Source organism: Oncorhynchus keta, chromosome 27 (genome assembly GCF_023373465.1).
Source record: "Oncorhynchus keta strain PuntledgeMale-10-30-2019 chromosome 27, Oket_V2, whole genome shotgun sequence".
Classification (NCBI taxonomy): domain Eukaryota; kingdom Metazoa; phylum Chordata; class Actinopteri; order Salmoniformes; family Salmonidae; genus Oncorhynchus; species Oncorhynchus keta.
In genome coordinates, this window is record NC_068447.1 from 21137122 (window position 1) to 21361932 (window position 224811).

At 42.8% G+C, this 224811-nt stretch overlaps 7 protein-coding genes and 1 long non-coding RNA gene across 20 annotated transcripts; 4 read left to right on the plus strand and 4 right to left on the minus strand.

Moving 5' to 3' along the window:
- Window positions 1–817: 817 nt before the first annotated feature.
- On the minus strand, window positions 818–24553 carry LOC118359602 (DDB1- and CUL4-associated factor 1-like). 3 transcript variants are annotated; one of them, XM_052481912.1, is made up of 26 exons: window positions 24183–24553; window positions 23577–23711; window positions 23212–23344; window positions 22932–23008; window positions 22740–22813; window positions 22534–22647; window positions 22290–22427; window positions 21446–22096; window positions 21169–21270; window positions 14608–14766; window positions 14298–14477; window positions 13899–14108; window positions 13534–13703; window positions 12992–13119; window positions 12649–12884; window positions 11416–12482; window positions 10840–11038; window positions 10669–10751; window positions 9181–9265; window positions 8851–9084; window positions 8539–8632; window positions 3974–4078; window positions 3563–3636; window positions 3329–3421; window positions 2901–3159; window positions 818–2493 (listed from the first exon to the last, which is right to left on the minus strand). In XM_052481912.1, exons 3-26 carry the CDS (start codon window positions 23334–23336, stop codon window positions 2435–2437), a joined length of 4716 nt encoding a protein of 1571 aa, XP_052337872.1. In that variant the 5' UTR covers window positions 23337–23344; window positions 23577–23711; window positions 24183–24553; the 3' UTR covers window positions 818–2434. The 3 variants fall into 3 exon arrangements, with proteins under 3 accessions (XP_052337872.1, XP_052337873.1, XP_052337871.1); XM_052481913.1 differs by lacking the exon at window positions 23577–23711 and having other exon boundaries at window positions 818–2490; XM_052481911.1 differs by lacking the exon at window positions 23577–23711.
- Window positions 24554–24688: 135 nt separating this feature from the next.
- Window positions 24689–52766, minus strand: ssuh2rs1 (ssu-2 homolog, related sequence 1). 2 transcript variants are annotated; one of them, XM_035738136.2, is made up of 14 exons: window positions 52494–52766; window positions 52369–52397; window positions 52097–52158; window positions 39385–39489; window positions 39223–39298; window positions 35176–35305; window positions 34664–34724; window positions 34425–34546; window positions 31037–31099; window positions 26465–26547; window positions 26203–26295; window positions 25910–26015; window positions 25688–25795; window positions 24689–25506 (listed from the first exon to the last, which is right to left on the minus strand). In XM_035738136.2, the coding sequence occupies exons 2-14, from the start codon at window positions 52389–52391 to the stop codon at window positions 25366–25368; spliced, it is 1173 nt and encodes a 390-aa protein (XP_035594029.1). In that variant the 5' UTR covers window positions 52392–52397; window positions 52494–52766; the 3' UTR covers window positions 24689–25365. The 2 variants fall into 2 exon arrangements, with proteins under 2 accessions (XP_035594029.1, XP_035594028.1); XM_035738135.2 differs by having other exon boundaries at window positions 52369–52766.
- A 141-nt stretch (window positions 52767–52907) lies between these two features.
- LOC118359605 (60S ribosomal protein L32) lies at window positions 52908–60012 on the plus strand. The gene is made up of 4 exons (XM_035738138.2): window positions 52908–53039; window positions 53834–53935; window positions 54151–54332; window positions 59842–60012. Exons 2-4 carry the CDS (start codon window positions 53840–53842, stop codon window positions 59969–59971), a joined length of 408 nt encoding a protein of 135 aa, XP_035594031.1. The 5' UTR covers window positions 52908–53039; window positions 53834–53839; the 3' UTR covers window positions 59972–60012.
- A 133-nt stretch (window positions 60013–60145) lies between these two features.
- On the plus strand, window positions 60146–121836 carry grip2a (glutamate receptor interacting protein 2a). 5 transcript variants are annotated; one of them, XR_004820706.2, is made up of 24 exons: window positions 60146–62442; window positions 69089–69163; window positions 73351–73486; window positions 74746–74891; window positions 75420–75506; window positions 75605–75680; window positions 76404–76549; window positions 79317–79464; window positions 79668–79837; window positions 85474–85593; window positions 85871–86026; window positions 86266–86452; window positions 87809–87954; window positions 91209–91289; window positions 91984–92047; window positions 92872–93017; window positions 93689–93833; window positions 102826–102965; window positions 110609–110788; window positions 110938–111109; window positions 112192–112306; window positions 112727–112951; window positions 113148–113276; window positions 115258–117838. XR_004820706.2 is itself a non-coding variant. In XM_035738131.2 (24 exons), the coding sequence occupies exons 1-24, from the start codon at window positions 62274–62276 to the stop codon at window positions 120837–120839; spliced, it is 3375 nt and encodes a 1124-aa protein (XP_035594024.2). In that variant the 5' UTR covers window positions 60146–62273; the 3' UTR covers window positions 120840–121836. The 5 variants fall into 5 exon arrangements, 4 of the variants coding, with proteins under 4 accessions (XP_035594024.2, XP_035594025.2, XP_035594026.2 ...); XM_035738131.2 differs by lacking the exons at window positions 113148–113276; window positions 115258–117838 and adding exons at window positions 120406–120552; window positions 120642–121836; XM_035738132.2 differs by lacking the exons at window positions 113148–113276; window positions 115258–117838 and adding exons at window positions 120406–120552; window positions 120642–121836 and having other exon boundaries at window positions 85907–86026.
- A 5411-nt stretch (window positions 121837–127247) lies between these two features.
- Window positions 127248–168409, minus strand: LOC118371426 (sodium- and chloride-dependent taurine transporter). 3 transcript variants are annotated; one of them, XM_052481915.1, is made up of 14 exons: window positions 168245–168409; window positions 156379–156608; window positions 156005–156139; window positions 152380–152614; window positions 150617–150749; window positions 145891–146025; window positions 144304–144407; window positions 144035–144159; window positions 142234–142346; window positions 138219–138356; window positions 137408–137510; window positions 136364–136464; window positions 129606–129776; window positions 127248–129393 (listed from the first exon to the last, which is right to left on the minus strand). In XM_052481915.1, exons 2-14 carry the CDS (start codon window positions 156605–156607, stop codon window positions 129238–129240), a joined length of 1878 nt encoding a protein of 625 aa, XP_052337875.1. In that variant the 5' UTR covers window position 156608; window positions 168245–168409; the 3' UTR covers window positions 127248–129237. The 3 variants fall into 3 exon arrangements, with proteins under 3 accessions (XP_052337875.1, XP_052337876.1, XP_052337874.1); XM_052481916.1 differs by having other exon boundaries at window positions 168209–168388; XM_052481914.1 differs by lacking the exon at window positions 168245–168409 and adding an exon at window positions 161621–162734.
- A 22073-nt stretch (window positions 168410–190482) lies between these two features.
- Window positions 190483–199906, minus strand: abtb1 (ankyrin repeat and BTB (POZ) domain containing 1). 4 transcript variants are annotated; one of them, XM_035756848.2, is made up of 12 exons: window positions 199888–199906; window positions 198273–198335; window positions 198115–198170; window positions 196047–196191; window positions 195683–195842; window positions 195255–195300; window positions 194730–194846; window positions 194519–194631; window positions 194177–194275; window positions 193869–194036; window positions 193566–193766; window positions 190483–193482 (listed from the first exon to the last, which is right to left on the minus strand). In XM_035756848.2, the coding sequence occupies exons 4-12, from the start codon at window positions 196148–196150 to the stop codon at window positions 193276–193278; spliced, it is 1215 nt and encodes a 404-aa protein (XP_035612741.1). In that variant the 5' UTR covers window positions 196151–196191; window positions 198115–198170; window positions 198273–198335; window positions 199888–199906; the 3' UTR covers window positions 190483–193275. The 4 variants fall into 4 exon arrangements, with proteins under 4 accessions (XP_035612741.1, XP_035612737.1, XP_035612738.1 ...); XM_035756844.2 differs by lacking the exon at window positions 199888–199906 and adding an exon at window positions 199563–199764; XM_035756845.2 differs by lacking the exon at window positions 199888–199906 and adding an exon at window positions 198981–199235.
- Window positions 199907–200215: 309 nt separating this feature from the next.
- On the plus strand, window positions 200216–204711 carry LOC118371425 (uncharacterized). Its single transcript, XR_004823000.2, has 3 exons — window positions 200216–200645; window positions 203688–203958; window positions 204067–204711. It is a non-coding gene; the product is annotated as an uncharacterized LOC118371425 (long non-coding RNA).
- Window positions 204712–213891: 9180 nt separating this feature from the next.
- LOC118371423 (intermediate filament protein ON3-like) lies at window positions 213892–220002 on the plus strand. Its single transcript, XM_035756842.2, has 9 exons — window positions 213892–214241; window positions 216321–216529; window positions 216725–216785; window positions 217152–217247; window positions 217351–217515; window positions 217629–217754; window positions 218305–218525; window positions 218677–218720; window positions 218960–220002. Exons 1-9 carry the CDS (start codon window positions 213978–213980, stop codon window positions 219055–219057), a joined length of 1284 nt encoding a protein of 427 aa, XP_035612735.1. The 5' UTR covers window positions 213892–213977; the 3' UTR covers window positions 219058–220002.
- The last annotated feature ends 4809 nt before the right edge of the window (window positions 220003–224811 follow it).

A 224811-nucleotide genomic window follows, 5' to 3' on the forward strand; every position in this document is an offset into this window, starting at 1 on the left:
ATTAATGTAAAGCCCAAGTTATTTTGTTGCTTTGACAGTCAATTTATGTAATGTGATTAGTGATTCATTTACAACTGTGCTTCATTTTAAGGTCAACCCTGTTACGTGAACTGAATTATTATTTTTCAAAAGAAACATTGAACATCAAAATAGTTAAATCAGTGTAAAAGCAGGCAAGCTGGTTCTACTCTTTTTGGCAATTTACTGGTTTTGTGGTGGAAAAGTGAGCGGGTCGAACAGAACACGGCAACCCTGTTACTCATAGATATACAGGCTAGAAATGTTTTAGCTTTTTTTTGTTGTGAAGCTTGGATTCAATGGCCATTCCTTGCTGCACACAACAACCTTCCATTCCTCCTGTCACAAGGGGATTTAAGATTAAATAGTCAACCCTGTTACTTTATACTTTATTTGGCACTTAGTCTTTTTTTTAAATGTAATCTCTTTGAGATGGGAAAATGCTTTTTAAAATTAATATAAACAAACAAAAAAAAATTAAAATAGTGTGTGGGGGGGGGGACCAAGTCAGATTTCTCAAATATCACTTGGTGGACCGACCCTAATATTGAGGTACAACTAATGACTACATCTCCTCCACATGCTATTTCCATATTCTCTTTGTTTTATGTTCTGGCCGATAACCCCTGGCTCTATGTAGGCAGAAATGTGAGCAAACTCTTCCATCACAGCGACTGAATAATAGCTGTTGGGTGTATGATGCATATGTCATATTCAATGTTCAGGCCAGGGAGTTAAGTCTCTTAATGTTAATGGTTCAGAGTTTTCCAACAATGAATAGGCTTAAAGACAGCAGAGCTCAACCTTTCATTTTATTTATAGTAAAAATACTTTTAGATACATACTGTACAGAACATGTTTTTATGGATCTTTACAAGAGTGCCTCCTCGAAGAAATGAGAAGAGGCAGAAGGTAAAGAATGTAATCAAACAAGGTAAAGAAAACATGATGTTTTGGCAATAGGTAAGACCACATCTACATTTGAATAGAGTGTCTTAATAAAGAAGTTGCAAGTGAATAATAGAGCTATCCACAATTTAATACTTATCAGGAATAGCTTCTAAAGCCACCCAACATAAAAAGTTCAGAAAGATGATCCAAACAAGCACATTTCAGTCAAAATACACTGTCTGCATCATTGACAGTAGGCAAACATTCTCCAATCCAGGTCAAGTTCTGTTGGTGTTGTTCCATGAGAGTAAAATGAAAGGGAAACCGGTTGTAGCTTACTAAAAACTGAACAAGCAAAATGTCCACTAATGAACGCAAAACAAATCCTAACATGTTTGCATGCAATTCAAATGTAAAGTATGTATTCCTTTACACTAACCTGTGTGTGGGCAGCAAAAACCCAAGGTTGAGATCAAGCACCATTCAAAATGTCAACCAAAGCCAAATTCATACTTGGAAAAAGACAGACATCCTTGAAGGCCTCATTTTGTAGACATACAACTACATCAATCGTGTGCTGACAATATTTGTAGTCCACATTTTACACTCACTAATGTGTGAAGTTCCTAAACAAAATACCAGTTTTCAGCATTTATCAAGAGCACCATGTTTGATCTGTTGCTGTGAAATCCAGTGGTGTTGGTCATTGATCGCACTATTGTGTGTGGCGTCTTAGTCGTTGGTCAAGTTTGTATAGTAGAAGGTGCAGTGGAGATGAACCTGAGGATATGGCTGCTTTAGCTCCACATAGACTGTGTTAAGAGTGGAAGCCTCATGCAGCACCTTAGTCTTCAGCAGGCCATGTGGGAATTGATGCAGTATAGAACAGGATGTTTGAGTCAGCCAACACTGCCTTACCAATCCACAGTCAGAAGTAGCTTCATTCAGTTTCCCCATTTAAAACAGCCCTTCAGTTTCACAATCTAAAAAAAATCTACAAATAGCAGTGGCCATTCAGCATTCTAAAAAATAAAGGATAGTCCATATCAAAGGGTAAACTTTTGAAAGAGCTTTAATGAAATCAAAATGAAAAAATTATAACCTCAGTTGTTGTTGTGTCTGTACAAACATCGTTTTCCACTCATCAAGCCCACAGTGTAATATAAAACTATATCATATACAAATCTTCTATTTTTTTTTCTCACTAATTCAATTTCTGTAGAAACATTTTGAAAGGTGGATCTCTCTTCTAGGCTCTTCACTGACTCCTTCCATCAGCTTCTCCCAGGATGACTTGCTCCTGGGTGGTGGGGGGCATTGGACAGAATTCCAAACTGGCAATGCTCTGTTGGCGCCCTCAGTTCACTTCCCAAATCCCATCCTTCTTTCTGCCCAACTCTCTCTTATCTAACTGTACCTTATAGTCTTGTCTCAGTTGTTTATGAAGGTTCATCCACATGGAGCGCTCTCTCCAGGAGTCTGGACGCGTCGTCCTAGTTTCTCTGTCCCAGACACCGACGGCTCCTCACTCATTCAGGGACAGGATGATGTCATCCTCAAGGTCAGAGTTGTCAGAGCTGTCTGCTGGGTTGACAGAAAGACAGCAAAGATACATTTAGAGATCTGGGGGATAAATGGGACAGAATACTGTACAAGTCACTGCTGTGGTGGTAGAAAAATGACAGAAAGCAGAAACGACATGTCTTCCACAACATTGCCCCAGACAGTGTGAGGGTCCATCTTTTTTCCCCTTTTCCTTTCATTCAGTCAATCCCTCTCAAGTGGCAGTGTCCTCACACAGCAGTAGAGTAACAGCTTTTCAAGAATAATAACATAAATGGCTACGTCATTACTAAAGTGTTAAGTAGCCTAGCCCTTATGACAACAGGTTTAAGTTTACTGTTTCCAACAACTTCAACCTTGCCTGTCCTGCATCCCATGCTGTACCTATCAGTGAATGTCTGAAGGACAAACTGACAACTGTTACTCACTGTTATCCAGGGCAAGGTCCCCATCTTCCTCATCGTCATCCGAGTCATCATCATCATCATCATCATCCTCCTCCTCTCCATCCCCCTCCAGCAGGCGAGACACCTCATCGTCGGAGAGAGATAATTCATTGTTCCCGTCTTCCTCGTCTTCCTCATCCTCCCCGTTTTCGTTATCCAGCTCAGCGATCAGAGGGTCTGTGTCCATGTCATCATCAGAGTCATCATCATCATCATCGTCATCGTCTTGATCATCATCCTCCTGATAGGGACAAGTGTTCCAGAACAGCCGTGTAAGGAACATGCTTCACAGATCTTACATTTCTATATTTAGGTTGTTCTAATGTCAGTGATTGGTGATTTGATTAATTATCTACCAACATAATAGAGCTGTGCTTTTTGAAGGAAGCGGGTTTGTTGTCTCTCTTTACCTGATCATCTTCATCCTCCTCCTCTTCAGCCAGTCTCTGGCGTCCCACCTCGTACAGTCTGCACACCGTGTCTGTGTTGACCGAGTCCTGGTTCTGGATGGGAGACCGCAGCAGTCAGAAACACACAACTGTTGTGTCAGAGGCGGTCTCCCAATACTATTCTACCAGTGTGTAACATTGGATTCAAGCCCGTTCAGATTTATTGAGTTATATTACAGATGACAAAAGACCTACCTCAATCACAGCCAGGTAGCAGTCCTTGGTGTCTGTGCAGAGGTCAAAGATATTCCTCTTCACGTCAATGGTGGCTGGGGGGGGGGTATGTTTTATTGTCATGTAATAAATAAACCTGTCACAATAGTTCAAACTTGACCATAGCTAAAGTAGTTAATACAGAAACAAGTTGTTTGGATGGAGTCTATTCGCTTACGGAACAAAATTAATTATATTCACTTCCACAGCAAGATGCTATAGACACCAAATACATCCAAGATTATTGCTTCCCAGTTGGTGGGTCAGGAATTGTTGCTAGTGACTCATGGCTGGGTTGTTAAGGGTCGTACAGTATAAAACTGGATAGTCAATTCCTGATAAATGCAACGGCTTGAAACTCTGGTGATGGTGTGGGTCTTAGAGCCATCTCACCAATGGGTTTGTAGTCGGTGGCGTTGAACGTCCTGAAGGAGGAGCCAAAGGGAGTCTTCGTCTGCATCTCCATAATGTCATCATCATCATCTGCCTGGAGCATCGCTGCAAAAACAACCCAGCAGGGTTAGGTTCTCTACACACCACAACTGGAACACATTCATAGTTGTGCTTCATATACAGAGAAAAAGCAAGAGAGGTGTATGGATGGATACAATTATTTTTTACAGGCAAAGGGTAACAGTTGCATCAGTACAAAGGAGCTGATCATAGACTACAGGAAAATGCGGGCCAAGTGGAGCGGGTTGCGAGTGAAGTTCCTTGGTGTCCACATCACCAACCAACTATCATGGTCCAAACACACCAAGACAGTCGTGAAGAGGGCACGACAAAACCTTTCAACCCTCAGGAGAGTGAAAAGATTTGGCATGGGCCCCCAGATCCACAAAAAGTTCTACAGCTGCACCAGAGAGCATCCTGACCGGTTGCATCACCGCCTGGTATGGCAACTGCTCGGGATCTGACCGTTAAAGCGCTACAGAGGGTAGTGCGTATGACCCAGTACATCACTGAGGCCAAGCGTTCTGCAATCCAGGACCTATATAATAGGCGGTGTCAGAGGAAAAAGCTTATAAAATTGTCAGCGACTCCAGTCACCCAAGTAAGACTGTTTTCTATGCTACCGCACGGCAAGCGGTACCTGGAACGCCAAGTCTAGGACCAAAAGGCTCCTTAACAGCTTCTACCCACAAGCCATAAGACTGCTGAACAATTAATACAAATGGCCACCAGACCATTACATTAACCCCATTTGTTTGTACACTGTGGCTGCTCGCTGCTATTATCTATAGTCGCTTCACCCCTACCTCCATGTACAAATTACCTCAACTAACCTGTAACCCCCAACACTGACTCGGTAACCTCTGTATATAGCCTTGTTATTCTTATGTTATTGTGTAACTTTTATTATCAATTTTTTTTTTTGGTAAAACCTTTTTTTTTTTTTTTAAATCTTCTTGAACTACACTGTTGTTTAAGGGCCTGTAAGTAAGCATTTCACGGTAAGGTCTACACTTGTTGTATTCAGTGCATGTGACAAAGTTAGATTCAATTTTTTATTTAGAAGGGAAAATGGGTTGCCAGATGAGATGGCCAGATCGATAGACATTGACCCATTATTTTGGCTACTAAATCAGTGTGGCGTGGGTGTGCAGAGCCTTCATGGTATCCACAAGGCTTTGGGTAACAGGATTGGGGTCAATTCCATTTCTATTGAGTCAAGTGAACTGGAATTCCAATGAAAGAAATTAAAAATCCTCCTTGAAAATGGATGGCAAGGTTAAATTCAGGTACCTGTAATGTGAGGTTCATCATGGCAAAATAACAGCTAGTTGCACACATACTGGCTGAACAGAAGTGTGGGTGGATGAATAGATCGATAGTAAACTCAGCGAAAAAAGAAACGTCCTCTCACTGTCAACTGCGTTCATTTTCAGCAAACTTAACATGTGTAAATATTTGTATGAACATAACAAGATTCAACAACAGACATAAACTGAACAAGTTCCACAGACATGTGACTAACATAAATGGAATAATGTGACCCTAGATAAGGGGGTGGTCAAAATCAAAAGTAACTGTCAGTATCTGGTGTGGCCACCAGCTGCATTAGGTACTGCAGTGTATCTCCTCCTCATGGACTGCACCAGATTCGCCAGTTCTTGCTGTGAGATGTTACCCCAATCTTCCACCAAGGCACCTGCAAGTTCCTGGACATTTCTGGGGGGGAAATGGCCCTAGACCTCACCCTCCGATCCAACAGGTCTCAGACGTGCTCAATGGGATTGAGAGCCGGGCTCTTCACTGGCCATGGCAGAACACTGACATTCCTGTCTTGCAGGAAATCATGCACAGAAAGAGCAGTATGGCTGGTGGCATTGTCATGCTGAAGGGTAATGCCAGGATGAGCCTGCAAGAAGGGTACCACGAGGAAGGAGGATGTTTTCCCTGTAACGCACAGCATTGAGATAGCCTGTTGTCATTGCAGGCTAAGTCCAATGACGCTGTGACACACCGCCCCAGACCATGATAGACCCTCCTCCACCTCCAAATCGATCCAGCTCCAGAGTACAGGCCTCGGTGTAACGCTCATTCCTTCGACGATAAAATCGAATCCGACAATCACCCCTGGAGAGACAAAACCATGACTTGGCAGTGAAGAGCACTTTTGCCAGTCCTGTTTGGTCTAGCAACGCTGGGTTTATGCCCAAAGGCAACGTTTTTGCCGGTGATGTCTGGTGAGAACCTGCCTTACAACAGGCCGACAAGCCCTCAGTCCAGCCTCTTTCATCCTATTGCGTTCCTGATGTAGCTCGGACAGTTGTTGTTGCCACCCTGTACCTGTCACGCAGGTGTGATGTTCAGATGTACCGAACCTGTGCAAGTGTTGTTACACGTAGTCTGCCACTGCGAGGACGATCAGCTGTCCGTCCTGTCTCCCTGTAGCGCTGTCTTAGGTGTCTCTCAGTACGGACATTGCAATTTATTGCCCTGGCCACATCTGCAGTCCTCATGCCTCCTTGCAGCCTGCCTAAGGCACGTTCACGCAGATGAGCAGGGACCCTGGGAATCTTTCTTTTGGTGTTTTTCCCAGAGTCAATAGAAAGGCTTCTTTAGTGCCCTATGTTTTTGTAATTGTGACCTTAATTGCCTACCATCTGTAAGCTGTTAGTGCATGTTCATTAATTGTTTATGGTTCATTGAACAAGCATGGGAAACAGTTTTTAAACCCTTTACAATGAAGTTATTTGGATTTTTACGAATTATCTTTGAAAGACATGGTACTGAAAAAGGGACATTTTTTTTGCTGAGTTCATGATAAGAGTGGTACTGCTGTGGGTGGATCTATCATGGCCTCACAGTGTCTCGGTCTACTGAGCTTTTAGAATGGTGTGGATGTGTAAACTTCAGGTAGTGTTAAATACAGCTTCTAGAATCCTGACTAGAACCAAAAAATTTGATCATATTACTCCAGTGCTAGCCTCCCTACACTGGCTTCCTGTCAAGGCAAGGGCAGATTTCAAGGTTTTACTGCTAACCTACAAAGCATTACATGGGCTTGCTCCTACCCATCTATCTGATTTGGTCCTGCCATACATACCTACATGTACGCTATGGTCACAAGACGCAGGCCTCCTAATTGTCCCCAGAATTTCTAAGCAAACAGCTGGAGGCAGGGTTTTCTCCTATAGAGCTCAATTTTTATGGAATGGTCTGCCTAAACATGTGAGACACAAACTCGGTAAGTCTTTACTGAAGACTCACCACTTCAGTGGGTCATATGATTGAGTGTAGTCTGGCCCAGGAGTGTGAAGGTGAATGGAAAGGCTCTGGAGCAACAAACCGCCCTTGCTGTCTCTGCCTGGCCGGTTCTTTCATGCCGTCCTTAAGAGGGGTGTGTCACTTGAGTGGGTTGAGTCACTGATGTGATCTTCCTGTCTGGGTTGGGTTGGCCCCCCGGGTTGTGCTGTGGCAGAGATCTTTGTGGGCTATACTCGGCCTCGTCTCAGGATGGTAAGTTGGTGGTTGAAGATATCCCTCTAGTGGTGTGGGGGCTGTGCTTTGGCAAAGTGGGTGTGGTTATATCCTTCCTGTTTGGCCCTGTCCGGGGGTATCATCGGATGGGCCACAGTGTCTCCTGACCCCTCCTGTCTCAGCCGCCAGTATTTATGCTGCAGTAGTTTGTCGGGCGGGGGGGGGGGCTAATGTCAGTTTGTTATATCTGGAGTACTTCTCCTGTCTTATCTGGTGTCCTGTGTGAATTTAAGTATGCTCTCTCTAATTCTCTTTCTCTCTGAGGACCTGAGCCCTCGGACCATGCCATCCAGGACTACCTGGCATGATGACTCGTTGCTTGTCTCCAGTCCACCTGGCCGTGCTGCTGCTTCATTTTCAACTGTTCTGCCTGCGGCTATGGAATCCTGACCTGTTCACCGGATGTTCTACCTGTCCCAGACCTATTATTTGACCATGCTGGTCATTTATGAACATTTGAACATCTTGGCCATGGTCTGTTATAATCTCCACCCGGCACAGCCAGAAGAAGACTGGCCACCCCTCATAGCCTGGTTCCTCTCTAGGTTTCTTCCTAGGTTTTGGCCTTTCTAGGGAGTTTTTCTTAGCCAACGTGGTTCAACACCTGCATTGTTTGGGGTTTTGGAATGGGTTTCTGTACAGCATTTTGAGATATCAGCTGATGTACGAAGGGCTATATAAATACATTTGATGTGGGTGGATCTATCATGGCCTCCCAGTGGCTGTAGATGTGAACCAGCTGGTTAGACTCCTCTGCTCACTCAGGGCACAGCCTTCCGGCCATATGGTTCAGCAGGGCCGTGTGGCATCAAACACACACATCTACATGCACCTTTCACATGTCGTGAAAACACAACCCCACAAGCATTCACCTTTCAACACACATCTAAAAGTCTTAGCTCTTCAACATAAGGTGGAATTTGACCAGCCTTGCTACCACCTCACACTACTTCATTTACCATAGTCCTTACCTCCGTAGATGACCGTGCCGTTGTTGTTGAAGACGATCCTACACTGGTCCAGAGCTGGCACTGTATGGAGGAGGTGAAAAGTCCGCAGGTCCCACTGACACAACCATTAAGGAATCACACTGTCACATTATCAATATAGCATATTGACTACTCTACCTAATACCTCTGGGATTGGGATGTACTCAACAGATGGCATGGGACAGTCCCATCTTGACATTAGATCACTTATCAGACAAACTGATGCAGACTCAGTATCGCCAATTAACTCTACAAATATGACTATAACTATTGTACAATCTGTGAGTCGGATACAATCTCCGTGTTGACGATGACTTCCAGGCCATTGGGGTGGAACACTCCACTGATGTTCATGTTGAACTTGTCAAACTTGTGGATGGCACGAGCCGAGCGCACGTCCCACAGTACACCGTCGTTCAGCACCAGGTCGTCAGTGGGGTTAAAGGTCGCACAGTTCCTCTTGTAGTTATTGGCCAGGTCCGGGTAGTTGAGGGTCAGGGTTTTCTGCCCCGTCTGGATGTCATAGATCTGAGACCAAAAGATCAGGTGATCAGGACAAAAAAATAAATAATTGTGTACCCGGTCATTCAGTTTAACCTTTAGATGTTTATAAAGAAGACTTACGTGGGCTATGTGTTCCTTTGTGCCAATAACTCGGTCTTGTGAGAGTTTGCTGAACTCCACATAATGATCATCTAAGAAGGAATGCCTGGAAAGAAGAATAAATAGAGATAAATAGAAAATATCCCTTATAACCTCTGACTTCAGGCCATATAGAATAAGCCATTTAGGTTAAGTAATGATGCACCAACGTTGCTTTGGTTAAACTGAGGGCAGAAGGAGGCCCCACTACAATGTATTGTATGAAGTGAACATTCCAGCCCTAAGACAGTGATGGGGATAAAAAATAGAAAGTAACATATTGCAACACTATTTTGGACGATATTATATTGATATTTTGACACCAAGTATAATTCTTTATTTGTAATTTGTTAGCTAGTGCTAGAGAGCTGTACCTGCGCTAACCTTCCGGTATTTTTCATCCTATAGCTTGTTCGCAATCTTTTTAAATAGTGAGACATGTTTTCAGTTATTTCATTTCCATGATTGATCAAAATTAAATTCCTCATGTTCTCTCGTCTCTCTGCAGTAGACTTATAGTGAGCAGTGTTCCGAACATCAATCGCAATAAAAATTACAGTATTGAATAGTGAGAGTCTCAATACATATCGTATAACAACTAAGTATTGTGATAACTCGCTGTTGGCTGGGCTCCCTGCCTGTGCCATTAAACCCCTACAACTCATCCAGAACGCCGCAGCCCGTCTGGTGTTCAACCTTCCCAAGTTCTCTCACGTCACCCCGCTCCTCCGCTCTCTCCACTGGCTTCCAGTTGAAGCTCGCATCCGCTACAAGACCATGGTGCTTGCCTACGGAGCTGTGAGGGGAACGGCACCTCAGTACCTCCAGGCTCTGATCAGGCCCTACACCCAAACAAGGGCACTGCGTTCATCCACCTCTGGCCTGCTCGCCTCCCTACCACTGAGGAAGTACAGTTCCCGCTCAGCCCAGTCAAAACTGTTCGCTGCTCTGGCCCCCCAATGGTGGAACAAACTCCCTCACGACGCCAGGACAGCGGAGTCAATCACCACCTTCCGGAGACTCCTGAAACCCCACCTCTTTAAGGAATAGCTAGGATAGGATAAGTAATCCTTCTCACCCCCCCCCCCTTTAAGATTTAGATGCACTATTGTAAAGTGACTATTCTACTGGATGTCATAAGGTGTATGCACCAATTTGTAAGTCGCTCTGGATAAGAGCGTCTGCTAAATGACTTAAATGTAAATGTAATAGTATTGTATTGCAAGGTCCCTGGCAATTCCCAGCCCTACTAAGGCAGTTCAGTTAGTGTGTTTAACAAATGTGTCACCCTCTTTCAGCAGTTCCATGCTCTGCTGGCACTGAGCAGCTGGACCATTGGACAGGGAGCACCATAAACACACAACCAATATAATTAACCATAGAAATGGAATGGGTAAAGCAGTCATCCCCATTTGAAGAAATAACCAACTGTATTGATCTGATAAGGTCAGTCTACTGTGTCACACTTACTTCATGATGAACACTGACTTCATGCCCCACAGTGCAGACAGAGGATAACTCCATGATGCCGATGTCAACAACAGAGAGCCATCCTGATGACAAAAAAGGCAAAAGTTTCATTAAAAAATGAATGTATTAGATATCCACAAGACATGTAGATTTGTAAATGTCCCCACTGACCCGTGATGGCTCTAGGTGTGTGATGGCAGAGCTGTGGCAGCTGTAGCTGGCCTCCTCCTGGCCTGTGAACACATTGTAGAGTTTGAGCTGGCCCGTACACGTCCCCAGCATCAGGAACCGCTCACGGGCAGAGAAGGCACAACACATGAACCCACTCTCATCCTCATCTGCCTCTCTGAACACAGACATGGGACGAAACCTGGGGGAAAGGGGAACATGTTACCCAGAGAAACCTGGGGGAAAGGGGAACATGTTACCCAGAGAAACCTGGGGGAAAGGGGAACATGTTACCCAGAGAAACCTGGGGGAAAGGGGAACATGTTACCCAGAGAAACCTGGGGGAAAGGGGAACATGTTACCCAGAGAAACCTGGGGGAAAGGGGAACATGTTACCCAGAGAAACCTGGGGGAAAGGGGAACATGTTACCCAGAGAAACCTGGGGGAAAGGGGAACATGTTACCCAGAGAAACCTGGGGGAAAGGGGAACATGTTACCCAGAGAAGTCCATCTAAAAACCAAATTAAAAGATAATGACGAGGACTTTGAGTCCCCAGTGTATTAGGAACCAAACATACCTGCTAAAGATGAGGTGTCTGTCGAAGCAGCCCCCGTCCACCCCTCCATACTTGGGGTAGACGACCCTGCGTGTGTTTCGGGAGGTGAAGTTGGTTGGGGCCTGGCGCCTCTGCTTGGGTTCGGGGCACTGGTGGGGGGTGAAGAGGGAGAAAGGGGGGCAGGTGGTGACAGGGTTCTTGCAGCGCGCGTGCTGCTCCCTCAGGTACTCTGTGATGATGCTGTCCAGGGCGGGGGGAGAGGGCAGGTGTCTGTCCAGCTGTTTCTTCATGGCTGGACTCTGGCTGAAGGCACCGTAATCTGACTTCTGCCTCAGCACCCGCGGCTTCTTACAGCTGGCAGGCACGGGGCATGGCGACGGGCGCTCTCGCGTGAACACGATCCGACCAATTAGGGGAGAGCCGTTGCTTTGGTGAGGGGTCAACAGGGGAGGGGCGGCCGGAGGGAGTGCGAGGAGTTGCGATGTCGAGGGACGGGGCTGAACTGACAACGGCATGGACGGATGAGAGCCGTGGCTCGCCAACCGCGCTGCAACCCCATTGGCCAGCCGAGGGGTCCGGGGGAGGGCAGGGGCAGGAGAGGCAGGAGGAGGGGGAACAACGACAGGAAGTAAAGCTGAGGAAGATGGGTGGGGGAGGATGGCCATGGGGAGGTCGGCCTCCTTGGTGAGTGTGGTGGCCGTGTCATGCAGGCCTTTGGCCACCAGGTGGTTCCGGATCAACAGCAGTAGCTCCTTCTCAGGGAAGGAGATCCTGGACTGGGCCACCACATTAGCCCTCTGCAGCCAGGCCAGGGACACATCCGTCCCTATCATGAGGGGTTTACCAGACACTCGCTTGATGAGCTCTGCCGCAAACTTGCAGAATTTGACGTGTTCGCTGCGTTTGTCTTGAAGCACAGGCTCCTTCATAAGCTGCTGGATGTGTCCGCTGCTGAAGAGAGGCAGCTTGCTGATAATCTGTCTGACTGAGCTGGAGCGGGACAGACCCACCAGGGCCTTACAGGCCAGGGCCCGGATTTGATCCGCATCTGTGATGGGCATCTTCACCGTCAGCAGGGACAGGAGCACCTACAGGGAGATGGCTATGGTTACGAGTGCATAATAACAGTATTGAGAAATCATAAAAGTAACCCAAACCATTAATGAATAGAGACAAATCAGAGACTAGTAGCGCCCAACAACATACCAGCGTAATATCTATCAATAGACAGTTCCGAAGTTAATCTTCTCTCACCTTGATGCCGTTGTTAGACTGCACCACGTTCCACATCTTGCTGAGCACGCTCTCGCTGCTCTTGGTAGTCTGGGGCAGGCGTCTGCGAGGAGTGCCCGAGATGAACTTGCCGATGCTGGACATGCGTTTGTCCGGAGCACACACACAGTTGATGACCACCTGCAGAGCAGACTTCTGGATCTCGGCGTCGTTCACAAACACCTCTCCCTCCGCCACCAACAGGACTACACTCATACCTGAGGAACAACTGAACATTAAGATTAAACCCCAAAGCAAACAGTCCTGGTCTGCTGGATAGATAAGGAGGTGTCAATAGAACGCCATGGCAGGACAGGTAACGTACCCACAGTGGAGACTGCATTACCCCCCTCCCCATCTGGCACAGCCACAGACTCAGCCATCAGCAGCTGGGTCTTCGGGATCACCGTCAGGATGCTCAGTATGTCCAGGGCATAACGCACTGTGTCACTTCTAGGGGACAACACAGAGAGAAACAGTCACACAGTATTACTCGGGTATTCACTTAAATTGTGAAAAGATATAAACAAGTGTTCTCCATAATGAATAGAGATGTATTTTAATATAGAGCAGAGTATTTTAATTATGGATACCCATAAGGCACTGGTTAGTTTTGCAGCAGCTACTCTTCCTGGGGTTATATTCTCACCAAAACATTTGTAGCATCCGAACAGTTTGGCCTACAAACTATTGTTTATGGAAAGATGAGACTCTCACGAACACGATGGTGTTCTCCGTTTTGCTCTACAACCCCAAACAAGCGTCTTGGCAGTCGTCTGAAGTCGGCACAGCCGGTCTACCAACTTCCCACAAGGGAATCTGTACTTGCAATAGAGAAGGAAGGTTTCATTTCTTATCTGTCCTTACCTGCCATAGTAGGTCCTCCAGTCACAAGCAATGGAGATGAGCTGCAGCAGCAGCTGAACACAGGACAGCTTGTGGAAGACCTCAGCTGGCTCCCAGTACAATCTGACTGGGCCGTACTCGATCAGGAACTCCATCATCTCCACCACCTGCTCATGGGTGTAGCTGCACGCCTGGGGAACAGAAGGACAATGAGGCACTTCTGAAGGAAAAACATCACCAAGGTATATCGTGATGATGGGTTCCAGGGGGTTGGGGTCAATTCAGAAAGGGAACTTTATAAATCCCTATAGAAAGAAATTGGCAATTTAGAGCAAACACAATCACTTCAATCTCCCAACTCAGATGGGATGGCCTGTTCCGCCTACCTTGTAGTAGGGCTGAGGGTGAATGGGAGCGCCCCCCTCAGTCCGCTGCAGGGACTGCTTGACCTGCTCCACCTTGATGGCCAGATGGGCCTCGAAGAACCTGCGCAGGGCCATGCAGGTGTGCTTGGCTGTCTGCCTGCTGGAGAAGATCTGGTCATCACTCAGCAGGGCCGCCTGGTCTTCAGGGTTTAAGATCTCCAGCGTACTTATCTGGAGACGGTAGAATTATACACAATAAGCAGCAGTGTAATACACACTGCAACAGTGAGCATGTTCAGAGAACTGATCGAGAGACAGAATTACCAAAACAATATTTTTTTTATACAAATATTAGAAAACCCTGTCGTAGTGACAGCTAGAGGAAACAGAAGCAAGAATAAACCAGACAGGCCCTCCTACCAGGTTGACGAGGCGTCGGAGGCCGTCCTGCCTGTCGAAGAGCTCCAGCACGGCTCGGTAGGAGAAGGAAATGGAGAAGAACATGGTGGCGTGGCAGCAGCCCGAGGCGTGGGAACACTCCAACAGCCACAAAGTGTAGCTCACCACGTCAGACAGGATGGAGTGAGGCAGCATACACACCTAAGGGGAACAGAAAAACATGAAGTGAACACACAATTTTTATGGACTTAAATGTACTTCAAAGTAAATCTGTATTACACACACAGACCACAGGAACAGTTGATCTTTATGGTGTGTGTTGGTCCCCTACCCTCTCCATGGCATCCTGGTTGTAGGCCAGGTAGTAGAGGCACAGAGACACCCCTGTGGCGGCCATGGAAGGCTTGGGGATCTCCAGAAGCTTCTGAACTCCTCCATGGGCCACAAACTGGGCTGCAAACTTCTTATGCAGGAGCAGGGAGGCCAGGTACTACAGGTAGAGAACGGGAATCCTAGGATAAAGCTGGGATGTACTTCTTTAAACAATTGAGACGCATTCTAAGTCAGTTACTGCTAGGGCTGTGGGAGTCACTCAATTTCATCAGCCAGTGACTGTCAAGCAAATAACTGTTGGGTCTCACGGTAATTGACCGTTAATTAACAAACATCCAGCATCTCCTGGCTTCCACACATCTACAGTTGAAGTTGGAAGTTTACATACACATTAGCCAAATACATTTAACTCACATTTCACAATTTCTGACATTTAATCCTAGTAAAAAAATCCCTGTCTTAGGTCAGTTAGGATCACCACTTTATTTTAAGAATGTGAAATGTCAGAATAATAGCAGAGGATTTAGTTCAGCTGTTATGTATTTCATCACATTCCCAGTGGGTCAAAAGTTTGCATACACTCGATTAGTATTTGGTAGCATTGTCTTTAAATGGTTTAACTTGGGTCAAACTTGGGTAGCCTTCCACAAGCTTCCCACAATAAGTTGGGTAAATTTTGGCCCATTCCTCCTGACAGAGCTGGTGTAACTGAGTCGGGTTTGTAGGCCTCCTTGCTCGCACACGCTTTTTCAGTTCTGGCCACAAATGTTCTATAGGATTGAGGTCAGGGCTTTGTGATGGCCACTCCAATACCTTGACTTTGTTGTCCTTAAGTCATTTTGCCACAACTTTGGAAGTATGCTTGGGGTCATTGTTCATTTGGAAGACCCATTTGCGACCAAGTTTTAAACTTCCTAACTGATGGCTTGAGATGTTGTTTCAATATATCCACATACATTTCCTAACGCATGATGCCATCTATTTTGTGAAGTGTACCAGTCCCTCCTGCAGCACAGCACCCCCACAACATGATGCTGCCACCCGCGTGCTTCACGGTTGGAATGGTGTTCTTCGGCTTGCAAGGCTCCCTCTTTTTCCCCCAAGCATAACAATGGTCATTATGGCCAAAAACGTATATTTTTGTTTCATCAGACCAGAGGACATCTCTCTCAAAAGTACGCTCTTTGTCCCCATGTGCATTTGCAAACCGTTGTCTGGCTTTTTTAATGGTGGTTTTGGAGCCATTCTTGCTGAGCAGCCTTTCTGGTTATGTTGATATAGGACTCGTTTTACTGTGGATAAAGATACTTTTGTACCCGTTTCCTCCAGCATCTTCACAAGGTTCTTTGCTGTTGTTCTGCACTTTTTGCACCAAAGTACGTTCATCTCTGGGAGACAGAAGGCTCCTAGGCTCCTCCATCCTGAGCGGTATGAAGGCAGTGTGGTCCCATGGTGTTTATAGGCCATGAAATACATCCACAGGTACACCTCTAATTGACTCAAATGATGCCAATTAGCCTATCAGAAGGTTCTGAAGCCATGACACCATTTTCTGGAATTCCCCAAGCTGTTCAAAGGGCACAGTCAACTTAGTGCATGTAAACCTTCTGACCCACTGGAATTGTGATACAGTGAATTATAAGTGAAATAATCTGTCTAAACAATTGTTGGAAAAATTACTTAGGACATCTACTTGGTGCATGACACAACAGACTTGCCAAAACTATAGTTTGTTAACAAGAAATTTGTGGAGTGGTTGAATAACGAGTTTTAATGACTCCAACCTAAGTGTATGTAAACTTCTGACTTCAACTGTACATCTACATTTTAGAAAGCCTAATAAATCCATGTAATACAGCCTACACCTTCAAAATAAATTCATTATTTATTTCAGACAGGTCTAAAGAAACATGATATGAAGAAAATGTAGTCTATTTCAGAAGAACAGAATAGCATACTCTGAGTTGTCCTTTATGCTAGGTCGTGATCTGGCTATGCCAAATGCCTGTGGGCTAAACTAGTTCATTTAGCTAAGATTTGCTTAGAATTCCATGGAATTATTTTATAGTATGAAGAACACAATTGAACAAAGCTGAATAAAACAGAAATATTTCTCCAAACAATTTGAGTGCGCACATGCAGCTGTTCTGTGTTGAGCAGTTAACAAAGAAATAAGTACTCCTTTCTGCGTAGTTTACAGTTATTAATCTAATCCATCTTTGTTTTTTTTGCAGGCTGTACAATATTCATTAGTCTCTCATTTACAATTTGACAAGAACTTGATAATGCCTCGAATTTCACGGTGGCATTCCATTTCTGGCTGTAATTCACCTTTAAAAAATCCCTGCCTTCTCCCTGAGAGATGCGCACTCTCCATCCCGTGATCGGGTCTTTCTCAGAATACAAGCGAAGACCGACACATCCGGGACACGACTGGGAATGTCCTTCTCCAATTCCAAGGTGCATATTGAAGATTTAAAGATATATTTTACTTTTCGTCAACCAACAACATAAGCAATCTATCCCACATAGCACAAAAGTCAACCTGTTCTATTGTGTGCGAGAAATAGATATTCCAAAGTCTGTGACAGTTGTGGGACGCAATAGATGCCAAATTAAAACAACCACTACCATCAAAGTTTTAAAAAACATTTTTTTTTTTTTACACAATGTGGCTGACAACAGATTAGAATGTTTAGCGTAAAATGTTAAACTATTAGGCTATTTCTTCACATTATAAGCGCAGCAATTCGCACATGGCAGTAGGCCATAAGCTGGAATCTTCCATTAGCTGGAAAGCACCATTATCAAAAGTGACCGCAAATGCGATTACCCATGTAATGCTTTATTATAGAAGTGAATTTATGGTGAATATTATCTTCCCAAAACTTGAAATAAAAATCAAATTTTAATTTGTCACATGCACCGAATACAACAGTTATTGGTGTTGACTTTACAGTGAAATGCGTACAAGCCCTTAATTAAACAACAACGGAGTTAAGAAAAAAATGTATGTAAAACATATGAAATAAAAAGTAACAATTAAACCGCAGCAGTAAAAAAAAACAATAGAGACTATATACAAGGGGTACCGGTACAGACTCAATGTGCGGGGGCACCAGTTAGTCAAGGTAATATGTACATGTAGGTAGAGTTAAAGTGACTATGTATAGATAATAAACAGAGTAGCAGCAGCGTAAAAGAGGGGTCTGCTGGGAAGCCCTTTGTAAAGCTGTCCAGGAGTCTTATGCCTCCCGGTAGAAGCTGTTAAGAAGCCTTTTGGACCTTGACTTAGCGCTCCAGTTCCGCTTGCCGTGCGGTAGCAGAGAGAACAGTCTATGGCTAGGGTTGCTGGAGTCATTGACAATTTTTAGGGCCTTTCTCTGACACCGCCTGATATAGAGGTCCTGGATGGCAGGACACTTGTAGTGCCTTGCGGTCGGAGGCCAGGCAGTTGCCATACCAGGCAGTGTTTAACACATACAACCATGCTCTAGATGGTACAGCTGTAGAACCTTTTGAGGATCTGAGGACCCATGCCAAATCTTTTCATTCTCCTGAGGGGTAATAGGTTTTGTCATGCCCTCTTCACGACTGTCTTGGTGTGTTTGGACCATGATAGTTTGTTCGGGATGTGGACACCAAGGAACCTGAAGCTCTCAACCTGCTCCACTACACCCCTGTTGGTGAGAATGGGGGCGTACTCTGTCCTCCTTTCCCTGTCGTCCACAATCATCTTTATCACGTTGAGGGAGAGGTTGTTGTCCTGGCACCACCCGGCCAGGTCTCGGACCTCCCCCTATAGGCTGTCTCATCGTTGTCAGTGACCAAGCCTACCACTGTTGTGTCGTCAGCAAACTTGATGGTGCTGGAGTTGTTCCGGGCCATGCAGTCATGAGTGAACAGGGAGAACAGGAGGGGACTGAGTACGCACCCCTGAGGGGCCCCTGTGTTGATGATCAGCGTGGCAGATGTGTTGTTACCTTATCACCTGGTGGCGGCCCATCAGGAAGTCCAGGATCCAGTTGCAGAGAGAGGTGTTCAGTCCCAGGGTCCTTAGCTTAGTGATGAGATTTGAGGGCACTATGGTGTTGTAGTAAATGACTAGCATTCTCGCATAGGTGTTCCTTTAGTCTATGTTGAGTGCATTAGGAGATTGCATCATCTGTGGATCTGTTCAGGCAGTTTGCAAATAGGAGTGGGTCTAGGGTTTCTGGGATAATTGTGTTGATGTGAGCCATGACCAGCCTTTCAAAGCACTTCATGACTGTAGTCATTTAGGCATGTTCCCTTGGTGTTCTTATGCACAGGGACTATGGTGATCTGCTTGAAACATGTTGGTATTACAGAATCAGTCAGGGACAGGTTGAAAATGTCAGTGTAGACACTTGGTCAGCTGGTCAGCGCATGCTCAGAGTACATGTCCTGGTAATCCGTCTTACTCACATCGGCTACGGAGAGCATGATCACAGTTGTCCGGAACAGCTGACGCTCTCATGCATGTTTCAGTGTTACTGAAACTCACACGCTGCTTATGTATGCCAGTTAAGCTCTAAACCCCTTGTTAGGCAGATGAATGTGCTTAATTTAAGAAGTTATTTGTCCACTTTAGTTGTGATACAAACCTTATTAAAACATATAGGCCTTTGGGCTAGGTTACATGAGGTGTACGACTATGATTCGAAAAAGTCGCCAAAAAAAAGGCTGTTTCTTATGCTGGGCATCATTCACAAGTGATAATATATCATTCACAACCCATCAGACTATTCATGATTTCATCATGTCTTCACATATACTAAAAAATATCCAAAATCAGTCAAAAGTTTGTACACACCTATTCATTCAAGGGTTTTTCTTTATCTTTACATTGTAGAATAATAGAAGACATCAAAACTATGAAAACATGGAATCATGTAGTAGCCCCCCAAAAAATTAACAAATCAAAATATGTTTTACATATTTGACATTATTCAAAGTAGTCACCTTATGCCTTGATGACAGCTTTGCACACTCTTGGCATTCTCTCAACCAGCTTCACCTGTAATGCTTTTCCAAACGTGTTGAAGGAGTTCCCACATATGCTGAGCACTTGTTGTCTGCTTATCCTTCACTCTGCTGTCCAACTCATCCAAACCATCTCAATTTGGTTGAGGTGATTGTGGAGGCCACAAAGGCACGGCGGTTGGAACCAAAAATCTCAAATTTGCACTCAGACCAAAGGACAGATTTCCACTGGTCTAAAGTCCATTGCTTGTGTTTCTTGGCCCAAGCAAGTCTCTTCCTCTTACTGGTGCCCATTAGTAGTGGTTTCTTTGCAGCAATTAGACCATGAAGGCCTGATTTCACGCAGTCTCCTCTGAAAAGTTGATGTTGAGATGTGTCTGTTATTTGAACTCTGTGAAGCATTTAATTGGGCTGCAATCTGAGGTGCAGTTAACTCTAATGAACCTATCCTCTGCAGTAGAGGTAACTCTGGGTCTTCCTTTCCTGTGGCAGTCCTCATGAGAGCCAGTTTTATCATAGCGCTTGAAGGCTTTTGTGACTGCACTTGAAGAAACTTTCAAAGTTCTTCAAATTTTCCAGACTGACTGGCCTTCATGTCTTAAAGTAATGATGGACTTTCGTTTCGCTTATTTGAGAAGTTCTTGCCAAATTAAGAACTTGTTCCTTTACCAAATAGGGCTATCTTCTGTATACCACACCTACCATGTCACAACACAACTGAAATTCCACAAATTAACAAGGCACACCTGTTAATTGAAATGCATTCCAGGTGACTACCTCATGAAGCTGGTTGAGAGAATGCCAAGAGAGTGCAAAGCTGTCAAGGCAAAGGGTGGCTACTTTGAAGAATCTCAAATATATTTTGATTTGTTTAACACTTTTGGCTACTACATGATTTCATGCGTTATTTCATAGTTTTGATTTCTTCACTATTGTTCTATAATATAAAAATAGTAAAGATAAAGAAAAACCCTGGAATGAGTAGGTGTGTCCAAACCTTTGACTGGTACTGTGTGAGTAAAATGTATATTGATTTAGAATGGACCATTATCACGCAACTGTCTCGGAAAATGGGCAGGCGAAAAACAACATGTTATCTATGCACTTAAATAGAGAATGGAGGATGCTTTTCCAGTGATTCATTTTCATTCCAGCCAGTTAAGGCTATACTCCTGTTGTATGGTTGAGAAATGTGCTTAATATTTGGAAAGTTGAGAAATAAATATAGTTGGCCTAGCCTATAGAAAGCGGATGTGATCCTCTTTTCTCATGCAATTGCATACCCTATAGAAATGTTGTGCAACATTAGCCCATGGGCTCTCATGAAGTGTATGATTAGATTTTCAATAACATTTGCATTAATGTCAGAGTGATTAGAGCGACAATATAGTGCCGAATACCTGGCAGTTTGGTAGGCTACTAATGACTAGCAGCATCTGAGCTTTGAGAAGACTAATTAGCGTGACTAAATGGTCACGTGGAAATTCGCTGCCTTCCTGACTCGTGACTGCCCGTAATACGGTCACCGCAACAGCCTTAGTTGTAGTAAGGTTACCTTGAGAGCCTCAAAGGTGAGCTGTACATCGTTGGTCTGCTTCAGGTCCATGTAATGGATGAGCAGCTCACAGGCTCCCATCTGCATGAAGACAGCCAACAGCTGAAAGACAGAAAATAATACAGAGAAATGAAACATTTATGCAGAGTACTACCTGTATGTCTAGCAGCCTTCAGTTATTTATGGCATAATGTCTTCAACGAGTACAGTACTAGCTCTTATAATAGAGTTTGACAAGACTGACATCTGCTGGTAGGTTTATGTAGCAGACACTAACCTCCTGGTACTCCCCCAGAGGGGTGAGGTACTGTAGGATGAGCCTCTGCTCCATTTCTGGGGTCAGAGGGTAAAGGTGATAGTTGTTCCCAATCACCCAGGGGCTCATCTCAGACCAGCTGCTGTTGGACAGCTCGCTGAAGCTCCTCTCCGGCTCCGGCAGGGAGAAGTTCAGCTTCTGTTTCACCTTCCGTCCATTCTCCCTCTCCGCCCTCCTCTTGAGGTGACTGCTGCCCTCCGCCCTGCCATCTGGGAAGTCCCGGTGGGACAGAGACTGCGGGGCAGACACAGGTTTCATCAGGCCTTTAATGGACGAGCTGGTGCAGCTGCTGATCTTGTGGGAAGAGTTGTCAGACTCATTGCTGGGGAATGGGCTCTCCTCTATGTCCTCCTCTGGTCCCTTCTCTGTTCTGTTATTCCCTGAGGGGAAGGGGTTCTCATCTCTGTCCTCCTCTGGTCCCTTCTCCACCCTCTCTGTGCCGTTATTCCCAGAGGAGAACGGGGTGTCCTCAAAGCCTCCGTCAACAGTCTCCTCATCCAGAGGAAGGAGAGGTTCCCCCAGGGCCTTCCTGGGACTGGGCCGTTTAAACTCCTTCCTGTTCTCAGTGTCCTTGGCCTGCAGCTCACGTAGCCGCTGCAGCATTAGAGGCACCTGAGAGAGCGAGAGAGATGCATCTAGCGTCATTCAGAGATACGGATGGACACCATGGCGCCCATATGTGGCAACACAAGGTCAAATTAAATTGAACCCACATTGCAGTATTTATACAAGATCTTATGTTCATGTTGTTAAACCTTCTCAGAGGCTTAATAAAAACACCTCATAATAGGGTTTGGGCACTGACCAGGACTGAGTTCTCCTCCCTGTAGTTGGCAGCGATGTCCTGGTTCTCCATGGCTCCAGCTAGCAGGCCCGTAGCATAGATCATCAGGGGTTGCTCAGCCTCCTGGGCCCATTTAAACAGCCTCTCCACTATGCCCTCCTGTCACAAACACAACATCATTATTATTGAATAGGTTGCATATTCTAGCTAACTAAATCTATAAACATGTTTAAGTGCATCTCCACAGAAGCAGATTGTAGCATACCTTCTCCTGAAAGACCACAGCGGTCTCCAACCCAGGCATGATGTTCTGCAGCAAGCGACAGGCTGCCGTGTTAAGGGTGAGCTCTCTGCTGGTCATCACATAGCTATTCACCAGCTGGAAAAAGACAAGAGTTGAAACAACATGCACTGACCACATCATCAATTTACAAATAATACTAAATAAGTATAATTGTTTTCCATTCTTACCGCATTCATGAAGTCATCATCTTTGAACAGGATCTTAAGCAGATGACCCAAGACGCATTCTGGATCAGCTCTCCCTAAGTAACAAAAGGTGGAGAGAATTAAAAATATACAAAATGTCAACAACTATCACTTTTGCTAGCTTTAGTTAATTATATAGCTATGAGTACACACAACAGAAATAAAACATCTTACCAGGGTGCCTGTCATCAAAAGGATCAGGATCAGCTTTGTGATATTCCTCAGTCTCCCTCTCCACCAGCTCTGAGATTCTGAGAGGAAATTAAAAACCCATGATATATTCAAAATAGACAACATATTCCTAAATGTCCAGAGGCTTTAAAACAAACAAAAATCCATCCCTTCAAGTAATGTGATCTGAATAAAGTAAGTGCATTTTTGTTGTTGTTGAAACTTCCCATAATATCCACTGGTGTTACAAAACATTATCCTCCTTTATTACACAGGCACTCACTTGGTGAGGATGTTAACCAGGTCTGGTGTGCTAGCCTGCTGCTCCCCCTCCCACTTCTCCAACCAATGCTCCAGCAGAGCAGTCAGCTCTGCCTTGGAATCCACGCTGGCAGATGCCGACGCCATGGTGTGGCCTAATACACAGAAAACACATGATGAAAGAACGTGCAAAACACTGGATTGGTGCAAGCAAGATGGAAGCATTGAATGTTGACAGAAAAGTGGTAGGAAATCAATCTAGCCCATATCAACATTTACAATGACAGGGAACTTACGCATAGTGATAGTCACTAACACTAGCTTACTTATTTGGCCTACTCCTGAAATAAAATATATTTAATGCATGATCGATCTATGCACACAAACCACGACTTCCTCTCCAGTTGCAACCAGTGACTCAAAGGGGACCTTTCTTTGGGCTTCAGTTCAGAACAGATCCAGTCAGACAGCTGCATAGGTCCCTAGAGACTCCAACGGTCAACAGGTGATTTGGTCATGATGCTAGAAACCATCCAATAGCATTAGCTATCTAACGTTACTGTGTAGTAGCTACTAGTTAGCCCATTTCTAACGTCAGCTTGCTACCGTTACTGTCTCCGGAATATATAGCTAAACGTTAGCTAGCTTCTGTACAGGATGACAAGCAACACCGTCATCGGTACGTCGATAGCGAACTTATTTCTTAGATACTCTGCAGGTGTGAAATACCCCGTTTAGCCAAATGTAACAACTAGATAGCGAGCTACGGATATTCGCTATATAGAGTTACAACGTTGGAAAATCTGTTTAAGCGAAGTTACACTTAGTTCAGTGTTCAGAAACTGCTGTTTGCATTGATTGTGCACACGAGCTAGCTACAAGACCGCCCAGAGTAGACAGTTATTAATGTGCGAGACAGCATTGTTGGCTAACTAACGCTAGCTATGTAGCTAGCTAGCGAACACATTATTAGCATGTTATGCGAATGCGTACCTTGATATGCTCAATTTTCCCTCGCTTTCCTTATTCCTTCCACAAAAAAAAATACTTTTAAAAATCCCGACATACACTTGCTAGCTAGACCTGTATTGTTAAAAACAATACAAACTGCAGCTTCGCACAGCACCTTATCACTTGTTTTAGCACAGCCTTGTTCGGGGTTTATTATGGCGAACACGTTCTACACGGTTGTCACGAGTTACCACAGCCACAAAGTCAAAATGGGATATATCGTAAAAATACATACTTTATTTTGTTGCTTTTTGGTCTTAATTTAATTTAAGGGTTATACATAAGGTTTGTAGTGTGGTTAAATTTAGGTTTAAAGTCAGATTTTAAGAAGAGAAATTGTAAAAAAAAGAGAGAAAAGAGGCGGGGCTTATGCCTTTGTGGCTGTGCTAACCAATGACGACCGTTTACACGTCAAAGTTTAGCGCCGACTGTCGATTTTTTATGACGGAAACAGGGCCGAGATAAACCAAGATTTGATCATCACAAAACACAGTATGAAATCCTTTATTTATACAACAAATATTAATGGATTAGAAAACACTCAAGATATGTCCGGTTATTCCCCCAATATGGTTATTTCATTAAATTGTATCAATGTTCATATTTCTGTTTTGTAAGGTGATATATCTAGAAGAAAATAGTTTAACATACAATGGGAATGATATTCAGCCTTCCATTTAACATCAATCACACAGATATTTGTTGTATACATTAATGAAAAAGAGTACAAATTAGCAGACATGTTCACAAATGACAGAACTATCGCATAGGTTTCAGTACATTATACATTACAGCCACTCTTCCATTTTCACTTATTCCCACTGGGCACAGACGTTTATTCCACATTGGTTCAATTTCATTGAAAATATGTGGAAACAACATTGATTCAACCAGTGTGTGCCCAGTAGGTTCATCCTAGGGTCTGTGTGGTCCCCAATGACTCCTGTGGAAATTGTATTACATCCATGTCTATTTCACAAAAAGTGTGGGTTTTTTGCAAGTAGAAAATACAAATATTCAAAAAATTCATGCATTTGTTTAATGACATAGCAAATTGCCTGATTGACAGTCTGCCACCATAAACTCCTTTATAATCACATTCTTTAGAACACAGAGTCATATTCAATATAATCAAAGCAATGTCTTCCTCTGAAGCAAATCTGGGTTACATTACTGTGCAGCAACAGGTAGCTGGGTAGTTATCAGCGCTGACTTTGAACTCATTTCCATAGACAAAGTAAATGTGTGAGTCTCCCTTCCATTTGTAGGTCACCTTGGTGACAGGAATCAACTCAATGGTCTGGCGCTGCAAAGGGAGAGCGAGTGCGAGAGAGGATTCTGTTATTAAAATAAGCCAAATACCATGACAAACCTTTTCAACTTCGAACAAGCAAATGCACAAACAATCTTCCAGCATAATAAGATACTTCATGTAAAGAAGGAGTTGTTATTTGAATCATGAGGTGTGGGGAAAAAAATGTCTGTACCTGTTGTAGAATGCGTGAGGCCTGAGAGAACCTGGCTTGGTGCTCCCTCACTAAACGCTCTGCAGCACGCACCACATTAGAGTCTGGGAACCCCATCACTGGGTAAACCTACACGACAAAGGATAAAAACTGATAGGAAAAACCCATTGTCTCACATACATCACCAAATATCTTCATTTCATGCAGACTGATGTCATATAAAAATATGACTTTTGTTTTTACCATGTACTGAGCGTCCCTAAACATTTCCTGCCCGGACACCTTGCTCAGGTTGACCACATGCAAACCACTCGACTGTTCCACAATGTAGTCGTCAAGATTATTAGTCCTAGTAAGTGTGGATACAGAATTAGAGGAAATTAAGTTAAAGTTGAAGATAAGCAATAAACATTCTAGTTAATCATACAAAGGAAGCAGATGTAGATGCAGATGTCTACTGGATCTAGTGCATATAATGTATGACACATACTGTTATTCAGTTGAAAAATGCTGAGCTAACACCAGCACTCACTCACCATATAACCTTGAGGTTGATGAAGACCAAAAGCTGTCGTTTGCCTTTACAGGTCTCACACTCCCTTGACCCTTGACCATGACAATGCCTGCAACTGATGAGATAAACAACAGGTCAACCACACCACCCAAGTCCCTGAGAGGCCATAGGGAAATGACTGAAATACAAACACTGTACTATAGCTAAACAATTTATTTTCCCCATATTTGATTTTAAATGACCTGTGTTTAAAAGCTGATAAATAGAGTGCATAACATACTTACTTGACCCTTGCCCTCCCTTGGCAATGATGGCATTGATCACCACTACTACGGTTACCAGCTCCATTGCACACCCAGCAGATTTTCTGGAAGCGGTGATAAAACAAGGAAATAACACAGCGTACACTTTATAGAGCACCAAGTGACAACACCACAGATGAATTGTTTAGGCTATTGTTTGTGACAGTTAGAATGAACAAAGAGAGAATCACATTCATTCAAACTGAAAGTAACTAGTAGTTTAGTTAATGTGAAGGTGCAGTTAATTCAGTAGTCAAAATATTGAATTATCTTCTTTTTTTTTTACATTGTTACCAAGGCTGCAATGCAACTGTGAACTATCGTAACTTAATATTGTCGGCTATAAAAAAAAAAAAATAAAGAGTCCACTAGAGATCCTGGTTAGAGTCCAGGCTCTGTTGCAGCCGGCCGCAAACGGAAGACCCATGGGGCGGCGCACAATTGACCCAGCGTCGTCCGGGTTAGGGGAGGGTTTGGCTGGCAGGGATGTACTTGTCCCATCGTGCACTAGCGACTCCTGTGGCGGGCCGGGCGCAGTGCATGCTGACACAGTTGCCAGGTGTTCAGTGTTTCCCCCGACACATTGGTGCGGCTGGCTTCTGGGTTAAGCGGGCATTGTACGGGAGACAAGACTGTAACTAAAAATGAGGATACCACGAAATAGGGACAAAATATAAAATAATAATCTGACTGTTGGCCAAAAATGTGTTTTAATCCTGCACAACTGGCTATATGGTAAATCATTCTTCATGGGAAGGGGATGCATACTCTCCACGCGTAGCAGGGTGTTGCGGTCTGTGGGCTTTGTATGTAATGCATCATTCTCTTTGATGTTCCAGATAGTTTATTTTTCTCTTATCAGTCTGCAGGGTGCAATTGAGATATTCAGTAATCTCATTTACCCACGTTTGGAATTAATTTAGAATGAATCCTTCCCAGAGCACAAAAAAACATCTATGTATCTCTTCCATAGAAGTACTATAAAAATAATGATGATGCTTATTGTGCTGGGCCAATTGTGCACAGCCCCATGGGTCTCCCGGTCGTGGCTAGCTATGACAGAGCCTGGACTCGAGCCCAGAATCTCTAGTGGCACTGCGTAGACCACTGCGCCACTCGGGAGGCCCCTCAACAGTCAAATGTTGGCAACAATACTAAGAAAATGACAGACAAATTTGAAATGAGAGGCTACAAGGACAAAACTCTTGATGATGCAATGATGACAATATCCCAAAAACCAAGAGAGGAATTTCTAAAAACAAAACCAAAGAAGAAAAACAAAACGCAACAGTCTTTTGGTCTAAGTATCACCAAGTGTTTAGATAAAAGAATTGGCATATTCTGCAATCAGACAAAATAATTGCACACCTATTCAATGAACCCCCACTGGTACAAGCATGGCAGCAATATTGGGGACAGCCTAGTGAGATCTGACCTGCCCACTTAGACACTCTTGGGACCTACAAATGTGGCTCATATGCCGTTTAACAGCACTACAAAAATATATATTTTCAGACACCCAGGCCGAAAAATCCTTGTTTAGCGGTGTTCTCATGCAAGACAAAAGGAGAGTGAGGCCTACTGAATCTCCTCTCTAAAAACACAATTGACTTTGACCTCAGGCCCATTTTTATGAATTAGTCCCATTTTTAATGAACAATTCTTCTAAATTAACATATTCTTTCTACAGTTTATCAGCGTGAAACCCAAGATGTTCCCTTTGTTGATAATAGTAATTGTGCATTACAGTTGAACAAAAAGATTACATGTAACAAAGATGAAATGAAAACAATTAAATATGTATATGAAATTAAAATAATGTATACTGATGATACTATGTATAATATCTAATTATGTTTCACAATTATTTGAACAGTTACACTATATGGCTTTGTGGCAACAGTTTCAGTAAGGCCCTTTCCTGTTTCAGCATGAAAATGCCCCCATACACAATTGGCCTACACAGAGCCCCGATCTCAACCCCATCGAATTGGAATGCCGACTGCGAGCAAGGCATAAACAATAAGTTCCCGACTTCACTAATTGTGGCTGAATGGAAGAAAGTCCCAACATCTAGTAGAAACTCTTCCCAGAAGAGTTGAGGATGTTAGAGCAGCAAAGGCGGGACCAACCTCATATTATTGCCCATGATTTTGGAATGAGATGTTCAACGAGCAGGTGTCCACTATCCATATACTTTTGGTCATCTAGTGTATGACATCCCTCACTATTGGTCATTGGTTGCACTAATTGCAATGTTTGTCTACATAACCTGGTTCAAGCATTCATGACATCAACCTGAAGAATGCACAGTGATGCCGAATCGTTGGTGGTTTGGTTTACCCATTAAATTACTAGGAGTTTGTATATAGAGTGTGGGACTCCCTTTATTTTATTTTTTTATAGCCTATAGTTTACTCGCCGTTAGGAAGCACCTTCACCAACATTTGTTTTTATTTCACCTTTATTTAACCAGGTAGGCTAGTTGAGAACAAGTTCTAATTTGCAACTGTGACCTGGCCAAGATAAAGCATAGCAGTTCGACATATACAACAACACAAAGTTACACATTGAATAAAGAAACATACAGTCAATAATACAGTAGAAGAAAAAAAAGTCTATATACAGTGAGTGCAAATGAGGTAAGATAAGGGAGGTAAGGCAATAAATAGGCCATGGTGGCGAAAGTAATTACAATATAGCAATTAAACACTGGAATGGTAGATGTGCAGAAGATGAATGTGCAAGTAGAGATACTGGGGTGCAAAGGAGCAAGATAAATAAATAAATACAGTATGGGGATGAGGTAGTTGGATGGGCGGTTTACAGATTGGCTATGTACAGGTGCAGTGAGCTGTGCTGACAGCTGGTGCGTAAAGCTAGTGAGGGAGATATTAGTCTCCAGCGTCAGTGATTTTTGCAGTTCGTTACAGTCATTGGCAGCAGACAACTGGAAGGAAAGGTGGCCAGATGAAGAATTGGCTTTGGAGCGTGACCAGTGGGATATACCTGCTGGAGCGCGTGCTACGAGTGGGTGCTGCTATGGTGACCAGTGAGCTGAGATAAGGTGGATCTTTACCTAGCAGAGACTTGTAGATGAGCTGGAGCCAGTGGGTTTGGCGACAAGAGTGAAGCGAGGGCCAGCCAACGAGAGCGTACAGGTCGCAGTGGTGGGTAGTATATGGGGCTTTGGTGATAAAACAGATGGCACTGTGATAGACTGCATCCAATTTGTTGAGTAGAGTGTTGGAGAGATATTTTCTAAATGACATCGCCAAAGTCGAGGATCGGCAGGATGTTCAGTTTTACGAGGGTATGTTTGGCAGTATGAGTGAAGGATGCTTTGTTGCGAAATAGGAAGCCGATTATAGATTTAATTTTGGATTAGAGATGGAGAGTCTGGAAGGAGAGTTTACAGTCGAACCAGACACCAAGGTATTTGAAGTTATCCACATATTCTAAGTCAGAGCCGTCCAGAGTAGTGATGCTAGACGAGCGGGCAGGTGTGGGCAGTGATCGGTTGAAGAGCATGCATTTAGTTTTTCTTGCATTTAAGAGCAGTTGGAAGCCACGGAAGGAGAGTTGTATGGCATTGAAGCTCATCTGGAGGTTAGTTAACACAGTGTCCAAAGAAAGGCCAGAAGTATACAGAATGGTGTCGTCTGCGTGTAGGTGGATCAGAAAATGACAAGCAGCAAGAGCGACATCATTGATGTATACAGAGAAGAGAGTCGGCCCGAGATTGAACCCTGTGGCACCCCCATAGACTGCCAGAGGTCCGGACAACAGGCCCTCCGATTTGACACACTGAACTCTATCAGAGAAGAAGTTGGTAAACCAGGCGAGGCAATCATTTTAGAAACCAAGGCTGTTGAGTCTGCCAATAAGAATGTGGTGATTGACAGAGTCGAAAGTCATGGCCAGGTTGATGAATACGGCTGCATAGTAATGTCTTTTATCCATGGCAGTTATGATATCATTTAGGACCTTGAGCGTGGCTGAGGTGCACCCATGACCAGCTCTGAAACCAGATTAAATAGCGGAGAAGGTATGGTGGGATTCAAAATTATCGGTAATTTGTTTGTTAACTTGGCTTTCGAAGACCTTAAAAAGGCAGGGAAGATTAGATATAGGTCTGTAGCAGTTAGGGTCTAGAGTGTCTCCCGCGGCAGCTTCCCAATCTTTGGGAATCTCAGACGATACGAAAGAGAGGTTGAACAGGCTAGTGATAGGGGTTGCAACAATTTTGGCAGGTCATTTTAGAGAGAGAGGGTCCAGATTGTCTAGCCCGGGTGATTTGTAGGGGTCCAGATTTTGCAGCTCTTTTAGAACATCAGCTATCTGGATTTGGGTGAAGGAGAAATCGGGGAGGCTTGAGTGAGTTGCTGTGGGGAGTGCAGAGCTGTAGACCGGGGTAGGGGTAGGGGTAGCCAGGTGGAAAGCACGGCCAGACGTAGAAAAATGCTTATTGCAATTCTCAATTATAGTGGATTTATTGGTGAGGTGTGCGTGCGCCAGCTCATACTTTTTATTTAACTTAATATTGACACTTACATTACCAACTCCGGCACATTCTTTGCAGGGAGTTCTTCCCATCCCCAAACAGGTATGACAGTTCTATTGATGAAATTACAGTTTATAAAAAGGCATATTTAATCATTTCAGACATTAATATTTTATTCAGAACAGGTTATACAAAATAAATTAAAATGGTACGATGTGTTAGGAAAATACTGTGTATTTCCAATGCGGACGACAGGCATCAGACGACTTCATACACTTGAAGTCAGAAGTTTACATACACTTGAAGTCAGAAGTTTACATACACTTAGGTTGGAGTCGTTAAAACTCTTTATCAACTACTCCACACATTTCTTGTTAACAAACTATAGTTTTGGCAAGTTGGTTAGGACATCTACTTTGTGCATGACACAAGTAATTTAGCCAACAATTGTTTACAGACAGATTATTTCACTGTATCACAATTCCAGTGGGTCAACGTTTACATACACTAAGTTGACTGTGCCTTTAAACAGCTTGGAAAATTCCAGAAAATTATGTCATGGCTTTAGAAGCTTCTGATAGGCTAATTGACATCACTTGAGTCAATTGGAGGTGTACTTGTGGATGTATTTCAAGGCGTACCTTCAAACTCAGTGCCTCTTTGCTTGACATCATGGGAAAAGCTAAAGAAATCAGCCAAGACATCAGAATTATTTTTTTGTAGATCTCCACAAGTCTGGTTCTTCCTTGGGAGCAATTTCCAAATGCCTGAAAGTACCATGTTCATCTGTATAAACAATAGTACGCAAGTATAAACACCATGGGACCACGCAGCCATCATACCGCTCAGGAAGAAGACGCGTTCTGTGTCCGAGAGATGAACGTATTTCGGTGCAAAATGTGCAACTCAATCCCAGAACAACAGCAAAGGACCTTGTGAAGATAATGGAGGCAACAGGTACAAAAGTATCTATACCCACAGTGAAATGAGTTCTTTATCGACATAACCTGAAAGGCTGCCCAGCAAGGAAGAAGCCAATGCTCCAAAACCGCCATAAAAAAAGCCAGACAACGGTTTGCAACTGCAAATGGGGACAAAGATCGTACTTTTTGGAGAAATGTCCTCTGGTCTGATGAAACAAAAATAGAACTGTTTGGCCATAATAATGTTATGTTTAGAGGAAAAGGGTGAGGCTTGCAAGCCGAAGAACACCATCCCAACCATGAAGCACGGGGGTGGCAGCATCATGTTGTGGGGGTGCTTTGCTGCAGGAGGGACTGGTGCACTTCACAAAATAGATGGCATCATGGAAAATGATGTGGATATATTGAAGCAACATCTCAAGACATCAGTCAGGAAGTTAAAGCTTGGTCACAAATGGGTCTTCAAAATGGACAATGACCCCAAGCATACTTCCAACAAAGTCAAGGTATTGGAGTGGCCATCACAAAGCCCTGACCTCAATCCCATAGAAAATGTGTGGGCAGAACTGAAAAAGCGGGTGCGTGCAAGGAGACCAACAAACCTGACTCAGTTACACCAGCTCTGTCAGGAGGACTGGACCAAAATTCACCCAAATTATTGTGGGAAGCTTGTGGAAGGCTACTCAAAATGTTTGGCCCAAGTTAAACAATTTAAAGGCAATGCTACCAAATACTAATTGAGTGTATGTAAACTTCTGACCCACTGGGAATGTGATGAAAGAAATAAAAGCTGAAATAAATCATTCTCTCTACAATTTTTCTGACATTTCACATTCTTAAAATAAAGTGGTGATTCTAACTGACCCAAGACAGGGAATTTTTACTAGGATTAAAATGTTTAAATGTATTTGGCTAATGTGTATGTAAACTTCCTACTTCAACTTTATATGCAGGACCAGTCAAACGTTTGGACACACCTACTCATTCAAGGTTTTTATTTTTATTTTTTTTACAATTTTCTACAATGTAGAATAATTCTGAAGACATCAAAACTATGAAATATGGAATCATGTAGTAACCAAAAAAGTGCTAAACAAATCAAAATATATTTTATATTTGGGATTCTTCAAAGTAGCCACGCTTTGCCTTGACAGCTTTGCACACTCTTGGCATTCTCTCAAACAGCTTCATGAGGTAGTCACCTGGAATGCATTTCAAGTTCATTTGTAGAATTCCTTTCCTTCTTAATGTGTTTGAGCCAATCAGTTGTGTTGTGACAAGGTAGAGGTACAGAAAATAGACCTATTTGGTAAAAGACCAAGTCCATATTATGGCAAGTACAGCTCAAATAAGCAAAAAGATCAGCAGTCCTTTAAGATATGAAGGTCAGTCAATGTGGAAAATTTCAAGAATTTCTTCAAGTGCAGTCACAAAAACCTTCAAGCACTATGATGAAACTGGCTGTCATGACGACACCACAGGAAAGAAAGATCCAGATTTGTCTCTGCTGCAGATGACCAGTTCATTAGAGTTAACAGCACCTCAGATTGCAGCCCAAATAAGAGTTCAAGTAACAGACATCTCATCATCAGCTGTTCAGAGGAGACTGCGTGAAATCAGGCCTTCATGATCGAATTGCTGTAAAGAAACCACTACTAAAGGATACAAATAAAAAGAGACTTGCTTGGGCCAAGAAACACAAGCAATGGACATTAGACCGGTGGAAATCTGTCCTTTGGTCTGATGAGTCCAAATTTGAGATTTCTGGTTCCCAACCGCCATGTCTTTGTGAGACGCAGAGTAGGTAAACAGACGATCTCCGCATGTGTAGTTCCCACCGTGGAGAATGGAGAAGGAGATGTGACGGTGCTTTGCTGGTGACACTGTCAGTGATTTATTTAGAATTCAAGGCACACGTAACCACCATGGCTACCACAGCATTCTGCATCGATACGCCATCCCATCTGGTTTGTGCTTCGCGGGACTGTATTTTTCTTTTCAACAGGACAATGACCCAAAACACACCTCCAGGCTGTGCAAGGACTATTTGACCAAGAAGAAAAGTGATTTAGTGCCACATCAGATAACCTGGCCTCCACAATCACCCACCCTCAACCCAATTGAGAAGGTTTGAGATGAGTTGAACTGCAGACTGAAGGAAAAGCAGCCAACAAGTGTTTAGCATATGTGGGAACTCCTTCAAGACTGTTAGAAAAGCTGGTTGAGGGAATGCCAAGATTGTGCAAAGGTGTCACCAAGGCAAAGGGTGGCTACTTTGAAGAATCTAAACTATTAAATACATTTTGATTTGTTTCATCATTTTTTGATTACGACATGATTCCATATGTGTTATTTCATAGTTTATGTCTTCACTATTATTCTACAATGTAGAAAATAGTCAATAATAAAGAAAAACCCTTGAATGAGTAGGTGTGTCCAGACTTTTGATTGGTACTGTACATATATTTTTTCAGTATATTTTCTGTCATGCTTTAATCAACAGAGAAATAGATACCTTGACAGATGAGGTGTTGGGAACTTTTATGACCTGTTTGTCATCCTGAAAAAAGGTGGGGGCTTTGGCAGGGATATCCCAGGGCCCAGGGGGTGATTGGGTATAGGCATCCACTGGCTGACCTAAACCAAAGAAAATAATACAAAAATAAGATATAAATAAATGCAGATTCTACAGTGGAACTGAACATTTAAATAACACAAATAAATAGGGTCATTTGAATCACCAATATTAGTTACCATTGTATGGCTGCTGACTCCATTCAGTGGTTCTTGACTCATTAAAGGTTTCCAGGCGATACTGAGAATGCAAAAAAAATAAGGAATATTATATTACAAAGAGTTGAGTAATTCCTTCCTTCACTGTTGGTGATACATACATTATATTTGAAACTTTAGTGCCATCTAGTGTATATTTTTCACATTCTCTGGTTTGGGCCTGTCACTCTTTTATCAAAATAAAGGGACTCCTTTCAAAAGGGGAGCATGGGGTGCAATTATAGATGGCCACAGGTAGTCAGTTTCGACCCCAAACTAAACAGCTGTCAATATTCAACATTAACACTCAAGATCAAATATTCACAGAATAATAGTTTTCATTTGTCCCTCACTCAGGTCATCAATTCTGTAAAGATCTGAAAAAAGTGTGATTAAACAGGAAGTTGAAGCGCAGGAGAAGAAAAAAAACAGAAAAGCCTAACAGTAAGACCCTTCAATTTTCAGAAAGGGCAGAGTAAAAACATTCATCTTACCCTGTATGTATTGTATGCCTCCATGTTGGTTATCACGCCATCCTTAACTGGTGCTGAACTGTAACAGTACTTACTGGAGGCATACTGGCTAAAGGCCTCCCGGGCAGTGTCTTCAGTGATAGATGGGATACTGTGGAGGATAAAACAACCACATATTTGTCAGACAACTACACAATTGAAAGTGTACACATTGAGTCTCAGTTCAACTGTCATCACTTAAGATACATCTGTTTTCAAGTTTGAAGTTCAAGAAAGTAATAAGCTATAAACAGGGTCAGTTCCAATACCATATTACAATGTGCAGGGATACTGGAGTCATAGAGGTAGATATGTATAGTGGTCAGGTTACTAGGCATTAAGACATATGATAAACAGAGTATCAGCAGCGTAAATTATGATTGTATGTTAGTGTGTGTGCATGTATGTAGAGTCAGTATAAATGTGTGTGTTTTGTCCTGTGAGTGTGCAGAGACAGTGCAAACATAAAATACAAGGGCCAACTCCGATAAGAATCATTGCTGATCAGATCAATCATTATTTGTCACATGCCAAATACAACAGGTGTAGTAGACCTTACCGTGAAATGCATACTTACGAGCCCTTAACCAACAATGCAGACTTTAAAAAAAGAAAAATAAAATAAAAAAAATAAACTAAAGGAAAAATAAAAACACAATGAAATAACAATTATGAAGCTCTATACAATGGGTACCGGTACCGAGTCAATGTTCAGGGGTACGGGTTAGTCGAGGTAAAGGTTAGTACGGGTTAGTCGAGTGGTAAAGTGACAATGCATAGATTATGAACAGAGAGAAGCAGCAGCAGCATACAGTGCATTCAGAAAGTATTCAGACTGACTCTCACATTTTGTTAGCCTTATTCTAAAAATGATTACATTTTTTAAAAACTTCAATCTACACACAATACCCCATAACGACAATGCAAAAACAGTTTTTTTATAACAATTTTGCCAATGGATTAAAAATTGAACATATAGAACTTTATTTACATAAGTATTCAGACCATTTTGCTATGAGACTCGAAATTGAGCTTAGATGCATCATGTTTCCATTGAGCATCCTTGAGATGTTTCTACAACTGTTTTGGAGTCCACCTGTGGTAAATTGAATTGATTGGACATGATTTGGAAAGGCACACACCTGTCTATATAAGGTCCCACAGTTGACAGTGCATGTCAAAGCAAAAACCAAGCCATGAGGTCGAAGGAATTGTCCGTAGATGGCCCTTGACAGGATTGTGTCGAGGTACTGATCTGGGGAAGGGTACCAAAACATTTCTGCAGCATTGAAGGTCCCCAAGAACACAGCGGCCTCCATCAAACTTAAATGGAAGAAGTTTGGAACCACTAAGACTCTTCCTAGAGCTGGCCGCCTGGCCAAACTGAGCAATCAGGGGAGAAGGGCCTTGGTCGGGTAGGTGACCAAGATCCCATGATCACTCTGACAGAGCTCTAGAGTTCCTCTGTGGAGATGGGATACATTTCCAGAAGGACAACCATCTCTGCAACACTCCACCAATCAGGCCTTTAATATAGCGGCCAGACGGAAGCCACTCCTCAGTAAAAGGCACATAAAATCCCACTTGTAGTTTGCCGAAAGGGACCTAATGACTCTCAGATCATGAGAAACAAGATTCTCTGGTCTGATGACCAAGATTGAACTCTTTGGCCTGAATGCCAAACGTCACGTCTGGAGGAACCCTGGCATCATCCCTATGGTGAAGCATGGTGGTGGCAGCATCATGCTGTGAGGAAGTTTTTCATTGGCAGGGCTGGGAGACTTGTCATGATCGATGCAAAGATGAATGGAGCAAAGTACAGAGAGATCCTTGATGAAAACCTGCTCCAGAGTGTTCAGGATCTCTGACTGGGTGAAGGTTCACTTTAAAACAGGACAACGAACCTAAGCACACAGCCAAGATAAAGCAGGAGTGGCTTCGGGACAAGTCTCTGAATGTCCTTGAGTGGCCCAGCCAGAGCCCAGACTTGAACCCGATCAAGCATCTCTAGAGGGAACAGAAAATAGCTGTGCAGCGACACTCCCCATCCAACCTGACAGAGCTTGAGAGGATCTGCAGAGAAGAATGGGAGAAACTCCCCAAATACAGGTGTGCCAAGCTTGTAGCGTCATACCCAAGAGGACTTCAACAAAGTACTGTGTAAAGGGTCTGTATTTTTCATTGTTGAATCTTAATTTGCTAAATTTTCTAAAAAACAGTTTTTGCTTTGTCATTATGAGGTATTGTGTGTAGATTGATAATGGGAAAAATATATATTTTAATCCATTTTAGAATAAGTCTAACGTAACAAAATGTTGAAAAAGGCAAGGGGTCTGAATCCTTTCCGAATGCACTGTATGTGAAGAGCATAAAGGAATGTCAGTGTATGTACAGTTGAAGTCAGAAGATTACATACACCTTAGACAAATACCAAGTTTTTCACAATTCCTGAAGTTTACATACACATACACTCAATTGGTATTTAGTAGCATTGCCTTTAAATTGTTTAACTTGGGTCAAATGTTTGGGTAGCCTTCCACAAGCTTCCCACAATGGGTGAATTTTGACCCATTCCTCATCAGAGTTGGTGTAACTGAGTCAGGTTTGTAGGCCTCCTTGTTTGCACATGCTTTTTCAGTTCTGCCCACAAATTTTCGATAAGATTGAGGTCAAGGCTTTGTGATGGCCACTCCAATACCTTGACTTTGTTGTCCTTAAGCCAATTTGCCACAACTTTGGAAGTATGCTTGGAGTCATTGTCCATTTGAAAGACCCATTTGTGACCAAGCTTTAACTTCCTGACTGATGTCTTCAGATGTTGCTTCAATATATCCACATCATTTTCCATGATGCCATCTATTTTGTGAAGTGCACCAGTCCCTCCTGCAGCAAAGCACCCCCACAACATGATGCTGCCACCCCCATGCTTCACGGTTGGGATGGTGTTCTTAGGCTTGCAAGCCTCCCCTTTTGTCCTCCAAACATAACGATGGTCATTATGGCCAAACAGTTCTATTGTTGTTTCATCAGACCAGAAGACATTTCTCCAAAAAGTACAATCTTTGTTCCCTTTTGCAGTTGCAAACCGTTGTCTGGCTTTTTTAGGGCGGTTTTGGAGCAGTGGCTTTTTCCTTGCTGAGTCGGCCTTTCAGCCTATGTCGATATAGGACTTGTTTTACTGTTGATATAAATACTTTTGTACCCGTTTCCTCCAGCATCTTCACAAGGTTCTTTGCTGTTGTTCTGGGATTGATTTACACTTTTCTCACAAGTACGTTCATCTCTAGGAGACAGAGCGCGTCTATTTCCTGAGCGGTATGACGGCTGCGTGGTCCCATGGTGTTTATACATGCGTACTATTGTTTGTACAGATGAACATGGTACCTTCAGGCATTTGGAAATTGCTCCCAAGGATGAACCAGACTTGTGGAGGTCTACAAATGTTTTTCTGAGGTCTTGGCTGATTTCTTTTGATTTTCCCATGATGTCAAGCAAAGAGGCACTGAGTTTGAAGGTAGGCCTTGAAATACATCCACAGGTACACCTCCAATTGAGTCAAATTATGTCAATTAGCCTATCAGAAGCTTCTAAAGCCATGACATAATTTTCTGGAATTTTAAAGGCACAGTCATCTTAGTGTATGTAATCTTCTGACCCACTGGAATTGTGATACAGTGAATTATAAGTGAAATAATCTGTCTATAAACAATTGTTGGAAAAAAATACTTGTGTCATGCACAAAGTAGATGTCCTAACCGACTTGCCAAACTATAGTTTATTAACAAGAAATTTGTGGAGTGGTTGAAAAACAAGTTAATGACTCCAACCTAAGTGTATGTAAACTTCCGACTTCAACTCTATGTATGTATGTATGTATGTATGTATGTATGTATGTATGTATGTATGTATGTATGTATGTATGTATGTATGTATGCATGTGTGTGTGTGTCCTATGTAGTTTGCAAGGACAGCTATGCAGAAAAATGTATATGACGAGACAAAATTCTGGCAATTGTATTTTACACCTACTTCCAGTTTGATTGTGCGGGACCAGGCTGGGGCTGAGGGGCTGGGTAAGATGGCATAGGAGGGGGCAGGTATCCACCTACAGTAAACAGTCAAACATAATGAGAAGGGCTTTCAACATGTTTGTTATTAGGGAGTTAGGAGCATGGATCTCAGGTCACATACCTTCAACCCCGGCCACCGTCCCTTCATATCCTGGCACGGTGTCAAACATACTGGCTGGAGGAGCGCTAGGGCCGTGGAAGTCGCACACAGGCGGGGCAAACATTGCTGAGAAAAAAAGACAAACCAGTTCAGATTCAGGAGTGAAGAGCAGGTCTGGGGTCCATTTGAATTGAAGGCAGTTGATTCAGAAAGTGATTTCAATAAAAAATTCAAAAAACAATAAAAATAAAAAAAAAGCTTACCGAGAAGTTATTGAAAAGATGCTGTTTTTTCTCATTTAGATTTATTTAAAGTTCACTTCCTGAATTGACTGCCTTTAATTCGAATTGTCCCGCTGCCCTGGTGAAGAGACACTTACATATAACTGTGGTCATTTGAACCAGCTTAAATCTCTTAAAAATCAGTGCTTGACTTGGGATGGAAGAAGTGCAGGAGCTGTCTTTTTCCAAGACAGTCGATTAGACTTTGTTCACCGAAATTCACAAATGACATTATGCTATTATGATTATTCACTGTTAATGGTTTATACACTTTTCCCATGACTTTCAACCAAATTTTCATTACTATTATAGCCTATGTGAAAAAGTAAGCATTATTGACACTGGGAAATTGCTGTGTCTGATCCCATGTAGACCTACCACCTGTCGTTGTGCCCTTGATCAAGGCACTTAGCCCCCCACACAAAGCTGCATTGTAAGTCACATGTTGCCAACCCTCCATCTGGAGAGCTCCTGGGTGTGCAGACATGGCTTTTTCAACATTACAACCAAGTACTTTAGTTTTTATAAAAGTATTCCCTCATTCAATAAATCAGGGACCAAAATGGATAAATTAGGCTACTTCAAAGAAAGGTATCCAACTAGACATGTTTACATTTAAGGCTCAAAAATGAATGTTTCAGGGGAGATCTATGCACAGGAAGCTAATTGTCATTAGGCTATTCTTAATTCTATTTTTACGTTGTCGTAATTACATGGCTACCGTTTAATTAATAGAGGGGAATGCCAGCTTTCCAACGGTGCAGATTTAGTTAGGCTCTACAGTGCCGGTGGAAAGGCAACGACGAAATTAATGCTTAGTTAGCTATAGCTACCTAGCGAGATAACTGCTACAAGTTATGTCTTGAGTTGGCGATCTAGTTTGTCTGTCATTATTTTATACCTGCTGCTGAAATGTCGCACTCTTCTCCGGCAAAGCCGTACACGCAGCATACTCGGGACATGCAATGAAAGGCCATTCGGATAACTGCTTATATGCAGTTTTATAATTGATTTATCATATTTAGAAGTGTGCTTTCATGAATTACATTAAAAACAATTATTAAACTAATTTCCATGACCTCCCTCGTTTGACAATTTGAAACAGCACACCATGCCATTCAAACGGGGATATTTTCAATCTGCCCAATCTCGACAAGTCTACTACTGTCACTCACATATTCATAGACTAAAGGCAAATAAACATGAACAAATCGGAATCAGGAAATGAATGCCCACTCTCCATTTCTGTTCAATGAAGATCCTGCCTTAATCAAGTTTTGTTTGCCTCGGTGTGTATAGCTATAGGCTACTTTGTTTTTATAGAGGAGCTGGCACTCAATTCTCCAAAAATTAGAAGCGTTCCAGACAGCTCCAGACCAAGTCAAGCACTGCTTAAAATAATGATGAAACCTGATTTAAAATATCTACTGGTGTGGCCCCATGCCAGATTATTGAACTAAACATCAAATTGACCCCTGATCCGCATTGACAGAGCATAAAGGTGGGGAAATGACCTAGTTGTTGTCGACCTCATACAAACGTATTGGTTGCTACAAAATAACATTTAGAACATCACAACATTGTTACCTGTTTCCTAGGTGACACTCAGACACAGATGAAAAGGTAGCCTACATACAGTGGCAAAAAAAAGTATGTGAACCCTTTGGAATTACCTGTACTTCTGCATGAATTGGTCATACAATTTGATCTGATCTTCATCTAAATCAAAACAATAGACAAACAGTCTGCTTAAACTAATAACACACAAACAATTGTTTTCATGTCTTTATTGAACACACCGTGTAAACATTCACGGTGCAGGGTTGAAAAAGTATGTGAACCCTTGGAATTAATAACTGATTGACCCTCCTTTGGCAGCAATAATCTCAACCAAACTTTTTCTGTAGTTGCTGATCAGACCTGCACAATGGTCAGGAGGAATTTTGAACCATTCCTATTTACAAAACTGTTTCAGTTCAGCAATATTCTTGGGATGTCTGGTGTGAACTGCTCTCTTGATGTCATGCCACAGCATCTCAATCAGGACTCTCCAGAAGGCCTATTTTCTTCTGTTGACCCCATTCTGTCGTTGATTTACTTCTGTGTTTTGGGTTGTTGTCCTGTTGAATCACCCAACTTCTGTTGAGCTTCAATTGGTGGACAGATAGCCTTACATTCTCCTGCAAAATGTATTGATAAACTTGGGAATTCATTTTTCCGTCAATGATTGTAAGCTGTCCAGGCCCTGAGGCAGCAATGCAGCCCCAAACCATGAAGCTCCCACCACCATACTAGAATAGAGGTTTTGATGTTGGTGTGCTGTGCATTTTTTCTCCATACAGAGTGTTGTGTTCCCTCCAAGCAACTCAACTTCAGTTTAATCTGTCCAAATAATATTTTGCCAGTAGCACTGTGAAACATCCAGAAGCTATTTTACAAACTTCAGATGTGTAGCAATATTTTTTTCTGGACAGCAGTGGCTTCTTCAGTGTCCTCCTATGAACACCATTCTTGTTACGTGTTTTACGTATCGTAAACTCTTCAACAGAGATGTTAGCATGTTCCAGAGATTTCTGTAAGTCTTTAGCTGACACTCTATGATTCTACTTAACCTCATTGAGCATTATGCGCGGTGCTCTTGCAGTCATCTTTGCAGGACGGCCACTCCTAAGGAGAGTAGCAACAGCGCTGAACTTTCTCCATTTATTGACCATTTTTCTTACCGTGATGAACATCAAGGCTTTGAGAAATACTTCTCTAACCATTTCCAGCTTTATGCAAGTCAACATTTCTTAATCTTGGGTCTTCTGAGATCTCTTTTGTTCAAGGCATGGTTCACGTCAGACAATGCTTCTTGTGAATAGTAAACTCACATTTTGTGAATTTTTTTAAAAGGCCGGGCAGCTCTAACTAACATCTCCAATCTCAAGGTACTAGGATGATATATCTAGAATCAGAAGGCGATCGAGAGCAAGTTACAGCTTATTTTCTTCTCCCTTCTGTTCGGTTGTCAAAATGTGATTTACAAGCCAGTTTATGCTTGATCTGAAAACATGGTCAAGAGGCTCCATAAAGACTATAGAGGGTGTGATGAAATTTCATTCTGAGGCCAAATTGAGCTCCTCCTCCCAAATTTTGTAACAATGCTAAAAGTCTCTGAATGGTCAATCCAAATACTGAAGTGGCCATACAGCATTTACTGGGATGCAGCATCCGCAGACAACAGGGCTTTCATACTTTTTGCTCTTAGCAAAGCAGAGCTATTGTTGAGGAAGTTGTAACGGAAGGGAGTTTGTGTTGACACAGGATGTACCGCCCCCACTTACCAATCATGTCAATGCAGAGCTATGGAGCTCTCCACATTGTTATTATTATTATTTTTTTAAGTGCATGGGGATGCAGTACTGAGCTTGATTTGACCTCTGTATGCCTCCTGAGGTTCCACAATTGCATCACACCCTCCATATGAAGCCTACAACCACATTTCAGATCAAGTATAAATTGGCTTTGAGAACTCCACATAGCTCTGCATTGACGTGATTGGATGATGGTAGATGAGAGTGGAAAGTCCTGTATAAAGACACATTTGCTTCCTTGACAACTTCTTTCACAATAGCTCTGCTCCGCTAAGCGCAAGAAGTTTGAAAGTCCTTTAGTTTGGATGCTGCATCACAGTAAATGCTATATGGCCACTTCAGATGTCAGCTTGACCATGCAGAGCCTTTTATACCTGGAAAAGTAAGGGTAAAATAAAAATTGTGGGTAAAGCACTCACCCTAAGGGCCTGTGTTAAAAGAACAATCAGCCGATCCTGGTGTTTATAGATTATTTTTATGAACTACATCTTAAACCAATTTAGTATTTTCCCACAACATTTATATTAAAAAAGTATCTTGATTATTACTTATGAATTATATGTTTTATATATATATATATATATGCACAATTGGCCCAGCATCGTCCGGGTTTGGCCGAGGTAGGCCGTCATTGTAAATAAGAATTTGTTCTGAACTGACTTGCCTAGTTAAATAAAGGTTAAATAAAAATTTAAAAAAATTCTCACTCGTATGCAACCTGTAGCCTACTTGAATGACCATTAGAGCTAAATCACTTGTAGCAAAGTCACTGATGTCTCTAATCCATGATACAAAGATTATAATTCACATTTTGAAGTTCCCAGATTATAAATGAATATTTCACTGTCCATGAGCTATAGATCTACATACAAGTATGATGGGTTTCAAGTGCGATGGATAATGTTTTCAAAATTCCTCCCCTTTGATTTTCTACAAATATTTCTCCCATTACAGCTATTACATTTTTCAATAGCTTTTACTTCAAATGGCATATAAACTACCAGTCAAACGTTTATAACACCAACTCATTCAAGGTTTTTTCTTTATTTTTTACTATTTTCTACATTGTAGAATAATAGTGAAGACATCAAAACTTTGAAATAACACATATGGAATTATATAGTAACCAAAAAAATAAGTGTTAATCAAATACAATTTTTGATTATTCAAATAGCCACCCTTTGCCTTGATGACAGCTTTGCACACGCTTGTCATTCTGTCAACCAGCTTCACCTAGAATGCTTTTCCAACAGTCTTGAAGTAGTTACATTACATTTACATTTAAGTCATTTAGCAGACGCTCTTATCCAGAGCGACTTACAAATTGGTGCATTCACCTTATGACATCCAGTGGAACAGCCACTTTACAATAGTGCATCTAAATCTTTTAAGGGGGGTGAGAAGGATTACTTTATCCTATCCTAGGTATTCCTTAAAGAGGTGGGGTTTCAGGTGTCTCCGGAAGGTGGTGATTGACTCCGCTGTCCTGGCGTCGTGAGGGAGTTTGTTCCACCATTGGGGGCCAGAGCAGCGAACAGTTTTGACTGGGCTGAGTGGGAACTGTACTTCCTCAGTGGTAGGGAGGCGAGCAGGCCAGAGGTGGATGAACGCAGTGCCCTTGTTTGGGTGTAGGGCCTGATCAGAGTCTGGAGGTACTGAGGTGCCGTTCCCCTCACAGCTCCGTAGGCAAGCACCATGGTCTTGTAGCGGATGCGAGCTTCAACTGGAAGCCAGTGGAGAGAGCGGAGGAGCGGGGTGACGTGAGAGAACTTGGGAAGGTTGAACACCAGACGGGCTGCGGCGTTCTGGATGAGTTGTAGGGGTTTAATGGCACAGGCAGGGAGCCCAGCCAACAGCGAGTTGCAGTAATCCAGACGGGAGATGACAAGTGCCTGGATTAGGACCTGCGCCGCTTCCTGTGTGAGGCAGGGTCGTACTCTGCGGATGTTGTAGAGCATGAACCTACAGGAACGGGCCACCGCCTTGATGTTAGTTGAGAACGACAGGGTGTTGTCCAGGATCACGCCAAGGTTCTTAGCGCTCTGGGAGGAGGACACAATGGAGTTGTCAACCGTGATGGCGAGATCATGGAACGGGCAGTCCTTCCCCGGGAGGAAGAGCAGCTCCGTCTTGCCGAGGTTCAGCTTGAGGTGGTGATCCGTCATCCACACTGATATGTCTGCCAGACATGCAGAGATGCGATTCGCCACCTGGTCATCAGAAGGGGGAAAGGAGAAGATTAATTGTGTGTCGTCTGCATAGCAATGATAGGAGAGACCATGTGAGGTTATGACAGAGCCAAGTGACTTGGTGTATAGCGAGAATAGGAGAGGGCCTAGAACAGAGCCCTGGGGGACACCAGTGGTGAGAGCGCGTGGTGACGAGACAGATTCTCGCCACGCCACCTGGTAGGAGCGACCTGTCAGGTAGGACGCAATCCAAGCGTGGGCCGCGCCGGAGATGCCCAACTCGGAGAGGGTGGAGAGGAGGATCTGATGGTTCACAGTATCGAAGGCAGCCGATAGGTCTAGAAGGATGAGAGCAGAGGAGAGAGAGAGCGCCTCCGTGATACAGAGAAGAGCAGTCTCAGTTGAATGACTAGTCTTGAAACCTGACTGATTTGGATCAAGAAGGTCATTCTGAGAGAGATAGCGGGAGAGCTGGCCAAGGACGGCACGTTCAAGAGTTTTGGAGAGAAAAGAAAGAAGGGATACTGGTCTGTAGTTGTTGACATCGGAGGGATCGAGTGTAGGTTTTTTCAGAAGGGGTGCAACTCTCGCTCTCTTGAAGACGGAAGGGACGTAGCCAGCGGTCAGGGATGTTCCCACATATGCTGAGCACGTTGACTGCTTTTCCTTCACTCTGCAGTCCGACTCATCCCAAACATCTCAATTTGGTTGAGGTCGGTGGATTGTGGCTCCCAGGTCATCTGACTCCATCACTCTCCTTCTTGGTAAAATAGCTCTTGGTTTCTTTGCAGCAATTCGACCATGAAGGCCTGATGCACACAGCCTATTCTGAAAAGTTGATTTTGAGATGTGTCTGTTACTTTAACTCTGTGAAGCATGTATTTGGGCTGCAATTTCTGAGGCTGGTAACTCAAATGAACTTATCCTCTGTAGCAGAGGTAATTCTGGGTCTTCCATTCCCGTGGCGGTCCTCATGAGAGCCAGTTTCATCATAGAGCTTGATGGATTTTGCAACTGCACTTGAAGAAACTTTCAAAGTTCTTGACATTTTCCGCATTGACTGACCTTCATGCCTTAAAATAATGATGACGGTCGTTTCTCTTTGCTTATTTGAGCTGTTCTTGCCATAATATGGATTTGGTCTTTTACCAAATAGGGCTCTCTTCTGTATACCCCCCTACCTTGTCACAACACAACTGACTGGCTCAAACACATAAAGAAGGAAAGAAATTCCACAAATTAACTTTTAACAAGGCACACCTGTTAATTGAAATGCATTCCAGGTGACTACCTCATGAAGCTGGTTGGGAGAATGCCAAGATTGTGCAATGCTGTCATCAAGGCAAACGTGGCTATTTGAAGAATCTCAAACATAAAATATATTTTGATTTGTTTCACTTTTTTTTGTTACTACATGATTCCATGTATTATTTCATAGTTTTGACGTATTCACTATTATTCTACAATTTAGAAAATAGTAAAATACAGAAAAACTCCTGAATGAGTAGGTGTTCTAAAACTTTTGACCAGTAGTTTACATCTAAAATCCTTTGAGTTTTAGTCTTTGACCTCCCCCTGTCCATAGTAATATTTATTTAACTGATTTTACATAAATATTCCCTGTGATAGGTCTAAATTTCAAAAGCTTTACACTTCATCCGTATGGGCTACAGATCTACAGACAAGTGTTGTGAGTTCCTTGACCTTTCTTATCAAATGTACACTTTTATCCCCCTCCCCTTGGTCCCCTCGGAAATATATTTTTTTTATGTTACTGCCCTGGTTACTAATTCACATACATGTCTACTTTTCTATAGCTTTATATCCAGATGGTTTTGAAATCTAACACTGGAAATACTTTCCAATATTGTACATATTTAACAGTCACCTCCAAAATATTTGGCACCCTTGATAAAGATAAATAAATCATTGAAATAGTGAGATATCACATTATTTTATACTAACACAATTAGTCAGCGAAAGAGATTTAGTTTAACACCCGTTTTCAATACACCAGCACTTCCCCCTTGCAACGATAACGACACTGAGCCTTTTTCTAAAATGTTTTATGAGATTGGAGAACACATTGGGAGAGGTGGGTGTTTTCACATATAGTCCTCTTTAAAATAAATGATCTCAGTCCTCTTTAAAGTGAACTCCGGGGAAAAGAAATTGCTAAATAACTGTTATCTTTGTATTGACACTGCCCTTGCCTTTGAAGAAAGACAATTATTTTGCCACTTCACATATTGTGGTCTGAGTCCTCTTTGCATTCACATTGCGGTGTTTAAAAAGGAACCAATATCTTTTTCCAACATTCACGTAATGCACTCTGGGTTTTTACAAAGTGCAGGACAAGCTATTCCATCTGAACGCGCTATCGGACAGCTAGATATACCTACTTACATTTTGTAAGCTAATAGATAGCATTTAGATTTTTTTAAATTAGGCATAATAATTGTAATCAGAAGATACCAATAATATTTGTTAATAGTAAAAGAATAAATAGCTAAATAATAACTGCAGATTAAAATATGCTGTATTAAATCATTGAAATTGTACACACAATGTAGGCTACTGCCCTTTAAGAGTGTGTCATGATTATCATCAAATGTTTTCTTCTCACACTATTCAAACCCAACAATCGAATAAAGAGCTATGAAGCTCCCTTAGCCTATAGATAACATATTACGAACAAATAATCTGAGCATCATGTCAGTATAAAACTCCACACATATTTTGGCATTTATGTGCATCCTTGAGAATCGCTAATAAATATCCAAAAACAGCGCACGGTTCTCTCTCCCACAAACCTGCACATCATCATCTTATCTCTTTTGTGACACCAACGTGAGCGGTTATGGCAGGAGAAACAGTGTTGCAGTAGTCTAGTGTGTGGTGCGGGAATAATGACACGCTAACCTGGGGAGCTTTGTGTTCACATTGTCCTAAAAAAGGGAACCAGACTGTGGAATTCAAGCGACCCAAACTCAGACCAGAGACTCAATCAAATCTTATTAGTCACATACGCCGAATACAACAGGTGTAGTGAAATGCTTACTTACAAGCCCCTAACCAACAATGCAGTTTAAAAAATACAAATAAGAAATAAAAGGAATTAAAGCGCAGCAGTAAAATAACAATAGCGAGACTATATACATGGGGTACCGGTACAGAGTCAATGTGTGGGGGCACCGGTTAGTTGAGGTAATATGTACATGTAGGTAGAGTTATTAAAGTGACTTTGCATAGATAATAGAGTAGCAGCGGCGTAAAAGATGGGGTGGAAATGCAAATAGTCTGGGAAGCCATTTGATAAGATGTTCAGGGGTCTTATTTCTTGGGGGTAGAAGCTGTTTAGAAGCCTCTTGGACCTAGATTTGGCGCTCTGGTATCACTTGCTGTTTGGTAGCAGAGAGAACAGTCTATGGCTAGCGTGGCTGGAGTCTTCGAAAATTTGTAAAATCATTGAGGATAACACACAAAGTCTGGGACTTTTTCCCCATTGTGGTCCACTTGAGACAAGATGGATAGGCAAGATGGATGTCATAAGGTGAATGCACCAATTTGTAAGTCGCTCTGGATAAGAGCGTCTGCTAAATGACTTAAATGTAAATGTAAGATCGAACACAATTAAACACAGTATGGCATTTAGATAACAAGACCTAAAAACAAAGAAGAACATTATCTCATCATTGCAGTTACATTCACGAATGTCTTTGATTGTTTGGATCATGATATTTCATTGGTGATGTGGACACAAGGGAATTGAAGAGCTCAACCTGCTCCACTACAGCCCCGTCGATGAGAATGGGTGCATGCACGGTCCTCCTTTGCCTGTAGTACACAATCATCTACTTTGTCTTGATCACGTTGAGGGAGAGATTGTTGTCCTGGCACCACACGGCCGTTGTCGGTGATCAGCCCTACCACTGTTGTGTCATCGGCAGATTTTACGATGGTGTTGGAGTCATGCCTGGCCGTGCAGTCATGAGTGAACAATGTCGTCAATGAATAACATTCTTACGTAGGTGTTCCTTTTGTCCAGGTGGGAAAGGGCAGTGTGGCGTGCAATAGAGATTGCATGATCTGTTAGAGCAGTATGCAAATTGGAGTGAGTCTATGGTTTCTGGGATAATGGTATTGATGTGAGCCATGACCAGCCTTTCAAAGCACTTCATGGCTACAGACGTGAGTGCCACGGGTCGGTAGTCATTTAGGCAGGTTACCTTAGTGTTCTTTGGCACAGGGACCTATGGTGGTCTGCTTAAAACATGTTTGTATTACAGACTCGGACAGGGAGAGGTTGAAAAAGTCAGTCTAGACACTTGCCAGTTGGTCAGTGCATGCTTGCAGTACACATCCTAGTAATCCATTTGGCCCAACTGCCTTGTGAATATTGACCTGTTTAAAGGTCTTACTCACATCAGCTGCGGAGAGTGTGATCACACAGTCGTCCGGAATAGCTGGTGCTCTCATGCATGTTTCAATGTTATTTGCCTCGAAGTGAGCAGAGAAGTAGTTTAGCTTGTCTGGTATGCTCGTGTCACTGGGCAGCTCTCGGCTGTACTTCCCCTTGTTGTCGGTATAGGTTTGCAAGCCCTGCCACATAAGACGAGCGTCGGAGCCTGTGTAGTACGATTCGAACTTAGTCCTGTATTGGCGCTTTGCCTGTTTGATGGTTCGTCAGAGCGGGATTTCTTATAAACTTCCAGATTAGAGTCCCGCTCCTTGAAAGTGGCAGCTTTAGCCTTTACCTCAGTGCTGATGTTACCTGTAATCAATGGCTTCTTGTTGGGGTACGTACAGTCACTGTGGGGACGACGTCATCGATGCACTTATTGATGAAGCCAGTGACTACTGTGGTGTACTCCTCAATGCTATCGGAAGAATCCCGGAAGATATTCCATTATGTGCTAGCAAAACAGTCCTGTAGCTTAGCATCTGCTTCATCTGACCACTTTTTTTTATTGACAGTCACTGGTGCTTCCTGCATTCATTTTAGCTTGTAAGCAGGAATCAGGAGAATAGAATTATGGTCAGATTTGCCAAATGGAGGGCGAGGGAGAGCTTTGTACACATCTCTTTGTGTGGAGTAAAGGTGGTCTAGAGTTTTTTTTCCCTCTGGTTGCACATTTAACATGCGGATAGAAATTTGGTAAAACAGATTTAAGTTTCCCTGCATTAAAGTCCCCAGCCACTAGGAGCGCTGCTTCTGGATGAGCTTTTTCCTGTTTGCTTATGGTGGAATACAGCTCATTGAGTGCGGTCTTAGAGCCAGCATTGGTATGTGATGGTATGTAGACCGCAACGAAAAATACAGATACTCTATCCACCTTGAGAGTTTATCTCATGATAAGCTTCCTTAGATATTGTGCACCAGCTGTTGTTTACAAATATACATAGTCCGCCACCCCTTGTCTTACCAAACGACTCTGTTCTATCCTGCCGATACAGTGTATAACCAGCCAGCTGTATGTTGATAAAGTCGTCGTTCAGCCATGACTCCGTGAAGCATAAGATATTAGTTTTTAATGTCCCGTTGGTAGTTTAATTTTCCTCGTAGGTTGTTGATTTTATTTTCCAATGATTTCATTTTAACTAGTAGAACGTAAGGCAGTGGAGGTTTATTCGATCGCCTACTAATTCGCAGAAGGCACACTCTGTCCTCTTTTCACGCACATGGTGGGATTTGGGGAAATAGTATGTCCTTCACATCGAGCTTATTAAAGGGAAAAAAAGCTTCTGCCAGTTCATGGTGAGTAATCGCTGTTCTGATGTTCAGAAGTTATTTTCGGTCATAAGAGACAGTAGCAGCAACATGATGTACATAATAAGTTTTAAAAATAAGTTACAAACAATGCAAAAAAAAAAACAGTTAGTTAGGAGCATGTAAAACGTCAGCCATCTTCTCCAGCGCCATGATACATGACTGAGATGGCCATTGCAAAATGTTTATTTTTGTGGTCAATTTACCCTATATTTGTGGATTTGTATGTAGCTTGAGGTTATTGTCTTGCTGGAAGATCCACTTCCAGCCAAGTTTCAGTCTCCTGGAAGAGACAACCAGGTTTTTGGCTAAAATGTCCTGGTATGTGGTAAAGTTCATTAAGCCGTTGACCTTAAAGTTCCCCAGGACAGGTGGAAGCAAAATAACCCCATAAAATCAAAGATCCACCACCATATTTTACAGTAGGTATGTGGTCATTTTCTGCATATGCCTCAGTTTCTAAACACCAGACTCGTCGCTGATGTGCGTGGTCAAAGAGCTCTACTTTCCTCTCATCTGACCATAGCACCGGTTCCAATCCAAGTACCAATGCTATTTAGAAAACTCCAGCCGGTACTATGGCCCAATGACATGAAAATAGAGCTCTTTGGCCACACACACCAGTGGTGGGTTTGGTGTAAAAAAAAATCACAAAAAAAAAGCATACGCCGCAAAGGACCTCATACCTACTGTAAAATCACACAATTGCACTTGTATGACAGTTGCTAAACGACCTGAGTGCCAGAAAACAGCTCGGCAATTAAGGTTAGAGTTCGACTATTGGTCAAAACAAAGTGTGTACCTTGAACTCTAATGTCATCCGATTCTAGATATAGCACCCTAGGAACTTCTGTCAGAGAGTAATTGACGAGCAAAACCCCCCACGAATAAATCTACTTGTTTTGAATTGAAATTACACGACGTCATCATTCACAGCAGCAGAGAGCACTTCAGATGGCATTTTGAAATTGAATCATTACAGCATCTACAAACAAATACTTTATAACGTTTTATAATGTTCAATGATGTGGGAATTCACACGACAGAGGCTATTATTCATCAGGTGCAAATACAACTAGTAGATAGGCTAATAATTCAACATAATACATAGACTATGAGATGGAATCACGAGATTACCTGGACTTCCTTCTGCTATTGGTGCATATCCAGGATTGGCGGTGCCATAAGACCCATAGCCGCTATGAAGATATAACAGGTAAAGTTAAAGTAGAAGAGCAATGTGAGATTTAAATTGCTAGACTACACGTTCTATCAAGATGTGCATTTGATTGTATCATCACAGAGGACTGTATTGGCTCTCATATATTGAAAAAGTATAGTGTATATATATGCTAGGCCTAAAACCAATCTCCATACATACATGAATTTTACACAAATGACGTTCTCACCTTAAAATCGGGGTGCTCTCCATTTCCACCTAAACTTTCACAACATTCAAAGAAATAATGCAAGTGAGAGTTGGTTCCCACCCTTACATGTGATTCATGTAAGATTATCGTAAATCATAACACACATCCACAAAAATCCCCTTCGTCTGTGGTTCAATGACTCGCAACTCTTCCTCTTTTTTTAAAACAAATCCGATGAAACACCAAAAACACAATTTCCCCTTAACAATAACTTTACACAATTTCGATTTAGGCTAAACTATGACCTATCTCGTCGTTTAGTTTCGTGTTGAGGAAGTTCCGTGGTATTTGGGACACTGATCTTGGATCAGTTTAGGTTTCTTGCTAACAATGATAACGACAATTGTTTGGGTGCTGGAAGCGGATTTTGGATCAGCTTCTTGAGAAACCAGCAACCCGTGACAGTGATGATGCGTGCCTTACACAGGGTACGCGTTTATGAGAAACAATTTACAATTACAATGAGTAATTTTGAGGGAGATGTCCTCAATTTGACATACATAAGAACAGCTATTCAGCCGAGTGCCTACACAATTTAAAGTACGTAACTAATCTAATTAAATCACTACCCATAACACTTTGCGGTCCTTCCGGAAGCCCTTTTCTTCCTTTCCGCCGTTGCCGCCGTCTCCTTAAAATTATACAGGCGGGTGAGTTATCTAAATCTATGTCCATCTACATATTTAGAAGACGTAATAACATATATCTAGCTCATTAATCACGTATGTGAATTCAAGTTCTACAATTTACCGCAACATTATAGGCATTGCACATTTCTAATCCCTCAAATGCCGTGGTTTTGAACGGCTTGCTTTCCCAGGGCTAGCTAGCTACCTTTCCACACTGGTGTTTCCAATATCATAACTGTAGTTATCTTGCTAGTAGCCACGTCCATACAGTGGGGCCGACATGTTAAATAAAATATAATTTACACTTTGATTTTGCATGTTTTTTGTATAGCCATCGTCAACGTTTTAGACTCGTACTGAAATGCATATCACACAAACTAGTTAGCTACGTAGCTATTTATCATGTTGCCATACACAACACAGTCAACTAACTCGCGCTAGTTAGCCCAAGCTCATGCCTTCCAACAATGTTTATTGCTTTAGAACGCACATGCTGCCTACTTCAATAGGATTGACATGTTACAAATTCATATCTACACTTACGGCGTCATGTGTTTACACCGTTAAGTTACCTATAACTTGTCATTGTGATACAGGGGAAATCTAAATGGCTTGCATGAGTCAACTACTGGTAGTTAGTTAGCTCGATTCTAACAATACGAGTTGTTGGTCGAATTAGCTAGTCATGTTATGGTAACTAACGTTACACAGCAACTGATTGTGGGTGATTTGATATGCTATAATTGTCTATGTTTTTCCAGTTTTAATTGTTGCCCGTGTGTATTTAATATTAACAAATTACCTTTCCTCCTCAGTTCACCATGGCAGCCCTCAGACCTCTTACCAAACCGAAGATTGTCAAGAAGAGGGTTAAGAAATTCATTCGCCATCAGTCTGACAGATATGTCAAGATCACGGTAAGCGCATTTGCTAAACGCATATCAAAGATGGCACTGCTCCCTTTATTATTGTACGGTTGCATATCATGTAATTTGTGGCGGAAACGAGGCTTTTCAAACATTGCACTTGCAGGGAGGCATTAAGGACATTAATCTCTCTCTAGCATAGTAGCTAGAAGGAACATTGATCCCAACTTCCATTCTATGTAACGTCTTTGCCTTTCTGCCTCCAGAAAAGCTGGCGTAAGCCCAGGGGTATTGACAACAGGGTGCGCAGGCGGTTTAAGGGTCAGATGCTGATGCCAAACATTGGTTATGGTAGCAACAAGAAGACCAAGCACATGCTACCCTCTGGCTTCAGGAAGTTCCTGGTACACAACATCAAAGAGCTCGAGGTCCTCATGATGAGCAACAAGTAAGTTTTGTTGGTTAGTTTTTGTTGGTTTTTATTTTCAAGTTAAAGGTACCTAAAGGGCAATATTATTCCTCATGGGCGTATTTCCAGGTCTCCTATTTTAACTGATACCACCCACAACATGAAGCATACTACATAGGGCATTACATGCAAAGCTACATGGGGAAGAATTATAGAAGAGAGGGCATAGTCTTAGTGGAAAGAGGATTGCGTCTGCCATGCCTGTCCACAATGGTCAGGAGCAAGTTGCAGCAGAATTTACATGATCTATAATTCACCTCTACTCACCTTATGATGAAAATATCAAGTATACACTGTGCCTACCTTGGGTAGACTCTTGTAAATCAAGTATATTGCTTTGATTTTCTAATCCTGGGTACCCACAGTTATAGACATGTAATAATACCCCTGGAAGAAAGCCCCTTCCTGTTTCAGAAAGTTAACTGGGTGTGTTCAGCAGGACGCAATGTTTTTGAACATTCAAATAGAAATGTTCTATGTAGACCGAACAAGCCTCTGACATGTAAATAAGGAATCACGTCTCAATCTGTTCATGGCATTTTCTATCTTCAACGTTGGAGAACGTTTGGCTACTGCACATGACCTTCTATACATTAATATGTAAATAAACGATACAATTTAAGACAGAGAATAGCATGTTCATTACCCGAGATAAATAACAAAGTGCACGCTCTCATCCACGCGTGCAACAATACTACAGCCAAAATGGGAGTCACCTAGAAAAACTTAAAATTCTAGCTCATTTTTCAAAAAATAAGCCTGAAACACTTTCTAAAGACTGCTGTCTACTGGAAGCCTAAGGAACTGCAATCTGGGAGGTATTCCATTGATATTCCCAAAGACAGCCATTTCAATGAGTGGTGAGCTCAAACAAACAAAAAATCTGGATGGATTCTCCTCCGGTTTTTGCCTGCTATATCAGTTCTGTTATACTCAGACATTATTTTAACTGTTTTGGAAACCAGTGTTTCCCATCTATTACGACCAATTATATGCATATCCTAGCTTCTGGGCCTGAGTAACCGGCAGTTTACTTTGGGCACCTCAGTCATCCATACTTCCGAATACTGCCCCCTATCCCTAAGAAGTTTTAGTGATAGCCGAGACTAAATACCAGACGAAAATAAACCAATTACAAAGATGAGCAATCCAGCACGAGAAGTTATATGTATGGGTAGGAGCTATCGGAATGTCATTTTTACAAGCGAATGTGAACAAAAGACATTGTGAAAATGAACAACGTTCTGCTGCATGCAGTGCTTGAACTCCAGCATGTCTGGAGTCTAGTTGCTAGGGCAACAGGTCTGCCTGCTCTGAGAAGACGAGAGGAGAGAAAAAACATGGAAATCAAGATTTGCAGTGGCAGCTATGCAAATAACGAATCCAAATGGCTTTTTTAAATGTTATTTTACCTTTAATTAACTAGGCAAGTCAGTTAACCTCACTAGGGTATGTGGGAAGCTAGTGTCCCACCTGGCAAACATCCAGTGAAATTGCAGAGCGCCAAATTCAAATACAGAAATACTCATTATAAAAATACAGAAATACTCATTATAAAAATTCAGAAAACATACAAGTATTTTACATAGGTTTAAAGATGAACTTCTTGTGAATCCAACCACTGTGTCAGATATATAAAATGCTTTACGGCGAAAGCATATCTCACGATTATTTGAGAACATCGCACAGCAGACAAATCATTACAAACGGTAACCAGCCAAGTAGAAGAGTTACACAAGTCAGAAATAGATACAATTAATTACTTACCTTTGATCTTCATATGGTTGCACTCAGAAGACATTAATTTACTCAAATGTTTGTTTTGTTCGATAGTCTCTTTATATCCAAAAACCTCAGTTTGCGCGTCTTCTTCAGTAATCCACCGGTTCAAGTGCAGTCACAACAGGCAGACAAAAAAATCCAAATTGTATCCGAAAAGTTCATAGAAACACATCAAACAATGTTTATATTCAATCCTCAGGTTGTTTTTAGCCTAAATAATCGATAATATTTCAACCGGACAATAACGTCGTCAATATAAAAGATAAACGCGAAAGGCACTTTTTAAAATAGTATTTTACCTTTATTTAACTGGGCAAGTCAGTTAAGAACGAATTTGATCTTGCAACTTTTCGGTTACTAACGCTCTAACCACTAGGCTACCTGCCGCCGCTTTTTCTTCTCAAACATGGCAGAAAGCAAACACAATATGATTCTTAAGTCAACCACTTAGCATGTTAAACTCGGGGTCATCTTAGTGCATAATTCTGTGTTTTTCATGCAGGAAATAAAGGAAACTTATCTTTCTGCTTTTATTTAAACACCTAAAATGCTTTTTATTTATACACTGAACCAAAATATAAACGCAACATGCAACAATTTCAAAGATTTTACTGATTTAGAGTCCATAAGGAAATAAGTCAATTAAAATACATTCATTGGACCCTTATCTATGGATTTCACATGCCTGGTCACAGATGCCCCCAAAAAAAGGTAGGCGCCGTGGACCACCATTTACCTCGTTCAGTGTGACACATCTCCTTTGCATAGAACTGATCAGGCTATTGATTCTGGCCTGTGAAATGTTGTCCCGCTTAAATGGCTGTGGGAAATTGCTGGACATTGGCAGGAACCGGAACACGCTGTCGTACACGTCGATCCAGGGCATCCCAAATGTGCTCAATGGGTGACATGTCTGGTGAGTATGCAGGCTATGGATGAACTGGGACATTTTCAGCTTCCAGGAATTGTGTACAGATCCTTGCAACATGGGGCTGTGCATTGTGCTCAAACATGAGGTGATGGTGGCTGGCACGTCAATGGACCTCAGGGTCACGGGATCTGTGAACAGCACACTTCTCTAGCAGTGGCCAATGAAGGTGGGCATTTGCAGTCCAGTCAAGATCCTGGTGAGGACGATGAGCTTCCCTGAGATGATTTCTGACCGTTTGTGCAGAAATTAATCCGTTGTGCAAATCTACAATTTTATCAGCAGTCTGGGTGGCGAAGAAATGAAGGGTGAAGAAGCGGGGTGTGGAAGTCCAGGGCTGGCTTGGTTACATGCGGTTGAGGCCGTTGGACGTACTGCCAAACTCTCAAACGATTTTGAAGGTGGCTTATGGTAGAGAAATTAACATTCCATTCTCTGGCAACAGCTGTGGTGGACATTCCTGCATTCATTCAACATGTCAAATGCAGGCTCCCTCAACTTGTAACATCTGTGGAATTGTGTTGTGACAACTGCACATTTTAGTGGCCTTTTATTGTCCCCAACAGAAGGTGCACATGTTTAATGAACATGCTGTTTAATCAGCTTCTTGATATGCCACACCTGTCAGGTGGATGGATTATCTTGGCAAAGAAAATGCTCAGTAACAGGGATGTAGACCCATTTGTGCATTATTATTTTTTATTTAAGCTTTGTTTCATCTTTATTTTATTTCAGTTCCTGAAACATGGGACCAACACTTTGTTTTGTTTATATTTTTCTTCCGTGTGTTTTCTGTGACAGAGAACTATAGTTGCATGTCCCTGATAACGCTATTGAAGCAAAAAACACTGTCTTCATATATAAAACGTAACCCCTGTCAACACACAGCTGGACTCACCTGCTCCTGCTTTCTCCTTTTGTGCTATTTACAAACAAACACGTGACTGGCTCAACTTCTGGGGAACTAAGTACCGTAATTTCCGGACTATAAGCCGCTACTTTATTCCCACGCTTTGAACCTCGCGGTTTGTACAATGACGTGGCTAATTTATGGATTTTTCCCGCTTTCACAAGATTCATGCCGCCAAAAAACTGAGCACCGTCACATGTGACGTAAAATCGAGCGCGCTCAAACTTCCCATCATTCTGATTACGGTAGTAATTTTGTCACCCTCATCATGGCAAAGACACGGAGAAATGCATATGATGCAGCTTTCAAGTTGAAGGCGATTGATCTGGCTGTTGGAAAAGGAAAGAGAGCTGCTGCACGGGAGCTTGGCCTTAATGAGTCGATAAGGCGTTGGAAACAGCAGCGTGAGGAACTGACTCAGTGCAAAAAGACAAAGGCTTTCAGAGGGAAGAAAAGCAGATGGCCCAAAGTATTTGCAGCCACTCGACATCAGTGTAAATCGTGCATTTAAGGTGGTGCTCCTTGTTCAGTGGGAGTCTTGGATGACAAGTGGGGAGAAATCCTTCACTAAAACGGGCTGCATGCGAAGAGCAACTTATGGTCAATTCTGCCAGTGGGTCCTGACAGCGTGGAGCATTGTCAAAAAATCCACTATCAACAACGGGTTTCGAAAGGCTGGACTGCTGCGTGTTGAAGGGGCAGCATGAGCTCAGCGGGGTATTTGCCTCCGGATGAAAGTGACGAGAGCGACAATGAAAGCTATCCAACATCGGATGAAGCAATTCTGAGGCTATTCATCTCCGACACCGAAGGAGATGACTTCAGTGGTTTCAGTGCACAGGAGGAAGAAGATAGTGACCAAGTTCATTTGTTTCAATGTACCGGTAGGCACCCACCTGCGGCTTATAGACGTGTGCAGTGTATTTATGTACAAAATACATATTTTTTTTAATAATTCAGTGGGTGTGGTTTATATTCAGGTGCGCTTAATAGTCCAGCAATTACGGTAAGCTTCATAATGTGACTGGTGTAATAACAAACCGATTGGATTTATATTCTACCGCATTGCTAAAGTTCACTGCAGCTATTTGCTTTAAATAGCTACAAATTATAATGTATTGAAAAACCTAAAATAGTTTCTACGGTATTGAAGAAACATTCTGTAGCCTTTTCCAAATGCCCCAGTATATGGTATACCACTGTTTCCCTAGTCCTCGAGTAACCCCAACAGTAAACATTTTTATTGTAAACCTGGGCAAGCACACCTGATTCAACTTGTAAACTAATCATCAAGCCCTCATTGAGCTGAGTGAGCTGTGTTTGTTCAGGGCTACAATGAATGTGTACTGTTGGGGGAATTTGAGGACCAGGGTTGGGAAACACTGCGGTATATAGCCTAAGCCTACTTCAGTCTCCTCCAGCACACTGTTTGGTTGTTGTGGTCCTTTTTTTTCTCTTTACAAGTCAAATGTATAAGTGCTTGTGTGGTTGAACATCCAAACGTTGCCCACATATGAAAACGTTACCTAATTGGTACAACAACAACAAACGTTTGAGGGTAGTCAGCCATGCACTAAGTAAACGGCAACAGTGTGCCACTTTTCACAACTGTGCTGAAGCACAAGGTTAGATTTCTCTGCGATTTTTGTCCTGTAGCTATCGCATTGAAGCAGCGTGAAGCACACCCGTACACGTGCACAGATACTTAGTGTAACTGTGAGGGCAAAGTCTTGCATTGCGCTGCTCATAGCAACATAATGTTGTCTCACTGAAACAATCCTCTCCTTCTCTCCCTGTGCCATTCATTCTCCAGTGTGTATGGTATTTGGTAATTATCTTGCCTCTAACCATCCTCTCCCCCTCCTTAGGACCCACGCTGCTGAGATCGCCCACAACGTGTCTTCCAAGAACAGGAAGCTGATTGTGGAGAGGGCAGCACAGCTGGCCATCAAGATCACCAACCCCAATGCCAGACTCCGCAGCGAGGAGAACGAGTGATCCAGACATTATTTTCTTAATAAAACAGATGTTTAAATGTGCTCTTGTCGCAACAATTTCTTACCTATTCCTTTTCCCATAGTGTGTTTGTTTATGCCCCACTCAAGAATTTAAAAGCAATGGATGAAAGCAAAGGTGGGTGAGATTCATGACACCAGTCCCTCCCTTTAAAGTCCATGAGGAGAATTCACACTGGAGCCAAGGGTAGAAAATAGATATGAAGCACTGGTAGCGCCCTGCAAGGGCATTCATTTTAACCCCTACCCATGTGCACTACGTTCAGGCCCTACCAAAGCCCGGTTCCTTCAGCCAAATGTAAGGCCCAGACCTGCCCCAAATCAGAAATGACTTTGTCAGTATATCCATTAGCTACTCTGTCACTCAATCCCTGCATGCACTCTGCTCTTGACAGCTGTGAGTAATCATAGTAAGGTCTGCTTGGGCTCCTCAATGAAGAGACATGAGAGCTGTTAGCTACTTTTCATCACTAAACTCCCAACTCAAGGAACATTAATTTCTGTGAAACAATGTCTTATATATTTGATGCGGTTGAAGCACTTCTGTCACCATGTTATGATCTTAGTCAGATATTGCTGTACTTCACAGAGGAGCACAAGCAAAGGGCACAGCTTCAAAATGTGATACCCGAGCCCTGTCTGTACCCTAGTTATTGATGGAAAAAACATGCCCTAACCCAATATGTTGGGTGGGGCCCGTCGGGTAGCAGAGCTCTTACTGCTGAACTACAAGCAGTTAGCCACACGCACATTAACATCTGCAGCTGGTTCTGAGATTTCTCTGAAACAATTGAAGGTGTAACATTTCAGTGCACCTTTGAGAAGGGAGCTATGAAGGTCTTGTGATGTTTAGCTCAGCATTTTTATTCAGCTAACACTTTCACACCCAATCTTGCATGAAGTCCTGCTTGTTAAGAGTCCTATAGATCAGACCTGGTTGTATCCATAAAATATGGTAAATCTGGTTAAGTAATGTCTCGGAAGCAGTGGAATCTAGTCTTCTAATACAACCCAAAAAGATACTCTAAGACCACATTTGTTTTGTAGAATATTTCAATATCTCACTGGAGTCCAGTGATCTGTGCCACACAGTGGGCATTTTAGACAAGCGTCTAGACTGTAACTATGGGATAGCACTGTACTTGGCCCAAGCACATGCATCAGTGTGTTTGTCGTACTTCAGCCTGTCATGCTGGCATCCTTGCCAACATCCAGCAATGATCCAGGCTGCTCCTTATCCTGTTTCTGACAACAGGATCTAGAACAAAAACAATGGAGACTTTTTAGAGAATTCTTTACATTGCAACTTCCATCTGATATGCTACCGACAGTGATTTTATTATGAGGCTCACAGACGATGGATGGCTGGATCCTCTTTAGGATCTTTGAATATCAAGAAGAACATGTTCATAAAATTGTCATGTCCGGCAATCAAAACAAACTACTCGATCAACATGAATGCAATTTGAATTTAACCAATTTAGCCAATGGTTTAAAGCCCATCTGAAGAGACCAAAACCATATTCTTTCCAATCAAGATTCATCTTGATTAAATGGCAATTAATTGAAGATTTAACACAGCTTTGAAGCTTTCTGCTGAATGTATTAGATTAAACCAAACCAGTTCTTCTACACAGAAATTACTTTAATGTATTGTCTGCATATGACAGCTGTATTTTGGGCCTCATACCCTCAACCGCATACGGTATTGTTAGAATTACAAAAATTGACAATCACGTTTAGATTCTGTAATTCTGAAATGCTATGTTTTGGGTAGCATGAATAAATAGCCAGTGTCGTCTACCGCCAGCCACCTGGGGTGAAAGTTTCCATTGCGTTCTGGCAGGCAGGCTGTGCCATCTCTGCAGCCTTTAGCTCCCATCCATCTGTTCATGTAAAATAAATTGATCCAAAGCACACACAATAATATACATTATATTTACGTTATCATACTTGGAATGAATTGCGTTGGTTTGCATCTTCAGTTTTTTGTTTTCATGTACTTTTGATGTCACGTGTGTGTTGCAAGAGAGACAGACACTGATGGGTTCATAAATATGCACAGGTTTATGCAAATTCATTATCTTTTATCTTTCCTAGCATCCCCCTGTTCTCCATCTGGTATTTTAAGGCTGATTCAGACACAACTGAGAATGTTGGAACTGCTCCAGTTAGGGTGGGGATTGTGGAGACATGAGGACAGAGCTAGAAGAAACACTGTGAGGTAAACAGAGAGCAATAGAAAGGAGAAAGATCATTCTGTTTTTCCTTCCAGTGACTAGAGAATGAACATGGCAGGCAGAGTGATATGTGGAAAGGGACGCACGGCCAACCCAAAGCTCTTCACCCCGGCCTTCTCTCAGACAGATTCCATCAGGAAAGGAGGAGGGAAGAGGAGGATGTTCTCCTTTTCACTACGGTGTCGACTCGGCATCATCAGAGGGAGGACCAAAGGTAATGCGATGAGAACATAGTTTCTTCATACTTTTTAATCAAATCCAAACTGCCCGTAGGTCATTGGGTTTTTATCTACTGCTATTGTATTGTGTGTACTGCTTCAGCCTGAGGATGTGGTTGCAAGTTCAAATCCCCGAGCTGACAAGGTGCAAATCTGTCGTTCTGCCCGTGAACAGGCAGTTAACCCACTGTTCCTAGGCCGTCATTGAAAATAAGAATTTGTTCTTAACTGACTTGCCTTGTTAAATAAAGGTACAAAAACAAGTGTATTACTGTCCTGAGAGGGTGCACCGGTGCAGGAGATTTATCAACCTGGCACGCCGACTGCTGTACATTAGTCAGTAGTCAGCTCCCATGTGATGTAGTCGAAGGATTGTATTCGCCTAATGTATACCAGTATCTGCTTGTAATGAAAGAGATGAACCTTTTTGAATGACAGTGGGCCAAGTGTGAGAGCTGACGTTCCTCTAAAATGATAGGAGCGAGATCCCGGTAGTTAAGAGTAATAGCAGAATGATCACTTATGAATCACTTGATTAGGGATTTGCATACAAATTTATCTTCTCATGTTTATTCTGTTTTGTCAAAATCTATTAATAGGATAACCCATTTTAAACATGATATTAAGTGACTTTCCTCAAATAGAGCCATATTTGACCTTTGTTTGACGTTTGGCATACCTTGCAGGTGAACATTGTACTGTGGTTATGTGATCATGTCTCCATGAATTATGACTGAGTCATGTTCACCGCCCCTGGCCCATGGTGTCAGTAATCCTGTGATCTGTGTGTTGACTCAAGTCTCTTTAATCTCTATTGCATTCAGTTGGTAGATGTATTTGCAACTACAGCTGATAGCCATAAGATGGCAGTATGACCACCTACGTGATATAAAATGTACTGCACTAGCCTTGGTTGGGGAATATTTTATATTATATCTTCACTGTACTTTCAATTCTTATATTAGAGGTTAGTCTTTCACTCGGGTACTTGTCAAGTGAAAATGTTACATCTTATTTGTCTTAGTTCCAAATAAGCATTATATCATAATGGAAGTGTCAAGTATAAGGCATTAGCACTGTTTTATACCCTTTTTAAACAAACAATTGTGTGTTGAATCTAAAATCCATTGCATATTGCTTCCTAGTATAATATTTAAAAACATATTGACTCACTATTAAATCAGTTTATTGACATTGAATTTGTTCTCTCTCTCTGGTCTATATGTTGAATTCTTTCAACATTACAGAACCACAATGAGTGGGTGTGCTTCTACTGCTATACATAATTAACCTAATTCTGTTGCCTTGTGTGTTCCCCTGGGTTTTTAGCAGACCATCTCACAGCTCTGTGTCTCCTGTTCCTCTTTATTCTGTAATAAATTAATTAGTTTCGCTCTGAATCACCAAAGAGTAAATGGGGTATTAAGGACGAAACTCTCTGAGGAAATTATCTACGCCAAAGAATGTTGTGTCCACTGGAAAGAGCCGACTAATTAGGCGACATGCTACAATGAAGAGAAACACGGGAAGCGTTTGTTTGTAATTGTTTGATGTGTCTCTGGTCAGGGCTATGCATCATAGACTCTATAAATCTATGCATTATTGGGCTCAAGGATGTATTTGCACAGCACATAAAGACTTAATTTACTAGCTCATTTATTTGTACCTGAACATATCCTCACATCTGTGGACATTTTTGTCAGTGTTTTTTTCTAAGATCTTGTTTAGTACTTTTATGTGGTCTTTGATGTCATTTCCCTACTCTCAGACTATGACAAAAGTTCCTTTGGGGGGGATTGTCAGACCATAATACAGGGCAGCATATGGGGGGGGTGACGGCGTGAGGGTGACAAATGGACAGACAGGTGTGGCTCTCAGTCAGTCAGCGGCCGTGTTAACCCCTCTCTGTATGTGTCTGGGTGGAGGGCAGATGGCAGATGGCAGCAGAGATGCAGTGGGGCAAAGAGCCCTCTCACCCAGAGTAGGGAACATGAGATGTACAGCACTCCACAGATTCCACTGATTGAAAGAGAGAAAGCATATCGTTGATTCGATTTATATCCATTGCAGCCAAATGGCTGATGTAAAAGACAGAATTATATGGTCAGCAGTTCAAGCAGTTCAAAGAAAATCACAGTCTCTTTTGGCTTTGTCGCAGCATGAATATACGTTTATATGTAGTGATGCTCTTGTATAAGCAGATAACAATCATTGTGATGAGCCTATGGAATGTGAGGTAGAATTGAATGCATGTGAGGGAAAAAGCACACAGGCATTAGCTAGCCAGTGTGTGTGGGTGGGATAACTATGGTGGTACAATAAGATGGTCACTGACTAGTGTGGAAAATGTGTGGCTGATATTTTATGGGCTCAAAGCGACAATGGATATGGGGGTGGCGTTGATTGTGCGCTTGACTGTAGGGAGTGTGTGCGTGTGTGTGCAGGGGGTGTGACTGCTCCATCACACCCCTCTGGCAAAGAGAGGGAGAAAGACCCTCTCCGACACAGTCACTGAGGCTGTGTGAGTGTGTCTGACGGTTTGTATGTGTGTGAGCGGGTATGTGAGTGTGTGAACAAGGGGAGGATTATTCCTCTGGAATAGGAAGCGTGACCAGGAACACCTTTAAAGGAACCTCAGCATGTTGGGAGGAAAAGAAGGAGAGATGATGATTCCTTTGTTGCTTTGATCATTTAGTGTCCCTGCTTTCCGTCTGTCTGTGGGAATGACTTATTACAGCAACAAGCAAATTGTTTGTTATCAAGTTCAAACAGTTCATGGGCAAAAACATGGATCAGGATTTGTTATGTAATTTGCAATAAATAAAGATATGCTTCAAGTAGAACAGTGATATGAAGAGAAGAAGACTGGGTTTCTGAGGACGGACAGACAGACAGTATTCCCAGGGGCACCTCGCTGGGTCCGCTGGCCACCACAACAGAACAGCTACTTTCCTCTCAAATCGGATGTTTTGACAGGACTGCAGACATGCTGTGTGGTCTGAGGAGAGAGGCGAAGAATAGCAGCATCGGTAAGACTGCCTTAAACCCACTGACTGGAATCATATGAATGAATATCACAGACATGATATAGCTAGCTATATGTACTGTAGCTGTGTAGTTAGTGTGTAATGTCTGTCATATGTGCTACAGTATACAACGGGTGGGTGTAATCCTGAATGCTGATTGGTTAACAGTATACTCTAGTGCTACACCCTAGTAGTGTAATTGTCATAGTAATGGATTTATGACTATCGTTAGCGCCTGTAATAGTATTTACTTATGAATATGAAATGTGTAGTGATGCATGCTGCTCAACAGAGGAGCATCAACTTCCTGCTTTTGTACCTGTAGTTATACCTGTGGATGTCAGCCTTCTGTCATTAGAAGTTATTTGATCATCTGGGAATGTGATTATCTTTTCCTACATATCTTTTCCTACATATATTTTCCTACATATATTTATTTAACTTTTTAAATGACAGCTCTGTCAAGCACCATCATATCTATTATTTAGCTAATAAGGCACAGTAGACGTCAATGCCATTTGATTAAAGCCAGACAGTACTGAATACCAGATTGCAGTCTGAAGTGGGGGCTGATATAAAAATGCAAACTGGGTCTACTGGAGCCCAGTTTATTTAAAAAATGTACCTCTGAAAATAGCATTTTGATTTAAAAACCATTATCAGAGCGGCCCCCACATTTAACCTACATTCTGATTGGTTCTGAGGGAGATAGGTACAGTGCCCTGAATTACATTGAGTTAATTGACTCACCAGAAATACATGGGGCTGACTGTAGTTTTCTGATTACTTTGCACACCACTTTCAGTAATGTTGTAAGTACAGTCCTGTTTGCAGATCTCAAATGTATGGTATTGCAGTTCTGCTCTTGACCCTTGAGCCACAGATAGTAGTTGAGTATTCCCTCTGCCAAGACAGCATGCTTCTACCAGCAGAATCATGCCGTGCCATACCCAGTTAATTGTTGTTGCTCAGGTCAGTTTTTTTGTTTGTTTTGGCTGCTAAATTGATTAAGCCAGTTAAATAAATCACATATTTCGCCTATGATTGGCCAATCAAGATCACTAATGATGTTTCTAAACTGGTGCATGTGTGTATGTGTGCGCGTGAGTGGCCACCATGCGCGTGTGATCTAAGGCTGTTGAGCAGGATATTTTTGCAAGGAAGTGAATAGAAGGTCGTACATGATCATAGTATGCATATTCCTGCATGCCCTTGAGCTTTGTTTTGGTCAACTCTCACTATGTTGGATTATTATATTATTTCTGCAGATTTTTCAGTTAACATGTAGCTTTATCAACCTCCACAATGATATGGAGTGCATCTCAGAAGACAAATATTCTCCTAGTCTCTTTCCTTCAAATGCACTGATCTGAAAATATAGGAAAGCTGAAAGAAAATGATTGATAAATTACCTACTAGTAACAGGTAGTTGTTTTCACTAGATGAAAGAAAACAGGCAAGGAGAAGAACCATTTAAGACTAGTGAGATACACCCCGTGTTATTTTGTCTTTGTGCAAATTAGTTCAATGCATGCAAATAATGAAAATTCATAATTTTTCCATTTTTGACCAAAGGCTGGCCCCATTGAATATTTCAGAATGTGAGTTTAGTTGGTGATGTAATATTATGGATTAAGAGTCATGATACCAAAGTGGATGAAGGGTTAATTGAGGGCAAAAAACAACACAGAACAGCAATATCACCCACACACATGTCCAGGGTTGTGGAGTACATGCAACTAAAAAAACAACAACTGTAATCTTTTACATGACCAGCAAAAGTATTGTAATCAGATCACAGATACTTTTTAAAATATAGATGATTAGGCTACTTCTAGGGTTACTTTTAAATGCAGAAAGGATGTTTGTGAAAAAATACTTTGATACCTTTCTGTTTTCTCAATGACATTCAAATCAGCATTGAAAAAAGGCACAAGTTTAAGTTTGTTCTCTCTGCCCTGAGCAAGTCTGACCACAAGCCAGAGACTACTATGGCAGAATTTACACAGGCAGCCCAATTCTGATAAATCTTTCCCGATTTGGTCTTTTGACCAATCAGATCAGCTCTGAAATAGATCTGATGTCAAATGATCTGATGTGATTTGTCAAAAGACCAATAGTGAAAGAAATTATCAAAATTGTGCAGCCTGTGTAAACGCAGCCTATGACGACACCAAATGTGTTTGATGGATCGCAGGAATAGGTTTTTGTAGAGTGCAGTGCAAGCTACCGTATGTCCTCCAATGATCTGACTGCTGTACTATTATTATATTATGACCATCTTGAATAAGCGCTTGGAGGTATTACGACAGCAGTGGTGTAGGGGCTATACGGATATCACTTAGGCCCATTATTCTACTGATATCAATATGTTTTTTATTCTACTGATATATATATATTTATATTTATAACAGCTGTTTGAAAAGACTGCCTGAAATGTCAGCTTTTTTGGCTGGGTGGGGTTTGATCTGCCTGATATAAGTTAATAGACCAACAACAAGAGTTTGCCCTCATCTCTGCCAGAAGCAGCTAGTTTTCAGATCACACATCCCTCCCATTAGGCTCCTCCAATTAGACCCTTCTCTCTGACCACTCCCAGACACTCCTGGCAAAATTCTTTCTTGAGCTATTTTTGTTTCTTTTTTAACCTTTTAATTACAGTCACAGTAAGGTACTTAATTGGTACCCAGAAAGGATTTGATATTGAGATAAAACGGCTGCATTGGACCTTTAAGTGTGTAATGTGCTGTTTAAATCACTTGGTTGAAAATGTAGTCCTCAGTGGACTGGATTTTAGGAAGTGCAGCGTCAGATTTCTCATCATCGCGAATGCTGACATACCCACGCTGCTGTATCCAGCTTCAAACAGCCAGGCAAAGCAGGGCCACTGCTAATCTGGGCCCGGTGCTGCTGTGGCAGTAATGGCTCCCACTGTAAAATCCTATAAGAAGAGATAGAGCATTTCCTGGTTTCCTCTGTAGCAGCTGTTGTAGATGACTGAAAGTGGTTGTATTCTCCACATGCCTGAACAGTCCATTAACCACAACACGTCCCCTCAAGAGTATTTCCCAGCTCTAACGTATGCTGTTTGCACCATCTTGGTGTATAATGTTTCACTGCAGGTAGAAGATGCCTGTGGACAGAAATCTATGATCAGCTACTCCAAATCTAAAGGCAACATTATCTTCAGATCAGCGTCTATTGGAGAAAATTCCATTTACTCCTAATGTGTCTAATAGGGTTCTCTGTGTGGCTTCTGTCTCACACTAAAACTAGCTGTCTTGATCTCTTGACCCTTCCCACTATATTACTGTGGAAACAGAGCAGCATGACCTTCCGGGTCACAGATTGACCTGCCAGTATTCTGTTTGAGTTACCTAAGTGCCTGTTGGAGGAGTTTCTTCCTGTTGTACCTCTCTCTAATGTCCACACTCCCTCTAATGGGGATCAAAGGGTTAAACGAGGCCCTGGCAGCTGTCAGCGTATGGATGGGGGATGTGTTGGTGTCAGGTTCCCCCCTCCTCCCTCTCCTCTCTCAGGAGACACATTCCTTACATACTGTAGTAGTTCTCCAAACATCCATATTATTCACCAAATGTTCCTTTCATTGTTTCAGATGACGGGCCCTACTCTAAGGGCAACAAGGACTCTGGAGGGACCGACCATGCCTCCAGGAGACGCAGTATTGCAGGTACAGTGGGGTTACACCTTACTGTGACTTTCAGTGATTCCACTGTTTCTCCTCTGTGGTACCATGTCCAATATTTTCAGCCTTACTCTCTCCAAGATGTAAGGATATCTGAAGGAGTGAAGCTTTTCAATGTGATTGTTTGATCACACATGTTCCATCACGTCTTCGCTGCGTTGGTTGATAGGTGTGGCACTGTTATGAATATCTTGTGCTGTAGTGCTTAGATAAGGAGGAAATATGTCTATGTCGCATACCTGTCGTTGGAGACAAAAGGAGTCCTCTCCCCCCATGAATTTAGCATGATTTAACAGCACAGCACATTGTGGCCAGAGCCAGAGACAGAATGGGACCAAGTACATAACCTCCACAAACAACTACAGCATCTGAAGGCACTACAACTAGATATCCATCAGAGCTAGTGTCAAGCCCAATTTATCCTCAATTCTGTTCAGGAAATTTAATTTACAAATCTGTAATAATTTCATTTTTTTCTGTCAAGATGTACTTTTTCAATTAATTCACTGAATTCCATCCCATTATGGGGAATGTACTGAGTTTAAATGGAGCTGACCCCACCCCACTATCCATCAGTTTATATGGAGCAGACCACATCCCCTATTCATGACATCCATCAGTTTATATGGAGCAGACCACATCCCCTATCCATGACGTCCATCAGTTTATATGGAGCAGACCACATCCCCTATCCATGACATCTATCAGTTTATATGGAGCAGACCACATCCCCTATCCATGACATCCATCAGTTTATATGGAGCTGACCACATCCCCTATCCATGACATCTATCAGTTTATATGGAGCTGACCACATCCCCTATCCATGACATCCATCAGTTTATATGGAGCAGACCACATCCCCTATCCATGACGTCCATCAGTTTATATGGAGCAGACCACATCCCCTATCCATCAGTTTATATGGAGCTGACCACATCCCCTATCCATGACATCTATCAGTTTATATGGAGGTGACCACATCCCCTATCCATGACATCCATCAGTTTTTATGGAGCAGACCACATCCCCTATCCATGACATCCATCAGTTTATATGGAGCAGACCACATCCCCTATCCATGACATCCATCAGTTTATATGGAGCTGACCACATCCCCTATCCATGACATCTATCAGTTTATATGGAGGTGACCACATCCCCTATCCATGACATCTATCAGTTTATATGGAGAAGACCACATCCCCTATCCATGACATCCATCAGTTTATATGGAGTTGACCACATCCCCTATCCATCAGTTTATATGGAGCTGACCACATCCCCCATCCATCAGTTTATATGGAGCTGACCACATCCCCTATCCATGACATCTATCAGTTTATATGGAGCTGACCACATCCCCTATCCATGACATCTATCAGTTTATATGGAGCTGACCACATCCCCTATCCATGACATCCATCAGTTTATATGGAGCTGACCACATCCCCTATCCATGACATCCATCAGTTTATATGGAGCAGACCCCATCCCCTATCCATGACATCCATCAGTTTATATGAAGCTGACCCCATCCTCGATCCATGACACCCATCAGTTTATATGAAGCTGACCCCATCCCCCATCCATCAGTTTATATGAAGCTGACCCCATCCATGACATCCATCAGTTTATATGGAGCTGACCACATCCCCCATCCATGACATCTATCAGTTTATATGGAGCTGAGCCCATCCTCCATCCATGACATCCATCAGTTTATATGGAGCTGACCACATCCCCCATCCATGACATCCATCAGTTTATATGGAGGTGACCCCATCCCCTATCCATGACATCCATCAGTTTATATGAAGCTGACCCCATCCTCGATCCATGACACCCATCAGTTTATATGAAGCTGACCCCATCCCCATCCATCAGTTTATATGAAGCTGACCCCATCCATGACATCCATCAGTTTATATGGAGCTGACCACATCCCCCATCCATGACATCTATCAGTTTATATGGAGCTGAGCCCATCCTCCATCCATGACATCCATCAGTTTATATGGAGCTGAGCCCATCCTCCATCCATGACATCCATCAGTTTATATGGAGCTGACCACATCCCCCATCCATGACATCTATCAGTTTATATGGAGCTGAGCCCATCCTCCATCCATGACATCCATCAGTTTATATGGAGCTGACCACATCCCCTATCCATGACATCCATCAGTTTATATGGAGCTGACCACATCCCCTATCCATCAGTTTATATGGAGCTGACCACATCCCCTATCCGTGACATCCATCAGTTTATATGGAGCAGACCACATCCCCTATCCATGACATCCATCAGTTTATATGGAGCAGACCACATCCCCTATCCATCAGTTTATATGGAGCAGACCACATCCCCTATCCATGACATCCATCTGTTTATATGGAGTTGACCCCATCCCCTATCCATGACATCCATCAGTTTATATGGAGCTGACCACACATCCATGACATCCATCAGTTTATATGGAGCAGACCACATCCCCTATCCATGACATCCATCAGTTTATATGGAGCTGAGCCCATCCTCCCATCCATGACATCCATCAGTTTATATGGAGCTGAGCCCATCCTCCATCCATGACATCCATCAGTTTATATGGAGCTGACCACATCCCCCATCCATGACATCTATCAGTTTATATGGAGCTGAGCCCATCCTCCATCCATGACATCCATCAGTTTATATGGAGCTGAGCCCATCCCCTATCCATCAGTTTATATGGAGCTGACCACATCCCCTATCCGTGACATCCATCAGTTTATATGGAGCTGACCACATCCCCTATCCATGACATCCATCAGTTTATATGGAGCTGACCATATCCCCATCCGTGACATCCATCAGTTTATATGGAGCAGACCCATCCCCTATCCATGACATCCATCAGTTTATATGGAGCTGACCACATCCCCTATCCATCAGTTTATATGGAGCTGACCACATCCCCTATCCGTGACATCCATCAGTTTATATGGAGCAGACCACATCCCCTATCCATGACGTCCATCAGTTTATATGGAGCAGATCACATCCCCTATCCATGACGTCCATCAGTTTATATGGAGCAGACCACATCCCCTATCCATGACATCCATCAGTTTATATGGAGCTGAGCCCATCCTCCATCCATGACATCCATCAGTTTATATGGAGCTCAGCCCATCCTCCATCCATGACATCCATCAGTTTATATGGAGCTGAGCCCATCCCCTATCCATCAATTTATATGGAGCTGACCACATCCCCTATCCATGACATCCATCAGTTTATACGGAGCTGACCACATCCCCTATCCATGACATCTATCAGTTTATATGGAGCTGAGCCCATCCTCCATCCATGACATCCATCAGTTTATATGGAGCTGAGCCCATCCCCTATCCATCAATTTATATGGAGCTGACCACATCCCCTATCCATGACATCCATCAGTTTATACGGAGCTGACCACATCCCCTATCCATGACATCTATCAGTTTATATGGAGCTGAGCCCATCCTCCATCCATGACATCCATCAGTTTATATGGAGCAGACCCCATCCCCTATCCATGACATCCATCAGTTTATATGAAGCTTGACCCCATCCCCGATCCATGACATCCATCAGTTTATATGAAGCTGACCCCATCCCCCATCCATGACGTCCATCAGTTTATATGGAGCAGACTCCATCCCCTATCCATAACATCCATCATCAGAGAGTAGAGGGAGGGGGAGAGAGAAAGTGAGTCAGACAGAGAGAGATAATGAGGGGTAGAGAAAGAGACAGAATGTCAGAGGCAGAGATAATCAAGCCGTGTTTGTAACAGTTCAGACAAACAGACTCTGTGTCCCAGATGGATGCTGACTCAGTGACTCTGTCCATCCACTGTTCCTCCTGTGTTTTTTCCCTGTGTCGCTGTGTATCCCTGTGTGTCCCTGTATGTTCCTGTGTGCCCTTGTGTGTTCCTATGTGTCCCTGTTTGTTCTTGTGTGTCCTTGTATGTTCCTGTGTGACCCTGTGTATCCCTGTGTGTCCCTGTATGTTCCTGTGTGCCCCTGTGTGTTCCTATGTGTCCCTGTATGTTCCTGTGTGACCCTGTGTGTTCCTATGTGTCCCTGTTTGTTCTTGTGTGTCCCTGTGTGTCTTCCTGTGTGTCCCTGTGTGTGTGTAGAAGACTACCGGGGTGTGACCACCGTGGACCTAATAAAGAGGGAGGGCAGCAGCTTGGGCCTCACCATCTCCGGGGGGTCCGATAAGGACGGCAAGCCCAGAGTGTCCAACCTACGGCCAGGTGGGCTAGCTGCCAGGTGAGATCTCCACTGAGATGACACATCCGTAACCTGGCAACCGCAGCGAGCTGTCTGTATGTGTTACCTACATCATCCACACTGTAACACACCGCCTCACACTAACCTGGGGATCATAAACGCTGCAGGAGACCAGCTGTTTACTGGGTGATGTGGAGCCTGGAACTGATATTCCACCAGAGCATAGTTTAGGAGAGGGTCTCCTATGTTAATAAACAAGATAAATATGGATGTTCCCTATCACACAAACTAAATTAAATAACATCTTACTACAGTGAATTAATTGGTATTAAGTTAATGTAGAGAGAACTGTTTTAAGCCTGCTTTATTTAATTGCCTCCCAATTCTCTTGGTATTCATAGTGATTTAATGTTTCTATGTGGAGCCATGTTATTTCAGTAAAGATAGTTGAATAAACATTCAATTCATATAATTTGTCCTTATGTCAGCCATAAACGCAGTGGAAAGCTCTCTCACGCTTCAGAGTGACTAAGTGGCATGTGACTGCAGCCTCTCATCTTTATTTATTACACACACTCATATTAAATACTGGAAAATGTCATTATTTCTGCCACCACAAAAGTGTCTCAGTATAGAATGTGGTCAACCGACTAGATATGACAATCGTGATATTACTTAACAGCTTATCTCACTGCTATTATAACCATTACACCACTGGCCTGTTTGCTAGTCGACTCGGTTGATCTCATACACACAATATATCTATGTTATGATGAAAGCGTATGACCGTGTTTGGTAGGCTCATGCTGATGTGTGTGTCCTGAGTCACTGTAGCGATTGGCAGTAGCCCAGAGGTGTAGCAGAGCAGCACATCTATTTAATTAGCATCCAAATGAGCATCGTGTTGACTCACAATGTCACATGGGAGACATCATGTGAAACATGTCTCTCATCTCTATCTGTCTGTCTGTCTGTCTGAAGAATTCTAGGGTTGCATCTATTTGCATAGCTTGTGTTATAATTAGACAGACTTTCTGCTACAAAGATGCCGAACATTAGTCATGACAGGGCAGTGATGAAGATACACAACAACGTTCTGAAGCCATCAATCAGGAGATAATATGTTGTTTTCAGAGTTTATCATTAGTGGGGCCAGGAGGTTTTCCTAAACATGTGACCCAACCAATCCAGAGATATTCCCTGTCTAAGTGACATCGTCAGGAAAAACTCATCAAGCAACGTCTTCAATGTTCTCTGCTGGGGTTGTGCTCTATTGTAGCTCTCCTCTCTCCTTGTAGGAGTGACCAGCTGAATGTGGGAGACTACATCAAGTCTGTGAACGGCATCAACCTGTCCAAGCTCCGCCACGAAGAGATCATCAGCCTGCTGAAGAACATAGGGGAACGTGTGGTGCTGGAAGTGGAGTACGAATTACCTCCCTTTGGTATGAGCACTTCTAGTGTGTATCGTCCTGCATCTATTATAGTAGGTCTATAATATCCATATATTTTCAAATAACATATACAGTAGTGGAGATAAGGTCAACATAGCTTGCCTTTGTTCTTGGTTGAAAAAGCATCCACTTCTCTCTGTTGTTATCTTCTCATGCTGGGACATTATTCCAGTACAGTAGTTGTCAATTTATTTCTGGACTGTGACCCAGCAAGTAAACAAACTAATCAGAATCCCAGTGGAGGCTGGTGTCATTTTCAATCTGAAGACACGCTCATTTGATGGTGTTTGATTTCTTTGATACCTTTCCATTCTAGCCATGAGCTGTCCTCCCTCCACTGGATGATCCAGTTTTGACCCATAAGGACCAAAACAGCAACTCACATTGGCAGTTAACACTAACCCTGAACCCAAGGACCCTGTACTTCAAACGAGAGGGGAAAACAAGACTCAGGTTAAAACACTGAATGTGAATCATGAATGTGACAGTTGTTCTCTCTCTCCCCATCTCTGTTTCCAGTCCAGAATGCTCCCGTAGGTGTCATATCTAAGACCATAGAGGTGTGCCTATACAAAGAGGGTAACAGCTTTGGATTCGTCATGAGAGGTGGGCATCATTCAGTCTGCTAGAATGTACAGTGTGTATAATGAAGGGTGGCAGAGGATGAAAGATTGAACCTGATCGTGTGTGTTCTGCTTCTCTAGGAGGGTTCCATGAAGACTGGCACAGGTCTCGTCCTCTGGTAGTGACCTACGTACGGCCCGGGGGTCCTGCTGATAGGTAAAGACATGCATAGGTGTGTGTGTGCACACATGTGATTATTCCCTCATGAGTAATTTCACATGAGTAAGCAATTAAGAAGCTCTGGAATGCCTTGTTTTCAGTCAGTGTATGTATCTGTGTGCAATCGGTACAGCTTGCTGGACCTGGTTTTCTCTTTGCCATTTGTTTCAATGGCAAATGCTATTGAAAAGATGTAGTGATGCGTGCCCCCCAGACCTATGGAAATGCAGTCATGCATTAATGTTATATCCACATTAACAGTATAAAGAGCAAGCTTCATCCTAAGGCTAGGGACTAGCTAGCTGAATGCTGTACTGCACTGTTTCTGTCCAGGATTTCTCAGAAGATTAAGGGCAACATACATTGTATATACATCAAACAGTGATATGTTGAGTGTACTGTACACCATGAGAGAATATATAGATATTATTTATGCTTATTAATTTATGTTCATTCATTTCCTGAGAGGTCAGAGGTAGAATCTATCTTTTACCAGAGAGAGGACATTGGGAGCTGTTTGGTGGCGAAATATGACTGTACTGCAATGTCCAAAACACCTTGTTCCCTTTTGAAAGTTCCTCTATTCCTAGAGACAGCAAACAGAAAGATGGTGACCATGTGATGTGTCTGTGTGGACAGAGTGCCTGCATTCGATGCCCTCTCCTTCATGCACACTTAAGGGTTAGTGTTCTCTCACCTCTCTCTCTGTCTCCCTAACAGAGAGGGCACACTGAAGGCTGGTGACCGCGTGCTGAGCGTGGATGGGATGCCCTTAAACCGAGAGAAGCACGCTGACACCCTCACTATGCTGATGCAGTGTAGCCAGGAAGCCCTGTTCCTGATTGAGTATGACGTCTCCGTCATGGGTGAGCACACACACGCTGGTCGGAGGGGTATTATGTGAGAATACGGCAGGCAAGGCAACATCGCTCTGAGGGTAAATTATGCGCCCGTTCCACAAGAATGTATTAGAGCGAGTGTTCGTGGCTCACAAGCCGCCACTGGGGATTCACACGACGACAAAACATGTCAACACTTAGTAGGAATGGTAGAGCAGGTACATACAATAAATACTCTACTGATTCTAATATTGAAGTCGACTCTATACCATATGTAAGCAAGCCAAATCACCCGGAAGTTTAGGATTATTTTCTTTCATTTTGCATGTTACAGAGATCTAGGCTTTTATATACCCTAATTAGAACTAGTGCTTCACAGTCAGTCAGTCAGTCAGTCAGACAGTCAGTTAGACAGACAGATGTTCCTGCCCCCGAAAGAGCCTCACAGAAGGGTGCAGAATGTTGAGGACCGAGAGCTTGCGTCAGTTTGGCATGGTCAAATATCAAATAACCCTTCAGTCTGTTCTCCTCCAATTAAAAATAAATAAATACAGAAATACTTAATTTACATAGGTATTCACACCCCTGAGTCAATACTTTGTGGAAGCACATTTGGCGGCGAATAAAGCTATGAGTCTGAGAATATAGAGCTGGTGGGATTTTCCATGCACCGGCAGAACAGAGACGCTACCTCTGGTAAGACGAGGTGTGGGGGTGTGTGTATTTATGTCAATAACAGCTGGTGAGAGGTATTAACAGATGTCTTGAGGTATTACTCTCCTGAGGTAGAGTACCTTATGATAAGCTGTCAACCGCACTATTTACCAAGAGAGTTCTCATCTGTATTATTCGTAGCGTCTATTTACTACCACAAAGAGAAGCTAGCATTAAGACCACTCTCAACCAAATCTATAAGGCTATAAGCAAAGAAGAAAACGCTCACCCAGAAGCGGAGCTCCAAAGTGTCCGGGGACTTTAATGCAGGCAACCTTAAATCAGTTTTACCAACATTTTACCAGCATATCAGGTGCAACCAGGGAAAAGCGTCCAGATTAGTCTCCCGCTCCTTGAAAGAGGCAGCGCTAGCCTTTAGCTCGATGCAGATGTTGCCTGTAATCCATGGCTTCTGGTTGGGATATGTACGTACAGTCACTGTGGGGGCGATGTCGGCGATGCACTGATTGATGAAGCCGGTGACTGAGGTGGTGTACTCCTCAATGTCATTGGATGAATCCCGGAACATATTCCAGTCTGTGTTAGCAAAACAGTCCTGTAGTGTTGCATCCGCGTCATCTGACCACTTCCGTATTGAGTGAGTCACTGGTACTTCCTGCTTTAGTTTTAGTTTGTAAGCAGGAATTAGGAAAATAGAATTACGGTCAGATTTGCCAAATGTAGGGCGGGGGAGAGCTTTGTATGCATCTCTGTTGGTGCCCACATCACCAACAAACTATCATGGTCCAAACGTTTTAAGACAGTTGTGAAGAGGGCACAACAAAAACTTTTCCCCCTCAGGAGACTGAAAAGATTTGGCATGGGTCCCTAGATCCTCAAAAGGTTTTACAGCTGCACCACCGAGAGCATCTTGACCGGTTGTATCACCGCTTGGTATGGAAACTACTCGGCATCTGACTGTAAGACGCTACAGAGGGTAGTGCGAACGGCCCAGTACATCACCGGGGCCAAGCTTCCTGAGACTCCATTCACCAAGTTCTAGACTGTTTTCTCTGCTACCGCATGGCAAGCGGTACCGGAGCTCCAAGTCTAGGACCAAAAGGCTCCTCAACAGCTTGTACCCCCCCGACCCCCCTGTGCACTGCTGCTACTCGCTGTTTGTTTGTTACCTATGCATAGTCACTTCGCCCCCACCTACATGTACAGATGGCCTCAACTAGCCTGTACCCCTGCACACTGACTCGGTACCGGTGCCCCCTGTATATACTGTAGCTCTGTTATTCTTATTGTGTTACTTTTTATAATTGCTTTTTATTTTAGCCTATTTGGTAAATATTTTCTTCTTCTTGAACTGCACTGTTGGTTAAGGGCTTGCAAGTAAGCATTTCACGGTAGTCTACACTTGTGGTATTCACCGCATGTGGCAAATAAAGGATGATTTGATTTGAGTCATCTTGGGTATGTCTGTATCAGCTTTGAACATCTGGATTTGGGGATTTTATCCAATTCTTCCTAGTAGATTTTCCCAAGCACTGTTAAGTAAGATGGGGACCGGCGGTGAACAGCAATCTTCAAGTCATTCCACGGATTTTCAATGGGATTCAAATCTGGGCTTTGGCTGGGCCACTCAAGGACTTTCACATTCTTGTTCTGAAGCTATTCCAGCATTTCTTCGGCTATATTCTTGAGGTCATTGTCCTGTTGGAAGGTAAATCTTCGCCCAAGTCTAAGGTCATCCGTTATCACTGGATAGCATGTCTCATACCGTATGTCATCAGCTGAGACAGCTTGACATCTGTGCTGCCGGAGTTAAATGTTAAGTGAGGTGGGTTGAGGTGAATTAAATGGGAATATCCTTGTTTGGAATAAAGTGGGAAAACATCATTAACAAACCAAATGTCCCCTGAAATAAAATAATGGGGTCTTCAATTTAGAGAGAGGGGATAATGAAGACAAAGTAAATGGAAATTATAATTATAACGTTTCTTAAGTACTCAGACACTGATTTCATCACTGTACTGTAGTGACCTTATTAACCCAACACCAAGCAACCTCATCAATTCACTACAGTACTATGGATATTCCTCCCTAATGCCGTGCATGTCTATCTTTCTCTCAGAGTCTGTGCAGCAGGCCTCTGGCCCCCTGCTGGTGGAGATAGTGAAGTGTCCTGCAGCCAGCCTGGGTGTCAGCCTGGCTACTGCAGTGTACAGGAACAAGCAGGTCATCGTCATTGACAAAATCAAACAGGCCAGTGTGGTGGAGAGGTGAGCCAAGCCTCTTGTCACTATCAATGTAAAACTTTTTTACTTGCATACCAAAGAGATCATACTGTATTTTGCATGAAAATAGCTTTATACTAAATGTAATATGCTTTTCTACTTTCAAACCCCTCTCTGTCTGTCCCTTTCCTACCCCTCTCTCTCTCTCTCTCTCTCTCTCTCTCTCTCTCTCTCTCTCTCTCTCTCAGGTGTGGGGCATTGCATATAGGTGATCTTCTCCTGTGTATAGATGGGACCAGTACTGAGCACTGTTCCCTGATGGAGGCCACGCAGCTGTTGGCCCAAACCTCTGACATTGTTAAATTGGAGATCCTGACAGCCAATCAGAGCAGACTTCCCATGAGACCTCAAGACACAGGTCTTTATATATTTTTTTATTTAACCTTTATTTAACTAGTCAAGTCAGTTAAGAACAAATTCTTATTTACATTGACGGCTGGGTTATATATATATATATATATATATATATATATATATATATATATATATATATAGGCCAAAACACACATAATGACAAGAGAGACAACACAACACTACATAAAGAGAGACCTAGGATATCAACATAGCATGGCAGCAACACATTACAACAACACAGCTGGGTAGCAACACAACATGACAGCAGCACAACATGGTAGCAGCATAAAACATGGTACAAACATTATTGGGCACAGACAACAGCACAAAGGGCAAGAAGGTAGACACAACAATACATCACTCAAAGCAGACACAACTGCCAGTAAGAGTCTTTGAGTGAAGAGATAAAAATGTCCAGTTGGAGTGTTTTTTGCAGCTCGTTCCAGTCGCTAGCTGCAGAGAACTGAAAAGAGAAGGGACTCAGAGATGCGTGTGCTTTGGGAACCTTTAACAGAATGTGACTGTCAGAACGTGTGTTGTATGTGGAGGCCTAAGAGGGTTTTTATAAATAAGCATCCACCAGTGGGTCTTGGACGGGTATACAGAGATGACCAGTTTACAGAGGAGTATAGAGTGCAGTGATGTGTCCTATAAGGAGCATTGGTGGCAAATCTGATGGCCGAATGGCAAAAAAACATCTAGCCTGCCAATCTATAAATGACGTCTCATTAATCTAGCATGGGTAGGATGGTCATCTGAATCAGGGTTAGTTTGTCAGCTTGGGTGAAGGGGAGTGATTACGATAGAGGAAACCAAGTCTAGATTTAACCTGTGGCTTTGATATGTGCTGAGAGAAGGACAGTGTACGGGTCCATGCTCCCAAGTACTTGTATGAGGTGACTACCTCAAGCTCCAAACCCTCAGAGATAGTAATCACACCGGTGGGGAGAGGGGCAGTATCCCAACACTCTCCAAGGCGTCCTCTCCTCCCCCCTTCACAGTCTTTTGTTTATGCAATGTTTAGGTAGTTTTCTAGCTAGTAAGATGGCACCAACAGATATGGCAGCTCTGCTTCTAGCTCCGAAGCAACTTTGCAGTATTTCATTTTTTTGTGTGTTATTTCTTACATTATTAGCCCAGAAATGTTTTTGTGTTATTACATACAGCCAGAAATAACTTTTGTATATCAGAGCGGCGGTAACTCACCAGCATTATGGACAGGAATATGACTTTCCAGAATTGGATCCTTTGTTCGTACCACCCAGGGCAATTGAACTTATTCTAGAGACTGCTCCGGCAGAGAAGAGGTATTCGAAGTGGACTTCTAGTCCGACTCAGGAGGCATGCATACCATTCACCGCTTCCGAGTATATAACTTGCTAATGTTCAGTCTCTGGATAATAAAGTATTTTATTTTTTATTCATTTTATTTAATCTTTATTTAACTAGGCAATCAGAACAAATTCTTATTTACTTTGACGGCCTACACCAGCCAAACCCGGACGATGCTGGGCCAATTGTGCGCCGCCCTATGGGACTCCCAATCATGACCGATTGTGATACAACCTGGAATCAAACCAGGGTGTCTGTAGTGATGCCTCAAGTACTGAGATGCAGTGCCTTAGACCGCTGCGTCACTCGGGAGCCCAGGGCGAGGATCTCCTTCCAGAGAGACATCATGGATTGTAACATACTCTGTTTCACGGAAACATGGCTCTTTTGGGATATACTGTCCCTGTCCATTCAGCTATCTGGGTTCTCAGTACATCGCGCAGACAGGAATAAAGAACTCTCCGTAAGAAGAAAGGCGGGGTTGTATGTTTCATGATTAACCCATATGGTGTGATTGTGATAACATACATAAACTCAATTCCTCTTGTTCACCCAACCTAGAAAATCTCACAATCAAATTCTGTATTACCTCCCAAGAGAATTCTCTACGATTATAGTCACAGCCGTGTATATTCCCCCTCAAGCCGATGCCATGACGGCCCTCAAGGAACTACACTGGACTCTATGCAGACTGGAAACCACATATCTTGAGGCTGCATTTATTGTAGCTGGGGTTTTTCACACAGCAAATTTGAGGAAAATGCTACCAAAGTTCTAACAACACATTGACTCGCGCTGGTAAAACATTGGACTACTGCTACTCATCCCTACAAGGCCCTCCCCCGCCCTCTCTTCAGCAAATCTGTTCACGACTTAATTTTGCTACTCCCTTCCTATAGGCAGAAACTCAAACAGGAAGTACCCGTGCTAAGGTCTATTCAATGCTTGTCTGACCAATCGGAATCCATGCTTCAAGATTGTTTAGATCACGTGGACTGGGATATATTCCGGATAGCCTCTGAGAATAACATCAACGAATACACGGATATGGTGACTGAATTCATCAGGAAGTGTATAGGAGATGTTGTACCCACTGTGACTATTAAAACCTACCCAAACCAGAAACCGTGGATAGATGCCAGCATTCACGCAAAACTGAATGCACAATACACCACATTTAACGATGGAAAGGTGACTGGGTATATGGCTGAATACAAACAGTGTAGTTATTCCCTCCGTAAGGCAATCAAACAGGCAAAACGTCAGTATAGAGACAAAGTGGAGTTGCAATTCAACGGCTCAGACATGAGACGTATGTGACAGGGCCTACAGACAATCATGGACTACCACGGTGAACTACTCCAACCTCAGGAGGCTGAAGAAATTTAGCTTGGCCTCTAAAACCCTCACAAACTTTTACAGATGCACAATTGAGAGCATCCTGTTGGGCTGTATCACCGCAACCGCAGGGCTCTCCAGAGTGTGGTGCAGTCTGCCCAACGCATCACCGGGGGGGGAAAACTACCTGCCCTCCAGGACACTTATAGCACCTTCACAGGAAGGCCAAAAAGATCATTAAGGACCACCCTAGCCACGACCTGTTCACCCCGCTATCATCCAGAAGGTGAAGTTTGTACAGGTGCATCAAAGCTGGGACCGATACACTGAAAAACAGCTTCTATCTTAAGGCCATCAGGCTATTAAATAGCCATCACTAGCTGGCTTCTACCGGGTTACGCAACCCTGCACCTTAGAGGCTGATGCCCGATATAGTACATAGACTTGGAATCACTGGCCACTCTAATAATGGAACACTAGTCACTTTAATAATGTTGAAATAATGTTTACATACTGCTTTACTCATCTCATACATATATGATGCATTTTATTCTACTGTATGTTAGTCAGTGCCATGCTGATATTGCTCAATCTAATATTTATATTATTCTTAATTCCATTCATTGACTTTTATATTTGTGGGTATTGTTTCATTTTTAGATGCTATTGCACTGTTAGATACTACTGCACTGTTGAAGCTAGGAACACAAGCATTTCACTACATCTGCAATCACATCTGCTAAATATGTGTATGTGACAAATACAATTTGATTTGCATATGTAACCCAGTAGGAAAAAAATCATATAAACTGTGTTTTAAGCATATTACCTACATAGTTCCCTCTGCTGCTGTAAAGGGACTGCAGAGGGTGAGCTGCCTCCTCCCGTATGCTGTGAATCACTTAAGTGTGGAGAGGGCTGGAGGTTATGAGCACTGTACCCTGGTGTAGACCACTGGTCTTTTATGCATCCCGACAAGCTACACATGCAAGCACGCGTTGTTGTGTTTTTGGGCCAACAGTCTGAGGTGCTTTCTTTTTATTTATTCTATATTTTTTCAAAATGATTAATTTACAAAGCACTGATGTCATGTACATGACAAACAGCTTTAGTTTAAATAGGTTGATCCATGTAAGTATTAACAGGTAGAAAGGAACACCTAACAGTTGATTGACAGAGCCTTTGGTCAGAGGTTGGGAAAGATTGTGAAGCCTGAAGTGTGGTACAACTACGCTGTGTCTTAGTGTCAACTACAGTGGCTTAGTCTTATCTGCGGTGGGCGTCTCAGCATTAGAATATGGATCTTATGGCTAAGTCATTATATTATGGAGACACCCACTACGAGTTTAATTACATATTGTTATCTGTCATCGTGAACATGGATTATCATATTGCACTGTATCACACTTATGTATGTACTCAAGATAGTGACAAGAAAGTGTTTCAGGTAGGTTTTTATTTGTGTCTATAAAATTACTGTAATTTTTCATGTGCTGCTAAGTTGGATTAGATGTAGATTAATTATTGAAATTAAATGCCACAACGATGAGATTATATTTTAATGATACATTCCCTTTGGGTATTAGACATGATCATAAAATGCAATTAGTCTAATCCTCGCTGGGATTTAATGAGACTGATATGGCAACTAAAAGATAAGCTGTTTCTAAAGTATTCCTCAGTAAAGATAGGAATTAGAGCTCTACTCTACAGGAGCCAAATGGTTACAGGACCACAGAGTGGGATGGAAGATTTGGAGGAGTGGATAGAAGTTGCCCCTAACTACTGAGAAAGGGTAACATCTTGTCACTCTTCCTATGGTTAGGCCTAGGGGATACGAAAGGGTTAATGACAACTTCTGCCTGAGACGAACGTTGTGGCCGTTTGAAAAAGACTTGCTTTCATAAGACATACTACAATGTCTTGGATTTAACCAGATGACCTGGATCTGTGAGACATCCATGTCTTTCTTGCAAATCCTTCATCCATGTGAGGAGGGAGACTGTCACAGATTAAGACTGTATGAATAGAACACTAGGGATTCCTGTCGTGTGTAATTCTTCCTGTTAAATATGGCTGTGTGGTTTGGTCACATTCAAGTGTTCAGTGTAGCTCCACATTTTTTCCTTGAATGTTTCATTAATGATTTGGTTTTACTACATTGTTTGTGGGTGTGAGAATAGAATAGCCAATACTGTATCTTTCGGCTACAACCTGCATTTTACAGCATTAACGAATATAAATCATTTGTAAAGGGGGTAAACATTTGGGGACACAGCCATCACACAGTAAATGCAGTCCAAAGAGTAGAACATTTCAGATCAGTATTTATTCTGTGTCATCTGGCATCTTTTTCTCCAATCCCATTAATTTTTCACACAACTGAATAAGCCTCAGGTTTGACACTGACAGCTCACATGCTCAATTGGCCTGCCAATCAGGAGAGAGTCAGGACATATCTTATCCATGAGGCGTCATCTGCAATTAGCCTTTCGGGTTTCAGCTGTGTTCAATGAAGGCAGATTCACATGGCATGTCCTCACTTCGCAAGGCAGTATTATCTCAGTGAGTCAGTTCTGGCTGACCTACCAGTGTTTTTACAAACCTAGTTTCTTTTGCTATCTTCAAAGTGAAATTGTAAAATGTTCTCAAATCTGCATTCAGTTTTGTTGAAGCTTGTTAGTAAAAGTAAGAACATTTCTCAGCCATTCTGTCCTTCTTTGCTCCATTTAATGACATGTGTCTCACTGATTTTCCTGTGTTGACAAATGCATTATGCCACAGGATTCAATCTAGTGTACCATGAAGAAAACTAAATATCAATGACTGCCTGTTATCCTGCAGGCTCTGGGGTGTAAATGGAGATTAAAGCAGCATTTAATGGGCAGAATTTAGCAGCACATTGCTGTGCCTGAGTAGAGTAATTTTCCTTATAAACAACTTTTACATTTTGTTTCATTGTGGCTGCAGTGAAAGTGGAGAAGAGCAACCTTCACCATTGGGACCCCACTGTTAACTACAGCCACACCCAACACTGCAAGACATGGAGCAGTCCCAGCCACCCACTCAACCAGCAGGACCACTGCACATGTGAGTTATAATGTGTGAATATGCTGCTGGGTATAGTTCAGTATATAGAATTTTCCTTGCTAAGTGTATGTATTTTAAAAGTTGCTGTTGATCATCTGTCTTTTTTCAGTTTATGATCCTCTGATCCCAATGATAATGTTGCGATATCATTAACTGTGTATTAGCATGTAGCCTAGGTGCAGTGTGGAGTTACAGGTCAAGTGACGAGTTGCATTATTCTACCTTGAAGGGGTTTCTTTTTGCATTGATTTGATGTTGTGAGCATGTGTCCTTTCAGCTCTGGTGTGTGGTGGCTTCTCCCCTTCCTCCACAGCCACCTCAGGGTACAGCAGTAGCCAGGGCAGCAGCACCCTACCCTGCCCCATCCCATCCACCAGCCCCCGTAGCACCACACATAAGAGACGCCAGAGGAGGAAGGAGCACAAGAGCTCATGTATGTGGATTGTGTACTGCTTTAAAAACAAATGTGTATTCATAACCGGCTTTTAGAATAGTTTGAGAAATTATCTACCTCCCCTCATTAAAGGGGTGACTGCTCTGATGACGGATCACTGACATGGACTGATGGAAAGGCTGATAGCTGACTCACACTCCCTCTCTCTCTCCATCTATCCATTCATTCCTCCCCTTTCTCTCAATGTATCACACTATCCACCCTTCCCCCTCACCCAGTGTCCCTAGCATCCAGCTCAGTGGGCCCTGGGGGTCAGGTTGTTCATGTGGAGACCAGCGAGGTCATCGTGAGGGGGGATCCACTCACAGGGTTCGGGGTTCAGCTGCAAGGGGGTGTCTTTGCCACAGAGACCCTGACCGTTCCCGCAGTCATCCGCTTCATCGAGCCTGACAGCCCTGCCGAAAGGTTACACACACACAGCCTCCCAGACACAGAAGTACTGTACAGTGTGGAGTGACCTTGACCTTAGGGCCATGTCTTAGTCACTCATCGGACGGTAGGGTGTCATCAGAGGAATACTAATCTGGGTCTCCTATCCGAAGATGACACTTTTAGCTCCGCTGTGTCCTAGCAGTTCCATTAGGCACCTTGCTTTGAGGTAATGGTAATAACTTCAGTTGTATTAGAATCTGTGAGAAGCAAGTGAATCAATTACATTTTACTACGTTTTATTTACAAAAGTTTATCCTGGCCTTGCTTCTAAAAAGCATTTATCTGTTAATTTATTAAGGAAATGGATAGCCCTGATTAGGCCAATGTGTGCTCTCTGCCCTTGTCTTGTAAGAGTAATGTTTGTGTCTGTATGGACAACAGAAGGCCATGTCCTCTGGGTGGTGTAATACCATTTAAAGTCTCCCTCCGTTGGGAGGGAGTGACTCAAGCAGAACATCCTATTGTGATGTTCGTCTCAGCACTAACGCAAGGTTAATGAATTGCAGTGTTTAGTGAATTAATCCTAGTTGACAGGGCTGCTATGTGTGTCCTAATGATGTGATCATGGAAGTAAGCGTGTGTATGGGGGGGGGGTGTAACGTGAGGGTGAAGTGTGTCCTTGACCTTTATTTAAGGTCAAGCAAGGTGAAGAGTAATTTTCTTATCAGAGAAGTGCTTGACAATTGTTCAACTTTGGTGCATATTGATCCATTATTCACCAGTCACTGGAGTCAAAGCCATTTTTCTGAGAATAGAAGAAATCTACTTGAATGTTTCCCATTGCTCCTAGCCAGAACAGGAGGGTCTAGCTTTGTTCAATTTAACAACAAGGGTTGATTGTGGGTAGGATTGTGCCTTTCAGGGTCCTGACTCAGTGGTTTATTGTTATCAGTGAGTTGAGGTCAAAGTGGAGTTGAAATATGTTCACTATAAACCACCTATCTCTGAAATCTAAAGCAGAGTCATGAGAGTAGAGAACCAGACAGCTGTGTATATTTTTATATGCTCCATATAACACTTTCATGGTAGTAGTAGTGGTGGTGGTAGTAATAGTATGGATAAGGTTTCTTATCGTTTTATAGCAGGACTCTCATGGTCTTCAGTTTTTGAACGGGCTTCGTCTGAGAAATGGGATGTAAACGAGAGAAGTATTAAGAAAAACTTTTCATAACAACCGTTAAATTTGGTTAAATGTCTAACTGTATAAAGGCCACACAGAATTATGCCGAATGCCACATAGAATTACACATTGTCCCTTATTGTTCTCTACTATGTATTAAAAAGATTATCCCTCCATTGTACTCTTCTAACTATTCTCTGTGTCATCAGATGTGGGTTGCTGCAGGTGGGGGACAGACTCCTGTCCATCAACAGAATCCCTACAGAGGATGGAACACTGGAGGAGGCCAATCAGCTACTGCGTGACGCTGCTCTGGCCAATAAGGTCACCCTGGAGATTGAGTTTGATGTAGCAGGTATAGTCTTTTTAATCAGTTTAACCTTTGTTCATCCAAGTTGAAATAGCATCTCAAATCAAAATGTATTGGTCACGTGCGCAGATTTGCAGGTGTTACAGCAGGTGCAGTGAAATGCTTATGTTACTTCCTCCAACAGTGCAGTAGAATGTCAAATACACGAGTAATCTAAACAGCAAATCAAGAAATAACAATCCAAAGTAGATATATTAGTGAGCATGTGTGAGAATCGAGAATATGAATATAAATGTGTTCTGTGTAAAGACAGTATATAATTTCTAAAATGGTATGTACAGTTGTGGCCAAAAGTTACTTTTCACAAAGTCTGCTGCCTCAGTTTGTATGATGGCAATTTGCATATACTCCAGAATGTTATGAAGAGGGATCAGATGAATTGCAATTAATTGTAAAGTCCCTCTTTACCATGCAAATTAATTGAATCCCCCCAAAAACATTTCCACTGCATTTCAGCCCTGCCACAAAAGGACCAGCTGACATGTCAGTGATTTTCTTGTGAACACAGGTGTGAGTGTTGACGAGGACAAGGCTGGAGATCACTCTGTCATGCGGATTGGGTTCGAATAACAGACTGGAAGCTTCAAAAGGGGGGGTGGTGCTTGGAATCATTGTTCTTCCTCTGTCAAACATGGTTACCTGCAAGGAAACACGTGCCGTCATCATTGCTTGGCACAAAAAGGGCTTCACAAGCAAGGATATTGCTGCCAGTAAGATTGCACCTAAATCAACCATTTATCGGATCATCAAGAACTTCAAGGAGAGCGGTTCAATTGTTGTGAAGAAGGCTTCAAGGCGCCCAAGAAAGTCCAGCAAGCGCCAGGACCATCTCCTAAAGTTGATTCAGCTGCTGGATCGTGGCACCACCAGTACATATCTTGCGCAGGAATGGCAACAGGCAGGTGTGAGTGCATCTGCACGCAAAGTGAGGGGAAGACTTTTGGAGGATGGCCTGGTGTCAAGAAGGGCAGCAAAGAAGCCACTTCTCTCCAGGAAAAACATCAGGGACAGACTGATATTCTGCAAAAGGTACAGGGATTGGACTGCTGAGGACTGGGGTAAAGTCATTTTCTCTGATTAATCCCCTTTCCGGTTGTTGCGGGCATCTGGAAAAAAGCTTGTCCGGAGAAGACAAGGTGAGCGCTACCATCAGTCCTGTGTCATGCCAACAGTAAAACATCCTGAGACCATTCATGTGTGGGGTTGCTTCTCAGCCAAGGGAGTGGGCTCACTCACAATTTTGCCTAAGAACACAGCCATGAATAAAGAATGGTACCAACACATCCTCCGAGAGCAACTTCTCCCAACCATCCATTAACAGTTTGGTGACGAACAATGCCTTTTTCCAGCGTGATGGAGCACCTTACCATTAGGCAAAAGTTATAACTAAGTGGCTCGGGGAACAAAACGTCTATTTTGGATCCATGGCCAGGAATCTCCCCAGACCTTAATCCCATTAAGAATTTGTGGTCAATCCTCAAGAGGCGGGTGGACAAACAAAACCCCACAAATTCTGACAAACTCCAAGCATTGATTATGCAATAATGGGCTGCCATCAGTCAGGATGTGGCCCAGAAGTTAATTGACAGCATGCCAGGGCCAATTGCAGAGATCTTGAAAAAGGGTTAACACGGCAAATATTGACTCTTTGCATCAACTTTATGTAATTGTCAATCAAACCCTTTAATACTTATGAAATGCTTGTAATTATACTTCAGTATTCCATAGTAACATCTGACAAAAATATCTAAAGACACTGAAGCAGCGAACTTTGTGGAAATTAATATTTGTGTCATTCTCAACTTTTGGCCACGACTGTACAGTAGGTACAGTTGAAGTTGGAAGTTTACATACACCTTAGCCAAATACATTTAAACTCAGTTTTTCACAATTCCTGATATTTAATCCAAATAAAAATTCCCTGTCTTAGGTCACGAAGTTTACATACTAATTGAGTGTATTTGATAGCATTGCCAAACGTAGCCTTCCACAAGCTTCCCACAATAAGTTGGGTGAATCCCACAAATGGCTTGAGGTCAGGGCTTTGTGATGGCCGCTCCAATACCTTGACTTCGTTATCCTTAGGCCCTTTTGCCAGAACATTGGAAGTATGCTTGGGGTCATTAACCATTTGGAAGACCCATTTGTGACCAAGCTGTAACATCCTGACTGTCTTGAGATGTTGCTTCAATATATCCACAGCATTTTTCTTCCGCATTTTCCTTCCCCACCGAAGTCTGGCTTTTATATGGTTGATTTGGAGCAGTGGCTTCTTCCTTAATGAGCGGCCTTTCAGGTTATGTCGATATCGGACTCGTTTTTACTGTGGATATAGATACTTTTGTACCTGTTTCCTCCAGCATTTTACACAAGGTCCTTTGCTGTTCTGGGATTGATTTGCAAGTACGTTTATCTCTAGGAGACAGAACGCGTCTCCTTCCTGAGCGGTGTGACGGCTGCGTGGTCCCATGGTGTTAATGCTTGCGTACTATTCTTTGTACAGATAAACGTGGTACCTTCAGGAGTTTGGAAATTGCTCCCAAGGATGAACCAGACTTGTGGAGGTCTACAATGTGTTTTCTGAGGTCTTGGCTGATTTCTTTTGAGTTTCTCATGTCAAGCAGAGGCACTGAGTTTGAAGGTAGGCCTTAAAATACATCCACAGGTACACCTCCAATTGACTCAAATGATGTCAATTAGCCTCTCAGAAGCTTCTAAAGCCATGACATCATTTTCTGGAATTTTCCAAGCTGTTTAAAGGCACAGTTAACTGAGTGTTGTGAACTTCTGACCCACTGGAATTGTGATACAGTGAAATAATCTGTCTGTAAACAATTGTTGGGAAGATTACTTGTATCATGCACAAAGTAGATAGTCCTAACCGACTTACCAAAACTATAGTTTGTTAACAAGACATTTGTGGAGTGGTTGAAAAACGAGTTTTAATGACGCCAACCTAAGTGTATGTAAACTTCCGACTTCAACTGTATATTAGGATGGGCTACAGTATGTGGAGAACACAGTGTATATATACACAGTGCGTAAACAACAGTATAAAAACCAGAATATGAGGTGACCAGTGTAAAATGACTATCTATATACATGGAGCATTAGTCTCAAGGTGCAGGGCAGAGAACCGGGCAGGTAGCTCGGTAGTGATTGCTGTTCAACAGTCGGATGGCCTGGTGATAGAAGCTGTTTTCGCTCTCTTATTTTTCTCCCCACCCCCCACCCATTAGAATCAGTGGTTCCCAGTAGTGGCACGTTCCATGTAAAACTGCCCAAGAGGAGAGGAGTGGAACTTGGCATCACCATCAGTGGTGAGTTACCAGATGCAAACGCCAGGGGGCGACGTAACCTAACATAACAACCCTTTGCCTGCATATCTCTCTCTGTGTGGATCAATGCTCTGTTATCCATAACTGTGGCCTAGACTGTCATGAAAGCTACTGCCTCATTAAGTCTGATGAATAATAATGGTCCTCAAGCATTTATCACCTCTTTCACACTTTAATGAACCTGGGAAAGCAATGCAGGACAGTAACTCTCTACTACATATAATATGTTAGTGATGTCACAGATACGGAAGCTAGTAGGGCAGGCCATCAGTTGACATGTGATACATGGAATGCTTTTGGACTGTGTGCACTAAAGTAGAACATGCAGGGATCCAGAGCAAATAAAAATAATTTGGGCAACATTTAACTCCTGAAAGTGTTATTTGTATTCCCTGCCTGTCTGTCTCTGTGCATGTTATGAATGTTTAATTTAATGGTGCCTGTCTGTCTCTGTGCATGTTATGAATGTTTAATTTAATGGTGCCTGTCTGTCTCTGTGTATGTTATGAATGTTTAATTTAATGGTGCCTGTCTGTCTCTGTGTATGTTATGAATGTTTAATTTAATGGTGCCTGTCTGTCTCTGTGCATGTTATGAATGTTTAATTTAATGGTGCCTGTCTGTCTCTGTGCATGTTATGAATGTTTAATTTAATGATGCCTGTCTATCTGAACAGCAAGCAAGAGACCTGACAAACCTCTGATCATCTCTAATATCAGGAAAGGAAGCATAGCCCACAGGTATGTCCAGCCTCCCAATCACATGGGGGAGATTACTCAAACAAATTACTTGCTTTACTGCCACAGGTCTGGGGTTAGTTTCACCTGGTCAGTATGAAATGATACTAGTCATGAGGAGAACCAAGAGTGTTTCCCAACCATGTGACCTTAAAATGATAGTTCACCCAAAATACAAAATAACTTATTGGTTTCCTTACCCTGTAAGCAGTCTATGGACAAGGTATGACTGCAATCCAGGCTTTGGTTTTGTTTCCATGGCACTGTTTCCACAGGCTAAAGTTTCAGAGGCTCAAATCCCATTCAAGTCATGAGACAGATATTGTAATTTTTCATCTATCATGTTAAAGGCATACTTCGAGATTTTGACAATGAGGCCCTTTATCTACTTCTCCAGAGTCAGATGACCGCGTGGGTACCATTCTTATTTCTGTCTGTCCATTATGAAGTTAGAGGTAGTTTGGCAAGCCTATGCTAATTAGCGTTAGCACATGCCAGCAGATACCCATAGACTTCCAGTCAATGCGCTAATACTAGTTAGCATTTGCTCTAGTGCTAGTTAGCAACTTCCTTCAAACTGCACGCAGAGTCATGTTATCCTTGAGTTCATCTGACTCTCGTGAGTAAATACAAATCTCAGTGACTTAGTTGTGCTTCATAATCAATTTAAGATGTATTAGAAAAATGCTATTATCAGTCCCTTGAAATCAAGTATGAGCAGCTTTGAGATGCAAAGCAAATGTCAGGTAGAAACTCACACAGTATTATAAGATTTAGTTTAACTCGTGGTTTAATTTCCTGCCCACCTCTCACCTACCTGCTAATAGGACAGGTACTTTGGAGCCAGGGGACAGGCTGCTGGCCATCGATAACGTGCGTCTGGAGAACTGCACCATGGAGGATGCTATGCACGTGCTTCAGCAGGCAGAGGACATGGTCAAGCTCCGGATCCAGAAGGACGAAGACAACGCTGGTAGGAGGAACACAGTCGTGCTTCAAAAATAAACATGCAGTCCTGAAGCTTATTTGCATGGAGAGGTGTGTCTAGAAGAGATGGACGGCAGGTAGCCTAGTGATTAAGAGCATTGGGCCAGTCCCCGAGATGACTAGGTGAAAAACTTGTCAATGTGCCTTTGATAAAGGCATTTACCCTAATTGCCCCTGTTCGTCGCTCTGGATAAGAGCGTCTGTTAAATGAAAATGTACAAGAACACATTTCTATTCAATTAGGTTGAATTTCCCAGTAGAAACATATTTAGACTATCTATACATTTCTGTCTATTTAAATGACCTAATATAAACAGCGTTACATACCATTTGGTATAAGGAAGTTATAATTTGTGATGGATGATTGTACTGTAATGCCCACTCTTTATCAAATATTTTTATGTTCAACACCATCAGAAGTACTTGGTAAAATTCTATCTGAAAAATAACTGCGATTAAATGGTGACTTGGTATATGTCATGTGGCTGCAATATTTGTCCTACAAAATGTCTACTTATACATGTTTTATTTATGTCTCATAATGTCTCATGTCTCGTGGGAGCCGGTTTGGATGTGACCCATATTTGAGCTAGACTAGTTCATCCCTTTATGTAATTGTCATATTTTTCATGTGTATTCTCTCTCTGTCCCTGTCAGATGAGCTGGAGATGTCTGGTTCCATTATCTACACGGTGGAGCTGAAGCGTTACAACGGCCCGTTGGGTATCACCATCTCAGGCACAGAGGAGCCCTTTGACCCCATCGTCATCTCAGGCCTCACCAAGAATGGCCTGGCTGAAAGGTGAGAGGTCATGTGCCAAGGGCATGAGGTTGACTCTCCTATTATAAGAGTGGAAAAAATGTGATGAGACTACAGACTGGCTCCGTAGGTGGGATTTTGTACACATTTAATTTGTCAAAAGCGCCTGCCTTGTCTGCTCTGCTTCATTGGTACTGATCTGTATGGAGAGGTGAAAGCAATATGGCAGATGCCCACTTACCAGGCATCTGCTTTCACTCTCGGTTTTCTATACAATTATTTAATATCAGTTTAGATAAGAGGCCTCTTTAGACTGTTGGACTATCGAGATGCACCTCCACTCTCCTGTTATGATTGTGATGTATGGCTGAGAGGAGGACCCTACAGACTATTGTTATAGTTATATATGGCTGAGAGGACGACCCTACAAACTGTTGTTATGATTGTGATGTTTGGCTGAGAGGACGACCCTACAGACTATTGTTATGATTGTGATGTATGGCTGAGAGGACGACCCTACAGACTATTGTTATAGTTATGTATGGCTGAGAGGAGGACCCTACAGACTATTGTTATGATTGTGATGTATGGCTGAGAGGACGACCCTACAGACTATTGTTATGATTGTGATGTATGGCTGAGAGGAGGACCCTACAGACTATTGTTATAGTTATGTATGGCTGAGAGGAGGACCCTACAGACTATTGTTATAGTTATGTATGGCTGAGAGGAGGACCCTACAGACTATTGTTATGATTGTGATGTATGGCTGAGAGGAGGACCCTACAGACTATTGTTATGATTGTGATGTATGGCTGAGAGGACGACCCTACAGACTATTGTTATGATTGTGATGTATGGCTGAGAGGAGGACCCTACAGACTATTGTTATGATTGTGATGTATGGCTGAGAGGAGGACCCTACAGACTATTGTTATGATTGTGATGTATGGCTGAGAGGAGGACCCTACAGACTATTGTGATGTATGGCTGAGAGGACGACCCCACAGACTATTGTTATAGTTATGTATGGCTGAGAGGACGACCCTACAGTCTGTTATGATTGTGATGTATGGCTGAGAGGACGACCCTACAGACTATTGTTATAGTTATGTATGGCTGAGAGGACAACCCTACAGACTATTGTTATGATTGTGATGTATGGCTGAGAGGACGACCCTACAGACTATTGTTATAGTTATGTATGGCTGAGAGGAGGACCCTACAGACTATTGTTATTGTTATGTACGGCTGAGAGGACGACCCTACAGACTATTGTTATAGTTATGTACGGCTGAGAGGACGACCCTACAGACTATTGTTATGATTGTGATGTATGGCTGAGAGGACGACCCTACAGACTATTGTTATGATTGTGATGTATGGCTGAGAGGAGGACCCTACAGACTATTGTTATGATTGTGATGTATGGCTGAGAGGAGGACCCTACAGACTATTGTTATAGTTATGTATGGCTGAGAGGAGGACCCTACAGACTATTGTTATGATTGTGATGTATGGCTGAGAGGACGACCCTACAGACTATTGTTATAGTTATGTATGGCTGAGAGGAGGACCCTACAGACTATTGTTATGATTGTGATGTATGGCTGAGAGGAGGACCCTACAGACTATTGTTATAGTTATGTATGGCTGAGAGGAGGACCCTACAGACTATTGTTATGATTGTGATGTATGGCTGAGAGGAGGACCCTACAGACTATTGTTATAGTTTTGTATGGCTGAGAGGAGGACCCTACAGACTATTGTTATGGTTATGTATGGCTGAGAGGAGGACCCTACAGACTATTGTTATAGTTTTGTATGGCTGAGAGGAGGACCCTACAGACTATTGTTATGGTTATGTATGGCTGAGAGGAGGACCCTACAGACTATTGTTATAGTTTTGTATGGCTGAGAGGAGGACCCTACAGACTATTGTTATAGTTATGTATGGCTGAGAGGAGGACCCTACAGACTATTGTTATGATTGTGATGTATGGCTGAGAAGACGACCCTACAGACTATAGTTATGATTGTGATGTATGGCTGAGAAGACGACCCTACAGACTATAGTTATGTATGGCTGAGAGGACGACCCTACAGACTATTGTTATGATTGTGATGTATGGCTGAGAGGAGGACCCTACAGACTATTGTTATGATTGTGATGTATGGCTGAGAGGAGGACCCTACAGACTATTGTTATGATTGTGATGTATGGCTGAGAGGACGACCCTACAGACTATTGTTATAGTTGTGTATGGCTGAGAGGACGACCCTACAGACTATTGTTATTGTGATGTATGGCTGAGAGGAGGACCCTACAGACTATTGTTATAGTTATGTACGGCTGAGAGGATCACCCTACAGACTATTGTTATGATTGTGATGTATGGCTGAGAGGACGACCCTACAGACTATTGTTATAGTTATGTATGGCTGAGAGGAGGACCCTACAGACTATTGTTATGATTGTGATGTATGGCTGAGAGGAGGACCCTACAGACTATTGTTATAGTTATGTATGGCTGAGAGGAGGACCCTACAGACTATTGTTATGATTGTGATGTATGACTGAGAGGAGGACCCTACAGACTATTGTTATGATTGTGATGTATGGCTGAGAGGAGGACCCTACAGACTATTGTTATGATTGTGATGTATGGCTGAGAGGACGACCCTACAGACTATTGTTAATTATGTATGGCTGAGAGGAGGACCCTACAGACTATTGTTATGATTGTGATGTATGGCTGAGAGGACGACCCTACAGACTATTGTTACAGTTATGTACGGCTGAGAGGACGACCCTACAGACTATTGTTATGATTGTGATGTATGGCTGAGAGGACGACCCTACAGACTATTGTTATAGTTATGTATGGCTGAGAGGAGGACCCTACAGACTCTTGTTATGATTGTGATGTATGGCTGAGAGGACGACCCTACAGACTATTGTGATGTATGGCTGAGAGGACGACCCCACAGACTATTGTTATAGTTATGTATGGCTGAGAGGACGACCCTACAGACTATTGTTATAGTTATGTATGGCTGAGAGGACAACCCTACAGACTATTGTTATGATTGTGATGTATGGCTGAGAGGACGACCCTACAGACTATTGTTATAGTTATGTATGGCTGAGAGGACGACCCTACAGACTATTGTTATAGTTATGTATGGCTGAGAGGACGACCCTACAGACTATTGTTATAGTTATGTATGGCTGAGAGGACAACCCTACAGACTATTTTTATGATTGATGTATGGCTGAGAGGAGTACCCTACAGACTATTGTTGTGATTGTGATGTATGGCTGAGAGGACGACCCTACAGACTATTGTTATAGTTATGTACGGCTGAGAGGACGACCCTACAGACTATTGTTATGATTGTGATGTATGGCTGAGAGGAGGACCCTACAGACTATTGTTATAGTTGTGTACGGCTGAGAGGACGACCCTACAGACTATTGTTATGATTGTGATGTATGGCTGAGAGGACGACCCTACAGACTATTGTTATAGTTATGTATGGCTGAGAGGAGGACCCTACAGACTATTGTTATGATTGTGATGTATGGCTGAGAGGAGGACCCTACAGACTATTGTTATGATTGTGATGTATGGCTGAGAGGAGGACCCTACAGACTATTGTTATGATTGTGATGTATGGCTGAGAGGACGACCCTACAGACTATTGTTATGATTGTGATGTATGGCTGAGAGGAGGACCCTACAGACTATTGTTATAGTTATGTATGGCTGAGAGGAGGACCCTACAGACTATTGTTATGATTGTGATGTATGGCTGAGAGGAGGACCCTACAGACTATTGTTATGATTGTGATGTATGGCTGAGAGGAGGACCCTACAGACTATTGTTATAGTTATGTATGGCTGAGAGGAGGACCCTACAGACTATTGTTATGATTGTGATGTATGGCTGAGAGGAGGACCCTACAGACTATTGTTATGATTGTGATGTATGGCTGAGAGGACGACCCTACAGACTATTGTTATAGTTATGTATGGTTGAGAGGAGGACCCTACAGACTCTTGTTATGATTGTGATGTATGGCTGAGAGGACGACCCTACAGACTATTGTGATGTATGGCTGAGAGGACGACCCTACAGACTATTGTGATGTATGGCTGAGAGGACGACCCCACAGACTATTGTTATAGTTATGTATGGCTGAGAGGACGACCCTACAGTCTGTTATGATTGTGATGTATGGCTGAGAGGACGACCCTACAGACTATTGTTATAGTTATGTATGGCTGAGAGGACAACCCTACAGACTATTGTTATGATTGTGATGTATGGCTGAGAGGACGACCCTACAGACTATTGTTATAGTTATGTATGGCTGAGAGGAGGACCCTACAGACTATTGTTATGATTGTGATGTATGGCTGAGAGGAGGACCCTACAGACTATTGTTATGATTGTGATGTATGGCTGAGAGGACGACCCTACAGACTATTGTTATAGTTATGTATGGCTGAGAGGACGACCCTACAGACTATTGTTATGATTGTGATGTATGGCTGAGAGGACGACCCTACAGACTATTGTTATAGTTATGTATGGCTGAGAGGACGACCCTACAGACTATTGTTATAGTTATGTACGGCTGAGAGGACGACCCTACAGACTATTGTTATGATTGTGATGTATGGCTGAGAGGACGACCCTACAGACTATTGTTATAGTTATGTATGGCTGAGAGGAGGACCCTACAGACTATTGTTATGATTGTGATGTATGGCTGAGAGGAGGACCCTACAGACTATTGTTATGATTGTGATGTATGGCTGAGAGGAGGACCCTACAGACTATTGTTATAGTTGTGTATGGCTGAGAGGACGACCCTACAGACTATTGTTATGATTGTGATGTATGGCTGAGAGGACGACCCTACAGACTATTGTTATGATTGTGATGTATGGCTGAGAGGACGACCCTACAGACTATTGTTATAGTTATGTATGGCTGAGAGGACGACCCTACAGACTATTGTTATGATTGTGATGTATGGCTGAGAGGACGACCCTACAGACTATTGTTATAGTTATGTATGGCTGAGAGGAGGACCCTACAGACTATTGTTATGATATGGCTGAGATGTACCCTACAGACTGATTGTGAGAGGAGGGACCCTACAGACTATTGTTATGATTGTGATGTATGGCTGAGAGGAGGACCCTACAGACTATTGTTATGATTGTGATGTATGGCTGAGAGGACGACCCTACAGACTATTGTTATAGTTATGTATGGCTGAGAGGACGACCCTACAGACTATTGTTATGATTGTGATGTATGGCTGAGAGGACGACCCTACAGACTATTGTTATGATTGTGATGTATGGCTGAAAGGACGACCCTACAGACTTGTTATAGTTATGTATGGCTGAGAGGACGACCCTACAGACTATTGTTATGATTGTGATGTATGGCTGAGAGGACGACCCTGCAGACTATTGTTATAGTTATGTATGGCTGAGAGGACGACCCTACTGACTATTGTTATGATTGTGATGTATGGCTGAGAGGACGACCCTACAGACTATTGTTATGATTGTGATGTATGGCTGAGAGGAGGACCCTACAGACTATTGTTATAGTTGTGTATGGCTGAGAGGACGACCCTACAGACTATTGTTATAGTTATGTACGGCTGAGAGGACGACCCTACTGACTATTGTTATGATTGTGATGTATGGCTGAGAGGAGGACCCTACAGACTATTGTTATAGTTATGTACGGCTGAGAGGACGACCCTACTGACTATTGTTATGATTGTGATGTATGGCTGAGAGGAGGACCCTACAGACTATTGTTATGATTGTGATATATGGCTGAGAGGAGGACCCTACAGACTATTGTTATGATTGTGATGTATGGCTGAGAGGAGGACCCTACACACTATTGTTATAGTTATGTATGGCTGAGAGGACGACCCTACAGACAATTGTGATTGTGATGTATGGCTAAGAGGAGGACCCTAAAGTCTATTGTTATGGTTGTAAAGTATGGCTGAGAGGAGGACCCTACAGTCTGTTATGATTGTGATGTATGGCTAAGAGGAGGACCCTAAAGTCTATTGTTATGATTGTGATGTATGGCTGAGAGGACGGCCCTACAGACTATTGTTATAGTTATGTATGGCTGAGAAGATGACCCTACAGACTATTTTTATAGTTATGTATGGCTGAGAGGAGGACCCTACAGACTATTGTTATAGTTATGTATGGCTGAGAGGAGGACCCTACAGACTATTGTTATAGTTATGTATGGCTGAGAGGAGGACCCTACAGACTATTGTTATGATTGTGATGTATGGCTGAGAGGACCCTACAGACTATTGTTATGATTGGCCTGTGTTGCCCACTAGAGTGGATATCTGTGGAAACGGCAAGCCCTCAAAGCCTCACTGTGATATTTAAAATATATCAATAAGCAATAGTATGGTCTGTTGTTTGTCAGTCAGCCCTTTATTACTGTCTGGTCAAACTGGACAGCCAGGCAGTTTTAAGGTCACAACCATATGGAAAAGCTTATGAAACTGGGGAGATATCAGCACTCTCTGAGATGGGACTCTCTAAGATGGGGAGATATCAGCACTCTCTGAGATGGGACTCTCTAAGATGGGGAGATATCAGCACTCTCTGAGATGGGACTCTCTAAGATGGGGAGATATCAGCACTCTCTGAGATGGGACTCTCTAAGATGGGGAGATATCAGCACTCTCTGAGATGGGACTCTCTAAGATGGGGAGATATCAGCACTCTCTGAGATGGGACTCTCTAAGATGGGGAGATATCAGCACTCTCTGAGATGGGACTCTCTAAGATGGGGGAGATATCAGCACTCTCTGAGATGGGACTCTCTAAGATGGGGAGATATCAGCACTCTCTGAGATGGGACTCTCTAAGATGGGGAGATATCAGCACTCTCTGAGATGGGACTCTCTAAGATGGGGAGATATCAGCACTCTCTGAGATGGGACTCTCTAAGATGGGGAGATATCAGCACTCTCTGAGATGGGACTCTCTAAGATGGGGAGATATCAGCACTCTCTGAGATGGGACTCTCTAAGATGGGGAGATATCAGCACTCTCTGAGATGGGACTCTCTAAGATGGGGAGATATCAGCACTTTCTTGAGATGGGACTCTCTAAGATGGGGAGATATCAGCACTCTCTGAGATGGGACTCTCTAAGATGGGAAGATATCAGCACTCTCTGATAGCCTTCATCACCTTCTCATTACAGCCCAACCAATATATTGTTTCACCAATATTATTGGCCTTTTACCAATATGTCGATATCTTCCGATAATTCCACAGATTTTTTTCAATAAATAGGATGAAAAAGGCAAATGTTACTTTTTAAAACTTTATTATTAGAGTCGGTGGGCTCAAACACGAGGTTACCAGAATAGCTGGAAGTTGCTTCCTTAGCAAAACCTCTCACAGACCTAGCCCAGTTTAAATCTGCATGTGCTTCAGGGATGGGAATAGAGCTGTGAAGGAGTGACTGGTCAGCTAAAGTGTTTTCCCTATTAAACCAAGGGTTATCATTTAACTGTGCGTGCATGTTTATGTTCATGTTGTGTTTCTAATGTTGTCAGAATCTGTGTGTGGGTTTGGATGTGTGTTAATTTATGTGGTCTTCCTAGATGTGGATTGACGCTGGCCCAGGAAAATAGTTTCTTCTCTAGAAGATTTGATTCATGAAATTGTGAAATCAATTACTCTTATTGGCATCGTAACAATGATCGTCAGAGGAGTTAGACTGCAAGTTCCAACAGAATCACCTATATTCACAACAGCCTTATGTCCATGACCGTGGCAGTATAGGCGTGCCGCAACGTGGCATGAGAGATCCTTCGTGTTGGCACACAAAACAGAAAAGTCTTAGAATGTTGTAACTAGATGTCCATGCACGTTGAGGACATTACATCATGTAATAGCATCATGCCATGTGATGACATGATGTAACGTCCTCAACGTGTATGGACATGTAGTTAAAACATTCTAAGACTTTTCTGTTGGTTTTAGGTGGTTTGAACAACCAATTACCGATGTCGTAACGTTGACTATCATTAAATGTGAAGCCTGTATATTATGAAATCAGTTCTCTGTGTGATTTAATTATACGATTTAAACTAATAATTTAACTTTAGATTTCTTAACCATTTCAGCGTGGGGATGATCTACGCGTTCTCTGGTCTTGTCCTTTGGTAGAGTTGCCAACCATTTCAGCATGTAGTGACAGCTCCATGTTTTCTGATCTCAATGTACATTTTGTCGGGAGTTCTTTATAAGCACTCGTCTTGGAGGGCGGTTCCATTACGTTTGGGGTATAATGTCTGTCCTTACGGGGGTGTGGCCACTGACTAGTTATGACTTTATATGAAAACCAGTACTCTCTTTAAGAAGGCTAACATCACATTTCATCTTTTCAAAAGTATTCCTATACTCAATAATTTATTTTATACAACATTCAGATCCATAATTGGGAAGTGTATACAAACAAAAAAACAGTGTCTTCTGTCCTTCATGACATCACCAAATGAAACAAACTTTTCGTCCATGGACCACTCCAACTTCTTGGAGTACAGAAATACTGCTCAATTATTCTACCTTTTGACGTTACTGTACTGCAAAGTCTTTCTTTGTGGTGACAAAGGGATTCTTCACCTTCATTTGTGCAGAGTGGGGAAGGGAGTTTCGGTATTTACGTCCATCATAAACCTGTGGTGAGAGAGGGGTTCTGCTATGATCCTCACCCAAAAAGGGCGCGTCGTGACACCAATTACCGCGTCGTGACACCAATTACCGCGTCGTGACACCAATTACCGCGTCGTGACACCAATTACCGCGTCGCTTTATTATCTATTGTTTATTATATGCTGGATATGTTTGTTGTAGTTTTGTACCCTTGGAAATGACAATGTTTTCAGTGGCATCCTCCTCCTTCAAAGGGATACAAATATTGTCTTCTAATGTTTGCAGGACTGGTGCCATCCATATAGGGGACCGTGTCTTGGCCATTAACTGTGTGAGTCTGAAGGGGAAACCACTGAGTGAGGCCATCCATCTGCTCCAGATGGCCGGAGAGACTGTCACCCTCAAGATAAAAAAACAGCAAGACGGTATGTATCGTTATTGTTAAGTTTGTTAATTAAATAGATTTTTAAAAAGTATGCATGGAAGGGGATGTGAAGCCTCCTTTATTGAAGACTCTGACTGGATGGAAGGAAAGACTGCCGTCATTGGATTTGATGTTGACAAACTGAATATTCTCTCGTTGGAAGCATTTCATTGACATAATTAAATAGAGCTGGATCGATATTATTTTTTTGGTCCCATACTGATTTAGATTTTGGGGGGGACAAAGCTTACCTATACCGATATGCAGTTTTACAGTGGAGAAATTAGTGTCATTTTTCCGTTCCGAGTTCCATCTCCGGCCCCACGCTTGAGGTGGTGTCCATTGCCAAAGCGCTCTGCGTGACATTCCGAGCCAACCTAAAATGGGACAAGCACATCTGACATTACCACCGAAGGGAACCGGAGGCTCTTCATGATGAACCGTCTTCGCCACTTCACCCTCCCCCTGAAGACCTTCTGGCAGTCTACACCTGCTTTGTCCATCCAGTGCTCGAGTACACTTCTCCGGTATTGCACCCATGTGTCACAACCAGTTTGACAAGGTCCAACGAAGTGCAACCAAAATCAACATGGGCCCCACCTACACCCCCTACGACTCTGCATGCAATGACCTGGGCTTACAGAACTTGGAATCCTGCCGCACCTGCCTCTGCTGATCCTTTGGCCCAGAAGCTTGTATAATCCCAGGATTACAGTATATGGCTGCCTCCGACGAGAGGCCATGTCATTAGCCGATCTACCTGATCCAGTCACAAACTGAACTTTGACAGATACTACAACAGCCTTATGCCTTACATTGAGAGATTGCTTAATGCTGCTTGACTGTAATGTTGAATACGAGATCTTCATTAGTATTTAATTTACTTACATAGGTCTATGTATGCTGTAATTCAGCTTTTAGCTGCAAACGTGTACAGTACAATTCAAATAACCTTTAATATATGTATTTATTTATTTAACCTTTTATTTAACCAGGCAAGTCAGTTAAAAACATTCTTATTGACAATGACTGCCTACCAAAAGGCAAAAGGCCTTCTGCGGGACGGGGGCCTGGAATTATACAAATAAATACAATATAAATATACGACACAACACTACATGAAGAGAGACCTAAGACGATAACATAACAAGGCGGCAAAACATGACAACACAGCATGGTAGCAACACAACATGACAACACAGCATGGTATCAAATCAAATCAAATCAAATCAAATGTATTTATATAGCCCTTCGTACATCAGCTGATATCTCAAAGTGCTGTACAGAAACCCAACCTAAAACCCCAAACAGCAAACAATGCAGGTGTAAAAGCACGGTGGCTAGGAAAAACTCCCTAGAAAGGCCAAAACCTAGGAAGAAACCTAGAGAGGAACCGGGCTATGTGGGGTGGCCAGTCCTCTTCTGGCTGTGCCGGGTAGAGATTATAACAGAACATGACCAAGATGTTCAAATGTTCATAAATGACCAGCATGGTCGAATAATAATAAGGCAGAACAGTTGAAACTGGAGCAGCAGCACAGTCAGGTGGACTGGGGACAGCAAGGAGCCATCATGTCAGGTAGTCCTGGGGCACGGTCCTAGGGCTCAGGTCCTCCGAGAGAGAGAAAGAAAGAGAGAATTAGAGAGAGCATATGTGGGGTGGCCAGTCCTCTTCTGGCTGTGCCGGGTGGAGATTATAACAGAACGTGGCCAAGATGTTCAAATGTTCATAAATGACCAGCATGGTTGAATAATAGTAAGGCAGAACAGTTGAAACTGGAGCAGGAGCATGGCCAGGTGGACTGGGGACAGCAAGGAGTCCTCATGTCAGGTAGTCCTGGGACATGGTCCTAGGGCCCAGGCCAGTTGAAACTGGAGCAGCAGCATGGCCAGGTGGACTGGGGACAGCAAGGAGTCCTCATGTCAGGTAGTCCTGGGGCATGGTCCTAGGGCTCAGGTCCTCCGAGAGAGAGAAAGAGAGAAGGAGAGAATTAGAGAACGCACACTTAGATTCACACAGGACACCGAATAGGACAGGAGAAGTACTCCAGATATAACAAACTGACCCTAGCCCCCGACACATAAACTACTGCAGCATAAATACTGGAGGCTGAGACAGGAGGGGTCAGGAGACACTGTGGCCCCATCCGAGGACACCCCGGACAGGGCCAAACAGGAAGGATATAACCCCACCCACTTTGCCAAAGCACAGCCCCCACACCACTAGAGGGATATCTTCAACCACCAACTTACCATCCTGAGACAAGGCCGAGTATAGCCCACAAAGATCTCCGCCACGGTACAACCCAAGGGGGGGCAACCCAGACAGGCCGACCACAACAGTGAATCAACCCACCCAGGTGACGCACCCCCAGGGACGGCACGAGAGAGCCCCAGCAAGCCAGTGACTCAGCCCCGTAACAGGGTTAGAGGCAGAGAATCCCAGTGGAAAGAGGGGAACCGGCCAGGCAGAGACAGCAAGGGCGGTTCGTTGCTCCAGAGCCTTTCCGTTCACCTTCCCACTCCTGGGCCAGACTACACTCAATCATATGACCCACTGAAGAGATGAGTCTTCAGTAAAGACTTAAAGGTTGAGACCGAGTTTGCGTCTCTGACATGGGTAGGCAGACCGTTCCATAAAAATTGAGCTCTATAGGAGAAAGCCCTGCCTCCAGCTGTTTGCTTAGAAATTCTAGGGACAATTAGGAGGCCTGCGTCTTGTGACCGTAGCGTACGTGTAGGTATGTACGGCAGGACCAAATCAGAGAGGTAGGTAGGAGCAAGCCCATGTAATGCTTTGTAGGTTAGCAGTAAAACCTTGAAATCAGCCCTTGCTTTGACAGGAAGCAAGTGTAGAGAGGCTAGCACTGGAGTAATATGACAACCACATGGTAGCAACACAACATGACAACCACATGGTAGCAACACAACATGACAACCACATGGTAGCAACACAACATGACAACCACATGGTAGCAACACAACATGACAACCACATGGTAGCAACACAACATGACAACACAGCATGGTAGCAACACAACATGACAACCACATGGTAGCAACACAACATGACAACACAGCATGGCAGCAACACAACATGACAACCACATGGTAGCAACACAACATGACAACACAGCATGGTAGCAACACAACATGACAACCACATGGTAGCAACACAACATGACAACACAGCATGGTAGCAACACAACATGACAACCACATGGTAGCAACACAACATGACAACACAGCATGGCAGCAACACAACATGACAACCACATGGTAGCAACACAACATGACAACACAGCATGGTAGCAACACAACATGACAACCACATGGTAGCAACACAACATGACAACACAGCATGGTAGCAACACAACATGACAACACAGCATGGCAGCAACACAACATGACAACACAGCATGGTAGCAACACAACATGACAACACATGGTAGCATGACAACATGACAGCATGGTAGCAACACAACATGACAACACAGCATGGCAGCAACACAACATGACAACCACATGGTAGCAACACAACATGACAACACAGCATGGTAGCAACACAACATGACAACACAGCATGGTAGCAACACATGACAACACAGCATGGTAGCAACACATGACAACACAGCATGGTAGCAACACAACATGACAACCACATGGTAGCAACACAACATGACAACCACATGGTAGCAACACAACATGACAACCACATGGTAGCAACACAACATGACAACCACATGGTAGCAACACAACATGACAACACAGCATGGTAGCAACACAACATGACAACACAGCATGGTAGCAACACATGACACACAGCACACAGCATGGTAGCAACACAACATGACAACCACATGGTAGCAACACAACATGACAACCACATGGTAGCAACACAACATGACAACACAGCATGGTAGACAACCACATGGTAGCAACACATGACAACCACATGGTAGCAACACAACATGACAACCACATGGTAGCAACACAACATGACAACCACATGGTAGCAAAACAACATGACAACCACATGGTAGCAACACAACATGACAACCAGCATGGTAGCAACACAACATGACAACCACATGGTAGCAACACAACATGACAACCACATGGTAGCAACACAACATGACAACCACATGGTAGCAACACAACATGACAACCACATGGTAGCAACACAACATGACAACCACATGGTAGCAACACAACATGACAACCACATGGTAGCAACACAACATGACAACCACATGGTAGCAACACAACATGACAACCACATGGTAGCAACACAACATGACAACACAGCATGGTAGCAACACAACATGACAACACAGCATGGTAGCAACACAACATGACAACACAGCATGGTAGCAACACAACATGACAACACAGCATGGTAGCAACACAACATGACAACACAGCATGGTAGCAACACAACATGACAACACAGCATGGTAGCAACACAACATGACAACACAGCATGGTAGCAACACAACATGACAACACAGCATGGTAGCAACACAACATGACAACCACATGGTAGCAACACAACATGACAACCACATGGTAGCAACACATGACAACCACATGGTAGCAACACAACATGACAACCACATGGTAGCAACACAACATGACAACACACATGGTAGCAACACACATGACAACACAGCATGGTAGCAACACAACATGACAACCACATGGTAGCAACACAACATGACAACCACATGGTAGCAACACAACATGACAACCACATGGTAGCAACACAACATGACAACCACATGGTAGCAACACAACATGACAACCACATGGTAGCAACACAAAAACATGGTATGAACATTATTGGGCAAAGTCAACAGCACAAAGGTCAAGAAGGTGGAGACAACAGCCACAACTGTCAGTAAGAGTGTCCACGATTGAGTCTTTGAATGAAGAGATTTGAGATTAAACTGTTCAGTTTGAGTGTTTGTTGCAGTAGCGAACTGAAAAGCGGAGCGACCCAAGGATGTGTATGCTTTGGGGACCTTTAACAGAATGTGACTGGCAGAATGGGTGTTGTATGTGGAGAATGAGGGCTGCAGTAGATATCTCAGAAAGGGAGGAGTTAGGCCTAAGAGGGTTTTAAAAATATGCTTCAACCAGTGGGTCTTGCAACGGGTATACAGAGATTGCAGTGATGTGTCCTATAAGGAGCATTGGTGGCAAATCTGATGGCCAAATGGTAAAGAACATTGAGCCGCTCGAGAGCACCCTTAACTGACGATCTATAAATTGTCTCAGTAATCTAGCGTTGGTAGGATAGTCATCTGAATCAGGGTTAGTTTGGCAGCTTGGGTGAAAGAGGAGTGATTACGATAGAGGAAACCAAGTCTAATTTTTACTTTAGCCTGCAGCTTTGATATGTGCTGAGAGAAGGACAGTGTACTGTCTAGCCATACTCCAAAGTACTTGTATGAGGTGACTACCACAAGCTCCAAACCCTCAGGGATAGTAATCACACCGGTGGGAAGAGGGGCATTCTTCTTACCAAACCACAAGACCTTTGTTTTGAAGGTGATCAGAACAAGGTTAAGGGTAGAGAAAGCTTGTTGGACACTAAGAAAGCTTTGTAGAGCATTTAACACAAAATCCGGGGATGGGTCAGCTGAGTATAAGACTATAATCTGCATATACAGTTGAAGTCGGAAGTTTACATACACTTAGGTTGGAGTCAATAAAACTCGTTTTTTTCAACCACTCCACACATTTCTTGTTAACAAACTATAGTTTTGGCAAGTCAGTTAGGACATCTACTTGTGCATGACACAAGTAAAGTTTACATACACCTTAGCCAAATATATTTAAATTCAGTTTTTCACAATTCCTGACATTTAATCCTCGTAAATATTCCCTATTTTAGGTCAGTTATGATCAACACCTCATTTTAAGAATGTGAAATGTCAGAATAATAGTGGAGAGATTTCTTTCAGCTTTTATTTCTTTCATCACATTCTCAGTGGGTCAGAAGTTTACATACACTCGATTAGTATTTGGTTGCATTGCTTCAATATATCCACATTCTTTTTCTACATCATGATGCCATCTATTTTGTGAAGGGCACCAGTCCCTCCTGCAGCAAAGCACCCTCAAAACATGATGCTGCCATCCCTGTGCTTCTGAGTTTGGGATGGTGTTCTTTGGTTTGCTAGCCTCCCCCTTTTTCCTCCAAACATAACGATGGTCATTATGGCCAAACAACAGTTCTATATTTGTTTCATCAGACCAGAGGACATTTCTCCAAAAAGTACGATCTTTGTCCCCATGTGCAGTTGCAAACCATAGTCTGGCTTTTTATGGTGGCTTTGAAGCAGTGGCTTCTTCCTTGCTGAGCGGCCTTTCAGGTTATGTCGATATAGGACACGTTTTACTGTGGATATAGATACTTTTGTACCTGTTTCCTCCATTATCTTAACAAGGTCCTTTGCTGCTGTTCTGGGATTCATTTGAGCTTTTTGCACCGAAGTACGTTCATCTCCAGGAGACCGAACGTGTCTCCTTCCTGAGTGGTATGACTTCTGCGTGGTCCCATGGTGTTTATACATACGTACTATTGGAGGTCTACAATTTGGAGATCTACAAAAATGTTTATGACGTCTTGGCTGATTTCTTTTGATTTTCCCATGATGTCAAGCAAAGAGGCACTGAGTTTGAAGGTAGGCCTTGAAATACATCCACAGGTACACCTCCAATTGACTCAAATGATGTCAATTAGCCTATCAGAAGCTTCTGAAGCCATGACATAATTTTCTGGAATTTTCCAAGCTGTTTAAAGGCACAGTCAATTTAGTGTATGTAGACTTCTGACCCACTGGAATTGTGATACAGTGAAATAATCTGTCTGTAAACAATTGTTGGAAAAATTACATGTCATGCACACAGTAGATGTCCTAACCGACTTGCCAAACTATAGTTCAACAAGAAATTAGTAGAGTGGTTGAAAAACTAGTTTTAATGACTCCAACATAAGTGTATGTTAACTTCCGACTTCAACTGTGTGTGTGTGTGTATGTATGTATGTATGTGTATTTATTTAGTACACCAAGCATTAGGAATACCTTGCTAATATTGCGTTGCACCCCCACTTTTGTCCTCAGAACAGCCTCAATTCATCAGGGCATGGACTTTACAAGGTGTCAAAAGCGATCCACAGGGATTCTGGTCCAGGTTGACTCCCACAGTTGTGTCAAGTTGGCTGGATGTCCTTTGGGTGGTGGACCATTATTGAAACACACAGGAAACTGTTAAGCTTGAAAACCTCAGCAGCGTTGCTGTTCTTGACACAAACCGATGCACCTGCTACCATACCCCGTTCAAAGGCACTTCAGTCTTTTGTCTTGCCCATTCCCTCTCTAAATGGCACACATACACAATCCATGTCTCAATTGTCTCAAGGCTTTAAAAATCCTTCTTTAACCTGTCTCCTCTTCATCTGCACTGATTGAAGTGGATTTATCAAGTGACATCAATAAGGAATCATAGCTTTCACCTGGTCTGTCTGTCATGGAAGGAGCAGGTTTTCTTAATGTTTTGTACCCTCAGTGTATTTTATTACATAATTGAGTTATGATTCTCACTTAACTCTCCACTGACTTTGTTCCCATGCAGAATCAGATGTGCAGCAGATGTCAGAGCAGGCAGGGTTCCTGAGCGACACAGAGGATGAGCTGACTGACTCTCAGAAGACCAGTAAACATTCAGGGGTGTACTCTGCCACCGTGCCCAGCATGGACTCTGCCATGAGCTCCTGGGACGGCTCCGGCATCGACGCTGACTACGGCAGCCAAGGTGAGGACAGAACATGGACGCGTAGTCATTACCAGTTTAGACAACCAGTTTAGTCTACTTTAGATTGATATGCTCACATGACTCTCCTGAAATCAGTTGTTGGGTGTGTAGAAAGTTATGTTTTTTGTTTTTTTGTCGCTTGTGTGCAGGAACGTATCTCCACAGAGCTGCAGATTTGACTTTCCAGCCTAATGAGTGGAGACACACCAAACCACCCAGGACCCAACCCAACTCCATCTCCACTGGCCTTACCGGCCTTACCCACCACTCTCACCTCTACGATGGGAGATACACTGAGGATGACTGGGATACGGCTGCTGGGTGAGTGCCTACTTTAGGCCAACAGGATACAGCAAGTATAAGACACTACAGTGAAATTATTACTTGCAAGCTCTTGCAAACAGCAGTATTCAGTATCAAAGTGAGAGGACATTATATAAAGGAAGGAAACACACAAGAAATATGAAGAGAAAGAACACGAGATTGCATGCTATATACAGGGTCCGTGCCAGTACCATGATTACAATGAGCATGGGGTACTGCTGCCTGGTTCTGGGGCTGTTTGTGCTTTTTCCAAGTCATAAAGCACATAATACAGATCTGGCTAATGAATTTGATAGTTGTAATAATTTGTTTCATTCTGTGGCTTTCAGTGTTGTTCTTTTTTCCTTTTAATCTACGTGTATGCCTTCTGTATGCCTCCATGTATGTAAGCAATGATCATAAATGTTGAAGTGAGGTACAAAAAAATCTCTTTCAAGTCTGGTTTAGTCTAAAACTCTGTATTGATTCACTGACAGCTATTGATTTGGAATGTGAATCCAATAAATCTGCAATGTCACTCAAATATTTGGATTTAGAATGTTTTTCTAAATCACCACAGTTGTTTCATTCCTCCATTTTATCTGCTCCTATCTGTGCTTTTTCTCCCTTTCTCAGGTACTCTCTCTCTCATCTGCTTTACTAACTGCACGTGAGGCTCCTGGTGTTTCACATAAACGTGTATTTTTCTGTCGCTTTTTGTCTTCACCAAACCTGCCCCTCTAAAACACCCAAAGGCCCCATGGACACATCTCTGCCTTGTCTGTTGCCTCACTCTTAACTCTTCACTTGATTTTTTTCTGAACTTTTGTGGCTTTTTGAGTGGCTTATGTTTTAAACGATGAACTATCTGCATGAAGACTCTTTCTATTCTAAGGGACTACACTGTTCTGTGTTAGAGAGAGCGTTTACTCTTGCCCTCACTGAGGCCTGAAAGGTTTTTAAAGGACCTCTCAACGTCATGCAGTCCATTGCCTGCATTACCCACGCTGCTTTGCAGGAAACAACTGTTTCAAACCAGTCTCACCCCAGTCTCTGGACAGCAAGACACCTCTCATGTTCTGGTTCCTGCATTGTCATAGATACGCCAGCCCCCCTAGTTACCATGGCACCCGGAAACAGGAGGATAGCTTCTGGTCCCAGGCACTGCAGGACCTAGAGACCTGCGGCCAATCAGAGATACTCAGGGAGCTGGAGGTAAGCTCCCTCTATCTGTCCCAATCTGCTACTAAAAGAAACAATTGGGGCGGCAGGTAGCCTAGTGGTTAGAGCGTTGGTCCAGTAACTGAAAGGTTGCTTAATCAAATCCCCGAGCTGACAATGTAAAAATCTGTCGTACTGCCCCTGAACAAGGCATTTTATCCACTGCTCCTGGGCCGTCATTGTAAATAAGAATTTGTTCTTAACTGACTTGCCTAGTTAAATAAAATACAAATAAATAAAAGCCTGATTGTCTAGACCGTCCAGACTCCTGCTGCCACTTTGATCATTGGAGACATTGGCACAAAGCCTCCCTATTAAATCAAGATGTGAGTGTGCATGTCTTCAGTTATACATGTATATCATGTTATTTTATTCACACACCTGTAATTTAACAATCCTCTTGTCTTCTCCCAGGCGTCCATGACTGGCAGCACTCTCAGCCTGTATCTGGAGGAAACGAGGTCCCAGGATGACTCAGTGCTACAGAGCAGAATCAGTCCTGTGAAGAGGGGTCCCATTCATGACGAGCCCAAAACCAAAAGCAACCTGCAGAGATCAAACAGGACCAGGGACACACCACCCAGGGGGAGAGGGGAGCCCCAGGAGACCAGCTCCCCTACAACCCTGGAACTACTGAAGGTACATGGCAGGATTGGAGGCAGCATCTCAATTCTGTTAATTTAGGAAGTGCATTGAAGTTCCTATTCAAGAACTGAAAAATAATCTGAATTTCAGACTTGTGCAAAAGGCCAGCCTTCTCAATCTGATTGGCCTGCAGCCCTGTCAATCACTCTTCATACCTCTGTTCACCTCTGTTCGCTTGGACACATTCCAGGGCTCCAGCCCCGCATACCTTGTGTTAGATTGTGTTCACTTGCCGTCTCAAGAAGAAACAAGTATTTTGTAATGACGGACTTCAACATGCTGTTTGCCCATCGTCAAGTGTTGTGCATCCATCAAACATGTAAGTGTTGTGAAATATGTATAGATGAGCAATGTCTGACCCAGGGCGAGGCCTATTTGTTAGGCTTTGATTGTTTGAGTGAAGTTTGTTATGGTTAGCTTGTAGCTAATGCTAGCGCTATTGTTATTCATGCCATATTATATATAAGTAGCCTATTGCATTTCTACATGTGTTGCTATACCTTTGCATTCATTCATGTTTATATTATGCCACAATTTTATTTTTGGATTATTGTATTGCATGTACAGTACCAGGCAAAAGTTTGTACACATACTCATTCAAGGGTTTTTCTTCATTTTTACTATTTTCTACATTGTAGAATAATAGTGAAGACATCAAAACTGAGATTCTTCGAAGTAGCCACCGTTTGCCTTGATGACAGCTTTGAACACTCTTGGCATACTTGCTTCACCTAGAATGCCTTTCCAACAGTCTTGAAGTAGTTCCCACATATGCTGAGCACTTGTTGGCTGCTTTTCCTTACTGTGCAGTCCAACTCCTCCCAAACCATCTCAATTGGGTTGAGGTCGGGTGATTGTGGAAGCCAGATCTTCTGTTGCAGCACTCTATCACTCTCCTTCTTGATCAAATAACCCTTAGGTTATTGGTTGAAAGTCATGCGTCCTCCGATACACAACCCAACCAGCCGTACTGCTTCTTAACACAGCGCGCATCCAACCCGGAAGATGTGTCGGAGGGTACGCCGTGCACCTGGCAACCTTGGTTAGCGCTCACTGCGTCCGGCCCGCCACAGGAGTCGCTGGTGCGCGATGAGACAAGGACATCCCTACCCACCAAGCCCTCCCTAACCCGGACGACACTAGGCCAATTGTGCGTCGCCCCACGGACCTCCCGGTCCCGGCCGGTTACGACAGAGCCTGGGCGCGAACCCAGGGACTCTGATGGCACAGCTGGCGCTGCAGTACAGCGCCCTTAACCACTGCGCCACCCGGGAGGCCCTTGCCTTGAATTCTTAATGAATCACTGACAGTGTCCATGCGTCACGGTAGGAACCACACATGCGAAGATCATCAGTTCACCTACTTTGCGTCACAAAGACACGGCGGTTGAAACCAAAAATCTCAAATTTGGACTCATCAGACCAAAGGACAGATTTCCACAGGTCTAATGTACATTGCACATGTTTCTTGGCCCAAGCAAGTCTCTTCTTCTTATCGGTGTCCTTAAGGAGTGGTTTCTTTGCAGCAATTCGACTATGAAGGCCTGATTTATTCAGTCTCCTCTGAACAGTTGATGTTGAAGTGCGTCTGTTACTTGCGTCTGTTACTCTGTGAAGCATTTATTTGTGCTGAAATTTGATGCTGGTAACTGAAAAAATTAATTTATCTTCTGCAGCAGAGGTAACTTTGGGTCTTCCTTTCCTGTGGTGGTGCTCATGAGAACCCGTTTCATCATCAGTGCTTGGTGGTTTTTGCAACCTCACTTGAAGAAACGTTCAAAGTTCTTGACATTTTTCACCTTGACTGAACTTCATGTCATAAGGTAATGATGGACTGTTGTTTCTCTTTGCTTATTTGAGCTTTTCTTGCCATAATAGTGGCTTGGTATTTTACTAAAAAGGGCTGTCTTCTGTATACCACCCCTACCTTGTCACAACAAAACTGATTGGCTGAAACACATTAAGAAGTAAAGAAATTCCACAAATTAACTTGAAATGCATTCCAGGTGACTACCTCATGAAGCTGGTTGAGAGAATGCCAAGAGTGTGCAAAGCTGTCATCAAGGCAAAGGGTGGCTACTTTGAATAATCTCAAATATAAAATCTATTTTTGTTTAACATTTTTTTGGTTACTACATGAATCCATATGTGTTATTTCATAGTTTTGATGTCTCCACAATTATTTTACAATGTACAAAAACCTTGGAATGAGTAGGTGTCCAAACTTTTGACTGGTACTGTGTTTCTATTTCTTAGTCTCTTAAGTGGATCCTAATGCTTGTATTGTTTCTCCATTTTTAGAACCACACAACAATATAAAGAACATTAATGGAATCAGCTGTGTCGGTGTGTGGTTGTGACCAAATGTTCAGTATGGGCCTCAGCATGGACAACACTGTAGTGAGAAGAACCTAAGCAATCAGCATAAGTTACTAGTGGGTGAGGGCATTCACAGCCGAGCTCCTATTAACCATTTTTTTTTCATTTTTAATTTAGCTACCAATAGTAAAAAAAAAAATTAAAAAAAATATGAGACAGATTCTAACCTGCTATAGTTGAGATACCCAAAGAGGAGTTTGTGCGTCTCACCACGAGACAACCATCACCACTCACCTCAGCCCACCCCCGCCATACGAAGCGGTCACGCACCTGAGCCTTCCTCACTTTCTCATCCAAGAGACTACGGCCTGAGTCACCACCACGGGAGCACCATTACTGCCGTTATTCTCCTGACCGCAACCGCTCTAGGCCCCCCTGGCTAGAGCCATCGTCATGGCCTCAGAAGCACCACCGCTGCTGATACTTCCATAGTCAGCCCGGCTGCTTACCTGAGAGACTCGACTCCAGGCCTCCCCGGCCAGAGTGTTCACCACCTCAATGGGAGCATTGTGACTTCTACTACGTTCCAAAGGGGCCCACAAGGCATAGCCGCTCCAGTCCCTACCCGGGTGGAGCCTACGTATCTTTAAAAAAAAAATTATATATATGTTTTACATCCCTTTTTCTCCCCAATTTTGTGGTATCCAATTGGTAGTTAGTCTTGTCCCATCGCTGCAACTACTGTACGGACTTGGGAGAGGCGAAGGTCGAGAGCCGTGCGTCCTCCTAAACACAACCCAACCAAGCCGCGCTGCCCATTTACCCACAAGCAAGCCGCACCAATGTGTCGGAGGAAACACCGTACACCTAGTGACCGTGTCAGCGTGCACTGCACCCGGCCCACCACAGGAGTTGCTAGTGTGCAATGGGACAAGTACATCCCTGCCAGCCAAACCCTCCCCTAACCCGGACAATGCTGGGACAATTGTGCGCCGCCCCATGGGTCTCCCGGTCGGGGCCGGCTGCGACAGAGCCTGGACTCGAACCCAGAATCTCTAGTGGCACACCACTTAGACCACTGTGCCACTCGGGAGGCCCCGCCTATGTCGTATCTACCAGCGCGTCGGGAACGCCTCCTGATCCAGATCCCAAGCCAAGCTGTGGATTCTATGCCTTCTCCTAGTATGTAACCACAGCCTGCAGCTACTGGCAAGGTTAAGTGCAGGCTTATCCACCCCGGGTTGCCAGCACCATGCTAATTCCAGCCCCAAGGGTCCTGCTACCGCCAGACCTACCAGATGTCGCTTCGGGACTCGACACACATCACTTCCAGTGTCCCACCAGAAGTCACCCCTGGTGTCCCCCCTGACCTAGATGTCCAGTTACCTTCCCTCCTGGTAGGGTCAGAGATTCAGTTTCCTGCCTACCTGGAAGGTGTTAATTGTTCAGGCTTAGAGCCTCCTACCCTGCAAGGCCCCAAGTGCTGCTGCACTCGGCTCACTGTCTCCAGACTGTCAGCTCTCGGTCCCTAGCACTGTTATCAGACTCCCGCCATGCTAGGTCTGTCTCCCCAGCATAAGTCTGCCCTCAGTACCTAGCCCAGGTGGGTCATCAGGCTTCTACCCGGTTAGGCTCAGAGTTACCAGTTCCTCTAGTAGGCCCAGAGCTCCACTGCTCTCCTAGCTATTAGTCGTTCTCCCTGTCAGGTCCAGAGTGGGCTTTCCTTCTTAGGTCCAGAGCTACTTTACCTGTCAGGCCCAATTTATTGGCACTAGGCTCCCAGCCATAAGATGTTTTAGTTTCAAAGTCTACAGCTCTAGTCAACCCTCAGTCCACTGCTCCACCAGGCTAAAGGTTCTTTGCCACACTAGGTCTGCAGCTTCTGCCCCCAGTTAGTCCTCAGCCCCCAGTCTCAGTTGACAAGCAGTCCGATCCCTCAGTGCTACATGCCAAACCTCCTGCCCCGTCTTCAGGGCCCAGCCTGCCCCTGCATCCAGATCCCTGATGAGCCTCGCCCAGGGGTCCTCACCTGCTCCACCATGGGTGCCATTGCTTTCAGCAGTGGTGAGGCAGTCACCAACCTCAGCAACAACAGCCAATGAGCTGCTAACGACAGTTGTGGCCGGCATGCCACAATCCTCCGCAGCAGTAGGCAATCCACCACCTCCAGCCATGACCAGCCTCCGGCATTTTACTCAGCGCCAACAAATGGACTAGAGTTAGAGGGTCCTTTGCAACACTTGTGGTGTTCCATGGGGCTGCCCAAAGCTGTCTCTGCGCCTCTGTGCACCTCCCTTCCCTTGCGCCCCCTAAGCCACTTATGTATACCAGTGCCGGCACCCTCCTGGCCCCTATGGTCCCCTAATTGGATACCCTTCACTGCCCTGGTCCCTTCACTTTCCTGCCTATCCTGCAGGATAGGACTAGGCCCTTTCAGGACTTAACCCCCAAAGAAATCCAGGTGCGGCTATACAAAAGGCTGCCCCTCTCAAACTGATTGGCCTGCAGCCCTGTCAATCACCCATTCACACCTCTGTTCATCAAACCAATCAGGGCACTTGGACGCACTCCAGGGCTCCGCCCCGCACACCTCTTGGTAGAGCTTGTTCACCGACCGTCTCGAGAAGAATAAGTATTGTGTAATGACTGACTTCAACATGCTGTTTTCCTTTCTTGAACATGTGAAATATGTGTAGGTGTGTGCAATGTCTGACTCAGGACGAGGCCTATTTGTTAGTCTGAGTGTTTCTGAGTGAAGTTTTATGGTTAGCTTGTAGCTAATGCATGTATTTGTATTGCCATATTATAAGTAGCCTATTGCATTTCAACACGTGTTGCTATACCTTTCCATTTGTTTATGTTCATATTATGCCACAATTTTGTCTTTGTATTATTGTATTGCATGTATATCTATTTCTTAGTGTTTAGTGGATCCTAATGCTTGTATTGTTCCTTCATTTTTAGAACCACACAACAATATAAAGAACGTTAATTGAATCAGCTGTGTGTGCGTGTGGTGGTGACCAAGTGTTCAGTATGGGCCTCAACACGGTGTTTTAACACGCAGTGCGTGGGTAAAGCCACCACAAGACCATATTACAACCTACACTGTGTGTTCTGATAATTGCTTTGTTTGCTGTCAGTTCATATGCCTTGCGACTGTGATATATAGTCCTACAGGCCGAGACAATAAGACAATGGCAGAACAAATTCAACCACACCTTTGTTTTATAACAAAACCGGATAGTCTGAGACCGCATATTACATGTAACAGAAAGTTACATGACCTACAGCATGGTTAAGTAAATTAATATTTCCAACATTTTCAGACAGAAATCAGAACCATGGACAGCCACATCATATTTGGCTTATGTTGGACTAAATTAAAATAAAATAAATGAAAACAACAAAAACTATTAATTTAGAACCAGAGTTACCACAAGTCGCAAAATAACAGGAGTTGCCTCCACTATTCCAGCACCATCTCAACTTCATTTCAACATCAAATCACCTCTTTATAGTCTAAAACAATGACAACTAAAAGATAACAGAATTGTTTTCATTTATTTTAATTTAGTCCAACATAAGCTAAATATGTGGCTGTCCATGGTTCTGATTTCTGTTTGTGCGCATGTGTGCCCGTTCCTGCAAGTAGAAAAACATGTTGAGTCACCCAACTTGCAGAGAAACGCCAATGCCATCCTCTCTCATGTTGACGAAACGGTCTATCACGCTGTCATACAGTACAGGCTTTAATTTTTTGTTGTCCTAGACTACCTGGCTAAAATGCTTGCTCGCCTAACTTCCATTCATGGGCAACGTTAGCTCGTTAATATTACCCTTCCACCTCTAACTGCATATTGAACTTCCATCATCTCAGGCCAGGGGCAAAACAATGTATGAATGAATGGTTGGATCAGAATCGCCATTATAATCATTGGCCAGTACAGAGAATTAAGTAAAACCACAAGTCCAAATTCCTCTCTCTATCCATGGCTAATTTAGAAAAGAGAGAATTTTAGCTAGCTAGCCACTGGAGGATGACAACACGAGATGCAAAAAGTCATATTGTTTCTTTTTAATGACCTATGCTCTCAAAGTAATTTGATAGGAGGGATGCCAAATCCAAGCTAGCTTCCCTTGACACTATTTCTTTGATTTCTTTCACCAGGACCATTCATAGTTGAGCTGTGAATGTCAAGGGAGACCAAATGCTCGCTGGCTTCCCTTGCATTTAATGCTACAGGTGGCAACAATGTCCTACTCGTTTGTACCGGACAGTATCAGATAATGTGCTGAATGTAGAGAGACAGAGGGAAGCTGTTTCACTCCATCGGATGCTTTCTCCTGTGAGATACATTCAGCATCTTGCGAATTGAACAACATTTTTTGTGGAAGCCTGGCTTCCCTTCGCACCCATGAATACACACCACTGCACGCAACTCCACCCATGACTGGGGTCTAACTGGACCCAGTGGATGCCAGGCCAGTCAGGACTTGTAAAGTGTGGGGTAATAGATAAAGACATAGATAAAACCGCACGTTGAGCCAAATGCTTTGACTCCTGACTCTTCTCTGATTGCTCAGACTGCTGCTTGGCAGTCCCTATACTGCTTGGAAATGGCAGACGTGACCTAAACGCTATATGTACAGAAGTCTGTTCTGTTGTGCTGTAATGTACTGTTTGCTTAGGAGGTAGGTTGAGTAAGGGCACAAGCACTTTGAAACTGAACGCCCTTAAAAACAAACATTCATTGAAGATTGAATACATAATTGTTGATATTGGTTTAATTACCCTTGACAGTCATAATCCCACATTAATCTTAGGTTCTGCATAATTTACATTGCAAAAAAAAACATGATATGAGTGACAGAGCCTGTAGATGCGTAACCTGTAAAGCTCAATTCACATGACTTGTGCAAGAATAGCATTGTACTGAGCGAGCCATTGTTTTTCCACGGAGGAGGCATTGTGCTCCGCAAGAGGGTTGCGGTGAGCAAGGTCCTTTGCGGTCAGAGTCGTTGCACTCCGACTTTAAGTAAATTTACACCCCACACTGTGCCGGACCCAATGGAGAGCTTGGCGACTTGCACGAGTCAAGTGAATGGGCCTTACTGTCTGTCCTTTAGGTGACCCTGAGGAAGGACCCAGACTGTGGAGACTTCGGCTTCAGTGTGTCAGACGGCCTCCTGGAGAAGGGTGCCTACGTCAACATGATCCGACCAGATGGTCCTGCCGACCAGGCTGGATTGAAACCCTACGACCGCATTCTGCAGGTACACATCTTTGTTCAACTAACATAATCTTTTCCCCTTCTACAGTATCTACACCTGTGTGATATGTTACCTGACCTCTCCTGTTGCAGGTGAACCGAGCAAGGACCAGAGACTTTGACTGCTGCCTGACCGTCCCCCTCATCACTGAAGCAGGAGACAGCTTGGACCTGGTAATCAGAAGGAACCCCCTGGCACAGGCAGATAATGGGCCGCCACAGGACTGCGAGGACCCCTCTGATTCACTGTTGGACTTCCCATATTACAGGACCAACAGTATCGCCCTGTGACCAAGGTCCAGGTGGGAGATTATGGATTATTAGGCACTGCACATTACACACACTGATTTTGTTTCATATCTCTTGTACAGACACACACACAGAACCACATTCACACATGAGCATACATTTGTATGTGAATATTCACACAGACACACTGTCATTCACACTGTGTGACCAGTGTTAGTCAGTCTAATCATGTGATCTAGAGCAGAGGAGACTCTGTCAGGCTCCTAGGGCTGTTCTGGAAAGAACACATTTCATTACAGAACAGCTTCTGGATGACAACACTAGCGTCTCTCAGTTCTGCAGAAATCTTAGAGAAACACTTCCATCCCAGAGAAGCAGGTGTGTTTGGCACACCACAGCATTTATTTAAATTGGATTTATTGTGTGTTTAATTGACCCTCTGTGACCTTTTGCTGGGTATTGGTGCAGTTACATGTACACACACACTTGACACACGAACGTGGGCACATGCTGTGCTAGACTATTATTTAAGCCATGGGTTGGTTGGCTGGCTGCCTTCTCTTTCCCCTCCTGGCCCACATTGCCAACCCCAAGCAAAAACAGCTAACTAGCACCTCCAAATAGATAGAATGCTAAACTGTCACTCACTGTTACTTGCCAAGCATTGCAAATATTTCTATTTTAGATCCCCCCCCCACTCTATCCTGAAGTCTAAAATGTTTGTGAAAATGGACTTGGTGACTCAGGTCCAGGCTTTATCCTTGTTATTAAATGGCCATCATATGAAGGACAAATACTTACGAACGACTGTTTTATCACACCTTCTACTTTGTACACAACAAAAGTTACATTTCAGAATGTTTATTTTTCTCATTACATTTCTCACACTGTTAATAGCTACTGGATAGACAAGGCAGAAGTGTGTAATTCATACTTTTGGGATCAGTGTTTTTGTTTCGCAAGGTTCTTGTCCATGGTTTTATGTAATCAAGTTCACTATATTTATTTTACCAAGCCACACTTTTGTTGCTAGCATGCACTAGTAGTTCACCTAAATGAGATCCATGCACTGGTAGTTCACCCAAATCAGATCCATGCACTGGTAGTTCACCCATATCAGATCCATGCACTGGAAGTTCACCCAAATCAGATCCATGCACTGGTAGTTCACCCATATCAGATCCATGCACTGGTAGTTCACCCATATCAGATCCATGCACTGGTAGTTCACCCATATCAGATCCATGCACTGGTAGTTCACCCATATCAGATCCATGCACTGGTAGTTCACCCATATCAGATCCATGCACTGGTAGTTCACCCATATCAGATCCATGCACTGGTAGTTCACCCATATCAGATCCATGCACTGGTAGTTCACCCATATCAGATCCATGCACTGGTAGTTCACCCATATCAGATCCATGCACTGGTAGTTCACCCATATCAGATCCATGCACTGGTAGTTCACCCATATCAGATCCATGCACTGGTAGTTCACCCATATCAGATCCATGCACTGGTAGTTCACCCATATCAGATCCATGCACTGGTAGTTCACCCATATCAGATCCATGCACTGGTAGTTCACCCATATCAGATCCATGCACTGGTAGTTCACCCATATCAGATCCATGCACTGGTAGTTCACCCATATCAGATCCATGCACTGGTAGTTCACCCATATCAGATCCATGCACTGGTAGTTCACCCATATCAGATCCATGCACTGGTAGTTCACCCATATCAGATCCATGCACTGGTAGTTCACCCATATCAGATCCATGCACTGGTAGTTCACCCATATCAGATCCATGCACTGGTAGTTCACCCATATCAGATCCATGCACTGGTAGTTCACCCATATCAGATCCATGCACTGGTAGTTCACCCATATCAGATCCATGCACTGGTAGTTCACCCATATCAGATCCATGCACTGGTAGTTCACCCATATCAGATCCATGCACTGGTAGTTCACCCAAATCAGATCCGTGCACTGGTAGTTCACCCATATCAGATCCGTGCACTGGTAGTTCACCCAAATCAGATCCGTGCACTGGTAGTTCACCCAAATCAGATCCGTGCACTGGTAGTTCACCAAATCAGATCCGTGCACTGGTAGTTCACCAAATCAGATCCGTGCACTGGTAGTTCACCCAAATCAGATCCGTGCACTGGTAGTTCACCCAAATCAGATCCGTGCACTGGTAGTTCACCCATATCAGATCCATGCACTGGTAGTTCACCCAAATCAGATCCATGCACTGGTAGTTCACCCAAATCAGATCCATGCACTGGTAGTTCACCCATATCAGATCCGTGCACTGGTAGTTCACCCATATCAGATCCGTGCACTGGTAGTTCACCCATATCAGATCCGTGCACTGGTAGTTCACCCATATCAGATCCGTGCACTGGTAGTTCACCCAAATCAGATCCGTGCACTGGTAGTTCACCCATATCAGATCCGTGCACTGGTAGTTCACCCAAATCAGATCCGTGCACTGGTAGTTCACCCAAATCAGATCCGTGCACTGGTAGTTCACCCAAATCAGATCCGTGCACTGGTAGTTCACCCAAATCAGATCCGTGCACTGGTAGTTCACCCAAATCAGATCCGTGCACTGGTAGTTCACCCAAATCAGATCCGTGCACTAGATTCTATTGTACCACGATTGGTGATAGTCACATTATTTTGAAAAGATTTGTCACCCACTAAAGGAGTGTTCCTTATCATAAACACACTACTTGATTGTGTTGTTCAGGTCACATCTCTTTAGATTTCACCCTCAATATCAGCATCTCCCATGTGAGGCCAGGAGTTTGTCCTGACTAGGAAAAGCTCCTGGCTCTAGTCCTATGTATACACGTTTCAGAAGGCATTATACCAGAGTATCAACTCTCAGGAGTCCAGGGTGTGGTTTCCCCACAAACAGACTCTTAAGTGGATCACGTCCCCTGCCAAATGTGGAATAAAATACATTTCAATTGAGATGAGTGATTTCCTTTAAAACCATTTTCATGTATCCGTTAAGGCCCCAACTCAATAAGGTGTGGCCTTGGATTAGAGTATTTTTCTGAACCTCCATGGCTGTTTCTCCCACCCATGTTGGTAAGTATGTAGTTATAGGATTTAATGCCCCACCTAGTAGAAAGCTCACATTGTTCACAAGGGGAAATTGTGGAACATTTCTGCGCTGAACAATTGCCATCTCTTTCCTACTCTGTCAGACAGAATGTTCCTCGGAGATGTTTCCGTTTTATCATGACATTGTATGGTTTTATAAAGCTCTTACATAACATGTCTAGCCCTGGCCTGCTTACCAAGCTGCCTCAGTGGAAATAAGATGATTTGTTTCATTTAATGTAATGGCTGGTGTAGAGATGTAGTGAGACTGCAGTCATGCTGTCCCGTTCAGGGCTCAACTATCTGCTTTTTAATCCTCAGGAAGGAAACCATGTTTTTAGATTATTCCATCACACATGAAAAATGTCCCATTTGATACAGAGGACTATTTTGTTTTTATACATTTTATTTGAGGTGCTTCTGAATATTATTCAGTACACGGTCTGTACATGGTCTCCCTATGTATAATGTTTTTATTTGTAATGACATTCTGCGTGTGGTTTCTGTATCTAAGATGTGACTGAGTGCAGTATCTGTTCTCTGTACAGTTCTTCTGTTTACATGGTCCCCCAGCTGCAGCCAATCATTGCTATTTAAGTAGGGGGGGGTGGAGTGAGCCAATTTTAAGGAATTTGTTTTGTGAGATATGGATGAAATTTTATTCTTTAATGAGATATTTCCTGCTTTTTATGAAAATAAAGATAAGACTGATGGGATGTCTTTTTAATTTTTTTCTTGAATTCTTCTTCCTGAGCTGTGATCTTTGCTAGTTTAGGTATTGAGCAAACACTACATGGATCCTCTACCATTGGACATCAAGTGAAGGAACGTTTGCAGAAAGAACATAATGTCCTGAATAGTTTGGTTAATTAAGGATTTCATTACTATTTCTAGAAAGAAAAACCTTACTCCAACCATGTTTGGCCAGCCTCCCCCACACTGTTGATGCCTGGTAACAAGCTGAACATAAATCTGCAATGGTCTCAGACCTGCCACACTCCCACTTCTCTGTAGATGTGAACGTCAAGTCTTTGTGGGTGAGGTGTTAACATGATTTCCACCGGTCAGTGGATTTATGGCAGAGAGGACACCTAGGATCGTTTACCAGAAGTGTCAATGAGCTGTCACACTGGCTGCCGTAGGGCCAACCCAAGGGGACAAAGTAGGACTCAAGTTCAAATAAATATAGTTGTCTATTTTGGGGAGTGGGGTGCAAGATGTATTGTGATTTGTTGAAGCAGCACTTGCTGAACAACCGTATTGATCAGCAAGGTGGAGATGAAGTCATTATATTCCTTTCGGTATTAATCAGGTATTACATTACTCATCACATGAGCATAGTACACTGAACCACTTCGGCTACACCCATATGTTTCTGTCACTGGCAACAGGGTCAGAGTTTTCCACAACACCAGAGGGACTTCTCAACTGTACTACGCCACTGTCTGCCATTCCAAGGTTTCACCTACCTTTTTAATACCCATTTTGGCTAAAACTAGCTACATTAAAGGCCCAGTGCAATCGAAAATCTTTCTGTGTTTTACATACTTAGTGGGCAGTTTATTACGTACACCACCCAGTTCACAGAGATGGTTTGATTCATGTGACTGTGGTTTGCTATGTAAACCAGGTAGACAGACATCGAGGCATTCAGTTACTGTTTGATTAAATGTTAGAATGGGCCAAACAAGTAGACTAAGCGACTTTGAGCATGGTATGATTGTCAGTGACTGGTGCCCCGGTTCCAGTATCTCAGAAACAGCTGGCCTCCTGGGATTTTCACGCTTGGCAGTGTCTAGGGTTTACTGAGAATGATGCAACAAACAAAAAACATCCAATCAGCGGCAGTCCTGTTTGTGGTGAGAGGTTGAAAGAGAATGGCAAGAATCATGCAAGCTAAAAGGCAGGCCACAAACAGGCAAATAACGGTGCAGTACAACAGTGGTATGCAGAATGGCATCTCGGAACGCACAACCAGTTGGTCTTGTCATGGATGGGCTGTTGCAGCAGACGACACCAGGTTCCACTCCTCTCAGCTAAAAACAAGAAGAAACTCCAGTGGGCACATGATCAGCAACACTGGAGGGGGAAAACATTGTCTGGTCCTATGAATCCCGGTTCCTGTTGCGTCATGCTAATGACAGTCATCATGGACTCTTTATGCAGAAAGAGTCCATGGCCCCATCCTCCCTGGTGTCAACGGTACAGGCTGGTGGCGGTGGTGTAATAGTGTGGGGAATGTTTTCCTGGCAACGTTAGGTCCCTTGAGACCATTTGCGCAAAGTTAGCATGCCCCAAAGAAATCAGACTGTTCTGGAGGCAAAGGGGGGGTCCGACCCAGTACTAGATATACCTAAGAATTGTGTGTATATTTCCACACAATGAGGTTGGAATAATACTGTGAACGTGATGATAATGCCCTTTTAGTTTAAGAGCGAGTGTAAAAACTGAAAATCTGCCAGAAATCTCTGCCTGTTTTGGTGGGATGGAGTTTTCGCCTACCTGGTGACATAAATTAGTTAATAGATCATCAAGAGAGTTCCAAACCTCTCTGCTAATAACAGCTCATTTTATTTGGTCCCCTCCCCACTCAAACCACTCTGACAGTCCTAGTACAATTTTTGCTTGAGAAACTGCTCTTTGCTAAGAACCTTTTTTTTTTTTTACCATTTGAATTGAAAACAATTACAGTACGGTGCTTTTAATTGTTACACATAATGGATTTGATACTGAGATAAAAACGGCTGCATTGGACCTGATGTTGAAAGTGAAGTAATTCTGAGAGGAACGTAAAGGATGTGTCTGTCGAGGTCATCTGAGGGGTCAGAGCTGCCACATCCTATAGCCCATCAGTAACTTTCACTGTTGTGACCAAGCATAAGTGGTCTGTGAGTGGTCATTTTGACAGGGTGTGTGATTACAGGAAAAAGTCTTAAAATAGAAGCCCAGGCACTCAATTCCTGCAGGGTGTCTGTCAGCACCATAACAACAGTACAATTGTATTTGTTAAATTAAATATGAGTCTACTCTATTAACACCAACATAATTCGATAATTACACAAGATACTATTTTTATTGTGTGGTTATTAAAGCCTCCTTATTTGAAGGCATTTGTTTTAAGTCCTTTTCATTATATACATGTAGGGTATGAATATGGAATATGAATATGGAAGAATGTAGAATAATATCCTCATGTTAGAAGTGAATGTGTGTAGTATTTCCATAGCAGTCTGTATGAGAGAAAAGCAGGCCAGTAGACCCTAGGGAAAGTTACTTAAATGCACTTCACAGAACAAATGAATAATTCACTCAAAGACGTGTAAAGAAAAATAAGTTTATTTTCAATCTAGGAAGAGATGATGCAATGAGCATCTTAAAGAAGGACAGACGTTAGACAAAAATACTTTGGTACACTTTTTTTCCCAAAAGGGTTTATTTATCGCCCTCTGGACTAGTCTTTCTGACCAAGCACTGTACTGTGGATGTTCATGTACATGCATTGGGTAAAATAATCTCACTTGAACTTTAAACATTCATATTTTTTATGTTGGTCACATGTCAATTTTTGTATTTTTACATCTGTTTTCAAATTGAAATCAAATAATTTGAGTGGTAAAGGCCATTTCTTTGACGAATATTACACGCTGCAAATATTCATTCAGGCTCATAACATTTAACATTAAAATACAAATTGCTGACTGTATTCAGAAAACATCAGTCCTCATCAGTGACAATGTTCATATGATGTACAGTATAAAATGGTTAATACAAAAAGGCATATGTGATTCACAAACAATAAAAATACTAAAATACAAACAAGTAAAATACTAAAATAGAATTGCCTAAAATGAACATGATAAGATCCAGAGTCTGGTGGTAGATTCATATGATACAGATATTTAGTGACCATCTCTGCTATTAAAATGAGTGCACTGGAGAAAAAAAACAATTATTTCACATTTTTAGAAAAAACATTTTGTTAAGGTTACATTTTTTACTCCAATCAATATATGGTTCTCACAAGGTTTATTCCTAAAGAAACAGAATGTTTGATGGAAATGTTCCACCTTTATTTGATATATTTATAGCAAGTGAGTGAGAGTCTAATGCTCCTGTTTGTACCGATAGATAACAAAATGAACAATACCAAAAAGGTTTGAAGCTATATACTTTCCTTTTGAAATGCATGGTGCAAATGTAACTGTAGGTTCTTGCAACCATTACAGGGGAGGTTGGTGGCACCTTAATTGGGGATGACAGGCTCATAGTAATGGCTGGAACCGAATCAATGGAATGGTATCAAATATATTAACAGCATGGTTTCCATTTGGTTGATACCATTCCATTCCAACCATTATTATGAGCCGTCCTCTCCTCAGCAGCCATTGGACCATTATCATAAGAGAAGGTGAAGGTGAAACTCAACGTATAAAGTGCAAAGAGAGGTTTCAATAAATGCACTGGGGCAGACTTTAGGCAATGTACAAATACTCTTCAAATGCTTCTTCCCTTTTATCCTTCACTTCCTCCTTATTTTCCCCACCTCCTTTCCTGCCTCCCTCCTAAGGACATGTGATCCTTCCGGGAACATTTTGTACAGTATTTGGGCATGGCCATAGTTAACCTTAAGGACGTATGAACTTCTATATTTACACTGCATGTTGTCACTATACATTCAGGTGGTGTGGATGTCTACTCTACTAGCAGATGTGACTGGCTGGCGTCCACTAACGCAACTAAAACATTTTCAGTTGAATCTCAAAACAAACAACAACGACAACAGATAAAAAATGGCCTCAGACAAGGATACTGCCACAATAATGTGAGGAAATTATCTTAATAGTTTGCTACCTAACATGTTACACGTTTAGTTTACTCTATTTGTGATAAGTGAAAATTACTTTTTTTCTAGTATTTCCAAACAAATACCTTCTCAATTCTCAACAATCAACAGAAAGTTAATTAACATAGAACAACATGTTCTATCTCAAAATATTGCCTGAACTGAGATCACCACCCACTACAGCAACAACAACAACAGTGACAACAACGGTAACAACAACATAAAAAAAAATACAGAGAGAAAAAACTACAACAACTCAATGACAATATATATAATGTAGCTATCATCATCATCATCATCATCATCATCATCATCATCATCATCATCGTCATAGAAACCAAACCAGAATATTCCTAGTGCGGATATATAGAACAATGTAAACCTGGTTCTACCACTATCAAAGTTAGCAAATATATGATAAAAACATAGAAAGCACGTCAATCAGCATGTCCTCTCACAGAGAGTGCTCACATCATTGTTTCTACAATGGTGTGGGTGGGATTGATCAGGCCGTTGTTCCCATTGGGGTCCAGAGGCTGGGTCAGCTCGCTGCCCTTCATGCTGTACTCTTTGGGGCGAGAACTCGCACCTCCCTTTACTGGGGCCGCCACTGCCTTAATCCTCTGTGGGGAGGAGAGGAAAAATCATCCTTATATCATGCCATAAAATCATATTACATGGTATACTGTATCATGTGAATATCTTATATCTTGTGTGCCATATAATACAAGTTATGCAATTGCATACCACATGCCATTCCCACAATTGCTGCACCCTTTATCAATGATTTGGGGCATCTTATAGGTTATCTAGCATCATCTTTGTATTTGCGTACCTCGATGAGCGGGCCATCAGACTGGAGGATCTTGATGACCATTACCATGGGGATGCAGATCATGGAGGCGAGGGCCAGAGACCAGCCCAGGCCGATGGACCAGTCTGGGTACTCATACACCTTGTTATAGGTCAGTGGCTTGTACTTCACCAATGAGAAGATAAAACAACCCTGGGAACAACAAGAAAAATGGTTTAGGACATGGTCCCTCACGGAGACATTCTACAGTACATCATCACTCTGATCCAAGAGGTTCCTCATGTTTTCAGAACCACAACACAACAGTATCGGTCTGTTGAACACATTGTAACAGTGTCGGGCTGTTGAACACTTTGTAACAGCGTCGGGCAGTTGATCACACTGTAACAGAGTCGGGCTGTTGATCACACTGTAACAGTGTCGGGCTGTTGAACACATTGTAACAGCGTCGGGCAGTTGATCACACTGTAACAGTGTCGGGCTGTTGAACACATTGTAACAGCGTCAGGCTGTTGATCACACTGTAACAGTGTCGGGCTGTTGAACACACTGTAACAGTGTCGGTCTGTTAATCACACTGTAACAGTGTCGGGCTGTTGATCACACTGTAACAGTGTCGGGCTGTTGAACACATTGTAACAGCGTCGGGCTGTTGATCACACTGTAACAGTGTCGGGCTGTTGAACACTTTGTAACAGCGTTGGGCTGTTGATCACACTGTAACAGTGTCGGGCTGTTGAACACATTGTAACAGCGTCGGGCAGTTGATCACACTGTAACAGTGTCGGGCTGTTGATCACACTGTAACAGTGTCGGGCAGTTGATCACACTGTAACAGAGTCGGGCTGTTGATCACACTGTAACAGTGTCGGGCTGTTGATCACACTGTAACAGTGTCGGGCTGTTGAACACATTGTAACAGCGTCAGGCTGTTGATCACACTGTAACAGTGTCGGGCTGTTGATCACACTGTAACAGTGTCGGGCTGTTGAACACTTTGTAACAGCGTCGGGCAGTTGATCACACTGTAACAGAGTCGGGCTGTTGATCACACTGTAACAGTGTCGGGCTGTTGAACACATTGTAACAGCGTCGGGCAGTTGATCACACTGTAACAGTGTCGGGCTGTTGAACAGATTGTAACAGCGTCGGGCAGTTGATCACACTGTAACAGTGTCGGGCTGTTGAACACATTGTAACAGCGTCGGGCAGTTGATCACACTGTAACAGTGTCGGGCTGTTGAACACATTGTAACAGCGTCAGGCTGTTGATCACACTGTAACAGTGTCGGGCTGTTGAACACATTGTAACAGCGTCAGGCTGTTGATCACACTGTAACAGTGTCGGGCTGTTGAACACACTGTAACAGTGTCGGTCTGTTAATCACACTGTAACAGTGTCGGGCTGTTGATCACACTGTAACAGTGTCGGGCTGTTGATCACACTGTAACAGTGTCGGGCTGTTGAACACATTGTAACAGCGTCGGGCTGTTGATCACACTGTAACAGTGTCGGGCTGTTGAACACTTTGTAACAGCGTTGGGCTGTTGATCACACTGTAACAGTGTCGGGCTGTTGAACACATTGTAACAGCGTCGGGCTGTTGATCACACTGTAACAGTGTCGGGCTGTTGATCACATTGTAACAGCGTTGGGCTGTTGATCACACTGTAACAGTGTCGGGCTGTTGAACACATTGTAACAGCGTCGGGCTGTTGATCACACTGTAACAGTGTCGGGCTGTTGAACACACTGTAACAGTGTCGGGCTGTTGAACACACTGTAACAGTGTCGGGCTGTTGATCACACTGTAACAGTGTCGGGCTGTTGAACACATTGTAACAGCGTCGGGCTGTTGATCACACTGTAACAGTGTCGGGCTGTTGATCACACTGTAACAGTGTCGGGCTGTTGAACACATTGTAACAGCGTCGGGCTGTTGATCACACTGTAACAGTGTCGGGCTGTTGAACACTTTGTAACAGCGTTGGGCTGTTGATCACACTGTAACAGTGTCGGGCTGTTGAACACTTTGTAACAGCGTTGGGCTGTTGATCACACTGTAACAGTGTCGGGCTGTTGAACACACTGTAACAGTGTCGGGCTGTTGATCACACTGTAACAGTGTCGGGCTGTTGAACACTTTGTAACAGCGTTGGGCTGTTGATCACACTGTAACAGTGTCGGGCTGTTGAACACATTGTAACAGCGTCGGGCTGATCACACTGATCACACTTTGTAACAGTGTCGGGCTGTTGAACACATTGTAACAGCGTTGGGCTGTTGATCACACTGTAACAGTGTCGGGCTGTTGATCACACTGTAACAGTGTCGGGCTGTTGAACACTTTGTAACAGCGTCGGGCTGTTGATCACACTGTAACAGTGTTGGGCTGTTGAACACTTTGTAACAGTGTCGGGCTGTTGATCACACTGTAACAGTGTCGGGCTGTTGAACACTTTGTAACAGCGTTGGGCTGTTGATCACACTGTAACAGTGTCGGGCTGTTGATCACACTGTAATAGTGTCGGGCTGTTGATCACACTGTAACAGTGTCGGGCTGTTGAACACTTTGTAACAGCGTCAGGCTGTTGATCACACTGTAACAGTGTTGGGCTGTTGAACACTTTGTAACAGTGTCGGGCTGTTGATCACACTGTAACAGTGTCGGGCTGTTGAACACTTTGTAACAGTGTCGGGCTGTTGAACACACTGTAACAGTGTTGGGCTGTTGATCACACTGTAACTGTGTCGGGCTGTTGATCACACTGTAACAGTGTCGGGCTGTTGATCACACTGTAACAGTGTTGGGCTGTTGAACACTATGTAACAGTGTCGGGCTGTTGAACACTTTGTAACAGTGTCGGGCTGTTGATCACACTGTAACAGTGTTGGGCTGTTGATCACACTGTAACAGTGTCGGGCTGTTGATCACACTGTAACAGTGTCGGGCTGTTGATCACACTGTAACAGTGTCGGGCTGTTGATCACACTGTAACAGCGTCGGGCTGGCTAACAGCGTCGGGCTGTTGATCACACTGTAACAGTGTCGGGCTGTTGAACACTTTGTAACAGCGTGGGCTGTTGATCACACTGTAACAGTGTCGGGCTGTTGAACACTTTGTAACAGCGTTGGGCTGTTGATCACTGTAACTGTACACAGTGTCGGGCTGTTGATCACACTGTAACAGTGTCGGGCTGTTGATCATTGTAACTGTATCACACTGTAACAGTGTCGGGCTGTTGAACACTTTGTAACAGCGTTGGGCTGTTGATCACACTGTAACAGTGTCGGGCTGTTGAACACATTGTAACAGCGTTGGGCTGTTGATCACACTGTAACAGTGTCGGGCTGTTGATCACACTGTAACAGTGTCGGGCTGTTGAACACTTTGTAACAGCGTCGGGCTGTTGATCACACTGTAACAGTGTTGGGCTGTTGAACACTTTGTAACAGTGTCGGGCTGTTGATCACACTGTAACAGTGTCGGGCTGTTGAACACTTTGTAACAGCGTTGGGCTGTTGATCACACTGTAACAGTGTCGGGCTGTTGATCACACTGTAACAGTGTCGGGCTGTTGATCACACTGTAACAGTGTCGGGCTGTTGAACACTTTGTAACAGCGTTGGGCTGTTGATCACACTGTAACAGTGTCGGGCTGTTGAACACATTGTAACATTGTGATCACACTGTAACGTCGGGCTGTTGATCACACTGTAACAGTGTCGGGCTGTTGATCACACTGTAACAGTGTCGGGCTGTTGAACACTTTGTAACAGCGTCGGGCTGTTGATCACACTGTAACAGTGTCGGGCTGTTGAACACTTTGTAACAGCGTCGGGCTGATCACACTGTAACATCACACTGTAACAGCGTCGGGCTGTTGATCACACTGTAACAGTGTCGGGCTGTTGAACACTTTGTAACAGCATCGGGCTGTTGATCACACTGTAACTGTGTCGGGCTGTTGATCACACTGTAACAGTATCGGGCTGTTGAACACTTTGTAACAGCATCGGGCTGTTGATCACACTGTAACAGTGTCGGGCTGTTGAACACATTGTAACAGCGTTGGGCTGTTGATCACACTGTAACAGTGTCGGGCTGTTGATCACACTGTAACAGTGTCGGGCTGTTGAACACTTTGTAACAGCGTCGGGCTGTTGAACACTTTGTAACAGTGTCGGGCTGTTGAACACATTGTAACAGTGTCGGGCTGTTGATCACACTGTAACAGTGTCGGGCTGTTGAACACATTGTAACAGCGTCGGGCTGTTGATCACACTGTAACAGTGTCGGGCTGTTGAACACATTGTAACAGCGTCGGGCTGTTGATCACACTGTAACAGTGTTGGGCTGTTGAACACTTTGTAACAGTGTCGGGCTGTTGATCACACTGTAACAGCGTCGGGCTGTTGAACACATTGTAACAGCGTCGGGCTGTTGATCACACTGTAACAGTGTTGGGCTGTTGAACACATTGTAACAGCGTTGGGCTGTTGATCACACTGTAACAGTGTCGGGCTGTTGATCACACTGTAACAGTGTCGGGCTGTTGAACACTTTGTAACAGCGTCGGGCTGTTGAACACTTTGTAACAGTGTCGGGCTGTTGAACACATTGTAACAGCGTCGGGCTGTTGAACACATTGTAACAGCGTCGGGCTGTTGATCACACTGTAACAGTGTCGGGCTGTTGAACACATTGTAACAGCGTCGGGCTGTTGATCACACTGTAACAGTGTTGGGCTGTTGAACACTTTGTAACAGTGTCGGGCTGTTGATCACACTGTAACAGTGTCGGGCTGTTGAACACATTGTAACAGCGTCGGGCTGTTGATCACACTGTAACAGTGTTGGGCTGTTGATCACACTGTAACACTTTGTAACAGTGTCGGGCTGTTGATCACACTGTAACAGTGTCGGGCTGTTGAACACTGTTTGTAACATCACACTGTAACAGCGTTGGGCTGTTGATCACACTGTAACAGTGTCGGGCTGTTGATCACACTGTAACAGTGTCGGGCTGTTGATCACACTGTAACAGTGTCGGGCTGTTGAACACTTTGTAACAGCGTTGGGCTGTTGATCACACTGTAACAGTGTCGGGCTGTTGAACACATTGTAACAGCGTCGGGCTGTTGATCACACTGTAACAGTGTCGGGCTGTTGATCACACTGTAACAGTGTCGGGCTGTTGAACACTTTGTAACAGCGTCGGGCTGTTGAACACATTGTAACAGCGTCGGGCTGTTGATCACACTGTAACAGTGTCGGGCTGTTGAACACTTTGTAACAGCGTTGGGCTGTTGAACACACTGTAACAGCGTCGGGCTGTTGATCACACTGTAACAGTGTCGGGCTGTTGAACACTTTGTAACAGCGTCGGGCTGTTGATCACACTGTAACAGTGTTGGGCTGTTGATCACACTGTAACAGTATCGGGCTGTTGAACACTTTGTAACAGCATCGGGCTGTTGATCACACTGTAACAGTGTCGGGCTGTTGATCACACTGTAACAGTATCGGGCTGTTGAACACTTTGTAACAGCATCGGGCTGTTGATCACACTGTAACAGCGTTGGGCTGTTGAACACACTGTAACAGCGTCGGGCTGTTGATCACACTGTAACAGTGTCGGGCTGTTGATCACACTGTAACAGTATCGGGCTGTTGAACACTTTGTAACAGCATCGGGCTGTTGATCACACTGTAACAGCGTTGGGCTGTTGAACACACTGTAACAGCGTCGGGCTGTTGATCACACTGTAACAGTGTCGGGCTGTTGAACACTTTGTAACAGCGTCGGGCTGTTGATCACACTGTAACAGTGTCGGGCTGTTGATCACACTGTAACAGTATCGGGCTGTTGAACACTTTGTAACAGCATCGGGCTGTTGATCACACTGTAACAGTGTCGGGCTGTTGAACACATTGTAACAGCGTCGGGCTGTTGATCACACTGTAACAGTGTCGGGCTGTTGAACACTTTGTAACAGCATCGGGCTGTTGATCACACTGTAACAGTGTCGGGCTGTTGATCACACTGTAACAGTGTCGGGCTGTTGAACACATTGTAACAGCGTAGGGCTGTTGATCACACTGTAACAGTGTCGGGCTGTTGAACACTTTGTAACAGCGTCGGGCTGTTGATCACACTGTAACAGTGTCGGGATGTTGAACACTTTGTAACAGCATCGGGCTGTTGATCACACTGTAACAGCGTTGGGCTGTTGAACACACTGTAACAGCGTCGGGCTGTTGATCACACTGTAACAGTGTCGGGCTGTTGATCACACTGTAACAGTATCGGGCTGTTGAACACTTTGTAACAGCATCGGGCTGTTGATCACACTGTAACAGCGTTGGGCTGTTGAACACACTGTAACAGCGTCGGGCTGTTGATCACACTGTAACAGTGTCGGGCTGTTGAACACTTTGTAACAGCATCGGGCTGTTGATCACACTGTAACAGTGTCGGGCTGTTGATCACACTGTAACAGTGTCGGGCTGTTGATCACACTGTAACAGTGTCGGTCTGTTGAACACATTGTAACAGCGTAGGGCTGTTGATCACACTGTAACAGTGTCGGGCTGTTGAACACTTTGTAACAGCGTCGGGCTGTTGATCACACTGTAACAGTGTCGGGCTGTTGAACACTTTGTAACAGCGTTGGGCTGTTGATCACACTGTAACAGTGTCGGGCTGTTGAACACTTTGTAACAGCGTTGGGCTGTTGATCACACTGTAACAGTGTTGGGTTGTTGAATACTCACCGCACAGAGGACGGGAGTGATAAAGGTCCAGCTCCATTTCATCCACGGGTTTGGTCGGTAGCCAATCATGTCTTCAATTGCATCATAGAAATTATCAGCGCCTGTCAACCATACAGAATAACAGACTTGTTGTAAGAGACACACTCCTAGTCTCCTTTACAATAAAGGTAACCATCCTATTAAACATGTGCATTTTCTCGAGGTAAAACATCAGGGTGATGTATTAACTTAAAACAGAATCAGTATCTCTTCATCTCTAGACCAATGACAAAAGCTACAGTACAGGATGTGGCGCCATCATAGCCTCTATAAACACCCTAATCTACCTGTCGGCTTTTCCATGAAGTCACATATTTTGGCATAAACAATCTCTCTGTAGGGGCTGGAATCAATCCGTATTGCAGAAGTTTCAAGGAAGAGCCACACTTTTGCTCGATTTAAATTTAAGGGCAATGTTCCCACCTTAGCGGAGACTGCATTCACGGTAAACGCTGCATATGTCAGGTCAATCGGAAATGACCTTTACATTTTAACACAGACACTCCGATACTTCCGTGATACAAATTGAATCCAGCCCTAGTTTACTGTTAACGTTACAAAACTAGGAACAGGTTCTACTCAGCAATGACAGACAACCCCTGTTATGGCTTATGTGCCATTGCATGATAAGCTATTCTTAGCAATACCGGCATGCTTGCTCTCTTAATAACAGCTATAACAGCGTTACTAAAAACACCTCTAGGAATGGCAGCTGGGTCATTGTGCTCCTGTTCACCTCTTCATTATAAAGGTCATTGTGATGAGGCGGCATAGTTCTTAGTAATTTGCCTTCAATAGAAGCCAATGGGCCGTGCGTAAAAGCCAATTCAAGTGATTTACAATTGGCGTGAAAGGAAACAAGGTTATTGTTTACCCCAAGCAAGGTCATAACTCATGTGTTATTGTTTTTGTTTAACACTTTAAAAACACAGTATCTTAACATGTGTTTCCTAAATGTAGGCTACACACTTTATTTGGCAAAAAGGGCAACAAAAAAAAACTTACCATATACCCAGGCTACTGCAATACATTCAAAGAATGCAACCCACAAAAGGCACACACCACTGGCTGCATAGTAGTCAAAGAGTTGAAACACATACATGCCACCCTGAAAAGAAAGCACATATCAAAAAGAGAGTGAGAGAGAAATACAGAAAGGGAGAGCGATGGGGTGGGCATGGGTAGGAAAAAGTGGTCGATACATCAGAATGCAGGCGCTGGGCCAATGAAAGGAGAGTTCAACAGGTGGTGAGATGTGAGATATAATTGAAGTAAAGTTAACTGGGACATAGCATTCCAAATTGTTCCATTCGTGATGTCAAGCACACAGGATGTGATATGAGAGGTCGTTAGTAGAAACCCCATATTGGGGGTATAACGGCAAAGTATGTGGAAAAACTGTTGTGATCTTATCCTATATGTTAACCTGAACTGTGTGTAGTAGAAACAACATTGTGTATCGTTAGCTTATATTGAAGAGATGTTTCTGTATGTGAACATAATTTAATTACAAAGGTCCCAGAAGTTATTTAAATTTTTATTTATTTAACTAGGCAAGCCAGTTAAGAACACATTCTTATTTACAATGACAGTCTATCAGGGAACAGTGGGTAAACTGCCTTGTTCAGTGGCAGAACAACAGATTTTTACCTTGTCAGCTCCGGGATTTAGATCCAGCAACCTTTCGGTTACCGGCCCAATGCTCTTACCACTAGGCTACCTGCCACTAGTCGTAGTATGTCAATGTGTCTTACAAGTAAGGTAAAAACAACATGCCTTGCATAGAGATACCTTAAAGTGCTGCTGGTGGACTTACCTTCGTTACCATGGTAAGTCCCAAAAGATAGCTTATGCAGCACATTACAGCTATAAAGATCTCGCGGCGGTAACCCGTCCTTAGGGCGGCTGGATACAGATCGACCAGGGAGGTGATCTGTCCTTCCACCTCCACAAACTGGGGAGACAGAAAGCAACACATCAACCTTAATGTCCCACCAGAACTCTGACATCCATTACCACTATAATTGATATTGCTTTTAGGCCTCATTACAAAAACATGAATACTAAATAAATACATTATAAAGTAACAACCTATATTTATAGCCCTGGATCTCATATGAGCAAATACGCTGAGAAACTGTTGAGCATGAAAAATCCAGCAGCGTTGCAGTTCTTGACCCACTCAAACCGGTCCACGTGGCACCTACTACCATACCCCGTGCAAAGGCACTTAACTCTTTGGTCTTGCCCATTCACACTCCCCTTAATCTACACTGATTGAAGAGGATTTAACAAGTGACATCAATAAGGGACAATAGCTTTCACCTGGTCATGTTTTGTACAGTCAGCGTACAGGAATATGGAAACATAAAAAAAATGTGCAGCCTGGAACCAATTTAATTTCTCAGTGGTCTGTCAAAAGCTTAACAAAAGTAATGTATGCCTCTCTATATGTTCACTTTTCTTTCTTCTCAAATCACTGATTAGACTGGACTAGAGAATGACTGCTGTCTTTGTTGTGCAGTAATGAGACATTCTAAACAAGTCTTCTCTTGGGAAGGCCTCCTATTGGTTTGTTGATGCAAAACAACACTGACTGTCTCCCACTCTTAACCTCTCTCTCACCCTCCACCTCCCTCCCTCTCTTTCTCTAGTCTATTCTTCATGGAAACCCTCTCCACTTCAAGCTACTCCAGTTGTCTTGTCATGGGCTGAATTATTTAATAGGCAGTGCTGCTGTCGTCACGGTAAATGTATCTGGAGTCACACTACTCTGATTTAGGGAAATAGACTTACATACACTGAAAACAGTTTTTCCCCCACATCTTACAACAAGCCCACTCCTCATAACTATGGCATACGAGCCATGAAACAATACTTTATTCAGCACCTCTAATCTGCGTAAAATGTATGGTCAAGAATGACGGCCACTCTCCTACTGCTCAGTTTGCCTATGGAAATAGTAGTGCTAGAAGCACAAGTATTTATTTCAAGTTTGGACCATCATCCTGATCTCCTGTTTTGGCTGAGATACAGTGCCTTGCGAAAGTATTCGGCCCCCTTGAACTTTGCGACCTTTTGCCACATTTCAGGCTTCAAACATAAAGATATAAAACTGTATTTTTTGTGAAGAATCAACAACAAGTGGGACACAATCATGAAGTGGAACGACATTTATTGGATATTTCAAACTTTTTTAACAAATCAAAAACTGAAAAATTGGGCGTGCAAAATTATTCAGCCCCTTTACTTTCAGTGCAGCAAACTCTCTCCAGAAGTTCAGTGAGGATCTCTGAATGATCCAATGTTGACCTAATGACTAATGATGATAAATACAATCCACCTGTGTGTAATCAAGTCTCCATATAAATGCACCTGCACTGTGATAGTCTCAGAGGTCCGTTAAAAGCGCAGAGAGCATCATGAAGAACAAGGAACACACCAGGCAGGTCCGAGATACTGTTGTGAAGAAGTTTAAAGCCGGATTTGGATACAAAAAGATTTCCCAAGCTTTAAACATCCCAAGGAGCACTGTGCAAGCGATAATATTGAAATGGAAGGAGTATCAGACCACTGCAATTATACCAAGACCTGGCCGTCCCTCTAAACTTTCAGCTCATACAAGGAGAAGACTGATCAGAGATGCAGCCAAGAGGCCCATGATCACTCTGGATGAACTGCAGAGATCTACAGCTGAGGTGGGAGACTCTGTCCATAGGACAACAATCAGTCGTATATTGCACAAATCTGGCCTTTATGGAAGAGTGGCAAGAAGAAAGCCATTTCTTAAAGATATCCATAAAAAGTGTTGTTTAAAGTTTGCCACAAGCCACCTGGGAGACACACCAAACATGTGGAAGAAGGTGTTCTGGTCAGATGAAACCAAAATTTAACTTTTTGGCAACAATGCAAAACTTTATGTTTGGTGTAAAAGCAACACAGCCCATCACCCTGAACACACCATCCCCACTGTCAAACATGGTGGTGGCAGCATCATGGTTTGGGCCTGCTTTTCTTCAGCAGGGACAGGGAAGATGGTTAAAATTGATGGGAAGATGGATGGAGCCAAATACAGGACCATTCTGGAAGAAAACCTGATGGAGTCTGCAAAAGACCTGAGACTAGGACGGAGATTTGTCTTCCAACAAGACAATGATCCAAAACATAAAGCAAAATCTACAATGGAATGGTTCAAAAATAAACATATCCAGGTGTTAGAATGGCCAAGTCAAAGTCCAGACCTGAATCCAATCGAGAATCTGTGGAAAGAACTGAAAACTGCTGTTCACAAATGCTCTCCATCCAACCTCACTGAGCTCGAGCTGTTTTGCAAGGAGGAATGGGAAAAAATTATCTCGATGTGCAAAACTGATAGAGACATACCGCAAGCGACTTACAGCTGTAATCGCAGCAAAAGGTGGCGCTACAAAGTATTAACTTAAGGGGGCTGAATAATTTTGCACGCCCAATTTTTCAGTTTTTTATTTTGAAATATTAAAAGTTTGAAATATCCAATAAATGTCGTTCCACTTCATGATTGTGTCCTACTTGTTGTTGATTCTTCACAAAAAAATACAGTTTTATATCTTTGTTTCAAGCCTGAAATGTGGCAAAAGGTAGCAAAGTTCAAGGGGGCCGAATACTTTCGCAAGGCACTGTATATCATTGGCCATGAGGAGGGCTGACTTAGCACAGAGTAAAATTACACTTGGAAGCTGGAAATGTGATAGTGAGAGAACCCCACTGATGCCACTCCTGTGTTGTCTCCCTGGCCTTGCCTCCGTTCATCTTAATCAACGCCCCGGGACTCTGGGCTGCAGGGGGACACCTCAGAGGAAGGCTATAGGACTAGATTGTTTGGTTCTACCTACTAAATTACTATGCGTTCAGAGATTAATTTAATTTCACACACTTTTACAAAAACTGTTTACTATTTGCGTTCAAGCCTTCAAGATGTAACAGCTGTTTTTAACAGTAGAGTCCACTCTGGGAAAACACTGGTTAAAAATACTGCCTGCTGTGAAACGTGTTGGGTCGCCTTTCTTGTCTGGAAGTTATTTGAAACCAGGGGTCGTTGATGTTGATCAGACACACAATCTCTTTTATACCCATGACTGACCTGACTGCAGCCCTGTGCTCCATTTGGAGCACAACTGACTACTGTACTGGGGTACCCAAAGGAACTACACCAATCAAAAAGATACCACTTTACACTTCTGTATGTGTACCTACTTCCTATATATTTACATGGTACTGTAAATACATAGGCATATTGTAATTAGAGTTTAAATACACTAACAACATACTGTAATTACAGTGTAGATATTCTAACGACATATTGTAATTACAGTGTGGATACACTATACTGTAATTACAGTGTAGATACTCTAACGACATATTGTAATTACAGTGTAGATATACTAACATATTGTAATTACAGTGTAGATACACTAACAACGTATTGTAATTACAGTGTAGATATACTAACATATTGTAATTACAGTGTAGATACACTAACGCCATATTGTAATTACAGTGTAGATATACTAACATATTGTAATTACAGTGTAGATATACTAACATATTGTAATTACAGTGTAGATATACTAACATATTGTAATTACAGTGTAGATATACTAATGTATTGTAATTACAGTGTAGATATACTAATGTATTGTAATTACAGTGCAGATACACTAACAACGTATTGTAATTACAGTGTAGATATACATTGTTACAAGGTCCTTATATCTAGGGACATGTACTGTCACGTACTGTGGTACGTACCACTAGCAATAGTAATGTATGCTAGCTATTGGTTTAGTACTGACCTGACTGTCGAGGCCCAGTAGCAGAAGCATGATGAAGAATAGGATGGCCCAGAACGTGGGATAGGGCATCATGGACACAGCCTTCGGGTAGGCAATGAAGGCCAGGCCAGGACCTAGAAGGAGGAGAAGAGAGGGGAACGGGGGAAAAAGGGGGAACAAGAGGGGAAGGGGGGAGGAGGGGAAGAGGAGAGGGGAGGGGAAGGGGGTGAAGGGGAGAAAGAGAGGGAAGAGAATTAACCAACCCATCTAATTTGAGCTTGGACGGTATGAGGGGGGATAAAAACATTAAACTAAAGACATTCAAAGTATCTGGAATGCTAATGTTACAGTACTGGAAGAGACTAAGTGATAAACCTTTGGTATATGCTATGTGTTTCTGTTCTGTAAGGACTGGATAGATTGAGGAACTATCCACTAAGTATCTGCTACCGTTCATATGCTGTGTGACTCTAGCATCCTGCAATAGTTTACTTGCTAAACAAATACTGACAAAGCAGATAGCGATTTGCTCAAAAGCATAAGCTAATTCAACAGGATTCTGAAAGGCATTTGAACATATACAAACAGACAGGAAACTGAACTCAACCAACTATATATCATTAACTCTTGCAAGTCCATCCAACACAATAAAGTATTGCACAGCTTTAATTAGACCTCAAATTTGTCATTATTTACTGTTATCAATAATTTACATTTACCGTAACCTTAAGAAAATAAGACCTATTTTTCAAGTTAATTCTTTTCCAATAAATATGCATGAATTATAGCAACAATAAAAAAACAATCAGACATGGATTTTCAATCATTCCAATTGACAAACACAGCAGACACAGCTATAACAGTCACAGTACAATATAATGATCTCCTCTTACTAATTCAAGTTAAAGTACATGGAAACAGTTTCTCTCTGACCCAGGTTGTTGTCAAGGAAGGAACAATAGCAACACTGAACTGGACAGAGCGAGCATGCTGAAAGAAGATGCATCTCCTTCGGAATCCACATAAAATACAATATCAAGGTGGGCAGAAACAGAACCGCTTAGTTAAAGCCACCTCAGGGATCCACAGCTCACTGCAGTACAGTACTTAACATTACAGTTACATAACAATACTTGGCACTGTCATTTTCCACAACTATTTCACTGGTTGTGAGCAGTCTACTGTATTACCCAACATAAATGATAACAATTTAATTGGAACAGAATTGTCTTATTTTATTTTGGCTTATTGCACATTATAGTGACTGTAAACAATTTCTTAATTAAATCAATTCAATCCACACTTTCCAAACTTATGGATGATCCCTCACCATAAGATGTAATGATTTTTTAAATAAACATAAATATTGTAAATAGATTATAAACCCTAGAGTGGAACATTGATGCACCTGGTGCCTTTGAGCCCAGGTGACTGTGAATGGTAGAGTATAGCTGTGATTATGAGTGTGGTTTTATAGAGTGGCTCTTTATTTAACCCAGCTTTACATGGTAGCTCAGACACACGGCACAGTGCTCAACCAGAGCCAAATTCGCTGTGGAAAACACAGCATAGAAAAAGCAACAATTCTGTTTCTTTCAGGCCTTTATTCAAGGAGTGTCCAATTGCCGATACCTCTACATTTCAGCATTGTCGTTTCCAAAACTTATCTTTTCAAATGGCGCATTTGAGTTTTTTCCCTCTTTCAAATCTGGGTGTCTTTTTGGCTAAATCGTTTAAAAAAAACCTTTCCAATCATCTGTTTTGTTCGTTAGCAGTGCCCACCATCACTACTACGTTCACCGTTGACCTTTGACCCTCATACCTGACTCTGCCACATCGGCAATGTCCACCCCTTGCTCTTGTGCCATGAAGCCCAGGACGGAAAATATTGCGAAGCCAGACACAAAACTGGTACCGCTGTTCAGGCCTCCCAGCAGCAAACAGTCCCTATGTCACACATATGTCATGGAGGATGTTAATTTACACAGACGGAACCGAAGTTCCCATTTTTTTCTTACGCAACCGCCTTTGACATGAGTTGCTCTCTCTACTACTACAGCAGTCCCCCGTCACCATGACAATGAAGCTCACCTGTAGCAGTTGTATTTGTACTTGTTGTAGCTCCCTAGTGACGTCATAGCCCCCAGACAGATGGCGTAGGAGAAGAATATCTGGGTTCCTGCGTCGATCCACACCTGAGACAACAACAACATGATACCAGGCGGCTCAGTTCGCCATTCATCATACACTTCTGTTCACATGGCCAGCAACCCTTTTCATCTTTGTTGGGACATAATTGGGTTAGAATAACCTAATAAGCAATGAGATTTGGCAATTAAGGCATTTAACTATGACCTTTTCCTTCTGCGTCTGATCAAACGTACAAGTAACTAAGCTACTGAGGCTAAGACACATAACTACTTGATTAAACATGTAGCGAGCTCAAATCAAATTGAGGGCACTGAATTGCTCTTCAGTGCACTCTCAAAATTGGGGGATAAAAAGGAATATTTCCATTAAAACTGAACATCTTAACTCCAGGAGTGAGCTAATTTAATTAAATACACAAAAGTATGTGGACAGTATGTGGTCCTCGATGCAACACTCACTACCGAATTCCAAACTGCCTCTGGAATCAAGGTCAGCACAACTCTTCTCCAGGAGCTTCATGAAATGTTTTTTCATGGCCGAGCAGCTGCACACAAGTCTAAGATCACCATGCGCAATGCCAAGCGTCGGCTAGAGTGGTGTAAAGCTCGCCGCCATTGGACTGGACTGATGAATCACGCTTCACCATCCGGCAGTTCGATGGACGAATCTGGGTTTGGAGGATGACAGGAGAACGCCTGCCTGAATGCATAATTCCTACTGTAAAGTTTGGTGGAGGAGGAATAATGGTCTGGGGCTGATTTCAAGGATCGGGCTAGGCCCCTTAGTTCCAGTGAAGAGAAATCTTAACACCACGGCATACAATGGAATTCTAGATGATTCTGTGCTTCCAACTTTATGGCAACAGTTTTGGGAAGGCCCTTTCCTGTTTCAGCATGACAATTCCCCCATGCACAAAAGCGAGGTCCACACAGAAATGGTTTGTCAAGATCGGTGTGGAAGAACTTGACTGGGATGAATTGGAACACCAACTGCGAGCCAGGCCTAATCACCCAACATCAGTGCCTGACCTCACGAATGCTCTTGTGGCTGAATGGAAGCAAGTCCCCACAGCAATGTTCCAACATCTAGTGGAAAGCCTTCCCAAAGGAGAGGAGGTTGTTAGAGCAGCAAAGGGGGGACCAACTCCACATTAATGCCCATGTTTTTTGAATGAGATGTTTACGAGTCAGGTGGTGTATGTCATAAACCTGGATGGTTGGAGAGTTCTAGCGAGTCTTGCATTGTGAGCGAGCACATGTTCTCTCATTGATTATAGTGTCACTAATAATTCAACCAGCCCTAACCAAGGCTGTGTACCGGTTCATTTTCCGCAGTCCAGATTACTTTATGATGTAGAGATGTCAGTGAGAGGCCCTGATAGACGTGTAGGTAAACAGATATGCATTGATGCTGAAAGGGGATATGTGCAGTCATGTCATTGGGGGCAGGTGGAGGGGATTGCACAGAGACAGGGAAGATGGGTAGAGGGGTTGGGGTGAGGGTTTGGGTAAGAGTTATGGCTCCTACCTCTGGGTCCTGTAGGCGGGTCAGGTTGGGGTAGAGATAGAATTTGATCCCTTCAGACGCCCCTGGCAGAGTCACTCCACGCACCAGCAGCACAATAAGCATGACGAAAGGGAAAGTTGCTGTGATATACACCACCTAGAGAAAACAGATAAGAGGCAATTATAGATTTATTAGCTGATTTAAGGTTTCATAACTTAATGGAACTTGGAGAGGATGCTTGAGGTACAGATCAACTACAGATCTAGGATTTGATTACCATATCCCCAATTCTTAAAGGGATAAAGAAATATCTGATCCTGTGTCAATGGTTAATTCCTTAGGGCTTCAGAGATAGCCCATCAACTGAGGCCAAGGTTTCAAAATATAAAAGGTGGCGCAGTTGGCCATTTTACAAAATGGAATGTTTTTTGCTAGGAAATAAATTGGTTTAAACAAATAGGAAAGGGAGCATGGAATATACAGAAGGACACAACTGCACAAAGATAGTTGACTGTTGTGGATGGCATTGTGTGAGGTGTTTTCAGTTGGGGTGGGAAGCTGGAGTGAGTGCATGGATATATACTTTACAATAGCCTTTTAACTGAAGTAACAGCTGCCGTCATATAAGTAGTGGCCTCCATAACATAACCTGGTGACCTGTAGAGCTCTGTGTTTGCTCTAGGTGCGTGGGGATAAGAATATGTATTACATGGTAATAATGACAGCCTTTTACAGTGTAGATTTAAGCCACTCCCTTGTTAAGATATGGTAATGAACAATTCAAGATGGTGCCGACAGAGATGGTTGCCTCGCTTCGAGTCCTTAGGAAACTACCCAGTATTTCGTTTTTTAATGTATTATTTCTTACATTGTTACCCCAGGAAATCTTAAGTCTTATTACATATAGCCGGGAAGAACTATTGAATGTAAGAGCGACATCAACTTACCAACATTACGACCAGGAATACGACTTTCCCGAAGAGGATCCTCTATTTGGACCACCACTCAGGACAATGGGTCTAACCCCAGAAGCCGACCCAAAACAACAGCGCCACAGAAGGGGCAGACGGAGCGACCTCCTGGTCAGGCTCCGTAGACGTGCACATCGCCCACCACTCCCAAGTATACTATTCGCCAATGTCCAGTCTCTTGACAACAAGGTAGATGAAATTCAAGCAAGTGTTGCCTTCCAGAAAGACATCAAAGATTGTAACATTCTCTGTTTCACGGAAACATGGCTCACTCAGGATATGTTGTCGGAATCGGTTCAGCCACCGTGCCTCTCCATGCATCCCGCCGACAGAGATAAACACCTCTCTGGGAAGAGGAAGGGCGGGGGTGTATGCTTCATGACTAACAACTCATGGTGTAATCATAAAGGCATACAGGAACTCAAGTCCTTTTGCTCACCCAACCTAGAATTCCTTACAATCAAATGCCGGCCATATTATCTCCCAAGAGAATTGTCATCAGTTATCGTCACAGCTGTGTACATTCCCCCTCAAGCAGACACCAAGACGGCCCTCAAGGAACTTCACTGGACTCTATGTAAACTGGAAACCATATATCCTGAGACTGCATTTATTGTAGCTGGGGATTTTAACAGAACAAGGCTGCCTAAATTCTATCAGCATATTGATTGCACTACACGTGGGGGTAATACACTCGACCACTGCTACTCTAACTGCCGCGATGCATACAAAGCCCTCCCCCGCCCTCCCTTCGGCAAATCAATCAAGATGTACCAGTGACGAGAACCATTAAACGCTGGTCTGACCAATCGGAATCCACGCTCCGGTCAGCCTCAGAAAACAACATCGGTCTTTAAACGTATTAACCCTTGCAAGGCTGCTGGCCCAGACGGCATCGCTAGCTGCGTCCTCAGAGCATGTGCAGACCAGCTGGCTGGTGTGTTTATGGACATATTCAATTGCTCCCTATCCCAGTCTGCTGTCCCCACATGCTTCAAGATGTCCACCATTGTTCCTGTACCCAAGAAGGCAAAGATAACTGAACCAAATTACTACCGTCCTGTAGCACTCACTTCTGTCATCATGAAGTGCTTTGAGAGACTAATCAAGAATCATATCACCTCCACCTTAATGGTCACCCTAGACCCACTTAAAAAAAAAAAAAATGTAACCTTTATTTAACCAGGCAAGTCAGTTAACACATTCTTATTTTCAATGACAGCCTGGGAACAGTGGGTTAACTGCCTGTTCAGGGGCAGAACGACAGATTTGTACCTTGTCAGCTCGGGGGTTTGAACTCGCAACCTTCCGGTTACTAGTCCACGGCAGGCCACCGCTCTAACCACTAGGCTACGCTGCCGCCCCAACAGGTCCACAGACGATACAATCTCCATCACACTGCAAAGTTCCCCATCCCATCTGGACAAGAGGAATACCTATGTAAGAATGCTAATCATTGACTACAGCTCAGCGTTCAACACCATACTACCCTCCAAGCTCATCAAGCTGGAGGCCCTGGGTCTCAACACCGCCCTGTGCAATTGGGTCCTGGACTTTCTAATGGGCCGCCCCCAGGTGGTGAAGGTAGGAAACAACATCTCCACTTCGCTGACCATCAACACTGGGACCCCACAAGGGTGCTTGCTCAGGCCCCTCCTGTACTCCCTGTTCACCCATAACTACGTGGCCATGCACACCTCCAACTCAATCATCAAGTTTGCAGACAACACAACAGTAGTGGGCTTGATTACGAACAACAACAAGACAGCCTACACAGAGGAGGTGAGGGCACTCGGAGTGTGGTGTCAGGAAAACAACCTCTAACTCAACGTCAACAAAACAAAGGATATCGTGGACTTCAGGAAACAGCAGAGGGAGCACCCTCCTATGCACATCGAAGGGACAGCAGTGGAGAAGGTGGAAAGTTTTAAGTTCCTCTGAGTACACATCACAGACAAACTGAAATGGTCCACCCACACAGACAGTGAGGTGAAGAAGGCACAACAGCGCCTTCTCAACCTCAGGAGGCTGAAGAAATTTGGCTCTTCACCCAAAAACCTGATAAACTTTTACAGATGCACAATCGAGATTATCCTGTTGGGCTATATCACAGCCTGGTACGGCAACTGCACCGCCCTCAACCGCATGGCTCTCCAGAGGGGGGTGCGGACTGCTCAACGCATCCATGACACCTACAGCACCCGATGTCACAGGAAGGCCAAAAAGATCATCAAGGACAGCAACCACCTGAGCCACTGCCTGTTTACACCGCTACCATCCAGAAGGCGAGGTCAGTACAGGTGCATCAAAGCTGGGACTGAAAACAGCTTCTATCTCAAGGCCATCAGAGTGCTAAACAGCCATCACTAACTCAGAGAGGCTGCTGCCTACATTCAGACCCAATCACTGGACACTTTAATAAATGGATCACTAGTCACTTTAAACAATTCCACTTTAAACAATTCCACTTTAATAAGGTTTACAATTGCATATCCAGCATTAAATCAAATCAAATTGTATTGGTCACATACACATGGTTAGCAGATGTTAATGCGAGTGTAGCGAAATGCTTGTGCCTTTAGTTCCAACAGGGCAGTAATATATAACAAGTAATATCTAACAATTCCCAACAACTACCTACTACAAACAAATCTAACAAGTAATCTAACAATTCACCACCAACTACCTAATACACACAAATCTAAAGGGGTGAATGAAAATATGTACATATAAATATATGGATGAGCGATGGCCGAACGGCATAGGCAAGACTGTATTTTATACCATTTTGCACCTTGCCTATGCCGCTTGGCCATCACTCATCCATATATTTATATGGTCAGATTCTCATTCACTTTAGATTTGTGTGTATTAGGTAGTTGGTGGTGAATTGTTAGATTACTTGTTAGATTTGTGTGTAGTAGGTAGTTGTTGGGAATTGTTAGATATTACTTGTTAGATATTACTGCACTGTTGGAACTAGAGGCACAAGCATTTCGCTACACTCGCATTAACATCTGCTAACCATGTGTATGTGACCAATACAATTTGATTTGATTTAATGCTGGATATGCAACTGTTTACCATAATGGAAGTGGCTAATTCTGTGTTCTGTACAGAGATGAAACCACAAATTAGGTATTTTCGTAATATTTAGCCAAATAGACAGTTGATCGGTATCCCAACAAGCCACAGTGGTCCTTTAAGTGGTTCAGTAATCAGTGTTGGACACAGCCCAGTGACTGTCCCGCTCCATTGACAGGCAAACAGAGCTCTGAGGGGATCTGCTGTACTGTACTGCACACTAACACACTGTCAGCATTGAGTCTGGCCAAAACCTAATGTATAGTACAGTAACTCACGGTCCTTAATCAAACAGACTAACCTGCCTGTTTCTGCAATCATCAACAGACCGTTACTGCTTTGTCAGTGACAGAGACAAGTTGGCTACAACAGAAAACACCTAGCACCCAGGTTAATGCCCTTAGGGAGCAGACAATACATATTGAGTAATTCCCTTTTTTGGGTGTATACATACACATGTAGGATACTAACTTGAGTCAGTTTGCACCAGCAGGAAAATAATTCTGCAGCAACAGGAAATGTGAAATATTATGTGGATTATAATTAATGGACATTTTTGTAGGGGTTGATACATTTTTCGTAGTAAAGTTGTCCTGCAACAGGGTGATCAAATTAAGATCCGACATCTGTAAACACACTTTTTAAGAGACTACAAACAAGCCTGATAACAAACACATTGTGCTACTACTCACCTTCCCAGTGGACTTGACTCCCTTCCAAATGCAGAAGAAGCAGACAATCCACACTGCCAGGAGACACAGGGCTAGGTCCCACTTCAGTGGCCCGATGTCATCAATTCCAGAGGAGATGCTCAGCACATTGCGTCTTAGCAGAGAGGGGGCAGACAGCATCCAGGTTATTGACTGTTCTGATGGGACAGAACTGTAGGCTTATGTAGACCCCTGACCGATACAGTACAGTACATTTTCCACTCTATAAAAACATTTTAAAAAGTAGGGCAAGTGTGACATGTCATAATTCATGTGGGTCCTTTCCAAGGTTTTATGCCAACAGAGGTTACATCACAGCAGTGAAAAGCAAACATCCACATGATGTGACGGTAATAGTGTGTCTGTGAGGTCTAGTTTTCACCAGCCCTCCTCTGCTCTAGCTCACCCTGGACCTGAATGAACTGTGCCGTGAGACAATTTTAAAAGAATATGACAGAATGTTATTTTCATTCTGTGTTCGATTTCTGTGGAACAGCCTCAATTCGTCGGGGCATGGAGTGTACAGGGTGACGAAAAGTGTTCCACAAGGATGCTGGCCCATGTTGACGCCAATGCTTCCCATAGTTGTGTCAACTTGGCTGGATGTCCTTTGGGTGGTGGACTATTATTGACACACGCGAAACTGTTGAGAATTAAAACACAGCCACGTTGCAGTTCTTGACACAAACCGGTGAGACTATCATACTCCGTTCAAAGACACTTAAATATTTTGTCTTGCCCATTCACCCTCTGAATGGCACATATACACAATCCATGTCTCAATAGTCTCAATGCTTAACCTGTTTCCTCCCCTTCATCTACACTGATTGAAGAGGATTTTAAAAATGAAGTCAATAAGGGATCATGGCATTCACCTGGTCAGTCTATTTCATGGAATGAGCATGTGTTCTTAATGTTTTGTACACTCAGTAAATATTTTTTAAATTTAACTAGGCAAGTCAGTGAATAAGAAATTCTTATATTCAATGACAGCCTAGAACAGTGGGTTATAACTGCCTTGTTCAGGAGAAGAATGACAGATTTTTACCTTGTCAGCTCAGGGATTTGATCTGGCAACCTTCCGGTTACAAGTCCAACACTCTAACCACTAGGCTACCTGCTTCCCCATATACGACTGGTAGAAAGTAGATATAATCTATGCTGGATTTTGTGTTGGCCAAATGTTAATAAGCATCATCTTAACCTAAATTGTGATTTGAAGTTAAGTGGTTGTGGCTTCCCAAGAGGATACCATTTTGGCAGGACTTTTAAGAGGAAAGGAAAAGGATAATACCCCTTGATCCACATATAGTACAGTGAAATGATCCAATTTAAAGATACAATGAACCTCATGATAGAGGGGGGGGGGGGTTCTTGGAAATGTTGCCCATTCAAACATAAGTTTACAGCAAACAAGGAAGAGGCACAGTATCTGCCCTGCTTATATTTGAGTTTGTTTTTGGCATTGTAAACCTGTCTGCGTTCATGTGCGTGTGTATGCATGAAAGGTGTGTGTGTGTGTGTGTGTGTGTGTGTGTGTGTGTGTGTGTGTGTGTGTGTGTGTGTGTGTGTGTGTGTGTGTGTGTGTGTGTGTGTGTGTGTGTGTGTGTGTGTGTGTGTGTGTGTGTGTGTGTGTGTGCGTGTGCGTGTGCGTGCGCGTGCGCGCGTGTGTGCGTGTGTGTGCATGTGTTTGTGTTTGTCTGTCAGTACAGAGTCAACCCAGCTGTCAGACAGTGAGTACTCACTCCCAGAACTCAGTGACGGGGGAGGTGAAGTTGGTGATATTGGCAGCCAGCATCAAGGTCTTGTTCTTGCGGACTGTGTCCTCCACACACCGGTCTGTGTTCCACGGCTGATTGCATTTGGCCCAGGGCAGCTCCGGTTGAAAGCACTGGAATAGGTAGTAGAGTCCCCAGGCTAGAATCACTATGTAGTAGATGTTCAGGAGAGAGACGATCACGATAGAGGCATAGCCAATACCTACAGAGAAGAGAAATGATTCATTAAAACCAATACTGGATTGATTGTTTGTTATATCAGTAAACCAATGCAGAAGCTTGGGAGTAAACAGAGAACTAGTGTTCTTGGAATAGGTCACAGCCATGATGAAATCACCATGAAAATTGGGGTTTAAACAATTAGGGAAAAGAGGATACCTAGTCAGTTGTACAACTGAATGCATCTTCTGCATTTAACCCAACCTCTCTGAATCAGAGAGTTGCAGGTGGCTGCCTTAATCAACATCCACATCATCAGCGGAACAGTGTGTTAACTACCTTGCTCAGGGGAAGAATGACAGATTTTTACCTTGTCAGCTCAGGGATTTGATCCAGCAACCATTTGGTTACTGGCCCAAAGCTCTAAACCGGCAGGCTACCTGCCGCCCTCCACATGTAATAAAGTATCGATACATAAATAAACACATATTAAAATAATTAATTTGTTTAAACTATATTACGCAAATACCCTATCTCATATCCAATGTATTGTATCCAGAGAGTGAACAGTGTATGGAAAGTATGTTTTCTTTTTGGACATTTAAGCAACTTTTGGAACAATTTTATAGGGTTTTTACAGGTTTGTTTCGTAAGGATAAATCAAGGGAAGATTTTGAGTTTGATTATATACTTCATAATAATGTACATATAATAGTATCATATAATAACTTACGACTGAACAGACAGATATAATGACAATGATTTGCTAAATTGCTCAGCAGTAAAAACAGTTTGGAAGGTTCAGCACATCTGGACAGTGGATTTAGCCAGAGCCATATATTTAGAGAGTTGGGCTAACTTTTAGCATTTTTAAAAATAATTCTAGACATTCAGTTAGTCTACATAGCATTTTTTTCTTCAAAATTCCTTGCGTAATGTTAATGGCGTGCTAACATGGCTGCCATAAAATGTAGTGTCATGTAAATACATCATAATGCAGAAACACCAATGTCCCTGCTCTCTAAACACGGCTCTGGATATCACACGTTTTCGTATGAAACAAGAGTGTCGGATATTGTGTAATGCAAAAAAATATATATTCTAAAGCAAATGTTTTGAAAGTATGAAAACAGCCATAATTGATACACAGATAAAGGACCATTCATTTCAATTGCCGTTTATCGTATATTGGAATCAAACCCTTCAATGCATTTACTGTAGCAGAACAGTGCCATAGGGGCTTCAATATGTGTCACTGAATCCTCTTGCACACTAAACTAAGTAAAGCCAACATTAGAGCTGAAGCACTTCAGTGAACAGCACTGACCTAGTGCCATTTGACTGCATTTATGTCTATAAAATCATTAGAAACCAATCCACCGACTCAGATGTTCACAACTCAACACTCCTATTTCAAAGAGAGGATGTTTCCCTGGCTTGAGTGTTATAACTCTGGTAATAATGACTTTAGTCGCAGAAATCCCCTGTAGACTTCCACTCCTTTGATCTATTTGTAAAGTGGCGTTACCTCCGCCAGTCAGGGTTGTGTGTGTGGTGGGTGAGGCAGGGCAGGCCTTCTGACGGTGTGATAAAACACTAAGAGGGACAATGGCAGCCGGCTTATAGGCCACCTGTGGGCATCTGTCTCTCTCTAGTCTATATGTGGGTAAGCAAACGTGTGCATGTGCGTGTGTGTGCGCACGTGTGAGTGTATGTGTGTGTGCGCCATTGAATGTGTGTTTGCGTGCATGCACACGTGCATGTGTGTGCCAGTTCACACAACCCGCCAGTCAATTAGGCAGCTGCCTCAGCACTTCTTGATTAGTCAAGCTCATCAACAGATGCTGACGATTGGCTGAACGCCCAGTCTTCAGCTGTCTGTTTCTACCTGCCGCTCCTGGCTTCATGGAATAGCAGTTTATGGCTGGGAACTGTTTCTCTACCTACTGGTCTACATGTTAGAACTGGTCTGCCAGTAGCATATCACAGTGTAAACCTATGGCAGGACCCTGACTGATAAGGAGATACGTTACAGTGCCAAACCGTGACGCCAGGACTGTAATAACGTCATCATGCCACAGTAATATCCGATAACGTATCCGTGGTGCTGAGAAACAAAACAGGTGGTCTCCTGCTGCCAAGATCTACACCGTCCATCATTTCATGAAAAAAAATGTGTTTCTTTGCTGATCCACTGCATGAGATATTTATCATTTTGGGGCAGATCCCATTGCTAGGCAACTCGCTCTAACCTTCTCTGTTGCCATGGTAACACAGAACTCAGCACTACTTTACACAACCAAGGCTGAAAATACATGTGCGTGTGCATGTATGTACATAGCTGCCACCATTACAAAAAAAGGCCAGTCTAAAAGCCAATTTATGCTTGATCCGATATGGTCGTGGCAATTGTGGAGCCTCCAGAGGCAAGCAGAGGCCAAATTGAGCTCCGTACTGCATCGCCGTGTGCCTCCCAAATGTTGTAACAATACTGAGGGCTCCGTATAACTCTGTATACCTCCTCATTGACATGATTGGTTGACGGTAGGTGGGGGCGGGAGGTCCTGTATAAACACAAACTCACTTCCTTGACTACTTCCTTCACAACAGCTCTGCTCAACAGCTCTGCGGTGGCTCCGCAAAGCGCAAGAAGTATGAATGCCCTGACTTCTGCAGAGGCAGTATCACAGTAAATGCTGCACGGCCAATGAAGACATCGGATTGACCATGCAGCGCCTTTTAGAGTGTTCAATGTTTGGTGTTTGATTATGTCCACTCTAGGCTCCAATGCAAATGAGGCCATCCTCAACTAACCTGTTCGTCGATCAGCAGCACTGTGTGCTTTAGCTAAATCCTTATGCATGTCAAAAACACAGTAAGAGAAAGTTGGCTGAAGCACATCCATATGTGAAGTAACTATGGTCCAATTACCCATCAGAACACAGGGAGGGAGACCTCAGCAGAACTCAATGTCTGTGTACTGAGTCTAGCAACCCACAGACCAACAGCACAATCAGTGTTGTTGGACGCTGCTAGGGAGTTTCGCAAGAGCAGTCAGAAAAACAGAACTACTGCAGTAGTTGTCACTGGAATACATTTATTTTTCATTTTTAAAGCAGGACGTGAATAACATCGAGGCTAGATCAAGGTCTGGTAACATCATTATTTTCAGTAGGGATTTTTTTCTGCAATGGGACAAGGCACTAAGCAGGCACAAAGCAGGTTTGGCGCCCCGCCTGAGCAACGCTAATGGAAACTGTGTTTAGGCTCTTCGCTAATCCCTCTGTCAGTCGCTGACGTTATCACCTACAGTACATGTCCAAGAAGGCTTACACAACCTCCTTTCCCTGCCTACTTTCCCGGATGACGACCGGCCTTAATGGCAATAGGGGAGAATGGTATTAGGATAATGGGAAGCAGTGTAGTGACTCACCAGTGAAGATGGGGCAGAGTTTTTCCCAGCAGGTGATGCCTCCCTCAGAGGTATACTGGCCCAGAGCCACCTCCAGAAAGAACACCGGCAGGCCTCCACCAAACAGGAAGATGGTGTAGGGGATGAGAAACGCACCTGGGTGGAGGAGAGGAAGAGAGAGAGAGGGAAAGGGAACAGACAGTTAGCCTACAAATGTCAGGGTCTACAGTATGTGCTCACCCACAGCCATTTCACAAACAAATCAAAATCCTGTAATTGCAGTCTCCGACTTGAGTTTTTTTGAAGGCCCTGAAAACTATTATCAAACTTGAGTGACCCCCAACTTTAATACCTGTCTGTATGGAGAAAGGGCCCGTGTTCATTTGAATGCCTACCTCCACCATTCTTATAGCAGAGGTACGGGAAGCGCCACACGTTCCCTAAACCAACAAAGCCTCCGGCCACGGACAAGATAAAGTCTAGCTTGCTGGCCCACTTCTCCCTCTGGATGGGCTTGCCCTCTGCCTCGTCCTCCGGCCGCGTGCCCGGGCTCTTCCCTGGCGAAGGCTTCAGCGTGTCCTTGTGGAAATCCTTCAGACATTGGAGTTTCTCTTTCTGTGCCATGCTAGAGAAGAGAGAGAGAGAGAGAGAGAGAGAGAGAGAGAGAGAGAGAGATGAACAGGAAGAGAGAGAGACGTGAGCCGGATAAGGCAGAGATAGGACGTCGCATTAGCAAGATGAGGGTCTCTCACGTGCTGTATCGTCAGCCATGGCGTGATACAGCTATGTGTCAGTATAGAGCCTGCAATGGAAACTGCTACAGGAGTTACTATATCTCTTCCTCCTCGCCACAGTTCTCTTTTATTTACTCCCCATTAGTTATACATACATTCCATCTTGCATTGCAAATCTCTCTTGGTTGAATAATCTCTTCACTTGCACTGTACAAATATAATTTCTATGTGCATAATATAAGAAATATTGATTATGTATAATTTTGTATCCATTAATTAACCAGGGACATCATATGTCCTGGTAATCAGACCTGGGTTCAAATAATATGTCAAATAGCTCAATTCAGATATATTTTCTTTGAAAAGTAGTTTAATATTTTAATGTATTTGGAAATACACTTGGAAAGTATATGAAAAACGAATTTACACTGACTCAAATACACTACCATGCATTTAACCCAGGTATTTGAAAACGGTATTTGAAATAAGCATTGAACATACTGCCAAATAACATTTGGCACACTATTTTACAAATAACCATTCAAATACTCAAATAAAAGTACTTATTTTTGGTTGTGTATTTGAAAATACTCAAATACACAGAAATAGTATTTTAAGTACCACTCAAACACACAGGTCTGCTGGTACTGCAGCTCGAATAATACATGAAGAACACAAATACAAGGAGAAGCAACAGCCTACCCTTCCCTTCAAGGTGGGGGTACATTGTCATCTAAGGAAAATACATATTTTGAACAGGATATACTGTATGCCTTTCAGACCACGTATAGACTAAAAATAATTTATTAAATAACTACAACACTGACAAACTCATGATATCCACCATAAAATGTAACCAGAATCACTGCCAAATAATTTTCCTAATGCTAGAAGCAAATTTAGAGAAGATACAGTGCCTTCAGAAAGTATTCATACTCCAAGACTTATTCCATATTTTGTTGCGTTACAGCCTGAATTCAAAATGGATTACATTTTTTTCTCTCACCCATCTACACAATACCCCATAATGACAAAGTGAAAACATGTTTAAGAAATTGTTGTACATTTTTAAAAATGAAATACATAAATATGAATTTACATAAGTATTCACACCCCTAAGGCAATACTTTGGCAATGATTACTGCTGTGAGTCTTTCTGGGTAAGTCTCCAAGAACTTTCGACACCAGGATTGCGAAACATTTGCCCATTATTTGCCCATTTTCAGGTCTTGACATAGATTTTCAAGTAGACTTCATTCAAAACTGTAACTCGGACACTCAGGAACATTCACTGTCTTCTTGGTAAGAAACTCCAGTATAGATTTGGCCTTTTCTTTTAGGTTGTTGTCCTGCTGAAATTCGAATTCATCTCCCAGTATCTGGTGGAAAGCAGACTGAAGAAGAATTTTGCCTGTGCTCCATTTTTATCCAGAAAAACTACCCAGTCCTTTATTACAATTACAAGCATACGCATTATATGATGCAGCCACCACTATGCTTGCAAATATGGAGAGTGGTACTCAGTAATGTGTTGTATTGTACTTGCCACAAACTTAACATTTTGTATTCAGGGCAAAAAGTGAATTGCTTTGCCACATTCTTTACAGTATTACCTCAGTGCCTTGTTGCAAACAGGATACATGCTTTGGAATATTCTGTACAGACTTCCTTATTTTCACTCGGTCAATTGGAGTAACCACAATCCATCCTCACTGTTCTCCTATCACAGCCATTAAACTCTGTAACTGTTTAAAAGTCACAATTTACCTCAAGGTGAAATCCCTGAGTAGTTTCCTTCCTTTCCAGCAACTGATTTAAGAAGCCAAGCCAAGGACTGTATCTTTGTAGTGACTGGGTGTATTGATACACCGTACAGAGTGTAATTAATAACCGCACCATGCACCAAGGGATATTCAATGTCTGCTTTTTTTTTACCCATCTACCAATAGGTGCCCTTCTTTGCGAGGCATTGGAAAACCTCCCTGGTCTTTGTGGTTGAATCTGTGTTTGAAATTCAGTGCTCGACTGAGGGACCTTACAGATAATTGTATGTGTAGGGTACAGAGATTAAGTAGTCATTACAAAAAATCATATTAAACACCGTTAATGCAACTTATTATGAGACTTGTTAAGTACATTTTTACAAAATTAACAAATTATTATTTACAATGACAGCCACTTGGGGAACAATGGGTTAACTGCCTTGTTCAGGGGCAGATTTTTACCTTGTCAGCTTGGGGATTTGAATCAGCATCCTTTCGGTTACTGATCCAATGCTCTAATCACTAGGCTACCTGCCGCCCCAAACGTATTAAGCCTTGCCATATGAAAGGGGTTAAATACTTATTGGCTCAGGACATTTCAGCTTTTCATTTTTTTGTCATTTGTAAACATTTATAATAACATAATTCTACTTTGAAATTGTGGGGTATTGAGTGTAACGGATGTGAAACGGCTAGCTTAGTTAGCGGTGTGCGCTAAATGGCGTTTCAATCGGTTACGTCACTTGCTCTGAGACCTTGAAGTAGTAGTTCGCGGCTTTTGTGGAGCGATGGGTAACGATGCTTCGAGGGTGACTGTTGTCGACGTGTGCAGAGGGTCCCTGGTTCGCGCGGGGACGGACGTAAAGTTAAATTCAGGCTGTAACACATCAAAATGTGGAAAATTCAAGGGGTGTGAATACTTTCTGAAGGCCGTTTCTGTATCCGTGTCCATTCCGAAAACTTGGACGGGTTCTGGAAGATCCCACAGCTTAAGTTCACTGAATGTTTATACTGTAAACAGCCTTTCCAAGAAAGACAGGATTTGGAATTACTGTCTCAGGTATCCCGTTTCCCTGCCTGTGCCAAAGGGCTGTAAAACAATCAAAGCATGGCAGGGCAGGAGAAATTCCTTGGACATGGTAAGACACAAATGGATTTAAGCTTCCTGCAGGAATACAATGAATGGTGTCGTATAAAACAGGAAGAATGAAAAAAGCAGCTATAATTAATTGTAAGTCTGATAATACGAGTGTAACAGAGTAAGGTTTCCTGTCCTTTTGAGGCAGGCTCAGACTGAAATGCAGTTGGCAGAAACACAGAAACGGAGAACATTAAAGGCTTCCCCTCTACTCTCGCTGGCTCCAATGGAAATCTGTCATTGAAGATTGTGTGCCTCACAAAAGCTTACGAGTCAGTCGACTAGGTGCTTGGTTTCCAAAAGACTCACAGAACAATAGCTAGAGAACAAATCTTTCTCCAATAAGTAAACATTTCTCTTTAAGCCTCTGAAAGTAACAGTATAATTCAAAGTTGATTTATAGTTGGATCTCTCAACAATACATACTATTGTCAGACACCCTGATGAAATGTAAGCCTATACACATTGGTGTATTTTAATAATACCAGCCCATACATTAAAGGCTTTTTAACTTTCAAACCTACACGAGCGCATGGACTTGCCACTTAACACTTAGTACCATTTGTGGTTATAATTTTTGCTTTTGCTTTTCAAATACATACATGTATTACCAGTTTACATAACAATCTATCCAAACTACTCTCAGTTGAAAGGCAGCCATAGATCTTTAAAACATAAGGTATCTTCATTCACCTTTTCGTGTGACTAGCACTCCAGACAGTTACATCCTGTAGCCACTGTACAGGCAGACTAAGAAATAGAACAGAGCTGCTTTTAAGCAGCTCCACACACATTGTAGCTACTCACAGACAAATACCACATTGTGAAAATCTAATGCAAAGCTGCACTCATTGACCAGTGACCGCTCTGTGCTTCTGTTTTTCAGAGTCTGATAAAAAAGTGAACTTGTTATGCAGTCTCAAATAACTACTTATTAGTTCATTAAATGATTAAAAGGGACATTTCATTTTAACTTCATATTCATAATATCCAGCACCACCCCAACATCAACATATGTGAAAGTGGATCATTTTTATGTTTTTTATTAAAAAAGATATGCAGATTAGTGTTTCCAATGACATCATCAACTAATTAGTAGACAATTAGTGGGCAATGCCTACTCATAATTGGTAAAAAATCACACGATGCACACTGATGATGTCTCTGGAAACACTTATCTTCCTCTATATTTTTTACGACAACATAGAAACGCAAAATTTCCACATCAGTTGATGTTGGGGTGGTGCTGAATATGAAGTTGATAAAATGTGAAATTGCCCTTTAAACGGCTGTTTGAGCTACAACCACACAGCCCCTCATTACTAAATCAAGCTTCAGTTAAGGTCCTCTCCATCGCTCTGCTCATTCCGCTGTCATTTTCCAGGTTCTCTCTGTCTCTGTTATGCATGACAAGTCAACTTGAATTGCTTTCCACTCTCAAACCTCATTACATAACTGTATCAGCTCTCACGCACTCTATTTTTCTTCCTCTCTCTATCCCTCTATCACTCTCTTGCTCTATGTGCTTTCACCTGCTGGGTGCTGGGAGGCTGTCTGCCGTCAGACTTAAGGAAAACCGTCCGTGGGATCTGCCACATGACCCACCCAGACACCCTTGACCAGACATTCTCAAACCCTTCTAAAACATCACACTGTCATTATCTGAAAACACCGCATTAGACACATCACCAAGTTAGCATTCAATCAAACATAAAGAAAGATTATGTAACAAACATGCATTGCAAAAGATAAAAGGCAAATGGAAATAAAGGACTGAATGCAATCCTTAGTCTTTGTGAAGGAGCTACCCCTTTTCACACTCAAACAAAGCATTAATAAAACCGTTTAAAATGTGCTAATTCGAGAGTTTCTAAGTACTTACATGAAATTGTCCATTCAGATTAAACAAAAAGCATCCCAAAACAGAACTTAATAATCACTTGACATAAAGATTCAGATAAGGCTATGTTATTATTTCAGTTGAGTAATTCCAAAGACTTACATTTCCTTCATGGCTGTGGATATATGTAGTATGCTTCTCTCTCAGCTGTCACCATTCCTCTGTACTGAATGTCTTTATGCCAACACTGCTCACAAGAAGTGAAGCTGACAGCGAGTCCCGCCCTCAGCTAAAGACAATTAAATCCTATGTGGAGATTGGGCACAGCCTCGCAGTCGCGGACCAACTCTCCAGATACTGATTCGGGACTGTAAATTTCCACTTCCCACTTACAACACCCCCCCACAACACACACACACACAGTGAGGGACTGGGGCTGAATGCTTTGCCCTGCATGTGTCACAGGCACCTCTTATTCATGTAACTGAAACAGATGACAGGATAGGAAGAGGGAGGGAGGGTGTGAGCGGAGTAGTAGGCCATGAGCATGCAGGGGAAATCAAGCCTCATGGGACAGCTTCCAGGCAGGAGAAAGAAGCCCTCTTAAAACATTATGTGAGTAAGGGGTGGTGGCTGGACAGGGACTGAAGGAAGGGACTGATGACTGGCTTGGCTGACCATGTTAAGTTTTCATGTATTACTGTCTTAATGTCCCACTTCCACATAGCATTGGAAATGTGAGACATTTCCTATTATAACTGCTTATGACTGTGTCATTTCACATCACAGCAAAGACTTTCAAATATCTCTATGGGAACTGTTTGTGAATATAAATATAGTTTTCTTAAAATCGGGGGCAGGATATAATCAGGGAAGTTTCTCTGTGGTGTATTTGGGAGCCTACTGCTCCATTTTGACATGACGTGTGCCAGGTTATCTCTGAAACGTAAACCAGGTACAGCACACTCTATAACAACACCTAATAAGGTGATGGTTCCTGTATTCTTCCCTGTTCTGTTTTGACACCATAATATACTCATAAAGGATCTCACGTGTACAATAGCTGGCACGGTAATTAAAAAACAGTGTTAAACTTGACTACAGGATTTGCGCAATCCTTTTGACAGAAGACAGGGCTTGGCTATTGGCAGGCTTTTACACACACACACACACATACACACAGAAGTAGTTACTTCAGATTATATTTCCAGACTGCAAATATCCTTGCCACTTTTGGAAAAATACAAAAACTCACATTGTTTTGCATAGTGCAAAGAAACTTTCTGTTACATAATGTTAAAAACTTCTTAAGGACTGGGGGGCAGTATTGAGTAGCTTGGATGAATAAAGTGCCCAGAATAAACTGCCTGCTACTCAGGCCCAGTTGCTAATATATGCATATTATTAGTAGATTTGGATAGAAAACACTCTGAAGTTTCTAAAAAATGTTTGAATGATGTCTGTGAGTATAACAGAACTCATATGGCAGGCAAAAACCTGAGAAAAAATCCAACCAGGAAGTGGGAGATCTGAGGTTTGTAGTTTTTCAAATCATTGCCTATCGAATATACAGTGTCTATGGGGTCATATTGCACTTCCTAAGGCTTCCACTAGATGTCAACAGTCTTTAGAACGTTGTTTGAGGCTTCTACTGTGAAGTGAGGGCTAATGAGAGCTGAATGAGCCAGGTGTGGCAGAGCTCTGGCAGAGTGCCATGAGCTGATCACACGCACTCACGTGAGAGTTAGCTGCGTTCCATCACATTTCTACAGACAAAGGAATTCTCCGGTTGAAACATTATTGAAGATTTATGATATAAAAACATCCTAAAGATTGATTCTATACTTCGTTTGACATGTTTCTACGAACTGTAATATGACTTTTCGTCTGAACTTTCGCCTGGACTTGCCCGCGCCTCGTGAGTTTGTATTGTGTACTAAACGCATTAACAAAAAGGAGATATTTGGACATAAATTGACTTTTTGAACAAATCAAACATTTATTGTGGAACTTGGATTCTTGGGAGTGCATTCTGATGAAGATCATCAAATGTAAGTGAATATTTATAATGCTATTTCTGACTTCTGTTGACTACACAACATGGTGGATATCTGTATGGCTTGTTTTGTTGTCTGAGCGCTCTACTCAGATTATTGCATGGTGTGCGTTTTTCCGCAAAGTTTAAAAAGAATCTGACACAGCGGTTGCATTAAGGAGAAGTGTATCTAAAATTCCACGCATAACCATTGCATCTTTTATCAATGTTGATTATGAGCATTTCTGTAAATTGATGTGGCTCTCACCGGATGTTTTGGAACTACTGAACATAACGCGCCAATGTAAACTGAGATTTTTGGATATAAATATGAACTTTATCGAACAAAACATATATGTATGGTGTAATATGAAGTCCTATGTGTCATCTCATGAAGATCATCAAAGGTTAGTGATTCATTTTATCTGTATTTCTGCTTTTTGTGACTCCTCTCTTTGGCTGGAAAAATGGCTGTGTTTTCTGTGACTAGGTACTGACCTAACATAATCATTTGGTGTGCTTTCGTCGTAAAGCCTTTTTGAAATCGGACACTGTGGCTGGATTTACAACAAGTTTATCTTTAAAACGGTGTAAAATACTTGTATGTTTAAGGAATTTTAATTATGGGATTTCTGTTGTTTTGAATTTGGCGCCCCGCAATTTCACTGGCTGTTGACGAGGTGGGAGGCTACCGTCCCACATATCCCAGAGAGGTTAAAGAAACCAAAGTTATACTGTGAATGAGTTTCCTTGAGATTTGTCTTTGTGTTCTGTTACAAATTAGCAGACAACAGAGGAGTAGGAGTGTGACAGAGCTCCTGTTTCATACAGTTGCTTTAAATTGTCAGTCAATGTAAAGTCAAGCAACATTTTTATATGAAACTGCAGACCCTTAACTTTTCTTGATATCATTAGAGGATGAAGGAGTTTTGTTTATTTTACTTTATTCCACTGCATTGTGTTCTTAGACTGTTGACATTATCTTCTGAGACTGAAGTATTAAAGACAGAATCAAAGACTGTAAAATATCAAATGATTTGATAAGACCTTTAGTCAAAAGTATATCTTCTGTTTATGACAAATCATGCGCCCCTCATGCACTGGGCATGGTTGAAAAAAAAGAAGCCTTGTCTGCATGTTTTATAACAGCCAAACCATTCCTCAATAACTTAATAGAGTGGAGTATTAAACTTTGTCCAAACCAATTAATACGGAGGCTCACTTATAATTTCTACTCACACCACCCCATACCACCCTTATTTGGATATACAGTGGACCGCACACAATCGTTATTATGTAATATAATAGATTTATGGAGTTGGAATGCTTGTCCTGGCTTCGAATTCTGGGATGGCTCTAAGAAGATCAAATGTAACTGACGCAGCTTGCCTGGAGACAACAGTCCAAGGGGAGGTTGTTTTTTTACTCTTTACATTCAGCAGATAAAGTTCAAATCAAGTTCATCTGTGAGGGCGGACCCTGTATATCAACATGACAGGATGTTACCGTGTAGCATGATATTATAGAAAAGAGAAACATTCATCAAATAACAGCCAAGCATCCCAAACCAGCTCTCCGGTTCCCATTGGAAACAACTGGGGTTTTGTCTTGCACAACATTTGTATTTAAGCAAATGGAATACATTAAAGGGGTAATCCAATAACAAATGTCCATTTTACATATCAGGAGGGAGAGCTACAGCGCATTCGGAAAGTATTCGGACCCCTTGACTTTTTCCACATTTTTTTACATTTAGCCTTGTTTTAAAATGTATTAAATATAGTTTTTTCTCATCAATCTACACACAATACTCCATAATGACAAAACGACAACAGGTTTTTAATTTTCTTTGCAAATGCATTAAAAATAGAAAAACAGAAATACCTTATTTACATAAGTATTGAGACCCTTTGCTATGAGACTCGATATTGAGCTCAGGTGCATCCTGTTTCCATTGATCATCCTTGATATCTTTCTACAACTTGATTGGAGTCCACCTGTGGTAAATGCAATTGATTGGACATGATTTGGAAAGGCACACACCTGTCTATATAAAGTCCAACAGTTGACAGTGCATGTCAGAGCAAAAACCAAGCCATGAGGTCGAAGGAATTGTCCGTAGAGCTCCGAGACAGGACTGTGTCAAGGCACAGATGTCTGGAACCACAAAGACTCTTCCTAGAGCTGGCCACCCGGCCAAACTGAGCGGGGGAGAAGGGTATTGGTCAGGGAGGTGACCAAGAACCCGATAGAGTGGCCAGACGGAAAACACTCCTTAGTAAAAGGTATATGACATCCCGCTTAGAGTTTGCCAAAAGGCACCTAACGACTCTCAGACCATGAGGAGTAAGATTCTCTTGTCTGATGAAACCAAGATTGGCCTGAATGCCAAGTGTCACGTCTGGAGGAAACCTGGCACCATCCCTATGGTGAAGCATGGTGGTGGCAACATCATGCTGTGGGGATGTTTTCCAGTGGCAGGTACTGGGAGACTAGTCAGGATAGAGGGAAAAATGAACGGACTAAAGTACAGAGAGATCCTTGATAAAAACCTGCTTTGGAGTGCTCAGGACCTCAGACTGGGGCAAAGGATCACCTTCCAACAGGACAACGACCCTAAGCATGCAGCCAAGACAATGCAGGAGTGGCTTCTGTACAAGTCTCTGAATGCAGTTGAGTGGCCCAGCCAGAGCCCAGACTTGAACCCAATCGAACATCTCTGGAGAGATCTGAAAATAGTTGTGCTGCGACACTCCCCATCCAACCTGACAGACCTTGAGGGGATCTGCAGAGAAGAATGGGAGAAACTCCCCAAATACCCATGTATTGTAGCATCAAACCCAAGAAGACTCAAGGCTGTAATCGTTGTCAAAAGGTGCTTCAACAAAGTACTGCGTAAAGAGTCTGAATACTTATGTAAATGTGATATTTATGTACATTTCTAAAAACCTGTTTTTGCTTTGTCATTATGGGGGTATTGTGTGTAGATTGATGAGGAAAATCAATTTTAGAATAAGGCTGTAACGTACCAAAAAGTGGAAAAAGTCAAGGGGTCTGAAAAATTTACGAATGCAATGTATGTCAGATAACAGAGATGTGGGATAATGTAGCCTGATGCTTGACCCCATGGCACTGTTATTTTGATAGGTGTGGAATACTGCATACTGGATCAGTAATAAGGTGCACACATCAGTATAGCTGCAGTGTGTTACACATTCATATGACAGAAATATCAATACAGTTACCCCTTTTGATGTCTTCTTCAACAAGGGCCCATTTGAGTTAAAAAAATAAAAGGGTAGATATAATGATTGATCATATAATGAAGACAATATGAGATGAAGAATCAAAATGGTAATATGCAGTTATACAATGAAAATAAAATGCACATATCTATTGATTTCACATTATCCTTTGATTCTTTGGAAACAGGCTTCTGTGAGAAAGCAACATATTTGCAGCATCCCTGTAAGTGTATGCTTGGCTACTGACCCAAGACAATGGTTAGGAAATATAGCAATGCCTAGTTTCATAATCCACTCTTGACACACAAAACAAAAACACAAGCCATCTTCATCTTTATGACACATTCGTTTGTAGACTAGCCTACTACAGCCTATTGTGTCAGTGTCTCAAAGACCAACACATCAATAAGTATTTATCAAAAAGGAGCAGCAAATTTGAAATGTCATTATCTGATTCATAAAACGTCACCTCTTTAAAGTCGAACAAAAGCCAATGGAGGGCGAGAGTCGATCCATTTTCATCAACGGATGGCAAACTACAACATTGTTGTTCCTAAAAAATATGGTACCAAAAAGGACACGCCTCAATCTCAATCAATGCCTGTTTCTCTGTCGGGAGTTGCGACTCTGTCGGGCAGAGTAAAGACAAAATAAGTGGGTTAAAATATACAACCTGTTAATGGGTATTAAAACCATCTTAAACCGTCACAACTAATTCACGAACAGCATCGTCTTTCAAATAACAGTCCTCATCATCATTCCACTTTGACAAAACCAATCCATCGAATATAGACTAGGTTAGATTAAGAAGGCACACGTGGGAGAGACAGACAGTAACATCGTAAAGGAGTGCCAAGGCTTGAAGGCAATACATCCACCCAAACCCCAAAAGTTGACCTCTTAGAATGCATCGCATTATAAAAAAGCAATGCTATAGTGTAGGAAATATTTCCTATTAATTTATAGTATTTTAAACGCGGAAGCGCACTCACAAAGGCAATGGCTACCAAAATATCCCTATACTTTAATGTTGCATTTTGTCATAATTTTATGACAAATCAAATATACCTAAAAACATTGGCTTTAATGTAATAGTTTGTCGTCCAAAAGCAATATAAGGCACTCTTGGGTTGATGTCCAAGCTATGGTGTTTTTAGCCTACACATCATGTGCGCTCACAGACACACGCACCGCATAATTAGGTTTTAAACACACAGCAATTATTAGCATCACTTCAAATAAAACATTATCAAGCAGGGAGAGAGATTCCCAAGAGGACACTTATTTTTATATCTGAAAACATCAAAGAACAACATGTATATTTCAGTCCAAAACCTTGAGAAATTGTTACAGAACATACATTGGCTGCTCTATTCAGATAATATAAATCATAATATGACTTATATCATGAAAATAATGTGAATATTAGCCTATACATTAAGAACATAGAAACAACAATCTTGCTATTACTTATCTCTCTGATGGGTAAAGATGATGCTTAATTACCTGCCAGGTAATTTTATAGCTCGAGCTGTCCCTTAAACTTGTGTTGTGCTGTGAGTGCTCAATAAAACAATTGCATCGGAAATGAATTACACGAGTTCTCTCTCTCTCTCTCGCTCTCTCTCTCTCTCTCTCTGACCTTTGTTTCTGAGAGCGGGTGCGCGTTTAATATGAGTTTGAGTGGAAAATCACCAGCTTCCCCATGCAACAGGAGAGTTTATTCTTAAAGTGACAGGTTCCCGCTAATTTGAATCGCTCGGCGCTCTCACCTCATCTGGCTCGATCAAGTCTCAAAGCAAGGCACGCATGCGGACTCACAAACTCAGCCAAGAAAGGAATGGAAAGGACAAAGGACATGAGGGACTGCTGTGGCGTTTTCATCACAGGCTTGGTAACCAGTGAAACATTACAATAACTATAACCCACATAGCCATGAACAATAATCCCTAAAACATAAGCAAGGACCTGGTTGATGATAGGAAAAAGGGTCCTGAATGTAAGTTCCATCACATTTGTCTTCAGTATTGCACAACCTAAGAACATCAGGCCTAGCCCATTTTTCAAGGTAGCCTAATATGAAAACACAACTTTGTATGTTTGTTCAGCTCAGCGCATATTGGTTCATTGCACTTTAGTAGACTAATCCAATGCTGACAGACAACCAACCTTACCCAAACAGATGGCAAGACCACGTGTTGGCATGGCGGAGCTTTGTGGGACACACTAGCCAGGGGGTAAGGGGAACAGTCAGCAAACCACAGGGGGAAACTAGTCACACCAAATGCTATGCATTCTACAGAGAGGTTACATTTCTATACCTGAACCACAGAAAGTGATATTTTACTCCCAAACCGCATGCTATCTGTTGTTAAACTGTATGCCTCAATTTGGAAATTATGTGATTTCGGGCACTCTAACAATGACCCATTTCTTGTGTAACGTTGAGCAGCCGGTTCAAGGCTACATGCCGTTTTTTTTCTTCATCTTCAGAATTGAATCAAAAAGAGCCTTTCTTTATTGTTTGTGCAGATGGGCAGCAGCCATGGTGGCCTGTACTGGGTACCTTGGCGCAGACTTTTAGCCAAAGTGCCTCTTGTAAAGCAAAGACTGTTGTCAGGCCGCCCAGTCCCCTGAGTTTCAGCATCCATTTCCCCAAAGAGAACAATATGCTCTGTCAGCAGGACCCACTATTTTCTCTCAGCGAAATGGGAAATGGCAGAGAAAGAGGAAGTTGTTTCAAGACTACTCTGTTTTGGACCAGTGTTTATGACTGCGACTGCAACTGAACTTGCATCTAAAGTAGCTGCTGGACATGTTACATGAAACAAGAATATGGATTTTTTTCACCAGTGACATGAACAAAATGGTGGGAACACTCCTAAAGCTGTATTTGGAATCTTGATCACCTGATGAGATTGCTTTGTGATATCATATCTGTGTTGTTCCATATCAGCCTTATAGTTGTGTAACAGCCTACCTTGTGCAAGACCACTATTTACCTAACTGCCAAGGGAGGTGTTATTCTGAATAAGCTTAATGCTGGAGGTTTGGTAACAAGGTGTTTATAATGACAGTATCTTGAATCTGTCTTGTGCAGGCAGTGCAAATTCAGTAACGGCAGACAACAGGCTTTAAATACATTTTGTTTTAGGCACGGCTTTTTGCAAAATGTCCCATTCCATAAATTCTGTTTCTTGTAGCAGCTGCATTTGCATTCAAATCAAGGGCAGTTCAAATCAAGTGCAGTTCAAATCAAAGGCAGTTCAAATCAAGTGCAGTTCAAATCAAAGGCAGTTCAAATCAAGTGCAGTTCAAATCAAGGGCAGTTCAAATCAAGGGCAGTTCAAATCAAAGGCAGATCAAATCAAGGGCAGTTCAAATCAAGTGCAGTTCAAATCAAAGGCAGTTCAAATCAAGGCAAGCATGCATCTTGTCTTGATCTTATCTTTAACTTTTTGAGCTCATAGACTTTTGTACTGTAGCCTTGTGCTCTAACCAAACCAAAACTCCATTATACCAATTTACTTCATCACTTCTTGTGGTCAGAAGCACAGTGAGCTTAAATACAACTATTCAGGTCACACAACTGGTTAATTATTCAATAGGTTTACTTGGTTAATTAAGCATGCAAAAAGTCATCTGTGACAGTGACTGTTCCAGTGATACTAGTCACGATCATAGGAAATACATAGTAACAGCTTTAATATTCGAACTTTGTGTGATACTGAGCGTAAGGCATGAAATAACAGAAAGAGAAAACTTTTAGAGTATCATCCTTAGGAAAATATGCCAGATCACCATCAAACCGTAGACTTTACATACAATTTACTGATTCCTTAATTGATAGCTTACAATTAGATAAACCCACCATAACGCTGGCATGTTTTGGACTTCAAACCCCTATTAAACATTGTGTTTGAGACTTCTGGGTTGTACCATTGCATTTGTCTATTACTTCTGCATCCAGAGATAGCAACCATTAGTCGTAGCCTAGTTTAAGAGTGTTGGGCCAGTAACTAAAAGGTTGCTGGTTTGAATCCCCAAGCCGACACAGTGAATAAATCTGTTGTATGTGCCCTTGAGTGTAACGATGACGCTGTGAGTCGAGAAGCAGGTGCAGGTGAAACGTTTAATAAAACAACAAACAAGACAGTGTAACAGTGCATGAAAACAATACCCACTGAGGAATGAACAAGGGAAGGACAAATAAAGGGGAGGTAATGAGGAAGGTAATGGAGTCCAGGTGTGAAAAATTATGATCTGCAGGTGCGCATAGTGAAGGATGCCAGGTGTGCGTAATAATGAATCCAGGGACTGGTGGTTAGTATTTCACAGATGTCGCGCACCGGAGGGGAGGAGCAGACGGGACAGTACCCCCCTTCTGACTCCGGCTCCTGCCACCAGATGACACAGACCAGGGGGGCGACCCGGGGGAGTGGGTCAATCTGGGTGGTGAAGGTGGAAATCACGGATGATGTTGGGATCCAGAATGTCCTCCACCGGAACCCAACATCGCTCCTCTGGGCCATACCCCTCCCAGTCCACCAGATACTGGAGCCGACCCCCACGATGCCAGGAGTCCAGTAGTGATCTGACAGCATACACCGGACTCCCCTCGATGTCCAGGGGAGGTAGTGGGGTGTCGTGGGGGACAGCATCAGCTACAGACCAGGAACCACCGGCCTGAGAAGGGAGACATGAAATGAGGGTGAGATATGAATGACTGGGCAACTGTAACCTATACGTCACCTCGTTGACCCTCCGGAGAACCTTGAACGGCCCCCCACAGACCGGGGGCTCAATTTCTTGCAGGGCAGGCGGACTGGGAGAGCCAGACACGATCCCCAGGGTGGAACACAGTGTTCACTGCGGTGGCAGGCTGCCTGTTCCTTTTGATGGTAGAACTACTCATCAACTGCAGGAGCTTCCCACAGGGCCAGAGCCGCTGAAAACCCAGAACACACTGGAAAGAGGTCAACCTAGTGGAGGAGTGACACAGCAAGTTCTGGGCGTACTCTGCCCATGGATGGAATCGTGTCCACTCACCCTGCCGGTCCTGACAGTGACTCCTCAGGAGCCTCCCCAGCTCCTGGATCATCCTCTACACCAGCCAGTTGGATTGAAGTGAGGCTGACCATGACACCAAGTTTCTCCATGAAGTCCCTCCATACTCGTGATGTGAATGGGGGCCCACGGTTGGAGACAATGTCCTCTGGCCGGAAGAACTGCTGGAAGAGTGCCTCAACGACCTGGAAAGCAGTGAGAAGACCAGGAAGAGGGATTAAGCTACATGACTACATGAACATCTATCCACTGCCACCAGAATGGTGGTGAAACCGTCAGAGGAGGGGAGATCGGTTACGAAGTCAATGGTTTGATGAGACCAACGTCGCTGAGTCACGGAAGCTGCTGGTGCATTCCGGAGGGACTTGGTTTGGGCACATACGGAACAGGAGCTGACATAATGAGTTACAACCTGTGCCAAGGTGGGCCACCAGTCCTTCTCAGCGATGGAGTGGATAGTTCGAGAAATACCTGGATGTTCAGTGATGACAGCTGTGTGTGCCCAGGTCAGCAGCCAATCCCTTTTCCCTGTGGGAAAGTAGATGCGCTCAGGAGGACAGTTCAGGGGTGTGGGCTCCATCTCTGTATCCTGGCGGATGTCTACATCTACGTCCCAGGCCACTGGACCTACGACTCGGGATGGGATTATAGGTGCACTCTGGACAGGAATCGTAGATACTGGACAGGGCATCGGCCTTAATGTTCTTGGAACCTCGTTGATAGGTCAGCATGTCGAACCTGGTGAAGAAAAGTACCTATCTGGCTTGGCGCGGATTCAGTCTCCTTGCTGTCCGTAAATACTCCAAGATCTGATGGTTGGTGAGGATGACGAAAGGTTCCTTGGGGCCCTCCAACCAGTGTCTCCACTCGTCTATTGCCAACTTCTCTGCCAGGAGCTCACGATCGCCGATGTCGTAATTTCTCTCTGCGGGGGACAGTTTCTTAGAGAAGAATGCACACAGATACAATTTCAATGGGTTACCCTGTGGTTGAGACAAAACTGCCCCCACGCCCACCTCTGACGTGCCCACTTCAACCACAAAGGATAACGTAGGATTTGGGTGTTTGAGCAATGAGGTGAAACGTCCCTTGAGGAGATGAAAGACCTCGTCGGCTGCTGGGCTCTACACCAACCTACGAGGCCCACCCTTGAGGAGAGAGGCGAGAGGGGCGGTGACAGAGCTGAAGTTCCTGATGAAGTGACGATAGAAGTTGGCAAACCCCAAAAACCGTTGTAACCCCTTTATGGTGGTTGGGACTGGCCATGACCTAACCGCATCTACCCTGTCTTCCATCCTTACTCCCTGTGGGCTGATTTGTTACCCTAGGAAGGAGACAGCCGTCTGATGGAATTTACACTTTTCAGCCTTGACGAACAGGTGGTTAGCCAGGAGGCCTTCCAGGGCTGTTCGAACATGAATGATGTGATCCTCCAGGGTAGCCGAGTAGACCAGGATGTCAGCAATATACACGACCACCTGGCGTCCGAGCATGTCCCTGAACACCTCGTTCACGAATACCTGGAACACTGACAGAACATTGGCTAAGACAAATGGCATCACCAAGTACTCGTAGTGGCCAGACATCGTGCTGTATGGGCGTAACCCTCCATCCTTCTTGTCCACAAAGAAGAAATCAGCCAACGCAGAGGAAGTGGACGTGTGGATGAAACCTTGTTGGAACGCCTCTTGGAAGTAATCCTAATCAATGGCACAGTCCCAGGGGCGATGAGGTGGAAGACAGGGGGTGCTGAGAATACTTCCCGGTGGTCCTTGTATACCTCCAGGGTGTTGGGCTGAAGGGCAACCATAGGACTCTCAACTGACTTGGAACCACAGGGGACAGGGAAGCAGGTCCTCCAGCATTCAGGTGACCAGTCTGTGATTCTCATCCTCGACCATGAAATGATAGGGTTATGGCGTTGAAGCCAAGGTAGGCAGAGGATGATCTTGTGAACTGGAGCACTGATGATGAAGAAGGGCATATTTTCCTGATGAGTGGACTCCATGGTGAGGGTGAGTGGTTGAGTGATGAAGGTGATGGTTCCGGATCCTAGAGGCCGACTATCCAGGGCTTGAATTGGGAAAGGAGAGGAGAGTGGTATGAGTTGATGTTAAGAGAGGAGACTTGGGTCTGGTCAATAAAGTTCCCAGCGGCACCGGAATACACTAACGCTGTTGACACAGAACATGAGGGACAGTCAGCTAGTGTAATTGACACCCAAAAGGGCCTAGTAGACAGTGATGAAGATGGAATACTCACTCCTGCCCTAGGTGCTGGAGTCTCACGTGACCCTCCCCTTGCTCCTGTGGATCCTGGATTGGTACATGCCAGACTCCTATGGAGCTCGTGCCCTCCTTGTCCACAGTACAGACACTGCCCCAGCTGAATCCGTCTGCGGCACTCCGTCAAGGGGAGACGAGTGAACCCTAACCCCATGGATACAGGCTCTGATCCCGAGTGTTCACTGAGGGAGGGAGAGAAATTATGAGAGTACTGGCACTCCCGAAGTAGATTATCCAGATGGATGGCCATCTCAATGAGGGCCTCCAAGGTGAGGTTGTCGTCTTGACAGGCCAGTTCCGTCTGGACCTCTTCACACAACCTCTTCTAAATAGCTTGCGAGATGCCTGCTTATTCAATCCACTGGATGCTGCTATAGTCCAAAAGGTGTGCCCGTACTCAGCAGCCGTCTGATTCCCCTGCCGTAATTGCAGTAGCTGCTCACCTCCCTCTCTGCCCTCTGGGGAATGATCAAATATACATTTCAACAAACAGAGCCATGAACTCCTCATAAGAATCCAGCTCCTCCTCTCCTCTCTCCCAGATGGCCGTAACCCATTCCAACGCCCACCCAGTCAGCCTAGAAATTACCGTGGCAACCTGAGACCTCTCGGTGGTGGGAGCTCCCCTCTGATGCGAAAATAGAGGGAGCACTGAAGTAGGAAACCACGGCATTTGGATGGTGTAAAGTCATATTTATCTGGGAGGGATAAATGGGCATCGCTGACTTGAGCGGGATGAAGAATGGGCTGATGTACTGAATTTCCTGCTGCTTCCATGGTTTGAGTCAGTATTCTGTAATGATGACGCTGTGAGTCAAGAAGCAGGTGAACCGTTTAATAAAACAACAAACATGAAACACGACAGCGTAACAGCGGTGCGATAGCATGAAAGCAGGAAACAATACCGACTGAGGAATGAACATAAGGGAGGGACATATGTAACGGATGTGAAACGGCTAGCTTAGTTAGCGGTGCGCGCTAAATAGCGTTTCAATCGGTTACGTCACTTGCTCTGAGACCTTGAAGTGGTAGTTCCCCTTGCTCTGCAAGGGCCGCGGCTTTTGTGGAGCGATGGGTAACAATGCTTCGTGGGTGACTGTTGTTGATGTTGCAGAGAGTCCCTGGTTCGCGCCTGGGTATGGGCAACGGGATGGTCTAAAGTTATACTGTTACACATATAGAGGGGAGTTAATGAGAAAGGTAATGGAGTCCAGGTGTGAATCATGATGAATTGCAGGTGCACATAATGAAGGATACCAGGTGTGTGTAATGATGAATCCCAGGACTGTTACGTCTGTCGTTAGATGAATGATTTGTAATACTGAACTCCGACAAAACAACAAAATACAAAACTGAATGTAAAGTTCTGCAGGGCTAGACAGCAACTATGCAACAACAAGATCTTACAATCTGAGGTGGGAAAGACAGCTGCCTAAGTATGATCCCCAATCAGAGACAACGATTTACAGCTGGAACGCAGACCGTCGCTGGAGACTCTGGACTGCAGATCGTTGCTTGAGACTCCGCACCTTGGCTCATCGCTGGAGTTTTCGGGCCATGGATCATCACTGGAGGCTTCGGGCCTTGGATCATCACTGGAGGCTTTGTGCCATGGATCATCACTGGAGGCTTCGGGCCATGGATCACCACTGGAGGCTTCGGGCCATGGATCACCACTGGAGGCTTCGGGCCATGGATCATCACTGGAGGCTTCGGGCCATGGATCATCACTGGAGGCTTCGGGCCATGGATCATCACTGGAGGCTTCGGGCCATGGATCATCACTGGATGCTTCGTGTTATGGATCATCACTGGAGGCATCGGGCCATGGATCATCACTGGAGGCTTCGGGCCATGGATCATCACTGGATGCTTCGTGTTATGGATCATCACTGGAGGCCTCGGGCCATGGATCATCACTGGAGGCTTCGTGCGTGGAGCAGGCACAGGACGTACCAGGCTTCGGGCCATGGATCATCACTGGATGCTTCGTGTTATGGATCATCACTGGAGGCCTCGGGCCATGGATCATCACTGGAGGCTTCGTGCGTGGAGCAGGCACAGGACGTACCAGGCTGGAGACACGCACTGGAGGCCGGGTGCATGGAGCAGGCACAGCATATACTGGACCGTGGAGGCGCACTGGAGGTCTGGAGGGTAGAGCTGGCACAACCCTTCCTGGCTGGATGCTCACTTTAACCCGGCAAGTGCGGGGCACTGGCACAGGACACACTGGGCTGTGAAGGCGCACTGGCGACACAGTGCGTAGAGCCGGCGCAGGATATCCTGGACCGAGGAGGCGCACTGGCAGTCTGGAGCATAGAGCCGGCACAATCCGTCTTGGCTGAATGCCCACTCTAGCACGGCAAATGCGGGGAGCTGGCACAGAGCGCACCGGACTGTGGATGCGTACCGGAGACACAGTACGTGTAACCGCAAAGCATAGTGCCTGAAGGGTCACATGCTCCTCAAAGTGACTGTCTTGCTCAAGACTCCAACCCCTCCAAACTCTTTCGTCCCTCTCCACTGCCAACCACTCGCTCAAACATTCCAAGAATTCCTCCTCGGTCTCGGACTCACCCCTCAGCACCGACGCCCACGTCATCTGCCTCTCGGGTTTCTGTCGTGTCCTCTCCTCCTGACTACGCTGGTCTGTTTGTGGTGGGATCTTCTGTTACGTCCGTCGTTAGATGAATGAGACCAAAGCGCAGCGTGGAAAGTGTTCATGATTTGTAATACTGAACTCCGACAAAACCGAACAAAATACAAAACCGAACGTAAAGTTCTGCGGGGATAGACAGCAACTATGCAACAACAAGATCCCACAATCTAAGGTGGGAAAAAAGGGCTGCCTAAGTATGATCCACAATCAGAGACGATAGACAGCTGCCTCTGATTGGGAACCATACCAGGCCAACAAAGAAATAGAAAAACTAGAATGCCCACCCAAATCACACCCCAACCTAACCAAATAGAGAAATATAAAGGCTTTCTAAGGTCAGGGCGTGACAAGGACCAGTGGTTAATATTCTGGAAACGTTGCGCGCCGAAGGGTAGGAGCAGGAGTAGATGTGACATTGAGTAAGGCAATTGACACTAATTGCTCCTGTAAAGCGCTATGCATAAGAGTGTCTGCTTAAAACATACAGTTGAAGTCGGAAATGTACATACACTTAGGTTGAAGTCATTAAAACTCGTTTTTCAACCACTCCACAAATGTCTTGTTAACAAACTATAGTTTTGGCAAGTCGGTTAGCACATCTTCTTTGTGCATGACAGAAGTAATTTTTCCAACGATTGTTCACAGACAGATTATTTAATTTATAATTCAATGTATCACAATTCCAGTGGGTCAGAAGTTTACATACACTAAGTTGACTGTGCTTTTAAACAGCTTGGAAAATTCCAGAAAATTATGTCATGGCTTTAGAAGCTTCTGATTGGCTAATTGACATCATTTGAGTCAATTGGAGGTGTACCTGTGGATGTATTTCAAGACCTACCTTCAAACGCAGTGCCTTTTTGCTTGACATCATGGGGAAATCAAAAGAAATCAGCCAAGACCTCAGAAAAAAACTGTAGATCTGCACGAGTCTAGTTCATCCTTCGGAGCAATTTCCAAATGCCTGAAGGTACCATGTTCATCTGTACAAACATTAGTACGCATGTATAAACAGCATGGGACCACGCAGCTTTCATACTGCTCAGGAAGGAGACATGTTCTGTCTCCTAGAGATGAACGTACTTTGGTGTGAAAAGTGCAAATCAATCCCAGAACAACAGCAAAGGACCTTGTGAAGATGCTGGAGGAAACAGGTACAAAAGTATCTATATCCATAGTAAAACTAGTCCTATATCGACATAACCTGAAAGGCAGCTCAGCAAGGAAGAAGCCACTGCTCCAAAACGGACATAGAAAAAGCCAGACTACGGTTTGCAACTGCACATGGGGTCGTACTTTTTGGAGAAAAGTCCTCTGGTCTGATGAAATAAAATAGAACTGTTTGGCCATAATGACCATTGTTATGTTTGGAGGAAAAGGAGAGGCTTGCAAGCCGAAAAACACCCTCCCAACCGTGAAGCACGGGGGTGGCAGCATCATGTTGTGGGGGTGTTTTGCTGCAGGAGGGACTGGTGCACTTCACAAAATAGATGCCATCATGAGGTAGGAAATGTATGTGGATATGTTGAAGCAACGTCTCAAGACATCAGTCAGGAAGTTAAAGCTTGGTCGCAAATGGGTCTTCCAAATGGACAATGACCCCAAGCATACTTCCAAAGTAAAATGGCTTAAGAACAACAAAGTCAAGGTATTGGACTGGCCATCACAAAGCCCTGACCTCAATTCTATAGAAAATTTGTGGGCAGAACTGAAAAAGCTTGTGCGAGCAATGAGGCCTAAAACCTACACACCTTGCTCAGTTACATCAGCTCTGTCAGTAGGAATGGGCCACAATTCACCCAACTTGTTATGGGAAACTTGTGGAAGGCTACCTGAAACGTTTATTTTTATTTTTTATTAGTCTGTGTGATTCACTGGGGCTAAGCTAGAGTTGCGTTTGTGAGACAAGTGCGGGGCCTGGGGCTAGGTCTTTTTACAAAAACGTAGAGTCTGAATGGTTGGAGCTACAAACTATAAAAAGCTATCTATGAAAAGCTGAGACTGTAACGAAGATGAAGACGTATATGCAACATTTTTTTGCTCTATCACCAGCTACACAAGAATAATTTGAAGGTAAGTGGTTCTTCTACATAAAATATCATAAGAAATCCCTGGACATAATCAAATCGAATCAAATTGTATTTGTCACATGCGCCGAATACAATGTATGTACAAATGTAACACAATAAAATCACAATAAGGAGGCTATATACAGAGGGTACCGGTACAGAGTCAATGTGCGGATGAACAGGTTATAGTGCTGTAATTTGCTCAAATCTTTGCTGTCACAAAAGCGAAACTCCACACAGTTGTCACTGATTAATTGGATATTAATTTCCCACTGAGCAAACAATTTCTGTACTTACAGCTCCCTAAAACACTTCAGTAAGCAGGCCTTTCTAATCGACCTGGCCTGGGTATCCTGGAAGGATATTGACCTCATTCCGTCAGTAGAGGAAGCCTGGTTATTCTTTAAAAGTGCTTTCCTCACCATCTTAAATAAGAATGCCCCATTCAAAAAAATGTGAACTAAGAAAAAATATGACCCTTGGTTCACTTCAGACCTGACTGCCCATGACCAGCACAAAAATATCCTGTGGAGTACTGCATTAGCATCGAATAACTCCCGCGATATGCAACAATAACCCCCGAGATATGCAAAGGCTAGCTTATTCAAACAGAAATTTGCATCCTGTAGCGTAAACTCCTGTAGCGTAAACTAAATACTGAGACACTGTAAAATCCATGTAGAATAAGAGCACCTCCTCCCAGCTTCCCACTGCACTGAGGCTAGGAAACACTGTCACCACCGATAAATCTACGATAATCGAGAATTTCAATAAGAATTTTTCTACAACTAGCCATGCTTTCCACCTGGCTACCGCTACCCTGATCAACAGCTCTGCACCCCCCACAGCAACTTGTCCAAGCCTCCCCCATTTCTCCTTCACCCAAATCCAGATAGCTGATGTTCTGAAAGAGTTGCAAAATCTGGACCCCTACAAATCAGCTGGGCTAGACAATCTGGAACCTCTCTTTCTAAAAGTATCTGCCGCAAGTGTTGCAACCCCTATTACTAGCCTGTTCAACCTCTCTTTCGTATCGTCTGAGATCCCTAAAGATTGGAAAGCTGCCGCGGTCATCCCTCTCTTCAAAGGGGGAGACACACTAGACCCAAACTGTTACAGACTTATATCTATCCTACAATGCCTTTCTAAAGTCTTCGAACGCCAAGTTAACAAACAGATAACCGACCATTTCGAATCCCACCGTACCTTCTCTGCTATGCAATCTGGTTTCCAAGCTGGTCATGGGTGCACCTCAGCCACGCTCAAGGTGCTAAACGATATCATAACCGCCATCGATAAAAGACAATACTGTACAGCCATCTTCATCGACCTGGCCAAGGCTTTCGACTATGTCAATCACCACATTATTATCGGCAGACTCAACAGCCTTGGTTTCTCAAATGACTGCCTCGCCTTGTTCACCAACTACTTCTTAGACAGAGTTCAGTGTGTCAAATCGGAGGGCCTGTTGTCCGGACCTCTGGCAGTCTCTATGGGGGTGCCACAGGGTTCAATTCTCGGGCCGACTCTCTTCTCTGTATACATCAATGATGTCGCTCTTGCTGCTGGTGATTCTCTGATCCACCTCTACGCAGACGACACCATTCTGTATATTTCTGGCCTTTCTTTGGACACTGTGTTAATAAACCTCCAGACAAGCTTCAATGCCATACAACTCTTCTTCTGTGGCCTCCAACTGCTCTTAAATGCAAGTAAAGCTAAATGCATGCTCTTCAACCCGCACCTGCCCATCCGTCTAGCATCACTACTCTGGACGGTTCTGACTTAGAATATGTGGACAACTACAAGTACATAGGTGTCTGGTTAGACTGTAAACTCTCCTTCCAGACTCACATCAAGCATCTCCAATCCAAAATTAAATCTAGAATCAGCATGCTATTTTTCAACAAAGCAACCTTCACTCATGCTGCAAAACATACCCTCATAAAACTGACTATCCTGCCGATCCTTGACTTCAGTGATGTCATTTACAAAATAGCCTCCAACACTCTACTCAAATTGTAGAGTGTTGAATTGGATGCAATCTATCACAGTGCCATCCGTATTGTTACCAAAGCCCCATATACTACCCACCACTGCGACCTGTATGCTTTCGTTGGCTGGCCCTCGCTTCATATTCGTCGCCAAACCCACTGGCTCCAGGTCATCTACAAGTCTTTGCTAGGTAAAGCCCTGCCTTATCTCAGCTCACTGGTCACCATAGCAGCACCCACATGTAGCACGCGCTCAAGAAGGTATATTTCACTGGTCACCCCCAAGCCAACTTCTCCTTTGGCCGCCTTTCCTTCCAGTTCTCTGCTGCTAATGACTGGAAAGAATTACAAAAATCACTGAAACTAGAGACTCATATCTCCCTCAGTAACTTTAAGCATCAGCTGTCAGAGCAGCTCACAGATCATTGCACCTATACATAGCCCATCTGTAAATAGCCCACCCAACTACCTCATCCCCATACTATTATTTATTTATTTATTTTGCTCCTTTGCACCCCAGTATCTCTACTTGCACATTCATCTTCTTCTCATCTTTCAGTCCAGTGTTTAATTGCTATATTGTAATTATTTCACCACTATGGCCTATTTAATGCCTTACCTCCCTAATCTTTCGAAATTTGCACACACTGTATATAGACTTTTCTATTACGTTTGTTTATTCCATGTGTAACTCTGTGTTGTTGTTTGTGTCACACTGCTTTGCTTTATCTTGGCCAGGTCGCAGTTGTAAATGAGAACTTGTTTTCAACTGGCCTACCTGGTAAAATAAAGGTGAAATAAAATAAATAAATGAAATTCATATGAATTCATTTTGATCAGGTTTTTGCTTTGGCTGACCTTATTCTTTTAATGATATTCGTCCAATGAAACTCAGGAATGCAACTGTTTATGTCAAATTGTTATTTGTTCTACTTTTATCCCTGGTTGTCCTGAAAGGAAAATTGTAAAATACTTAATTGTAAAACTAAATATAAGGGCTGGACATGCAAATAAATAAAAATCTGATAAATGAAAAGCCGCTTTCTGCTGGGGTCTCTGGACTGATGGGTTAACTGATGACAACAAGCACTTTCTAATCCAAATCTTTGCAAAACAAGACCTTATCTGACTGTGACGGTAGTGTACGGAGGGATGTTTTCCAGTGATTTTCCATGGATGTGTTTACCAGCAAGTTCCTATAGGTTCCTGTCCTGGATAGGTCCTCCTCAGCCTGTCTATTGTTAGAGGTCTGTCTGATGGCGGTCACATGGTGACGGTGTAATCCTCTTTCTCTCTCACATGCAGACGATTTGCTGTCTGAGTATTTGTCCACCACTGTCAACCTTGTGACTCACTTCAAAGGGAGCATGTATACACACACACACACACACACACACACACACACACACACACACACACACACACACACACACACACACACACACACACACACACACACACACACACACACACACACACACACACACACACACACACACACACACACACACACACAGCCATAAATGCACACACATACATTAATGGCACATACAGTACACAGCACACACACACAAAATGTAGCCCCATAGCCAAATATCTATACATGCGTATGAGAGCAGAGACATACAAATACACTTACAAACATACACAGAGATGTCTAGCAGAGACACACAACCATACACTGTCGCTCGCATGCACTAGTTGTGTTCTGCAATATGAGGAGCCTGATGTCCCTTATATACGTGGAGGACACACTTTAACTCCCCCCGTCTGTGTTTTGATGGCTAATGCTTTAATTGAGCATGCAAGGTTTCATCCCATATTGCTTGGGCTAATAAGTCATGTGAAGTGTAAGCATCTGACTATCACACACTGCCAAGAGGAGCCTCAACGCAGCGCACGGAGATAAACAGAATTCCTATTAGATAAGCCTCCTGCACTATAATCACTGTTAATGACGTGTTATACTCATCTTTAGCTTCAGCGTGGGCTTGGTCATGGTTTGACATTGGGGAAAGGGAAAGGAAGAGCATGAAAGGACTCCCACACCAGGGCCTAAATCCCTCGCCTTTCTGGACACAATCTTGTAAAGTGATCCTCTTGGCAAAAGCTTAGCTCAACTTTGTCAGGGCATGTACAGTCTAAACAGTACCCTTTATTATATAATCCCTGGACCCATGCCCACTAAGCATCTTAATTTACTCACAAAATGTCAGACGTTGTTTGAAGAGGGAGATGTATCAATCAAATCGCAGGTGTCACCAGTGCTTGACTTGGACTGAAATACAGTGCCTTGCGAAAGTATTCGGCCCCCTTGAACTTTGCGACCTTTTGCCACATTTCAGGCTTCAAACATAAAGATATAAAACTGTATTTTTTTGTGAAGAATCAACAACAAGTGGGACACAATCACGAAGTGGAACGACATTTATTGGATATTTCAAACTTTTTTAACAAATCAAAAACTGAAAAATTGGGCGTGCAAAATTATTCAGCCCCCTTAAGTTAATACTTTGTAGCGCCACCTTTTGCTGCGATTACAGCTGTAAGTCGCTTGGGGTATGTCTCTATCAGTTTTGCACATCGAGAGACTGAAATGTTTTCCCAGAGGAGGTTTGATCTTGAGTACTAAACCATAGACGTCAGTTGTCACCATGCTGTTAAAACTCAAGGCAAATGGGTGTTAATGCTGATTAAATGTCCTAAAAGGAGTGCCCCTGCCTTCATGTGGCACTAAGGTACCAGGGGGAGGGTAGGGTGTGTCTCTGTGTGTGAGCAATAAGACAAATAAAGATAGGAATTTGGAGGAGAATGAGATGAGATGAAGAATGACACAGACTCAGTGTACAGACTCAGTGAGCATAGCCTCGCTATTGAGAAAGGCTGCCGTAGGGAGACCTGGCTCTCAAGAGAAGACAGGTTATGTGCACACTGCCCACAAAATGAGGTGGAAACTGAGCTGCACTTCCTAACCTCCTGCCCAATGTCTGACGATATTAGAGACACATATTTCCCTCAGATTACACAGATCCACAAAGAATTCAAAAACAAACCCGATTTTGATAAACTCCCATATCTACTGGGTGAAATACCACCGTGTGCCATCACAGCAGCAAGATTTGTGACCTGTTGCCACAAGAAAAGGTCAACCAGTGAAGAACAAACACCATTGTAAATATAACCCGTATTTATGCTTATTTATTTTCCCTTTTGTACTTTAACCATTTGTACATTGTTACAACACTGTATATATACATAATATAACATTTGTAATGTCTTTATTATTTTGGAACTTATGTGAGTGTAATGTTTACTGTTTATTTTTATTGTTTATTTCACTTTTGTATATTATCTACCTCACTTACTTTGGCAATGTTAACATATGTTTCCCATGCCAATAAAGACCCTTGAATTGAATTGAATAAAAGAGAGAACGAGATGAGACAGATTTATGATAGAGAGAGGGGAAGAGAGAGAGAGCAAGAGATAGGTGAGAGATAGACAGCAAGAGATAGGTGGCAGATAGACAGCAAGAGATAGGTGGGAGATAGACAGCAAGAGTAATCAAACAGAGAGACAGAGACTGAACCAGAGAGGGACAGAGCAAAGGGAAAGAGAAAGGAGAGACATGAGGGACAGTAAAAAAAGAGAGGGAGAGCGAGAGGGTGAGGGACAGACTGAAGAAAGAGAGAGAGTGAAAGAGAGAGAGGGTGAGGGACAGAGTAAAGAAAGAGAGAGGGAGAAAGAGAGAGAGGGTGAGGGACAGAGTAAAGAAAGAGAGAGAGAGAGATTTCCAGGTCAGTCTCTGGCTAAGTATGGGGGCTTACCACTCTTTCTCTTTGGTGGTAATCCGTAACTAATAGAAAATTAGGACATTGGCAGTGACAGCAGCGGTCTGTCCCTTTGTCTCCTGGGAGGACAGACAAACACCAAGACAAGAACACAGGCCAGGATGTTCTTTATGTCCTTTACTCTAGTTTATACTGTAATGCTGTCTTTACTGAACACATAATTGTACTCAGATTAAACACATTGACAGCTGTATCCCAGCCATTTGCTACAGGGACAGCAGTGTTACTCGTAATGCTCTGAAGTCTGCTTTTCATGTCCAACACATATGCTGCTTCACTAACCCTACCATATTTAACTCCAGGACCATCGGCAGCACTGTGCATCTGTTTGGTATCTATTGAAGTTTCCATATAAACAAATTGTGTGTTACATGTATGTTAAAACTAGCAGAGCTGTTCCGTGGCACACAAAGCAGACAGATGGTAGACTATGTACTGTATGGAACAGCACTGCATGTCCTACAAACACAAGCCATGGCAACTGAAGTCACAAAATATATATTGCTTAAGAGTGAAGAAATGTAGCTGAACTAAAAAAAACACATCTCTCTTCTCCCACGTACTGTTCTGAGGAGGGACTGCAGACATGAGAGAAAGAGAGCGGTAGTAAATTTCCACCAGTGAACGTTTTCTGGCACTGTTGTCAAGGGGTAGATTCTGTTATTGCAACCAAAACCACATAGGGCTAACCCAGAATGTCGATGAGACAGTATATAGGGAGGATGTCAGAGGCATGGCAGTGTGGTGCCGGGACAACAACCTCTCCCTCAATGTCAGCAAGACAAAGGAGCTGATTGTGGACTACAAGAAACGGAGGGCCGAGCACACCTCTCCTTTCACATCGACGGGGCTGTAGTGGAGCAGGTCGAGAGTTTCAAGTTCCTCTGTATCCACATCACTAAGGACCTATCATGGTTCAAACAAACCAACACAGTTTTGAGGCTGTAAAGATTTGGCATAAGCCCTCAGATCCTTAAAAAGTTATACAGCTGCACTATTGAAAGCCTCTTAACTGGCTGCATCACTGCTTGGTATGGCAACTGCTTGGCATTCGACCGTAAGGCGCTATAGAGGGTACTGAGTATGGCCCTGAACATACGGGCCGAGCTCCCTGCCATCCAGGACCTCTATACCAGGCAGTGTCAGAGGAAGGCCCAAAAAATGGTCAAAGACTCCAGCAACCCAAGTAATACCGGAGCGCCAAGTCTGGGCCCAACAGGACTCTGAACAGCTTCTACCCCAAAGCCATACGACTGCTGAACAGTTATTAATCAAATGGCTACCCAGACTATGTGCACTGACCCCCTTTTTATTCACACACGCACACGCGCGCACGCACGCACGCGCGCACGCACGCACGCACGCACGCACGCACGCACGCACGCACGCACGCACGCACGCACACACACACACACACACACACACACACACACACACACACACACACACGCTTCTGCTACTCTGTTATCTATCCTGATTGCCTAGTCACTTTTACCCCTACCTACATGTACATATTACTTCAACTACCTCGTACCTCTGCACACTGACTTGGTACTGGTACTCCTTGTTTATAGCCTAGTTATTGTTATGTTATTGTGTTACAATATACTTTTTAACTCTGCATTGTTGGGAAGGGGCTCGTAAGTGAGCATTTCACTATAAAGTCTACACCTGTTGTATTCGGCACATGACAAATACATTTTGATTTGCTTAATGTCGCGAAGCCAAGAAGTGTGGGCCTATTGTATTACACACCGCACCTTACTTCCACATCCAACTTTAATACCTCAGCGGCACACTATAGGCCAATAGTTTGTTCTGTTCTAAAGCGAAACAGAACATTGTATGAAGAAACAGGAGTTAAAGGAACTGTTTATCCCTCAACTTTGTTCAGCCAAGCTCTCTCTCCTCTGCTCCTAGTGCCCTCCGGGAAAGATAACTCTTGAGTGAGTCAGGGTTGTGAGTCACTAACCAACAACCCATTTCACCAATTGACATCTCTCCCTTTTCATGGTAGGCAATAAATCCTCATCTTCTCCTCTGCTTGATTCCTCTATGTTCTTTCTTTTTTATTCCTGTTTTTTGGGCATAAAACTGTGGAAATTGTCCTTGCAAAAACGGCCTTTAAGACAGTGGAGGAGATGCACGAGGACAGAGCATCAGTTGCTTCTCTAATTGGACAACATGATTCATGACCACACTGAGGAAAACTAAATTCTGTTGTTTAGGAAAAAAACACAATGTCTTTAGAGCAGGGTCAAGGCTGTGGTCAGATGTTACTTAGGAACGATTGTCTTGTTGTCCTGCTTTTTTGAAGATGACAAATTGTGGTAAAAAATAATTAAAAAAATATTACTTTAATATAGTGTAAATCCTGTTGCATAATCGTGTCAAAATCAAATCAAATCAAATTGTATTTGTCACATGTGCCGAATACAACAGGTGTAGTAGACCTGACAGTGAACTGCTTACTTACAAGCCATTAACCAACAATGCAGTTTTAAGAAAAACACCTACAAAAATAAGAAATAAAAGTAACAAATAATTAAACAGCAGTAAAATAACAATAGCTAGGCTATATACAGGGAGTACCGGTAAAGAGTCAATGTGTGGGGGCACTGGTTAATCGAGGTAATTGAGGTAATATGTACATGTAGGTATAGTTATTAAAGTGACTATGTATAGATAGTCACTTTAATAAGTGACTATTGTTATGATAAATGGCATGAAGTACACTGGATTGAACATATTCTGTATAACTGAGAATTTGTACAGAAGTAATCATCTTTATAATAAGAAATATCAGGGCAATGATGCAGACATTTTGTTGTGGTCCCTGTGTTCTTGCTCCTTCAGACATCCCATTCTCTCTTCCTGTTGCCATGGCAATTGTTTCACTCCTGCTGAAAATGAGAGCCCCTGCAGAAAACTACAGTACGAGGATCCTCCTTATTCTCAGAAAGAAAACGATAAACCAAAGGTTTCAAATGGCACATCACAAATTGACACATAAAGAGATAATTCACCACTTGATTAATAACATGAGAGACTATGGGTGAAAAGTTGAGCGCTGCACAGGGCAACAGTATGCGTAACTTTGATCTATACATGAGGTTGAGTCATGTAATTTGCTGATGCGTACAACAAAAGCATTATACAATCCCGGTACACTTAAGCCTTGTTAACATTCACTTGTCACAGAGTATTATAGTCTAAAAGTCTCCGAAAGGGAACTTTCCCATCACCTCTAAACCCAGAACCCCTGAGTTGCTAAGGAACAACTATAAAACCTCTGTGAAGACAACTCACTGGGGTAGTAACAAATTATTGTTTATTTTGTCTTTTCAATATGTGTGGGAACCCAGCCAAGGGTTTTTGTTGGCTAATGGGTTGAGTTTTAGGTTGAACCCCACTTCAACATGCTTTTACAACAGCGTTGCCCACAACTTATTCCCTGTTGCGCTTTGACCTATTCTATGTCTGCCACCACTGAAAACCTTTGCCACCACTGAGCTCCATTAAGGTGACATATAGCTCTGCATCCCTTTCAAATGAGAATGATTATACACAAAGGGAGGCAGAACACTGGAGTCTTGCAGGCAAGGGCAATCTGTTTGTGAACACACACACACACACACACAAAACACAATGGGGGAAGGGGGTACATTGGCCTTGGTATGCCACCACACACACAACCATCCCTCTTTCCCCTGACCTTCTCCGCACCTTTGTGGGCTTCTGATAAACTGGGATTAAAATGAGGGTTGGAGACAGAGAACCCTATGAGAGTCCCTGGCTGTGCACCCAGAGAGAAAACATTGCCAGGAGTATAGAGCCTTGGTAACAAGATAAATGGTTTGCATTATTGTATGAGGATGCTAGATCAGTATGTTTACCCTAAATTACTGTTTTCCTCCCCCCAAAAATATGTCTTGGCAATTGACAAACAACTCTTCTATCCTAAAGGCTCCATCTCTGATGAGCAACTGAGACAATCTGAATGAAGAAAGGGCACCACCTTGAGGGTGTTGGAAAGTATTGACAGACCAGGACTTCATATTCCACTTCATTCTCTATCTTCAAGAACAGGGATAATCAACTAAAAGATTCAGCAGGGGGCCAACTTTTTCTTGAGCAGATGGTCAGGCAGCCGAAACATTATTACAAATTATTTGTAGACTGCAAATTGACTGCAAAAAAAGCACAAACAGGTATAATATTTCACTAAAACAATAATTTAAAAACCTTTCTTATATTTGTTTATAATCACATCTCTCTATTATACATGTGAATACTTTAGAAGAGATTTCCCAAATTAAAAATGTTGCTAATTTATTACAAAAACTGAAATATCACATTTACATAAGCATTCAGACCCTTTACTCGGTACTTTGTTGAAGCACCTTTGGTAGGGATTACAGCCCCGAGTCTTCTTGGGTATGAACCTACAAGCTTCGCACACCTGCTTCCCCCAATCATCTCTGCAGGTCCTCTCAAGCTCTGTCAGGTTGGATGGGAGCGTCGCTGCACAGCTATTTTCAGGTCTCTCCTGAAATGTTAAATCGGGTTCAAGTTCGGGTCACTCAAGGACATTCAGAGACTTGTCCCGAAGCCACTCCTACGTTGTCCTGTTGGAAGGTGAACCTTCACCCCAGCCTGAGTTCCTGAGCGGTCTGGAGCAGGTTTTCATCAAGGATCTCTTTGTACTTTTCCCCGTTCATCTTTCTCTCCATCCTGACTAGTCTCCCATTCCCTGCCACTGAAAAACATCCTCACAGCATGATGCTGTCACCATGCTTCACCGTAGAGATGGTGCCAGGTTTCCTCCAGATGTGATGCTTGGCATTCTTCAATGTTGGTTTCATCAGACCAGAGAGTCTTGTTCCTTATGGTCTGAAAGTCCTTTATGTGCCCTTTTGCAAACTCCATATGCCTTTCCCAGGGGCGTGGCTTCCGTTTGGCCACTCTACCATAAAGGCCTGATTGGTGGAGTGCTGCAGAGATGCTTGTCCTTCTGGAAGGTTCTCTAATCTCCACAGAGGAACTCTGGAGCTCTGTCAGAGTGACCATCGGGTTCTTGGTCACCTACCTGACCAAGGCGCTTCTCCCCCGATTGAGCAGTTTGGCTGGGTGGCCAGCTCTAGGAAGGATCTTTCTTGGTGGTTCCAAACTTCTTCCAACTAAGAAGCAGAGGCAACTGTGTTCTTGGGAACCTTCAATGCTGCAGATATTTTTTGGTACCCTTCCCCAGATATGTGCCTCAACACAATGCTGTCGTGGAGTTATACAGACAAATCCTTCGACCTTATGGCTTGGTTTTTACTCTGACATGCACTGTCAACTGTGGGACCTTTATATGGACAAGTGTGTGCCTTTCCAAATCATGTCCAATTACTTACATTTACCACAGGTGGACTCCAATCAGGTTGTAGAAACATCAAGGATGATTAATGGAAACAGGATGCACATGAGCTCAATTTTGAGTCTCATAGCGAAGAGTTTGAATACTTAAGTAAATAAAGGTACGTTTTACATGTTTTATACATTTGCAAAAATGTCTGAAACCCTTTTTTTGCTTTGTCCTCATGAGGTATTGTGTGTAGATTGAGGAAAATGTTTAATTTAATCAATTTTAGAATAAGGCTGTAACATAACAAATTGTGGAAAAAGTCAAGGGGTCTGAATACTTTCCGAATGTACTGTATGTCTAACATTTTTTTTTAATCACCTGCGGGCCAGATCTTTAGACTTTAACAAAAATGTGTTTAATAATATGTACAAGTAACTTTCAAAAAGAACAAAAACACCAATGGAAATGCACTTTTTCTTCACTTATTGTACTGACAGATTCATCCATAATATATTATTTCACTTAAAATAAAAAGTATGTGGAGTCAATATTGCTAACAATGTGACAATTGTAAAACATTTCTGTTTCAAATAAAAGCTAAATACAGGAGTAAAAAAATAAAATAAAATTGGAAGCACTGTCATGGACCATCCTACTACCACACACAATCACGTCAACATCCAGAGAAAACAAGTTATATCCAATTGTTAACCGGGTGGTTCGAGCTGTGAATGCTGATTGGCTGAAAGCCGTGGTATATCAGACCGTAAACCACTGATATGACAAAACATTTATTTTCACTGTTCTAATTACATTTGTAACCAGTTTATAATAGCAACAAGTCACCCCAGGGATTTGTGGTATATGGCCAATATACCACAGCTAAAGGCTGTATCCAGGCACTCCTTGTTGCATCATGCATTAGAACAGCCCTAAACCGTAGTATATTGGTCACATACCACACCCCCTCGGGCTTTATTGGTTAATTATACCATGGCATTGTTGAATACTTGTTTTGGATTAACTTGAAGGGCATTCTAGAACATGCATCATTTCCCTATAACGCATGGTATATTTGCACGGTATAATTTAATGGCTGTAGTTCATTCTTACATGTGCTATGTTTGAGCTGCTTTTGAAAGCAAAATTCGAATTGAAAACATCATTGGCATTGTAGAATTCGACTTTCATAATAGCAAACTACGACTGATGGTTTGGTTAGTTAAACTAGCACGTTTGTTTGGTTACCAAGGCAACTACCGTCACTAGCTAGTAAACTGCATCGCTATCTAAGTGGATGTTGAACACATTTCTAGCGGTAAATGTGCTAAATTATAGCCATGATATAAAATGGATAATCAACTCGGGGCTCTATACGTTCTCTGGAAAATAATGGAACTCGGCTGCACACCTTCCACTTTGTTCATTATTTTCCAGAGAAGGCACAGCCCCTCGTTGATTATCCCTTACATATTTATCAAAGCGGACTGGCTAAATGATTGATCCTACTTTGTGCATATAATGGGGAATCATTACTAACTATAGCGTGCGTTATCCTCTTAAAGAACAGTCCGCATAAGAAACTTAAATCACACAAGCTTCACAAACAAATAACATGTATGTCTGTTCAGCATGTACAAGTGTTAATGTTATTTACAGCACAATCCTATGCTTATCCAGTAGTATATGTGATAAAGTTGACAATGAAAAATACATTTGTATTTTGAAAGTGATATATGCATAGCAGTGGAATGTCATAGTTAAAGACAAGAGATATTGGGACTTAGATTGAGTTCAAAATAAATAAATGTGGTTAGTTGTCTGTTTGCTTGTCCATGTACATGCAAGTATGCTTTAAGGAAATGAGGATCATTGTGACTGCTGTATGTGAAAATACTCACTTCCTTCTTACTGTGGTTTCCCCACACTGCATGCAAATTGAGGCTAAATGCATTTGCTGCATGAATGTGACTGACAGGATTCAATATCTAGTTATCAAATCAAGTAGATTACAAGTTGTGTCATGAGTTCTCTAAATTATTGCCAACTAAAAATAAAAAAACAATACAATTTTGTAAATGATCTCTTATTGGGTCTTTACTTGACTCAGTCATCATTTTTTCAAAACTAAATCAGAAAAACAAATTATTTACTTTACTCATAATTAACAGTAAAACGTTTCAATACATTGTCATATGAGGCTGAATTTCTTTTCATTATTTTTTGGATTTAAACAATATTTAACATAGCCATGTAACTAGCTATGGTTTCCTCTCTCCTAATACCTAAATAAAAAGCTACATTCTATAAAGATAAATCATGCATACACAACAAAAGTAATCAGCATGCATTTAGGCCTACAATATTCTAGCGCAAGGTGAAAAATAATCAAAATGTCTTGCCTCTTAAGAAAAGCAAGCCGCTAAAACATAGTTTAACAAATTCCTACCAGTCAGGAAAATTTGAAAGTAAAAATAAGAGTGATGTCCATGTTAGGGGAAACATTTGCTGTCATTCAGAATTCTATAATTATTCTAATTCATCACACAAGTAAAATATTTGCTCTTTCTCTGAGTCTCTTTGTTTAAAAACAGAGATTTTCATAATTGGGTATTTTTCACACAAATGCGAAGGTTCTTTAATAGCTACATTTCTAAGCCAACATACTGTAATATCTTCTGTGATATTGGGTCTACAATGTTTGTGGTCAGATGACTTGTCATTCCCCAACTGTTTTGTTCCAAGAAAAAGACATTACTTCAAAATAAAACCGCAAACGAAAGTATATATTACAATCAGAGTCCACACTCCATTCCTCACTCTTCATCCTCATCACATGGGCTTCTGTATGTGTGTTTCATTCATTCCAATGCAACATCATCCTCAACTTCTTCAGCAACCCTATCCTTGTCTAGATACTCAATAGCAACTTGACGCCTCCAGTCCCTACATACTTCGGTCTTTGTGACATTCCAGGTCAATACTAGAATGTACCCAATACACAAATTGTTGCATTATCAGCTTTCACGTTATTCGCAAAAAGGTGCTTTGCCCACCACCTGGTCTGGCCCAGAAGCATGTAAACTATTTGAAGCCATTGCTGGTGAAATAAACACTCTTTTTGTGTGTATAATGTGAAAGCTATTTAATGTCTCCCCCAATACCCTTCAACAGTCCAATACAAGTCCTTCTTGCCACTGGTTGTGGCTAGCAGCTAGCTTAGCCAGTACTATCCCTAACACACCACCACACCTTCTCATTAGCATTCCAGACCGATGGTGGAGAGCAGCTGATCCAGGGCGTCCAGCTTCACATTGGCCTCCTCAATGGCACTGAAGGTCTGAACGTTGCTGGTGATGTGGAAGCGGATGTCGTCCACCAGAGGGATGGAGTCAGTCTCGTGTCGGTCCTCCACCGCCCCAGCATCCTCCTTGATCATGTCAGCAAACTCAGGCTTCTCTACCAGCTGTTGAGGAGAGGGGAAGAGGTCAGATGAGACACAGCAACATCAGCAACATCCTTGCACAGCCTAGAATGACAGACACTCACCCGCTCTATGATCTTAGCCATGTACTCCGTGCACTGGTCCTCCAGACGAGACAGTCTGAAGAGCTTGGCTGTCTTCCACATGTGCAACACGTTATCCTCACACAGCATCTTGGCCAGCGTCTTACCACACAGACGCTTCAGCCCGGGGAGCAGGTACATATCAGCCACACACAGCACATCAAACACATTCTCTGGGGACAGCTGGACCCAGGCAGAGAGAGTAGTACAATACATTAGGAGATAAAGACAAGACTGGTGAGTTCATAGAAATATCATCACTGCAGGAATTCTGTCTGAACTGACCTCCGTGTCGTCGCTGTAGACGTAATAGAGGAGACGGATAAAGATCTCGTGGGAGATGTTGTGGATGGTGAGGACTGGGGTGCTGGGCTGGGACTGCATCATCTCTCCCTCACTGAAGTGGTCCTGCAGCAGCGCCTTAAAATAGTCACTGCGTCCACAGAAAAATGCCTGTCCAGAGGGGATAAAGACAACTTTTTAGCCCATAATAATTAACTGAGGAGATGCATAAATAATGACTAATTCCAAAATCATAGTCTGACGATTAACTCATACATCTTTGTACTTTGTTAGAGGTATGTGGAGCACACCTTATGACACAGGAAGTCATAACCTTCAACCCTGAAGCAAATGTCAGGGTAGCTAGGGAAGTTGTCAGTTCTGTCAAATGGAAGCTCGCCAAATCCCACCTACAGAAAAACAAAACAAAACAAAATGACAAAGACAATGAACTTATTATGAACAAAAAGGTTTATTTACATCAAGGGATAATCATAAGTGGCAGCCTTTAATATGATTAGCTGGTCCCACATCTGTTTGGTATGTGCTTTAGCCAACGCCTCGGACTATTCTTGCCATGCTAACAATGATAGTTAGAAGAGTTGGCTAAATCCCAAACGATGTGGGACCAGGCTAGTTTGTAATGTTCTTACTTTTAGCTCAGCAGGGAGGGCACAGTCTGCCAGTTGAGCCATCTCCTCCTGATGCTGACAGCTGTGAGGCTCCAGGGTCAGAACCTTTACACAGGTCCCTGGTTTATTGGAGACTATGCATGGAGGCAGACACAGAGAGACAGGTGAGACACCATGTAACAATGTAAACGTGTAGGCCTAATTTCAGGAGATTTAAGAAGCAGGAGCGTACCAAACTCATACACCTGTTTACACTTGCTCTCCAACTCATCAATAAGGTCGCCCATTTTGCACTGTTTGGCCAGCCGCTTGCAGTCCTCCACGTGGCTCACATCAATGTCCATACGACCTGGAAGCGAAAGCCGGTTAGCTCATAGCTTTGTAACACTAAATGTAGGCTACACAGCTTTGAAAGACAGTGTATCCTGGCTCTTTACGATGCAGTCATGTTAGACTTTATGGATGCCATATCATCACCTCTTTAAAGAAAGACTGAAAATACCCTAATCTTCTGACTGGATCGAAACATACATATCAGTCATCAATCAATCAGGCATCCTTTACAATCACTGGGATGACTATGACATACTTAGACATCTTTGAATGCAAAATGCCATTTTACATACGGCACGTTTGCCTAATCTTAATTAAAATGTCAACATGTCTGATATGTCAACTTCCATTATGTTAATTCGTGATCTTAGCCTAATTCTGCATTCATATATCTAGTTATACACCTCAACCAAGAGAAACCCACCAGTGTAAAAATACTGCAGGATGGCACCAAAGGCTGCTGGGTTGATCTGAAACAGGGTGAAACATGTTTTCTTCTTAATTCATATGGATCTTTTACTGTGTTTACACTGTTACTTTAGATTCCCTTTTGGCCCAGTGAATGTTTTGGTAGCATTTATGCATACAGCCCTGATTGAGTTTGTTTCCACAGAAATTCTTACTGAAACAATATTTTTAGTACATACTTCATATAATCCCTGTATTAAATGGTTTGCAATTGTGCTTGTTGTAATGACTCCTAACACAATAACAAGGTAAATAGCATATTATAAAGTAAAGTAAACACATTTTCTATCAATAACCTCAAATATAGCTGCTACACCCCCCTCGTCCAATCCAACGTATTGCTGTCATGCTTATCTGAAAAAGGTGGTGTAACACAACACCTACCAAAGGGTGTTTGAGGGGGATCAAGTTCTTTCCTTTCCATTTGGTTTCAAACATGGCTGTGAAGTACTCTGAGCGAGCGCTCAGCACACAGCGGTGAGCCTGAAATGTCTCACCGTGAACCAGGAACTTGACGTCACTATACTGGCCTTGCTCCAGTAACCTAGATACAGACAGCACAGACAGAAGGGGAGGACAGGGAGAAAGCAGGGCCAAATGAGTGTTGATGTTAAGAGTTTCACTGCTTCTGTATAATATAAGCAGACAAACAGAAGTACAGGCAACACCAAATGAGGAAAACACAAAGCTAACGGCTATAAAATATTATGATGCAGTTAAGATGCATTGTAGCGTTACAGTGCCTTACGTGAGAAGGAAGTGGTCATAATAGTCCCTCTGCATGGCTTGGGCTGTGATGCACTTGTACTCTTTTAGGAGACGTCGGATGGAGTCACTCAGAGACCCATACATGCATCGCTCTCCATCAAATGTGTTGGCTTCACACTTTGCTCCTGAAAGCCCAAATGGAACAGTGTACAGGTCACCTCCAAGACACAATTAATTGCATATAGGTTAACGGTGCATTTGGAAAGCATTCAGACCCCTTGACTTTTTCAAAATGTTATTACTTTACAGCCTTATTTTAAATTAGTTTAAATAATTATTTTTCCTCACTACACACAATACCCCATAATGACAAAGCGAAAAACAGATTTTTTTGTTGTTGTTGCAAATGTATATAAAAAAATATAAAAATGAAATAGCTTATTTACATAATTATTCTAACTATTTGCTATGAGATCGAGCTCAGGGGCACCTGTTTCCCTAATCATCCTTGAGATGTTCCTAGAACTGTAGCTCAGTTGGTAGAGCATGGCGCTTGTAACGCCAGGGTAGTGGGTTCAATTCCCGGGACCACCCATACGTAGAATGTATGCACACATGACTGTAAGTCGCTTTGGATAAAAGCGTCTGCTAAATGGCATATATTATTATTATTATTAACTTGATTGGAGTCCACCTGTGGTAATTTCAATTGATTGGACATGATTTGGAAAGGCACACACCTGTCTATATAAAGGTCCCACACTAGACAGTGTATGTAAGAGCAAAAACCAAGCCATGAGGTTGAAGGAATTGTCTGTAGAGTGCCTAAACGGGATTGTGTCAAGGCACCAGATGTGGGGAAGGGTACCAAAACATTTCTGCAGCATTGAAGGTCCCCAAGAACACAGTGGCCTCTATCATTCTGAAATGGAAGAAGATTGGAAGCACCAAGACCGTTCTTAGAGCTGGCCGCCTGGCCAAACTGAGCAATCAGGGGAGCAGGTAGCCTAGTGGTTAGAGCGTTGGACTAGTAACTGAAAGGTTGCAAGATCAAATCCCAGAGCTGATAAGGTTCAAATGTCATTCTGCCCCTGAACAAGGCAGTTAACCCACTGTTCCTAGGCCGTCAATGAAAAGAAAAATGTGTTCTTAACTGACTTGCCTAGTTAAATAAAGATCAAATTAAAAAAGGGCCTTGGTCAGGGAGGTGACCAACAACACGATGTGGAGATGAGAGAACCTTCCTGAAGACAACCATCGCTGCAGCACTCCACCAATCATGCCTTTATGGTAGAGTGACCAGACGGAAGCCACTCCTCAGTAAGGCACATGACAGCCCACTTGGACTTTGCCAAAAGGCACCTAAAGGACTCTCAGACAATGAGAAACAAGATTCTCTGGTATGATGAAACCAAGATTGAACTCTTTGGCCTTAATGCCAAGTATCACATCTGGAGAAAACCTGGCACCATCTTTAATGCATGGTGGTGGCAGCATCATGCTGTGGGGATGTTTTCAGCGGCAGGGACTGGGAGACTAGTCCGGATCGAGGGTAAGATGAACGGAGAAAAGTACAGAGATCCTTGATGAAAACCTGCTCCAGAGTGCTCAGGACCTCAGACTGGGGCAAAGGTTCACCTTCCAACAGAACATCGACCCTAAGCACACAGCCAAGACAATGCAGGAGTGGCTTCGGGACAAGTCTCAATGTCCTTGAGTGGCCCAGCCAGAGCCCGGACTTGAACCCAATCAAACATCTCAGGAGAGACCTTAATGGCTGTGCAGCGACACTCCCCATCCAACCTGACAGAGGTTGAGATCATCTGCAGGGAAGAATGGTAGAAACTCCCCAAATACAGGTGTGCAAAGGTTGTAGTGACATACCCAAGAAGACTTGAGGCTGTAATCACTATCAAAGGTGCTTCAAAGTACTGAGTAAAGGGCCTGAATACTTATGCAAATGTTATATTCAGTTTAATCCATTTAAAAAAATGTCTAAACCTGTTTTTCATCAATATGGGATATTGTGTGTAGATTGAAGGGGGAAAACAATTTAATCCATTTTAGAATAATGTGCTTTGACCCTTGGGGCAAATTCCAGCTTTTACCATTAGCCAACAGGTACTGGACGAGCTCCTCATGGCCACAGAGGCAAGAATAGTACCTGTGGAAGAATACATTGTTAAGTTACATTACATTCTTAACAATGATCTTGTCAAATATATTGTGTGCAGGTTATATTCTGCAATATTAACTCCGTACTTACAATGGGGTGCTGTCCCATTTGTCTCTTACATTGAGGTCCACGTCTCTCTGTTCAACAAGATACCTTGACAGGAAAATGGAAGGTCAAGAGGTCAATACAGGCAGTTAATAAGACGGGTTATGGCAGAAACGGGTCTTCATCTTAATGCTGGTCTCCACATGTTCGCATTCCATACAAACAGTACAATCCTAACTGTATTCCAAATTCTAGACTGACAAACTACCTTGTTTGATTTAACATACATTAACACCATATAGCCCACTTTTGAGGAATATAGTTTTTTATTGCACTCTTCACTAATAGATAGAAGAGTATGGAAAGCAACCTACTTCAAATTTGCATATCGGTCAAGATGAAAAGTTTCCAGGTTGGAAGTTGCCAGATATGTGCGCAGAATAAACAAGAGTTGTGTTTATAGTTTCTAGCTAAACCTGCTTTCATGCACATAAATTGAACCTAGTAATACCAAAACACACAAACACAATATCGCCACTGGCATGACTTCAAAGGACCAGACTTCAACATACCAACGCAAATAGCATAGCGTATGCTAACATAGGCACTAACGTTAGCTCACTGACAAATTTGCTAAATATTTGTAACACTACTACTGACCACAAGGTTGTCTTTTTTTTATAGCTAAACAAGCTAGATATCCTCATCCCGTTGCTGCGAACTACGCATTTCTATTCCACAGACTCCATTTACCTAACTCTGGAAATGTCGCCCTTTCTGCAACTTGTAAACAAATCGTACGCGTCCATCTCCGCAGCGTTTTCGGTTCTCTGTAATGCATTGAAACGGCCTGCCTGTTAGACAGGTGTGGATCCAGTTATAATTTCCTGTAAAGTGTAAACAATTTATCTTGCTAGCAAGTTCTTTCTTGCAGGACAACTATTTACAGACTTATATTTCGATCACCCGTGTTGTTTTGCGGTTTATATAGTCACATGACCAGAGAAGGTGGAGTGAGATGACATTTACTTCCTTATTTTCTTGATGCCCTCTTCTCTGATAGGTTGACTAAACCACGGGTCTAGGATCAGATTAGTATCACACCCATAATCCTTACCAAGGGGCCAGAGTTCGTTTTGAAGCACAGTTTCGACTGCTCCTACAGTTTAATTTCGGTACTGACACGGCCCATAAAGCTTATTTCCATACACGGCCTCATAGAGAAGGCAGATTAGAAAATTCCTAATAAGACACTTTTAGCCATCACTTTAGTCCACAAAACATCCATTGAATTATTCAAATAATTGTTGCAGAGACCGTACCCCCATTACTCACAGCATGTTTTTGGATGATGACCATAAGGCATTGTTGCTGATGGTGCTGCTCCCTGTTGCCATGTTAATATGAAAAGTCGGAATAGAAAACTCTGAAATGTTCGACTTGCTAACTGATTGAACATGGCAGGTGTATAACTACAACCAGTTAGCAAGTCGTAAATGTAAAAATTTCCTAGTTCCGATTTGCATGTTGGTCAGTATAAACCGGATGCAACCCGGATATAGATGGTCCATGATTCGGTATGCGAACATGAGTAGATTACGTTGAAAACAACGAGCGGACATCTTGGACTCAGTTTTTATTATACCTCAGCGATCCTTACCCATAGGATGTTGTGGCACCTTAATTGAGCAGGACTGGCTTGTGGTAATGGCTGGAGCGGAATGGTATAATGCAATTCCATTTTCCCCGTTCCGGCCATTATTATGAGCCGTCCTCCCCCCAGCAGCCTCCACTGTCCTTACTCTAACGATTGGGGCGATGAAAAAGTATCTGGGTGTGTTCAAGCAGTAAGCCTAATGAAGCCGACTGTAGATACAATGTGGCGAGTGAAGTCGGGGAGGTGTACGAAAGTTGTACATGGTAATGGTTTTCCAACAATAAGGCTCAGATCAACATAGCTGCAATTGCCTATAAACGTTTTTCTGTATAAATGTCTCAAACTTTTCTATATCCCCATGTCACACACTCACAAACTGAAAACATAATGTGTGTGCAATGAATTGGTTAGAGAGGTCTCAAATATCACTTTCGTTTGTAGCTTTAGAATTGCATCAAAGGTGATTCCTGTTTCTGTCACGTCTTTGGCCACGTCAGCATGGGTTAAACAAAAACACCCACTAATTAGTTGGCAAATACTGCCTCCCAACAATGCAGGTGATGGCTGCATGGTGCAGTTGGTGAGAAGTGCAGCGACTGTAAGGCGACTTCATCAAAAAGTGCATGACCTTTGGTCACATGATTTTTGTAAAGATCATGTAGTCGCAAATTGGACAATGTTTCTAAGCATAATGCAACACACTTTGAAAGGCGTCACCGACTTGACAAAAGTGCTCCCCTCGAACGAGCCTTCTGGTTAAGGTAACTTATTCCACTCACGAAACAGCATTTTATCAAAGACAGGCAGAAACTGCTTCCCCAATAGATATTCCGATCATGCTTGTAGTCGATGTCATGGCGACGTTGCCAAGCTAACCTCATGCGCAGAAACACGCCATCGGGTGTAACGGTCGTCTCGCCAAACTGCGCATGTGCAAGCCAATAAATATAAAAGTCACTCCTTCGATATAAAGTTGTTTTTGAGTTTGTCACGAGGTTGGTGTAATAACGTGTAAAACGAGATAAGGTCACAAGTGTTTCCATAAAATATGTCTGGGTTTATACATCTTCTATTGTACAGAAAGTGAATATCTTAATCAATGGATAGTGACAGAATTAGATTACTTCCCAAGCAAAGTCTAGTTTTTGTCTCCTGGGCAATAGGAGGTTGTAGCTCAGCCTTTGAATCTCAAGGAAACTAAACAATGATATTCCCATATGCATCAGTGTCACATCTTTCCCAGTTTTTTTTACAGCTGTTTTTTAGCATAATGCATCGAGGACCAAAGCACTGTTATAGATCACTTTATATTTCAGATCAGTTTTATTTTCTTAAAAACCTTAAGCTAACAAGGGGTAGGCCTGTGCTGTTTGCCATTTTCTTTAATAAAGCGAGGCCTATGGCATACCTTCTCATACCCCTTAATTCAAGTCTTGGTTTTAACTTGACAGGCCTTCACTGACACTGAGGTAGGCAGTTTAATTAAAGAGTGCATGGTGGGTGGAGAAATTGACTGACACATCTATTGATATAGCAGCCTTTAGCCTCTTATTTCTTTAATAGGAAGAAATAGGCTCCAACATAAAGTCTAATTCAAATTAAAACGTTTTAAATTAATTATGCCTACTTGAATTTGCCTTTCATCACCATGAGCTGTCAATTTCTGATTGAGTGTGCTGCAGCTGCTGCTTCAAGTTTCAGCACCACAATGAAAGTTACTTGAATCTGGCTTATTGAGAGGTCAATAACTCTGATAAATACATCATAGGCAAGAAACATATTATTTTTAATAAAAATCAATTATAGTAGTAGCAAGCTATCAAAGTTGACCCTCCGGCTATAGGCTAGTACACACGCAAGATAAAAAAAAAAAAGAAGCCTTTTACCCTCCTCCCAAACTGTTGCCTTATGCCTACACAGCACAGCCATTGGTTAGGCAGCATACAAAAACGTTTTTGATCAGCAAGAGAAGAGCAGGCCGGACTCAGGGTTGGAATATCCATTGCATTGTGTTATGCAGCTCAGTTGTATTTACACCATCTCAGCAGCGGTCTTAGAAATATAACTTTGCTCTGTGATTCTCCAAACATGCATTTCATAGACTATAGGCTATGGATGATTTGATTGAGACCACACTAAATACTCTATAGGTGCAGTTGATATTGCGCGCCCAGCCTGAATCAGAGATGCACATCGATATATAGCTTAATAAGCAACTAATTCAAAAACACTGTGAAATACTGAAATGTCATCAATTACAAATTACATGACCCTCCCCTGGACTATATTTTAAAATGCTAAATCCTCCGCATGGCTGAAATTTAAAAAGTATCACCCTCCATTCTCCTCCAGGTATCCGTTCTGAAAATGTCAATCCATCCCTAAGGAAGAATTTTTCTCTTCTCTCACTGCCCGTGATCTAGTGATGGGTCATTATTTTTGGGAATTTCTACACTGGAAATTTTAGAAGCTTACTCTGTATCCGGAAAACTGTCACTTAATGAGAAAGTACCCCAGACACCAGTCATGGGGTCAATACCAAGTGCGTTATACTGCTTGGCATATTGTTTACCCGGTAACTTATGTGAACTGATGTACATATAGTCTCATCCTTTTCATATTGTTTACCCAGTAACTTATGTGAACTGATGTACATATAGTCTCATCCTTTTCATATTGTTTACCCAGTAACTTATGTGAACTAATGTACATATAGTCTCATCCTTTTCATATTGTTTACCCAGTAACTTATGTGAACTGATGTACATATAGTCTCATCCTTTTCATATTGTTTACCCAGTAACTTATGTGAACTGATGTACATATAGTCTCATCCTTTTCATATTGTTTACCCGGTAACTTATGTGAACTGATGTACATATAGTCTCATCCTTTTCATATTGTTTACCCGGTAACTTATGTGAACTGATGTACATATAGTCTCATCCTTTTCATATTGTTTACCCAGTAACTTATGTGAACTGATGTACATATAGTCTAATCCTTTTCATATTGTTTACCCAGTAACTTATGTGAACTAATGTACATATAGTCTAATCCTTTTCATATTGTTGATTACTGACAAAAGCAGAATAAAGGTTGAGAATGAAATAAATACACTACAGTCTGAAGCGATGCTGACATGGAATCAGTTACCATACAGTAAGTCACTTTTGTGGACTCAATTTAATCACATCTGTTACAATTCCAAGGATGGTCACCGACTTGACAAAGGTGATTCCCTCAAATGGTGACCTCTCAAACCCCAAACCCTGGCCTGGTCTGCCCAGTGGATTTGCCGAGTCTGGTTCGCAAGCATTCCTGGAAGTCTCGCGGCAGGGTAGCCTAGTGATTAGAGTGTTAGGTTAGTAACTGAAAGGTTGCAAGTTCAAATCCTGAGCTGACAAGGTACAAATCTCTTGTTCTGCCTAATTGAAAATAAGAGTTTGTTCTTAACTGCCTTGCCTAGTTAAATAAAGGTTTAAAAAAAAAAATATGCATCTGGGTTTAGAAACTCTGTGGTTTTATAGACTGGCTAAATTGACGACTTAATCACTTTTCTCACTTCTCACTTTCTCACTACTTATTTTCCACCATAATTTGCAAATAAATTCATGAAAAATCCTACAATGAGATTTTCTGGATTTTTTTACTCATTTTGTCTGTCATAGTTGAAGTGTACCTATGATGAAAATTACAGGCCACTCTCATCTTTTTAAGTGGCAGAACTTGCACAATTGGTGGCTGACTAAATACTTTTTTGCCCCACTGTATATTGACAGTGTCCTCTGTTCTACCCTCAGAATTGACAGAAGACCCCATGGATGGTAGATATAGCTGTGTGCTGACCGACCAGCAGGAGTGGGCAGTGGAAATGGTGAGAGTCAGGAATGACATATGGCTGTTTGAAATAAAGCAGGTCATTGAGGAGAACAATGACACCTTTGCCAATGTGGCATTCATCAGCCTTCCAACAATCGCCCACCTTTTGAAAAGTCACCAGTTATCTATAAAACACAATCTTTTGAGAGAAACAACAACCGAGTAAAACAACTGAGGGCCGAGTATGTTCAGGTACATCACTATTTACTGTATTACTGTTACTATTTGATGCACATGCTACTTCACAATATCATATTGGAACTATACTGTAAAAAATAACTAACCAAAATATATCTTTAGAGGGTGATGGTGCCTGATGCTGCTGTGAACCATCGCAAATATATCTTTGTTGATGAAGCGGGCTTTAACCTGGCCAAAACTCGGCGCCGTGGGCGGAACCTCGTCGGCCAACGGGCGACCGTCCAACGTAGGGGGAACATCTCCATGTGCGCAGCTATTTCTGAAGATGGTGTGGTAGGACATAGGCATTATTTATATACAAAGCTTTACACAATGTGTTTCTCAATTAAATTGAGCAGGCCTATCAAAGTGAAGGGGTCACCTATGTCATTGTGTGGGACAATGTCAGGTTCCACCTTGCAGAGGTGTTTCAGGCATGGTTTTGGGCCCATCCCCGATTCATGATCCTATACCTGCCCACATACACTCCTCTTCTGGAGTTGGAAGGTGTTAAATCGCCATCACCGAGAACGTGCCGCCCTCCTTCTGGCCATGAATGAGGCATATGACGACATCAATGCAGACTAATGTCAAGTTTAGATTCACAATGCCGAAAGGTTTTTCCCACGGTGCATGAACAATGAGAACATTCACTGTGATGTGGATAAGAATATTTGGCCAAATGCTCAAGACAGGCTTGATGCAAATGAATCCGTGATAAACGTTATGTTTTATTTTCATTTATTTAATTTCTTACATTTGATTAGACAGTCCATCTATGTTGCAATTATATATAAAAAATAAAATAAAAATATATTTTGCATGAATGATTGTAGATGATGTCTTCATTGAGCACACTTTAGATTACACATTGGATAGATATTATGGAAATGATAGATTCTGTCAAATGTGTTGGTATCTAAGTGTATTGCCTCATGTGAATACTATAATTTACCATTTAGCAGGCAGCAATGTCCAGATCGACTTACAATAAGTAGTGAGTGCATACATTTTCGCTCTGGATGAAAGTAGTAAAAAGTTAAGTGTTTTGTCCCATATTCATAGCAAGCAATGATTTCTTCAAGCTTGTGACTACACATTTGTTGGATGCATTTGCTCTTTATTTAGGTTGTGTTTCAGATTATTTTGTGCAAAATATAAATTAATGGTAAATAATGTATTGTGTCATTTTGGAGTCACTTTTACTGTAAATAAGAAAATAATATGTTTCTAAACTTCTACATTAATGTGGAAGCTACCATGATTACGGACAATCCTGAATGAATCGTGAATAATGATGAGTGAGAAATATCATACCCCCCCCAAAAATGCTTAACAGCCCGTTTTTGTAATGTTGAGAGGTTAGCATGTCTTGGGGGTATGATATTTGTAAGTCTGTGACTTTCTTACTCATCAATATTCACAGTTCATCCAGGATTATCTGTAATCATGGAGGCATCCACATTAATGTAGAAGTGTTTAGAAACATATTATATTCGTATCTACAATAGATTAGCATGTATTGGGTGATTCCAAAATGACACAATATATTTTAAATTTTTTATTTTTATTTAACCTTTATTCAACTAGGCAAGACAGTTAAGAACAAATTCATATTTGCAATGATGGCCTACCAAAAGACAAAAGACCTTCTTCGGGGATAGGGGCTGGGATTAAAAAATAAAAATAAAATAAAAATATAGGACAAAACACACATCACCGCAAGAGAGAAACCACAACACTACATAAAGAGAGACATAAGACAACAACATACAGTTGAAGTTGGAAGTTTACATACACTTAGGTTGGAGTCATTAAAACTCGTTTTTCAACCACTCCACAAATTTCTTGCAAACTATTGTTTTGGCAAGTTTGTTCGGACATCTACTTTGTGCATGTGTAACGGATGTGAAACGGCTAGCTTAGTTAGCGGTGTGCGCTAAATAGCGTTTCAATCGGTGACGTCACTTGCTCTGAGACCTTGAAGTAGTAATTCCCCTTGCACTGCAAGGGCCGCGGCTTTTGTGGAGCGATGGGTAACGATGCTTCGAGGGTGACTGTTGTCGATGTGTGCAGAGGGTCCCTGGTTCGTGCCCGGGTATGGGCGAGGGGACAGACGTAAAGTTATACTGTTACATTGATGCTGTTAAAATTATACTGTTACACATGACACAAGTAATTTTTCAAATAACTGTTTACAGACAGATTATTTCATTTAAAATTCACTGTATCACAATTCCAGTGGGTCAGAAGTTTACAATTCACAAAGTTGACTGTGCTTTAAAACAGCTTGGAAAATTCCAGAAAATTATGTCATGGTTTTAGAAACTTCTGATAGGCTAATTGACTTCTTTTGAGTCAATTGGAGGTGTACCTGTGGATGTACGTATTTCAAGACCTACCTTCAAACTCAGTGCCTCTTTGCTTGACATCATGGGAAAATCAAATGAAATCAGCCAAGACCTCAGAAAAAAATGTAGACCTCCAGAAGTCTGGTTCAAGTATAAACACCATAGGACCACACAGCCATCATACCGCTCAGGAAGGAGACGCGTTCTGTCTCCTGGAGACTAACGTACTTTGGTGCGAAAAGTGCATGTCAATCCCAGAACAACAGCCAAGGACCTTGTGACGATGCTGGAGGACACAGGTACAAAAGTATCTATATCCACAGTAAAACTAATCCTATATTGACATAACCTGAAAGGCCGCTCAGCAAGGAAGAAGCCACTGCTCCAAAACCACAACAAAAAACCCAGACTACAGTTTGCAACTGCACATTTATTTTTATTTTTTACATTTTATTTCACCTTTATTTAACCAGGTAGGCTAGTTGAGAACAAGTTCTCATTTGCAACTGCGACCTGGCCAAGATAAAGCATAGCAGTGTGAACAGACAACACAGAGTTACACATGGAGTAAACAATTAACAAGTCAATAACACAGTAGAAAAAAAGGGGAGTCTATATACAATGTGTGCAAAAGGCATGAGGTAGGCGAATAATTACAATTTTGCAGATTAGCACTGGAGTGATAAATGATCAGATGGTTATGTACAGGTAGAGATATTGGTGTGCAAAAGAGCAGAAAAGTAAATAAATAAAACAGTATAAAAACAGTATGGGAATGAGGTAGGTGAAAATGGGTGGGCTATTTACCAATAGACTATGTACAGCAGCAGCGATCGGTTAGCTGCTCAGATAGCTGATGTTTGAAGTTGGTGAGGGAGAGAAAAGTCTCCAACTTCAGCGATTTTTGCAATTCGTTCCAGTCACAGGCAGCAGAGTACTGGAACGAAAGGCGGCCAAATGAGGTGTTGGCTTTAGGGATGATCAGTGAGATACACCTGCTGGAGCGCGTGCTACGGATGGGTGTTGCCATCGTGACCAGTGAACTGAGATAAGGCGGAGCTTTACCTAGCATGGACTTGTAGATGACCTGGAGCCAGTGGGTCTGGCAACGAATATGTAGCGAGGGCCAGCCGACTAGAGCATACAAGTCGCAGTGGTGGGTGGTAGACGGTGCTTTGGTGACAAAACGGATGGCACTGTGATAGACTGCATCCAGTTTGCTGAGTAGAGTGTTGGAAGCCATTTTGTAGATGACATCGCCGAAGTCGAGGATCGGTAGGATAGTCAGTTTTACTAGGGTAAGCTTGGCGGCGTGAGTGAAGGAGGCTTTGTTGCGGAATAGAAAGCCAATTCTTGATTTGATTTTCGATTGGAGATGTTTGATATGAGTCTGGAAGGAGAGTTTGCAGTCGAGCCAGACACCTAGGTACTTATAGATGTCCACATATTCAAGGTCGGAACCATCCAGGGTGGTGATGCTAGTCGGGCGTGCGGGTGCAGGCAGCGATCGGTTGAAAAGCATGCATTTGGTTTTACTAGCGTTTAAGAGCAGTTGGAGGCCAAAGAAGGAGTGTTGTATGGCATTGAAGCTCGTTTGGAGGTTATGGGGACGAAGATCATAATTTTTGGAGAAATGTCCTCTGGTCTGATGAAACAAATATAGAACTGTTTGGCCATAATGACCATTGTTATGTTTGGAGGAAAAGGGGGATGATTGCAAGCAAAAGAACACCTCCCAACTGTGAAGCACGGGGGTGGCAGCATCATGTTGTGGGGGTGCTTTGCTGCAGGAGGGACTGGTGCACTTCACAAAATAGATGGCATCATGAGGTAGGAAAATTACGTGGATATATTGAAGAAACATCTCAAGACATCAGTCAGGAAGTTAAAGCTTGGTCACAAATGGGTCTTCCAAATGGACAATGACCCCAAGCATACTTCCAAAGTTGTGGCAAAATGACTTAAGGACAACAAAGTCAAGGTATTGGAGTGGCCATCACAAAGCACGGACCTCAATCCCATATAAAATTTGTGGGCAGAACTGAAAACCTTGTGCAAGCAAGGAGGCCTACAAACCTGACTCAGTTACACCAGCTCTGTCAGGAGGAATGGGCCAACATTCCCCCAACTTATTGTGGGAAGCTTGTGGAAGGCTACGCAAAACTTTTGACCCAAGTTAAACAATTTAAAGGCAATGCTACCAAATACTAATTGAGTGTATGTAAACTTCTGAATCACTGGGAATAAAAACTGTAATACATAATTATCTCTACTATTATTCTGACATTTCACATTCTTAAAATAAAGTGGTGATCCTAACTGCCCTTAGACAGGGAATTTTTATGAGGATTACATGTCAGGAATTGTGAAAAACTGAGTTTAAATGTATTTGGCTAAGGTGTATGTAAACTTCCAACTTCAACTGTACATTTAAAGAATCCTGTGGCCACGGTCAAAAGTAGTAGTCTACATAGGGAATTGGATGGGATTTGAGCTGTGCCCCCAGACTTACCTCAGTCTTCCATTTGTCCCACACAGCCAGGAAGACCTCAAAGAGCTCATCCAGCTCTCTCTCTGAATCATTAGGCTTGTTGTGGACAGGGATCATAGCCAGGTCCTTCAGCACTACAAATGCAGTATGGTTTATGGTTTATCAAATAATTCCGCCAGATTCTGGGAACTTCTATTCAAATAATTTTATACATGCCTAAAGAACATGGTAGTACCTTGGTGTGCATAGACTTCTTTTCAACATCATTCAGTGTAACAGTGATGAAACATGGAATCGAAAAAACAAACTACCTGAGGTGAACATGCAGGCCAATCATGATAAAATGGTGAATCCCCATTGATAAATCAACCTGAGTTTATTATTTTACTGTATATATAATGTTGTGAATGTCTCAACAACAGGTTAAAAGTGTGACCAACCTGTACTGCGAGGCCTAAAGTGCAGAAAATATGGCTCTCTGAAGAAAGCATCCATATCATCGACTTGGTTGTCTTCAAACTAGTAGCAGTCAGCCAGATCATCCCTTACAATATGTGAAAAAGTTATGTTACATTTTCAGTCATAATTTTGCCGTGAATCATATGACATTACGACAAAACTAGTATTGGTTATAATTTTTTTTATAATCATTGCCTGTAAAGTAACAGGAACTGTTCCTTATGTCTAGTCGTTCCCAAGCGGATGCTGAGTTTCAGGGCGTAGTGATCTGTTGTGTTGACTCTGTGGTACAGTATACATGGAGGCTGAGGGGATTAAAGCAACTCAAAATGATTGAGTTACAGAGAAAGTGAGTTGTTCTTTTAATGTTATGTGCCATCATATATTCAACTCAATAGGAAAGGTGAGGTTGAATATAAACCTGATTAACAGCAATGTCACCAGTGTAACTCTCTCGGGAAGCAGATAGCGGATGCCCCCCTTACATCCACCACCTCCAGAACCACTATAATGTCATAACGAGACACAATCTACAAAACAGAGACTTATAGGCCCAGCTAGTGTGAACCCTGTAGGTATTTAGTGGGTGTGGGGATCTCCCTTTATGGTTTGGTGACTTACAGCCTTTCAAGCAGCTATCATGTGAAATTATCTTGTTTTCTTCTGTAGTCATGAGTACCTTAGCTGTCAGCCAAGATAAAACACATTATGGTATTGTAACGATTGTAACTAAACATGTGTTATAAGAAAGCCACTCCTTGAGCTGTGGCTTATTCCACTACTGCGGTTGAGCCTTATAATACTAACTCCAAATGACGACTAATGTCTTCTTATAGTAAGAATACTGCCAACAGATTCATTGAAATGGTTCTAGAAATATTTTTTGTTGTCAAAAAATTAAATATTGTGTTTGATATTTTCTCCATTTACAGAACCCTGTCAGGTATGAATGCATAAACAAATGTTTAACTTCACAGGTGTTGGGCATCTGGATCAGTAACGTTATCCAGTCCAAATCTCCTGATGTTAAAGGATGCAACCTTCATAACCCCTCAGACAGAGAGAGAACCCAAGTGTTAAACATATACAAGGCATATATTTACAACACATTAGTGAGTTAACTGTAACTGATTCATTTATTTATTTTTGTCTTTTTTTTTCTCACTTTTATTTAACCAGGTAGGCTAGTTGAGAACAAGTTCTCATTTGCAACTGCGACCTGGCCAAGATAAAGCATAGCAGTGTGAACAGACAACACTGGCCTCCCTACACTGGCTTCCTGTCAAGGCAAGGGCTGATTTCAAGGTTTTACTGCTAACCTACAAAGCATTACATGGGCTTGCTCCTACCTATCTCTCTGATTTAGTCCTGCCGTACATACCTACACAAGACGCAGGCCTCCTAATTGTCCCTAGAATTTCTAAGTAAACAGCTGGAGGCAGGGCTTTCTCCTATAGAGCTCCATTTTTATGGAATGGTCTGCCTACCCATGTAAGAGACGCAAACTCGGTCTCAACCTTTAAGTCTTTACTGAAGACTCATCTCTTCAGTGGGTCATATGATTGAGTGTAGTCTGGCCCAGGAGTGGGAAGGTGAACGGAAAGGCTCTGGAGCAAGGAACCACCCTTGCTGTCTCTGTCTGGCCGGTTCCCCTCTTTCCACTGGGATTCTCTGCCTCTAACTCTATTACAGGGGCTGAGTCACTGGCTTACTGGGGCTCTTTCATACCGTCCCTGGGAGGGGTGCGTCACCTGAGTGGGTTGAGTCACTGATGTGATCTTCCTGTCTGGGTTGGCGCCCCCCCCTTGGGTTGTGCCGTGGCAGAGATCTTTGTGGGCTATACTCGGCCTTGTCTCAGGATGGTAAGTTGGTGTTTGAAGATATCCCTGGTGGGGGGGCTGTGCTTTAGCAAAGTGGGTGGGGTTATATCCTTCCTGTTTGGCCCTGTCTGGTGGTGTCCTCGGATGGGGCCCCCGTGTCTCCTGACCCCTCCTGTCTCAGCCTCAAGTATTTATGCTGCAGTAGTTTATGTGTCGGGGGCTAGGGTCAGTTTGTTATATCTGGAGTACTTCTCCTGTCCTATTCGGTGTCCTGTGTGAATTTAAGTGTGCTCTCTCTAATTCTCTCTTTCTCTCTTTCTCTCTTTCTTTCTCTCGGAGGACCTGAGCCCTAGGACCATGCCTCAGGACTACCTGACATGATGACTCCTTGCTGTCCCCAGTCCACCTGGCCGTGCTGCTGTTCCAGTTTCAACTGTTCTGCCTTATTATTATTGGACCATGCTGGTCATTTATGAACATTTGAACATCTTGGCCATGTTCTATTATAATCTCCGCCCGGCACAGCCAGAAGAGGACTGGCCACCCCACATAGCCTGGTTCCTCTCTAGGTTTCTTCCTAGGTTTTGGCCTTTCTAGGGAGTTTTTCCTAGCCACCGTGCTTCTACACCTGCATTGCTTGCTGTTTGGGGTTTTAGGCTGGGTTTCTGTACAGCACTTTGAGATATCAGCTGATGTCCGAAGGGCTATAGAAATAAATTGATTTGATTTGATTTTTAAAATATATGTATATATTTAAAATATTGTAATACTTAAAAAATATTAAAAATGTCCTGTGTGAGAGGTATTTGTCATTTTTAATTGGGCAAAATCACACAATCCAATATCTCTCTCTCTCTCTCTCTCTCTCTCTCACACGCACACGAACACACACGCACACACACACATGCAGATCCCCCTATACACACACATATAAATAACATGGCAAACATCCTCATCGACACACCTGTATGAGATGTGTAGATAATAGAGATAGGATCAGTCTCATACTGCTACAGTTCAAGTATCAAATGAGAGCAGTGCTCAAAACCAAACCACACGGTTGGTTGTAGACAATCCAGTTATATCTCTGTTACTCTATCTGTGGAACTGTGATGATTGATTAATCTGCCTTCACACCTGGGCAAACCTGACAACCACCTGGCAGCCACCTGACAGTGCAGTGTCGTCACCCATTAGATGGGGAGGGCCAACCGATAATCATCATTGTAGTCACAGCTGAATGACAGTGAATAGAAGTGTCTGCCTGCAGGCTGACAGACCAGTTAGTTGTTTATATCCTACCTCAGAGCTGCCTATTTGTCAACTATAGAGAGCACCGTATGTGTCACAAGCAGCCAATGTTGATTCAAAATGTGTCGTTTTGTAGGTCTTATGTACACTCTTAGAAAAAAGGGTTCCGAAATGGTTCTTCGGCTGTCCCCATAGGAGAACCCTTTTTGATTTCCAGGTGAACCATTCTGAGTTCCATGTAGATCCTTCTGTGGAAATGGTTCTATATTGAACCCAAAAGGTTTCTACCTGGAACCAAAAAGGGACAGCCCAAGTACCCTTCAAGGTTCTCGATAGCATTTGATTTGTCACACCCTGACCATAGTTTGCTTTGTATGTTCTATGTTTTGTTTGGTCAGGGTGTGATCTGAGTGGGCATTCTTTGTTGGATGTCTTGTTTGTCTGTTTCTGTGTTTGGGCCTGATATGGTTCTCAATCAGAGGCAGGTGTTAGTCATTGTCTCTGATTGGGAGCCATATTTAGGTAGCCTGTTTTGTGGGTGATTGTTCCTGTCTTTGTGTTTGTTGCACCAGATAGGGCTGTTTTTGTTTTTTCATGTGTCTTGTTTTGTAGATTGTTCTATTTTCATCTTTATTAAAGATGTACAAAAATAACCACGCTGCATTTTGGTCTGCCTCTCCTTCCCAGGAAGAATCCCGTGACATGATTGACCAGATTTACCTGAATGTTTTGTGCTGTGGTCCAAGTTTTGATATGCAAAGTCTTGTTTTGGCTATAAATATTTACATGTCACGTTTCTAATCTTTTGGAGAAACACATGTGAACACATTTAAGGTCAGTTATCCTTTTTTACCAATTTTGGGATATGGTTTGGATTTGAAGTTCTACTCACAACAAAGCTGTCTGGCAATGTACCATTCCTATTGTTACTTCTTTATTTGTATGCTGACCTCTAGGGTCACAATTTTATACCAACACCATTTACAGTCCTTCAATTACTGTCATATATGGCTGTTTAAGACCTGCAACACCAGGGGATGAACTTTCTGGTCAATCAATGATTTTAATTTATAAATAAAGGAATAAAGAACCCAAAGAGGTGAGATGCTGGCTAACTGTCACACTCTCATAACTGGACAAGCTGACTTGGAGAACATAAAAGACATACATCGTTACCTCTTAGATGGCACCAGTAGTTAAAGAGAATTATTAAGTTAAATATAAAGGCCAGTGTAAAGTCTTGTTATTAAAAAAACAAAGTCTTAAAGGCTGGCTGATACAGCACATCACATTCCCTCTAAGGTGTTTTTTGACCTTTGAGTGTTCATGTGGTAGAGGTAAAACCACAAGTCTTGGTTCCATAAAGCACGTCAGGAGAACAGGTATCCAGGTACACCATGTCTGTAACAGAGGGTGAAGGGGCTTAAAATAGGTATGTACAGTATGCATCTGACTGGTTCTTCCACATTGAGAAGTGACATACCTTCACCACCTCTTTCTCGCCCACACATACATACACCCACACACAGACACAGGCTACACTGGCCCTACCCTGGCCCTTCTATATAAGGGGATGAATTTGTTAACGGTAACACACCTCAGCAACTCCAGCCTCAGTCTGCAACCATCCCAGCTGTAATACATTCACACAACGGAACCATGAGCATAAGGACAAAGAATCGCACTGGGACAAGCCCTAATTACATGAGAGACTTCAGCAGCATGTCCTTGGGCTCCAGAAATGGCCCCAGGACCAGCAGCAGCGGCCTCTACATGGGAGGCTCCATCACGGCCGTGACCATCAACCAGAGCCTGCTGGCACCCATCAACCTGGATATCGACCCCAAAATCCAGGCTGTCCGCACCCATGAGATGAACCAGATCAAGGGTCTCAACAACCGCTTTGCCACTTTTATTGATAAGGTACCGTATAAATCGTTTTTTGCCACTTGCTGTTTTTTGTCTTTTGTTTGTGTGAATGTTCAACTCAAGTGAAAAATACTGGAAAAAATAGTAAAAGTCGGAGTTATTGTGGTAAATCCAGAAAATGCATGAAAAGCATTAAAAATGAGTGAGGTGGATTGCATCACATCTTCTTAATAACGGCATTCTTAATAATAATAATAAGAGGAATATGGTTGTGATGATGGTAATGACACTCCAATCTACAGTCATGACCAAAAGTTTTGAGAATGACACAATGTCACGCACGCCCTGAACTTAGTTATCTTTGTTTTCTTTATTATTTTGGTTAGGTCAGGGTGTGACGAGGGTGGTATGTGTGTTTTTACTTGTCTAGGGTTTTTGTATACCTATGGGGTTTTGGTATGTCTAGGTAAATGTAGGTCTATGGTGGGGTTAGGGTTATTGGTTCCCAATCAGAGGCAGCTGTTTATCGTTGTCTTTGATTGTGGATTCTAATTTAGGTTGCCATTTCCCATTTTGGTTTTGTGGGTTATTGTCTATGTGTAGTTGTCTGTCAGCACTCGTGGTATATAGCTTCGTGGTCATTTGTTTAATGTTTTTCCTTCATTAAAAGAAGAATGTATGCTTATCACGCTGCCCCTTGGTCTCATCAATATGATGAACGAAACACACAAATATTAATTTTCACAAAGTCTGCTGCCTCAGTTTGTATGATGGCAATTTGCATATACTCCAGAATGTTATGAAGAGTGATCAGATGAATTGCAATTAATTGCAAAGTCCCTCTTTGCCATGCAAATGAACTGAATCACCCAAAAACATTTCCACTGCATTTCAGCCCTGCCACAAAAGAACCAGCTGACATCATGTCAGTGATTCTCTCGTTAACACAGGTGTGAGTATTGACGAGGACAGGCTGGAGATCATTCTGTCATGCGGATTGGGTTCGAATAACAGACTGGAAGCTTCACAAGGAGGTGGTGCTTGTAATCATTGTTCTTCCTCTGTCAAACATGGTTACCCGCAAGGAACACATGCTGTCATCATTGCTTGGCACAAAAGGGGCTTCACAGGCAAGGATATTGCTGCCAGTAAGATTGCACCTAAATCAACCATTTATTGGATCATCAAGAACTTCAAGGAGAGCGGTTCAATTGTTGTGAAGAAGGCTTCAGGACGCTACCATCAGTCCTGCTTCATGCCAACAGTAAAGCATCCTGAGACCATTCATATGTGGGGTCGCTTCTCAGCCAAGGGAGTGGGCTCACTCACAATTTTGCCTAAGAACACAACAATGAATAAAGAATGGTACCAACACATCCTCTGAGATCAACTTCTCCCAACCATCCAGGAACAGTTTGGTGAAGAACAATGCCTTTTCCAGCATGATGGAGCACCTTGCCATAAGGCAAAAGTTATAACTAAGTGGCTCGGGGAACAAAACATTGATATTTTGGGTCCATGGCCAGGAAACTCCCCAGACCTTAATCCCATTGAGAACTTGTGGTCAATCCTCAAGAGGCAGGTGGACAAACAAACCCACAAATTCTGACAAACTGCAAGCATTGATTATGGGCTGCCATCAGTCAGGATGTGGCTCAGAAGTTAATTGACAGCATGCCAGGGCGGATTGCAGAGGTCTTGAAAAAGAAGGGTCAACACTGCAAATATTGACTCTTTGCATGAACTTCATGTAATTGTCAAAAGCCTTTGACATGTAATGAAATGCTTGTAATTATACTTCAATATTCCATAGTAACATCTGACAAAAATATCTAAAGACACTGAAGCAGCGAACTTTGTGGAAATTAATATTTGTGTCATTCTCAACTTTTGGCCACGACTGTACATAATTAGAGAACCAATCTTGTATAGTCAATAACAGGCTGAAGACATTGTTTCCTCCTCTTGGAGTGTTTAACCCTAGAAGCACCTCTCCCTCTGGGCACTGTTTCAACGTTTGTGTGTGCGTGTGTGTGTGTGTGTACGTGCCTGCGTGTGTGCCAAACATGACGTGTGGACTGAGGAGTCCAAACATCTATAATAACAAATCAATTATTAATGTGTGTGTCACAGGTGCAACACTTGGAGCAGCAGAACAAGATGCTGGAGACCAAGTGGAGGCTGATGCAGGACCAGACAACTGGCCCCTCCAACATGGAACCCATGTTCCAGACCTGCATCAAAAACCTGCAGAGACAGCTGGACCAGATCAACAATGACAAGGACCGGTTGGATATGGAGAACAGGAACATGCACCATAATGTGGAAGACTTAAAATCAAAGTAAAGACACAGTGACGATAGTCTGTTTGGAGATCTGTTTGTGCGTTAGCCAACTCCTCTGTCATGTTTGTTGTCATGCAAGACATGCATGTTGAACTTTGACAAGCGCCTGCATAATGCAGCTCTTCGGGGCCAGAGTTGGTCTCCCCTGTTATAGAGACCCTAACCCTATTCTATTGCTTTGGCCTGTTCCAGGTATGAAGATGAGATCAGCAAGAGGAACACAGCAGATCATGACTTTGTCCTGCTGAAAAAGGTATGCAACTGAATAACATTCAGTGAAGAATAGTCTCACAAATGTATTGTATAGATAAAGTATAGCCAGAGTCCCATTCTGATCTAATCTTACTAATCTGCCGTGGGTGGAAGATTAATAATAGTTAGTGAAAATAGGCAAATCATCAAAGGTGTATTACAAATGTGCCTTTTATGTTCAGTAAAGCTTGAGTATTTTCAATGTTGTGAAAGATGTAGCTACAACTAGCTATGTAAACAAGAGTCAGTAATGCAAACATCCCCATATAAACAGGAAAAAAGGGTCTATGACGTGTTATGTGAGGCCGCATCGGGTGGGAATGTTTCTCAGTGTCACAGCTGTTGACTGTCTTCTGATGTCCTGTAGGATGTGGACGCTGGTTACCTGTCCAAGGTGGCTCTGGAGGACAGGTTGGCTGGGCTGGAAGAGGAGGTAAACTTCTTGAAGGTCTTGTATGATCAGGTAAGGCAGTGCTAAATCACACATATATATTTTTGATGCCCCTATAGTCAAAGATGCCAATACCATAGAGATGACAGAAATGACATTGTTTCTTTCATGACAGGAGCTGGGTGAGCTGCAGTCTGACGTGAAGGACACCTCTGTGGTGGTTCAGATGGACAACTCCCGGGGCCTGGACATGAACCAGATCATAGCTGACGTCAAGGCCCAGTACGAAGACATCGCTGCTCGCAGTCGGGAGCAGGCCGAGAGCTGGTACAAGACCAAGGTGAGGTCAGGGGTTAGAGAATGAGTCAATCTTAAGGGTTCATGCCTAACGGAGCAGTACAGCAGGTTAAACAATAATTCGTAAAATAAACCTGTCGTCTCTGCCCACATCAGGTTGAAAGTTTGGCCGGCCAAGCTGGCCAGGCTGCAGAGGAGCTGCGCAACACCAAGGCTGAGATCGCCGAGCTGAACCGACTCATCAGCCGCCAGCAGAACGAGATCCTGGCTGTCAAGGGACAGGTGAGCATCGCACCTGACTGGAAGGAGTAATGAAGAATTCTATAATTGAAGACTGTTTTAATCATAGAATATAGTGTCAGACTTGATAGAACACCACCTTATAATTGAGGAGTACTGTATGTCCAAACTTGGTGCCAGACTGATTTCTGCTTTGGCCAACTTCTCATTATCTACGATTTGGCACAGCACCAATGTGGCATTGTTGATCGCAAAAACAATGTTACACTCTCAGACTAAAATACCAATATATCTTTGTCTGGGAGAACAAAGACACATTTTAGAATGGAGCAATCAAGACGTATGCCGATGGCTGCACATGTCTCCGCTCACTGGGAATAATTACACCTACACAAATGGAGGACAGATGATGACAGTGTTTATGCATACCTGAACTACATAGGCCTACGTTATGCATACAATAATGTATTTCTGGGCTATAATGAAAACCTAATAACTGTAAAAATGACCCATGATAACAGTGTGGAGAAAACCACGCTTATTTTTTCTGTTTCAAATTTCTTCTGATACATTTTCCCCCTTAACCCTTTAGAAGGCCAACCTGGAGAGACAGATAACCCAGACGGAGGAACATGGGGAGATTGTCGTAAAGGATGCCAGGGCTCTAATCAAGGACCTGGAGGTAGCTATGCAGAGAGCCAAGCAGGACATGGCCTGCCAGATCAGGGAGTACCAGGACCTAATGAACGTCAAGCTGGCCTTGGACATCGAGATTTCCACCTACAGGAAACTGCTGGAGGGCGAGGAGACCAAGTAAGGAGATTATGAAACTCTGAGGGACTCAAAGTTCCACTATGACCAGCTCCTCTGCATAGACAGATTCCCGAAATCCATGATGCAGAGAAAATTATGTGTGTATAGCTGTATGATGTTTTCTTATTCTCTCTTCCTCTTCCGTCCACAGATTTGGACAACAATCAATCACCAACATTTCTACCACAAAGCCTTGTAAGTTCTATCACCCTAATCTACTAGACGCTCCTGACAGAATTATTATCTCTAAAGTTAACATTATTCTCCTCTCACATTCCTTTACCTTCGAACCTTGTTTTACGAAGGCTTATACTATTGATAGGATTTAGGGATCGAAAACAGGTGTGGTGATTGGCAGGAAGAGGGATAAGGGAATCTTGATGGTGACATGAGCCTTTGTAATAACAACCTGCATCCTCCTCTTTTCCCCCCAGACACCATGCCAGAGACCAGCTACCAGCAGCCCACCCGATCTTCTGCTGTCTTCATCAAAATGGTGGAAACCACTGACTCCTCCAGATCGTACCACTGAAAAACAAAATGTTGCTGAGATGCAACATGACTCGGAGGTCATTTTCAGAAGGGGCTACAGTTTCCATAACAATCCGTAGCACTCATAATATATTCATAGCAGCCTATTGATGCAGAGAGCATTATGAGACTAGAGCCCATTGGCTGTGATATTTACCATACTATGAATATTTATAAGACAATATCACCCAAGAATTTGCATCAAGTAAAGTGTTACTGTTACTTTATACGATGGCATTGTTGAATACTTGTTTTTGATTGGCTCGAAGGGCATTCTAGAACGTGCACTGTTTTCCTATAACGCATGGTGTATTTCCACGGTAGAATTCAATGGCTATAGTTGATTCTTACATGTTCTATGTTTGAGCTGCTCTTGAAAGCAAAGTCGAATTGAAAACATCATTGCCATTGAATTCGAAGATAGGACTGGTGATTTAGTTAACCAAACAGACTTGCAAGTTTAGCTATCATGGCAACTATTGTAGCTATCTAGTGAACTTGCTAGCTTCTTCAGTGGATGTTGAAAACATTCCTACCGGCAAATTAACTAATTTCTATCGGCAATTATGTTAAATTATAGTCATGGTATAAAATGGATAATCAACGCTGGGCTCTTTTCGTTTTCTGGACACTAATGCAACTCTGTGTGAGGTCAGTTCCATTCTGCTGGCATGTAGTGGAACACAACGTGTCGTTAATTGTTTTCCATAGAACGCATAGAGCCCCTCGTTGATTATCCCTTACATATACTTCATCATGCTACATCAGAGAAATGATCTGTCAACCAGACCTCACAGAACCACTTTATTTGTTATGCTCTACTATAAACTGCATTGAGCTTAGATTAGCCTAGAATTGTTTTCTTTACTTCTATTAAAATGGTTTAATGATGCAATATCATGTACCAAGATGTTCAGACACAAATAGACTCATAATGGGGACCACATGCAATCGTTTGACTCATTTTTCACTTCTGACAGATTATTGACTAGACTACACATCCGCATTTTCTACATTCTCTTCATTCCAACCTCCACAAAGTACCAGATGTTGTGTGATGGTTATCATGACAATACCTTCCTATAAGGAAGTGATCCACCCAAATCATTTACGTTCCTGGATCCTTTCACAGCATTATAAGGCTGCGTTGAGATGACCCAGGCCCAGCTCAGTTAATCCCTACCATTGTGACAGAGTTGTCATAATGCTTCAGAAAATGTATATTACACCAGGGGTGTTGGTAGACACAATGTAAGTAACCTAATTTATGTCCCTCTAACTGTCATCTGCTGATCATACAGCTGTTGTATGCATTACTCATGTACCTATGAACCAGATCTATACTATTAACACTGAGCCGGTGTGCCCTGGGAGGAAGTCCACTGTGTGCAGCTCATCCTGCACTAACATAAATAACATGAGCATATCTACTTCTGCTAAGCGTCCAGTAAAGCAATAAGTAAGCATCCCAGAAAAGTGCTCAAAATGGCCCACATTAACATATGTAGTTTAAGAAACAAGGTTGATGAAATCAATAATTTGCTAGAAACAGATGACACTCATACTCTCATATCTCTGAAACTCACTTAGATAGTACCTTTGACACAGAGGTAGCAAAACAAGGTTATAAAATGTACAGAAAAGATCAAGGTGTTGTTTATATTCAGAACCACATTCCTGTAAAGATTAGAGAGGATCTGATGTTAAATACTCTTGAAGTAATATGGCTACAGGTTCATCTGCCTCACCTAAAGCCCATTCTGGGGGGAAGCTGCTATAGACCAAGTGTTAACAGTCAGTATCTGGATAATGTGAGAAATGCTTGACAATGTATGTGATATCAACAGATGTATATTTTCATTTTGATTTAAATATTGACTGGCTTTCATCAAGCTGCCAACTCAATAAAAAACTTCAAACTGTAACCAGTGCCTGCAATCTGGTTCAGGTTATCAGTCAACCTGCCAGGGTAGTTACAAACAGCACATGAATGAATCATCAACATGTATTGATCACATCTTCACTAATGCTGCAGAAATTAGCTTGAAAGCAGTATCCAGAACCATCGGATGTAGTTATCACAATATAGTAGCCATATCTAGGAAAACCAAAGTTCCAAAGGCTGGGCCTAATATAGTGTATAAGAGGTCATAGGAATCATTACAAAATGTATTGTATGTTGATGTAAATAATATTTGTTGGTCTGTGGTGTGTAATGAGGAGCAAACAGTTTGAAGCATTTCAAATGATGAAAGACAAGCATTGTAATTTTGAATTTTGAGTGTGGAAGAGGTGAAAAAAATATTGTCTGTCAATAATGACAAGCCTTGGATGGAATATTTCTGAGGATAATAGAGGACGATATTGCCACTCCTATTTGCCATATTATCAATGTAAGTAAACCTACTAGAAAGCTTGTGCCCCCAGGCTTGAAGGGGAACAAAAGTCATTCCGCTACCTAAGAATAGTAAAGCCCCCTTTACAGGCTCAAATAGACGACCAATCAGCATGTTACCAACCCTTAGTAAACTTTTGGAAAAGATGGTGTTTGACCAGATACAATGCTATTTTAAAGTAAACAAATTGACAACAAACTTTCAGCAAGCTTATATGGAAGGAGATTCAACAAGCACACACTTAAACAAATGACTGATGATTGGCTGAGAGAATTTTGTGATAAATAGATTGTGGGGGCTGTTGACATTATCGATCATAGTCTGCTGGTGGAAAAAATTATGTGTTATGGCTTTACACCCCCTGCTATATTGTGGATAAAGAGTTACCTGTCTAACAGGACACAGAGGGTGTTCTTATTGGAAGCCTCTCCAACATAAGTAGGTAGAATCAGGAATTCCCCAGGGCCCATTACTATTTAAATTTTTACTAATGACATGCCACTGGCTTTGAGTAAAGCTTTGAGTAAAGTGTTGAGTAAAGCTGTGTATGCAGATGACTCAACACTATACATGTCAGCTACTAAAGTGACTTAAACACTTAACAAAGAGTTGCAGTTTGCTTCAGAGTGGGTCACAAGGAATAAGTTAGTCCTAAATATTTCTACATCTCAAAGCATTGTATTTAGGACAAATAATTCACTAATCCCTAAACCTCAATTAAATATTGTAATAAATAATGTGTAAATTGAGCAAGTTGAGGTGACTAAACTGCTTGGAGTAACCCTGAATTGTAAACTGTCATGGTCAAAACATATGATACAACAGTAGCTAAAATGGGGAGAAGTATGTCCCTAATAAAGTGCTACTCTACCTTCTTTACAGCAGTATCAACAAGGCAGGTCCTACAGGCCCTAGTTTTGTTGCACCTGGACTACTGTTCAATCGTGTGGTCAGGTGCCACAAAAAGGGAAAATTGCAATTGGCTCAGAACAGGGCAGCACTGCTGGCCGTTTGGATGTACACATAGAGCTAATATTAATAATATGCATGTCGATCTCTCCTGGCTCAAAGTGGAGGAGAGATTTACTTCATCACTACTTGTTTTTATGAGAGGTATCGACATGTTGAATGCAACAAGCTGCCTGTTTCAACTACTGGCGCACAACTCGGACACCCATGCATACCCCACAAGACATGCCACAAGAGGTCTCTTCACAGTCCTCAAGTCCAGAACAGATTATGGGAGGCGCAGAGTACTAAATAGAACCAGGACTACATGAAACTCTATTCCACATCAAGTAACTGATGCAAGCAGTAAAGTTAGATTAAAAAAAAAACAGATAAAAATACACTTTATGGAACAGCGGGGACTGTGAAGCAACACAAACATAGGCACAGACACACACACACACACACGATAACATACACACTATACACACATGTACACATGGATTTTGTACTGTAAACGTGGTAGTGGTGGAGTAGGGTACACAGTGTGTTGTGAAATCTGTGAATGTATTGAAATGGCAGTAGCTAATAGGGATCCATAATAAATACAAATACACATTTTCACACTCAGCAGACCTGAAACCAGACAATGAGAGAGAGAGTGAGAAGAGAGAGAAAGAGAGAACAAAACAAAATAGGTTTATGTTTTCATAATAGTTTTCTTGTGTATAATTTGGAACAATAAGTGAAAGACATCAACTGGGTTTGTAGGTATAACCAAAATAAATTGTGGTCATGGGGCAGGTGAGAGTGGGCTTATATAACAGCACATTCAGATATCAATGACTTGGGCTTATTCACTTGATGCAAATAACAGCACATTCAGATAGCAACATCTTGTGAATAATAATAATAATAATAATTTTAAACTAGGCAAGTCAGTAAAGAACAAATTCTTATTTACAATGACAGCCTACTGGGGAACAGTGGGTTAATTGCCTTGTTCAAGGAAAGAACAACAGATTTTTACCTTGTCAGCTCGGGGATTTGATCCAGCAACCTTTCGGTTACTGCCCCTACGCTCTAACCACTAGGCTACCTTCCACCCCACAACATACATCTGTTATGTAGAAAAGAGAATAATAGGCAGTCATGCCAGCATCAGGCTGACCAAAACAGATACACTCAGGGTCTTAGTTATAGGCTAGAACTAGTGTCTGGAGTTTTTCTGCATCAGGTCACGTCTTCTTCAGGAAAAACTAGAGTCTAGACACAAGACGACTGGACCCTACCTAACGAAGCTATTTGATATGAAGAGCAAAAAGCCTTTACTGGGCGAGATGCTGATAATTATTGACGGTGCTTGACAGATTAACCCCGCCCACTTTAGCAGTCTCCTTCCTTCCACCTCTTGATGAATGGAATGTTGTTTTCAGGAAGTGCAGAAATATTTTATCTTAGATGAATTGTTGCTAACACCCTACTGTTTTTCTGAATCATACACTTATCTGTCTCGTTGTGGTATGTGATGACTCAACCTAAATGTTACTTTGTGTGTAAATGGCTGTGATTGTACACTATATATACAAAAGTATGTGGACACCCCTTCAAATTAGTGGATATTTCAGCCACACCCTTTCCTGACAGGTGTATAACATCACGCACACACAGCCATGCAATCTCCACAGACAAACATTGACAGTAGAATGGCCTTACTGAAAAGCTCAGTGACTTTCAATGTGGCACCGTCATAGGATTTCACCTTTCAACAAGTCAGTTCTTCAAATTTCTGCCCTGTTAGAGCTGCCCCGGTCAACTGTAAGTACTGTTATTGTGAAGAGGAAACGTCTAGGAGCAACAACGGCTCAGCCGCGAAGTGGTAACCCACACAAGCTCACAGAACGCATTGGCCCCAGCCTACGTCCATGGTGCAGCTGCAACGTTTCCTGGGATTCACCAACTTTTATCGGCACTTTATCTGGGGTTAGGTTCTGTTCACATGGTTCCCAGCTGCTGATCGGCATTCCAGGATCTCAAACACTGTTTCACCACAGCTCCCATCTTGGTTCATTCTGACCTGTCCTGCCAGTTCGTGGTGGAGGCCGATGCTTCGGAAGTTCGAGTTGGGGCTGTCCTGTCCCAGCGTTCTGCCCCGGACATCAAGTTACACCCCTGCGCCTTCTTCTGCCATCGCCTCAATGCCACGGAGAGGAACTATGATGTGGGGAATTGTGAGTTTCTCGCGGTGAAGATGATATTGGAGGAGTGGAGGCACTGGCTGGAGGGGGCGGAACATCCATTCATTGTGTGGACCGACCACAATAACCTGGAATATCTCTACACCACCAAGCGTGGGGGCGCGCAGATAACCAAAAGTTTGTTCCTGACCCGGTCCGCTACTCGGTACTAGA

Excerpts from the sequence above, each read along its gene's own strand:
- LOC118359602 (XM_052481911.1), bottom strand. The coding sequence starts at position 23,336 with ATGGCGTCGGCATCTGCCAGCGTGGATTCCAAGGCAGAGCTGACTGCT. Across the intron at positions 12,885-12,991 it reads TAATGCAGTCTCCACTGTGG|GTATGAGTGTAGTCCTGTTG; the intron begins GTACGTTACCTG and ends GTTGTTCCTCAG. Across the intron at positions 11,039-11,415 it reads AGACACCTCATCTTTAGCAG|GTTTCGTCCCATGTCTGTGT; the intron begins GTATGTTTGGTT and ends CCTTTCCCCCAG.
- ssuh2rs1 (XM_035738136.2), bottom strand. The coding sequence starts at position 52,391 with ATGGAGAGCACCCCGATTTTAAG. Across the intron at positions 26,548-31,036 it reads AATGTGCCGGAGTTGGTAAT|AAAATCTGCTGGGTGTGCAA; the intron begins GTAAGTGTCAAT and ends CACCGCTTCCAG. Across the intron at positions 25,796-25,909 it reads TTAGGGACGCTCAGTACATG|GTTTACCCAGTGATGGGGTT; the intron begins GTAAAAACAAAA and ends TTTGTCGTGTAG.
- LOC118359605 (XM_035738138.2), top strand. The coding sequence starts at position 53,840 with ATGGCAGCCCTCAGACCTCTTACCAAACCGAAGATTGTCAAGAAGAGG. Across the intron at positions 53,936-54,150 it reads ACAGATATGTCAAGATCACG|AAAAGCTGGCGTAAGCCCAG; the intron begins GTAAGCGCATTT and ends TTCTGCCTCCAG. Across the intron at positions 54,333-59,841 it reads GTCCTCATGATGAGCAACAA|GACCCACGCTGCTGAGATCG; the intron begins GTAAGTTTTGTT and ends CCCCCTCCTTAG.
- grip2a (XM_035738131.2), top strand. The coding sequence starts at position 62,274 with ATGAACATGGCAGGCAGAGTGATATGTGGAAAGGGACGCACGGCCAAC. Across the intron at positions 75,507-75,604 it reads CTTTGGATTCGTCATGAGAG|GAGGGTTCCATGAAGACTGG; the intron begins GTGGGCATCATT and ends CTGCTTCTCTAG. Across the intron at positions 112,307-112,726 it reads AGATACTCAGGGAGCTGGAG|GCGTCCATGACTGGCAGCAC; the intron begins GTAAGCTCCCTC and ends GTCTTCTCCCAG.
- LOC118371426 (XM_052481914.1), bottom strand. Across the intron at positions 152,615-156,004 it reads ACTCTGCCCCATCTTCACTG|GTATTGGCTATGCCTCTATC; the intron begins GTGAGTCACTAC and ends TCTTCTCTGTAG. Across the intron at positions 144,160-144,303 it reads TACAAATACAACTGCTACAG|GGACTGTTTGCTGCTGGGAG; the intron begins GTGAGCTTCATT and ends TGTGTGACATAG.
- abtb1 (XM_035756844.2), bottom strand. The coding sequence starts at position 199,624 with ATGGCAACAGGGAGCAGCACCATCAGCAACAATGCCTTATGGTCATCA. Across the intron at positions 195,843-196,046 it reads TATGACCACTTCCTTCTCAC|GTTACTGGAGCAAGGCCAGT; the intron begins GTAAGGCACTGT and ends GTCTGTATCTAG. Across the intron at positions 194,037-194,176 it reads ATGACTTCCTGTGTCATAAG|GCATTTTTCTGTGGACGCAG; the intron begins GTGTGCTCCACA and ends CCCTCTGGACAG.
- LOC118371423 (XM_035756842.2), top strand. The coding sequence starts at position 213,978 with ATGAGCATAAGGACAAAGAATCGCACTGGGACAAGCCCTAATTACATG. Across the intron at positions 214,242-216,320 it reads TTGCCACTTTTATTGATAAG|GTGCAACACTTGGAGCAGCA; the intron begins GTACCGTATAAA and ends TGTGTGTCACAG. Across the intron at positions 216,530-216,724 it reads GTGGAAGACTTAAAATCAAA|GTATGAAGATGAGATCAGCA; the intron begins GTAAAGACACAG and ends GGCCTGTTCCAG.